Here is a 288,358-nt window from a genome sequence, read left to right as displayed (position 1 = left end):
GACTGGTGTCTGGACACAGAATGAAGAGCACATCACATGCCACAGATGGGAAGTAAAAATCACTGTGGAGAGAGAAAAACAAATTATTAAAGCAAACACTTATTTGCTAGATCAGCAACATAATATGGATGGTGTATAGCACAGTTTTACAAGCCATCTTTTCTTTCTCATATTGCTGACTGGTTGCACTACTGACAGACTCTAGACCAAGAGAGTTTAGCCAGGGACTCTTAAAAACAAGACAACAGCTTCAACAGGACCAATCCGAAGAATTGGATTGAGACATTCCCAGTGGAGTTTTTATGAACTTGATGACAGTCAATGCAGGGGCTAACATAACTAGCAACTGGAATTAATGCTCATGTGTTGTGTCAGTTTATAGCAGATCTTGGTATTTAAACACCATAAGACTTGCAGATCAGCTACAATAAATATATTGCTGAATAGATTCAATATTAACTTGACATTAATGTTGGAGGAATTGTGTGGATATTTGCACAAACAAATCACATGTTTTTTTGTTTTGTTTGTGGTATGAGGACACAAACAAAAAAGTATGTGGTATGACTCGGGCAAAAGATCCTTCCACCTGGTACTCAGGGCAGAATCTACCTCACTGTCAGTCTACCACCTGCATTGTTATGTTATTACACTTCAAAACATCTGGAGAGTGCTTTATGTTTTGACACATCCGCTTTTCAGCAGGAAGAAATTACTAATCAACGAGGAAGACAGCTGTGGCATGAAGGCTCGTGGGATGTTCTGGTGAATGCAATGCCAGTTTGACTCACCAGGCCGTCTGGGAATATGTGAGATGAAGAAGGTGAACAAAAACACTTTCCCCTCTGTACAGCATCTGTTGTTAAAGTCCATATGAGTGGGGCCTTGAATCGGAATGAAACGATGGCAGCTTTCTAATAAAACGTGTCACCTCTATCTGAATGGGGGTTCTACTGTGCACAATAAGCAAGATAATACTGAATTAGTCAACGTATTTGGCTTCAATTTGTTTGACTTAAGTTTAAAAAAAACTCGGAAAGAAACAAAGATCTAAATTCTGAAAATAAGTACAAGTGTGGTTACCAGTCTGTATTGCTACACTGCTTTTGCACATCTTAGCTAAAAGAAAAATAAAAAGCTTTTCAAAAATTCACCATATGATAATATGTAGAGATTCTACATGTGTGTGCATGTGTACTGCCCAGAGAATCAAGTGCATCATTATGATGGACTGGAGAAAATACTGGAGGTTTCCATCATCATGTGATACTTGATATTTTTGTGTCTGTTAGTGTTCAACTTCCAGTTGGGAGTCTTCAACTTCCAGCAGGTCTGTAAAACTGACCTATTGTTTTATTTACTTCCTATCTAAGAATATAGTTTCTATTCAGGTTACTAAGCAACTTCAGTGTTTTGTGAGAAAGGTTTGCATAGATGTGGCCTGAAGAGAGAAGTCTGCGAGAGGGAAATAAGTGAAGTGCTGCACTTGGACCTTCTTGCTATTTTGTTTACTGCGAGGTGTCAAATCTCCTGGTGTTTTGGGTAGAGGCTAACCACTTCATTACACCCTCGCTGCAGTTCTAAACAAACTCATCTAAAACTGGTCTGCATTCTAAATGCAGAGAAAATAAATAATGCCCAGCCTCCAGAACTGTGAAATGCTAAGAAAGACAGCAAATATAGTTGTAACACAGTGTTACTATAACATCAGTGAGTCTAATACTAAGCTGTAATTTTTCACAATAACTAATTTATTAAGACTATAGGCAACACAAACAATGAGCAGAGAGGAAAGACAAGACAAACAGGATCTTAGAAAATAATACGGGATGTGATGACTTTGTTTGTTCAGTCACACATCACAAACTGTTAACATTTTATTGTACATAAGGTTTCATTGCAGTTATTCAGCAGTTGTGGTGTGAACATTTTCCTTTTGGTTTAAGAAGGTGTTGAAACACATTCAGAGTTTTTTTTTTAAATAATCTTTGCATAAATATACAGTATATGTACATTTTATAGCACATATATAATATTTAAATATTCAATATAATGTTAAATACATTAATATATTTCCGTTAACTTGTCTGCACAAATTTGTTTAAAAAAGGAATGTGTCATTGTATATTTTTTTTATCATTTAGCTGCTCTCAGTTGGCAACAAGTTTGATTAAATGGTCTGAGAAACCTGGCTAAAAATAAACTATGTGTTATTAACTTAGCAGATGTAATATACCAAGGGATTAGTCTGTTTTTAGCATAAGATTTTACACATAATACCAGATGAAACTGTTGCTCCAGGGATACATTATTGTGCATGGTTGTAGAGGATAGATATGTTCAAAGGCTTTATTTTATGTATGTAAATCTAGGTATATTTCAGTTGTTGCAACAACTGTCAGGAGACCCTTCTTGGTTTTGGCTAAAGCAACCAGTCAAAACCAAACAGGCTGTTTGTGTTACAATTATCTAAAGAAGTTGTCACAGGCTTTGAATACTCTGAAGCTTTAGCTGAGTTTTATAACTGGTTTAATATTTACATCCTCTGTACTGTCCCAAACAGTTTCATGTCTTCTACATTTCAATATTTGTTTGTAAGATTCAACATCTGTAACAGGAATAAATGGCAAATACAACATTAATTTAAAGCCAGTTACAAAAGCAGATTTTGTCTAAATACTGAAAGTAATGGGTTAGGGATGTAAAAATTATACAGCAGATTTACCTTCTTTCTCATTTAACATGAATGTGAATGAAAGCAGAAGTCTGGCAGCTTCATTTAGTTAATTATATATTTTTATGAAGCTTAGTGTCAGCTACAAAGTTACAGATATTATAGAGTGAAGTCACTGTAAAACAAATTGCTTGCATTGCTTTTTATTACAATCATGCCCGAGCTTTCTCAGCATCAGAACATTATCCATCTCCTCAGCTAATGTAAACAGACCAAGTTTGAATAAATTTTTCAAACAAGTATTGTTCTCCTCTGTACTTCCATCTCAATAGACTTAATTTGATTGATCTATTCTGTATGGTAAACCTTAGCAGAGACAGATCACTGCTGTAAAAAAAATTTAAATAAGCAAAAATAGTTACAGAATCTGCAGTACTGAAACACAGACGTGTTTGCTTATCTGTAATATGACTGTATATTAACATGTTTTGACCAAAGAACTTCAGGCAAAGGAGCACTTCAAATGAAACTCTGATTACACTAAATCACACTTGCAAAAGGAGAGAGGAACCAGGAGTGGGAAGATGTAGAGGTTTAAGGTGGTGACAGTATTTATCAAAGAGCTTTCCATTGTCTTTGACAACACTTCCTCATTTGCTAAGGTAAAATATTGATTTTCAGGAGCCCATGCAGAGGGACATAGACATATTTTTGGAGTTTCCATCATGTGTGTAAAAATTATCGATGAGTTAATCTGCAGTAAAAACAACTGACTGACAACCTTGGTTTTGTAGAATTAGACATGTTCTCTTTGTAGCAATGTTCACTTGAATGTGAATACTGACTTGTACCTATACTGTTTAGTTCATGATTAAAGAGGATTTACCATCTTTTTTTTTTCAAACATAGTCAGACCAAATGCATTGTAGTTGGATCTTGAAAGTTTTTGGCCACTATGATTGTGGTTGCCACGCCTCTCCAAAGTTGAGGCAATGCTTTCAATCAGAAAAGATGGACTCGTCCATCTGTCTGAGTCTCCGGTTTAAGCAAAAAAACAAATTAAGACAATCTTATCTTAATTATAAGTGATGATAGAATGATGAAGGAGGCTCTCGTCTGCAGTAATGTGGGCATGACATCAGCTTGTACTACATACTATGTTTAACGTACACGCTTTGTGTATTAAATTTACAGGACTAGCCCTTTTGTGTCCACAGCAGCTTGTGGCCTAATAGGGTGCTCCCTGAAACAGTGATGCAAATAGCGGCTCCAGCTGTCACCTATCAGGGAAGATCCTCTGTGAGTACATAACCGGTCGTGTCCCACGACCGCAGCTTGCGTGTCCTTTCATTTCCCATTACAGCAGGGGGGAAAACATTGGTGAAGGCAAAATAATGGGTCCTGCTTAGATGTGTGGTTGGAGTAATCTAGGACAGGAATTAAACTTTCATCTCCCCAAAATAGCATCTCAGGGACTCGACTGATTCGTCGCTGCGCAACAGTGCCATTTGTAAACTCAGACATGAATTATTAAAGGTGGAGTTTTGCATATCTTTGAGAATTATCACACAGTTTTTACATCTTAGGCTGCAGACTCGGGTTAAAGCTGAGATGCAATGACGTACAGCAATATAGTACACTAGAAGTACATAAAGAAATTATGAAAAGGTCCCAGCAATGTAAAATTCAAGGCCAAGGTGCATGACACAGCACAATAAACATGGATTATTACTGTTTTTAGAACAACCATGTTTGTTGCTTGTGTCAAGAAACAGATTTCAGAACAAAGCACCGAAATCCCAAACTTCATTTAGTCATTACAGGAAGGCAGCAGAAGGCTCCAGTTAAAGTTTCTGCTGTCTCTGCAGTTCCACCTGTATATATTGCCTTGTGTATAGGAATTGCCAACAAAGAGACGATTGGAGCCATATGCCACTCATTTATTGCGGTGTGTGTGTGTGTGTGTGTGTGTGTGTGTTCACCGCCACTTAGATGTTACCCAGTCATTTACATATTTGCATGCAAGACAAATTGATTATGCTGTTTATGAGCAACACGCACATGTTTTTTTAAAAGTAAGACAGATGGGGAAACGGGATTAAAAGGGTTAACCATATTTTATAAATACTGTTAAAATTTTGGTACAGGGTTTATATTACCAAGAGTTAACAACCATCTAACTATCTGTATATTCCACAGAGAATTTAGATCATTGCTTTAACTTTAGGATTGTAAGACTGAAACCTGTCCCAGTCCAGCATGGCCTGGGACAGGCAGAGGTTGAAAACCACCCTGTTAGTCGCTAACAAACACACATACTGTAGAGTACATAAATTAAAAAAAATTAAAAATCAGCCAATGTCAGTCACACTGTGATTTCTTCTTGTACCACTAATCATCATCATTGCAAATCAAAACAAAACACACAACTCTTAAAGTTCTCTGAACAATTACAAATGAGAGACAAGGTTTGAAATGGGTCTTGTAGCTTGCTTTATGACTTTAGTATATGCCAAATTATATCAAGCAAATAATATTCACATAATATGGCCATTGAAGCAGACAATGTTTAAAGCATTGTCTGCTTTAAACAAACATTTTATGTTGAATCCCACCTGTAGACTGGAGATTAAATTTCTGTGCTTTGCTGGCCAGATTCATTTATTGACAAACCATCATATCTAATATTTAATTTCCATTTTTAATGTCTTTTTATTTACAGATAACTTTCAACTATTGATTTATGTGTGATTAAAAATTGATTGTCACTCACTAAGGTCAAAAATCCAATGTGCATCACAGCTTGTTTTGAGCCTTGGACAATTAAATGCAATGATAGTAGATGACTCTGCTCGAGTCGGGGGGCCAGGCAGGGCAAATGGCCCAGTTCAAGAAGGAAGGAGGAGGAAAAATAAGCAATTTAGCAGAGAGAAAAGAAGCTCACCTTAAAGACCTCTCTCTGCAGCAATTCCAGAAACACTACATTTCAGCAACATAGATAGTGTGCTGTCAAAAATAGTGCTCTGGCATTTCAATTCGGATCACCTATATTATGTTAAATGCTTATCACACTCTAAATAAATTAGACAATGATCTTAATTATCTATTTCACAGAGAGATTCTAAAGGACAATGATTCTGTCAGTGCAAAACATTTACTTATTTATTTATTTTTTAGATGTCTATTTATATCAAGATGAAGTGAAACTTCCAAGTGTGTAACAACTTAAAATGCTGTGTCTGTATGTGTGAGAGGGTGCTCGCTTCCATCTGTTTCTCCAGTCTGGTCACTGCTTGGGGCGAAGGGTCAGTCTGTGTGACAGGGGGAGGTGTCAGGTTATGACGAAGCGTGATAGCTCGGAGAGGTCAGAGGAGCTCAGAGAAACGAAAGTGGTCATGGTGGTTGTGATGGTGGGTAATGCTTCATGCCTGAAGGTCATGCTGAGAAACTGGTTGTGCTGGGTACATACAACTTTGTTAGTCAGAGAGTTGCTTCTGTCAAGGTCAGTTATATGATTATTAATCATTTTTAGCTATTTCAAAAAATTTTAAAGGAGGGTGGTGTTATGTAAAGTAGACTTTTTGAGCTTTGCATCACGTCACAATGTCATTCCCTCATGAAAAACAATCCTAGAGGGTTGCGTTAATCCTTTTATGCATGTTTGAGAATTCCTTGAAACTCCCGTGGCAACCAATCCGGGGTGCTTAAACGCTTGCTCATACAATGTGCTGCCTACTTCAGCCAAAGTTTCCTCTACCCATAGCTCCACAAGAATAACATCAGAAGCAATTAGCAAATCCCTGGTGGACCTGCACATCTGCTGATCATCTGATCTACTTCTCAAAGGTCCTGAAAACAATGGAGAAATATGCTGAAGGCGGCATGTCAGAAAGAGCAGGAGCTTCTTAAAGAGACAGCGGCCCAGTTTCAAGGCTTTAACGCTGCAGTATGTAACCTTTAAAGATTTAGGATTTAATTTTTTTAATGTGTTCAAACTGTCAAGGTGGTCTACATAACTGACAGATATAGACAAGAATTACAGAAAAATACTGTAGAAGTTTGCAAAAGATTAACCTAAATGTTTTCATGAACTTGAAAAATGAATCCTGTTAAACAAAAAGGAAATGTATGTAGATGTTTGACTTTTAAGAAAGTTTGGAAACAATTTTGTAAAGAATACTTACCCTAATTCCAGTTAAAGTACGTCTAAAGAAATAAGATGGATTGCACAAAAATGAGTAAAGTAACATGTAACTAATGTTTCACCTTTTCAAATTCAGAGATATGACTGAAGATGAAAAAGGTGATTCTATGAAAACAGAACATACTCGTTTGAACATGTTTGTTTACATGCATGGGTGCTTACATTTGGGCACAAGGCTTGGGTGAGTGCATACAGAGTCATGTGCCCACCAGCTTTTTGCAGCAGCCTAAGACAGCCACAGTGCCGCTCTAATTAGCTGACCTGTCACTATCCACACCCACAGCTGTGCAGCTCTCAAAGAGCAAGCTGAGTGCAGAGAGGGGCTGCAAGGTGCAGGGAATTTCTAAGGTGGAGGCATAGACACTGATGAATACATCCAAGAAGCCTGTCATTGCCTTCAGGACAGAATGCCACCTCATGCATTTTGCCTGGGAGGCTATTGTGCAGCTTTACACAGTCCAAAAGCAACTCCTTGTTTCTTGACAGGGAGACAGAAATAGGTCATTTATTAAAACAAGTTCAAACATAAGCAGAAGGACGATGTATATACACACAACTTCCAGAGTCCGCATACAGATATCACATTTATTCTTCAACACCCCCTGAACACTTTTAGGTGAATTTTCATGTAATTTTCTGGAACAGTTCTCCAAACTTTATGAACGGCATTGCAAAGCTCTTCTTTTGATGTTTGCAGTGTTTTGTTCTGCTTTCTGTCCAGATTAGCCAGATCTGATCCATTGTGAAATTTATATAACGGATAACATTTTCAGCACAGCTTTAACATTTGGTTGCACTATTTTATCAATAGTAGACATATCTGTTGGGTTTCTGTTATAATCAAAATAAATCATATCACGTAACAGTTTTGTTAATTTTTTGTCTAAATAACATATTTAAAAGGTCACGTCTACAACCTCACGCTATGTTTTTGCAACGTGTCCCTTTTTAAGTTTTCCAGAAGTGCTTTTTTTATAGTTAAATTGTATATATATATATGAGCTAAATGAACAAAAAATAAATGAAACTAGAGCCAACATGTAGCATTTTTAATGCGTTTCAATTGACCAGCTGCTTTTTGTCAACTGAGTTTGGCTGCATGTGGCAACACGAGGTGAAATGACGCCGGGGTAGAGATTTAAGACACGGTGCACTGCCTATCAGAGGTCTCCTGGTAGACCTCAGACACATTTCTTTGTGCTTTCCTTCTCCAGTCCTGACGTATTCTCAGACTGACTGCTCCATACACACTTAAGCAGGGAAGAAAAATCCCTTATCTTGTATCTGGTTTAAGGTTCACTGAAATTGATGACAGTTGATGACAATCCAGCTGGGAGCAAAGGGATATTACCTTCAACTTAGGGTTGAAGGAAGAATAAAGAAGTGGAAATGGGAGAAATTCACTCTCAGGAAGATTCCGCTGCATTTTGGTTCACAAGAATGTTATAAAATCGACACACTATACAACAAAAAATCTGATTTTACTGTTGTTTGACTTTTTTTTTTTTTTTTGCGTATAATAGATAGTTAATCAATAAGTAACGGCACCTTAATTAAACACTGTAATCCTAAATTTTTCAACAGGTTTGTCCTAAAGGATTTCTTATACATTTTTAAGTAGTGACAAGACCGATACACTACTCCTTTAGAAAAGGAAAAAGTATTGATTTTTCTCAAAAAGCTCACACCTTCACCTTGTCTTGTTGCATCAGCTGTTCTGAAATATGTATTGTGAATCCACATTTAGAGTGGATTCACTTCATTATGCTTGAATGATACAATTTTATAATTTCAAATGAAAGGGAGAAAATCAATAAACCTTAGTTGACAGCATAATTCATTTTCAAGGTTTGGACAAATTATGTGACAAATGAGGGGAAAATGTAAATCTTATGAAGTCTCAGTTCATTTAAAAAGTTTTTCCACTCAAGTATAGCTATTTTCAAGTCTTCAAGTCTTCAACACAATTTCTGGGATGCTTGTTTGCACATACAGCTGTGAAAATAACTTTTAAACTCACTGATATTTTTCTCAGTAAATATATTTCTAATGGGCCTATTAAATTGGAATTCAAATCAATTTTTTGTAGCAAACCTAATAACCCAGAAAAGAAAGAATTATAAAGAAATTAGCAATGTAATTTAACAACTTAGCCATATCACATCTTTTCAGGAGTTCATATGCAACATGTGCAAAAAGTATCTTCAAGATGCTTTTAAAAATAATTAACTTCAAATTAATTATTCACCTTTTGGACTTTCTTCATTGTCCATATTTATGGAAATAGCTCATATTATTCTACAGAATTGATTTTTTTAAATTTTGCAATATATGACTCATGTTGTTCTACATTTTTAAAATAGAAATATATTTTATTTGAATTTTCTTAGCTTTTATGATAAAACATTTTATGTTTTAATGACTGCCACAGGAGAATCATGGATTGCTCAAGCATGCATGTAAGAATTAAAGTAGCACTCCAGGTATGATTTTGATGTGATAATAAACTTATGTTGCATGTTCCATACACAACTCCTCTTTGCCACAACTTAAGGTATGGATGGATTGTGATTATTTGGGATGGATGGATTATTTGGGTACTTGCTTTTACCACGGCATGCTCATTCCAGCTCTGAGAAATGTAGGAAAAGATCCCTCTTGGTGTTTTGATATCCTGTGGTACCATATCATGATCTAGCAATTTATTTTTTCCAGATGTTTGTAAATTCTATAGTTTGTGCTAAAGTGCACCAAGACAGAGTCACGTGATGATGTAATGACATCGTCGGGACGTTGTATTAATTGAGTGTTTTCTATTAAATTGAATACTGTACAGTACTTTTGGTCACAAGTATTTTTTTTTTAGCACTATATAATTTATTTTGCATTCTTTGATAAGAGATTACTTGAGTTAGAAGTAATTGGATTTTTTTTTTATTTGTTAGATTTTTTTTGTCACCTTGTCTGCGGAGCCTGTAACTATAAAACATGGTCTGAGTTTAGACTCCCAACTGGTCATACCGAAGGTGAAGGACTTTTGAGCTGCAATGAAGGTACTGCTGTTTTTTTTTTTGTTGTTTTTTTTTAACCTGCCTGGATGTCCAGTGTAAATATGTTGCAAAGCTTCTCTAACTTTTTTCACCTGTAGATCAGCACACTAAACACCATCTGAAGTGAACTACAGCATTTTTTTGTCGAAGTCATAACAGAGGCCCGTCACACTCCTTGACATGTCCACCCCTAATTTTACCAGTTTTTTTTTGTTTTCCAATATACAGACTTTTGGAGTGCAGTATATTTTAACCAACTTCCATATTGGTCTCATCTTAGCTCAGTAAATATTTTGTGGTGGAATAATTGGTAGGACTGTTAACAAAGAAACAATTATTAAAAATGTTCAACACTAGTAAGTTTCTATGACATTACATATTATGAAGTCCAAAGTGAAACTGTTTTCGTTCTACCTGACTGGTTCAGAGAAAACCCAATCATTCTAACATAACATATAATAACATATTTCAGAGGCTTGTAGTAGAATGAAGAGCTGCATTAAATGGAGAAAAAACAACTACTGATGGTCTCTGCAATAGTTTTTCTGGATTAATATTAAAAATCACCTCTAACTTTGATCTCAGTTCTTTTAAGTCCTTTCAACATCAAGGAAAGTACAACCCTTTTTACTCCACCTGTCAACTGCCACAATCTGTTTTCATTTCCACGAAGCATGTCTGTCGGAGTTGGAAGTCTGCCGAAAAACTCTCACTTTTGTCAAGTAGGCACGGGATATGAAAAAACCCAGTGAAGTAACTTTTTTCTCTGATTTTCATGATTATTCCCAGAGTGCCATAACAAAAATAACATTGACTTGCAGAGAAGGATTCCTGTAGGAGTGGAGTCACTAGAGAGCATGATATAAACAGGGCTTCAGCATGAGGTCTTGTATTGCTTAACATAATTACAGGGCATATAATTTGGGTACAGAACAACAAATCCAATCTAAAGCTTCAAGCTGAGTACTGATTAGGCATTTTGATCAATATTGCAAAATGTGATTACTGCTGATTTGCAGCTGATATGTGTAACCAATTTACCTTGTGGTAAATCATTTATTCTTTATAAGAAGAAACTGATATTAATGACCTGGACTCAAGCACAGAGATGGTGATGTGAGTTTGAACCTCTGACTTAAGTCCAACTTAAGTCACATAAATACCTTCGGGCTTGACTTAGACTTGCTCTCTAAAGCAGTGGTCCCCAAACTACGGCCCGTGGGCCAGATGCGGCCCGCCTCCACATTTGGTCCGGCCCCCTGAACAATACCAGAGTATTTTCATATATGTGCATTTTTATTTGATAAGTTGGACTTTTGCAATAAAATAAATGTTCCTTAGTAATGAACTTTATTTATTATTAACTACTAGTTAGTAACTGTTTTATACATGCATATAATTGACCCTAACCCTTTTTTTTATGTGGAGAAGCCAGTGTTATTTGGTTATTATTTATTTCATAAATAGTGTTATTTCCTGACTTTTGTTCTCTGAAGAGTCCAGAAAAGGTTATTTGATTGTGCTTTCTGAAAAACAATACATTTTTATGTTTAGCACTCTTACAATCGTCACACTTTTTCTGTTACAAACTGACCCCGGCCCCCCATCAGAGAAGGGACAAGTTATGTGGCCCTCACAGGAGAAAGTTTGGGGACCCCTGCTCTAAAGACTCAAAACTTAGAATCATGGTTCAAGACACATCTTCCATCCAATCTTTATGTTTTATAATCAGTCCTGAACACAAGCAAGTATGTAAGCTAGATGTCAGCTGTAAGGTGATTCCCCACTTGCACATGTTTGTTGTAAAAAAATGCACTTGATTAATAATATAATGGTCTTCACAGACGATTAACAGTAACCTGATCATGTTAGCGGTAGCTTCTTAATACTCACCACAAAGATGATTATTCAACTAGATGTTGTGGTTTTTTGGTTTTTGTTTTTCAGTAAGTGAAAGTTAATATTTTAAGCTTCTTTTTTAAATTACTTTTTTATGCTGTATTACTGTGAAAATTAAAAATCTTCACCCATCATACAGCAGAAATATACTTGTCTGTAAAGAGGTGCGCTGCTTAAGTGTGGGAGTATAAATGTAGATGCAAGGAAAGAGGCGCAGAGTGTTGGTGTTGGTGCTGATGCTGGTGGAGGGAGTGTTTCAGATGTGTGTGAGTGGGGGTGGGGGTGGGGGCGGGTGTTTTAATGACACCTTTAATCTGATAGGAATTCATCCAGGCAGAGGATCTGAGGATCTATGCACACAGAAAACAGTGATATATGAGCAGTGGAACACATCCCAGATGCAGTTAAATGGATGAGAGCAACAATGTTTTTTATGCCACCGACATTAAAGGAGAATTCCACCCTCAGATTCACCAGCTCTATACATCAGTTTGAGATACACAGTACATCATTATGATAAAGCACCGTAATTTACTTTCCTTTTGTATGCACTTGCAACAACAACCCTGTACATTTTAATCCCAGCCATTTATTTAAGAAACCTGAATCAAAATGAGATGTGCACACCACAGAAGAAGGCGGTTATGCACTTGTAGACCTAAAAGCTGTAACAAACTTCTATGTTCTGAATTGTACTCTAAGGTAAGCATCAGGTAAGTAATAAAGATGTCAAAAAACTGACTTTAATTAATTCATTATTTAGATTGCTAAAACGTTTCCGATGTGAGGCTCCATACATATTGTATTGTTTAATGAAGAAACTTGCAAAAGCCTTAAAATAATAAAGTGCATTTTAATTGTATTGCATAGAATAGTTAAGGCAAGCTTAGTACATATCAAATTCAGATTTAAATTATTTTCATCATGTAAAAGAACTATCTAAATTAGCCTGACCCTATGAAAAACAACAATCCCCTTTCTTGTTAAATCATTAACTGTGATACCAAACTTTAGAAAAAAACAAGTTAAGTTTAACCTGCCATATTAAGGCCTTCAAGAATAAATCAAAAAACAACAGTCATTTACATCTTTCGCAACCTTTTTTTTATTTGTAAAATATTTATATTTCAGCACTTTTTTTTTTAAAGTTCTTCAAGTACATTGCTGTCAACAACCTGACTTTATAGTGTGCATCTTTACAATAAATATACACTGGTGCATGAAGAGGTACGATAATACCATATTCTATCCACTCTCAGTGAAAGGAAACTCCAAGGGCCATGCTGGCATGCATGTAGCACACTTTTCTTGTGTAAGCTGTTTCACATACAGGATGTAGAATGTTTTCATCTCCTTGATGTTCCACAGACTCAAGCAACACACGGGAAAGGCAGGCAAAGAAGAAAATGTTGCTTTGGGCTCTACAAATGACCTAGATACTTGAAAATGAATTTCATTTACCCCTATCACAGCATCTAAATTTACCTCTCTTTCCTTACGTTTCAATATGGCATTTATGGGGCTGCAATGGACACAAAAATAGCCCACAGGTAGGCTTGTTTTTGGATTAGCATTTACTCGCTTTTACTCCTCCAGTTGCCCATTTGTGCACTATTCCACCCAGCACAAATGTGAAATAGGCAAGATGGGCACCTCCATGTTTCCAATCATAAAAAAAACATATCCGCTAGTTGGCTAAGATGTTTTCCAATAAGTCAGATTTGGTCTGTGACCAGTATAAGTCAGATGTTTGCAATTCTGCTCCAGGACAGAACATTTCCCTTCATGTAATGCCGAGGTTACAGGAGTTAACCGCACCCAATGGAGGTATTGATTAATCGGAAAGGCAGTCTGGCGAGCCTTCTTAGGCCACAAAGTGGCTGATCAGAATTCTAGAGCTGGCGGTTTCAACAGTTTCTTGCTGCGGAGGAAGAGGTGAAAAAATGGTGAAGACAGAGGAGGAGAAGAATAGCAAGAGATCAAGGTGGTGAAGGCGGTGGGCTGGGGGAAAGAGATATGACACACTGTGTAAAGATGGAGTGAAGATGAAAGTGTGGAGGGAGAACAAGTGAGGAGAGAGTGTGGAGTGGGATGAATTGTGAGGCAAAAAGAGATGTGAATTGAAGGCCAAGTAGGTTGGGTTATCATATCTGAACTGCGAGACATGAATCCCAATCCATCAATAAACGCTGCATTTTGTTAAAAAATACCCCTGCTGCTCCTGGTCTTAATGGATGGTGTGCTGCTGAATGCGTCACTTTTACTCTACCTCTGGGATAAGGGAGAGAATGGGTCTCACACCACAAAGAGATCTGAATCACAAAGGTAATAGTGGCCTCACTTTCCATACTTATACTTCATATAACTGCCCAGTGATTAGAAAAGCTCCTGATTTCTAAATAGTTCTAAAAATAATCTTTTTTATGGTCTGAGCCTGCTTATTCTCAGAAATTACTTGCCATGCATGTGAAAAGGTAATTTTCCTAAAGAAAGCTACATTCCATTGGTTATGTGTGGAGAATCCCAGGAACTATTGAGAAAACAAAATAAGTCACAAGGATTCATAATACATGATACTGGATTCAACAGATTTCACTGTTCTCTAGTTGATTCTGTCTAGAAAAAGAGAAACAATTCAACAACTACTTCCTTTGTTTCTTGCAAAACAATAGTCTTAAGCTATTACCAAAATAAAGCACTCATCTTTACATGTGACGCTTATATTAATTGCTAAATTATACTTCACTACACCAAATTGCTTTGGAGAAAGCACTTTATTTTGATGAGAAATATTGTGATGTTTTAATATTGTGAAGCCTCACTTCACAACTACGTTATTTTGATCTTTTTTTAACTTATCCGTGGGGTCATTTTAATTGTATGATACAACAGGCCGTATAACTTATAACCTCCCTTTATAGTTTTATTCCTATGATGGCAGGCAGAAACATGACATGCTGGAGATTATATATTATATTATATCTGATCTGGGGATGTTTTGGTATTCCCAAGAATGAGACAAAGACCATACAGAAAACAAATTAACATCAAATGGGGTCGACGGTTTAACTGCATCCATAAATTGTAGTGTCAACATTTATACGTAGTATTTAGAAGACTAAGTTATTGAGTTGTTGACTGACAGAAGTAGTCTTTTTATGAATTGCAATTAATTGAAAGTGTTTTTTATGCTGCTTCTTCCTTCATCCATTACATTTACTGTCCTTGGACTTAACACAAGCAATTTCCATCCTGACACTTTTAAGTCACTAAAGCTGTAAGGGGCCAGCATGAATATAATGCTTCCTTGTTTTCCTTCAGCTCCATATCACGTGCAATTAAGCTTGCTGTCTTTAACTGATCAGAACAGACAAACACATGCACATACACATTCAGATCAATAAAGATGGCAATGATATTAGTCTCACCCTCCTTGTCGATAAAACTAACATGGAGATACAAACTGCTTCACTGATAGAAGAAAGAGGAGGTTAATCAGCCACCCAGAAGCAGTGGGTGGAGATTTTCATGCTAGCTTAAATTTAGTCATGCTGTTTGGGGGTCTTTATTGTTCCTTAGAGACTAAACTTAAAGTCAATTACTCTACCAGGGGAGCTATTTCATGAGCAAGCAGTGTTTGAACAGTAAATACTAGAGTGAGAAGAAGTAGATAGTTGCAGTCTGCCAACAACCAGAGTACACCTCTGGAGCTGTTTGTGCAGAAATCAGATGAGCTTTCGGTCCTTTGTAGAGATACTTTTCAGAAGAAGAAGGTGTAGTGTTGGAAAGCAGAAGTCTCTTAAAGAGTCAAAGGCCAATATCAAGGCATCAATTTACAAAGTCATGTCTTTTAAGATATATGCAGTATTTTTATAACAAATGAAAATAATATAGTAACTTAATTGTGTTATAAAATGATCAGTACATGTCTGGAAATACATAATATATGCCAATTAAATATAACACTTCTCCAAGACTTTTTGAAGACCATTACCATGATTTAAAATGAGATCATGCACAAATAATGATAAAAATATTTGCAAGCTTAATGACTTTCATGGCATTACTTAAACTCAATATTTTTACTTAAGTTGGATGTAGTTTTGTCAACTTATCTCTTAGGTTTTTTTTGTTTCTTTGTTTTTTGTCTCTGACATGTGACTAAATTACATTTTGCACACAAGTTTCTTAACTTCAATCCCCTTTGCACAGACAAATACACAGGTAAATATTATTCAGCCAACCACTGAATTAACTTTTCAAGATTTACTTTCTGAAGCTTTTCTTTTCTTTTCAAAAGAAATTTGTAATGAATAGTGCAACAATAATGTTTTGAGTTTCTATAACCAACAACAAAAAATATTTTTTATCACTTACTAAAACCAAACCGAAATCCAATGGAAAAAAAAAAAAATCTTAGCATCTCATGTTTTTGCACTGAATAAATGTGTTCAAAGTCAAAGACGACACTAATTTATTTGAAGGATTTTTACACACCTTTATTAGAGGTGCTAATAAATGTGACCAACACTGTCAATACACATGCGAGTGTATCACCTTTAAAGCTCTCTGATGTGCTTTGACCTAGACAGAGTGCGATTTCTCATGACTTCAACCATGTTTCAGGGTGTTGTGAGCATGTTCGTTTTAGCGGAGCACGCACCGAAGCAAGAGTAATCAGCACAGCTGGAGTCTACAGAGAATGTCTTCATAAGGGTTCATAGGAAGACATTTTTGGAGAATGCAACACAGAGAAGAGTCATAGGTTATGGCAAAAATAAGTCCCTTTTGGGGATTGTGGGAAACTGACCCAGTGGCTTACAACCCAAGGCTCTCATTCCCATTTCACGCTTTGCGTTGCAGAGAGATACACAAGACACTGGATATTATTCCCTCTTCTTAAACCCCGCTGAGGTCCAATCAAAGATCCCAGCCTTTGATGTTTTAACTCCCGGCTGTTTCCAGAGAAAAAAATAAATAAAAAAATAAACCCCTCCTCTGAACCAGACAGTGCCTGTTGCACGCTGGGAGCAGCCAGGCAGTGTTACGGGTCCCCACCTGTGGTTTTAATTACAGTGCATGACAAGAGGATGTGCTGGAGCGGAAGGAGAGAAGAAAGCAGGGGTGACCCTTGCTGTTTGGCACAAGAGGGAGTTCGAGGAGATACTGTATGTTCAGTGATATACAGATAAAGTCTCTGCCATTTTTTTTACTTACCATTCAATTCTTTTCCCACCTTTTGCAGATAAATCAACTGGTAGCCCTACACTGAATTTGAGGTTTTGTTAAAGAGCTTGTTTTGATTTGTTTGAGCTGAGGTGTGAAGTTATTACGAGTAATTGTTCTTTACTTGTAGCAAGCAAATTATGTCAATGAGTTGATTGAAAAGCTATTAAAAATAAGTGAAACGTAAATGAATATTGATTTTCAGAATACATACTAGCAGATACTAAATATAAGGCTCAAATCACAGTAATGCATAATTTTATTATTATCATTATTTTTATTACTGCTGCTACTACTACTGCTATTATTATTGTCTTATGTAAGTCTATCAAGTGGTGATGTTGTAGAATGAAGAACGTTTAATCTAAATATTACATAAAGTAGAACTTAATTTGACACATACATAAAAATATAAACCGTCATCCTTTGCTACACTGCTGGATTGGAACCCAACCATGGTGTCTTAATTGTTACAGGATTTATAGACCATATAAATAGTAAAAAACAAAACAGTTGGGTAAATATTTTTTATTCTGATGTCTTGAAAATCTTTTCAATTTCAGACTGAAAATGTGTGAAATTTTGACATGAAAATTAAAGAGGAATCTTGTTCTAGGAAATCAGAACTATGTTAGGTTGAAAACATCTAAACAGGAGGCAAACAGGTACCGGGAAGCTTGCCATTTCACCTTTGTTTATTCTAGTTTTTTTCTGTTTTGGGTGCAAAGAAAATCCACACAAAACCTTGAAACAAAATTATAATACACATTTCGTGTCATGCCTTCAACACATTCATGGTGCTTTTTAAAAAAAAACAAATTGGTCTGTTCTCCATCTCCTGTTGTAAATCATCTGAATTCCAAACACACGTCCATATATTCTCCTCCGTCTGTCTCCTCCTCTCACCGGTGTATAATTTGTGCAGATCACTATTGCTTCTCTGCACGGCTCTCCAGCTCCTCTACATGGATGAGCTCATATCAGATTAAAAAGGCACTCACTGATTCTGACCTCCTCGCCCCCCCACACACATATACTACCCCACATCAAGTTCCCCAGGGTTTGCACACGCACGCACACCCCCACAAAGCACACATATAAAAATACGCACTCCCCAATATTTTTGCCAACACCTCTCCCTCTATCCCTCTTCTGACATTTCGGCTCCTTCTGTCATCTGAGAAGTCCCGCTGAGTGTTGAGGTGGTTCAATGGGACATGGGGGGGAAGCCCAAAAATCCCTGCAGGCCTTTATGTATATATACACAAAGGTTCTGAATATATGTATTTTTTAAATGTGGCAACACACCAGTGATGGGAAATTACATTTTTTTGACAAATGATGAATATTTGTTAAAGATTTTGCTCAAAACGCGTTGTGAAAAACATTTAATCTAATTTCCCCTTCCCCCTGTGTTTATACTTTGTGGTTCAAAAGCTGCATACCTGGACGCCACCTTTTGAAGATTAAAAAAAAAAAAAAAATCTAAAATAAAAACTTCATAAAGAAAGTTTTTATTTTTCTGTAATGTATTCAGCCAAGATTCTCTGGGAACTTTATTTTTTTTTCCTTCCTTCTCTCTCCTTTTTCTCTGTGAGCATGCAGAGCTGTGTGTCAGATCTGTGGGATGCCTGTAGGCTGCTCCCTAGAGAGACACGGTGTGCTCATCCAACACAAACAGGGTCGCAAAACAACGACTCAGCCACTTGTGCGGAGTTTACTTCAAATTAGCCCCAACTCTTGTCTGAGTGCATCGCGCCAATCAAACTGGTGTTGTGTTAGACAATGAGATGACAACGTGCGACAATGCCAAAGGTAGAAGCTAAAACAGACGGCATCAAAGTCAAGCAGGGAGGAGCATTTCAGTCTGTTCTTTTTAAAGAAATTCTGCAGAGAGGAGCATGCTGTGAAAAAAAAAAAAAAAGTACTAAATACTCCCCCGGATAACAAGCTAATCTATTTGCTGCTCATTTTCTAATCCGCCAAATGATTCTTATTCCAAAGAGAAAAGCAGGCAGTCCAACCCATGCATTAGGAGAGACGGTCATGATTGCAAACAGGTAAACAAAACAGGCCTCATCGGACCTTCTGAGTATCACGAGAAGCTGTGATGAGCAGAATAAGCCGCCTGATTAATATTCCAGCCGTATTTTCTTGGGAGGAAGCAGAGGGCACGGCAGCTGCTCCCGTATGGAGACCTTGCTGTTATGACCGTGGGGGTGATGTCAGACACCGTACTCCACCACCACACCCTCACCCTCTAACTCCTCTGCAGGAGACCCTCCCTTCTTGCTTCATTTGCATTTTAACCTCCCCTTACTGACATTTTGCAACAAATTCACCTCCATGTCTAAATAAATTGCAGGTAAAGAAAAACAAGAAACAATAAAGCATCTTTAACTTCAGAATGATGAGAGTGATGGCGTCACAATGATGCCATCACTATAATCGTTTGCCTCCTCAAAAGACATAGTTGACAAGGTATCTTTCTCTTGACGTTCAAAGCTCAAGGGGATCTTGATCACTAGTATTCATTCTGTTTGTGGAGAGAAGGGGCGTAGTGTTTGAATTGTGAATATACAATTCTGCATTCCAGATCTAAAGGAGATAGCAAGCTAATGTCTTTTAAAAGAAAATCTAAGCCAAATGATTTCTTACTTTGGAAATCACAGCAATTTGGCAACTTTTCAGACCCCTCTAATGACTTTTTTTAAATTTCAAAAAGTGACAAATCTAATCTTTCTCTGATTTAACTGGAGCCACTTTGAAAGCAGTGTGCAACTTTGAAGTTGTACTTTGATCAAATTAAAAATGTAATTTTGTCACTGTTGTCAGCTAACAAAACCGTCATTACCTAATTTATAAACAATGCACGATGAAATTGAGCATATATACTTATTATGTGTATATAATTCTGATTATCAATACCTGGTTTGAGGTTTCAGATTTTTTCCTCTTCTACAAAATGCCAGCTCATTACTTCTTTTAGAAAGACTTTGGCGAATCTTATTTTCTATAGCTATTAGAAGCAGTCAAACAAATCTCGATCAGCCTAAAACTGTGCAACAAATAATAAAAAAGAAAAGAATCAATGAACATCAATAAGATGATTGGCTCTGATAATATGCAAGGCAGCTTCAGCAAATATAATTTAAGATGTGTGAGGCTCACCTGAAGAGAATGAACATATGTTTTGTTTTTTATAGTGTTCTTAATTGAGTATTTTAATAATCATGCTAGAAATATTTCCCATACACATTAAAACCAAATATTTGAGTTAGTTATCTGTCTGTCTCAGACACTTCATCCACCATGTCTGACGGTCGTGGTCAGAGGCCCCAGTCGGCCGCTTGTATGGCTACCGACTGCTCTATGGCAGCTGTGGTTACAATGTAGCTTACCACCATCAGTGTGTGGATGATTTAATCTAATGTAAACTGCTTTACAGTCTTCTGGACCAGATAAACCGCTATGCAAGGACAGGCCGCCTGCTATTTATTTTTAAAACCACTGCATTTTTTGCTCAGTACATCCATTATTGAATCTTCACCCTTCTACATCCTCCTGAAAGAGATTATCAAAATGTGTCATGTTGTGTACAAACACTCACCACTACTTCATTGATTTAAATATTTCAGTTGTACCATACTGACTCAAAAAGAGGTGGAGTTCATCAATAACAGAGACTCAGTGGTAGTTGATGCAGCCCTAATGCTGTGCACAAAATTACCAGGTGTAAAGATTCACTTTGTATATGGTTTCAGTTTTGCACTCTTTTCTACTTTGCTACTTTTGTATTCACTTCCATTATGGAAATTCATATATTTTATCAGTTTAATTGGCCAGCATCTTGTCACAGAAACAATGAAATTTTTGTGCCAAACATACTTTATGTTACTCGATAACACTTGCAATCAAACATTTCTGAAAGGGATTTGTTAAACAAGGCCACCTTTGAAAGAGTAAAAGTAAACCATTTGCGGATGCTAAATTTCCAACACTTTTACGTATTGAGTTGCCATGACCCACAGTGCTCGGTTGGTCCGTGACCCTCGCAGCTTGAGAATGACAGCAGGTTCAGTCTGGCAGAAATGAGCTGAGATTAAAGAGGCATTCATTCTCTATTTCTATAGGTCAATCACAGTTCAGCTTTGACGCGTTGAAACTGTTTCCAGGCCACAAACTAATTCTAGGCAGGACTTTGAATAAGTTACCTAAACTTTGTAGAGGTCATTTACTGAATGCTCTGGGCAGAGAAATTAAAGGTACCCATAGGTTTTCTTTTGATGGATATCTCACATGTTTGAAATTGCAAAACATTTAGTCCATTAATAATGAAATATTATTTATAAAAGTAGTCATTTAAAACCCCACTCTTTTATTATGTTTTCTGGCTAAACTATGTTGTAAAGAAAAGGTAAATGTGAATCTCCTACAGAGTAGACAAACTGTCACACATTAGAAAACACAAACTGCATGTCACTCAGGAAAGACAGGACACCACAGAAGGAAACCAACCCCAAACTCCCTGTATTAACATTCGGCCGCTTGTTGCACTGAGCTGACATTTGAAATGCTCCGAGATGAACACCTACTAAAAGAAACTACATTCTGCCAGTGGTGCAATGACATAGTCAATGGCAAATCTAAGCTGCCCACCTGGTTTAAACACTGCTTTCTCTTTAATGAAATAAAAAATCATGAAAATGTCATGAATGTCGTTTATTTATGCCAAAGTCAAAAAGCACAGGGGATGCTAAGATGGTCAAAACACCCAGAAAAAAGAAAACAACACACCAATAAAGCTGTAATATGTCATTATAGAGGAGCAGCTAAAATAAATAATGAGCAAGTATTGTTATGATCCAAGTAAAGAAACAGAAGGATCAAATAATACAACATGATAATCTACAAAATAATAATCAAATAATCAAAACCACATGGGAGCTGGGAAGGGAAATAACCGTGTTAATCATCCTTGCGAAGCTGACAGAAGTCATGTGAAAGGGCACATAATCAATATCAGTGTGAAGTTCAGCTTAGTCACAAAGTTAACAGTCCTTGACTATTTACAGCTCAGTGAAAAGCAATTTCACTACCCATATTCAGGCCTAATTCCTGCGTCAATTAAACAAACAAACATATTGCTCATGTCCAGTTTATTTGTCTGGCATATTTCGGCAACAATGCACTTCATTGAAGTGCTTTATATGATAAATTCAAACCATTACACTACAGTGGCAAAATAAAGGGAAGTAGTGAAAAGTTGTAATCCAAACTAAAATTAGTCAATGTTCCAGTTATTATTACTATAAAAGTTCTAAACAAATGACTTTGTAGGAAAATCAGTGTTTCAGCAGATTGCTGTTTTCTGGAAGTTTGTTCCAGATTAGAGGAGCTCTATTGGTGGAAACGTTCTGTAAATAATTCAAAATGTTCTCCAGCTGATAGAGGACTAACTTTGTAATTGTCTTTATGTGACTCTGAAGATCCAGCTCTGAGTTCACTATTACACCCAGAGTTTGGACCTGATCAGTAGTTTCTAGTTGTATGTAATAGCTGAAGATTTTCAATCACTATTGACACTTGAGGTCCAAAAATAATTACTCCGGTATTGTTTCTGTAAGTTATTCTTAAGAGAAAGAACTGTGTTTTCCCATGAGTGTTATCACAATGCTGTTCTCAGATCTGTAGTTTCCTTTATTTCTTTGTTTTTTTCTTTTAACGGTTTGATTTTACATTGTTGTTTGACCCCCATTCAATTTGGATGAATAAGTAAGTACTTATGTGAATGTCATTAAACACTGACACAGGTAATCTCAGTACAGTGGAGAGCACAAAAACTGAATGATACAAAGATGGTTGGTCATTGTTAAGAAGCTGTATAACTGCTGAACCATAGCTTTTCAATCACTTTGCTGATGAATTGAAGTCTGGTGATAGGCCTGTAATATTCCCAACAGCGATTGCTCAACAATTCAGATTGCTCTTTTTATCAGTGGTTTGATAACTGCAGTTTTTAAAGCTGGATGGAAAACATCTGATGAGTTTACAGTTTCAATTAGAGTTTAAGAGAATTTGAGTCACTTAAAACAAACACATCACTGCCAGCTAAAGTTCAAGAGCAGATGGAAAAGTCAAGAAAGTAAATTTGTCAGGTTGGAAATGGTTACAAATACATTTCTAACATGTAGTCCTCGAACAGAAATGTCCGTCTTTCTCAAAACAGCATATCTAATTCTAATTTATAATTATCGTAATATTATTTATGTGTAATAATAGTGTAAAGAACTCCTTGGAATGCCATAAATTTAATCTAATAATACAAGTATTCTGTATTGAGGTGGCCTGCATCCTTTTTGATTATGCTTACGTTTTGATTTCAATATAAATTTCTTATATTAAGCTGAACAAAACAGCTTCAGCTGTGTTTTATTTTAAATCTTAGTGGTAGTCAAAACTCGGGGAAATGTATTTTTTTTTCTGTTGTGACTCTTTGTCAGTTACTTTTTTTTTTCTTTTACTTTCACAAGAAATGAAATTTTATTTTTGAGTTGGCACCTCAGGACCCCTATTGTACAAGATTGTTGAAGGCTTTAAGATTTTTAGACTTGTGCGAGTATGTGTGTGTGTTCTTGGAATCTACCCCTCAGTCGTCTTAGGTTACCGATCCTCCTCTTCCTTGGAGGTGTCAGGGCTGATTTGCCCTAAATATAGAAGCTGCCATTTACCTTCAATCATTTTTTGTTCATAGTAAAACAAAAACCAATACATACATTGCAACATCCCTATGTAAGACGAAGAATAACACTTTGTATGAACTAGATTTTTCTTTTTATTCATTTATTTCCTGTTGTGACATTGTGCACGTCCGTATAAGAGGAGTAAAATCATTTTGGTGCACAGATTTTCTTGCATTCTGCTTGCTGTCAGCCACATGACACCCACTGGGTAGAGGTTCAGTCTCTGCCTGCAGACAATTCCTTAAAAACATTTTCAACATTGTCTTATTTTGAATGCCAGCAGGTAATTGATAGCTGAACTTAACAGAGCAAACTTAATATACAAGATATGAGATGCTGAAATATCAAATCACATGCCTTGTTATTTCATAAACCAGGTGCCATAAGCGTAAATGACACTGGTAAAACCTGTTTTTTCTGTCCTTTAAACATGTCCTCACCTTCACACCTAGACACTATTTCTGCTATCTTTACAGAAAGGATTTAAGAGGTGCTGTGATACTAACTACTGTGCAACAATTACACACACAAGCGCTGCAGTTTCTTCGGGTCACATATTCATAAGCGGGCCAGCGCGCTAAAGTCGGACGAAGAGTGTAATTGTGGTCATAGTGAAACTGTTCCCTGACATGCAGTCACACCTGGCTGGCTGACAGTGTGGTGAGAAGGAGAGGATCCCCCACAGTCCCCTGTTATTACTATGCTGAAATACTGCAGAGTTACAGTGAGGGGAGAGAACAAGGAAGGCTGTGGAGCGCATAGAAAAGAGAGCATGTTCTTTCTCCCCGCACAGTGAAATACAGCAAGAGGGCGAGACAGAGAGTAGGTTCGGCGGCCCAACAAGACATGTGTCACAGTGTGAGGAACAGTGACACGCATCTCCACAATCTCCGTATCATCAGGCTCCGCTCGAGACGTGACTGCAGGCATTTAAGCTCCGTGCTCTGTGTGTTTTACAATGCACAAATATGTGTGCCGCATCCAAAAAAGCGGTGTCAGACAGGAAGAAAATGATCCTGTAATGGTGTGGTACAGGTGCTGCAAAAACTTTAGTGCAGCTTTTTCTTCCCTTCCTTTTGGGAGAAACTTTCTATGTGTGAGTGCAGGAAAGGGAAAAAATAGGCTTCTTTTTTATGCTAATGCGGGTAGAAAAGAAAAGCAGGGAAGAAGCATATCCGACCCATGCACCGAGTTCGCAGTAAATCACATCCTGAACGTGTAGAAAAACACAAGGAAAAAGATAGCTTTGTTCTGGGGAGAAAGTGCTTACTAACATACTTTTTTTGAGATGAGCATGAGATTTGTGGGTGTAAGAGCTGTCTAAATGTGCAGAGGCTAATCGTAGATTCCCGCTCAAAAGGAGAAGGGTCTAGTGTTGCTGATTTTCTTTTTTAATAGTTTCATGAGAGAAAAATTTTAGGTGCTTGCATCCAAATGGTAGATCTCATTTAAGCCATGTCTTGAAGTTTGATGTACCACAAGTCAGTGTTTGGACTGCTCTTTTAGAAGAAAAAAAAAAAAACATTCGGCCACATCAAGCAATGTCCATAATGGACCAGAACAAGTCTGCCACCCTTTTTCTTAAATCATGCAATGCGTCAGTGCGCCCTCACAGCCTCTGCACTTTGATGATAACACAGCCGTTTAAAACACAGTCATTTTTAAGAAAATTTACATTGTGGTGGGTTTTTTCCCGATGAAACTGGAAGGCTTTTGATGAAGGATTTAGAAAACTAGTGATCATGTCTGAATGCCAAAAGGGTTGCTGGAATGTATCCAAAACGTCTAATTTAATATTTATTCTATTAGCTTCATTTTGCTCCTTTTTTACACATTTCAAAGGTTATCATAGCCTTTAAGCTTGTTTCTATTTTTTTACATTACAACCTAAGATACTGATATATTTAATTAGTATTTTGTGTGATGTATCAAAACAATTATACATCATTTCAAACTGGAAGGAAAATTGCACGTAATTTTCAGTTTTATTTTATTTTTAAAAATTTTTACAAATACGAACTTGGAAAAAGTGGGTTGCCTATGCATTTTCTCAACCTTTACTTTGATGACCCTGAATAAAACCCAGTACTAATTACATTCAAAATAGGGCTAAATAGAGGAACAGCTATTTGCAAAATTCCCTTGCAGCAATAAGGTTAGATGTTATATTCTGGTCTGGGATCTTCCTGCATGGAGCTTGCATGTTCTCCCTGTACACTGTGCATCAACCTGAACACACCATTGAACATAAATAGAAGAAGCATCCTCTTACGGGGATGTTTTTCTTCAACATCAACAGGGAAGCTGCCCAAAGTTGATGGGAAGATGGATGGTGTTAACTACAGGTCAACACTGGGAAGAGCACCTGCTAGAGGCTGTGAGTCTGAGGTGAAAATTGATCTTCAGTGATCCTAACCCTAAGAAAATGGCTAGAAGTGTAATGGTTGAGATCAGAGCATAGTTATGACTAATAATGGTCAAATCAAATCACAGATTCTTTCCAACTTACTAATATTAGCTGATTTATTTCAAGCTCTAACTGTAAGGAAAGATATTTCTTTAGTTATCTAATCAGGTCAGCATAGCAAATGCACATTTTTCAGATTTACATTTGTGCAGGTTTGCTACAACACATTATAGTAGATTGAAGTGACTTTTTTATTCATTTGAAGATGAAGCTTGAGCTGTTTCTTCTTTGCAATCCTTATTGTTAAGCCTAGATTGCTCACTTACTATCACTATTACTAATGCACAGAAACAAAAGAATAAACTGAGAGATGTACCAATCATACCAACATACTTTGCTTCATTTAATCGAAAAAAAATTATATATATATATATATATATATATATATATATATATATATATATATATATATATATATATATATATATATATATATATATATATATATACCTTTTTTTATTGTGAATGAACTGTTGATTTCTTCCTTGTAGGTGTTGAAGCAGGGATCCGCCTCAAACATACTGTCAAAAACTCACACTGAAAGGCTCTGGACCCAAATCTGGAGTAAGAAGGGAAGGTCTGTAGCATGAAGCTGAGCGACAGCAGCAAGTAAACTCTTTGACAGTGGATCAAAGATGAATGGAGAGGGGTCAGAGTTTACAGCCGGTGTGGCAGAGGAGCGCAAGGCAAGCAGGATATATATGGAATCACATGTTGGTCAGAGGGATATAGTGAGCATACAGTTGCATTCAGAAATCCACACTTATAACTGAGAGTCTTCTGATCCTGCAAGACCTCTACCTCAACTTGTCAGCGAGAGAAATTAAATTCTTTTCAATCAGAGCTACTTTCAGAATGTCAGTGCAGACTTATTCAGACCGACTTTAACTATTGCGCAAAGATTTTAATTTGAAACTCAGTAAGGAAGAATGGCAAAGAGCATTTTCATCATTGTATTCTGCTCCAGCCCACTCCCTTTTGCAAGGTAACAAATTAGACCTCCGAGATGTGATGAGGGATCTTTCATATTACAGCTAATAGTGACAAATGGGTCAGGGTGAAAGCTACAGCACATCCATAAATGTGTGGCAGTTTCATTTTGGCAAATGCCATTTGAATCCATCTGATTGACCATGATAATCACGATTATGGACTGTTTTTCCTCTTTCGGAGGTGAAAAGGTGTAAAGCTGATGATTTCAAGATCAAAAGTCCAAGAAAAGAAAATCAACTCTTCCTTTTCTTTTTGGTCACTAATTGCATCTTGTTCTGAGCCATTGCCCCTTTTTTTCCACGTGTCAAGGATGTTAGCGGAATATTTAGACTGAAACGTTGACGCAGTCAACATAAGGGGAGCTAAATATAAAATGGCTGCTGTTATGCTAATGGATGCCACTGAATAATTCAAGCGTGGATGATAATAAAAATGGAAAAACAGGGGACCTGTCGAGCTACACCGCTGCATGTGTCACGACAGGGCACTAATTTGCTGTCAAGGCTGATACCCCACTTGACTCCTACCCCCACCCACCTTTACAATTCAGCTGTGAAGATTAGTAAATATTGTGCCTGTCTCCCTGCTTCTTGTACACATTTTGGAGAAGTAGCGAGCATGTCTGGTGGGCCCTGAAAGCTTGGGGAATTGGAGTGGGAAAGCCTTGCTGCTTTGCTCTCTACTCTCTGTCATGTGCTCTCAGGAGAAGCTGAGGCAGGGTGGGGAAGAACAAGCTCACCTCCTTCCTGCACGCTGCAGGGCCTTCAGGGATGACACACTGGGTTGAAGGCCACATCAAAAGGCAAAAGAAACACTAGAGAGACAAGAGCGGGTCTTCAAATTGGGGAAGGGCTACCCCTTTTTTGTCTCGCAATTACGTTTCCCTGCTGTTGCCATCCTGTCACCTGAGCCGTTCTCTCTCAGTCAGTTCTTAACCCTGCCTCTGTTTTGTGGTGTTAAACCAGAGCATTCCTATCATGCATGCGTGTGTTACTTTCACCTTCCAGAAACTGTCACAATACACAACCATGCTTGAGACATGTCATTATTATGTAGCAAGTAAACTCTTTCACACTAGGCTAATTGAACTGTGGTAACAGCAGAAAGTCGTTCATAGTTTTGACACTGTAAATGACAAAGAAACGGGAGCACTACCATAGGTAGTGTTGTTACACACTAATCTCTCAACATTAGTGAAACATGTATGAATGGAGCATCAGGTATAGCAACAGTGTAAAGTTTACTAAAAAATAGTGATTATGTAATTAGGTGACCGTTGGGGGCACAGCAGCTCTCCCACACTTTGAAAACCACTGCTGTGTAAGATTCAGATTCATGACTGTTCATCAACACAACACAATGAAGCAAAATTGCATTTCTCTTGTGGTGAGGATTTCAATGGAAAAATATCTTTCTTCAGATAAAAGAGATCAGACAGCACCAGCAGCAGGGGAGCAGCACCTGTCACATTACTTGACGCCCAAGGAGCAGAATTGCTCAGCAACGCCTGTCCATGGGTCTCCGTTCAGTTTCCACGGTTACCAACTGCTGGTTCATGACAGGCCAAGGATAGTATGAAATCACAAGCATTATTCTGGGACCCATTTCATGCTATTCCATGCTGTTATACAAGCAGAGTGATGAGAATTTGTAGAGATTAGTGCTTTACTCAACAACAAACACAAGACAAAGGGCTGTTACTTTTTGATCCACTTACAAACAATATATATATATATATATATATATATATATATATATAAATCACTCAAATCATCTTTTTATTAAGAGAACAAACATTTGTGGGAAACTGAAGCAGTATAGTTGTTTCTTGTGGTGAGCTCTAGTTGATATTGTATTGTGCCTCCCTCAAATTATGACAACAAAAATAGATAAATTGCATATGAAAGGAAATAGTCAAATAAAACAAGAAGAAAGAAAGAAAGCTCCAAAACACCTAGAATCGAACATCACCGATGCATCTGCCCTATTGGTAGACCTATTGTTATAGCCAAATGTAGACATGGAAAATTATGAGCACAAATCCTTCATTACTAAACAAAACAAATATAATTTAACCTGTCTGAAAAATATAAAATAGCAATTAATCTGCTACAAGAAGCATGACAGAGTCCTCAAAGGATGTGAACAGCTAGTTTCTATTTCAAATTTTTAGAACTCTAAATATTACTGTAAATCATAGCACTACTGTATACAATATTTTTTTTATTTTTGCTTGTGCAGAAATCTTAGTAGCTGTAATGTATTAACAGTGATATCTACTGCCTTACCTTATGAACATGCTATACTGCGTGAGCAAAGATGTTGTTTTATACTTACCAAAATATAAACACAATGTTAAAAAGTGTATCAAGACATGACAGTGCCAGCGGGAACCATTAACTTTTCATTTGTTTCATTCTTTTGTTTTGCTGCCTTTGCACTCCCTGTGTGCTGAATCCACTGCTGCTCTCATTAGGCACATCCAACTCTTCCCCTGACTTTTTTCTGCACTGTCCCTGTCCTGGGAATGATCTCACTATTTAGTATTGTCCCCAGGTATTGCTGCTGCATTTCCTACTGCTTAATCCGGATGCACCCATAAATAGAGCCCTCACTTCCTGGCCTAACACTTCATAATTCCCAGCTTTCCACCAGACATGCAGTGGCTCTTTCTCCATCTCCAGACTCAACTGCGGAGAGCCTCCTGAGACGGATGCAAAAATGCAGGTCTAATCTTTTACGCTCGCATTCAGTTTAACAGCATTAATGCTATTTCACACAGTCATGAAGATGAATAATGTGTGCTTAGCAAAGGTTTTTGTGTTCAACAAAAATGTCTTAGAAATGCCAACATTTTTTGTCCTTGTCTTCAAACTTGATTGGCTGCTCCTGGGCTTGGAGGTGAGTCTTATTTGCTTCCCTGTGTGCCCCCTCTGACAATTTAACTATAGTCAACTCATGGAATATGGGAAAAACTCCAACATCACCTCTATTTAATAATTGTCATAACCTGCCCAATTTTTCACATGATTTAGATCTGCCCTTCTTGTTTTTTTTACTGTACAAAATTTTATTGTCTCCCTCTCTTTTTTTTTTTTACATCAAATCATTCATCGATACTGCAAGGCCATCAGTCCCTCCATTCTCAGCCTAAGTTGCTTTGACGAGACCCAAAAGACAATAAATACATTGTCAGTTATAATTAGTGATCATATTTGAATAAACAGGCATGTAGCAGTAATGTTAATAAATGTCACGCAAACATTTCGAGCATAACTAAGATGAATAACAAAAATTCCTATCCATTCAAAAAAAAAAAAACATCAGCTTTCGATTTCAGATAATTCTTAATGCCTTTTAGTACTACCTGAAACATTTCCAGCATTTTCATAAAGACTACACTCCCACAACTGTAGTACATAGAATCTCAAATATACTCGACATGTTTTAAACCAGTGTAGTCCATGTGCTCTACTAAAACATTGGGTGAAAAGTTTTTGAATGCCTTCCATAAATTAACAAAGTTAAATATTTTATATTCGTTGAAAATCTAAGTCCTGTGGTGGCCTGTGCTTGCTCCTCTGGCATAGTTTTGTCATTACTTAACATTATGCTACATCCTAGAGGCATTTTGCTAAGATAAAAAAGAAATATGCAGTGCAAGTTGAGTGTTAGTTCATAATTTAATAACCGATTCTATAATTAAAATCCACATTATTGTGCAATGGAGATGATATTAATATAAAAACATAACACCATTTGCATAAGATTGCATTTCAGATGCATGCCTCACAGAAGCAGCATTATCAAAAGCTGAGAACTCAGCCATTCATTCATCCCTCATTGTCTTCATTCTGTGTAATGAATGTAGCTGTAATCACAAAAGCTTCTTGCTAATGCTGTGACCTTTAAAAAAGTGTGAGAAACTAATATATAGGAAAAAAAAGTATACTAATTTCTCAACAATTTCTGCTTGAGAAAAATCCATACTCTATTGTCCACACATAGGCATGAAAAAAAGAAAATCAGAACCGGTTGCATCTTTCTGTGGGCGTGAAAATATGAGGTGCAATATTAAAAGAAGGAAAATCCAATGTGTGAAGCAAAGACCTGTAGACCAGATAATGTAGATGATGGTGATGCCAGTAAAATAGTTGGCATCAGATACGGGGGAGAGATTGCCCTTGAAAACTAGGTTTGTCTGATGCAACAGCAAACTCACAGTCTGTGTCAAGAGCCATTTTGAATCTGCAGCTCTGCAAATATGTTTAACAGTGACAGTCTTCATCTGTCTCCTGTTTTTGTAGTCTGACTCTTCACATTTCCAAGCAAAGTGCATCCTCCTTTGTTGTTGTTTTTTTTTTCTTCTTCTTCTTTTTTTGTCATTTAACTTCTTTTAAAAATCATGCAGGTCCCAGTCTTTTTTTCTTCTTCTTTCTTTTTCGTCAGGGGATTTGTTCCTCCGAAACAGATATTTTCTGGCACTACCCTAATGAGACCGTCTCACCGTTTCCATGGTGACAGTCGCAAAACTGTCAAGTTTCTGCTCTTTAAAAATCTTGAGAGGGATGTTCTGCAACTGTCAGAGCTACATTTTCAAACGGCACGTCATTTCCTTCTGTTAGGTTGGGGTTCTTTTTCCTGTTTTATTTTGTTTTCTTTTCCTCTTCTGTCCTGGGTTTTTTCTGGGAAGCTGCGTTTCCTTTTACAGCCATGAGATGTCACCAGTGAGCGGAGCCCCTGGAGAAGTGTGGCGGCCAACCTGTAGACGCACCTGTGTCTAATTTTCGAGAGCTGCGGAGGTGCTTCATAAGGACAGCCTAGCTGACACTCCAGTGCCTGAGTGTTTGCCTTCACTGGTAGACGTTTTTCTTAGGAAGAAGCCTTCTATGATCGCTCCCTGTGTTCTGATCGCTCCTTGTGTTCTCCCCGTCAGATTTCCTTGTGATCGCCCTGTGACTCCTGGATGTGGACAAGCGCTCCCCCCTGGATTTCCTTGTGTTCCTCACGACGCCATTGGTATTACCAATCGGTTGCCTTCCTCCGTGCACTTACCTCCCTGGTCCCTCCCCGTGGATCCTCTGTGCCTCGCCATCGGCTGAGCCTGCCAGCGTTTCATGTTCCGGGAGCTAACTGTCGAAGCCCCGCTCGGAAGTCAACTCACTCTGCTCTCCAGCTGCAAGGCTTACCTGCTCGCTCTCCGACGGTAACTCACTTCTCCAGCCGCCACCATTGACAATACTACCTCCGCATTCAAGTAAGCATCCTACGAAAGATTCTCAGAATTATTCCATTTGACCCATCCCGTGTCTCACTCCACTTTTTCTCATATACAGTCTGACGACCAGTTTCCTCCAGTCCCAGGTTCCAGAACTATTTCCCCTGACCCCTCTTCCTTTCACCAAAATAAATATTATTGTTGTTTCATATCGCTCCTCTTGGTGTGTTCTTGCATGTGGGTAACCCGGCTATCACCCATCATGACAGAACACTCAGGCCAACAACCTACCCCAGCAGACGCTATAAGAAGGGCTTTATCGGAACAACACGCTCTCATACAGTCACATGATTCAGCTTTAAGAGAGTTGAGTAACAGACAGGCCGAAACAAACCGTCGGTTAACCGAGTTGTCTAACTTTTTGCAAGGCTCCGTTCAGCAGGCACAGCCTCCAGCCCCAGCCTCACCTGCAGTTCCAGACCCGCCAATCCGTCCCACGTTTTCGGAGATTCGGCTGCCAGTTCCCGAGAGGTTCACAGGTGATGTGCACAAGTGTGGAGGATTTATCTTACAATGTTCCATCATTTTCAATTCCTGTCCTCAGAGTTTTCCACACGACAACGCTAAAATAGCATATGTGCTGTCCCTGCTGTCCGGTCGAGCTCTGGCTTGGGCCGAAGCTAAGTTTTCCTCCCCCACTGATTTTGGTTGTTCCTATCCCGATTTCATTAAAGAATTAAAACAGGTGTTTAGTCAAGAGACAGACCAGACTTCAGCTTCCCGAGAACTTTGGAACTTAAGACAGGGGCAAAGAACTGTGTCTGATTTTGCCATTGACTTTAGGATAAAGGCAGCAGCCTCAAATTGGGATGCCACGGCACTTAAAAGTGCGTACTTTCATGCATTGAGTGAACAGATTAAAGATGAGTTAGCTACTCTGGATGAACCTGCAACTCTAGAGGAGTTTATAAGTCTGACCATAAGACTGGATAATAGAATTCGGTCTCGAGCCAAAGAGAGAAATCGCCGAAATCCCTCAGCCAGAGCCCCCCTACTGGCTACCCGTCCTAGTCTTCAGGAAGTACCAGACCCCTCGGAGACCTCAGAACCTGAACCCATGCAGCTGGGTAACACTCGCCTGACACCTGAGGAGAGGCAAAAAAGACTAGTCTCTCGGTTATGCTTGTATTGTGGGGGTCCCAGCCATTTCATCGCTAACTGCCCCGTCCGTTTAAACTTGCAGGCCCGGCGGTAAGGACGAGGAGGCTGCCGGTGCAACCCACGAATAGTAAATCTCGTCTCCTTATTTCTGCTACCCTTTTCCATCGCCATCAATCTCTTCCTCTAGCTGTTTTCATTGACTCAGGTTGTGAACAGAATCTAATTGACTCCACCCTTGTTGAACAGCTAGGGATCGCTACAGAACCACTTCCGGTTCCACTTCGTGTTTCAGCCCTAAATGGGGAGGTCCTGCCCAGGATAACCCAGAGGACTACACCTGTCCGTCTTGTGATTTCTGGTAACCATTCAGAGCTAATTTCTTTTTTTGTTTTCCCCGCAGTCAGCTCCTCTGTTATCCTGGGGTTCGAGTGGCTGCTCACACATAACCCACGGATAAATTGGAGAAAGGCAACTATTGAGTCATGGTCCAGCGAGTGCCACGCAACTTGTCTCCACTCTGCTGTCCCTCCGACGTCCAGAACAGCAGAGCAGCATGAGACCGACCCCCCTGACCTTTCAATTGTTCCCCTCGAATATAAGGATCTGGCTGCAGTCTTCAGTAAGAGCAAAGCACTCACTCTACCCCCCCACCGCCCCTATGACTGTGCCATAGATCTGTTGCCCGGAGCCCCACTACCCACCAGCCGACTTTATAATATCTCCCGTCCAGAGCGTCAGACCATGGAGACATACATTAATGACTCGTTAGCAACAGGCATTATACGCACTTCTTCGTCACCCCTTGGGGCAGGGTTCTTCTTCGTGGGGAAGAAGGATGGGTCCTTGAGGCCCTGTATTGACTACAGGGGGTTGAACCAGATTACCATTAAAAATAAGTATCCTTTACCTCTTCTTTCCTCAGCCTTTGACCCCGTCCAAGAAGCCACCGTTTTCTCCAAACTCGATCTCCGCAATGCCTACCACCTCCTTCGCATTCGCGAGGGAGATGAGTGGAAGACGGCATTCAAAACACCCATGGGACACTATGAATATTTAGTCATGCCGTTTGGTTTATCTAACGCGCCTGCCTTTTTCCAAGCCCTCGTAAACGATGTCCTCAGAGATTTCATTAATGTGTTTGTCTTCGTTTATCTAGACGACATACTGATTTATTCCAAGTCCCTGGAGGAACACAAGATGCATGTCCGGAAGGTTCTCCAACGCCTTTTGGAGAACAGATTGTACGTAAAGGCAGAGAAGTGTGAGTTCCACCGATCATCCGTTACCTTCCTGGGCTACGTCCTTGAGAGCGGGCAGGTAAGACCCTCAGAGGACAAGATCAGAGCTGTGCTGGACTGGCCTAGACCCGAGACCCGTAAACAGTTGCAGCGGTTCTTGGGTTTTGCCAACTTTTACCGCCGTTTCATACGGAATTATAGCCAGACCGCTTTACCTCTAACTGCACTCACATCCACCAAGTCTAGTTTTACCTGGACCCCACAAGCAGAGGAAGCCTTCAACCGGCTCAAGAACCTGTTTGCTAACGCCCCTGTACTAGTCCAGCCCGATACCACTAAGCAGTTCATCCTCGAGGTTGATGCTTCTGACTCCGGAGTGGGGGCTGTGCTGTCTCAAGTCTCTGAAAAAGATAATAAGACCCACCCCTGTGCATTTTTCTCTCGCAGACTTTCGCCAGCAGAACGCAACTATGATGTGGGGGACAGAGAGTTACTGGCTATTAAGCTCGCTCTAGAGGAGTGGCGACACTGGCTAGAGGGAGCTGAGCATCCCATAGTAGTTTGGACTGACCATAAGAACCTGTCTCACATTCAGTCAGCTAAACGTTCCAACCCTCGACAGTCTCGCTGGTCATTATTCTTTTCTCGATTCAACCTGTCCATTTCTTATCGTCCAGGTTCTAAAAATGTCAAGCCTGACGCCCTCTCTAGACTGTATGCACCTGATGACCCTGAGAAGGAACTTGCTCCCCTGCTTCCCCCCAGCTGCACGGTGGGAGTAGTTACCTGGGAGGTGGAAGACCTCATCCGTCAAGCCCAGTTAACCGAGCCTGTCCCCGAGTCATGTCCACAGGGAAAGACGTATGTCCCGGCCTCCGCTCGATCCCGCTTCCTGCAGTGGATGCATTCCTCCAAGTTTTCCGGACATCCAGGTATCAGTCGAACTATTGGGTTGGTCAACCGAAGGTTCTGGTGGCCATCAGTTCATAAAGATGTCAAAGAGTTTGTGTTAGCATGTCCAGTCTGTTCCAGGAACAAGTCCTCCCATCAGCCACCCACAGGATTACTCCAGCCATTACCCATCCCCAAGAGACCTTGGTCTCACATCGCTATCGACTTTGTCACTGGATTGCCCCCATCAAAGGGTATGACCACCATTTTCACAATCGTTGACCGCTTCTCCAAATCTTGTCATTTTGTTCCTCTTCGCAAACTTCCCACTGCCGCTCAAACTGCCATGCTTCTCATTAAACATGTTTTTAAGTTACATGGCATCCCTCAGGAGATTCTTTCCGATCGGGGTCCTCAGTTTATCTCCCAAGTTTGGCGACAATTTTGTTCCGCCCTAGGGGCGAAGGTATCATTAACCTCTGGTTACCATCCCCAGACTAACGGCCAGACGGAGAGGTTGAATCAGGAGCTGGAGGCCATGCTGCGTTGCCTGACTGCATCTGACCCTGGAGACTGGGCTCAATATCTACCATGGGTAGAATATGCACACAACAGTCACATTTCAGCAGCCACAGGTTTTTCCCCGTTCGAGGTCTCTCTTGGCTACCAGCCCCCTCTCCTGCCATCCGACGAGAAGGACATATCTGTCACGTCAGTACAGCATCACATTCGCCGTTGTAAACGGATCTGGTCAGACACAGTCACTGCACTTAATAACACTGCCTCCCAGAACAAGAAACAGGCTGACCGGAGGAGAACCTCTGCGCCCACTTATTTGGTCGGTCAGAAGGTCTGGTTGTCTACCCGGGACATACCCCTCAAGTCCATGTCTAAGAAATTGTCTCCCAGGTTTATAGGCCCGTTTGAGATAGTGTCAGTCATCAGTCCGGCAGCTGTACGCCTTCGCCTTCCTCCCTCCCTGCGTGTTCATGCTTCTTTCCATGTCTCCCAGCTTAAACCGGTCCTGTCCAGTGATCTTTGCCCTCCGGCCGAACCCCCTCCTCCCGCCCGTCTTGTTGACGGTCATCCTGCATACTCCGTCCGCCGGATTGTGGCTTCCCGTCGGCGTGGTCGGGGTCACCAGTACCTCGTTGACTGGGAGGGCTACGGTCCTGAGGAGCGCTCTTGGGTCCCCCGCTCCTTTATCCTTGACCCCTCCCTTATTAGTGATTTTGCCGCCTCTCAGCCTTCCTCCTCTTCTCGTCCGTCAGGTGACGTCCGTTGAGGGGGGGGTACTGTTAGGTTGGGGTTCTTTTTCCTGTTTTATTTTGTTTTCTTTTCCTCTTCTGTCCTGGGTTTTTTCTGGGAAGCTGCGTTTCCTTTTACAGCCATGAGATGTCACCAGTGAGCGGAGCCCCTGGAGAAGTGTGGCGGCCAACCTGTAGACGCACCTGTGTCTAATTTTCGAGAGCTGCGGAGGTGCTTCATAAGGACAGCCTAGCTGACACTCCAGTGCCTGAGTGTTTGCCTTCACTGGTAGACGTTTTTCTTAGGAAGAAGCCTTCTATGATCGCTCCCTGTGTTCTGATCGCTCCTTGTGTTCTCCCCGTCAGATTTCCTTGTGATCGCCCTGTGACTCCTGGATGTGGACAAGCGCTCCCCCCTGGATTTCCTTGTGTTCCTCACGACGCCATTGGTATTACCAATCGGTTGCCTTCCTCCGTGCACTTACCTCCCTGGTCCCTCCCCGTGGATCCTCTGTGCCTCGCCATCGGCTGAGCCTGCCAGCGTTTCATGTTCCGGGAGCTAACTGTCGAAGCCCCGCTCGGAAGTCAACTCACTCTGCTCTCCAGCTGCAAGGCTTACCTGCTCGCTCTCCGACGGTAACTCACTTCTCCAGCCGCCACCATTGACAATACTACCTCCGCATTCAAGTAAGCATCCTACGAAAGATTCTCAGAATTATTCCATTTGACCCATCCCGTGTCTCACTCCACTTTTTCTCATATACAGTCTGACGACCAGTTTCCTCCAGTCCCAGGTTCCAGAACTATTTCCCCTGACCCCTCTTCCTTTCACCAAAATAAATATTATTGTTGTTTCATATCGCTCCTCTTGGTGTGTTCTTGCATGTGGGTAACCCGGCTATCACCCATCATGACACCTTCAAAGGTGAACTATTCAGGGTTTTTTTGGGGAGGTGGGAGGGGGTGAATTCAGCCAGTTTGTGACTGCTTTTATCAAAACACGCAACCCCACAATGTCGAAGAATGTGCCGACTGTTGAATAAATAAAGTGAAAACATAAGCGGCTGAGCCATCGTTAACTTGTTGGCTGGGTTTTTTTTGTAACGCTTTATGCAGCTTACACTGCAGATTTTGACAATAAAGCTGATCATACAGTTAAAAACAAAAACTATTAGGTTTTATGAAATGTCTTGAAAAAGTAGTTATGCCTTTTGAACTTTTACACATTTTGTCATGTTATAACCACAAAGTAAAACAATCAATTGCCTTAATATTCCATATAGTTGCAGCTGCTCTTTGAACCAGTTAGAGGTTTAGAAACATTGGCAAACAAACTAAAAACCAATGAACGCACCCAGCAGGTCACAGAAAGGATGGTTAGGTTATTTAGAAATCTACAAATTTTTCACCATCTCACAGAGCACTATTAACTCAGTTAGAGCCGAGATTCACACAATAGCACACTTGCCAAGATGTTACCATCCAACTTAACTTTTTGGTCTAGGTAAGGAGAGCATAACTTGGAGAAGCAACCAAGAAACCGATCTTAATTGTAGTAGAGTAGAAATCCATGGCTGAATCTGTTGACTACTAATGATAACGAACTCCACAAATCAGGCCTCTATGGAAGGTTGTCAAGGAGCAAGCAATTGTTGGACGCAAAAATAAAATATTTTAGAGTTTGCCACAACTATGTAGAGGACATAGGAACTATGGCCTATATCCAAGTGCACTTTGCAAATGACACAAAGCCCCAGTGAAACATGGTGATGGGAGAATATTTGAGGTGTCTTTTGTTCAGCAGTGATGACAAAAGACAATGAAGTCCTGAATACCTAAAATGCACTCAAGTGTTTCAGTTATATCATGACAAAATGTGGAAAAGTCCAAGGGAAAAGAATAATTTTGCAAGAACTGTACAAATAAAATCCCATGTGCTTATTCAGTAAAAAAACAAACGGCTTCTAAGAAAACAGATCTGGCACATGTTCATAACTCTCAACAAACTGAACACAAATTTTACTTTCATTGCCGACAAGGCGGAGAATCTCAAACACCAGCCACTTTCCCAAAATATAGAAATTATGCATCACCTGCCAATACCAGCCACTTTCATAGGCTAAATATTATATATAAATATATAGCCCATATATATAGGCTATATAGTTTATATATTTTTTAAGAAACGCAGTGCCGACCTTCACTGACATCAATAAGGCACAGAGTACTTTGATTCGTGCTCCGGTTTAAGAGCTACTGCCCTACAACAAGGTGAATGTGACGACAGAGGACACTGAGGGGCTGAGGAACATCAAAGCTTAACACATTCCAGGCCTTTGTAGCGAGATGACTCGTGTGTCTCCTCAGTTGGACTTGAAGGTGGAAAATGCCACGGTCCCATATGAACGTGTGAGGCCTGCATATGAGCCCTGTCAAACCACAGCTTTTGTACCTGTCTGCTTTATGTTGCTGACCACTTGTCCGGGTGGAGAAACATTACACAATCACAGTCTCCCCTTCGCTTCCAGTTTTCCATACAGAAATCCATGCAGGGACATAGAAAAGTGTGCACACAAAATATAACTCAGGTTGTGGCAAATATATCCTTTATCGCCCACTCTCACAAACTCTCTCATACTCTCACAAACATGCAGATCAAAACTCTGTAATTGATCACATTATTTTTTCCTTCCTTGTCTTCACAGTTTTTTATTCTCCCTAAATGTCCTCATTTCTGTTCACACATATTTTGGCGCACTGAACCGTGTGAGAGACGGTCCCTTTTTGTCAGGCAGATCCAGACGTCAATCAGATAGCAACGTGGCTTGCTACCCCATGATTGGCAGGTGATGCAGATGCACATTTCAGGAGATGAGTCGCAGCGACACAGAAAACCAGCAAAAAAAAAAAAGAAAGAAAACAATGTGGGCAGGAGGAAAACTGGGCGAACACTTGGATTATTGCAGATGGCAGAGACAATGGGAAGCAGGCAATGGTTCATGCAAGGACAGCAGTTGTGATTTTAAATTCAATCTATGTGAATGTAAAAATAGAAACAAAAATAATAATAATAAAAAACGAAGCCAAGCTTTCTTTTACACCCGTTTGGTCATAAAACATCCTTGGTCATCCTAAATCAGTGTGGCAGTATTTAGGAGAAATGCTGCATGACCAACTCAGGTTCCCTTTATGTATGTAATTTGAATGGTGCTACTCCGACTCGATAAGCATGTTAGTTAATGGAAAGATGGATAGTTGTGTAGAAAAAGTTATCTAAATCAATACAATTTAAGGGAAAAAAACTAATAAATGCTTATATTTAGCAAATGATTTGTTTTTCCATTCTGATCATTTTGGACATGTTGACTTTTTGTTTGTATTTTTTTAAAATAATAACAAACATTGGCTTAAATTAAAATCATGCAATAGTCTTATAGTTAGAAAACCCCAATTTTGCAAAACCTCCAATGACTAAAACAGAAAACTACTTTTGTGCTCTCAAAACATTTACACCTCTGGCCTAATACCCCAGTCATGTTCGGCCCAGTTTGTCAGCTGTTAAAGTTTTTGATTCAAATAACATTTAGTCAGAGTTTTTCTGTGTGTAAGCTCTGCAGTCAGAGCTTGTCGCCCTGATGCGGATAGAATGAAAGAGAAATTAAGAGGCTAATCTTGGCCAGTGGCTGTCGGTGGGCAGCAGGCCATGGGGCAGGTGAGAGGTGAGAGGCAGCGATGCAAGAGCAGAGGAAGGAGGGAATGCAGGGAGGCTAAAGGCTGACTCAAGCAGCCTGAAGCTTCTGACCCCTCTTTGTATGCCCCTCCAACAAACCAAGAAAAACAGCCCTCACATCTGTATTTTAAAAATTTGACCCAGAATACCAGTCTGTCATTCATTTAGGTATTGAAAATTAAAATCATTTATGTACAGTCCTGCCATCTTAGAGGAGCAGAAAACTTGTCGGTAAACTTGTAGGCTAAAAATGTTTCTCGACACAACAGTGGAAATTCAAATGTATCTTTCCCCTCCAGAATTGTTCTATTTTTGTTTTTCATCACCCCCTCTCCTCTCCTACTACTGTCTGTCTCTTCCTCTTCAGCTGGCATTCTGCAAAGGAAAATGTCAAGGTCAGCTTTGTCATTCAAAATCAGAAATCTTAGTGTCATATTTTGCTGCTTCATGTGAGAAACTGGACTACAGTAGTTTTACTTTTTGAGATTAAAACAGCAAGTATTAAAAACACTGACTTTGCACAGGTGCATTTAAATAAAGAGGGCAGAATATAAATGGCAGCTTCAATTATTTGAAAGAGTACAAAAACCATGTGAATTAATTACCCAACTGATTGGGATTTGAAAATCCCAGCATGTTGCCAGTCCATGGAAGAACATGACCTTGTGTCATTATTTATAATTTTTGAAGCATTGCTGTTGCCATTTACACACCAGTTGTTTATGTTACTGGTATGTACAGGCATTTTTTGACTTTCCTGCTGAGTTTAAATTCTATTTCATACTTTTATTTCTTTTCTTTTGTGAAGAGATTTTAACTTAGCAGTTTAAGAGACTGATAATTTGTTATGACACTGGGTGTTTTGAAAATGTTTTCACACTGCACACTTCCGTAAACATGCCAAGTCATGCTGCCCTCTGGGACATTAAAAGCATATTTACCTGAACTGCAGCCCTTTAAGTGACCCGATCATTCCCTGTGTCACAAGCAATCCGCCAAGGCCACCGTGTATTTAATTAAAAAGACAAGGTTTACCCAAGAATATATCCCTCCAGCATTCCACATACATTTCAATGAGATGCATCTTATTTCTGCTGCACAAGGAGAGTGATGGAATTTCAAATGGCAGCATAATTATGGTGTGCTTTTCCTTCTGACAGAAAATCAGTAGCCAGTCCTCCAGGTGAAGTAAGCTTGGCTGACTTGAGCTTATTAGAGGCCATCAAGGGAGAGAATACACCTTTAACAACATTGACATGAACTGTTAGAAAAGAGCTATATTAGCATATATCTAAGCAATGGGGCATACATATTATTCTATTTGTGTGGAAGAAATTGTTTAGGATTCAATTATACAAAAACAGCTAGCAATGGTTAAGAAAATTTGTTCCTCTTTTGTTTAAGAGAAAAGGCACTCCAAACCAGCATAACCCTATGTGAAATACTAATTACCCCCTTTAGCCACCTTGTTGTTTCAAAACTGCTAGCCAAAACCAGGCCTTTAATTTTAAGAAGTCACTTCAATGGAACTTGTCTGACAAGATGAAGTTGAATAAAGTGTCAGGATTAATTAGACTTTAAGTTTAGTTTGATTCTGTTGTCGAACCCTGTATTTCATTTTGTTGCTCTTTTCGATTACCAATGCCTCAGTTTCAGTTTAATTCAATTCAGTTTCCTGCTCTTCCACAGCTGTTTCCCATCTGTATTCAAAGATGCCAGTGTAGACACTCCTTGGTTCAGTTACTAGATGTCAGATCCTCTGTTATCCAGGGGTGAGCTGGCCATCTGGTCATGTGAAACTCATGTCTTTACAAAATAAGAACATTTTTCCAGAACAGACCAATCAAAGCACATTTTAAAAATGATCTAAGCCATCATTTCAGTACTAATAACTGTTAGGTGCTCAGACTGTTGGTGATAAAATGCTGTTTTATGCTCTAAACTGTGGTAAAGTTGTTGTTTTTTTCTCAGATTCAGCTACACAAATACATCATTTTTCACAGGCTGCTAGTAACAAACTGTGAAAGAATGTGTGGTTTTACTATTGTGGAAAATACCACAGCTTCGCTGGACTTCGCCTTGTAGGCTTGTCTGAACCGTGATTGGCTGGTCTGCCTGTCAATCATGGTCGACAACAACCTATCAGAGCCTTAATGGGTGGGAATGTTCTAGAATGGGGCAGAACATGTTTTTATATAGTTTGGCAATAGTTCAGTAGTTGTAGCAACTGTATTATCAGAAAGGAGTTCTAAGTTTGATATTTTCTGATTACTGGTTTGTTTTGCTGCATCAAGAATTGTAAGTTGAATGATAATAAAGGGACGCCACATCTTTGATCGGATGCCTGCAGTTTTTTTCAGATACACCAAGCCCTTCAGTTCAATTGTGGTCCTTCGAGCCGGATTTGGGAAATGCTGCAGGACATGGCGACAAGCACTCCAGTTAGAGAAGAAGAACCCAAGATGCAGCCCGTGGTAAGACCCAGACGAATTGCACGTCCACGAAGCTATACGGCAGATTATACACTGGATCAGCCTGTGCATCAGCCTGCTTCTGGAGCACAGATGCTCTTATCTGATATCAGCGATTCAGATGCGGAAGATCATTGCAGTGCACCCATTAGCCAGCAACCTAGTCCTAACCATTGGAGAATGATGGATCAGTGGGAGGATGCTGATGAAGCTGAGAGAGAAAAGGAGTGTTTACAGAAAGAAAATCAGTGCCAACGTGAAGCTATTTTGGAGCTCACAAGAGATAGAGATGATCTATATCACAGTAACAATGAGATGAGGAGGGAATTGCAGGAGTTGCGACAAACAGCAGCACAGCTGTCCACAGTCCTGGAGACGTTGAAGGTGATGGAACACAAAATGGAGAAACTCACAGCAAGCGAGGCTGAAGATAACTCTTTTGCACCCGCAGCCCATAATGTATACTCGACAGCATTTCCTGTCCCAAAGCCAAGGATTCGCACACTACAGAAAGCAAGGGAAGACGTAGAGCATTATTCACTTTCAGCAAGTATAAGAGACGAGTCTACTGGCCCTCACGAAGAGAAGCGTGTGCATCATTCAGACCGAGGCTACAGGTATGGAAATAAAATATGCGAAGAGAGTGTGTCGGAAAGCCTATCAGCAGCTCCAGTCCCTTCGCCACGAAGTTCAGCGAAAATGAGAACCTTTACACCTCCAGTGCCAGCTCCGAGAAGGTCAGTCACATCCCGAATCTCCAGATTAGAGCACCCAGATTCTTCTGCTTCTGCTCTGTTTGAAAGAGAAGATCATTATGATTCTAGAAGGATCCAAAGCTCACATTCAACACCTAAACATGGAAGTACATATAATGGTCCTGCTCCAACTATACCCTATTTTGTGCATCCAGACCCACGTGAGTTCTCCAGGCTTAGGATTGCTCTTGATAACATTCTGCCAGCAGGTGCTTCTGAACATTTTAAATATCAGGTCCTAACAGATCATCTCAAGTTAGAAGAAGCTCTCCTGATAGCAGATTCATTTTGCAACTCTCCACATCCTTTCACAGACACAATGGATGCCCTGTTCATGCAGTTTGGCCAGCCACATCAGCTTGCCTTAGCACGAATAGCAGAACTGATGGATGGACCAGACATACGCAGCGGGGATGGGGAAGCATTTCGCATGTTTGCACTACGGATACGTTCTCTGTTGGGCATGTTAGAGCAACTAGGAAGAGAAGGTAGTATTGAACTCCATTGTGGGTCTCATGTTTCCAGATTGCTAAGCAAGCTTCCACACGAGCTTAGAAGCAGTTTTAGAAGAAGAGTGCATCCAAGTGAGGTTCCAATTCCAACTCTGTATGATCTTGGAGAATGGCTGGATTTTGAAATGCAGGTTTATGAAGATAGTACCAGATTTTGTACTCCTGTCAGAGATAGCCAAAAGAAAAGAGGCACAGAAAAGGACAAAAGGGTGGTGTCAAGAACTACAGCATTACTGGTCAGTTCTGGGAAATCAGGAGAGACCAAGGTTTCTGAGCTGACACAAAATGCCATTACTACTGAGAAGGTCAAGAATAAACCATATTGTCCCTACTGTGACCATTCCAGTCATTTTTTGAACGGTTGTCAGAACTTTCAGCAGCTTACAAAGGAACAGAAAGTGCTGTGGATCAAAACAAATAACCGCTGCTGGCGTTGTGGGAGAGGACATCTGTCTGCCAAATGTACTCTCAAGGCAACGTGTAAAACCTGTGGACGTAGGCACTTGCTGATACTACATGATGTAAATGAAAAGTGGCAGGAAAAAGAGGAGACGGCAGAGAGGGGGAAACCCCCAGACCAGGGAACCATTGTGGGTGCATGTCTAACAAGCAGTGTGGATGACAAACTTTATGTTGGACGTTCTCTAACCAAGCGTAAAGTTCTTCTAAAAATAGTCAAGGTCCGATTGAGTAACGGGAGCAAAAGTATGGAAGCCTTCGCTGTTCTGGATGATGGTTCGGAGAGATCCATTTTGCTCCACAGTGCAGCACGTGAGCTTGGTTTGGAAGGGGAAGCTGAAGCTCTTGTTCTCCACACAGTGAAAAAAGACTCAAGGGTCATCCATGGCCATGCAGTTTCATTCTCTGTCTCCCCTGTAGCTCAACCAGCAAAGACATTTTGGATTAACCGGGCTTTCACAGCTAAATCTTTAAACCTTGCAGAACACAGTCAACCCACTGTTGCTCTTCAGAGAAAATACAAACATCTGCAAGATTTACCACTTCAACCGATAAACACGGTTCAGCCACTCCTCCTGATTGGATCTGACTTCCCATATTTAATCACTCCCATGGAACCGGTCCTCTTGGGGAGTAAAGGTGGCCCAGCAGCAGTCAGGACTCGCTTAGGTTGGACATTACAGGGCCCTGCGGAAGGAGTGAAACCGGGATCAGACACACAACAATGTAATTTCATCTCATTTCAGTCTCCCACCATTGAGTTGCATCAACAAGTTGAGAAGCTCTGGCAACTTGATGTTCTTCCATATCGGAGCACAAAGGAAGTGACCAGGTCCCGACAAGATAGTGAGGCTTTGTGCACCCTTCAAGAAAAGACTGTCAGAACTCAAGTTGGTGGAGTACTCAGATATGCTACCCCAATGCTCCGCATTAAAGGCACAGAACCTCTGCATGCTACGCCTGAAGCAACTCTTCCACTCCTCAGAAACATAGAAAGGAGACTTACTAAAAATCCTGATCAAGCAGAAACATATAAGGCTGAAATGAAGAAACTGGAGGATGCTGGTTACATACTGAAGTTACAGCCTGAAGAAGTGGAGAAATCTGATGAAGCCTGGTACATCCCACATCACTTGGTACAGCACAACAATAAAAGCAGAGTAGTTTTTAACTGTTCATTCCAATATCAAGGCAGAAACTTAAACAAACTACTCCTACCCGGTCCTACTTTAGGCCCATCCTTGCTGGCAGTGCTTCTTCGCTTTCGCGAACATACAGTGGCCATCTCTAGTGATATTAAAGCAATGTTTCACCAGGTGAGACTTCTCCCTGAGGACAAACCACTGTTGCGGTTCCTTTGGAGGGACTTAAAAAGGGAGGAACCGCCAAGTGTTTATGAGTGGCAGGTGCTCCCCTTTGGGACCACCTGCAGTCCATGCTGTGCCACTTATGCACTGCAAAAGCATGTTCAAGATCACAGCCTGCCTGAAGAGGACATCCGAGAGGCAGTTGAAAGAAGTTTCTATGTGGACAATTGTCTCCACAGTTTCAGTTCAGAAATGGAGGCAAAGATGTTAGTTGATAAACTTCGAGATGTCCTGGCTGAGGGAGGATTCGATCTAAGACAATGGGCGAGCAACGTGCCATCCGTAATCAGTCATCTCCCAGAAGATGCCAGATCAACTAGCAGCAATTTGTGGATAAATCAGAATCAGATTGATACATTTGAATCCACACTCGGACTCCACTGGCATTGTCCTACAGATCTGCTGCATTACAAACATCTTCCTACTGGTGACCTCTCAGTGACGATGCGAAGCATTTACAGAACTCTGGCTAGCCTGTATGACCCCCTTGGTTATATTATCCCCTTTACCACCAGAGCTAAGATTGTCATTCAACGTCTCTGGGATAAAAAAAGAGAGTGGGATGATCCAAGACTTCCCGAGGACCTGCTACAGACATGGAAAACCTGGCAGGCAGAGCTGCCCGACCTAGAGAAGATCTCTTTACCTCGATGTTACACCACGGAAAAGTTAGATCTACCGGACAGCAAAAGAGACATCCATATATTTTGTGACGCGTCAGAGCGGGCATACGGCTCAGTTGCCTATATGGTTACAGAATCTCCAGATGGAATCCAGGAAATTGCTTTTCTAGCAGCCAGGTCACGAGTAGCCCCACGAAAGCAGCTGTCCATTCCAAGATTGGAATTGTGTGCAGCTCTCACAGGTGCACAGTTAGCTCATGTGCTAAAGACTGAACTCAACATACCTATACAGAAGGTTTATCTGTGGTCAGACTCCACCACTGTTTTAACTTGGCTAAAGTCTGAGTCATGCCACTTTAAGGTGTTTGTTGGGACCCGGGTGGCAGAGATTCAGGAGCTGACTTCAGCCCAGGATTGGCACTTTGTACCATCAAAGGAGAATCCTGCTGATGACATAACCAGGGGAAAAACTCTGACCGAACTAGCCGTTGTCTCCAGATGGACACATGGGCCTCTCTTTCTTCAAGATCCTATCGATCAATGGCCGCTCATGCCCTCAATTTCCACCATGGATGGCGAAGAGGAGCTCAAACATTCATCATTTTGTGGAACCATTTCTAACATTCCAAACTCCACCATCCCTGGGGTCACACAGTACCAAACTTTCAGGGATCTTGTAGAAGCGACAGTGAAACGTGCTCATGGGGCGGCTCACACCTCTGGCAGCTCCACAGCAGATGATTATCGAAAAGCTGAAATCGAAATATTGCGACAAACCCAAATGGACAGCTTTCCTACTGAGTTTCCTAAGCTCAAATCAGGCCAAACGGTTGGACCTAGTAGTCGGTTGTATCCTTTGGATCCACAGTTTGACCAATCCATGGAACTCATTCGTGTGGGAGGCCGTTTGAGACGTGCCTCTGAACTTGAAGAGGATTCTATCCACCCATTCGTACTCGATTCTCGTCATCCTGTGACAGAATTAATCATTAAGGATATTGATGCAGAGCTTCACCACCCAGGACCAGAGAGGGTATTTGCTGAAATAAGGAGAAGATTCTGGATTCTACGGGGCAGGGAGGCTGTTCGGCGCTATCAGCGACATTGTGTTGGCTGCAAACGATGGAGAGGAAGACCTGTTGCTCCCCAAATGGCTGATTTGCCACCATCCAGACTCAGACTATTCAAACCACCTTTCTACTCTACTGGAGTAGAATGCTTTGGACCTTACATTATCAAAGTTGGCAGAAGACATGAGAAGCGGTGGGGCATCATATTCAAATGTATGACCACAAGGGCTGTGCATGTAGATCTGCTGTCCAGCCTTGATGCCGACTCGTTCTTGTTGGCACTGAGACGTATGATAGCACGGAGAGGAAAGCCCTATGAAGTACTTTGTGATCAAGGCACCAATTTTAAAGCTGGAGAACGTGAACTGACCGAGGCATTCAGGAGCCTTCAGCCACAAATCCAGGAACAACTGGCTGGTCAACAAATAGACTTCAGATTCAACCCTCCAGGAGCACCGCACTTCGGTGGGTGTTGGGAAAGGGAAATTAAATCCCTGAAATCGGCCCTCACGACAACCTTGGGTGCCCAAATTGTGACAGAGGAGGTGCTGCGCACACTTTTGGTGGAAGTTGAAGGAATACTTAATTCCAAACCACTTGGTTATGTTTCAGCAGATGTAGCTGACCCAGATCCTATCACTCCTAACATCTTGTTGATGGGGCGGCTAGACCCATCTCTTCCTCAAGTTAAATACCCAGAAGTAGAGATTGCTGGTCGGAGGAGATGGAGATATAGTCAAGTGTTAGCTGACCACTTTTGGAAACATTTCCTAAAGTTTTATCTGCCAGGACTCCAGGCTCGGAATAAGTGGCAAGAGCACTCTGAAGACCTGCAAGTTGGAACCGTTGTGATGATAGCAGACCCACAGTTACCACGAGCTCTTTGGCCTGTTGGTTTGATAAAAACGGTTTTCCCTGGAGCAGACGGGAGAATCCGCACAGCTGAAGTGCAGGTCAAAGAGCGCAACTATATTCGCCCTGTAGTACGTCTAGTAAAACTTCCAGAAATTCCAGAATGAAGGGCTGATCTTCAGTTAATATTTCCCAAGCTGCAAATTATCACAGACAATTTGGGGGCGGCTGTGGAAAATACCACAGCTTCGCTGGACTTCGCCTTGTAGGCTTGTCTGAACCGTGATTGGCTGGTCTGCCTGTCAATCATGGTCGACAACAACCTATCAGAGCCTTAATGGGTGGGAATGTTCTAGAATGGGGCAGAACATGTTTTTATATAGTTTGGCAATAGTTCAGTAGTTGTAGCAACTGTATTATCAGAAAGGAGTTCTAAGTTTGATATTTTCTGATTACTGGTTTGTTTTGCTGCATCAAGAATTGTAAGTTGAATGATAATAAAGGGACGCCACATCTTTGATCGGATGCCTGCAGTTTTTTTCAGATACACCAAGCCCTTCAGTTCAACTATTCTATAATGTATCATGCTTTATTCTTAGCTTAGTTCAATAATTGCTCAAAATCAATTTGGTTCAATTTTTATTTATTGTCAAGTGCATGAGAAATAACACTGGCATTGACGCTAGCATTGAAATTCACAAACTGTCATTACTGTGAGCCAAGGATCCTCCCAGCAACAGCTTCTAAGTCTGAAAGTCTCCACCAGTCAGTTAAAAAGCAGTCTTTCAGATGAGAGGTATAATGTCTTGAAGAACCAGAAAGGAATTCCAATTGCTTTCTACACAAGCCCTCAGGATTACAATGACCTGGATAGCAGAAAATCTTTACAGGAATATTTGTGTAACTGAAAGTAGGAAACTTTGGATAGACACATTAGGGAAAAGACAGTAAGGAGTCAAACTGATGCTTTTGACCATGACTCTTGATTAACAGTCGACCCAGCTTCTAAGCTAACATTTCCCCTGATACAGCTTGTTTATCTGACCCTTTGCTGCTTCTCACATTCCTTATTTAGTTTCAAAGGAAAGCGAAAGGAGGTAAAGAGAATGGAAAAACTCTGCCTCCATCTGTTTTTCCCCTTTTCTAATGGTCTGTGTTTCAGCCCGTGGCTTTATCATCCTTTCATTCTGAAGTGCCCTTGAATGAGACACTGAATTCAGTAAACTGCTAATGCATTCATTGTTGTTTGTATGGCAAAACATGTTAAATAAAATAAACATTTTGTCTGACTGTGGCTTAAAAAGCACTTTGAGTGGTCAAGAAAAATAAAACAGGATTTATTCAAATACTTTATCTTTCTTTTCAAATTACGCCTTTCCTGTAGCATTCAAACTATGTTCAAAATATGAACACATTTATGTTGTAATGCAAACTGCAGCCTTGTTGGGACATAAAAGAACTAGAATGTCATGATGCTGTTGCCTTAAATGTTTAGTTAATTTACTCCACATTTTTTAAATTTTGTGTTAAAATGTTTTGTTTTGCAGTGTGGTCTCCAACCTTCAAAGAAATTCATAAACACAAACTCAAGTTCCTGAAATTTTCTGGGAAATGGGTAGTTGGTTCTTTGCTCTTCAGTACGGTGGCCGACAGGTGCAAATGCGCAGCAAAAGAGAAAACATGCAAACAAAAAAGAAGACACCCCCGAATGAAATGCAGCAAACAAAAAGAGAGACGCAAACACCCCCGAATGAAATGCAGCAAATAAAAAGAGAGACGCAAACACCCCCGAATGAAATGCAGCAAACAAAAAGTGTTGAAAACGGAAGTGCTCCAGACCACTAGGGGGAGTCAAAGAAAATAGTATTCATTTCTATGGGACCAGATGCAAGATTCTTGTTCTTCTTCTTGGTATTTATTGGCGGTTGGCAACAAACTTACAGTAGCATTACCGCCACTTACCAGTATGGAGTGTGGTTCGAGATGGTCTATAAACTTTCACTTTCTACCTTTTCCCTCCATTAACTCCTGATTAAACATACCCCCACACATACACACCTGCTTATATTATCCAACTTGCTTATAGCTTTATATACCCCTCTTTGATATTCTTTACACATTCACACCCAACTTGCTCTACTCATATCCTATGAAATAGCTTTGTTTTTTTAAGATACCGAATAATTATTTGAATATGTCTACTCCCGAAATCTCTCCTCAAAAATTCTATTAAATTAAACCTTTCTTTAATACCTACACACTCTCTCAGCATGCATCTTCTCTCTTCTTCATACTTACAACACTCTAAAATAACATGCTCTATTGTTTCAGACTTCTCACAATAATCACACTTTCCAGATGCAAGATTCAGAGAGATACCTTAACTTTCTTTCAAATTTCTTTCTCTGAATCTTGCATCTGGTCCCATAGAAATGAATACTATTTTCTTTGACTCCCCCTAGTGGTCTGGAGCACTTCCGTTTTCAACACTTTTTGTTTGCTGCATTTCTTTCGGGGGTGTTTGCGTCTCTCTTTTTATTTGCTGCATTTCATTCGGGGGTGTTTGCGTCTCTCTTTTTATTTGCTGCATTTCATTCGGGGGTGTTTGCGTCTCTCTTTTTATTTGCTGCATTTCATTCGGGGGTGTCTTCTTTTTTGTTTGCATGTTTTCTCTTTTGCTGCGCATTTGCACCTGTCGGCCACCGTACTTCAGTCATCCAGTACACTGACCCATAAAGCAGAAATCAAGGCTAGTATCTTAGAAAGTATCTATTTTATCAAGTCTACGGTATTATTTTATATATATTTGGCAGCCCAAAGACCACAGATTGTAAGACAACATAAAGTTCTCACAAGAAAACTCTTGTTTTTGTTTTTTTAATCTGTGTCTTGGTTATTTTAGTAGGCACACCACACATGGACAAACGGCGTCTTCTACCTCAATCACTGACACAATGCAGGCAAGCCCTCCATACCACTTCACTGTGATGGGCTGCCTCTGACTAGACAGCGCCCCACACATCAAACCAAAGTGGAATGATTACTAGTTACCCAGCCAGCCATGTGTGGGCTGCGGAGCTATGATTTGACAAAAAGCACAATTTGGGGAGACGTTAAGGAGATGACTGCTGTTGATGCAATAATCAGAAGTTGTCTGCTGAAGTCACGAGGTGATAGACATTGATGTACACAAACAGCGTACGTTCTTACAGAGATTTAACAATTACCAAATATTATAACGCAAAAATGCGAAAACAACTGATAAAAACAGAGATTTGTGTTCCACAATGTTCTAGAACTTGTCTCAACTTTTATACAGAATAATTTGTTAAAATTAATCTGTGATATGAAAGCAATGTTGTCAATCTGAACAAAGTGCAAAGTGGTTCAGCATAAGTGTTTATTTTCATTAGCACTTAGCAGTTTCTTCTTCGAAGGCGAGGTGAGTGTCGGGCACTTGTAATGCTGTTGCTAGGAGTCATAAACGGAAATGTCAGTCGACTCAGCAAGTGATGAGATTTGACATATGGCATCAAAGCATCATTAGACTTGCACCTGCTGCAGATGAAGTCTGCTCTTTCACAAGGGGTTCAGCACCAAGGGGAGGCCAATTGAGGGATAGGGAAGGATATGATGACCGGTAACAAACACCCATTGTGTCTGAACCACAATCTGTTCAGTTTTTAAGAATCTCATGAGGGTTCAGCATGTGTAGAATGTCATTGAAAGTTTGGTTTTAATTAACTCATGACTATAGTAGGTCGATAAGTACAATAAACTGCGACAATCAGGACCTTTGCATGATTTATCATAAGAAAGTTCAAGATGTATATAAATCCTTCTTAAACAAAGAAATAGGATTGGAAAAAATGGCATTTTGACCAATAATGCTTTGGTCAAGATACAAATAGAGCAACATTATTCTTATGTCAACTGGAATCCAAATATAACTATACAGCAAGTTGGGTAATGCAAATAACTTAAATTTAAATTCTACTCTATTTTTACGTGGGTGTGCCTTATTTGACATTTATTCTAAAACTTTGAGCTACTACCCAAATCACAGTGTTTACCATTAAAAGTACATCCAGTGTCCAAGTGGACACTTGGACACTTAGTGTGAGCTAGTACAGCTCACACTAAGGATGATTTCTTAGTGATTCAGATGCTTTTAATTGAAGTACTAGTAGACAAAATATAGACCACGCACGCCTGCCATTAAGGTTTCTGTTCACTCAGTTATTTGCAAAAATACATGTAGTCTCATCACAAAGTGTATGCTGTAAGGTTAGCAATAAACTGGACATTAACCAATGTATTCATTTAATAAACCGATTTGTTCAGATTTCAGCGCAGTTAAAAATCAACTACATGGCATTTTATGTTGTCCTTACAAACCACAAACTTCTTATAAACTTACTTGTGTGGCTGAATAGATGTGTGATGAAAGAGGAAGCAGAGTAAATAACCCTGGAATTTAGAAAGTTTAGTGTCAGTGCAGCGATGCTGGTGCTTGCTTAGGAGGAGAGATTGCTAGAAAAAAAAACCCCATCAAGATGCAATTGGCTGGACACACTGAGTTAAATAACATTTTACCAATTGGCATTATGAACTAAATTTCACAGCATTATATTATGACTAGGACTGAAATGTAAGCTATGTAACTGCATTTGAATCTGTCTGATTAAAATCTATATATCTGAATATGAATTGGACCAGTTTGTCTACTACATAGTTTTGAATTGGAGCTATGTAAATTAAGTGAATTAAGCAAAATAGCACTGCAGTATTATCTGACAGATAGTTGGCTCACCGTTATTACCCCACGCACACAACTTTGCATAAATGAGGGAATTAAATGTTGTTCTCGTGAGTCATTTACAATGTGGTGACTATAGGGGTTCTAAAAATATTTATGAATAATCTACACAGTAAAATATTGATCAGTAAAACTTCAAGAATGCTGTTTTTCAGTGAAGTTGATTATAACCAGTGACTGAAAAAAAATCCTGTCCTTTCAGGAGAGATCTCAACCTCCTGCAGATGACCTGCAACTTTTAGATACACAGCTGAATTAAATGGTTGACTTACCTCCTCAGAATGCAATCAAACTCTAAAGCTTCATGCTAATGATCAAGTTATTTGATTCAGGTGAAGTGAATACACATCTAACAGTTTCAGGTCACTGGCCCCTGTGGACTAGAATTTGAGAGCTTTGCATTTAGAGTAAAATTGAAAGCTGTTTGTTTTTTTAAAAGGTTTTATGGGCTCTAGTGGCCTTTATTTGATAGTTAATTGGTAATGAGAGAGGGGAAAAAGACATGCGGCAAAGGTCGCCAGGCCAAGAATCGAACCTGCAACGGCTGCATCAAGGACTGAGGTCTCCAATCATGGGTTGTACTAAACCACTGCGACACCACAGCACACCCCAAAAACTGTTTTACCATATAAATCTGACTACACATTAACATTATCTATCTGAATGAGCAGAAAGTTCTCTGTTGTAGTTTTCTTTTGTTTTATTTAATTATTTTAACTCAGGGTCACCAAGGTAACTCAGCTACTTAAGAGGAGATGTATCAAATCAATCAGCAACCTTACAGTGTTTTCCAGGATGGATTGCAATCATACTGCCATCTAATGCGGACACAAGTGTCCCAGATGACCTCTGAAAGTCACCATCAACAAAGAATCTTGAGTGCATTCACAGTCGTTGTCAGCACCTTCAAGGTACAACTGCATCACCCAGGATGGATGACATCTCTGTGGCCTAAATTTGACCTGTATAGCTGATAATCATTGCTGTCAATAACCTTGTTTTTCCTGCCTATTGGCCCTTGTGAGTTTGTGTTTATGTATCTGTCCTGTTCTTTCATTTCATCAACCGGTTAAGAATGATAATCGGTCCACTGGGTACAGTTTTGCGCCACATCTCTTCCCATCAAAAGGAAGATTGTCTGTACAGATAGCCCCTGTTTCTTGAATATTTAGGAAATTAGATTGGCATGATGCAACCTGGAATAAAAGAAATGTAGTTAAATTAAACAGAAACATCTGGGTTGTCCTTTAAAGTAAAGTAAAGTAAAGTCCTTTAAAGACTCATATTTCTTAGCTGCTTTGATGACATGTCATCAGTCCTAATGACTTTCACCAGGTGAAATTAATTACAAACCCCCTTCCTCCTCGAACATCTCACAAAAAGTATGTTGAAAACACACAAACTGACATTGCTCTTAATTACAAAGAATGAAGCAATCTTCTCCATATATACTATGCATTAAAGCATATGAGTTGGCTCCTTAAACTAAATATGAATACTGATGTTTTTACACAAGCAGTCTTTACATAAAAAGCCACACAGCCAGATTAAATTGTCACTTTGTCAAGTTTACAACTAACGATTTACGTTGTGACAGGAGGGTAATTATAGTCTGTAACATGTTTCCCTTTTAGTGCATTCATGCCTTCATGCCATTAAGTGTTTACCTTTGTCTCTAATCTTCAATCAGTGATACAATGTTTCTGTTTTTTGGCAAATTGTTATGTTCTTAATGAATCCAAACAAAGTCTATGATAACAATTGTTTTTGTTTTTCTCTTTGAAACCAAACTTGCTCTTGTCTAACAGCAATACAGTTCAAGAAAACCAAACGTCAAAAAAATAAGCAACATTTGATTTTTGCTTATAAATGATTGAATAAATATACCAAATCAGTAAGTATTTATTTTTTTGAATCTGTTTAGGTTAGGTTGAATAATCACCAGATTAGTGCATTTTTTTTATATTTGGTGTGTTACTGCAGAGCAGCTCTTGATGTTTAAGACTTCCTGTTCACTTATTCGTAAAAGAAAATTATTCATATGAAAATGAATTAATATATTATATGAGTGAAAACTTTGAAAGCAGCTCTGATGCAACTAAAGATTGAATCAAACAAAAGGCAATTGTACCTAATACATCTATCGTGGAACCACTAGAGATGATGAAGGTTTTTTTTTATAAAATCAAGAAAGTGTTGGTGCATTAGAATCTTCTTCATTAAAGTGCTTTACAACAACAATGTGTTTAGTCAGAGAGTTTTTCAGACCCGCTGTAATACAGACTGGTATAGGACATCGTTCTCAACCACAAACATCAGCATCTACAACAATAAGTTTTTAAAAATCTTGGAGAACATGAGTTACAACAACAAATCAAGGCTGAAACCCACCTGCTAAGGGTTGCTTTTGAACCATAATAAATGGAAAATTAACTAACATATTTGATGTTTACAATTTTGATGATGGCACTTGTCAAAATGTAATGTTTGTTACTGATTTCTCAGTTGTTGGCTATGACGTTTTTATGAGTTTTTATTTTTGCGTTTTTATGATGTAAAGCATTTTGAATTCCATTGTTGCTCAAATGTCCTATATGAATAAACTTGATTGATTGATTTAATTTTCCTTTTGGATTAATAGATAATTTGAACAGAATTGTAAAATTTCACTTTTAAAATTTGTTAAAAATTTAAAAAGTTAATTAAAATTAACTTTGATCAATCACGATTGATCAACAGTTTGAGCAATCATGATTACCCGTACCCAAATCAATTTGTCAAAGCAATAAAAAAAAGATTAAGCATCCAAAGGGATGAATACGTTTGATCGGCACTTTATACAAAAAATGAGATTTTGTCCCAAAAGTAAACTTTCTTCACCTTCTGCAGCTGGTCTAATATAGAATTTATATGACAGAGGAGAACAAAACTAAAAATGCACTTTCTTTGAGGTCAGATATGTGGCTTTGCAGTATAAACATTTGCAAATGAGTATTGATCGAACCTAGAAGCACTGTAGAATATCTATGGCTTCAGTCTGTTTTCTATAATTCCCAAGTGCTATTAAGAGTCAGAATGAGCAAGAAGATAAATGTTAAATGATAACATTTTTGACTGGCAGCCTGCTCAGATGGCACTCCATCTCCCACCCAATGACTACTGTGTTTGTTGGCTCCGGCCCCCAACATCACCCTGAGCAGGACTAAGTAGGTACGTAAAACGAATGGATAACAGGATACTTGAATAACGCATTTCTGATAAATACAAGAATTGCTTGTATTTTTCAAAAGCTAAAGGTAAGGATTCATCCATTATATATGTAGTTGATGTTTACACTGTTTAAATAAGCATTGCCTTCAGTTTGACTCTGTAGTCTCTCTCAGGTTGTATCAATTTAGTGATTTATCCTGATCATGATTCTTGTATCATTGGGCCAGTTATTGAGCTTACAGCATAGCTAACAACACTTCAGTAACTAAGAGGTATGCTCATGCGTCTATGCACATGCACAAACACCTCCACACAGACAGATAGTCATTGGTTGGTGGACACGGAAGCACGCACATTTGCATGGCATGATGAATGGCTACTTTCCTATTTCTCAGCCTTGCAATATGTTTCAATACAGTGCAGCTTTACACCTCTTTCTGCTTCTCTTCACTTATAAGATGCCTCTTTTTCTTTATTAAAAACCATTAATTACACTTGACACATCTAAGGGGTGTGAATGATATGTGAGGTAAATATTACAATTTGCAGTCTTCTTAATAATTATTGAATAGCAGGAAAAAGGAGTCAGCTTGTCCATTATTGTAGCCACAGATTAATTTTTAAACAGGAGTTTGTAGTTTATTTTAGGTTACTAAATGCAAGTCCATGTTTTGTGTGTGGAATATAAACAAATTCACACGCACTAAGAAACGACATCACAAAGCCTGCATTGTCTGTTGAAGATGTTATTGCTCTGTTTTATTCTGCACAACACTCTAAACATATGCAGAAAGTAATTTAGAGATGCCTCAAGGTACAAAAAATGTGAAATTAAGGTGAATGATGGTACAACACCTCAAGCATAAAAACACTGAAACATAAATAGCTCATCTTTAGTTTTACCCTGAATAGTGATAATCAGAAGATTTAAAACTTGGTGAGGTGCAGATTTTCATCAAAAAATACATTCAATCCAAAACATGAAGATGAGGCACCAATGGTGATAACATTTACTAATACGAATTTTAAATATACACATTTTTATAATACAAAATATAGACACTGATAAACAATTATAAAACTAACCAATTTACTATAAGGAAATAAAATACATTAACACCAGTGCACAAAACTGAACTCCCTTAAACTGATACTTTAACTCAGTGGACCCCAAACATTTCCCTCTGGGTCACCATTCTGCATATTTAAGCTGTTCCCTTTTGCCACAAGACATTTTTAAGTGAACTTGCTTTACAGCATGATGGCAGGTAATGCAGAATCCAATGTCTTGAATCCAAATATATCAGAAACTTGCACAGTAGAGACTTTTAAAAACCAGGACTTCAGATTTATTGAAACACCTTTTGATTCAAATTGTGGCATTCAGTCTGCTTTAGGAGTCTGACATATTCACCCACTGTAGTTTGCAACTCAGATTGTGTGGACTGTTCAAACCCTTCTTCTAAGACTGTCTTTTAAAGATAGATGTGTTTTGGCCATTCCAAAACTTTAGGTTTCCATTCTTGAAGTCATTACTTTTGATGAATATTTGATAGGAATCACTGTGATTATGAAAAACTAAATCTCTCTTCAGATTTCTAGTAGAAGGGTTTTGGTAAGTGCTGAGTGATTGCTAGGACTGTTGAGCTTCATGCTTTCATCCATTTTACAAAATTTCCAATTCTGCAAAAAAGTAACCCCTCATCATGGTACAGCCACAATGATGTTTCACTGCAGGGATTGTTTGGTCATCTTCAACCTTTCCTTTAGACCAAAAGTGGCATGATTGGTGTCTGAGTGTGTTTGGCTGACTGTGTTTCATCCTCCTGAAACTGAAAACTGAAACTGCATTTTTCCTCTTCTCAGTGTGGCAGTGTGGACAAGGATTTGTGCAGCACTAACACCTGTCAGTAATCTCCTCAGCAGCTGCTGGAGGGCATATGAAGCTTTCTGACAATCACTCATTGCCTGATAGTTAACCTTGCTGATGGTATCAAGCCAAGTTCTAAGGGTAGTTATGATTTCCCTCAGGGAATTTACATCTATGCTCTGTGTCCTCTCCAGGCTATTTTGCAGAGGGTTATTTATAGGTATTGGCGTTATTTACCAGTTTCTGAAGAATCTTGAGTCCAATTAACGTCTCCCTCAAGACCTCAGACACTCTGAAAACTGCAAATACCTCATTTCAACCTGAAATGAAATCAGCTTCATATTTGTTCAGCACCTCTGTTCCTCTCTCTACTTGCCTTCTCTACAAAGTCCCATCAGAAACCTCCCCAGAGCAGTCACTTACCATCTACAAGTGATGCACCTACAAATAGAAGTCCTCCTGGAAACCATGAGGCAGTTTATTGTTCATCTTTTGATCTCCATTTCTACTGACCAGCTGCTAACTTTTGTCTTCTCATCCTTAGATGAGCCAGCAGGCACAGACAAATAGTTCCTGTGAATGCACGATTAAACGTTTTAATTACTTTAACTGCCTCTCTCTCTGATTTCTGAGGGATTCCAGAAATCCCTCACTTGACAGCTTCATTATGAAGTCTGACTTGTTTTTTTTTATTATTATTATTATTTTGGTGAAGCACAGAGTTGATAATTATTTTCATTGGTGCAAATAGGGTGGATTTTGTGGGACCTTTTCTCCTGACTGATACCTTTGTGAAAATACATTTTAACCAATAAAAAATATGTATATCTTACTTTTATATTTTCATTTCACAAACATGTTCTGTTGATTACATAAATGTTCAGACCCTGTTCAGTATTGCTAATATTAAGTGATTAATGGGACAGACAAGAAAATCAAGGCTATTAAAAAAAAATTTAAATGTTTGAAAGGTGATTGAAATTATTCATATCAGCTTCTGCTGGAATTTCTAACCTCAGTCAGCCTTTACTACCACAAGTCCTCAGAGGTTGAGAACGCTTCAATCCTCAGTATGTGCACATACACACACACATTCGGCTCCTTATCAATAGACTCCAGAGTATCTAATGGCGTTCAGGCCCCTTCTCTCTTATTGTGTTCAGCTCAAAGCACATTTAAGGTGGAGGCAATGAATAACTAAATTTGTTTCAGGTATCATTCAAAAGATCCATAGAGGCTTTGAACAAGGAAATTAGATGAATGATTTTTTTTTCCTCTCCATTTCTACATTTCCATAGAGTGCTTCAGAGTAATATATTCTTACTTTATTTTATTTTCCTGTGGGATTGTTGCTTGAACTTAGATGTCAAGGCTACTTTCCACCTTTGAGAGTTGTCTGGAGATAATCACTGAAGACGTTCAGAAAGAGGTAATTGGGTAATAACAATAATTCTGACTGTCTATATTTATGCAACGTTGTCATCTTGTAATGAGGAGTGGCATAGAAAAATTAAATATATGAAAATTATCGAGTAAGTTAATACCCTGCATCTTCTTAAACCTCAGAAAGGAAGATGTTGTATCAGGAATCTCAGAATGCTTGATTGAAAATGTACATGTCAGTGATTATTCCTATAATTGTGCATATGGAGTTTCTTCTGTCTGGTTGTTTTGACTAATTGATTCAAAAGAGATTGGCAAGTTTGACTTATAAGTCCAGAGATACTGATATTGGTGCCCTGATTTAACTAAAGAAACTTTAACTTTATCAGTAATTTAATCAATAATAAATTATTAATTGTAATTATCATTAATTGCTTGAGTGAAACATTGATTCAAATTTTGATTCACCGTCATATTCTGCTAATTGTCGCCTTTCTTCTCAAGGGGTCCTAGATAGGCCGTCCTCCAGCAGTCCCTTTGAGAACTTGTCAAAGAAAATCTTTGGTGAAGTGAAAAATAAAAACTCTCTCTTTTCAACTTGGTTGTCTGTAATTGTTGCCCACGCTTAAGTCTAAAAACCACCATTTTGACAGAATTAGGTTAAATTGAAATACAGTTTGAGTAAACATGTAAAGTAGCTTGGAATGAACAAAGTACAAATGTCATGAAAAAACTTATAGACATGAACTTTGGTGTGAGATGTTATATATTAATTTAAAAGCAGCATTATGCCACTTCTGTAAAAGTAAATGATTTGTATATATTTGTCAATCAAGCTCTTCCATGGCCCCTTTTTTGGTGCTAAATGAAGAAAAGCTTTTGGTCTTTTGGAAGAAAACTTTTACATTTTTCTGATAATAAGAAACATGTTTTATTTCCAACAGTGAATGAAATCATTTAGCTCCAAAGGCCAATGTCAGAAATCAAAACCACGTCCATGAAATTATGCATAGCTACACCCAAAGTTTTTTAAAAAAATGTCAGCACAAACATCTGTATGGGTGAAATTTCTAATTCAACTATTTTGGAGTCATGAAGATGAAGTTGAGAGAAGGAACTGGGAGTCAAACTGGGAGTCAACTCTGTCCTTGAGGTACAATATCTAACCAGAAAGCTGCCACACCAAGTCACAAGATTAGGTCAGAATCACTTTTTTTCCCCCCTTTGACCATCTTTTTTATTCTCTGCCATGATTAGCATGAAATTTGAAGGCTGAAACCAATGGCACCCTGCACTTAGCTCCTGTCTTGCTGTCAATCCAAAGGTAGAGCAGAGGAAAGAGAAAAAATGTGAGAAAGAAAAGAATAAAAGGCGAAAAGAGGAATGTAATCTCAGGCCACTGAATAAAAGGGTGACTAATGATATGAACACTTTGTGTGATTGGGGGGAGAAAAGAAAGTTGATAGCATTTCAAAGAGCTCAGTCAATGAACAATGTAAGAACTGGCATTTTGTATTTTGCATCCTACCAGTGCATCAACATCAGTCCTGTGTTTTCTGTGAATGACTGCTCTAATGCAAGACCTGTCTTTAGAAAGAATACTGGAATATGATTGATCTGTAATTTTAAACATGACGCATTACTTTCAGCAAAATTTTATCTAACGAATGATTCCTTCTCACATAAGACAGGACTGAATATGGGCCTATTCAAATTTGACCATGTAAATGTAACAGTTGTTAGTATCATCTCATTATGTTTTAATGAGATATTGCAGGATATATCAAAATAAAGCCTTGACGACTTGTATCAGGAAATTCTACATGTTTTGCATTTTTGCAAATAATTTTCTACCATGTGGTATCAACATGCATTTGTATCAGTACCCATGAGTAAAATTTCTTCGTAGAACCATCTTTTGCTGCAGTTAATGCTTCATGTTCTTACATAATTGTTAATTTAATTTAATCACTCATTAGTGTGTTTCTATGTGCATTTCAGGCAAAATGATCTAAATAACTTTGAGAAGATGTCTTGAAAACTGCATAGTCAATAACTGGCTACAGAAAGGTATTTGGCTCAGGCTCAAAAACGAAAAGAAGCCAGTGAGCTTTAAATTGCATAAAATCAAGGCATATGTTTACATTCACTCAAATTGAAATCATGTTTTAAAATTCACTTTGCAAGTGGTTTATAGTTATTAAGATGCAGCTGAAATTTGTATTTTTAAATATATTGAAGCTAAAATCTATTTGCAAAATGTGATATTGGGGCTTAGAGCTCCCAGTGTAATATTAAAATCATAACAGAAATCACATTAAATAGGTTTACTTGATCTTGGGTGCTCTTAAATGGGAGTATGTTATTCTTAGTTTCCAGGCTGCAAGGAAACTGTCTGAAGACATCTTGGATGTATGGAGCACTCCACTATGGTTCATCAGCAACCTCAACGCACCCAACTCACACTTTATCACAACCCCAGTAAGGCTGGTCTGGAACAGCAGTCAAAAGACAAAAGGGGTGTATCTAAATAATCTAATGATAAAAGACCCAGACATCCTTAATCCAATCCTTGCCGTGTTCCTCAGGTTCCCCAGGGGAAGTTTGGAACCCGAGGACATCTTCCGTATGTACACCGAATTGTACATACGGAAGATGAACAACTTAGTGTGGCTCAGAGACTAAGATGTACATCTGCATAGGTTACTGTGGTGTCACCCTTGGTGTGAGGAACTGGGTGAATTTGCAGTCACAAAAGTCAATATCGCAATAAACCAACAGGAAGCATCAAAATAACTGCTTTGAGCAATAATTAAAATTATTCATAACCAAAACTTGACTTTTACTAAAGTACAACACCCTACAGTGAGATTTTTTAACTTAAAAACAAGGCAACTAAAAAGAAAAAAAAAATTATGACAAATGCTGTTCTAAACACTCTGCATTCAAAACTTTCTTACAAAGTAAGTCTGGATTAGATTTGCAATCTTCTTAATTTATTTTTAATGTATTATTAGTGAATGATAGTTTATTACTTTATGAACCCCTATAAAACCCAGTAAGGGTAATCCAGAAAATGCCACAACAGAGTACATTCAGACCAGCGGGAGGCTGGCAACAAGAAAGCAAATGTCTTATGAGAGCAGATGGACCACGGTGCCCCAGTAACTCATCAGACCAAATGCGGCTCATGACGTCTGTCTTTTAACTTATGGCATCTGCTTCAAAGTCTGTCCTATTCAAAGAATAGAGGGCACAAAACACAAAAGGTTGCATCACAGTATTTGACACTGGAAGTTAAGCATTTGTTTTCACAAGATAAAACTTTGAAAACGAGCTGGATCAGTTTGCATGTTTTATCCAGCCAAGTGGCTTTTAGTCAAGGTAAAAAGTTTTTATCGCATTACCTTTTCTTCAGTTTCTCTGGTGAGGGTTCAGCATGAAAAGTTCATGAACTAGTGAGATACAACTCAACATAAAGTGTGACAAAAAATAGACTGTAGCTGGTCTGCAAAATGACCATGGATTTAGAATGGCCAAATCTTAACACTTTTGTTGTCAATATTGTTCTAAAAATGTGGAATAAAATGCATTTTAATTCTATAAAATTCACATTGCCAGTTTTTAAATTGTAACACAGACAAGAAATAGGATTTTTAAATATTATGTTGCTAGAGCCTTACACTATTGCAATGGTGCCCTTTTACAAAAGCTTTAGAACATTCAAACTTAAAAGAGACAGCAACATGAAAATCAATTATCAACATTATGTATGGACATAAAGGTAACATAAGAAAAGGCATTTTAACAGTATACACTAGGAGGCAAAGGCAGAAGACACAAGAATACACCAACAAAGTAAATATGTGAATTCAACATTAAGTATTGAACCCCATGGACTAACACATTTTACTGCCATGGGCTGGTAGTGGAAAATTCATCATGGTCAGGTTTCCATTTACAGATTTTTACAGATGAATGCTGTCAAGAAAACTGGCATAGGGTGTGAGATCTTTCCGGGTGCATGCAGAAAAGGTGCATAGAGGCCTGAGAGAAAATAAGTAATCTTGTAGTTTGATTAAAAGCTAATTAAATTGAATATGAAGGAATAGTAAAATGAATACAAGTAATCACATAATAACCTTCTGAAATGTATTATCTGAAATGTGATCTGTAATGATTTCTGTAATGAATTAACTGTGGAAAGATTATGGTTGATGAATTATAATAAGTAAGAGATGTGATTGATTGTTAACTAAGGATCAAACTTGTGATAATGTGAAGTTGTAATCATTTGAAATTAATTCAACAGGTTTAACAACAGATTTAATGTGTTTAATGAGCTATAATACATAATAGTGGGTTATAGAAAAAGAGAGGAATACAGCACAGTCCTGAAACAGGAAATGTCGCAAGCAGTTCTGAACAGATGGTCAGAGCGCACAGGATGGTTGGAGTGTTGAGTTTGGCTGAAGCAACGGAGAAAGGGGAAGTACGGGACTTTCCACTATGGTCAGCAGAAATAGATTGGGCAATGTGAGGACTTTTTCATGAGATACAGCAGATGTGGAGAAAGTCACGTAGGCCAAACCTCCCCATACACCCACATGGTGGAGAGATGCATAAAAAGGGGCTGAAAAGAGGAACCAGCCGTTCCCAGTCCGACGGCGCAGAAGGAGAGACAACTTGCTGAAGCAGATTGAGCCACGGACCGCACTTCAGAACCACGGGGGAGCTCGGACTTCACACCGCCAAGAAAGGACTGGGTTCCATCGCCCCATCCCTGGTTCTTCATTCGATCGTCGGTCTCGTCTCAGCCCAGCACTTACAAACTCTGCAACAAGACTTGGAGGAAGGACAAAGCTCCCTCAGGGATGAGGAACTGGGTTTTGCAAAAGGATTCGGACCCGTTCTGCTTTGTTTCTTTTCTAAAGAGGGTTTTTTCCACACAAGGCAAAGACCTCAACCAAGGATGCTAGAAATTCCTGTTGCCAAAGATCCACCATCGTCTGGGTATGAGTTGAATCTGCTCATTGAAATTCCATCTCAGAACTTGCGACTTTAGTCAGGGAAAAGAGGACAGGGTAGTATGATTGTACATGTAAATTTTATTACACTGTTTTTGAATTATTTACGATTGATTATTGATTTGTATGTCGCATATCCCTGCTTAAGCTTGCTTAATAAATTTATACTATAAAATTCTAAAGAGGTTGGTGGACATTGGAATTAGTAAAGTCATTTAATCTTCGTTCAGTTCTTTTAATTAAGGTAAAACTAATGTACATGATTCCAGTAAATAGGAGGCTTCATAATTTCCTTTGGTGAGAATAAATAATGACCCTGGGACTTACATCTAAGTCACTAAACATAATCTAGCCGGTTCCAAGTGCAAGTTATGATTAGAAAGTGGGCTACCGTTAACAGAAGTGGTTATTGGAATTATGCAGCTGTGAGGGCTACTCAGCTGATTGTTTCTTAACTGTAAAGGGTCATAACTTCTGGATTGGAGGTAGTTAGAGCTAGACGAATCACTTTCGCCACCAGTTTAAATAGATTATCTCTTATAGAGTACTTTTAGGGTAATACCCAGGTCTCAGAGATTTTCCGGACCTGTTAGACAGAGAACTGGTCAGTAGGCAGCCCTGGGTAGTAGTGAGGAGTGGGCGGGGCTGACTATTGCAGGATAACCTTCATGGCGCCCAACGTGGGGCGGCGCACAACTGAGTAGGCGGGCCCCAAAGAAACCAAGTCAGTAAAAACAGATGTGAGACTCTGAATAGCTCACTTGGGTTACTAGCTCTTGAGGAAAAGAGTTAGTGGTGACTGATAAGGCCATCAGTCACAACCCTCGCAGTAACTGTATAGCATACAGGTGAGGGGAAGCTTCTACTGAGGATAGAATGACCAGATCCAGACAGTGAAGCCAGTAGCCAACATAGCCTGGACCCATCCCTACTCGAAAGCGCAAAGAGAGGCTTTGGGGGATAGGCGACTCGAAAGACAAAGACAACTATGAGTGAAGAAGAAGAAAGAGGGGAACTGGAGCCCCTACAAAAGCCAGCAATGGAACAAGAGGCAAGCAACATCAGCCGGGATGGGAAGAATCATCAATCCCATCTTTCCAAATCTACATTATCGCAATTTCCTGTAATGTTGATATTACTTGGTGATGGATTGGAATCCTGGACTGAGATAAATAAAAAGATGTTCTTTGATTCTCACTTCACCATGAGCAAGGACGTGGCTCGGAGCCCAATGGAAATCATAGTGCAAAAACGGATATACTACTGCACCCAGCTTAGACACGGCCACCGACTGGGGGTCGTCAGATGCCCAGTGAAAGTGGCTAAGAAGCCGGAGGTTAGAGGATGGCTGGAATGGTTCGCTGACCTCCTTGAAGGATGGGCGGATGGTGAGCTACGAATTGTCCACAGCCCCTCCGAAAAGTATGACCGCGTAGTAAAAACAGCTACCTTGGCGGCGGGCATCGATGGAATCCTGGTGGACCCAAACGCCAGGGGGGTGAGCCAGTACAAAGACTACGCTGAGGCCATGCAGAGACTTTCAACCTACAAAGAGGGCAAGGAAAAGGAGCGAGCCCTCGAAGAGGCAGGGTCGGAGGTGGCTGAGCCTCCGTCCCGACTGCCCAGCAGAACCACGACACCGACTCGCCAGACGAAGCAACCTCCGAGGTATCTGATAGACCTGACGGGCGGCAGCGACGACAACGCCGGCGGTGACAGCAGCGACGACAGCGATGGAGGTCCCTCAGCTCCACCAGGTCCATCGCGGAACGAGGACATCCCACCTGCACCAGCCAATGAGGAAGACCCCGAGGAAGCGCTCGTCGGCGGCCTCACTGAGGAGCAGTTGGAGCAAGCGGCCAGGGACTGGTCCCTGCGACGAGGTCTGGAGCCCGGGTTTCATCCCCGAGCCCACAGCACGGAGAGGAGGCATCCACTACCACCTACGGAGACCCCAGCGGCCAGCAGTTCCGACGAGGACAGGGAGGAATCGGACGAGGAGCAGCGGGACCCCGGTCGCCCTAAGAAGAAGACTCAGAAATCGGACACCTGGAGGATGGCCCGAGAATTAGCCGAAATACCACCGGGGGCCAGCAACTTTAGACTGCAGACCGGCCTCCGGATTTATCAGGTTATTGGAAGAATATGGGATCTTGAGGGTGACGGACTGATTGTGTTCACCAATGACAGATACAAGATCCACAATCGAAAGTTCAGACGCAGCCTTGAGGACCAAGCAGGGCAATATTACCAAGCGGATTCAAAATTGCTAGAAGCCACCTGTAGCCCAAAGACAAGGGGAGAAGTAGTCTTGATGAACGGCTATAGTCTCCCTTATGGTGCTGTAATCCTAGTCCCGATTGACGTCTACCGAAAAGGAGAGAGTTTGGAGGAATATCGGAAGAAGATGTGGCATGGACTCGAGCGGGGCCTGACGGCGGCCAGCAACGAATGCATGAGAAGAGTGATAGTGAGTGTACAGGGACTGAGATCGCCAGATCTGCCAAGGGACACCGCCAGATCAATAGCGGAGAACGGAGTGGTGAATATAGCCAAGACCAACAGTCATTTCTTTGTGTTCAAAGAAGTGGTGGTGGTGGTTGACCCCCGTCTGCATCGACTCCGCACTGAGCAAGGGGTGAAATTGGCAGCTGAGATGGAGGAGCAATGCCGCATTAGCCATCCATCGCAAGAAATCAAGAAATATCCCTTAAAAATTCCCCAAAGTGAGGTTTTAAACACCACCCAGATAGGAAAAGCCAAGGCCGTGCAGCCACCCAGGATAAAGATAAAGGAGACACCTATTGAACCAGGGTTCTCCGCAGCAAAGTACGCTAAGGAGTTCTCGTTTGAAGAGAGCCGCAGTGAACTGAAAAAACCCAATGCGGGAAAAGTCAAGAATGAGCAGCCGACGGTCCCGGAAGAAGAAGGACCGATGAAACCAGCCAAGATTCGACCGCTGAACTCCCCCAGGAGAGAACCTCTTCGACAACAGCAGTATGAGGACATCAGTGACTCGGAGGACGAAGAGGAGCAACCGGAGATCGAACATCCTGGAGAAGAAGAAGAGGAGAGCGATCACGGCAGCGTCTTCTCCGACCCAAAGCAACTACCGGCCGAGCACAGGACACTCCGAACAGGACAGCACCGGGGTAAGAAGAAAGAAATAGAAACCTTTGACATCGAAGGATCTTCTGAGAGACTGGCAAGAGACGTGACCTGGGGTCCCGTGCAGGCTAAGGACGGACGGCGTACGTATGTACCAGAAGTCGGCCAAACCGAGTACCAGATCCCGGCAGGATGGGCCAGCAGATTGGGAGACCGGGTGCAGCTCGAGGTGGAAGCAACAATCGGAGAATGGGCTAACATCCTGATGACACCATCCTGCTCCACTCTGACAGCACACTATTCCCTGACTACCAACTTCAGGAATGCATACATTGGAATTATGTATGATGTGATGCTGCGACGACTGAAGAAAGCCGCCTTCAAATACTCCAGGGAGGCTCGACAGAAGTTGGACGAAGTGTCGGCTGATGAAGAGGAACCTCAGGCGACGTCTTCGGAACCAGGACCACAGATCCCGGTGAGATCATCAGGGGCGTTGGCTCAGCTACCTGCCGCTAATACGGGACAGGACGCTTACGCCGAGCTGAAGAATCTAAGGCTGGTGATTAGGAGTAAAAACGCAGACGAAAACAATGAGGAGTATCTGAAAGATGTTTGGCCAACCGTGCTGTCTACCACCAACCATGAAGGAGCCAAAAAGTTGTGGCTGACCAGCGTGACTGCGGACCCGATGGTTGGAACAGATTCAGCACAGAGCAACTATGAAAGGCTGGTGTTGGAGGACATGGATGATGAAGAGTCCCAGGTGAAGAGAGCCAGAGGACGGCTGGACAAGGGAAGCCGGTTGGAACCGCTTTGGCACACACTTAAGCAGACCGTTTCCCCTGCGAGATATGTGAAAGTACTGCGTGAGGTGACAAAAGGACGCAGAGGGGAGATCGTGTTCGTGAAGTTGCCAGTGAGAAGCACGACGGTCGCTCAGATGGATGTAGCGGTGCAGGGATTCGACCTGGAACAACAGTACTACGAGGACAAAAGGAAGAAGGAGGCTAGCCAACCGGCAAAGCCACCTGGAAGGGTTAACATCAGACAACCAGCCAACTTCCAGGGTAGACCGTTCCAGCAAGGAGCACCGCCATCCAACTTCCAGAGCAGACCGTTTCAACAAGGAGCACCGCCATCCAACTTCCGGAACCGGCCGTTCCAGCAGAAACCACCAGGACCACAAGGGAAACCGACCAACCCTCCGGCTTCATCAAATCAGCCAGGGAAAGGTCAGTTCCTGACAGATGAGGAGTATAGGAAATTGAGCCCAGAAGAGAGGACGGCCCTCCGTGAGTCCCGTAAAGCCGGGGCCGGAGGGTCACCAAAGTAATGGCGTCCAGGTCGCGGGTCGTTTTAGAAAATGCCTACTGGGAAGGGGACGAAATCTATGCTAAAGTGGAAGGAGTGCCCTACCTAGTGGACACCGGAGCGGAGGTGTCGATGACCCGCAAAGACCTAAAAACAGCAGGACACCTGAAGGTTCAGTTTGCCAATGGAAAAATAGAAGAAATGCCATATGGGACCTGGAAAGGAGTAGTGTGGGTGAAAGGTCCCTACAATCTCCTCACAGTAAAAGACTTAGACGAACTCAGTAAAAAGAAAGGCACACATCGCCGACTGGAGCGAAGGCTGACGAGCTTGAAAGCAAGATTGGTGAAAGTCGGCCCAACACAAACAGGATCAGAGAAGCAAGACTGGTACAAACCGGTCGACATACCAACGGTGACAGAACAGAAACTTGAAGAGAGTGACTTCTCCCCGGCTGGGAAAGAGGAGCTACGTGAAATCATCGCTACAGCACAGGTGGCACGGTTCAAGAACGATTGTGGAGATTTGGGCCCAAAGTTTGTTCATCACATCGAAGGTGGGGTTCATCCACCTGTTCGGCAGTATCCGTTGAACCCCGGAGCAGTCGAGGAGATGGACAAGATCGTGAAGGAACTAGGCGCCCTAGAGATCATCAGAGAGGAGCTCAACCCGATCACCAACAGCCCCATCCAGGCGGTGAAGAAACCTGAATCGGCTGGAGGGGGTTGGAGACCAGTTATCAACTTCAAGGCCCTGAATCGGAGAACAATAGCAAACCGAGCCAGTCTAATCAATCCACAAGGAGCGCTGAAAACTCTTCGAGTCAAGAAGTTCAAGTCTTGCATCGACCTAGCTAATGGATTTTTCTCTCTACGCCTCGCCAGACAGTCGCAAGGTAAAACTGCATTCACCCACAAAGGCAAGAGCTATGTGTGGCAAAGGTTACCCCAGGGGTACAAGAACTCCCCAAATGTGTTCCAGTCAGCAGTGATGGAAGTATTGGGGGACGTAGGTGCTACTGTGTACATTGATGATGTTTTTATTGCTGATGACACAGAAGAAGAACACCTAGAGAGGCTACGAAAAGTGGTTGAAAATCTCACCAAAGCAGGTTTGAAGCTAAACCTCAAGAAATGTCAATTTGGACAGTTCCAAGTGAATTATCTGGGTTTCCAAGTCACGTCGGACTTGGGACTCTCGGATGGGTACAGAGAAAAGCTGACGAACATTCAACCACCACAGTCAGAAAATGATTTGCAGAAAATATTGGGACTGTGCAACTATGTCAGAGACCATGTACCCAACTATCAGAAATATGCCAAACCTTTGTACCACTGCCTGAGGAAAAGTGAGGACGACGAGAAAGACGGAAAAAGACCCTGGGTTTGGACAGCAGCAAATCAACAAAACCTAGAGGAACTGAGAAGGGCCATTCAAGCAGCTGTGAGATTGGAGCCAAGGAGTTTGTCAGAAAGGCTGGTGGCAGAGATCAGCTGCGAGAATGACGATGCCATGATCAAAGTGAGTAACGAAAATGGAGGCTTGGTTACCCTGTGGAGTTACACCCTAACTTCTGTTGAAAAGAAATACCCGCAGGAAGAGAAAGAGCTAGCGGTGTTAGCCCGCTATTGGGGTGTGCTGAAAGATTTAGCACAAGGACAACCAGTCAAAGTCATCACACAAAGCCAAGTTCACAAGTACCTAAGAAAAGGGACTGTGGAAAGTACTAAAGCAACCAATACTCGGTGGGGAAGATGGGAGGACATCTTGCTGGACCCGGAGCTTGAAATTGGGCCAGCACAACCTACCAGTAAGAAAAAACCACAAGAAACACTTGAGAAGCCAGGACAACCGGAATGGACAATCTACACCGATGGATCCAGAAAGGGGTCCGACCAGTCGGCATACTGGGGATTTATTCTGAAGCAGGACGGCAAAGAGAAATGCCGCCGGAAAGGAAAGGCCCCCGGTAGTGCTCAAGCCGGAGAAGTGACGGCAGTACTGGAAGGATTGCTGGAGCTGGTGAAAAGGAAAATCAAAAGTGCCAGGTTAGTAACCGACAGTTACTACTGCGCTCAGGCTCTCAGAGAAGACTTGGCCATTTGGGAAGAAAATGGTTTCGAGACAGCAAAGGGCAAGCCAGTGGCACACAAAGATTTGTGGAAAAAAATTGCTGAGCTGAAGCTGCAGTTGGAAATAGAAGTGCAGCACCAAAGAGCACACACGCATGAGGGAGCTCATTGGCGTGGGAATGATGAAGTGGACTGTTATGTCCAACAAAGGAAGATCGTCTTTGTCGGTACCGAGAAGTGGGACAGAACTCCCAAAGGACGGGAGGTCCCAGAAGAATACGTGGTCGAGGTCGTGCGGAGCGTGCATGAGGCCCTTGGACATGCAGGCGTGCGACCTACCCGTAAGGAACTGGAGGAGCAAGACCTTTGGATCCCAGTGAAACAAGTCCAACGCGTGCTAAGGGACTGTGAAGTGTGTGGTCAATACAACGCAGGTCGCCGAGGGCAGCGGATGGATGGGTTGTCCATCAAAAGCACAGTCCCCTGGGGCTCAGTCTGCATGGATGTTGCAGGACCCATGGGGATAACAGGAAGGAGAGGTGAGAAGTACCTCTTAGTGCTGGTGGATTCTATGTCGGGGTTTGTAACTACAAAAGCAGCCAGGAAAGCAAACGGCAATAGCGTTGTCGGCATGCTGGAACAAGTATGCAGTGCCCTGGGAATCCCGAAAGAGCTGCGCACGGACAATGGGACTCATTTCCGTAATTCACAGGTTGACCAGTGGTGTCAGAAGTATGGAGTAATGCGAGTTTACTCGCCACCCTACACCCCACAAGCTAACGGAGTGGTGGAACGAGCCATAGGGTTAGTGAAAAGCTGGATAGCTAAAAATGCTAACACCAACAGTTGGAGCACCCAAGCGGTGGAAATAGGGCAGGCCCTGAACGACAGAAGCAGAGCCGAAAGACCCGCCCCTGCGATGGAACTCAACCAACGGCCGTTCACCACGAAGGAAGTGGGGCGGGGCTCCAGCGACAAAAAGGAGAAGCTGACGCCCAGAGTGCCATTCCGAGAGGGACAGCGCGTGTGGGTCAAAGCAAGAGAGCAACCTGTACATGCAGCAGTAAAACCCAAGTTTGAGACAACTGACATCGTCAAAAAAGTACTGGATAGGAACACAGTATTGCTGGAAAGAAAAGGGATCCAAGGAGTTGAGCAGCTCAAGCCGGTTCCTGACTAAAGTGAAACAGAAGCCGGTGAAATGGCCAGTGAATCATGTACCATTCCACCCTACCTCGGACTGGCCACCGTGAAAGGGGTGGTTGTAATTAGAAGAACGCCTTCAGGGATTTGGGCAGGACGAGCCCTGAAGAAATTGGATTGGGCCAAAAATGGAGTCCTGTCGGAGGACAGAGAGATGCTGGTTTGGAGGAAAGCTAAAAGCGGCTGCCCGGTTTGTTTAGCCGACCACCATCTTCCCATTATCTGGGAAGGACCGGGCCGTGAGAAGCCAAGACACCAGGAGGCTACCGCAGAGATGCTACAACACCTTCGCGTCTCCCCAGTCACGGTATTGAACAACACAGTCTGTGGGAACTGCCGAGTGGGTTACCTGCCCCGGCTTAAGTTGGAAACCCAATGGGGGTGGCTCCAGGAAAAACCAAGAACTTGTTATTGCACGTGGGACGGAGATGAGCTACACCACTGCCCTGTGTGCGAGGAACAGCTGAAGAGTGGAGAGGTAACACTGACAGGCGAAGCTGAAGGGTGGCAAGTGACAAGATTTTACAGCTCGCTGCGATATTACAGAACCTATGGGCAAGTACAGCCGAACTATGGGAGCTCCATACCGATAATATTACCAGGACCTTCCGCCCCTCCGAACACTCCAGAGGAACTGGACCCATGGGTGTGGAAGAGGGAAGAAGGGCCCCATGATGTCCTGTGGGATTCTGTTCAGGCCGCCTGGCCATATGACGCTGCTAGAGCATCCCTGTCGTGTCCACCATTGAATGCCAACCACTCTCCTGTGGTCTTCCGGGTACATCGGCCTCATGCATACCAACCATCAGCTGAGGAGCTAAGTGCACTCCCAGATGACGCCCGAGAGCAAGCCGTTAACGGTGGGTGGACAGGCCCCTGGGAACTAACCACCTGGGCACATCTAATTTTGGAGGTCATCAATGACTGCACGATACCCATAGTGGATCTGCCGGATGTACCAAGAGAAGATGGGGTGCGCAGCTCGGATATGTATTACTACACCACAGAGGTGGAAGGATGGGGCAGCAATGCGGTGAGACCAAAGGAGAAGTCTTGCCTGTACTGGGTAACAGCGGAATCCCAGTTTCGGGATGGAGTTTTGCAACACCCGGGAGGCGTGGCTCACAGGGCGAGTACGCCCTCTGATCCTAGCACCTCCTGTCAGGTCCAGCTGTCAGTGCGCATGATCACCGTCCCCTATAAAGGGATCTACTCAGTCGGAGCAGCCATCAAAGTGGTACCAAACGAGCAGACTTACGCCACCGTGTCCAGTACGGAGCCGGAGCCTCCCAAGAAGAAACCCAAAACTCACGCCTGGCAGAAGCTTGCCTCAGCATTTCCATGGAGAAAGACAAGCCAAGACTGATGGACGCACCGGAAGGAGGAAAACGAGTCGTCAAGTCTGAAGGTCAGCAAAAAACCAAAAAGCGAAAGGGGAGACAGTGTTTTGTGACTAGATTGTTCAAAGTGGGGGTTGGAGTCTCATCGGGACTATCAGACAGAGGCCCGTTTTTAAAACTCCCTACCACCTCCATTCTACTAGATATGCCAAGAGAAGATTTCACTGTTTCCAATCCGCTCACCGAGGCCTATTTTCTCAAGTTTCTCATATATCTCCGACCCACCAATTTCCAAAACGTAAAAGAGGTGGGGGAAAGTGAAGAATACACGACGCCCCCTGCCATGAAGCCACATTTATTTATCCCTACCGCACCGCCCGCTTGGAAAGGAAGAGGATCCGACAACACGGTTAATGTTGCATCAATCTCACCTATGTGCCCAAGATCTCTGCCCTGGATTTTTAATACAGTGTATCTCAGGGTATGGGGGATCGAACTACGGATTAGGTGGGGTCCCCATTATCTTGAACCACTGCAAGGACTGTATTGTGAAATTTCACTTAATGACATGAGGATTTGGACCACTTCACCAAGTATGGCGAAAACCATAGTAAGGAGGGAAATAAATCCTGAATGTTATATATTTAATAACACCAAGCTTCCATTAAAATTGGAAATAGACAGGGTCTACCCCAATCCACCACACCAGAGGATTTTTACTCCGTCAACCTGGGGGTACCGCACTAGACTAACTCTGCATGGACAATCATTGTACACCTATATCTCAGTACCTGCCCCAATAGGGTACAAACACGAATCCTGGCAAGACCAGGCGCTGAAAAATGGAACCGCCCCAGGCCCATTCCCTAGGCCGGACTACTGGAGGGTGTTCCACTGGAAGTGGGTGTGGAGGGGGTTGGAGCCTGATTTACCCTACCCCTCTCCCATATATACAGCCCTGCAGCAGAGAAGGGCCACCAGACGGGTTGGAAAGAACCCTGCCAACCAAGGCCACCTCAACTCTTTGAGAAAAATCTGTACAGCGCCTGATACAGCGGATCCCAGAGAAGCACTAATCTGGCCAGGATGGATGCTATCGGCATGAGGCGCCGACCTACAGACCCGGAGTTGCTGGATGTTACATCGGAATCAGACAGCTCTACTGACACTGACGACGACTCGGAAACCTCTAACGAACCTTTGCTACGGAAAACGACTACGATAACAGGAAAATCCCTATGCCTGAAAGGGCTGCTAACGCTTCTTGCCCTGCTGTTTGCTGCTGCTGTTCTTGCTACTATCTTCTACTTCATCGGAGTTGGACCGTGGTATCTTACGCATACAAGAGTCACCTACGGACATTCTAAGTACGCTAACTTCAATTGTTGGAATACAAGCACCACGGCTATTTTTGTACCATGGAATAACGAAACATCTGTCCAGAACCGAACCGGGTTGTTCGCCAAAGACAACGGGAAAAAGTACGTGGAGCGCCGAGCCTTCGGATTGAACGACTCCACTCTGGACGACCTTCTGAATCGCACCTGGGAGATCTACAACTATGACTTCCTCGAGACTGGAGTGCTCTGCTGGATACGGGTTCTGCAAAACAAAGAACGACGGACCGTCAGATGCAACTGGATTCACCCGGACCGAGGTATGCCAGAATGGCATTGCAACATGGCTTGTCGATCGCTGCTATTGATGCCAAGTCAAGGGTACTGGGATACCGAAGTAGTATACCCAGCCCCACACAGGTCCTCAGGCTGTCGGGCCTGGCTTCCACGAGGGGAGTTTTGGGGAGACATCCACCTGAACTGCAGAAAGGATGACATCATCCCAACAGCACCAACGGGCAACTGGACCTATCGAAATGCCTCCCGAGGTAATCTTCCAGTCAATACAACGATGCTGCCTACATCAGCCAATTTGACCAACATGACGGCTTTCCTGATCAGACAAGGACCTAGACGGTTTATGTATGATGAGGAGCAAAAGCACTGTTATAGACACCACTTTAGTTGGTTGAATCCTTGCCTCTGGAATAAGTTTGTGCAATGTGCAGGACGGAATTATATAGTTACAGCCATAGAAGAATACTGGGCTGATTTGTGGCACTCTACACGCACAATCCGTACAGAGGTTGAAACCTGGCTGAACAACTCATTCCCATGGACATACATAGCCAAAGACCAGACGTTCTTTATGGGAGACTTCCCGGAGGGAACGGTTCGCTCTCATACTGGGTTGGAGGAGCTACACATTGCCAATTTGCGTACACAACCCCTTCCAACTCCTGATGACCTTCTGAAAGTTCCTAAAAATGACTTTGCAAAAATTGACAAATGTGTCGCAAAAAGAATTTTTGAGAGCCTTAATGACACCTGCTGGAGGAAAACCCACTCATCGCCACGTTGTGACCTCTGGCAAACTGGGAACGCTATTCACTCCACCTGGAGGTACAACTGCCCTGACCCTGACAAAGCACCTACTGCTAAGTGGGCTTTGCGGGCCTGGTATGAAGATTACACTCGAAATTGGGACTACGAGTGGTGGGGACTCCAACAAGATGAGTTTGAAGCTTGGGTAACACCATGCCTCACGGAATCAACAAACTACTGGGTCAAGTACCAGTACATCGCCACGGTTTATTCGAAAGACCGCATGATTTGGCCTGGAGTTTTTTGGAGACCTGACAGTTATGTCAACCCGAGACCTTGGCGCATGACCTGTAGAAACACAACAAGACGGGTCCTCGAATGCACGATCAGTTTGGCCAGGAGACCCTGCCAAACCGTTCGAGGTTGGGAAAGCTACTGCGAGGAACATTATGCAGAGGAGTATGACACTCACTCTTCTGAGGTTACTTGGCGGAAAATCAATGGCACATGGCGGAGGGCCATAGTGAGCGGACGGACATGCACCGACGCAATCCTAGGATATCATCTCCAGAAGCGCAAGAGCATTCTTGGACTACCCGTTCCGTTCATTCCAAATCCCCTTATAGCCATCGCCGAAGGACATGCTTTTCGGAAAAGTCTGTGTGAAGGGAACATAGACTCAGGGTTTGACTGGGTAGGACCCAACCTGTTGTATTCCAATCTCACCTGCTCCACCACTATGGAGCATTGGCAGCAATGTGGAGAAGGCTCTAATAGACATGACTGTTTCTGGTATGAGACTATGGGAGCAACTTTGGTGGCCGTCGCCACCGAGGTTGTGGAAGAAATTGCTCATGTGGTGGAAGAAGGCCTCAACATTGTTGAACAGTGGCTGCTAGACGCTTTGAGCGTGCTATGGCCATATCTCTTAGGACTCCTGGGCGTCGCCGTAGCAATACTCATCGGCAAAATCGTCTTGGAGGCGTGGCTGAAAGCACTTTGTCGTTGCAAAAAGAGGAACTACCAGCCCCTCCCCCCTAAGGAGGAGCCTACTTCTGCATAAGAGAGAGCTGCCGTGTGCCTGCGACCCATTCAACCTTCATCGCAGCTGCCGACAGGACCTGATCCAGAGCGACCATCATCTCACATCATGGAAAACAACTCTTCGACCAACTCATCAAATCCCAACTCACTTTTTGCACCGATTCAAGTGAGTACCATTGAGCACTTAGGGATTACCCTGGCCTGGGTAGTCTTCTGCCACACCGGTCCTTGGCCCAAGGGACATCCTATGAGGATCTTCGTCGCGCTACAAGGATATGCCAAGCTTATCCTCCGTCCATTCATTCTCCACAGATGGGGGTTGGCTTCGTCCCTCTTTGCCTGTTACTTGATGGGCCGTACTCGCATCAATTGGCGCAGGGGCGTTGTGGTCTGCCTGTGGCTCATCACCGATACCGCAGCCCTGATACTGGAATTGGTCCTGGGGGGCGCACAAGCTACACGAACCGCCCCATTTAAGATTCTCACAGCTATTCTAGAAGGGCTTTTTGCAGTATCTATCCTCATCTATTTAGCGCGCCAGGCCTTGTCTATCAAGGGTCGGGGACGGCGAATTTGGATGCAAAAGTGGGTAATCCTGGCTCTTTGGGCAACGGTTTGGGGGATCCTGGTGGTCCTCTACTGGCTTCATGAGACCTCGGACCTCGCCATTGTTGTATGGCTGATGACCTACGCGGCAATATTCCATGATTCAGCTCATGTCTATGATCGAGGTGAACCAGCACCAGATCATGACATTTCGGCTCCTGTGATTAATTCACCTTGGCTCGCAAAACAAGCCGGCACACGGGCTTAAAACCAGCCTACTCTCTCAGCTTTCGCTTTAGCATTTTCGTCATTGTAAGTACATGTAGTTAATCAATAACCACTGATCATGAAGTTACCTGGGTTACTGTTTCTCCTCAGGCATCAACCTGCTGTGTGGGATGTGGGATCACCGCAGAATCCTATGGATTCATTTGGGTGGCATCGTCCGCCCGCTGGTGTCACAAATGCGTGAGCAGCCATTTTAATGATGTAACGGCAATTCTCTGCGCCACAGGGCTGGAGGATTTGCCCTACATAGCGGATTCCACATCTAGATCCCTGGAACGGGTGCACAAAATCGTGTGGACCTCTGCATTTGGCCTAGCCGACGACGACTTCCCAGCATCTCCATTGTATACGGGGCTACGGCTGCCCGTAATTCATAAGTTGTGGGAACACCAACTTACTCGGCAATGCCTCCCAACTTTACATCTGTTGGATGGCCGAGTTGTGGCGGTGGGCGACTATCTTCCGCCTACACGTCCCGTGTCTCCGGATTTGTTTATCGACGTCGGATGCCAAGCCAGCAGTGCGACTAACGAGAGAGGTACCCAAACTGAGAACCTCAGTTCATCTCCCCAAGCATGCCAGACTGAGGACATCCTTTCCCCTTCATCTCCATCACCAAGTGATATGGATTTCCAGGATCTGCTGGCAGAGTTGGACGGCTACTGCAACAATCCATCAACGCTGCCAGACTTCGGCATGGACTTGCCTTCGCCTCTGCCGCCTCCGCTGGAACGTTCCACCCTTTCCGTCTCAGGTGACTCTACACTTGACAACGATTTGGGCGCAGAACGCTGGCTTTCTCCGCCATCCAATCTGTCGGAGTATGCGGTTGTGGATTCCTGGACACCTTCATTGTCTCCGGTTACCTGCTATGAGCGGGACATCCTCACTATCACTTGTGATGATGGACTTGATCTCTTTTGACTTTGGACTCTGTGTTTTCTGCGAAGCACCGTCCGATCTCATGGAGGGGGTGTCAAGAAAACTGGCATAGGGTGTGAGATCTTTCCGGGTGCATGCAGAAAAGGTGCATAGAGGCCTGAGAGAAAATAAGTAATCTTGTAGTTTGATTAAAAGCTAATTAAATTGAATATGAAGGAATAGTAAAATGAATACAAGTAATCACATAATAACCTTCTGAAATGTATTATCTGAAATGTGATCTGTAATGATTTCTGTAATGAATTAACTGTGGAAAGATTATGGTTGATGAATTATAATAAGTAAGAGATGTGATTGATTGTTAACTAAGGATCAAACTTGTGATAATGTGAAGTTGTAATCATTTGAAATTAATTCAACAGGTTTAACAACAGATTTAATGTGTTTAATGAGCTATAATACATAATAGTGGGTTATAGAAAAAGAGAGGAATACAGCACAGTCCTGAAACAGGAAATGTCGCAAGCAGTTCTGAACAGATGGTCAGAGCGCACAGGATGGTTGGAGTGTTGAGTTTGGCTGAAGCAACGGAGAAAGGGGAAGTACGGGACTTTCCACTATGGTCAGCAGAAATAGATTGGGCAATGTGAGGACTTTTTCATGAGATACAGCAGATGTGGAGAAAGTCACGTAGGCCAAACCTCCCCATACACCCACATGGTGGAGAGATGCATAAAAAGGGGCTGAAAAGAGGAACCAGCCGTTCCCAGTCCGACGGCGCAGAAGGAGAGACAACTTGCTGAAGCAGATTGAGCCACGGACCGCACTTCAGAACCACGGGGGAGCTCGGACTTCACACCGCCAAGAAAGGACTGGGTTCCATCGCCCCATCCCTGGTTCTTCATTCGATCGTCGGTCTCGTCTCAGCCCAGCACTTACAAACTCTGCAACAAGACTTGGAGGAAGGACAAAGCTCCCTCAGGGATGAGGAACTGGGTTTTGCAAAAGGATTCGGACCCGTTCTGCTTTGTTTCTTTTCTAAAGAGGGTTTTTTCCACACAAGGCAAAGACCTCAACCAAGGATGCTAGAAATTCCTGTTGCCAAAGATCCACCATCGTCTGGGTATGAGTTGAATCTGCTCATTGAAATTCCATCTCAGAACTTGCGACTTTAGTCAGGGAAAAGAGGACAGGGTAGTATGATTGTACATGTAAATTTTATTACACTGTTTTTGAATTATTTACGATTGATTATTGATTTGTATGTCGCATATCCCTGCTTAAGCTTGCTTAATAAATTTATACTATAAAATTCTAAAGAGGTTGGTGGACATTGGAATTAGTAAAGTCATTTAATCTTCGTTCAGTTCTTTTAATTAAGGTAAAACTAATGTACATGATTCCAGTAAATAGGAGGCTTCATAATTTCCTTTGGTGAGAATAAATAATGACCCTGGGACTTACATCTAAGTCACTAAACATAATCTAGCCGGTTCCAAGTGCAAGTTATGATTAGAAAGTGGGCTACCGTTAACAGAAGTGGTTATTGGAATTATGCAGCTGTGAGGGCTACTCAGCTGATTGTTTCTTAACTGTAAAGGGTCATAACTTCTGGATTGGAGGTAGTTAGAGCTAGACGAATCACTTTCGCCACCAGTTTAAATAGATTATCTCTTATAGAGTACTTTTAGGGTAATACCCAGGTCTCAGAGATTTTCCGGACCTGTTAGACAGAGAACTGGTCAGTAGGCAGCCCTGGGTAGTAGTGAGGAGTGGGCGGGGCTGACTATTGCAGGATAACCTTCAATGCATATAGTTGTTACTCAAGCACACAGTCTCCAACTGTAGCTTACATAATGTGACAAAGATATGTCATTTTCAGTACATTTCTTTAGTATAAAAATAAATGTCTTTATAAACCATCCATCTAATAAAACAGTGATGGCGGTGTAAAGCTTTGTAAGTCCATCTAAGGTTTGTGCAACCTTAGATGGACTCTTATCTTACTTCTCAGAAGTAAGTTGACATAACTTTTCATATTTCAGGTAAATTGTATATACCTTTACAAAATCTCACTTAAAAAGCCATCAGTGTCTCGGTTTAAATCAGATAATTTCATGTTGAATTTCTTAAAAAAACAAAAAAACAGCTGTAAGGGAACATTATAATAAATAAACTTTTTAACCAAGAAAGAAAAACTAACTTGTGGGGCAAAACATATGACAAGACATCACTTGCTAATAGTGTTAATTTTGATAATGAAGTACCTTGGATCCAGTTGTTAAACAATTTGTTGGAAACCCGATCCTTTCTCTTATGAGGGTTTTGTTTGATCTGACACAGCAAAAGCAAGTTGCAAATATTCTTTTTCTGGTCCTACATATTATGTTATGGTAGTTTTAAAACATCCAGCATCATCAGACTTTTTGTAACAGGCAGCAATCAGCTGATGCCTGAGTAAGCAGGAGCTGAGCAGCTCTGTATTTGTAGCGCTGTGGTGTGTTATGGTGGGAAAAACAGCTCAGTTTATATTGATTTTGATGAAAATTTCTAAACATTTATGGTTCTAGAATTAATTATTTCTAAACATCAGGCCCACTTCTCTCCCGCAAGCCCACAATGACAAGTTTGTACAGACAATGGATGCTATTTGTATTATTCTGATAGACCAATTTCAGAAATATTTATAGTAGTTCTGGGTCAGCTGGATAAGACTGTCCTGCTGAAAGGTTTACAGCTTTTACTTGCATCCTTTTTAGGATCCATTTTTGGAGCTGCATACATTGCGTGCAAAACTCCTAATTAGCAACTGGCACTTTCATATAAAACATGCCAAGAAACAGCAGGCAGGCATCGCAAATATGGGTGTGGATGCTTGAAATGGCAGGAATCCTTCTTTGGAGTAATAATTGGAACTGCAGTGAAACACCCTTTCTATATATATTTTCTAATTTGCCAGGTTGTGAACCAGGAAGTTGGAAATTGTTTGCAATTGAGGAGTGAAATGTGAACAGTTGAGTGGCATACAAAGAGCTTAGAAGTAAGGTTAGTCTGGTACATTATGCAGTTTAACACTGTGGATGGTTGGGCTTGCCTCACTGGCCTTGAAGTCTTCATGAGCATTGTAGTAGTGTTAGTATAACTTTTCTACACAATCCCCTTTCTCGTGTCATTAAGTTTGCATCCTACCATTTGAAATCATTGGTTATGAACATTACTTCCAGATTACTGAATGGGTTTTTGGTTTGGTTTTTAAGAAGTTTGTGACCATTTGCAGTCCGTATATATTTCTTACACAAAATACAGTACATCATCCCAACTTGGTAGTCTCTCACTGTTTCACAGAACTACATTGTAGAAGAAAGAAACTACACAAAGAGTTTCATTTGTGCTCTCATCTACTCTATTCATTTATTTCAAAGCACATAGGCAGAAGGATTTTACCATTCCAGTTTTATAAAACAAAAATATCTAAAAAAGCTATTTTCCCTAAACTTTTTTTTTATATCAGAAAATCTGAACATCTTTTTACTAATTAAAAAGAGAAGCACATGTCAGCTATTGTTTTTGTCCAATTACAACAATTGTCATACCTGTAACTTGAAAAGATTTTTTTTAACTGCATATTTAAACATTACTAAAAGACTACATGATTGTGCACAGTTCTATCATAACTACTTCCCAGAGTACCATGTAACGGTTGTACCTTGTCTAAATTTGTCAGGGGGAGACTTTTGCATCTGAACGTCTGTAATTAAAACCAAGGGAACTTTGGGGGTTGGTGAAAATTTCAAACTCTTAATAATTCAAGGAGAACAAGTTGCGGCATATTACATTCGCTGAGACAGCCTCATTAGACTTTAAAAATATATATTTACACATACAACATGCTAGATTTGTCATGGAAACCTTAGCTAAGCACACAGTCTGGCCAACACATGAGAATGTTATCTGGTCATCGGTTATGGCTGACGGTCCGTTTCGCTCAGGTTACACGTGAGCAAAAAGTGTGTACTGTAATGAGATCATTATCCTCTGTTATCCAGTCTGAGTTGCTCTCTGGTTCTCTGGCAACAGAAATTAGAAGATGGGGGAAAAAGGCCTGCTGAATATCTAACACATTTAATCTAATTGGTGTCACTTTTCTCCTTCCATTATGGTACTTTAATAGCCCTATCTGTCTCCATGCAGCTTAGCGGTGTTTAGGGTCAGCGGTCAGGGCCCAGTATTTCTCCTCATAACATATTAACCCACAGCAGGTTGTCAACATTGAAACAAACAAACAAACAAACAGTATTCAAATAGACTTAAACATCAACTCTGTGCAACTAATTTTCCTAATTAGATAGTAACAGAATTTGGACAATTTAGAATGTGGGCGATTCAGACTTTAAATTCAAAATCTGGAAGTTTTTAGGGTGAAGACTTGACATTTCCTCGCAGTTATTATTGAATGGGGCCTTAAGGAAAACTGAGGAGATCTGAAGAAAGCACTTTCAAGGATTTTTTGCAGCTTTTTTACTAAATCAAAGATTGCCTGTTTGACACTAGTCTTGGATTTTCCTAAGAGGCTATTAGCTCCTACCCAACTGCAGACTTACTGTTATTTCTCCTGCAATCCTTTTGTGAGGAGGGCTTATAGGCCCCAGGCAATGTTTGAATTTGGGCTGCATCAGTGCTCTCTTGCTCTGAAATCTTTTATGCACTTTAATCCCACTGAAATCTAGACTCAACACATGTATTTGAGTCATGAGTAGGTTAAGTCTGTGTCCAATGCCACTATGAAGAAGCTCCTTTGTTTTGCTGAAGCATATCCACAAAGTGTCTCGCCTTATTGTCAGTTTAATGTATAATGCAGGATCAACCATCAGCTATGAGATGGCCACAAGGTTTTAATGTAAAAGGACTCAGTTGCTGTGAGATGCCAAAGGAGGCGTCCCTGAAGGCCTGGTAGGTAGAGGAAGACAGTATGGATTGGTAGATGCAGACAAAAGATTTGCAGTGATGTCACACAGGACGTTATCAGCAGGTCATATTTATTAGAGCTTGTCAAAGCTTAACTGCTTTAGGCAGCTGTAAAAGTATGAAAGAGTCTGATTTAACTTTCTTTGTAAATCATCAGCAAGAGAGAAAGATATCACAGTACGGCAATCGAATAAACAAAGGCAGAGATATACATATTTAATGGCATGCATAATTGATCGTTTTTGCTCGCAGGGAGTCCTTTGCGCTGAGTACTGGAGAAATAAAAATAAAACACAAAGCGGGGAAAGTCTTTAAAACTGTTTTAGAGAACTGGTGAGCAGAGTGCTACTGGCTCTCACTTGACTTGCTCACACTCCTCAGCCGGTGCTGGCACAGGTGCCAGTGGCTAATTGGTCTGTGATTAATCACATCCTCTGTGAACTCTGCGAACAAGGAGGGGAGTCAGGGTCACTCTCCTCTGAGAGACTGAACAACATTTACTCTATGGATACGCTACACAATGTCTGACACTGAAAAACACAACAAAAATCAGAGGGCTGGCATTGACAGAGTCAGAAGACCACTCAAAGTGAGAAGACATGTAGTCATGAACAGGAAAAATGGCTGCCTGGTTCAAACCTAGAATCTAATTGGTTTCAATTTATATGTTAATAGGGTAGGACCATTCTCCAAGGATGTGTGAAAATTTGTAAATGAGGCTTACTGGATTCTGTTGTATAACAGACATTTCTGCATATGAGTTCTAGCACCATTAACATACCCAATACGGAGCTTGAACATATCTCTATCAAGTTTACACTACACTAGTGAGGAGTAGATTCTAAGTGTTTTCAATGTAACCATTGATGGGCACGAAATGGAATGATGAGAATTATTTAACTTTTTACAGGGAAGCACTTGGATAAGCCAAAAGTGTTAAATGAACCTAATTTTGTGATGTTATGCAAACGTCAGATGTGACATTTCAACTTTTCTTCTTTTTTTCCAGGCCATTTACAGTTCTTGTTTTCAGGGAATCTAATTATGAATCATTATTGTTTTGACCTTTTCAAAAAATATGAGTTCCCTAATTAATTATAAATTTCATACTTGGAACAATTATGATTGCTTTAATGGTTCTCATGTGTGAGACATCCTAAAGTTTTCTTTTGATTTAGAAAATCCTTTTATTCTTTCTTTATAAAGTAGCTGGTGTTTTTTCTTTGACGTTTTTTATTTTATTTTCTTAACTTCTAATTAGGTGTCTGCACGGTTTGCAATATTTAGAATTTCTCTGTGGGTATTAATAACATATTTCTGGTTCTAATTTGAAGAAGTATACCAATTTTGGAGAATTTTGTTGACAATTTTTGTGGAGGTCCATTTTATTGTCCAAAGTATTCACTTACTCTTACATAATTGACTGTCTCGTGGGTTCCTATTATTATATATAAATTTAAAAGGATTTTTGCTAGGTATACTGTCATGTTAAAGATAAAGTAAATTTAGTTTGCATTCTCCTATGCCACAAACTGAATGGGAGTGTTAAATCTACTGGATGGGCAATGTCTGATTTTCATTGGCTAATTGTCAGTCATCTTTTGCTACAATTAGTTTTGTCAGTATCAAGTTATTTTAGTGATGTTTGTGAGGTACCGACAGTTTTGTATGTGTTTGTCAACAAAATCTACACAGATAACAACAGATTTGAAAAAGCCTGTAACTGTAGAATTTTATAATTTTTTTTAATTTCAAATAAAACAGTCTTAAACTCATTGTAATGTAGTCTGATAGATTAAGAAAGAATAGAAGTTTATATAAAATGTTATGTTATTTCTACCAACAAATTTATTTTAGCCTGTATAACAGGCCTTAGAATGCCATTAAAGAATATGTCAGTCTACATGCAGCATCCTAAGGATTAACTGTTTTCTATGGACATAAGAATAACCAGCACCATATTAGGCAACACAAAATGGTCTCAAAAGTATGGCAAATGTTATGCAAAGTTTAGCTTCGAATTCATTTGCTTAGCTGTGTGATCCTTACTACTAATGTTAATCGCCAACGTACCAAATAATGCATGAAACAAGCTTTTTTCTTATATCTAAAGTACAAATTTTGACAAAAATGGTTTGACAGAAGGGTTCTCCGTACAGAGTATGCTTACAAAGTTTTTTCAACCAGCTCATAGTACCTTGGAGACAGCTGTAAAATGAGCCACTGTGGTGCTGCTGGCTCTGCGGACAGTTAAGGCAAGGTGGAGGTGATTCATCAAGGGCTCTGAGAGGCCATCTGTGGAACAGACTGACAAATGTCTCCCTCCTTTGTCATAAGGACACACGTCCCACAAAGCTGGCGATTAATGCCCCTTTTACAACACATTTATTTGTCAGCCAGGTGTTTATCCCTTTAGTGTCTTACACTGTATTACCATGGTTGACAAGATCAGGAGCCATTTCTAAGTTGTTGTCCAAGGAAGGAGGCCCAGGAGGAATCATTCTTACTGAATTTTCATGGCTTCAGCCTCTTGCAGTAGCCGTGTCCTTATCTCCTCGTAAGATAATTAAATATCAGAGTTTGAGATTAGCATTCCATATAGAGAGCAAATTCAGTATCAGGTATTTGTGTACCACGCAACACAGAGAGGAAAGCCAAAATATAAAAGATGGAGAGCCTGCACCTTGTTGCTAAACATTTAATCTCTCTAATTTAATTGTGCTTGTGATCAAATCAGACTATAGAACCAAGAACTGATAGTACCCTTTCTCTGTTGAGGGAATTGGAGAGGTTTTTTTTTTCATGTCAGTGACAGAATCCGTCTTGTCCAACCTGCATCCTAAACAGTTTGTATTTTGTTTATCCCAGCTACACATACACACACTCCCAGTGTGATTGCTTTGTTGTCAATCTCTCCATCTGAGTGGTGGTGATTGCTCCAAATACCATTTGGTAAATATGACATAGGTGCCATTAGACAAGGTCGAGGACACTTGGCTTGTTATCTCATCATATGGGTGTAGTGTTTTCAGTGCTGAGAGATCAGTCCCTGGCCTCTTCACCTGCTAAAAGGAGAGGAACTTATTTTCAACCTGTACTCTAACCACAGTGCCACATTGGCAAAAAAAAAAAAAAAAAAAATCGAACACTGTTTATTGTGCATATTTCATTTATTCAGGCAAGTGGGAATGCTGTTTAATTGTTGTATCTTTTTGACAAACGGTGCAAACCATTTACCTCTGTAAGTGTCACCCTGGCAGTTTTCATAGCATTATCATTTTGTCTACTTCTGCAAAACCGTCCGACTGCTTCTGTTGTGTGCAAAATGCAGAGGAAAAAAGCAGGAGACAGATACTCATGTGTGTGCTTATTTAGCTCACACACAGGTGTGTGTGTGTGTTGCCTTGTATTTGATGCATTGTAAGGATTATTTTCCTAGCACATACTACACTGATGGGACTGTCTGCTCCTTACAAGACCCAAAGTTTACTCCCCATAAGAAGACATACTGCTTTTGGGTTAGAGGTTACGGGTTGGATTTAGGACTAAGTTGTGAATTGAGTTTAGGGTTAGGGATAGGAATGCATTAATAACAATGATTAGGTGTCAAGGTTACGCTAAGTCAATGCAAAGTCCTTGTGAAGATAGAAAGACATACTGTTTGCGTGTGCGCGTGAGAGTTGGTGTCTTTGCGTGTGGGTTCATTCCATATGCGCGCAACAAAGGAAATGGAACAGAGTGAAAAACAGCTAAGATTCACACTACAAAGGATGTCAAAGCTTCTTTTACCTCACACACATTCTTTTTGTTGTTGTTTTTTTTTTTGCTTTTCTGTGTGCTTTCGACATGAGAGAGCCACGTACGCAGGCGAGAGTGAAAGTGAAGGTAAAACTTACGCTCTGAAGGATCTGCCCCGTGGAGCTGAATAAGCACACACCAATACAGAGTCACTTGTTGCTAATGAGGGTCTCAAATCAGAATCAATTATGAATGTTCCATCAGGAGGTTTCGGAGGGGCCATATCAAGGGAGCCAGGTATTAGACAGTAATGAGAAATGGAACATGGAGAAGTATGGCCCCTGCAGACTCTGATGTCTTCAGGCGATGTGTGATTCACTGGTTTAAATACACGTGCATCCGTTTAAATTGCAGTAAGGCCATATTTTGTGGAAATGAAACGACTTCCCTTTATGCTCCTTTGATAATCATGCAGTTAGACAAAGCCTTTGATTCTTGGTTAGATGAAAACTGCCTCTTTTATGACTGATGTGTACCAGAACAATTCTGGCATAATGCGCGTGTCTGTGAAGATGGAGAAAAAGGGAGAGGGAAAAGAGTGCAGAAGCAGATAAAGTGAGTTAGTTCCGGCTCCACTGATTTCAGCCGTCTTGTTCTCCACTGGCCAGAACCTCATTTTCTCCAGCCTGATGATTGATTCTTGTTCGGAGCCATACCTATGGGCCTTATTAAATCAACATGTAAACTCACTCCCAAAACAAATTGCAGGGAAAATGCCAGCAGCCAGCACCCTGTTAGAGGTGGACCTGGATTACTTCTGATGAGCTAAGATGCCAATGAGCTTTCTGGGAGTTTACTAACAGACTCAAAAAAGTGAGAATATATCTCCTGCAGGCCACAGTATAATTATAAAAATGTGCCTTTGAGAGTGAATTTTTATTGTTTGAAAATTATAAGAGCAACTTCAAATTATCATATGTCTAGCAGTTAGTAGTTTATCTGATTGTCCTCCAAAAGACCAGAACCAGAGATGACTCTTCCAATAATCTTCTGTTCTTCTGAATCATCTGATTTGACCAAGGCATTTTACAGCTGATTGTACTTTTGCTTCACTGTTGTTGGTAAGTATTAAAAATTAATTACTATGCCACACTGTTGCACTGGGTGATGATCACTTTCAGCATTATAAATCTGGGCAGCAATGTTCATTATTTCTGCAACAAATCCTTTTATTATTATTATTATTCTTTACTCTTTCTTGCATTGTTAGCATACTTTTACATTATTATTGGCTTTGTAGTATTTTCCTTCTTTCTCATTCTTCCATTTCACTAAAGTGAATGTTTATTTTCCTGAAAAGATGTTCACTTTTCAGCTAATTTTACATTTATAAATAGTTTCAGAATATGACACTATTTATTATATTCTGTAATTAAACTATAATGGAAAAGCATTTTTTAGAACATTAGCATTGCATTCAAGATTGTCATTGGCACAAATAAGTCACGTTTCCATTGACAGTCAAAATAATATATACTTGCAAAGCAATTACAAAAACAGTTAACAGAAATGATGGGATGGGCTTCTAGTGCCTAGGAAAAGTATTCAGAATCCTTTAATTTAATTTTAAAAAATTGTTATCAATTCATCTTTACCAAATAGCTCGAGCTCTCTCACAGAGAATCTGCCAACACCACTTGTCAAGTCATGGATTTCATTGCAAGAATCCTTTCCTTCTATACCTCAATATTGTGGTCCAGATACAGCAACACTGGTACATTTGAATAAGATGATTCATTTTTTCTCAGTGCAATGTCTCTGCCCATACCCCCTTCACACCCCCAACCTCCCAGTGATAAATTATGCCAGCAAATAGACTAGTTGCTCCTGTTTGAGTAAAATATGATTACGATGTGACTTCAGAAAATGACTTATAGACAAATAAATGTGTGGCTGGACTTTATCGATAAAGAAGAGAAGCTATAAAATAAGACACACTAATGTATTACTGGTTTTGATGGGATTTGATAACAAAAAGACATTAAATAGAAGAGCACCTGAAGTAAAATATTTATTCTGTAATCTATCATGGCAAATATATTATGTAAGAACAGCATACACACATGAAGACACACCATGCAGTTTACTGTGCATATCAGTGATCTGAAAGAGTAACCTGGCCAGCCATCTGGCTCACGTATCGGTAGAGGTTATTCTATTGACATCATTATTACTAAATACATTGCTGCTTTGCAAAGGTTTCCTGAAATCTGTTGAAACATATGTAGGGAACAGAAATAGAGATGTCACTGTGGAAAGGTACACAGTTATTATGCTGAATAAGACATCCATTGCATAAAAAATGTATGCCTGTGGTTTAAAATGTATTGGAGCTGTAGTCTATTTCAAAATAATTGAAACAGAATTAGCAACATTCTATTTGGGATTTTTTTCGTCCTCATTTCCTGTCTGAGTCACTCAGTCATCGGCTAAGTAACAATCCAGCACACCACTAAATTAATGTGACGTTTGTGCTTAAAAACTCCACAATTTTAAAGTGCAAGAAAATTTCGTACTACATTTTAAAAGTATTACAATTTTGCCCTATTTAAGGTACTTGCATTATGGACGCTGCAGATATGCTAGATCTATTTAATGTTCAATCTTTTTAGGTGGTGAATTGTAAGGTTTTGACAATCTGTTTGAATGGATTATATTAGCAGCAAATAGCCAAGTAAAGACACCTTGTCTTTCTCCTGCTTCTTCCTATGATGAATTTATATTTAGGAACACCACGAGGGCCACAAATAGAGTATTTTAGAGTACTTCATATTTTGAATATATAGTGGATAATTTAACTCTTGTTGCTTGCCCCAATGGTATTAGTATAGGGCATGCTAGCATCTTAAAGATAGAAGGAAATGCAAATGCTGCTGGCATTGCTTCAGCATATAACAAGACAGAAATGCAAATGTTGTTCATTGAAAATGAAGTGGATCATACTTTGTGAATAGGACTAGACACATAGCATTTTCCACTGATACTGATAAAGGATATTTTTGTTTTTTATATTCTTGGCTTTCTCATTCTCATTTCATCCTTTAGGCTACTCAAACACTAATTTAATCAGTATCTGCAGCATCCATAAAAAGGTGTTATGTTGAAAACTCCAGTCAGTCAGAATAATTTCCATCAAACCGATAATCTATAAATGCCGAGGCTCTTGTACGCAGACACAGAACCATCTAAGCAAGTACACACAAACCCTTTTGAATGAGTTCCAACCATGTCTGTCTTCTCTTCTTATAGTTCCACCATCAAATATATAAACCTCCAGGCTTTAAGGGAAAAAAAAGATGTGATGCAAAGAAAAAAGAAGAGATGAGAGGTGTTTGATATTCACACTTGGAGGCAGAGCTAAATGTAATTCCTCATTAGATGCCAACCCAGGCTCTTTCCAGGTACAGTCATGCACCGTTGAGCTTCAGCCACTTAGCACCTGATTAAAACATGGAAACACTCCCTGTGGTGTTATGGGATCTGTGATAAAGCTACTCCCCCATAATGGCATTAACTATGTTAAAGTGCAAAGTAGAATGTCTCTTGTCTTTGCTGTGTTTCTTAATTATTTTACAATAACCAGATAGGCATTTTATACTGGGATAATTAAGTGCAACAGTTACATGGTCTTTCAGTTTGACTTTTAGGTGTGAATATAAACATTTCTAATAAATAATTGATCTTAAAGTGTCAAAAAGTCAAGGATTCTCTTACCATCTTACTGGTTTAAAGAGTAAGGATAGTGGTTGGTCAGTTAATTGGACTTTGATGCTTCTCATTGCAGAAAGATTCATTCCAGTGATAAAAGCACAGTGAAACATTACAACCTTACAGTACATGACATGTAGAGACAATAACAATTTCTTCCAGCCCTCAAAGTCTGTCAGATCACATCTGGTCATTCTGAATCAAAACAACACCAGAGAAGCACTGGCAATACTCAAATGGCAAAATGTCAGGCTCTGTTTCATCTGCAGTTGTAAGTATATGACAGCATTGACATGTGGCACTTTCTAATCGGGTCATATTGTCAACAACAAATATTTAATTCAATGGATTTAGAACCCTTTGTTGTTTTCTTCTGGCCATATTTTATGTCTCATCTGTCTCTGTTTCCTGTAGGTATTAAACAGTGACACACTGTGAGAGAAAGTTAGCTTATCGTTAGACATAAAAACACATACAGATGCTTCTCAATAAATTAGATGCATCTGTATCATCAAAAAGATATTTATTTCTGTAATTTATTTTCAAAAACTGGAACCTATGTCATAAGGAATGATGATTGTGCATTATGTTTTAAAAACTTTATTGCTGTGACAATGAACAATTAAAAGGCTTCTCTGAGCAGCAATATTGCTGTACCATCGTCAGGACTTCTCAAACATGCACAATAAGTTTAGCGCTATTTGAACTGAGGCACTGCTGTCATGTTGTCAAAAAAGAAAATTCAAGGCCATGTTTGAGATGAATTTAAGTCCAATTACACAGTCTCTTTTAGGTGTCAGACAGCATTATTATACTCACTCAGAAACAAGCCAACAAAGAACTTAGCCAAGAATTTCTATGTTTGAAATACAAGGATCCAAAGCTCTTTCTGTCAATCACTTCAAGCAATATCAGTGCACCCATGTTTTTGCTGTTCAGTGCTAAATTGTATATTATTCTATTAATCTTTATTCTAGTAGTCCAAGTGGATATTAAATTTCTTAGTGAAATCTGTTCTCATTGAAAAGCCTCTTTTCAGTGATAAATGCCACTCTAGTACAAGGCTGGAATACACCTATATGTGACTGCGTGATTAGCTACGTTTTTCTTCTACAACTATTTTCACAAAATTGTGAGTTTATCGATTTACGCTCACGAGCCACATGGAGTTCAACTTACTTTTTCAGAACAGTCTTAATTCTTTATGACATAGAGATTATTTTATCTATATTTAGGTAAAATTACTCAGTTAGTACAGATCTTTTTTTCTTTTTTGGTTGCATGTCTACTAAGTGGACCTCTTATCCTACCACATCACAAAATTGCAATTCTGGTGATTGTAGTGGCCGTACGGTAAACTCACTGTCATGTTCCATGTTGGGGTGATTTGTGTGTTGTAATGATGCACATGATCCTGTTGTAAGTAGCAATAAGACAATAGGTACTCTGTGGTCACAACTGGATTGACGTAATAAACAACAAAACTCTGGACAATCGTGGTGTTTAAATGAAGATTAATCAACCAAAGGGCCTAAAAAAGTAGATTTACATCTACATCAGTCTTTACAGTTTATATATACCATACATAGTTGCCATGCTAAATGTTGCAGAAAGAATTCAGTATTATTTTTTAAGGCCATTCTATGCTGTGCAGCAATTTTATCTGCACTGATAAAGATTTACTTATCCAAGCTTTGCAAATATTTGGAGCAGATAACATAGGGAAATACATAGGAAGTACTAGTGGGCTGGATTTGGTTTGTTTGGTAAAGAATGGCAAAGGATACATGATAAAGTAATCCTGTTTCTCTTTTAAATATCCTGAGATCCATTTGTAGAATTCATGGTACCATAAATGTTGAAACAACATCTTGTGGGTCTGATATTAACTAAAAATAGTGTGTCACAATGCATTACAAGATGGTTAAAACATGACTTCCAAGATGTGTCCTGGGTAGACACAGAACAGACACTATGCAATAAAACAGAGTTTAGATTTATATCCTGACCCGAAATTTGGGAAAGAATATGACTTCATTGGGTCATTCGTGTCTAGGCACCAAGACGTTAATCAACAGAGCTCGCAATTATTCAAATTTGATTTTTCTACATTTCTAAGAGATTATGCCACTGTAACAAAAATCATTGTAAGACAAAGCCAGATGTGCACACTAAACACAGCCAGTAAAGCAAACGCTATTACAGCACATAATCATAAGAATAAAAAAAAAAACATAATTTTAACCCATAAAATAAAATCACTGTTTGTTTGTTTGTTTGTTTTTTTGTTGTGGTTGTTTTTTATTTGTGAGATAAAATAGAAAAAACAATATGTTATTTTGTCACATTTTATTTAGCCTTTCATTAGAGACTGGTGTGGTGTCAAAAACTGGATTTAAATTCTACTTCCTGTCTTTTATTAGGAACAAAAAGAAACTTGGAACATGAGGCAGATGGAAGTGGCTTATGTCTCCTTGGTAGCACACTGAGATGAAACCAGGAAGGCAGCCAAAAACAAACACACATGCACACACGCAGACACCCGCTTGCAGCTATCTGCATGCACACACACACACACACACACACAAACCTAGTCAATATTTCGCCCCTTGCATCTGCCAATTATGAACTAGATTTGTTTGTGGAGAAAACATACACAAGTATAAAGTTAGCAGCGTTCCATACACACACTGTGAGTCAGTAGTGCAAAACAGAACAATGGAGGACCCCCTCCCCCAGATGAAATCCCAAAATATCGACCGGATGATTCAACTCCTCAGAACTCTAAGGCTTTATATGCTCCCCCCCGCATCCCCTTACCCTTTTCCATGCAGGTATATTCGATGCTCAGCTGAAATAACTGTATATATGACAGCACAGTCATTGTCGGATGCTGAAAATGTTGCAGAATAAACCAACAACGAAATCTCTGCATCTTCTCTCTATTTAGCAAAGAGCTTGCGGGTGGCATGGCCTCAAGGCTTCCTTGTGTTGCTTCATCCACATTTGGGCTCAATCGTTTGATCTGTGAAGGAAGGCGACCACATGCTAAGAAAAACTGCTAAGTTAGGTGTAAATTCCTTTCATGCTGGCCCAAAGGGAAAATTCGATTTGCACTGAATTGTGAGTCTTTGTTCTACATCCTTCCTGATGTGCTCACAATCCGTATATGACACTTCCCTCATTTGCTGGCTTTAGCAAACCGGGAAAAAAACCCCAGCAAAACTGGGAATTAAACATTTGCAATGCCACTTGCCTCATCTGCTTTAAATTTTCAACGTTTGGATTTCGGACCAGCTCCAAGTTTCCACTCAGCAGCTCAAACTTTGCTGAGTTTTTGTTTATGTTAGAAGGCTGCAATAAGCAACCCTACAGTGAAAATCCGCTTGCAGAAAATAATCCAATCACACAATTTGGTGGTGTGTTTTATTGTTATCTTTTGTTTTCTGGTAAACAAACTTCATTCATTACATTTTTTCCCCTTCATTTCTTCCAGGATGATGTCTAGCTTTATTAAAATGGTTTTTATGAAACTCAGCTGGGAGAAAAAGGGTCAGAGACTCTGCTGAAACAGCTTATAGATGTAGCAACGTGCTCAATGCAATAAAAGCCATGCAGTTTGAGAATGTTGTGAGAAAAGTTGCCGCTGGTAAATTTGTAAATAATGAGAGACAACAGTGCTTTCAAAAGTACTCATATCCTGAGCCTTTTCACATTTTGTCACATTAAATCTACACACCTTCATGTACTTTTTTTGGAATTTTGATTGCGATAGGCCAACGTAGTGAGCAAATTGCAAAGTGGAAGGAAAATAATCATTTTAAATATGTTTAATTTTTAAAAAATCACTTGAGTAGACCTATGTGTAATTTGATCACAGTAAAAAAAATAACACTTAGTATAATCTGCTTTCCTTGCCACTGCAGATGACGTTCACATTTTAACTTATCTACCACTTTTTGCACATGTTGAGATTGAACTATTTTCCCATTCCTTATTGATAGCTAGCTCAGCCTCAGCCTAACTGGATGGAGATCATCTATAAAGCATCAGTTGAAATCTTACCACAGTCTCTCAGTTGAATTCAAGTCTGTAAGCTGGAATGTGAATATCTGCCCTATATTCAAGTTGTTGGCAACAAAAATAAATTTAAAAAGTGTCTCATAGCATGATGTTGCCACCACCCTGTTTCGCCATGGAGACGGTATGTAATGTAAAGAGTTTCTGTCGCATAAAGCTTTTTGCTTATGGACCAAAAATTGCAGCTTTTGTTGATTTGACCAGAGATTTTTTCACAAATTTGCATAAAAGTATGTGATGGCGTGTCCTTTTCTGGGTCCTACATTTTCTTACATTTTCTGAAGATGAATTGTAAATGAATCCACTTGAGCTTTGCACACCGCAAAAGGTAATGGGTAAAAACTAAGCAACTAAGCAACTATGGAAGAAATAGGACCATGCATTCAAAGAATCTGAAAGCAGTCATTGGTGGGCTGAGTTTAAGATAAATCAAAAAGCAGCTTTATCTTGAGTGAAATAAAAGCAGTAATTACCATTCACTTTGTTTACTGTTATTAAATACAGCAGAACATCTCCCTGAGCGTGAATCAGCATTGTTAAGCTATGTCTATTTTTGAAGAAGCTATAATACATACTTTTCTTTACTAGTCAGAATGACACAATGTACCTTTTAAATATACATCTTCTCTGCCCACATAATTAAATCAAGCACGGGTGTTAAATAAGCCATAGGTTTTCACATTAGAGACGTTTCATGCTGCTGCAGCGAGATGCTCACACTTTCTGCTTTCACCTGTGAATTTAAATCAGCAACAGAGCAGCTGAATTAAAACAGTCTGCACATTTTCAGGCTTCTGTATAAGCAATGTAACCCTGACACCAAACCTGAAAGCACCTCCATCCACAACCTTTTCCTGACTGGAAAATAGGGAAATAGAATGAGAAGAGCAGCCTCTGTTGTATTACATACCTGGATGAAGTCACTGGATTCCCTCTGATGGCACATTCAAGGAATATATATATATAAATTATAAATATATATATATATATATATTTATAATTATATATATAAAATTATATATATATATATCCATACAACACATAATCTGGTGGCCATCAGATTTCAGCTTCCAGATCCTTCAGGTTAGAGATATTTATCAAACGTTTGTGTTGTCTAGATTTGATACGTTTTTTATTTTCTGAAAGCTCAAAAAAGAAGGGTTTTTTCTCTCATCGAGGAAAAATGCCAAACTATATTGTTTCTCAACGGCACTTTTGTTTTCATCAAGTGGTCAGAGTTATGCTCAATTGTGCCTCATTTAGCTAATTTGTATCTTGAATGTGTGGATTTATTGGATGTTATATCTAAATAGACCACCTGTACTTAATTTAGCCTCTGTTTGACAGCAAAAAGCAGATCAATTTTGTTTATATGTAATTTTAAATAGATTTAGACATTTTTGAGTAAACGCAGAGCAGCATATAAATGGCAGAAAGCATAGATAAAAGGTTGTATTGTTATGCGCCATCCTTTTGCTAAGCTGTCAGGGTATTCAATGTCATCTTTTCACAGTAAATGAGGAAGAATTATGTGAAAATTGTAACGTTTTTTTATTATGACATAAGGCTTTTAGTCATTTTATGCAAACATGCTGTAAAGGCATCTCCACATATGTTTAGGATTTTGTAGAAGCCACTGTAAATATTGCAGCAGTTTTTACTTTTTTAATGGGTTCTGTGGTGCTCTCACCTTGTGAGGCACACAGCTGGCCATGCCACAACCGTCCTCCATGAGCTTGGGCCTAAGCCCAAAACACATTACCTTTCGTATCAGAGCCTAATCAAGGAGAGCAGCGGTGGCTTCTGCACCCCGCCAGTATCTTTCATTTGCCCAATTACTGACAGATCTGCAAAATTATATTCACCTTTTACCATCTTTAATTAGTTCTTTATCACTTTTTTATTCTAGATCCCCCACACAATCTTGTCAGTGTGCTGCGAGTTGACTGCATTAATCAGAAGTTGATATCCTCCAAAGGTGTATAACCCTTTATGATCTGTCTCGTACGCCCAATTCCAGGGGCTTCTGTCACTGTGGGTTATCTACACTCAGCACATTTGTTGTGGGTAAAAGTGCAGCAGATACCATGGAGCTGGATGCAATAATGAAACAGGGAACCACTGAAAGGACGTTATGTGAAACGTAGTGGGGAATTCAGAGTTAATCACAGTCGAGGCTGTGGAAGATCCATTGAAATCTGCTGAACTGATAGTGACACTAGAATAATTTAAAATCTGTACTTATCCGACAAGGACAGTTAAGAAAACAGCACAATTAATACTCCTCTGTTAATTCGTCACAGCAAATCAATTACCAGTGGTGTAGCCAGTACAGACTTAATGCAAACCAGTGGAGTAACGTGCAACAACTCTGACACGTTTTAATTCCACATAAAAATCCTCCTGTTGGTGCAAATCAGGACCGCCATCAGACATTCATTACATTGACCTGTTATCAGCATCCGTTCTTGTAGGAAAATGAGGTTTCTCTCCTTTTGTTCTTTGTTTGTCTGCTAATTATTGAAAACGAGATTTGCCTCTGATTAAGGTAGCAGATCACCGTTGTTGCTGCAGAGACTCTGACACGCTCCAAAACACCTGGGGTTTGGTGCAGTGGAGGCTCAGTGGATACAGATGGCCCAAGGTGTTTCCTCCTTAAGCCTATTAACAAAACAGATCCATGTTCTAACAAGGTCTACTATAACAACACGAAAGGAAAGGAGCTGTTTCTCTGGATTGATTTGTTGCAACTGCAAGAGCTGAATGTATACTTTTTCCAAACACTCTCCAGTTTTCTGATTTTTTTGGTTTCTTGAACTGTTTTTGGTAGTATGACAAAAAAAATAAAAATGTTCCCAATTCATAGAATCCAAAAAATAAACTAAAATTTTCATCTGTAGATGTGCAAAAGCCGGTAGAGGCACAACCCTCACAAACTTGCAGGTGTGAGGTACAGCAAAAGGTGGTTCTACAAATTATTTACTCCAGTAAAGTACGTTGAAATTTGTAATGCACCTAATCAATATTCAAATGTGAGACAAATACAGAAATGTGAGACAAATACAGAAATGTGAGACAAATACAGAAATGTGAGACAAATACAGAAATGTGAGTACATTTTCAAAGAACTGTACCGGTCTTCATTGACTTTTATACACCTTGCCCTTGAAGAAAGCGATCTAGAATATATTACGGACTTCTTGGGATGATAAGGGTAATTTTGCATTTCAAACATAGTACAACTGTGGATTGATGGAGATTATTTATGTCAAATCCAATGCCATCAAGTCTGTGACTGAAGTCATGATTCATAATGCGAAGCAATGCTGTAACTGTGGGGGACTGTTTGCAAATCTTTGTAGTATCCTTTCAGATCTATGAGTGACAAACCAAAACACCCTAATCCTGTTTAACATTTTGAATTTCGTTGTCCTTGTGACAATGACAATAAAGATTTATCTTAGTATCTTAGTCTGAAAACATATTGATATGTAATCAAAATCAGTTTGCAAAGAATACGGGGAGTCTTTGTGTTTTGAAATTAGCATTACTTGCGTTATTCTTACCTAAAATGTAAATGCCATTCCTCTCCATCAACTCCACTCATCAGTGATAAATAGGTGACCTTTTGCAGTTGCCTCCTGATACTCAACTGTGCTTAGAGGCAAAGCAAAGGTTGGCTATTCAAATAATTCAAATAAAAAAATAATTATTGTAAGTACACATTGTTGACGAGTCCATTCTTACAGAATAGAGAGAGAAATTAGATAAATATGCAAGAAATAAACAAGTTGCAGCGTTTGCCACAATTGTTAGATATATTTTAGATTATTTCTCTTTTTTTTATTTATTTTGGATTTTCGTCACAACAACAACCTTTTTGTCTTGGATGCCCACAGTTTTTGTGAGATAAAATTACACTGCTAATACAAATACATCTGTCCCATTTTAGCCCAGGCAGCATATGATAAATCAGTAATGGGGGGATTTGATTCTAGTTTACCCTTTGGAGTTTCACCTCACCTCTCACCCTGCACCATAAGCAGCCTCTGGTCTCAGGAGGAACAAAGTGATTGCTCATTCTGTAGATGCAGGACCATGTGACCAAGTCACTGCTCAATAATTTACATGTACTTCTGCTGCCTCATTTCTACATAGCGTAGCTCCCTAAATTTTAACACGTCCATGTTAAAATGGCAGCTTTATATGTTGTAAAAAAGTAGGCAATGATAAAATGTTGTGAAACATGTAATCGCAAATTAATCGTATTAATCTGTGAGGTAATCACAGATTAATGTGATGTAATCTGTAAAATTACATTGATTAAACTGGTGGCAGTAAATATATTGATGTTTTAAATATTCCTCATAAAGTTTACTTGGTCTGAATTAAACAAATATTTTTGTTAAAGCACAATTTGATTGAACTAATGTCAGGGCCCCCAAGGGATTTATGAGTTCAGCTGTTTTTGTTCACAAAGGCTGCCATATAAATCAATACATATTAAAATACCCTCATGCCTCTGACAACCCAGGGCTGTAACAACATGGCATTAAGGTAGTTATTCAATAGACTAATGAAAATGCTCTTAAAATAAATAGAACAGAAACTGCAGAAAGTGTCTTTGGATTACTACTTAACTGTTATCAGGTTCTCTTTACCATCCATAATGAATAAATCATTCAGGTACTTTTCTGTTTAGGAGTCATAATAATAGGAGTCATCAAGCCTGCTGTCTTGGAAAAGCAGCTGGTCTGCAGAAAGACAAATTAACAGAAATATATCATTTAACAACTGGGTAAAGAACTATCATTTTGTACCTGCACCACCTGGTTCGTTCTAGAGCTTTACTTTACTTTTCTTCTCTTGATTTTATTATTTTGTTGGTTTGAATGTATGCTTAAACTCAAAATAATACTAAAGAAGGAACTTTTTTTCTTATCCTTAGCTTTCAAGCAGAAAACTACAAGTTTTGGGCTAAGGGTGACTGTTACTGTGTCCACTGTGACAAATGCATCAGTTTCAATTGAAAAGTAAGAGCATGATGCGTCTCCATATTTTATTATAGATATCATGTTCCTTCTTCATAAAGGTAGACTTGGAAATATTGTTTTGTGTCAAAACAACCCTTCTGGAACAGTGGTCCAGAAGTTTAAGTTTGGTTCCATTAAATTATAACATAGTGGATAAACACTGTGGATTTTTTTATTATTATTATTTTTACCCTATCCTGCCTTTCTTTTTGCATTTGAATTGTTCAGGATATGTCTCACATAAAAAAAATTAAGAATTTATATTAGTCTAATTTTTAAGACTTCAAAAAAATTGGCATTTTAACAGAGATACGTATAACTGTAAGAGGTACTGCATCAAACATTTATGCAGAAACACCACCTGGGATTGGACAAAAAGTTACTTGTGTGAATTGTGTAAGTGATACGAACCATTACACTTTTAGGATCCTGTTAGAATTTCTTGGTCACCAACATTTGACAAAATGATCTATTTCAGCAAAATTCAACTCATTCAGCAGATGTGTGAATTGGCTTCTGGTTTTTAATACTTATTTCTTTCCAAAATTATTGTTGCAACAGTGACTGAATGGAGGAAGCTTTTCTTTTTTAAGGCCAACTCATCTAAGAGAATGCTTGAAACTTCAAGTTCATAAAATTATGTTTAGATGTTACTAAATGATTCAACTTTTTAAAATGTCTTACTGTTTTTTATAACATTTTGGTAAGTTTTTGATCAAACTAACTTGCCGACATTGGCATCACCCAATCTACTTCTACTGTGAGGTTCTACATCCCACAACTATTGCAAACAAATTCTTCCTGCTTTCACACTTTTGACAAAGTAGTTAATCAACACAGGTGAAATGGCTTGTTTTAGCAATATTTTCGCTTTTCAAATTCTTTCAAACACTGTGTAAAACAAAAACAAAAAACATGAATTACATGGTTAATCTAGAAAATTCTTTTTTACTTTCCCATAGAACACCATATAAAAATCAGAGCAGGTATCACTGCTTACAACTTGGTGCTGAGACCACATTTTTCATACTAGCTTCTCACCTTCTCATGGAAGGAATAGTATTAAAACGTTTGTCATAAGACTAACTGACTAACTGTGGAACAATAAAGAATATTTCTACCATTTTTCAGCCAACTACAGCTAAACCATGGAGCATACAGCATTCCTGCTGCAAGCCAAGACAATGATTTTTCCACTTTAAGACACAAGGAGAGGAGAGGAACGTTAATTGTGTGAGGGGAAAATGCATATGTTCGTTCCATGCTGCAGGGGATTTCTGGGTAAATGTTCCTTTGATGGAGCGAGACTGCAGAAACAGGTAGAATGCCAGCACGCACAATGTGAAACCTGTGGGGTAATTGATCTGAGTTGCTGTCTGCTCAGGGTTTCACTGCAATATTTCTGGATCATGCACTGTTGTACAAACCCTTGATCAACATGCTTAATCATTATGGGTAATTTTCAAGTTGAGTCATAAATCATACTTGGAAGGAAGGCTTCTTTCCCTTTTCTTTCTCTGTCCTACATTTTTACAACTTAGTCTTTGCCAATGTCACTTCTTTCCTCATTGCTATTCAAGTGCATCCCCTTTAAAATAAAAGGCGGAAGGATATTGTTTAAGTCAGACTTTATACACATAGCTTACTTCAGAAGCACACAAAATTGATTTAAGGTACAATTTAGTTGCTGACATCTACAACCCACCTAAAAGACGAAGAAAATCAATGAAGTCAAAAACAGATTGTATAGGCGAGCTTTGTGTTTTTTGGGCTTTTTTTCTCCCTCTGTGAAGTTGAGACATCGTGGCACAGGAAACACTCTCTTTTCTTGCCTTTGCTGGGGAATATGAATAATGTATTTTTCATTTACATTCGCCCTTATACTACAGTATGGTAGGGGCATTAAGAGGCAGTGGGATGTATAAACACAGAGGTCTGAAATTAGATGATTCCAGGAGGACTGCATGAAAATACAGTGCATCTGTTGTTTTTATCAGGGCTGTATTCTTCTGCTGGCGGAAGGTGGAGATGATTTGGAATATAAGCTCTGCTGCGATGCCATTCAGGCTGCTAACGAGTGAGGTAGAGCCGGAGACTGCGAGAGACAATCCTCTCAGTGTTTATCAAAGTGTTCTAATCAGGTCAGTTTCTCATCGCCAACATCACGTAATCTCACACTTGTGCATCCCTCGCAGAGACTGATGACACTTTATGAGCCATTCCTTGCTGATATTATTCACCCAGGTGCATTGTTAAATGCATTATGTCATCCAGTAATATTAAATCATGCAAGGATCTGTCATAAACTAACTTTGTACACTGATGTCAAGGGAGAAAAACAAACTCCAAGTTGTGGGGCTGGTGCTTGTGTCGATGAATACTGTGGGACAGATAAGGAAACCAAAAATAAGCCAGATGTTGTATTTCTGGGTGTGCATTTGGAGCCTTGTCAATGATTTTATTTTTTTTATAATTTTTTTGTGGTTGCTGAGCTAAGCTGTTTGAGCACAAAGCATCGTGGGAGATGTGATTTCTGCAGTGCAGCCAATGAAATTAGATGGTCAACACACGCACACATTAAATAAATAAATAAAATCACTGATAACTTTCATCCTCCTGAACAAAAATGAAACAGAACAATCTTGTTTGATAAAAATGAATGTGTTCTTGCTTAATTAAAACTGTTTTTTTCATCAGTCTCGGCAGACGTCATCTGAACTGAATTACAGTATGTAGCAACTTGCCATGTATTTGATGTGATAAATTCCAAGTCAGACTCAAGCACGCACAAATGAGAGATTTTTGCCAATAACGCAGTAGTGCTATTTGCGTGTGGTTCAACCCCCTGCTCCCCCCAATCCCGCATGCCAGCCCCTCTTTTCCTCTTCCACCTTGAAAACAGAATGATGAGATTGTTGCTGCTGGGCTTCTTTGCATAAAAGTGCTTCATTCAGAGTCCGGGGGGCTTCCTGATCGCGGCCGATTATACCGCTGTGGCTTGAAATATGATGACTTGGAATAGAGAAGGATGCTGACTGGTAGTAACCTCAGGAAAAGGACAGTGAAATGAAGGCTGAAACGTATTCCTGTGTGAGCCTGTGTGCACATGTGTGGGGGTGTGTTTGTGTTTGAGTGTGGTCTGTGCATGCACGTACAGTGGAGTGCGTGCGTGTATGTGTTGTTCCATGATTGAGTCTTGAATCAGCCGCAATCTTCTGGGGCCTTCTTGAAACAATAGTCCCTGTAATAGTCTTTACATGATAGTTTAGTAATAGTTCCACAAATGGCTATCAATTTTGTCCATTCTAACTGAAGTGCTACTTTCACTTGAATGGATTATTAATAAATGATGGTTTTGATTAATAGGAACCTCAGAGTGTCTCACAATACACAGTGTGTCATTATTGCTTGCAAACAAGGACGTTGCCATGGCTATTGCTTCACATGGTGGCAGACTTTCGGGTATTTATACTACTTTACATGTGTATTTAAGGGTGGCGACAAGGCGAACGAGCAGCTGCGCTCTATTTTCCCCAAATTAGGATTTATAAAGGAAAGGTCCGCAGCACACAGCTTTATGCATCCGATTTTTCTTTGTGCGCCACACTTTTCTAAATTTTTCCGTACGCCAAGTTTTAGTGTGAAAGCTGCGCATTCTTATATGCATGAGGCCCCTGGTCTTCAGTTTTTGTTCAGATTTTTTGTTTAACATTAAGAATTACAGTAAAACAGTAAAAATATTAGCAAAACAGGGTTTTACAATTAATTTAAAACAAAGACAAAATGATTAAATACTGTGATTGTTTTGCATCCCATATAAGCGATAACTAGCATTAGTACATCAGTAGTCTTTGTGTATAGTTTGACCCCATTACCCACATAATGTCTCAGTGCACATTAGGTAACAATAGCCGTTCCAACCAAAAGTAACTAAATGTAAAAAAAAAAAAAACAATTATTTCAAAAATACTGGAAGCATTTTTGATTAACTGTTTGAATGGCACAGCCACTCAAACAGTTAATCTGCTCTGTAGATTAGTCCCAGTAAATTAGACAATTGAATTATAAAAAAAAGTGTCTCTTGATTTCTTTGGATGTTTTCATTTTTATTGTCATCAAATTATTTGTTATTAAAATGACTCACTCTTTTGAGCTTGAAACTAAATATATCAAGAATGAAGCTGTATATCTCTCTATATATACAGTATATCTATATATATCAATATATATAGATATATACAGTATATCTATATATCAATATATCTTGATATATATCAAGGCGGCATAGATATATATCTATATCTATAGATAGATAGATATACAGCTTTATTCTTTATATATATATATATATATATATATATATATTCTTCTGGGAAACGCCTAAGGTTCTGTGGTGGTTTGTGGATCAATAATATTGCTACGTTGGTGAGTTCTTTGGTATGGGCGACACAACCTCGCCGTTATGTGGAATTGAATTAGGGGAGCACGAGGGGGGAGGCGGAGATGATGAAGAATATCAATCATTCTGTCTCTTGAGTGAAGTTATTTGTTGGTCAACAGAATTTGCAATAATGAAAGTTCACCTGTTCACCACTGAGGATTTGAGTTTAAATTTACCTTCCCCATGGCAGCAGACCTGGAACAAAGGGAGTGAACCCTGGGCATGCCAACAAATGCCAGTACAGTCTGAAGGAATCTTTCCCAGTGTTTATAATCACAGTTTTCAGTAACAGAACCCTTAGGACGTCCTTAGTTTCACATTACTCATCTAAATCCATCCAGTATTATCACCCCTATTAACAGAGGTGGAGCTGCTGTTATCACTCTGTCCTCAACCCTACCTGATGCAAAAAATTATGTGTCTTTGATCCTTTTTCAAGATTTGCTGAAGTTCGCAACCAAAACGACAAAAATAAAATTGCATTTACACTTATTTCTCGCTCTACTTTTTACACATATTGTCATTACCCTTCCCCTCCCATTTACAAAGTTAAGAGGTCTTCACAGCCCTACCACAGAGACCTGAATGTATTATGGTGGAACTGCTGTCACCATATTAGTGAGCCTGGTTGTGATGGAAAATTCTTTAACAGAGATTGATTGAGACCAGCCGGTCTGGATTACTGGTGTGTCTGAGTCATTTATGCAGGGGCTGGCTCATAACCTGTCAATCAGATGGATGGATGGATGGACAAGGCGGCATAGCAGGGAGTGGGATTGAGAATTCAGGACGGAAAAAGTCACGTGACGGCGTATGCCTGAGTGTGTGGCAGGTGCAGGGCGTTCGTTTAGCCAATCTGTCACACGATTGCCGAGACAAACTGAGATAACCTTCAGCCTGGCTCTTCATTTGCATAAACTGTGTTTTGACTTCATAAGAACATTATATATGAATCAAAATTTGAAAATATTTCATACTTTCAACTCCCTGGTATAAAAGTAGGGAAGCACAAGCTATTGATGTTCCATTGTTAGCACAGTTTCAAGGTGTGTAGTTAGGCATTCACAAAATAACAGCCAGCCTTATTTGGCTGATATTATGTTAGAGCAGTTATATACTCTTCCATTGTCTTCTTGGCCCACATCTGATATAGATGTCAGTGGTCAAAATGTCATAGCAATCTACACTGTTTGCAACATTGAACAACAATATCAAAAGTTTTGTGATATTTTGTTGTTCTGTATAAAAGCAAATATGTCTAAAAGACAATAATCTAGGGATTTAAGCTTTTTAAATGCTTTTAGTAATTTTTAAATTGACTTGCGCCTTTCTTTTCAATTGCAAATGACTTAAAATTGCAAAAATTCAGTTTTACTTTACCACAGTATATTCAGTGTAATTATCAGCCTCTTATATAATTACCCTTGTAATAATTATTGGCTTTTCTGTACACAACAAATTCTGCAGAGTTAACACACTACGTCAAGCCTATTTGGTCCTTTTCAGAATTGGCATTAACTATTATTTCAACAATAGTTTGAGTAGTTATAATTATTTCAAGTGTTAAAATTACTAAATTTCTTGTTGAAATAACTCTGAAAGAGTTAAATTAACACCAATTCTGATAAGGACAAATTAGACTTGGCATAGCGTTGATTTAACTCTGCAGAATTTGCTGTGCAAATAATCTAATGCAAATGTAGTCATTGTTCAAACCAACTGCACTAGAACAAATGCTTTGATTTTTTTAAATTAAGTCATATTACATACATTATCAACATAAAGCAGATGTCAAACAGAAACCATTCATTATAACGGCAGTAGTGCATTGTGAGAGTTCAAGCTTTTAGATCAACTAATTTTCTATGTAATGAGGAGGACGTTAATAAGGTGATTCTGAGTGAAGGGCTGCATAACTGCTTGACACGGCACCAGTCTTTCATCGTTTGGACAGACTGTGTTTCTCAGTGTCACTGGCAGTGAAAACAGCTATTAAACTGTCCTAAACACCACCAAAGCACATGTCAGAAAAACACCTTCAGCTCCTAAAGGCAGAAACATTTTTTTGTTTATCCCACTCCTGTTAAATAATATAAGAGAACCCCGCTGACATTATAAGTATAGAGTAGACTTGATCTGTTTACCAATTTCTACAGAAACAAGGTTTTAAGCAGTTTACAACAGACACATTTTTCAAGGTGTCAAACTGATGTGAGTTTTGTGAATGAATATATTTTGGCAGTGCTGCCCTACCCCCACATGTTATGTCTAACCAGTCAACTGACTGAAGGAAAGTTTTGACAAAGTTTGAGTGTTTAGAAATATATACAGTGTCACAAAAAATATGAATAGTTCTACCGTGGAAACTAAAGAAGCCTTCATGCGTATTAAGATAACATTTCTTTGGCAAGCAACAGGTAGCAACTCTGAAATCATCGAGCTAATGAAAGCTTGTTAATAAAGTACAGATTAGCAATAAGAGCACAATTGCATTCATTAAGCAAGTTCACTTAAAAACTACTAAAATCCAAGTAAAATGAAATAAACATTGCTGAAACCCATTTTTACATGAATAGTCTATTTTAGATTTAGCAACAATCGAATTTTCTTTCAATTTTAAGTTAAATCAATTAGATACATTTTTTTAAAATTTCCATAAACGCCATGCGGTTATCATATTGAGAGTCAAACAGCAGGTTCATGGCTAGTGTATAGCAATACTCTTTAATGCTTCTGGCTGTTCGGATCAACTGATTTTGAATGGGAAAGTTTGCACCTGATAAAAACTAAACAGCTCTAAAAAAAATTAACAAAAACTCCCATTCAGCTCTTCATTTGAGGGTATTTTTTTGTATGCAAGAGTGGGTTTCCAGATGAATCAGCTTTCTGAAGTTTAGCAATAAGAGCAGTAATTATGCTTTACAAAGTTTCTACATTTCTATAAAGTTATGAAAAACTTAGAATGTGAAAATAAATGTGTTTTATTGATGTTTATTTAATTATTTGCTTGCTAGTCTCCATAAATGTTAGATTTATTTTTATCTATAAACAGAATAAATTCAAGCTACAAACTAAGTTGATAGAGATTCCAAAGGACATAAATCCTTCAATTTTATCTTGGGTAATGCTGGATTTAATAACAGCACTTGTAGGATCTGACAAAGATCCGTCTCAAGGACAAGCAGTCAGTTTATTTTCTCCGGTTTGTGCTTATGAAAGTACAGGCAAAAGATGCCCTAAATGCTTTGGTATTGTTAATCTAGAAATGGCTAAACAAATGACTGATTTACAGGTAATGATAGTTGTCGATAGGTTTGTTTTTCATTTAGCATTAAAAATAGCATTTGCAAGTATGGAGAATGAACGCCGAGTTGCTTTTGGGGAAATATGAAGACAGAAAATCATGACTACTCACCAATTGTCATGGCGAGAGGTTACCAGGACTCGAAGGCAAGCAACAACTACGGACACCAAACGCAGTTTAACAGATTTATTGAATAGTTGAGTGCAAATGGGGAGAGAATAGCAGCAGGGAGGAACTGGGCCAGAGGCGGAACTGGGAAAAGGTGAGCGGTTAAACAGGGAAGCAAATGAAGGGAATGATGGTGTAACCTGGTGATGGCTTACTGTCTGAGGGTTAGGATGAGCAGAGGTGGGTACATGGGTTTTCCAGCAGTTAGTGCAGTGTGGGACTTCCAGGTGGAGGAGTTCCACCACGAGACTGAGGGTGGACAGGCAGCAGTTGGCTGGTGGTCGTGGAGGTAACCAGGAGCTAGGCCTAGCGGAGCAGCGAGGATCAGGTAATTCAGGAAGTCTGAGCACCAGGGGATGATCAGAGTTGGTTCTCTGAGGAGGGAATAGATGAGAGAGGAATCAGAACAAGTTAAACACAATAACAGCAGCACCGAGAGCCAGAGTGTACCACTATTGAAGCAAAATCATCTGGCGTCTGCCTCAGGGAAGCCGCTCCTATTTAAAGCCTTCCCTGATTGGTCCTGATGAGCACCAGCTGGATCCCGTCAGCCTGCCACCCTGTAAATGTAGAGAAACCACTCCCCTGCAGAACCCAACACCAATTAGTTTGACATGCATGTCAGAGGACTGTTGGAATAACCAGGGCATGCCTATCTAGAAGAAGAAACCCACACAGACATAGGGAGTATATGCAAAACGTCACAAACAGAAGAAGCTACAACTCAGAAGACAATTATGGTAATACTTTATGAATCCATTTTTATTTATTGTGTTCTAAATAAAGCATTAGTTAATCTATGATTTTTCAAATGTTAGAAACAAAAAAGCTAACTCCTTGTTGTTTGTTTTTCCCCTATTAAATTTTGGAAAGCACAGACACCATGGGTTGCCACTTATTCTCTACTGCTACCGGAAGATGCGTTTCCATTAACCATAGAATAAGTCAAATTGAAATCAATGGAAACGCTGCAATTTCGAAAAAACACGATTTCAAATAAAAAATCTTTTGTGATGGGATGAGGTGGTTTCTTTTGGCCATACCAAAATAGATGTATTTCGTAAAACGGAAACACTTTTTCTGTATCACACTATGCCACATCATTATCAACTGAGCTTTCCCAAATTCTTTAAAGATGGATTCATGTGATCATATGTATCTTCTGACTTTGAAGAAAATCAACAAACTCTTAAAAACGATCTAAAAAAGTTTTATCTACTATCTCGGCAGACAGAGAGAAAAAATACCACGTCTTAATTGATCCATTGTGGCTCTAATCCCTTTTGGATTGAAAATATGAGAGAATATGAACCAAAATAAACCATCTCCTACTTTTAGACATCATTTGTTGGATACACAAAATCACATCTGCATATAATGGATTACAGTAGACTGCTTTAATTCTTTGGCTGTTAAAACATGCATGACAAGACATGAAGGAATGCACAAACAAGACAGCTTTCCAGTTCCAAGAAAGTGACCAGGAGATATACATAGTGATCAAAACAGACAGCAATCTCTTGTACTGTCATTTAACTTCTTTTTTCAATAAAGGAAGAATACCTTGATTATGTTTTCAGATTGCAGTCTTTGTGACATGAGATTACAGTAAGAGCTGTCAGTCTTCAAAAAGTAAAATATATTTAATTCTTATAAGAACACCTGAGCTCAAGTTTTCCCGTCTCTGTAATTACCCGCTAACCGACTTCATTTAAATATCAAAGGGCCATTCAGGAATGTGAGAACAAAGATGCCTGACACACAAGATTCTTTGTGTCTGTCCCAGCTCTCCATCACATGTGTATCTCCAAATATGAAAAGTGAGGTGATAAAGCAAACTATAAGGCTTCCTAGACTATAACTGCAGAAATTTACATTTGTGTGATGTGATGTGATGTACAGAAACAGACTTCAAACTACAGCATTTCTCTTTTTCTTTAAACATATAAAGTTTCTGTAAACCCCCAAAAAATGTGTTTCAGTGGTTATTATTTGGGCTGTATCAACAGATTCCACTTTCTAATTTCTAATGTGAGATAATTAAGGGGGAATGGGCAGGAATGCCTCCCGACTCTACAGTGAATAACTAGAGTATGAGTCGATAAATGAGGTGTCTGACTGTCTGGGCTACGGTATTATCTTGAAGCTGCTATGTACACCTGCCTGCTGTGTAGGTGGTGAAGGCAGGTGACAGTATGAGAAAGAAAAAAATGAGGGAAGAAGAGAGTTTGCAGGGCAGAGAGTGAGTGACAGACACAACGGCTTACCGAAGGTGGAGACAACCTGACAAAAAAAAAAATCAGAGGTGGGGGTGGGTGTCCATGGATATCTGGTGTGTTAGGTATGTGATAAGTGATAGTGGCTCTATTTTTTCCCCCTGCCACAGAAGATAGTTGGGATACCTTTGATGGTGCCACACCCCCCTCAGAGCAGAGCACAGCTGCATTTGAAGCCAACTCATGACTTTTCATCCCATGCTCAGGACAAACATCCATCAAGAGCGGTGCCTGAAGGTGAGAGGCTCTCAGCCTGGGGATGGAGGCCCAGCAGGCACCCATACCCCCAGTCTACCGCCAACTCTGTGCCTCTTGTATTTCAAAAGGAATGGCATACTTTTAATCAAATCACTTGTGAAACAATGACAAATGAAACAAAAAACAAGACACAAAAATTATTTAAATAAAAGACCTCACTTTGCAGATGAATAATAAAAGAACCATTTGCTCTAACTTGGAATATATTGTCACTTCTCTCCTTCCAAGAATTTTTATCACATTTGGGAGGATTTTAATAAAGAATGGCCCACAAACTGCTGTCTAATATCTGAGTAATACTGTTTCATTTGCTATGAAAATATTCCGAGACCCGGCAGATTCACATCATTGCTGTGTTGCTGTGCAGCTGTCAACTAGATTATAATTTATGAGCATGGAAATGTTCCACACTTTGCCTTACTTATCATCGAATGGCATATTAAGAAGGACCAAATCTGCCAGAATGCCCCGATTTAGCCTCTGGTCTCAACTGCTTGTTAATATTTGATTCAGTGACATGGCCAAATGTATTCTTTTGTAAATATATTATAATATCTTCAGCAATCTATTGACAATATGTTATTTTGTTGAACCACCCAGGCGATTCATAATAAAAAATTCTCGATTATGGCTACATTCCTTTTAGAAAATCTACACAGAAAATCAGCCAAAACTGATCCATGATGTGAAAGACTCATTGCCAATCAACACTAATGCTTTAGTAGGCCAGTTAAGATGGTTCTTTCATCTAGTTATTATTTCTAACCAGTTGAAGTTGCCTTCCTGTTGCACAGCCAGTTATTAGGTTAGGAGTCAATCATTTTTTTTTTGCACAAGATCAGTTTGGTAAGCATTTCCCCCTTATTACTGTGAATTAATTAGAGGGGGTTTTCTGTATTTAATTGTTTCCCCTTTGTAATTTATTTTGAGATGGAATTCAACGCAGAATTTTGACTTCATACATCAAAGTTTGTTTTACCTTGAAAATGCACATTGCTAAATGTACGTTTATCTACGTCTAAAGTGAAATCTATATCACTAAACCTTTTAAATTGTTTACAAAGAGACTAAGTTGTGTCACAAATACTAAAACATGGATTGCTTGGATCTTAAGATGACAAAATTATGCAATGTTGTGTAAGTTAATGGCTAATCTTATTTGACTCTGCTCTGCAAATGAAATGAGTCATAGAGAGAGTCTAAACAAAATAAATGCTTTTAGAGAGCTTTCACTACTAAAAGACAGACAAATGTTTTCACAATATAATTATACTTCAGTGTGGTATTTTATAATAGCAGATACTAAGTACAATTTGTGCTACAGCACTCTTCGTGATTCTGGCACTCCTGGTAGATGTGTGTTAAACAGTCTTAAGATAAAGTTATCTTTCATAGTAATACACTATTATCTTCCACAGATTTTTAACAGCTAAACTCTTACTTGGAATATATTTTATTCAACATTAAACAAATCATTCATTAGGCATATGTTATACTTCTTAATTATTAAAGCTGTTGACAATATTACCAATTCTTCAAAATATATTGAAAACACTTTTTATTTGGATCAGAGTGCTGAGGAACTTTCAGTATGTAATTCATTATTTCTATCCTTCCTTGTGAAGAGAAAACCATATCTACTTAAACTCTTAAAAATGGGAAAGAAAAGTGAGCATTAACTTCAAGTAAGCCAGATGTGTCGTTTCTCCCAAGACAGGAAACATCTACCAGACATATCTACTCACATACATTTATTCAGATCGACAGTCAGAGCTATAAGTGAAGGGTTTAAAAGTGCTGAAATTGTAACAAAACAAGGCTGGACAAGCACAAAGGTTAATCTTGCCAACCCTAACACCGAAGGAAAGTTAAAACCTCTTCAAGGTTTATTGACTGTTACAACTTTTTTCACAATAAGACATTCCTCTGCAAAAGAAGATTAATTTTTTTTAATGCTTTTTAAGGTTTGTTAAATGTAGAATGTTTGTTGCATGTGTGGACATCAGGGGTGTGAAAAATCCATGCACAAAGGCCAGTATGCTGCATGTTTAGCTACCTCCTCAACATGTCAATGTTGTGCACAGGCCTGCTAATAAGCCATCATTTCATCCAGGTGTGTTGAACCAAAAAAAAAGCCCCAAAATGCACACATACAATATCAGGTAAATGGAACAGCAGCAATTACTCATTGGTGCCACAAAAGACTAATGCAATTTTCATAAAATAAATGATTCCCTCTTGAAGGTGTTTCCAACAGCTGTTTCCAAGAGACGTTTGCTCAAGCAATTAGTTATTTTGAAAGGGACTCAGACCAAGAGAAGCAAAAAAGGGGAAATAAATATTTTTGTGCTGGTCAAAAATAAAGCACAGTTTGAAAGCCTAAAATTATTCATTTCACAGATTTAGATTTCTAGTTTTTAGAAATGACAAAAAAAGCATTTTTGATAATACCTAAACATAACCAATTACAAATATTATCTTATTCAATATTGTTTCAGTTCCAAAAAAAAAAAAAATAGAAAGAAAGCTTCTCTTTAAAAGTTTCCAATGACTTCTAAGACCGTGAAATAAGCCATTGGTGTGAGTTCGCTCACAACTTGGTCGCAGTTTTTTGACACTCTATTGCTCAAATTATCTGAAGATTTTACCAGCCATAAAGTCAGCAGCTGGTAGCCATAGGTTCCTTATAATGAACCTCACATTTTGCTCAGAATACATCTTGACACCCTTGATGAATAGAAGGTGTCTGCTTGTCACTACAACCCTGAATCTACAGCTGTATCTCCATTTTGTCAAGATGTCTTAGAGCTTTTGAACTTTGGCTATGAACTGACTTTTCCAAGATACATGATGCTGGGTAACTTGTTGAACCCTCTGATGCATGAGTGACTGACTATACAGTCTTCTGTGAGTGGGTCTTTTTTGACCCGGGTAACAATCAACGTGTTTCTATGCTACTTTTGTTGTTTTGATTCAAAATAATGTTTTGTATAATACTTTCTACTGTGTTTTATTTCACACAAGAATTTTTCCATGTTTGAAATATTGTCATTTTTCACTTTGTAAAATGTTTTTAGAACAATTTGTAGAACATTTGTGACAATTTGCAGAACATTTTTAAAACAAAATGATAGCAATAGCAATTTTACAACTGCAATGATGAAATGTCAATAATGGACAATGTCAACATCCATTATGTGTGTGGGTGTGTGGGCATGGGGGATTCAAAAGAGCACGTTTCTTGAAACTAGCTGGCTAACCAAGCTAGCAAACATTACTGTCTGTATTCTATTGTGGTGTGTGTATCACACATGTGAGTGTATGTACTGTATGTGTGTGCATTTATCTATCCATCCATCCATCCATCCATCCATCCATCCATCCATCCATCCATCCATCCATCCATCCATCCATCCATCCATCCATCTTCTTCCGTTTATCCGGGGTCAGGTCTCATGGGGAGCAGCCTAAATAGGGAGGCCCAGACTTCCCTCTCCCCAGCCACTTGTTCCAGTTCCTCCAGGGGAATCCCAAGGAGTTCCCAGGCCAGTCGAGAAACATAGTCCCTCCAGTGTGTCCTGGGTCTTCCCTGGGGCCTCTCCCGGTGGGACGTGCCCAGAACACTTCACCAGAGAGGCAACCAGGAGGCATCCTGACCAGATGCCCAAACCACCTCAACTGGCTCCTCTCGAAGTGAAGGAGCAGCGGCTCTACTCTCAGTCCCTCCTGGATATCACTTAGGACTCAGTGTGTATGGTTCACAAAAAAAATGTTTTCTTGACAGTCACAGTTGGTAAAAAGCAAAGATTCCCATTAAATTCCACAGGAAATGAATGCGGGTCATTTTTAAATGATAAAACATGATATTTTTAAAATGTATAGAAGGTAAATAAAAAAATTGAATTGCATGATATCAGTAACATATTTTTTGAGGAATACCTGGAATATGAAGTGATGAAAACTTTTCATTACAAAGATATTGCAAAAAGATGACCTCACCAGGTCAAAATGGATACACTTACGCATCAGAGGGTTAATTTATCCATACCTATATATCCATCCATCCATCCATCCATTTTTTAACACCCTTGTCCCTAGTGGAGTCAGGAAGGGTGCAGGTGCCTATCTGCAGCTAACGTTCCGGGCATTCCAGGTAGCCAGTCTGTCGCAGGGCAACACAAAGACAGACAGGACAAACAATCATGCACACACACACTCACACCTAGGGAGAATTTTAGAGAGACCAATTAACCTGACAGTCATGTTTTTGGACTGTGGGAGGAAGCAGGAGAACCAGGAGAGAACCCACGCATGCACAGGGAGAACATGCAAACTCCGTGCAGAAAGACCCTGGACCGGGACTCCAACCCAAGACCTTCTTGATGCAAGGCAACAGTGCCTATGCCTATACAAATTGTGAAAAATGCATAAAATATTCTTAATATTACTTATTAGCTGTGAGAAACTATGGAAAGGCCAAATATAATTTATGTATTTTAAATATTTTTACAGTTTCTCTAGTAAATAATATCAAAGGTACACTCCTTACAAAAACCCATAAAAATCACATATTTTCACATGTGATCACATGTGATTGCATGTGTCTTCCTGCAACAAATCATTCATTCTGAATTAATTTACAGAATGTAAATATTTTGTGCTTAAACTATAAACTAGGAAGTTCAGTACTATCTGAAATCATCTAAAGCAGTTACTCCAGATTTGTGCTAGGAATATTTCAGTGACTCCTGTCATCTCATCACTGATGTATTTTCCTCTCATAATTCTGCAAAAGAACTAGCTTCAATTGAGTATGCCAGGAAAGGTGCCAGATATTAGAGGTGGCAGGAGGAAGAGAAAGAAAAAATGAAAAAAACTGGTAAAAAGAAGTCACGCTAAGAAAAGATGGATGGCTGTTGCCAAGTAATAGTGACAGGCAAAAAGATGAGGAGACAGGTATCCATAATTTTGTCAAACAACATTATGGTGGAGAACCAGCTCCAGGAAGAAGCATTTAAGTTTATGTTGTCATTAACAAGCCAATCACCAAAGAAGTCAAAAATCAAATAAGGGTAATTTAGTGCAGTGCAAACTTCTCAGTACTCTTCAAGAGGTTATTTGTGTTTAAGGAGACCCAACGACCCCTTTCCTCTCCCTTGTTCTTCTGGGTGCGTGGGTACAGCGGGGTGGACATGTGGGAGCGTGCGAGTGTGTGTTTGAGGTGTGATCGGGCATCAGCGGTACACTAAAGTAGAGAGTGAGTGGGACAATTCAGGGGCACGCCTGACGCAAGCAGGGGGGCCCAGAGGGGCCCGGCGGAGGCTGAGCCTACAGATGGACTCAGCAGGGAATGTGTGTGAGCAGTAGGAGAGCTGAGAACTCTGAAGCACGACTCCAGTAAACCTCAGAGGGAGCTGAAAAAAATCAGCATTCAAAGTGCAAATAAACTGTAGTGTGAGTGGGTGATATGCCATATCAGACCACCACTGTGTGAAAGTGTAGGTGCTTCTATGAGGGCTCAGACTGGAACACGCTTTTTTTTTTTTTTCTGTTTTATGGATGTTACAGATTACTGCTGGTCATATCTGGTGTTTATCAAGAAAGACTATAGGCTTTTTAAAGATGCTGGAATATTTTAATATTTAGTTGTCACCCCCATAGCTCCACTTACCAATTTCTTCTCTGATAAAACTCACAGAGGACTGAAACATATGAGAAACTTTGTTGAGATTCCTCCATTTTTTATGTTAGTAACCAAATCTGCCTTTCACTGTTGTTATAGGATTGTGTTTGTATGTTTAGGTTTTTACTTAAGTTTTTGAATTTGATGAGGGAGAGGAGTTGGGAGGTTCCTGTGGTCTTTTAAGACCTAACTTATGTACTGTGATATTTCCTAGCGCTCTTCATTTTAGTGACCAATAGATCCTTACAGAGGATCTATTGGTCCTCTGTATAGCCACACAGGTTTGGTCCAAACCTGTGTGGCTATAATTGGCATTGCATTAAGTAAACCTGGCAAGGATATCTCCATCTTGCTCCATTAGTATAATTTTATTGAAAAGACATCAAAAACATGACAAACAAACAAGATAAAAATGTGATTGAAAACTTAAAGTTGAAAGCGGGATCAGTTAAAGATGCCTATTGATGTCTAACTGTCAGATTCTCCTTTAATTTGTGCAGCTTCCCCACTTGAAAAGGGATGGATACAAATACGCAGATGTTTTTTATCAACTCGATTCCATTCAAAGGACCAAGTCGTTTTCTTCATTTATCCTCCATTTATTTTTCAGTATTTCAGGACATTTCCTTTACCAAGATCCAGAAGCAGGTAAAAAAAAAAAAAGAAAGAAAATTCAAAGATCTCGGTAAACAAAAAAAAAAAGAGTTCCCCCTAAAACACACACGTTCCATTGACCAAATTGGGTTTTTTACAGTTTATGTCAAAAAGTCACATTTAAAAAAATTTTAGATGTTATTTGAAATGGAAATTTAATATTTCCCAAATCTCCAGTCTGCTACTTTATAAGTTTTTTTTTAATTATTGCAGTGATGAAAAGTTTGGAGTTTTCATTTGAGTTGCAGTCATTAAGTTTTCTTCTGGATTTCTTTAATGCAGCTTCTTTCACACAGTTAGATATAATAAAGTACATATAAGTACAATGTATTTCACAGAATATGCATATTCCTGAAACAAATTCAAAATGTATCTTATTGAAAAATTCATCATTTAACATTTGAAATATCTTTAACATTTCTTACCTAAAGCACTTGATATACTGAACTATACAACACAATGAAGATACCTATTCCAAAAACATTCATTTTATTACAGCTTCATGAAACTATATTTCCAGATTAGCTGTGTTTGTTTCAGAAGATGCTTGTTTAATATCCTTGAAAGTTTCTCTTTAATGTAATGTCTGGTGGCTTTAAGAATAATATATTGTCATAAAGGAAGCCATTAAATGATGTATTTTGTTTGCTAAAACTCAACTACAACCATTTTTCACATCCCAGATTTAATGGTATTCTTGTCTTTTTTCTGTGGTTTATGATGACAAACACATCTGTTTTTCAAATTGGTTGATCATTAGCAAGAATAATCACAAGTGTGCAGCTCATAAACCCTTTTACTTGGAATATTTAATTAAAGTCAGACTTATGCGATCACCAAGCATATGTGAGAGAGGAGAAATTGAGAAGTTTTTTATTAATGTATTTCTAGAGATTTAGACATTTTTTTAAGGGAACTAAGAATTTTAATTGGAATATTGGAGCGGGGGATAAAAAAGAAAAATCCACAAAGAAATCAACCCTGAGTGATGCTCCCTAAAAAAGAAAAAATAAGCTCCACAAAATATGAAAGTCTCATTTTAAGTTTGATGGCTTGTAAGGAAATTGCAAGGTCACGCAGTACTCTCAGATTATTTAAAGCAACGCAGAGGAAATTAAGTTTAATAACAAAGCAGTGGCAAATACTTTCATAAACAAGCCAGTGTTTCACATTCCAGTTCAAAACAAAACAATATTTTAAGTTCCTTAAAACATTATAAAAGCAAGATCATTGACTGGAACAAAATGGCCAGGATTAATTTTTTATGTGCAGACTATTATTTCATTTTTCAGACTATTTATCCTGCAGACTTGCAAAACTCCTGCATCATCCACTATAACTGCCATGAATGATCGCCAAGAATCTGATTAAGTTATGCAAAAGTCACACAATTAAGTCCTTGACTGTGTTTATGCTGTGATCAGGGTCATTTTTACATATTATGTTGAATTTGTGTGATTTGCTAGACTGCTCTATTGGCATGTCACATAACTAGCTGAGGTGACACTCAGTGAATTTGGTATTGCCTGCATGAAGCAGGTAATCAGACAGAAAACTTCAATGGGGATTTAAAAAGAGTTTTTCCAGTTTACATTCCAAAGACAATCATTATCATTGTCCTTGCAGCCCTCACTAATCAAGTTGTATATGTCAGTGAAATAAATCATTTGACTTGGTGAAAATGCCCTAGAATTTATGTCGGAATCTGTTTATAGTGGCTTTTCGAACATAGTGTTTGCTAAAACCAACAAATTATCCAGTAACCTGCTTCTTTGTGTTGATCTAAGTTTGTATGTTTTTTGTTTTTTTTACTTTTACAATTCTTACTGCTTACTGTCAGTTCCTACTGTCCCCTAATTGATCTGGATGGTCAAAACATAATTTGAGCAAGTTCGGCATCCTCCATCTTTGGTGTCTCTTTATAGGTTCTATGGTATAAAGATACACTGTCTCTTTAAGAATCACCATCACAATATCTATCTTTGTTGCCCTATAAATTGGCATTGTGGTTGTCTGTCTCACCTTGGCTTTTAGACTGGCAACAGATCTAGGGTTTCTGTCATCTGATACCTGGTTACATGCGACGGTTACCCTTGAATCTCAACAGAATTAGCTAGAAAAGTAAATGGATGTTCTTATTTTTGTGGACATTTAGTTATGACTGCTGCAATGGTCTTGCGACCTGTCCAGGGCGCACTCCACCTCTTGCCCATTGACCACTGGAGATAAATACCAGCACCCCTCGCAACCACAATAGGGAAGCGTGTAAGATAATGAATGGATGGATGAATTGTTATGATAGTGTGGATCAGTTAATCCATCGGTATGATTTCTGGCACAATATCTACGGCAATTATTTGCTGCAGCTTTCTTCCGATGTTTTTTCTTTTTCTATCTTTGGCAAATATTTTGGGGGTGGGGCAAAGGGTTGTGCTGTCTTAGCAATGGTCTGAATCACATGTCTTTTTGTCTTTCACAATATGTAGAGAGACGGTGCATGCAAACTGAACTGTAAAACCGCAGGGAATGGATTTTAGTGCTTGTTAAGAAAAATCTGTAGTGCTGGACGAGTCTGTATTACAAATATTGACCTGCTGTTTGTGAGTTTCAAACTGTGTTTTCTTTGAGAAATAATCTGTGAACTGTGACACCTTCAGCTTTTATGTTCCCTGCAGTGCTATTGCATGATATTTCTTTGGGGTTTTTTTTTTTTCATTTTCTTCTCACAAATGTTTCAGATTTTTGAAAAAGTTTTAATACCCAACAGTGCTAACCTGATTAAATCCAAAGGCAGTTTTCAAATTGTTGTTTAATTTATGAAGAAAAATTAGCTGCCCTTCCTGACTCTCTAAATATGTAATTGCAATCAGACTTTTGTTATAACAAGTGGTGAGTCTTTCATTGCCTTTGTCATGATTCCAGCCCTTCAGCTCTGCCTTGGCTGTGCTGATTGCTCATTGCCCTCACCTGCACTGAGCTGGTCCCTATTTAAACAACTGCTCGTCACCAGCTCAGTGCAAGATCGTCTGTTGCCACTGTCACAGCTTTCAAGCCTTGTTGTCTCATGTTTCAAAGAGTTTTCTGGTTTCTGATCCTGCCTGTTTTTGACCACAGATTTTTGCCTAATCCTTCTGCTGTTGAAAGTTCTGTTGCTGAACCCTGCCTGTTTCTGACCCTGCCTCCTGCCTTCTGGATTCTGGATTTTCATTGCCTGAGATCCTCCCGTGCATGACCCTGAACCATTTCAAGACTCAGCCTCTGGTTGGTGGATTTTGTCCCTGTCGTCTGTTTGTCCCCTGAGACCCTCACAGATCTCCCCTTGCCCATTCACCCTACCCTCCCCGGCTGGACTCCTGACCCCTGTGGATTCCTTGTCCCTGACACACCAGTGTGACCACACCCTTCTACACCATTTACTTTTGTAATAAAACTTTTTGGTTAACCATCCTCTTGTTGTGGCTGTGTTTTGGGTTCTGGCTGATTCTGCTTTTAACATTACAGCCTTGAAGGAATTTTAGTCCACTCTTCTTTGCAGAATGTTTTTTCATTCAAATAAATTTTTTGAGCACAAACAGTTTTTGAGGTGATGCCACATCATTATAACCAGATTTAGTTCAGACTTTTTTTTACTTGTAGTACATGTTTTCAGTTCAAAATTCAAAATCATGTGTTTTACATGTTGAATTTGTGTACAACTCAAACCAACCTAGGGGTTTGCTATTTTAATTACACCATTTCAGTAGAGATCCTGGGTCGTTTAGAAGAAAATTAGGGGTTGAATTCTTTGACACTAAAATTTCTGGGTTGTGCTTATACAGTGTCATTAACAAAGTGTTTCAGTCTTTCTATTGACTACCAGCATAGTTTAAAAGAGATTCTAAAATGCTCTTGCTGATCATGTCCATCCTCTTTATTGGATTTTCCGTAGGCCCTCCAGACTCAAGTCTTTTGAAAAAAAAAATTTTTTTCTTGTGTTTTGTTTTTTACACCTAGACAGGGAACCAAATAATAGGCATTCATTTTGTATTATGACCCGCACCTGTGGAGCCGTTTTCATGAGGACGTGAGGGAAGGCAAGAGTTTGGATACTTTCAAAACAGCTAAGGAAACATCTGTTCAGTTTGGCTTAAAGTTCATTATTTATTATTACACTCAGTATCTTATTTTGGTTTTAGGTGCTTAACAACTATATTACATTTTTGTACAATTTCTACAGTATTTTGCATTATCTTTTTTAGTTTGTTGGGGGGGTCAATTTTTTTCTATTTTTATGTTGTATTTGTTATTGTGTAGTTTAGTCAGATGCACAAGTGTATTTCCTAATTTCCTTATTCCTTGTCCAATGCTGTTGATTTTTGTGTTTGTTTTCTTAGTTAATAATTTCTATCGGTGTTTATATGTTAATTCATGCATTTTTGATTTGTCTGTTTGGAAAATGCAGGTAGGCAGGCAGATAGATTATGTATTTCAAACTTTGTGATTTTACAGTTCTTGCATCCATGGTGGAGAAATAGAAAAACAATTTTTTCTTTGTTTTTTTTTAAACAGCTGCAAATAATCCAGTTGCAAACAATTCACAAAATGATGATAGTGGAAGAAACAGTATAAAAAATAACTGTGTATAAGAAGTCTATAATAAAATTAGAGATCACTGCTGCTTAATAATTAATTAAGCCTGAACACATGAAACAAATTTGTTATTCATAGTATCAACCATTCCTCAGCAACAAAAATGCATATACTATAGCTCAGAGACTTTAATTCACTAAACTTTTATTGGCGCTCAAAGCAGTAATTTGGTTTTATAAACATAGTAAAACAAACAACTAAAGCACTAATCAATAAAAACAATGGAACAATAAAGGTGGGTGCATAAAAAAACTATATAAAGCCACCAAACATGAACCAAAGCAGGACGAAAGGTCAGTTAGCACTGATAGTTCAAAATGCAAAGTAACATTTGTATAATAATTGCACCAATTATAAACTATTTCTTCTTAGTGGAGAAAGAAGTGTGTGTTTCTTAGAAATGTGTTCAGTCCAGGCTGGACCCAAACTTGTCTGTCAGAGATTGCTGCTGCAAGCCAGCTACTTTGTTGGCAACAATATCAATTTTGAATATTGCAAAATATTTGTGTTTTGCAGAGAAAACTTTAAGTAGAATGAGAATAACCAAAATGTTCAAACTCTATCTGAAATGCTGTGAAAATTAGTTTTTAAAATTGAAAATTGTCTAAGACTTAGACTGCTTAGGCTCTAAGTGATAGCAGTTAATTTTTTTATTCTTTATTGTTGCTCGTAAAATAGCATGATAGAAGTTTGTGTCAAAAAGTTTTAATGAAAACATTTTAAACATTATGAAAAACATTCAGTAGGGGTTGTTGTGGTGGGTAAAGCATACCCCACACATGGAGGAATTAGTCCTCAATGCGAACATCTGAGGTTCGAGTCCTGGCCTGATGAAGTTTGCTGCATGTCTTCCCCACTTTACCCACTTTCCTGTCAATTCACTATCAAATAAAGGCCAATAGAGCCAACAAAACCTTGAGAAAATTCAATATTGTTTAATTATTCCAGAAAGTGAAAGTCATATATTATATTTATTCATTACACATGGAGTGGAATATTTCAAGTCCATCTTTTTTTTTTATCTGGGTGATTAGGACATACCTTTTACTGAAATGCCTAACTTACCTTCCAGTTCATAAAGAAATACTTATTTGTGTTGGTCTTCAACATAATAGCCAAATAAAACACATTAACGTTTATAGTTGTGATGTAGCATAACATAAAGGTCAAGGCCAACTTCAGAAGACGTGTCCTGGTATTACTTCATTTAATGCTAAAAACTCCAAGTCATTTTTTTCCAATACTGTAATTGACAAATGCCTGGTGTTCTTTCTGCGAAACACAAAGTGCTCAGGGCAAGGTCTCCATCTTCTCTCTTTGCAATTGGTTATGACAGCAAAGGCACAGGTGGCACGGTTGCTACCATAAATAGTTTATGCAAATGAAATGCAAAAAGGTCAGTGAAGGTTTAAAAAGATGACAGAATCATTGCTTTTGAATTAAGTTGGTCGTTAGACCTTCTGAGATTAATGCGAACATTATTCCAAAGTTTCTAAATGATCACCTATTTGCTGTAAGCTTGTAATCCATGTCATATAGATAGGGTCATATTTGCATGCAGACCAAACGTGTCACCACCTTGGCTTCCTCCGCAAATAATCACAGCTCAGCTTTAGCCACAGCCACTCTGTCACGCTCGCCACAATGAAACAGAGGCAAGCGGTGGAGCCAGAGAAGGGGAGGGTCTGCCAAATTGAAAACACGCCACTCCACAGCCCTCTGGGTCTGTCTTTTTTTGTGCAAGGAGCGTGCCGAGTGGTCTGTATTTATGGTGGAAAATCAGATTCTACAAATAACATGGAGTCCCCTCCAGTGGCGCTGGAGACTCCTCGTGCAGTGCGGGCGCATGGTGCTGAATGCGGGAGGAACAGCTTGTCGGTTCCCTCAGGAACAAACCTGCCGACTACATGCAGCTGTGCTGAGAATTGTCATTTTTAAATATTCAAATATTTAATCAGCTGAAAAGAGTTCTTGGAGAACGCATACACACTGTTGCAAAGAAAGAGATCTGTTTTAGTAAGAAATATGTTCATATTGGTAAGAGGCTTTTTGATCAAACACAGTAAGATTTGGGTATTATGTAGGTTTATCCAGAAGAATTGTAATTATTTGCATTCTTGTATTATTCTCCAACAGGTTGGGTTTTTTTTATAACCATCTAAATCCACTTGCCTAATATTACTGCTTGTTGACATTGACTGAAATTCTTCCTGGAATCATTAGAAATCTCAGATGCTAATGCCTCTAACCTTCAGGTTGCTAATCTGTCTCTATGCTTTTGTGTTTGTTTTCTCTGCAGGTTTAGTTGACACGGAACATGATTAGACTGACAAATGTCACAGTTTCTAAAGAATCGTGTGGGAGTGTTTAGAGAGCAAAACAATGACTGCACTCAGACTTGCATATAAGTAATGTTTAATCCTAGCGTAGTGCAACAGACTCAAAATCCCTTAAAATCTAGGAGAAATTACCAATTCTTTCACAGTTTTAAGGATGGTATTTAGCTAAAATGTCTGTTTGACCCAAAGCATCTCTAGGACATGAGCATTACAAACAATCCTTACAGATGAAAGCACAAATGAAAAAAATCTATATATTAATCTTCATTCTTTTAAAATGTTTAATTTCCTCAAGGTAACTTTTTGCAAATTTTAATCCAGACTTTCTTTCTACAATGACTTTCTTCTGGTTACTTTTCCAGAAGTTAGAAGGTATACACAATTATTGAGTGATGGGGTGTACAGTTTAATAGTTTTGATGACCAATTACTATTATCTTTTCTGGCATCAAACATAGAACACAAATGTCAAACTGCTGCCGGTAAGTGCTGTTTGAAGCTGGAAAATCAGAACCCATACTTAGTTTACAATTTTGAGAATAACTCTGCCTGCTAGCAAATAAAAACTGTTTAAATATCTGAGGCACCATCAATTAGTTGCGGTAAATTAACTGGGGTACCGCCCCACTGTTTATGATACACAAAGTGTGAAAGACATCATCCTTAATCATGCAATGTTTTCTTGTTTAGTTCTTTTTTCCCCTTCTTTATTGGGTGTAAAAACACAATCCCATTCCATGCAAGGAGTGTGGAGTCCCCAGACAGCTGTGTTGTTTACTGCCGATTAACAAAGAGAATGGAAGTCAAGACTGTGGCACCAGGTACTGTGAAGGAGGTGTCACAATACCACAACAGAAACACAGTAAGAAATTCAAAGCCCAGGAGACTTACGGAGGCACAGGGGAGGAAATAAAGAGCTAAAATTTAACACAGCGGAAATAACAAGGGGAAGGTAGTGGATGAGAAAGAGAGAGAGTGGTGTGTCCTAATAATCTTTGCTGTCAAACCTTTTAATGTAAAATACTTAAAGAGTTCCTTTAAATTGCTCCTGATAATCAGATACAAAAGAAGGAGGTTGAACATGTTTTATCGGTTGTTGAATAAAAGCTTCTACCGGTGCACAAAAAGAGATCATGTCAAGTGCAAAAACACAGCTTTTGAGTGTGATTTCCAGAGTCAGATCAATATCTTGCTTATCATGATTGTTCTGAATGTAAAAAGTCTGTCTTTTCATGCTCAAGCTCCAAAATTATTCACTGTTAGCAAATAGGAGCAGGTTGGAATTCATTAAAGTTTATTGATCGTGCAAGGATAGAAATAAATCTGTTAATTTAGGCATTATTGCAAATATTTTCCTTGTCTAAATCCATTTATCACTTTAAATATACTAACATTGATTAAATCATCTACTAAATCAGGATTTTTTTTTCCAAATACAGATATGATCAGCAAAGAAAAAATATATTCTGATTAACAGAAGTTTAGATCAACATAGCTGCTAATATAAGACAATGAGGGTTGAACATGAGCTTTTAAGTAAGAATATGAGTGATTGGTGTTCTTTTTTATTGGCACTGGTGGCCTTTATTTGACAATAATCCAACAGGGAGGGTTGAGACAAAATGAGGAAAAGACATACATATATGGGACACCCGCTCTAACCAACGCCCTGAAGATTGGTGTTTTTGACTAAAATTTTGGCTAAAATCATCTTGAAAACTAGGAGGAGGTTGATACTGGAAAGTAAATGAAAAAAAAACTTTTAGTAAAGAAAAAAAACATAAAAGAGAATTTAATTTCTGAAACACATCAGTGTAATGATCTCAATAATGAAATTATTTTAGTTTTGATAAGTGGCCAACACCTCAGACACCAATCTTCCAATCAGGATGTATAAATACAAGTTTATTTTTCCCTCAAAGCGCTGACAGCGTTGAGAAACTGAATGGCACAAGGTGTTTATAAATACTGTTATAAACTGTATGGATAGCTAAAATTGCTGAACGACACTCACAAGATCAGAGGGAATATTAGAACAGTTTATTAATCATATTAGTCTTTAATTAAATTGATTTTAAAAATCAGCACTAGCTATTTTTGAATTACTATTATGTACTGTTTTAGTAGTTTTTTCTGTCTTTTAAATACTCATTAGTAGTTAAACATGCAATGATTTATTATGTAATATGTAAAATGTAAGTTAAAATGACTGCAATGGTTGTTTTTTGCATTCACAATTTGGTTCACCACTCAGGGGAGCATTCTGTCAGGGGAGGTCCAAGTTAAATATTATTTTGCAGTGATGTGATAATATATTGTGCGAATATTAAAAATACATTGTTATAACAATAACGGTTTAATATTAAAACATGAAAGCATTTATTGTTGGGATATAATATTTACCTTGCAACTTTGATGAAATGCAGATAACTGGTGTGTTTACCTGCTTTAATTTGCTTTTATTCAGCAGCTTAGACAGTACTGTGATTATTTTGAGTGTGCTGAGAAGGAACTTAAAACACATAGGGATAGGGTGTTACAGGAGGAATAACCAGTCTGATCTGATTGAGGTAGCAGCTAATTAATCAACCGGAAGGGTACGGGGGACTCCATGGATACAAGCTACTCCTCCTGAACCACTTTCAGGCAAGTTTTATTGTCAAGTGGAGTACCACCTCCAAGCTATATCTGGATACGGTTGACTGAAAACAGAGTTGGCCAAAGATTACTTCAAATAAGTTAATGTGCCAGCTTGATTTCTATGACAAATTGAACCCTTTTCCTTTTGCATAGATGGAGAGATTCATGGAATTTCTGAACATGAAATGTTTTATGTTTGAACTACAAAAACATACCAATCTAACATTTATATGACATTTGCATAGTAAATAATCATGTTCTTACGACATATAAATTATATCGTAAGAACATGAAAGGTTCTTGTCATATTATGGTGAATATAAATATTGCAACAAAGTGCTTCTATACATTATTGTTAATTCAAAATGTAAAATTCTTAGGTTGGTCAAAGCACAGCTTAATTATTTTACACTAAATAGAGACTCTTTGAGATTTAAAAAGACTCATTTACAAAATATAAAAGTGTTTACTGTCTTTACTAAATTACAAAGAGAGCTTTTTTTTATTACTTTGACAATAGGACAACCTAAATTTATGCGAGTCTATACCTATTTATACATATGATGTAGAAAGCTAACATTATCCTGGGCAGCACTCACGCAAGAAACACTTCTAAGTGTCTGTATTTTCTTTTTGTGAGAATGTAAAATATTAACCTTTAATAATAATGTGCCATGTCAACCGAATTCAGTTTCTGGATGTGCAACAAACAACCTCTAGTTGTTACTGCTAAAATCCTTGCTGGACTTTGCCACTTTTACATAGAGAACAAAACAAGACTCTTCCAAAAAAAGAGGAAGCATTCTGCTTGCTTTTTCTGGCATTCCATGAGAAACTAATGAGAAGTTGCTTGACAACTACTGGAAGCAAAAAGACACATCTACCCAACATTACTGCAGGGAACACAACGCTTCTTCAGTTTTCTAATATCCTAAAAATATACTTGAAGCGGGATTGGGAGTCTGCCAAAGGATCAAACAGGCACAAGTGGTGCACCAGCTGGTTCCATGGAGAATACCTTGATTCTTGCTGCAAAGAGACTGACGTAGCACCCCACAGGTCAAAGGATTAGCAAGACTGTTAGTGACAAAGACGAGTAACAGGAAGGAAGAGGAAGGTAGAAGGTGTCTGATTTTTGTTTGAGGTGCTTTCAGCTGCTTTGTCATTATGTGGCAGTTTGGAAACAACTGAAAAGCTTCACTAAAAAGCTGTCATATGAAATTAACTGCTGTCATTTTCCACAGGAGAAAGGCATAAACACATTTTTTATGAGCTAAACTCTGTTTTGGGTTGCAAATTTTTAAAGAATCATAACATATCTGTGTAATTCTATAGAGAGGTTGTTTAGTTGTTGCTTTTCTGTATCAAAATGTAAATGAACATGTTCTCTATTTGGTGAGCTTAGGTATAACAGCACAATGGCTTTCTGTCTCCCCTCCGTAATTAGGTTACCATTGCTTGTTCTCAAGAGGCTCAGTGTCAGTTGCTTGAATGGGCTATTATATTTTCTCTGCCCTCCCTTGCTCCTTTTGGATGTCTATCAGCACACCTGAACAAATATTGCAGAGCACTGTACATAAGACTCAAGCTGGGTAAATATACTGGCACAGAGATACAGTCAGTTGGTAGGAAATCTTTGCTAAGACATAGCTTAAATATAATTTGTATGAAAAAAGGGCTTATATTGTGAAAGTAGATTTCCTGTCTGAATACACTGAAAATGTCAAATCCTAATTGCATGAAGAAACTAGAAATGTATATATATATATTACAGAAATGTATTTCTGTAATATATTACAAAAATTGTTTGTCTTGTACATAACTAAACTGTGTAACTAAAGTTAAATGTTATCATAGATTCATACATAGAAATGTAGTTTTTAATTTTTTCTTTTTTTTTTTCGCAAATGAATATCTGAAACGTGGGGCCTACAGTTATAATTAGGTCATTTTCTGAGATATTTATCCCATATTGGAAACTATCCTGTTTCTGATATATATAAAAAAAACATCCCCAGAATATGATTCTGCCACAGTTGGCATAGTTGAATTGACATTCAACAGAGTACCTCGACACATACCTGGAACAGACAGATGGTGAAAAAGGCCAAAACTATTCTGGACAGCAGAGAACATCCCCTCTTTAGAGGAATTTGTTCTTCCCTAAGGTTGAATGAACTATAAAGAGCAACTGGTACAAACTTAATTTTGCTCCAAGAATAAGGAAAGCGCAATCTTGGCATGTTTTAGAGATTGTAATCCTTGTCAATATTTTGATTATTGATTAAGTATTGTAATTGTGTTAACATGTGGATGTGTTCGACTCTTTAACTAGAGATTTCATCCAGCTTTCTTCCTACAGTTGGCTTCCATTCCTCCTTGAAGCCCAGATTTGTGGAAACAACAACTTTCTTTGTCCTCTTTGTTGCTTTTCTGATGATACAGAAAGCAGAGGTTGCCCAAGGCAGCATCCCAGCAAGAAAGTTTCTCCTTGGACAGCCATGTCCATGTACTGTAGGTTTGCAGCTAATAATAATATGGCTAACTGTTAAATTTTCAAAGCTTGGAATTTTGCTTTATGGCCTAGCTCTTTTCAAACTTCTCCTCATCTTTATCCCTGACCTGCCTCATGTATTCCTTGGTCCTCATAATGCTGTGCTTTACTATTGACTTCTAACAGACTTCTGTCTTCACATGATGGCTGTATTTATACTAAAAAAAACGCACATTTTTTTTGAGTATAAAACTAAAAAAAATATCAGTCTTCAGTCTGTCGTCTGAAGTGGACACTCAGCAGTGAAGCCATCTACACGATGAGAGAGAGTAGACTGTATTTTTGAGGAAGCTTAGGTCCTTCAGTGTTCACAGCAAGATGCTGCACATCTTCTATAAGTCTGTTGTGGAGAGTATCATCTCCTCTGACATAATCTGTTAGGGTAGCAGCATCAGAGCCAGGGACTAAAAGAAGGCTCAACAAGCTGTTCAAAAAGGCTGGTTCTGTTCTAAGAAAGAAAAATTCTTTACAAAATCAAGAGAATCACAGACAACCCAAAGCATCCTCTTTATGAGTCTGTCTTATAGCAACAAAGTGTGTTCATTCAGATGCTTCTTGGGAACCGCTGTAATACAGATTACTACAGGAGCTCCGTCCTGCCCACAGCCATCAACAACACTCTGAAGAACCTCGAATAATATGAGTTACAAAGTGATTAAATTCACTTTAGGATCAATGAAGTATTTTAATTGAATTTATTTAGAGATATCAAATTAAAGGAGGCTGAATACATGTGTAAACCACACAGTGAAATATATTTTAGTTTGTAGTTGCAATGTGACAAAATGTTAACAAGTTCCAGGGATTATGAATACCATTGCAAGGTGCTGCATACAATTTCTACGAGGATATGTGCTATCCATTTTAACAAGTACATGAGTATAGCCTGCAGCAGGTGGCAGGGACACTGTCCTCAGGGTGGTGAACCCAGATTCAAGATCTGGTTTGCCCCGGCGCTTTTGAAGTTTCCCCGAAAACACTTTGAACCTCAGCCAGCTCCATGGACAACGTTGTATTGGGTGACCCTTCACCTGCCCTGTTGTGAGGAAGGCAGCAACCAAAATGAAAACTCCCTCTGGTTGACACAAAGGATGCCCGGGCTTGTTGCAGCACTGTCAGCTTGACCAGTCGCGAATGGTTTGATCAATATTTCACATGACTGCTTTCTGCTGGAGCTTCCCAGTTCAGTTCAATGTGTATATCTGCCACCCGTGAAAATGGTGAAATATAATATTGGACTCAAAACAATTGTTAAGAAGAATGAATACATACTTTTTTTTCTTTTTTTTAAATAAATGCATTTTTAATGGACTTACTTATGAACTGCAGGCAGAATCACATTTATTAATCTTAATCTTTTTGAAGAAACTTTGTTGATAAAGAGTCAGAGCACTCGCAGCACATTTTGGATGCTCTGGTATTTATAAATCCATCCTTCATTACAGCAGCATAAAAAAAGGTTTGAAAAATGAATCGCAGTCATTTCTAAGTTAAGATGGCACCTATCAGCCTAAAATGAAAGCTGTGTTATTTTGTTTCTGCCGTTTTGAGAAGAAATGGGCACATGTGTCATATTTTTCTACTCCCAGCAAACAGAAAGTTGTGGCTTACTAATTACAGTCCATTACACCCCAGTCAACTTAAAAAGTAAAATATACATTTAAAAAACAATTACAGTGCCACTGACGATTTTGCTCAAATCTTTCAGCTTGAGACTTTTTCCCCAGTGCAAACTGTCACAAATTAAAGTTGTTGTTTTTTTTATTTTTGCTTTTTAAATAATTGCATAGGATTAAGGACCTGCATTAAGATTTAAAATTATTTTAAGATTTTTTAACACACCTTTCTCAAGGTTCCCAATAAGTGTGGAATGTGCTGTACTGAACAATCATAACTAAGTAATCTCTTTGCCAGCTTATAAAGTACATTATTCCCTCAGTTTCAGTTTGATTTTATCAACTTTGTCACAGTCAGCATTTGGCTCTAGAGAAGACAAAAAGTGAGAGCTTGAGACCAACAGAGTCAGTTTTGTTTTGGGTTTTTTTTCACTATTTTTAATCTTTTAAGACACAGGGGTTTTTTTTATTGTTCTTGGATTGTAGGATATGGATCAAATTCAGTGAGACAGTATGCTCTAGTTGGAATGACCAGGAAAGAAAGAGGAAGGAAAGATGGTAGTCTGACAAAAGACAGATTTTGTCAGTAGCTTACAATCTGAGCAGGCTATTTCTAAGGTTTAAAAGCAGGTGAGGATCCTACTGGTGGATGATTAGAAATCCAAGAACTTAAGGCTGCATGAAGTGCAACTCCTGATTTCATTGTCCACTCAATTATATGGCATCAATTCTGCAATCCAAGCCAATCCATAAGAGTCTCTTTATGGCCAATGTTGTGTTGCCAAGATCTGATTTTTGACAGGAACCCATGAGAAAACAAAAACAATTTACATATAAAACATTAACGCCACCCAAAAAAAGTTGGACATCCACCCATCGATCTAATTTGCAGGGTCATAAACACTTGCGCTGATATTTAGATCTGAAAGTTATAGCCACGGACTGTGGTTTGACCTAAAACCACAGTCTGTAAATCCTTGCAGAGTGAGGTGGGAGGTAGAATGGTCAGCAATCCCAAGGCTACAATAAGCATTTTTAAATACATTTTATACTGTCTGCATTTGTTTGTACTAGAGATGAACTATCGATCAATTTCCCAGTCAGCAACACACAGACACTGAAATACATACAACTGATCACCTGGTAAACCAGACTGACATGGATCGTTAGGACTTGTGGAACATTTCCACAACATGAATAAAAGATTTTTTTACATTGCATGTTTATTCCAGATGTGCACCAATCCGACAGAGTTAATGCATTTGTGACTGAAATATTTTAACAATATTTTTCAGCAATGGCGTAGTAGTAATGTTACCTATCTTATACTATGCAGATTTATTCACTCGCTTGAATTGGTGGATGCTTGAAACTGGCAGCATTAGAATGTTTTTCTCAGACAGTCAGATTAACTGTCCATAAAATAAATAAATAAAAAATAAATAAACATGATAGACATCACAAGAACAAGTGGGCTTGATGCAGCAGAACCCTGAATTTCACACTCTTGACCCCAATATACACATATTATTCATAGAGAAACTTAATCAGAAACAATACATGCACTTCAATAATGTGACTAGATGTTGCACAAAATCCTGCTACCTGTGATAATCACTAACATCAGGCAATAAAGACTGCTTAAAAAATCAGCAATGCAAACATTTTAGCATAGTTTTTAAAAAAAAAATAAAGGTAAAATAAAGGTATGAATGATTTACCAAGCTGAAAAGAAGTAAAGAGCCTCTAAAACAAAACAAAAAAAAAATAGCTTGGTATACATGCATATTACATAAAGAGAAATCAAAATTTGCAGGTCAGAGCTGTGCAAAATCACTGAGATCTTTGACAAAATGTTTAAATGTTGTGTCTCTAGTATGAGCTAGCATTTAGAAAAGAGAACAAAACAGTTTTAAATCCCTGGTACTAAATAACTCAAAACTCTTTCATTTTGAGAAGTTTGATTCTAGCCTTGTTGGGCTAGAATATGTAACTAAAAACCAGTGAGTCACATGAACCCAAAAATAGAATTAACATGAGTATACGTTGGTTGACACATTCCCACTTGTTTTGTACAGACACGGAAAAACATGCTGAGGCCTCGTGAATGTAGAGATTTGTGCGTGGGAGCACAGTTGTCGGTCATCACTCACTTTTTGTCAATCGCAGGTTAATGTGTGACAGAAAAAAGGTACACACAAAAAAAAATCACCTTTATTAACAACCAGTGTTTGCTCCAATTTTAAGAAACTCATTAATGGATCGGTTTACTTCAGAATGTATCACTCAGACAGTCTTTTACTAATATATATTTTTTTCTTCACGATTCCAACCCAGAAATTGAAGGACAGCATGTTGCAAACAATATAAATGTTCTGACTAGAATGTGTAAAATATGGATGTACTTCTAAATGAGGAAAAGGTAAATATAACAACCAGGATAACAAAAATTCCATACAAAATTTTGCAGTCATAAAGAAAGACAGGTAAAAGCCAAGGCTGAAAGATTAACAAAAGTCATCCAATTAAAATCCCAAGGTAACTTTGATATCAAGTTCAGATTAAATGTGCGTTTTGTCATCATGACACATAGATTTTTGTCTTTCATCAGCTTGTTTTGAATTTCTTTACTATGATATGATGTGTTGTTTTTTAATATCTTTAAGAATTAAGTGTCTTTTTTATTATTTTTGTTCCATATGCCTGGCAGTTATCAGGTCTGCGTGTGGTGGCTGATATTAAATGAAAACATACAGTTAATCTATTTATTTGTGTGTACCGAGATTATCTTTGTCTGAAATTACTACTGATGATTTTAAATATTTAACAGTGAGAAAAAAGCAAAACAGAAGAAATGTGCAGAAGGACCAGTTCCTTTTCTCTGCACTGTATATCTATAGTGCTGTTAAAGGACCCTGGTGCACTTCAAGTAAGTTTCTGCAAAGTTTTGTGTTTAATAATGTCTTTTACTATTAAAGAATCTTGAGGTAACTTTAGACATTGGATAACAACAATCACTTTTGTCCAAATTAAAGCTATAGAGTCTGTCACACTTGACTTGCTAGGTCTGAACTCTCTGACGTTTAATTTTGTTCAAAAGCAAAAATTATAGGCATCAAGCATTGGTTAGTTTTTGCTTTGAATGGTACTAGTCTGGCAGCTGTCCTGTGAATACTCCTCCATTAGCTGCTGCAGCTGAATACAAGCCTATGCTATCCACTTTCAAGAAAGAAAGCTCTTGAAAAATGAACAAAAAAGATTTTTTTTTTCCTGTTCTTGAGGGGTTGTCAGGTGATAGCAGATCTGAAACTAAGTACTTTTGGTCCTTTTATAATTTAGAAAGCCTAATTTGAATAATATTCTAAAAAATGCTCATTTATGGCTGGCTTTTATATTATTCATTCTCTGAAGACAGAAAAGAAAGCTAAATGTCTGCGGAGGTAACACTCCTAAAAAGTCCTTCTTCTTTGCTTGAATGAGAAGCATTGTACACAGGCATATGAGTCCTATATGAGTGTCAAGTGTAATCGAACTCAGTGCATTGATAAGGTTAAATATGTATGCATGAGCTGAATATAAATCGAGTTCTGAGTCAAACTCTAAAGATTCAAGGCTAAACCAAGAAAATTAAGCAGCTTGTCCTCCATTTGATCTGTTTTGATTCATCCCACACGAGATAACGATCAGCTCAGTGATGTAGCTAGGATTTTATTTACTTATTTATTTATTTACACCTTTTATTTATTTATATGTAGTTTTAAATACCACCCACGTCTGCTCCACATTCTTCTTGTCTCCTCGCTGCTTAAGATCTAGGCACTGCAGCAGTGGAGCTGACAGTCTTTTTTGCTTTGTGATTCAAAGATTCAAAAGCATTGCTTAGTGCCTTTTTACATCTGCTAGTGAGGTTTTTGTACACATGCCAGTCTAAGCAGGAGACTTGTTTGTAAAATCAGTTTATTTTAGGGTGAAATATATGTAATTTAGAAATTGAACAAATCCAATTCCAGTCAACTTACCATTAATCAAGAATACCTACTTACCATGGGTAAGGCTGATGCTTGTCGTCCATGATTGCCTGTTGGGTTTGTAGCAAAGCTCTGGAATGGTGAATTCCCAATCACTGGAAGGAGAAGACCCATTGCTTTGAATGGAAGTGTGTTGGGGTCTTGTACTTGTGGATTCAGACAGAGTTGAAGAGCATCTCTAGAAATGCAGATATTGGTCTGTCAAGATGAAACCAGAACTGATAAGGGAAAACTTATGTATAGATACAGTATGTAGCACTGTCAATCAAAAGTCATACGAGGTTTGTGCATGAAAAGTGAGTTTGATCTATCTTAGTTTTAGGAAAAGTATACATAGTGGACCACAAAATTTTGCTACACCGTCTGCGGAATGAGGTAAGAAATTCTGAAAGTGTTTTAAGTGATTTTCCTCCTATCAGAGCAACACAACTTTTTCCATGTTTGCAAATAACATAATGAGTTGTTGGAATGGTGTTCCTCAGGGTTCACTCCTAGGTCCTGTTTTGTTCCTTTTATACATCAGCCCCCTTGATAAGATTAGCAGTAGCTATAATAAAGTGTCTTTCCATTTATGCGCTGCCAATATTAAATCCAATAGTCTTCAGTTAAATTCTGAAACCTTTATCATTGCTCCTGTACAGAAAGTCTCTTTGGCCAAACAGGCTTAGTGTTCTGTTTGACCAGTCAGTTTCTCCAGACAGATACTTCTGGTAATAAGTTGCTTTTATCAGTTGAGAGGTATTTCTAAATTGACTGCAACATTGCCCAAATCTGATGATTAAGATGATTATTCATGTTTTTGTTTCTTTTCATTTAGACTATAGTGACTCCTTTTTACTTGCTTTAGCAAATCTGCTGTTACTTATATCCGGTTAGTTCAGAGTGCTGCAGCGAGGCTCTTCACAAAACCTGACAGAAAGGCAAACATCTCACCAGTTTTATCTCCTCTACATTGGCTACATTGTCAAATTTAGAATTTATTTCAAACTTTGAATCTCATTTTTTAGAGCTCCTAATGGACATCTCCACCTTCAATACCTCAGAGAAATGTTGATCTCTTATTCTTCAGATTGTGCTCTTTGATCTTCTGAAGGTCCCTAAAGCCCAGATTAAAACTCCAGGTGACCTGTCCTTTCAGTATAGTAACCCCCAGGCTGTGTCCTTCCCCGTCTCTCCTTGGGGCCGACTCAGTTGATCCCTTTAAAAAGCAGATTAAGGTACTTTTATTCAGACAAGCTATTAGTTCAGTGGTATTGTTGTTATCAGTTCTTTCTGTCTTTGTTTTATATTAAGTCTATATCAATATATCTGTGAAACACTTTGTTATTTTATCTAAATGTAAAGGTGCTGAATAGATAAAGTTTACTGACTAACTAAAACTATCTCAAGGGTAAGTCACGTCAAAAACAGAAACCAGAGTTTTTGACTGACAGTGTTTTTGTCTATTTAATGTGTGAATCATATTCTTTGCAGACACGTGTCTCTACTTTCTTGGATCAACTTGTGTCTCAGATGCTGACTTAAAGAAACCTTTGTGGAGGCAACAGAGGAGATGAGCCTGCACTGCAGCTTCCAATAGGTCTCCCTCTGGAACACGTCTTTATTTAGACATGCAAGAGCTCTGCAGCAACTTATGAGAGAGGAAGTGATGTTTAAAGACAATAAAACAAGAGGCTCACGTTATGTTCATCTATATATGCAACAATAAAAAAAAAGTGACATGAAAGATTTGTTTTTCAGGCATAACATCAGACATTTTTTTAAATAGAAATGAGATTTTTTTTGTTTGTTTTGGGGGATTTTTTTCCCCCAGATTGGGTTTACTGAGGTAGCTTAATTTTAGAACAGAATCACAGCAGAACCACTTGCTGAATGAGGACATCTATGGATCAAATTAAATATTGCAGCAATCAAAACACATTCTCCCTTTCTGTTGTAGCACAAAAATACTACGTAAATAAAATGTAACAAGTTATGCTATGATAAGTATGGGTAAATTAAGCAGGGAAATCAAAAAGACTGACATTCTGATCCAACTTTTTTTGTTTTTATCACAGCAAAAGCTGGCTGAATAGAAATAAATCCTAAAGATTCATTCTATGGTATTTAAACTAATAAAATTTAAGCTAAGAAAGAAATCACATTCTGCTTTATTACATATATAGCCAAACCCACTATCCCCCATGAATCACTGCTGGTAGTCATTCATGTTCTCTAACATAATCTTGCCCAGAGTGGGGGAAGCAAGTATGGCAAACATTAACCTACAGTACTTAAGCTGCTATTTTCTCAGGGGGATTTGGAAGGATTTTTATACTTAGAACTAAGTGGCACACTTCAGAAGGAGGAGCAGACATGCATTGACTAAAGCTACTTAGTGGAAATGACACACTAAATTGAAAATGAAGGGTTTTTTTAAATCTCTTGAATAGAATTAAATTTCGTACACAGCATTGATTTCATTGTTTGCTTCTTGTGCAGATATATAGAGACTGCTCTAAGGTAAATTTATTTTTCTGTGTGTGGGGGGGGGGTGTAGGTGTGTGTGTGCAGGGGTGGATGTGTCACAAATTACTTCACTCTCAACAAAGACCACTTGATTTCTCTACAGACTCTCATTAAACTGGTAACATCAAGAATACTTTATTTCCCAGAAATACACATTTGCCTCATCATTTTTAATCAGTACAAGCATTGATTTTGATTTTGATTTTGATTGAAGAACTTGCTTCGGCCTTCCAGACTTGTCTCAAAAAAGTTTTTAAAAAAGGTTTAATAGGGTAATTGTTTAATGTTTTTTAAAAAATATACCTCAAAGAATCTGCTAACTTCTGTTGTTTCACACACACAAAAAGGTCACGTTTCCTACATGCAGCACAATCTTAATGCAGGCAAAGTGGGGATTTTTTGTTTGTTTGTTTTGTTGCATGTTTTCATTATTATTTTTCTCAATTTGTTGCATTCTAAATAACAGCCGGAAAGCACTACTTGTGATCGGTTGATTGGAAAAAAGCAGTTCTGACAGTATCTGGCATGCAGTGTTAGGATCTAATTATAGTGAGAACAGTAAGGTTTTCAACATTTTATATACATTTTAGCTATGGTTAGGACAGATTTCCTTTGTTTTTTAAGCAGTTATTGTAAAAGTGATTGACAGGAAAGACGGATGTCAGATTCAAATCATCTATTGCCCTCAGTTGATCATGAAAACTCTGCTACAGACTCAAATCTTTTTCTGCCTTAAAAGGTTTTCATGCAGGACTGTCCTGAACTCAATCCATCTTTTCATCAACTCAGAGTGCTGAGCACACCATCACACAAAGCAGTATCATGTGACCAGTGGTTACTATGAGTACTTCTCAGAACCAGTATGTTCATGCAGAGAATAAATTACACATAGGTAGACTTCATTAACTAATTAGATGAAAGCAATAGGTTGCGCTGGATTTTATTTATGGGTGTTAAAGTAAAGGAGGCTACATACAAAGGCTTCTTTTTGGACCTTTATTTATATAATTCTTGTAAAGCGTAAATCCTTTTTGGTCCACTTCGGTTATGTGCCACTTTGCATTGCTCTATCACATAAAATCATCTTAAAACCCATTAAAGTTTATGGTTCTGTATATAACTACTGTAAATTAATTATTTGTGAGTGTATACTTTACTTATTTAAAGATTACTAGCATGTTGGAAGGACTATTATTTAACAACCCATGACTTACTGTTTCTCCTGTTTGATCTAGATGTCATGGCAGAGAGGCCCATTCTCTTTATCACACTTCAAAATGGAAAAGGCACAAAAACATGTTTTTCAAATGAGGCAGATGTATGTTGATCTTCATGAGTTAGACATTACAGTAACAAGATGAAGATAATCACCTAAATTTGCCCATATGTGCAATCATAGCGATAGAGTGGATGGTAAAGTACATAGCAATCTTAAAATCTCACTGCTACAGAAATACAGCAACAAAAGATTAATTTATGTTAAGGATTTTTACACTAGTTTTCCATAAACCCCAGTAATATTCAGTAAAGGGACAGCTGCTTTATTGAAACATTCCCATTTATTTTCCTTGTGTTGATAAGCAAAATGTCTACAGACCACTCAACAGTTTGTCACATTAATAAATAAAGAAATGCATTCTTTTATGTGCAGGAAATGTGTCTAATCACAGCTGTGGATATCTCCTTAGTTATGCTTAAGCCCGCTCCCTCAGTTCATTACTATTTCATGACCCATGGCCACTTTTACTCTTAAAACTGCATTACATTATTTACAAACTGGAAACAATTTGACAAACACTGTACTACAGAACAAGGAGTCACAAATTAACAGTGAATTATGAATAAGTATTTCATTTTCTACGCTTTGTTACATTAAGGTCCTTTATGTGGTGAGGAAGGAGGTGTTATCAAAAGAGACATGTCCCACACTGGTGTTTGTTTCTGTAAGAAGGGAAAAAATCAGATCCAGAATAAATATATTTTTGCTTGATTCGTATATGATCTAATGGAATTGAAAATTTTCATGAATAGTTTTTTCTCTTCATGATCACAGAGACAGAAAAAGAAAGGATGAATGGAGAAACTGGAGAGACAATGCCAGTACGATTATCAGAAAGTCCCAAGCAACAGGGGATATAGTAAGAATGAAGATAATAAATGACTCATTCACACAGTTCTTAAACATTCTGATGTTAATCATAATCATTTGCCATTTTCTTCTTGACTCGTGACTTTCAAACAAGCCTGAAATCTGAGAGAAAGATTGATACACTGATGCTACTCTCCTGTAAGTGGTGTCCAATATCCCTCACATTCCCTTCAGTTTGGATCTTTTTTAAAAGACTTCCCTCCAGGTCCACTTTCAAGCTGGCTACTCCGGCTGTTTGTTCAGATCTATATCAATGTTAGAGATAGAACCCATTCCTCTGATCTCCTCCATCACTGCAAAAGAGAGGGAGCATGCAGATGATAAACACCACACTTTGAAGGGTTTGTGAACCCAAAACGCTGATTGATAGATAGCTAGTTAACTATGTATAGCTGACTAGATAGATAGATAGATAGATAGATAGATAGATAGATAGATAGATAGATAGATAGATAGATAGATAGATAGATAGATAGATAGATAGATAGATAGATAGATAGATAGATAGATAGATAGATAGATAGATAGATAGATAGATAGATAGATAGATAGATAGATAGATAGATAGATAGATAGATAGATAGATAGATAGATAGATAGATAGATAGATAGATAGATAGATAGATAGATAGATAGATAGATAGATAGATAGATAGATAGATAGATAGATAGATAGATAGATAGATAGATAGATAGATAGATAGATAGATAGATAGATAGATAGATAGATAGAGTGAGATGTGAGGCGCTCTCAAATGGAGGGAATTTCATATCAGATGATAAAAGACTGTCTACATTTATCAAAATCTTGATGAATCATTCTCCAGAAATGATGAAAGTCTGTCTAAAAAGATTTGATATCTTTATATAGCTCATGAATGTCTTTTCTGTCATTTTTATAAGAAATATTGCCCTAACAACATCAGTTACAGTTGCAGTTTCCTGCAAAAGTATTCTCTTTTCTTGACCTTTTTCACACTTTGTCATGTCACAATCTCAGACTTCAGTGTATTTTCTTTTGGGGGGGATGGGGGGGGATTAATGAGATAAAACAACACAAAATATTAAAAATAATTATGAAATTATTTTTTTTACATCTAGAGTATAAATTTCTTTTGTGTGTAAGTTCAATGAAATTGTATCCAAGAACACCAAAAGGCAAAGACAAAGAAAACCGTCAACATTTTGTTGAATCAATCATCTTTACTTTCTTTTTTCTTTGTCCTTTAAAGAAACTTTTAATCAATGATATAAAAAAGCCCAATTTATCTCTATTAACTGTGATGATCTGATACAACCATTTGTATCAGATCATCACTGAATCATCACTTTTACACTGGAGTGTAAAAGAATAGAAGGTAAAACCAATGCTTTATTTGGGACAAAATCAAATAAAGCACTGGTTTGATTTTAAGAGTTAAGAGATTTTAATGTTACAAAGTAGCAACTCTGCATTGTTGTTGTATTTAGGAATGAAATAGAAAAGGTGCACTGTGTTTTCAGCAGGCTGTGGCTACATGTTAGATGGGTTTGTGTGGGGGGGTGAACTGTCAATTGTAGCCCTGCAGAAGAAGGAGTGTAAAGCTCTATCGGGACAGTGGCGGTTCAAAGAGTGACGAATGTGACTGCAATTCAATCAAGAGCAAAATGATAGCAGCCTGGCCCTTGACCAATAACAAATTGGTGGCAGGTATGTCATTAATTACACCTTTTTCATGTTCTTCTAGCATTGCACTTTTTATCTCCTGGAAATTTTCCATTTTCAAATGAACAGACAGATTCCACCCAACATCATGCTCTGTTTTCAGTAAAGCTTTAGCATTAAAGAGCTCTTGCTTTGTGTCAGATACAAAGATCTATCATGACGTACACGCTGCAGGGATCCTGTTGTTAGGGTAGAAGAAAAACATGGTCTATAACATCACTTTTGGCCATGTTAAATCAGACCTACAGGGGGACCTCCATTCCCGGTTAAACGACGAGCCGCCACCTGTTCTCATGTCATCTCTCTTGCATGCTCGCTGTGCCTGTTGGACCACCGGTGAAGGGCAGACACCCAGGTACTCCATGAGGAATGGAGGCAGGGTTCCTATTCAGAACTGTCCCCCTGTCTATATCCTGATGGCTGCCACCTGTTCACCTTCTTCCACCCCTTCCCCACCACTACCTCACTGCACACACACCTTGCTCTCGTTTGAGCAATGGGAAGATTTTTCCAAAGGAAATGTTCTATTGTTTGAGTCACAGTGGGGCAAAGAAGGGAGGCGAGTCGATGATCCTCTATTTCCAGATGCCTCTATTTTGAATTATTATATAATAATAATCATCTTGTAACTCCCTCTTGGTCTTTAGTCTATTTAGCAATCTTCATTTTGTGTCTGTCTGGTGAATTTGGGGTTAAAACATGTTTGTTCTTCATTCAGTGAAGCAACTAGAGTTGGACAGGGAGTAACATTACTTCAAGTAACATTAGAAGTAATGTTACTTGAATTTAAGTGTAGAATTTAAGTATGATGCATTAAAGCTACCCCTAGAAGTACTTTTTTTTCTCAAAAGGTTACTAAGGTAAATCCAGTTCTAACCCCCTCTACCATCTTTGTCTGATAAAATTAGTTCAATGATCTGACACATGTTTTTTAAAAACCTTGTAAATGCAAAGTTGTATTTACCATGTCATCATTACTCTCCATCGCTGATTCTTCCAAAACAGAGGTCTTGTAACACTCAAGAATCTCATTTGCATTATCCATTTGCATTGCCATAGAATAAGACAATAAACAATTGTGTACTACAAAAAAGGGAAAAAAAGTAAAGCTTGCACAAGGAAAAGCTTGCACATGAGGAGTTACTTCCTTGACAGATTATCAGTCAGATATCAAAGTGGCCAAATCCGTCTTTCCTGACACCCTGGAGCTGGGGCCATCTGGATCGGCCATTTTCTGGTCATTAACCACGCTCGCATCTCCAGGATGTTCGATTTCTTGCTCTCTCGGTGCAAATGAAGCTGGCTAACTCAGTCTTTACAGCCTCCGCCTCTTTGTTTGCTAAATTCTGTCTGTTGCGTGGTGCAGGAGAGACGCCGCTTTTGGAAATGGACCGCGATAAAAGGCATCTTGATCTGGGCACCGTACAGCATGATGGCGTGAGCCGCATAGCTGCAAAAGCTGAACTTCAATAAACATACTCTCTCTCTCACATACATAAGGGAAAGTGTGAAGGATGATCACAATGACTACCACGACGAGGTGTTGCATCTGCGGGGACCTGCTAATGATGAAGGCAGTCGCATCTCTAACGGGACTAATTGGGATTCAGAGAAATCGAATGTAATGATAGATGGAAAAGGACGGCGACTCAGCGGTGCCTGAAACTGCTGGCAAAAGATCAGAGGCATGAATAGAGCTGAACCTTTTACTCAGGCCTCAAAGTCATCTGTTGCCAGCAGGCAACTTTGCTTTAGCATTACGAGCTTAGACTCAAGCATCATTTTCTTGTTGTTGTTTTTTGTGTGTGCCAGTTTTAAGCAATATACATGTTTGCTGGCCAGTTTAGACTGTCAACATATTCCCTGTTAGGAGGTGAAAAATGGGTGCATCACACAGCGCAGCAGATGGCAGGAATGGCTCATCAGTCTGAAACAGGAGACGAGTGATGTATGGATTCCCCCAGAGGAAACACTTTCAGAGTATGAGCCACACTGGGAAGACATTTTGCTCGCAAACCAGCGGTTTTGTGTCCATGCTATGCACTAAAAGAAATGTATAAACACATTCAAGCTGTTCACCTTTTGAGATTTAAATTACCTTGTAAAATCTTTTAAAAAGGCATCCAGAAGTTGAATCACTTGAACAACAAATATTAGTACATTCCACCTGAATCGCACAGCTTTGCAGTTCCTCCACAGTTACCGTAGGTCACTTCCAGGTGAGTTGCACCTGGTCACTTTTTTGGACACAACAGTCCAAAAACAAGTTGGACTGTTGGGTAAGAAGCTCAATAAAAATAACTCCTTTCAGTATGTGGAAACTCATATATAGCTTTGTTTCACAGAGTGAAATATTTCAAGCCTTTATTTCTTCAGCTTTTGATAATTATGTCTTAGTGAAGATGAAAACCAGAATCTCAGCATCCCAGGTAGTGAGAATATTACATAAGATCAATAAAACTTATTTTAAGCAGAAATGTCAGGCTTCTGAAAAGCATGTTCATTTCTAAGGACACGTGAAGCGGCCTTCAACTCACCTTCCTCATAGATTCTCTACAGGCCTCAGGTCAGGTGAGTTTGCTGAACATGAGGAGTCCGACATTTGCAGTGCATGTGTAGAATCCGTTTGTAGTGGGTTTTGTTGCGCTGATTTCAGTCTCAGTGCACTTCTTATGAATCTACCGCAAATTATCCGATGGTTTTTGCTTGAAAATCTTGTCAAATCTGCAATTATCTTTGTCAGTGACAAAAATATTGAGCTATTTCACAATAATGTATTTTCTTTCGATGCCTCTTTGACCAATGCTTTAATTTTTAGGGGAAAAAATTATAGATAACTGCAAGTGAAATAAGTTTATTACTAACACGTCATTTTTCACAGGAGCAGCAGATGGCATGAAACAAGGGGTGTGAAAAATATAAAAATTATCACTGCAAACTAACATTGCTAAATTTAAAACTTTAGGAATGCTTGCAGAAAATAATGAAGTTGTGAAAAAATAAGTCAGGTATCTGAGCAAGTCATAGCAATGACATAAAATGAAAATTTAACTCTTAGCTGAAGAGTTTATATAGCATGATGATCGTATGTAAATTGCCTTATGGAGCAAATTAAATTTATTGACTGAATATAATTGATATACACCAAATTTATGATTTGGTGTATATCAAATCATAATTTGATATACACCGAGTTTGACACTTTCCCTACCTTTTTAGGGTGATGTTAAAAACTTTGAGACTTGACAATTCACCGTTTCTTCTCTACCAGTCTAGTGCTTTTAAACTTAGTATTTTTGCAGAATAGCAGATGAATCTTTTGTTTCAACTAATATCCACTGGGTGGTAATTCAAGGAATGTTGCTTTGTACAAACTAAGCAGGTCTAGAGAAGGTGGTTCGGTCAGCATCTGTTACCACTATTATTGCTTCATAGTGGACCCTGTCCTTGTTTTGGTTAAACCTGCAGAAGGTAACTCTTACTTTAATATATATATCGATATAGACATGCAGTATATCTATACAGATATACTGCATATCTATATAGATATATATTTGTTTGCATTTTGAAGTTCATTTTGGGTGCACTAAATTAATTTAAACAAAGCTTAAACAGAGGAAAGGGAATTGTAGTCGTAGATTTACTTTATGGATCATGCATAATAATTCAAATTAAAGTGTAATAAAAAGCCCTCCTTACTGTGCCCCTTTAAAATTCTGACTAACATGCTCTTTTTTTTTTTAAATCACTGTCATTTATGTTCTTAATGAATGATGGATGAGGTCAGCTGGTGTAACATAACAAGCAAAAAAATAAATAAAAACATTTAAAAAACCTAGAATTACCTTTTTTTTGTTTTACCTTTTAATAAACTCTTTAACCGTAATTGAGCCAATCAGTGCACACGGGTCTATAAAAAAAGCTTTGTTAATTGCAGTTGTGCTCTCCAAAATCCTACAGAGGCCATCCACTCTCTGGCTCATTTGTAATGTTACAGCATACACTCTAAGCCAAAGTATTGACCAATTATTTGCATTTGGTAAAATGGATTCAGGCTATCACATTGCTGAAGGAATTTTAATTTGTCCCTATATGTTAAATGAGATGTACTATCTATTTAACATGCCTCAATAAATGTTAATAACTGACATTTTTCTGCTGCTGTTTCAATATTTCACTCAGAAACACACGTAGCAACAACGTGTCCTCCAAACAGCCACACAAAAGTGAAGCACTGAAGGGAGGTAACATTAAGTGGAAGAAGCACCAAGGTTAGAGGGACAAACATCACATTATCTAGACAAAATTCAACACTGAAAAGATGGCATGTCACCTCATGTCAAGTTCATCTCTTTGAAAGCAAACCCTTCCCAGTTAAACTGAGTGCACGTTAAAAAAAAAAAAAAAGAGTTTGAAAAGTTGCAAATTAGAAAAAAAAGTAAACAGCAAAAACAGAGAGGAGTCCTTTTGTGATGATGAAGGCATCTCAATATGACATGCAACCACCAGTGCGTGCCATGAATAAATCATACTGAACCGGGCAGAGAGAGTAAACAGTTATGCATCTTCACCTCAGATGCCTGGAGAGGCCTGTCAGACAAAGAAGTTAACAAAGTCTACCTCCTCATCAGCATGCAACGCACATTTCAGTAAACCAAAGTCCAATCCTGACACCATGCTCAAAACCTTCTCCACTGTTTCCCCAAAGATCTCACACTTTCAACAGGCAAGTTAAAGAAAGCACGGCAACACTGCAGTTCGTTTTTACCCTGTGTCTGCTTCACTCTGATGTTTTTAAAGAGCACCCAGATTGCCTCTGTAACTTACACAGCCAGAGCTCAAGGTTTAGCTGCCAATTTGTACTTACTGCGGATAGACTCGTTCAGACCTCCATAATATCACCTGTTAACACAGCTGCAGGCATGACTTGGCTCCTAACGGGTGTTGCTGCATCCAAGCTTTGCTCTGATGCAAACCATCTAGACTCTCCGCTGAATGTAAAATTGTGGTTGGATCTCAATAAAATTAGCATATTGTCCAAAAGGGTATTTCAGTCATTCAACTGAAAATTTTAAGCTCATGGAGATTCATCACACACATTAATAATGTATATTGTAAGCACTTCTTTCAGTTAATTATGTCTACAGCTAATAAAAACCCCAAACTCATGTTTCTCAAAAATGGTATTACATAAGGTCCACAAAAAGTATTTCAATATAGAAACGTCAGCTTGCTGAAAAGTATATCCATTTAATGCAGAGTATATGCACTCTGATGATTTTAGGGAAGGCAAGGTTCCTTTAAAGCAGCGTTCAGCTCATCTAAATTGCTGAGTCTGCTGTGTCGCATTTTGCTTTTGACGATACTTCAGACTCTGCAGGGTTTTGTTCAGGCAAATTTGTTGGGCATTTAAGCACAGTAACACCAGGGTCATTAATAGTAGGTATTGGTGCTTTTGGCAGTGTAGCCAGATGCCAATTTCTGCTGACAAAAAGCATCATAAAAAAGTTTGTCAGCAGATTAAAGCTGTAAAACTCCTCTGGTAAACCACAGCACTGATTTTGGACTTAATAAAATCCAGGGGGTCAACACCGGGAAACACCAGAATGAGGAAGCTTCCTCGGGGACTTCTATTTTTGTCTTCACTTTTCCTCTGGACTCTGGAAACTTGATTGTCTTACTGAAATGCAGAATTCCACTTTTTTTGATAAGATTAATTGTGGACCACTGGGCATTTGTCAGTTACCGTTTCTGTTTTGCCCAGTATAGATGCTTCAGGAATGGCTGAACACAATGATTGTAACTAGCCACAGGCAAAACCTTGAAACTCTTAGCCAAACTCTTCAAAGAGGTTTACATCACAAATATCTCATATCAGTGTTGTTTCCATCATACTTTTTTCCCCTCCACTAAACTTGCAGTTAACTAGATAAAAAGAAAGTTTTTAAATTTAAAACAGAATAGTTATCACAGTAATTCAATTGTTTCTGTTAATGTTAGAAGAAAATCATGTGAGTATGCATGAATTTTGATATTAGTTATTGATGTATACATGTAAATAATCATTTTATTAAGACTACACACAACAATTCGTCCTCTTTTTTTAGAATATAGTTTTATTTATAATTTATAATCGGCAGATACAAAAAACTCTTTAACTGTATCCAAAATGTGCAATAAATCATTGATTTTTTTTTTCTCCAAAAGAAAATACAAAAAGACTATCTACTTTGGAAAGTTGACAACCAATGTAAACTGGAGTGAACGGGTAATTCTACAGAGGCTCTACTAATTAATACTAATTCTCTTTTAACCGACTACAGTCATTAACAAATTGCAAGTTTTGCTTTGCTCTCCCAAGATGACAACCGAGTCATTATGTGTACATACATCTAGAGTGGCAACATTCTAGTTCCACCATTGTTAAATACAAGAAAGGCAATAATATCCAAAAGCAGCACGAATGTGTAAAACACATTAAAGGAATTTTCAAAATTGTACCAAGATGTTAATGTGAGGAAAAGAAAAGGGAAGGTTTAGTCCAAACATGATGTCGTAAACAATTACCTTCAATGACTGAGATGCACAAAGGGAGAAAAAAAAGAGAGTATGTTAAGTGCTTAACAGCTGTTACTAATTCAAATCAGCAGTCTGAACAATCGTCAACCTCTGGAATCGAACAATGAAGGCTTTAATGCACAAGCATACCGTCTGAAAAGGATTTGCGTGTTGAAATCAAATGATTATTTCAAAATTAAAATGTAATTATAATTAAGATGGATTGAACACTCTATAAGAAAAAGAGACTAACATTTTGTCTTCACATTTTGACTGAAAAACATCCTCACATACACAAAAGGGTAAAAAAAACAATTTACATCCACATTCTCGCTATGATCCCATATCTTAACAGCCAATTAGGAATAGCTTTGAAATTATGCTGGCATGTGATCCCCTTAAATCACACAGATATGACCCCCCCCCCCCCCCCCCCCCCAAAAAAAACAACAATTTTACTCTTACAGTTATATGAATACATCATGACAAATCTGTGACTTTTCTTTATAAATCTCCATCTGAGGGAAAACTTGAGGCAAAGAGAGGTTCAATGAATGTTCAAGTGCAAATTATGTGTCATTGTAGTCCTTATGTTCCCCATGCTTTCAGAAATGGGTCTGCAGGCAGATAACAGGATACCTCAAACAAGCGTACATTCCTTTTGTACGGCCCCATCCCCCAGATGGCAAATGTCACAAACGACAACAAAAACAACTCAAACAGTATAAAGAAAAATACATTTCTTGTAATATAAAAAAAAGAAAAAAGTCCAGCCAGTTTGTGACATTAAGGAAAAAAAAAAACATCTCTCTATACAACCAAAACACATCTTAAATCCTTCATTCCTATACAACTCAAAGCTTTAAAACTAAGTGTTTAAACATGCAAACACCATTTAAAGATCCTATCTAGTTTCCGCTGTGCTTCCTCAGACCTCTCCAGCTAACTACAACTAAAACTATACCCTAAAGACCTACCAAAGTTGCCAAAGACATTTTGCAATACTTTTAAGGACACTGATGTCAAAAAAAGATGACCATTCATATTGTGAGGTGACAATTCCCTGTCAATTATCCAAATAAAGCACTTGCGTAGCATACTGTGTGCTCTTCCCTTTACTCTGACGCCATCAGCTCATTATAACTTGTGGTAGTGCAGCTCTGAAAGGACAGACTCGAGACGATATGAAAAACGGCAACAAAAAAAAAAAAAAACTCTTCAAAATCTTTAGAACACCAACGATGGCATGCAGGTTTGATTTAACTTTTATCACATGCCAATACCCTGACATCCCTTCCAGGTTGGAGAAGACTACTTGACCAATGTTTCCCAAATCTGTATTTCCCAAAGGCCTGCACCGTCTTTCCTAGGTCCACATCTTCTTTCCAGCATTATGTTACCACTAGTAGTACAAATAGATTAGAGATGCACCGAGAAGTCAGTAAATCCCCCAATATTCTGGTTCTGGAAACTAAATTGCCAGAAACACAAATTTAGATTTTTTTTTCTAATCAGCTAAAATATACCCAAGCTTAACCAGATGGTGTTAAGCTTAAGCACAGTGATCGGTGTGGAAGTCATTGCTGTTGGAAGAAAGCGTTCAAAAAGAAGCAACAGGAAGCACAGAGATGCTTTTGGTTGTTTAGCAGGAAACAGTCAGTAGTAGAACATGTCAAACGGTTGACCAAAAATCAGAGAGAGCAAGTGGAAGGCTGAATAAAATACAGCAAAACTGCTTTAACTTTTGCTTTCGTCTGCCATGGAACATGTTGAATCTATAAATGATTGAAGCCTTTTAAAATTCTGAAGATCCTACATTGTCTAGATGCAGATCGTTATGCTACCTGTGCTCATTTCTACTAACATGCTAAAGGCAATTTAAACTTCAACTCAATAATATCGTTTTAAAGTTATTAGTAAAGCCCTGTTTAGTACAAAGATGACTCTCACAAACACAATGTGGTATCATCTCTTTTACTAAAAAAAAAAATTACTTATTACCCCTCATGGCAGAAGCTGTTCTTACGTTTTCCTCTATTTTAGTACTTAGACAAATAATCTGTATCAGTGGACAAAAGCTTTCGAAAAACCACCAATTGGAAATTGATGATTCTCGGTGCATCTCTAAAGGTAACTTAGTCGAGATTTCACATGAGATGTCTTTTAGTTGCAGAATGAATGAGGGCAAGGCTTTCAGACTCCCCAAGGTAAATGCAGTTGTGCATTGAATAACCTCTGATACCAAATTGTTTTCTCCCTGTTCAACACCTTCTCCCATGTAGTCCGACAATCTTAAAGCCTTTACTACATGCAGACAACACAAGCATTAGTGAAAAACTTAAACCTGCGGTGGAGATTTTGCAAGATTTCAAATGCAGAATTGTCATTTTAATGTTACATTTTTTTAGTCCATACATTTAGTTGATGCCTTTTCTAGAAAAAAAAGCACCTGCATCCAGCATTAGAAGTACCATTAGGCTTGAAAAATGCATAATGATAAAATGCAGCCGTACAACTTTAAAGCTAATTCTCAGCCCCACCTATTGAAAGCATCCTAGTGGCTGACAAAATCTGGACATCTTTTGCTGTTCAGCTTTACACAGTTTGTCCTTGGCTTAGTACTATAGTTAGCTTGAGAATTTTTGACACATAATAATGTCATTTATTGTCTATGTTTGTACATCAGACTTTAACATTGTTATTTTAAATGCAAAGTTTCTCTATCCAAAATCTTAAGTTGCAATTTGATCATGCCTAAAGTAGTAAAAAAGACATTTCAACATCTAGAAAACTGATAGGCAAAAGATGTGCAAAGTCAGCCTGCAGAGATGAAAAACCAATTGTAGCAAACATTCATTTCTGTAATGTACAATCCAGTTGATAATGCAACACATTTTCAATTCAAAGAACTTTATTTTTCCCAACTTGCTCAACTTTACTGTGGATAATTAAGAAACTTCTATTTTATGTTCACAGCCAAACAGCATACATCCATCAAAACTGCCAAATGTCTGCTCTTCATTGTTTCCAACTAAGCTTACTTTGCTTTTCACTTCAGCCACATTTTTGCAATAGATTAAGTATTACTAAATGCAGAACTTCTGAACACCAGAAAAATAAAACATCACAGAAGAGTGGAATGGACAAGACAGGGTCACTTAAACATAAATCAGGAGCTACCAGAACCAGTCGTCTCAAACTGTGGTCGTCTGTAAACCTTGTGTAAAAAAATCTTATGAACACAAAAGTGCAAACTGCTACCACTGCCCTGTCTGTGTCCTCAGTAGTGCTTCTCCTGTAGGTAATCTTTCATCTTGTTGGGTAAGGGCAGTTTCTGGATGAGGTCTATCCTTGTGTATTGTCTAATGACAAAGCGGCAAAGATACTGCAGGGAACGCACTTGCATAAACCGAGATACTGGGTTGGTTAGTCTGACGGGATAGGTTGCAGACCCTGGAAGGCGAGACCTGGAATAACAAAAGGCTCCGTTTTCTGAGTCTCTAATGGAGTGTTCAATTAAATCAACGATTGATGTGTGACCCTCGACATCAGGCTGCTCGTAGAAGCTGAAGCGTCCGTTGGAGTGTTCGATGCGTGTGTGAAGGGTTTTGCTCTGCGATCGGAAGCTCAGGCTGAGCAGGTACCTGTCGTCTGAGCTGTCTCTGACCAGGAACGAACCGTCGGCCAAGTTGATCAGCTTCTCCTCTGCCTCCCACCGTGTGATTGGACCCCAGTACCAGCCCTGCCTTGCAAGCTTCTTAAGCTCCTCGGTCAGACTGGTCACGACCATTGGTCCACTGCTCTGGACTGAATCGTACACTCGACTGACTCCAGGAGCTGAATTTGGGTCAAAGTTAAGGTGGTGTCTTACCCTCTCTGCTACCTGGCTGTCTGTAGAGCTGAAGCTGGAAAAAGTCCTAGGGATGTGTCCGTTACTTGTCATGGGTGGCAGAAGGGGGCTGAGGGGAGGTGGGACTTCCACCCGAGAGCTTTGGAGCACCATACCAGCAGAACCTAAAAGAATACTATTAACTGAGGTTTCCATAAAGAGGTCCGCAGGCATCCCATTAACCAGTTCATGCTCGTCCTGTCCCTGCTCCGTGTGGAGGGACCTGCTGTCTGCCTCTGTCACTACCTCCATGGGAGTAGAACTATCTAGGCAAAAGGAGTGGGACCCTTCTGGGTACATTCCATCATCTGAAGGCATTGTGTACTGGATATAGTCCTGGGGCGTCAACCCCAGCACCACAGGCACATCATTTTCGTCGATGTTTAGATGAAGCTCACCGTTTTGTGGTTGTTGGAGATACTTTATGGACTCTGCTTGGTCCTGAAAGAGCCCTTCCATCTGGAAGTTATGAAATTCTTTATGAACACCATTTAAGGTGGGACTCGGGCAAGGAGAGTGGACCATGGCTTTAACCTTTACCTCCATCTTGATGCATGCCTCATCAGAGTTGACCGGTCGCAGAGGCCAAGGCGAGGGGCTGTAATGGTGACTCCGCAACGATGCGGATCTGAGGGGTCTCTGAGCTTTTACTTCATTGCTGATGGGAACAGAAGATGACGAAAAGTTGTCGTCGTCATCTGCCGAACACAAAGCTGATGAGCCACCTTTTGCTTTTGCCTTTTGTTTGGCAGACAGCCTCCTCTTTAACGAACCCATTAGGCCCTCACTCTTCGATCGACTTTTATTTTGGCCTCCTTTCTCGTCCTCACAACCAAGATCACACCCTGAAAGGTCTTTGGTGTAGCAGCCTCCAAAAAGTGATTCCTCCTTAGAAAACTCTGTTGTCACTGAAGGCTGCTGGAGCATGACAAAGTCACCCTCCTCTTTGCCCTTTATGCTGAGGGACTTGCGGATCGTCTTAAGGCTTATCTTCTTCATTCTGACAGGCCCTCCAATGTGGGGGCATGGGACGGCTCTCCTGATATCCTGATGAAAGCACTATCCACAATGTCCTTCCATCAGGCCACATGAAACAAGTCATCCATACAGTGGATCCAAAAATCCCTGAAGACAAAAATAGACACATCTTAGTTGGCTTAATAATAGATTCTAAAATAATACATTTTCTGGTTACATTCTTTTTGTTTTATAATTAATAAAAGAAATACCATTTCAAAGTTCACAAAAAACAAGTTTGGAGAACTCGCATAATTTGCCAGAGATACTTTTCTACGCAAGATAAGGTTACTTTCAAAACAAAGTGATATAATGCTTTAGAATATTTCTATCCATATCATGTTTAAACTATTGATAATAAAGTCTATGTAGTTGAGATAAAGACTTTTTTCCCCCAAATTGTTATTGTAAAGGATGCATTCACTATTAAGTGGTTAGATTTGATGCAACACAGATCAGATGACCTCTCAAAAAACAAGGTTGGATCACAAATAAATTATAGAAGGTGAGATGATAAATAGTCAACATTGTAAGTATTATAATGACAAAGAGTAAAGGGAGAAAAATATGGCATTTCACTCTAGTCACACTGTGGTTTTTTAACATTACACAACCTGATTTATTTATTTATTACAACCTGATTTACCTGCTGATTTACCCCAAACTAAAAATACAAAGGCAAAAGTTAATTATCTAAATTATTAAAACATTAAAAGGCTTTCAGTAGGGGTGCACCGATTGCAGTTTTCTGGCCAATCACCGATCTTAAAAAAAGATGTACCTGTTGATTCTAATTTGGGCTAATTCAGATTCTCTTTTTCTATAACAGTGTCAGAAGGAGTGGCGGTAAGATGTAAAAATTATACGTATTTTTTCATATTAAATACACTTATGATCATTTTTCCCCCTAGCTTTCTTTTCTTAAAAAGAAATTACAAATGAATGAGAATATTTTCAAAAAATTATTTTTATTTCAATCATTCCTCCTGCGAGGAATGAATCAAAATCATTCAAAATCAAATAAATATAAGCTGTAAATCACGCTCGTCAAACTAGAAGGCAGGCCCTGGGTGGGCTGGCAAACTATGAAAACCCAGCACTAATATACCCAGGAGTACATTAGTGAAAAAAAAACAAAAAAAAGTCCAGATTTTCCAAAAAAATAAATGTTCAGAAATACAAAATATGATTAATAGATGAAATGGATTTATTGCCCAGCCCTACTGTCAGATGTTACAAGATCACAATTCACCTTCAATGTTCCAATCTTATTTTATTGGAAAACCATGAACAAAACTCTTAAAACAATGCAAACTTGCATGAGGTAGTACTCTAAAATATAAATGAAAGGCTTAGAGAAATGTTGCCCAAGCCACTAAATTATCTAAACTTTCATTTTTTAGAGAAAAAATTGGGGAACAGAGCTGATTTTCAGACCTTTGCATAGGTAGATAAAATTTGTGAACAAAATGCAAGCGTCAACCGATCACTGATCACTCAAAATTAAAGAAATTGGGGCGATCGACGCATGAATGACTGCAATCCCAGGATTTTGATTTTTTACCCTGCCTGCATTGACATTCTGTTATTATTAAAAAACATGGTATCAATATATAAAAACAGGACTTTTTTTCTTAAAATCAAAGTTTGACTGCAAAATAGAAGGCGGGGGTTGCAATTTGCTAAAATAACGAGGCACCATCCTTATAATAAAATGTTATATATTTTAAAAGTCAGAAAATGTGTGGATCTAGTTAGAGAAGATTTATTTGCAGAAACAATCACAGAAACTGCCCAATTATGTACACAAAATAAAATCAGCTTTAGTCTTTCTGAAAGTATATTTGGCACATTTTCTACACTACAACATAAAAGTCAACTCTAGATACAAACAACTAATGAAAGAGTTAAAGATGAAACGAACAGGTTATCCACAGGGAGTGGGGAAGACTGTAACCAACTGCAAACGCACAGAGCCACAAAACAAGCATTTATGGTAAGAGCTGCTAAAACCCTCACACAGTACCTATCTGAACTGTAATGGAAAAACTTAGATGGACCTTAAATTGAGTAATTAAGCCTCAGAGTTAAAAAAAAAATCTTACTGAGTCACTACACCACAACTAGTAACTATGTTACCTTCAGTTGTTATAAAAATGCTGGATATATCAAACATGACTTAAAAGAAATGTGGTGCCTTGATAATGACCTATACCACTTTAAGAAGCTCCTACTCTTTTCAACACGGAACAAGTAATCAGAACAATGCTCCTTTATGATGCTGTTTACGACTGTTCATAGGAGCACTTGACTGAGAAGTTGTTGGTATGAGCTCAACAGACCAGCACTTCCACCAGGTGTTTGCCAATTGCTGCTGTCGCTAGTCTGGAGGAACCGAGTGGGGAAAGCGTTGGTAGTTTTGCTCTGTGAAGCTAAATCTTCGCTGGTAACCGCAGTTCAGAAAGGGAGCTTTGCGTAAACAGGCGACGCTTTGTGAGAGCAATGTTTAGACACCCCAAAATGGCTGCCACAGGACATCAAGGACTCCTCAAACAAGCATGAAAGAATCAAAGTAAACACTCCAGGTATGTTTTTGATGAGGTAATAAAATCATATAGATCTCAAAAACGTAATTTTACAAAAACACCCCCGCCCCACACTTTAAACATGTAAAAATGTATATGGACGGTGAGTAAAACATTTCCTTTTACTGAATATTCTTCAAATGATTAGGTATGTTAATGCAACAGGCTGACTTTACTTAGAAAATGGTTTTACCAATTGACCTAATAAATTGAACAGCATTGCACCAATCTATATGTTTGGATTGTCCTACATTTTGTGTTTATGGATAGGACTAGTTTGTTTTGACATAAATAAAAAAAGAATATAGTCTTGCTTAAACATTAAAATAAATGCCATTCATCATGTTTTACTTTTCTAATCAGATCATCTGGATTCAGCAATAAAATATTACAATCTGTTCATGTATAGTTCCAAAAAGAACTCTTTAGTCATTGGAAATTTTGAATCATTAAATATTGTAGACATATATAAATATATATATATATATAATTCTGTTGAAAATTGTTCTAGGCTCTGATAACATGCCAATTGCTCTATGGGTGGTTATGCAGCTGATATTTACCTTCAGACTCGACCCCACCTACACATGTTTACCTTGCATCATGCTAACATGGCTCAACAGTAAAACATTTCAGCCTTTCAGAAAGTATTTCCCAAATCATGTGAAAGTTACGGTTATATGTTTTTTCAACATTCAGAATCGTTTTTGCAAAACAGGACCACGTGAAGCTCTGAAACAGATCTGTTTGAAAATCAAGACAGCTGCAATCTGATTACTCACCATTATCTGCAGGAAAATGGTGACTCAGTTGGGTCAAATTCCACTTCCACCACCTTTCATTTACTGTTGAAATGAGCAAAAGCAAGTTGATATGCAAAGGTCTGTCAATATAACTCAAAATAAAAGGCATTATAAAAAAACATAGCACCTAAAGATATGCAAAAGTCATAAACGCCTTGTGCTAAACACTAAAATTAGCCAGGTATGTCCTGACCTGGAAAGGCCTACGGACACAAGAGCATGCTTGGAGGTTAGCTACGTTTGTTAGCATTCTACTTATATGCTTTAAGTGTGAATACTCCAAATCCCTTCAGTCGCTTTTTAATTTAAAGATATACATTTCTCCTAAAAATATCCTACAGAGACGCCCATTATGTCATTAATGTTAAGACTGCGTGGAAGCCAACACGAAACTGCTGTTAGCAGACCTGTGAAAAGTATTTTTTATACGTTTAAACTTATCTAAGAAAGAATATAACATTGTTTCTTACCTTGTCGCTCCCAGCTTTATTTTTGTCGTAAAGCAGTGTATTAATGTTTAGTTATCCGTCAGTGAAAACACATTGAGAAAATATATGGTCCTTGGCGATTGTTGGCTAACGTTAGCGTAGCTACTGCTACCTTACTACCTAAGTCAGTTAGCTTTGTTAGCGTTTTATGTCGAAAACATCACCGCCACCGTCCCTCTAGTTCACTTCTGCGGCAAAACAAAGCACAAAAACACAAACATGGACGGACTTTGTAATTTTCTTTACAAACGGGAACTGTTGTCGGCTAACAACGGCATAATTGATAGTACATCTTCTAACCTAGGTCAGCTAACTCTTTGTAGCTCACGGCCTCTTCCTTTCTTCCTTTGTTGCCTGTTGAATTGTGGGAGCTGAGTCGGTGTGTGTTCACATGCAGCGAATCAAAAGGCAGCAATCACCACATCCTCCAGGCAGGCGCAGGGGAAACATCACTCCAATAATAATAATAATAATAATAATAATAATTTGATTTGTATTCTTTTAGTACAAGATAAAATTCTCATTTGGCCTATCTTTATTCATGATGTGTCAGTAAAAAGAAAAAAAAAAGATTTCAATCACCATCAACCAGCTGCAAATAATAATCTTTTCTGTAATATGTTTTTAAATTATTATAAATATACTCGGACTAGTTACCACTCAGAATGGCATGTGGCAGGAAATCCTTCCTGCCACATGCCATCTCACTGTACAATAAAAGCTAAATCACTGTTCTGCACTAATCAGTCCAATTTTGCACACCTGCACTGTGGCACACTTGCTGTACATATATTTACATATACATACTGTTTCTGCATTTTTGAATCCTTCCAAGGACTGCTCTAAGCTGCTTTTTATAACGACAGCATGTCATATTTTATTCTTATTTTATCTTCTCTACATTGCTACTCAGTGGTGGTTGTTGTGTGTCTTGTCTCTATGCTGCTGTAACTGCGAAATAATTTCCCTGCTGGGATGAATAAAGTAATTCTATTCTATTCTATTCTATTCTATTCTATTCTATTCTATTCTATTCTATTCTATTCTATTCAGTTAACAATCTAATTTAATCAGTTTAAAGTCACTTTTTGTGTGAAAGTATGAAGCAGTATTTACTTATGTGGTACTAGATATTAAAACATTTGAGGGCCAGCAATTTGCTTGGACAATAAACAGAGGATGTGAGTTATGGGTTCATCTTTCTAACACCTACGCCTTCATTAATATTCCCAGTCGACTCAATCAGACTTTGAGACATGATTGAAACAATTCACTTGACATTCGGTGACATGTTTGGGTCATTAATTAGTCAAAGACTGATTCAAAGGGATTGTATGCCCAGTGAGTCATGGGATTTTGGCAGCCACATATGCAACCTGAATAGCCGTATTGTTTGTTCTGACTATATCATATCAACCTAATACCTCAACATATGTTTTGAAATGAATAGGGTTTTAGATGAGAGGTGAAACCTCTTCAAGTATATGAAATTTCCTACAAACACAAAAAGTCTCTGCAATGTTTCATTGTGACATCCATTTATGACTTTCTTAAACATTGGTGTAAACTCATTTAGTTTATAGTACTTACCAGACTTTAACAAGTAAAACTATCACTATTTCACCATATTTTCACTAAAATAAAGGAAAATGGTAAAAATAAATAAATAAATGAAAAGTAGCCATCAAAGACAATACTCAGGTAAGAGTAAAACAATATTCTGCATTATTCTGCACTTAAGTATTGAGTAGCTAAAAGTAACATCTGATTCAATATTTTACAATGATATCATCAGACCAAAAAATATTAAGTTATTTGGAAATTCTGATATTTTAAAGACTGCAATGAAAATAAATACTAACATTTCACACCAGTTATTTTATTATATTTTAAAATATTCCACTATGGATACATACAATAATGTTTTTGGCTAAAAAATTTTTTTGAAGAGTTTGTTTCTTATGATAATTTGAGTTTTAGAGCCCAGGAGATCTAAACGATTTACAAATCAGTGTAAACGGGTTTAATAAATGCATTTGTCTGCTAAAAACTAACAATGACTAATGTCCAAAAAAAATGGAAGATATTTTGCACAAGATAATTAAAAATATTTTAAGAAAAGCTTGCTTCAGGGAAGCTAAAGACAAATGAACAAATGATGACTTTTAACAGCATTGTGACTGTTGGAAGACTTGATATGCACAACCATGAGGACATCTATTTTCCATTTACACTGTGATTATTTGAAACTTGCAGAATAAATCCTTCACTTTATTGTGTTCCTTGATGAGAAACCAAAGGAGGCAAGCGCTCTGCCCTGTATGTCTATTGTCATTCATAAAGCATGGATAAACTTGATTTGATCAAATTTTATTTTAATCTTGGAATGAATCCCAGTGATGTCTACCAACCCCATGTGGTTAAGCACAGTATCATCATTAGCTGAAGACACTTGATTTGTCTGTCTAAAATGCACAGCTTGAAACGCAAACAATGTTCAGATATTGCGCAAGCTGCTCTTCATGATGGCTTGATTTCATCTTAAAAGTGTCTGCCAATCAGTTATGATGTTTTGGCCACAGCTTGATAACTCAATTCCCGTGTCATAGTGTTTTTCCCACTGATGTCACCAGGGGAGCTCCGTACAAAGACAAACACAAGCACAGCAAGGAGTGGAGACAGAAGTACGGGATGAAAGCTTCCCAAAAAATAATTTAAGCCCCAACAAGTGTTTATCCGTTGAAACTGAGACCTCTCTATGTTCTGAATCTTCTCAAATCAGACTGTTAATGGATACAAACTAAGACAGGGTTTTCATCACTTGCCTACAAAGAAGAGAAACAAATTTATTAGTGGGGATTGACATTTTTGTTTGTCTGCCTCGTGGGGGGTCAGCTAGAACCATTGTTACATGAATTTGCTTCAAATATTTTTATTAAATAAAAATGTTTATAGATTAGATAAAAATGAATAACTGTTCACTACCATACTATATAATAGCATCTTACACAAATATATTTTATTCTGATTCCCTCTTATAGACCAACATTAAGTGGTCTCTCAGTGTCGTGAATGTGTTTGTGGATTCTTTGTGAAATCAAGAAAATTACAGACACTCCCGAGCATCCTCTGTCCGAGAACACTATATAACAAGAGTCTTCAGTCAGCGGCTTCTTCAGATTCACTGTAATATTGACTGCTATGTTTATTTTCCCTCTAGGATTAATACAATATTTTTTTTATTTAATTTGAATTGAATTGAATGACAGTGATACATGGCTTGCAATATCCCTTACAACTAACTGTTTAGATAAAATATTGATCTGTCAAAGTCAATCAATCGAAGCAAACCTAAATCCAAATGAGAATTTGTAACACATCTTCAAAATGTATATTCACAGATATTATCCAAGATTGAGCTGTTTTGTGAAGAAGAATGGGTATAAATTTCAGTGTTTGCCCCAATGGATAGGAATGACTATTCTAAGAAAATTCTTTATGGATTCATCTGGCTTTTTCTTCTTAGAGACTGGTTTTAAAATTTGACTTTTTGCAATAATACAATTTTATGTGAAAACAAAGTATGAAACAAACTCCTCCTAAAACTAGCTTATTCTTTCTGAATCATACTAGATCTAAAATGCAATAATGATTCCAAATATGTGTACATTTTTTGTAAACTGAAGTGTGGAGTCCATGCTGAGGCAACAAAAATGTCAAAAAGCACGTCGGTTTAGGCGATATTAAGTGGTGTCGATTTTATTTCATAGCTTATTGAATGCTCCTAGGTGATCTTCAAGATTTCATTTTACAGTCTTATTTCTCTACAGCCTGCAGCCTTTATTCAGGACGGTCTCTTAAATTTGCATTCACAAAACCTCAAGATGGCTCTCTAACGATCTGCAAGTGTTTCACACAACGGCAAAACTTGAACTCTGAAATGAAACATTGGTTCCCTAATTAGTGTCACCATTGTTTTAGAAGTGGAATGTGTTTACCGCTGCCAGGCTAATTTGGTCCATATACCGAACATTACATTGTTTTTTCCACACTGTCAAGTGCATGGCAGTCCTTCCCCAACCTGCTTAGTAGCTGCGCACAGACAGGTTCCATGCAAAGACTCTAATTACCAGGCCCTATTAGGGTTGATCAAGCTGCCTCCTCTTGATGTGTCGACGCAAGAAGGGTGGGCTTGTTGAGGGGGGGAGTAAGGAGGGGCTGCAGCTATTAGATATAGAACCAAGGACACTGAGAAGTACAGAATGCAGTGTTTGAACAAGCTAAATTAGATCTGACAAACAAACTTTAGTGTGGTTGATATTTGTTACTGGAGCGTAAAAAGGAAGTAAATATGCAGCTGTGGGAATAACCAAGCTTTTCTTATCATGACAGGGTAAACAGATCAAACTGTTTCTAATATCTGGACTGCTTAAACTTTTTATTAAAAAAACTGTTTGTCTGAAAAGGGATTTATGAAGGCATATGAGGGTCTTAAAATGCCAAAATTGACTGAATATTCTGAATAGCAAGTCAAGATGAGCAGCGTACACAAAGCTTGGGCCACACCGTTTAATGAGATACCACTCCATGTGAGGAAGCTCCTAGTGTTTCATCTTAATTTCAAATGAACGCTGCATCAGCCATAAATTATTTGCACAATATGTCTGTGCTTGCTTCAGCTTTGGCTGAGGCCTTTGACTCGACTACTATGCCGGTGGGAGGTTTGTCGGAGTGGAGCTGTTGTTGGGGGATGTGGACCTGTACACCCATCTTCATTTCCTCAGCACTCCTAGCAGAGTGTTAATACTGGTAATGCAGGCATGTCAAGAATGTAGCTTTCTTTCAAAACATAAGTTTGTAAAATGACTCTGTGGATGTGCTTTATTATTTATGACACGAGTTGTTGAACAGGTAGTTACACGTTTCATTTTTACATAATTTTCTTTGGGAGATGTTATTTTCATTACTATGTAGAGTGTTCAAATCTGAATGGCTGAAAACATTTTATAGTAAAAAGACTTTTGCAATAATGATCACATTTTAGCTCCTTGAAGATATTCTTACACCAATAGAATAAATGAGTAAAATTGATATTAGAAGGTGTATACCTTTTATTTGTGCATAGATTTTTAACCACTATTACTTGAACAGAAATCATGATATTTAAAAGTTAAAAGACATTTAATGAATTGCTAAATTCCAGTAATTTTTTGAATTGAGCTTAAAGAAATAAAATTGTTAAATTATAACTAATTAATAAGATATATTCTGTCATCTGGTTTGTGCTCCCACTTAAAAAAGTATGGATTGTTTGATGTCTATACCTACTTATGAAGCTTCTTAGGAGCCTGGCAGGCGGTGTACACTGTGAACAGGCTGCCAGTCCATCAGAAGGCAGGGCAGAGAATTAAAGAACTAATAGCCAAACTAGTAACTTTGACTATAGCACCAGTACTGTTGCTAAACTAGTCAACGTTGGATTCAAGCCTACATTGTTGTACTTCAATACAGAAACTGCCTTAGCTGCTGCAGAGCAAGCTAAAGCTATATGCAAACTTTTTAAAATAATTCCATGAAGGTGGCTTGTGAACATATTACAAAAAACTAACAAACGCCATTCATTCGCAACAACCTTGAAGATTAAGAAGTCCTCTTCATTAGTAACTTTACCAATACCTAGTGCTATCACTAAAGTACAGTAGTTAGAAAAACAATTTTATTTGCTCCAACACAGATACTATTGCCTACATGTCTTAAAAAATCTTAACTTTTATTATGCTGACATATTTGTTTTGAAAATAACCCATGTCAACTTTCCAAAACTATTGCTTTCTCCTGGGCACTATATACAACCAATGGAAATGGATGGGTTTTTTATTTATTCATTTATTACCAAAATTAATGTGCTAATACTGTTAGGATCATTACTGAAAATTATATTGAAAAATTGTAATGGCTAACATTTAATGGGTGTAATGACTCTTTTCATGGTATTCCTCATTTTTAATACTTCTTAGAAAAGAATAGCAGAGAGAAGACTAACAATTGAGAAGTATTTATCTTTCTTTGACAAGGACAGTATGACCCAAAGGTTGAGCATAGGGAAGAAAAAATTAAGTTTTTTTTTTCTAAACTAATCTCTGCTAATTTTTATATTGCTCCTTTAGCATATGTCTCCTGGAGATTCTTTTTTGATTTTTCTCTGTCCTTGTAATTATTTACATTAAAAAAACAGTTAATAAATATAGCTCATTCTGAGTTTATTTAATTTCTTTTTGATTCATCCCACTAAGATGATTTTTTTAAGCTTGCTCCCACATGTATTTCATGTATCCTAACTAAGATCTGTAAAGGGTCTCAATGCTGAACATGAAGACTAAATCATTTGATTGAGAGAATGTTTTATAAAGAAGCTCTGAATCACCAAAAGAGATTCATTCAGATCCATTCAGTTAACTCTAATATATCTTAACATATTTAAAAAAGGAAAAAACAACTCATGAAACCTCAGACGCTCTCACCCAACAAAAGATGCCAGAAGAGGCCAACAAAGACACAAACATTTTAACTGTTTCACAAGAAACAAAGAAATTGCGGTCTTGCAGTTAGAGTAAACAGAGGAACTTTTCAAAGGGTGATATAGTGTACATGCACAAACAGAACAATATTGGTGGTAAAGAAAATTTAAGAAAGTAAGACCCAAAAATGTTCCATTATGTAAAACAATTTTGTTTAAAACATCATAAAAATAGCTTTTGCCATGAATTGTCATTTCAGTGAGAATCTGAAATTTTACATCTTTAAGAGACTGCAGCATTATTTGTTTTTAATCTTTCCATCACTTTTCTTCATTCAAAGATAGGGATAAATAATAGTTCCCCTGAAAACAGTTCAGGATCATAAACTTAACAAAAATTATGAGGATAGAAAAAGAAAAAAATCTCAAAAGTAGCATAGCTCTTTGTTAGTCCTTGACGAAGGCATACCCAGAATTTTCTCTCAGTTATTACATATATAATCTTTGCCTGCAGGCTATATGCTCATTAGAGTCTACCATTATGTTAGGAGTTGAGTTGGTCATTATGTATATGACCAAAGGAAGGTTGTTGTACTTGAACATTTTAGAACCAATGTTGAAATAATAATAATAATAATAATAATAATAATAATAATAATAATAATAATAATAATAATAATAATAATAATAATAATGTTTATTTAATTTCATGTTGTTGGTGTTCCCTGCACCATGCATCTTACATGGCAGAGCCATTGCCAGACCTCCATATCATGTTGGACTCTATTGTAAAGTAATAAAAAGACATGTAAAAATATGTTATTCTGAGGGAAAGGAGAAATACTGTAAATTCTATAAGTGCAAGTCAGTGAGACAAGTCCAGCAAGTGTATTTCAGTGTACACACTTCAGTCAAAACAATGACAAAGATTTCTAGAAAAAAAGAAAAACAGTTTGAAAAGGGTTTTCTGTGTGGAAAAAAACCAACTCCTTAAGTATTTCTGTCAACTGCTGGTAAAAAAAAACTTCATGTGACTTTGATCATTCAGCATACTACTGAATATGGTATTCTGGAAATAAGTTGGCAATAGCTCATTTGACTTTGGCAAATGGCAAAAAACATATGCTTAAATCACTAGAAAACATTTTGTAGTTTTCGTCCTCTCAAGCTCTCAAAGCATCACTGTCTTAATATGTTTGTAGAACATTCACTGCAAGGCTCAAATTAATTATAGAGCCTAAATCCCAATGGAATTCTTTAAAAGTGTGATTACATTATAATGATATCAAATCTTTTGCTAAGCGTATTAATTATCACCCTGCTGACTGAACTTATCAGTGTCACATTTCAAGTGTGAGATCTCATGCAGCTGGATTAATTTTTACACAGTGAATGATAATTTTGTTTTAGTCGAATGCTTAAAAAAGTAATGTGTACAGACTTTAATGCTTCTGAGAATTACTGTTGACGGGGTTAGTGAACGAATATGTGACTCAACTCTAAACTTTGAGTCAAGGTGAACAATTGAGGGCAAAAGTTCAACGTGAAATACTTGAAATAAATTTTTAATAACGTATGAAATCAAAATAATAATAAAAATAATAATATTAAAGCTATGCATAAGCATTTCTAATATGTCTTTAGATAATAGAAATAATATTTAATCAATTGATGAAATGTCTAAATCCATTAAACTGTGGTTGTGAACTGTGTAAACTATATTTATTTCTGTTTTCATTTAATTGTAACATATTTATTGTGACATATTTTCAGACAAATGTACTGAAAACATTCAAATTGTCACAGTGGCTGGTCAAAAAGGCCATAGCTTTGTTACCTGTACAAAAGAACTGAGGATTACATTGTAAATACCCCTTAACCTATCGAACCTGCTTTTGATAGGTCAGAAAAGATAAAATAAATTGATAATGTGTTGCAACAAAGGACATTATTAAACAGAACTACTAAAACCATAGCTGCTTTTAACATATAATTAAGTTTTCATGATTTTTTAAAAAACCTTTAATATCAATTATGTATTTAACGACTCACTAAAATGTTTGAATAATTATGGATACATTTATTTACTTATAGGTAAATAAATTTAAACTTAAATAAACTAGAGAATAAACTTTATGAATTTCCATGACTTAATTAGAAATGTCTGATGTATTTGTGACATACACTGAAAATGGCATCTGTTTATGGAGGACTCCATATCTATTTAACTTAGAGACGTGAAGCCTTCTGCATAACAAAGATAGACGTGAACATTACTAGAAAGTAACAGTCTGCTACCTATGTAAGAATGTTTACCCATGCATAATTTCTACATTTTTGTCAATGTGCTATTTTATGTATTCACTTTAAAAAAAAATTGTCCTGGCTACTAAAAATTTTAATATATCTCTTGGCGGTAGGTTAAATTTTCCTTCTGAAATTCTGAGAAGAATACATTTCCTACACAGTTGGTGTACCTGAATGCGCCTTGGTTCTGACTTGTACAGGAAGCGCGGTGACGCTGGCGCGGTTGTTGAAAACAAACCCGGGGAAGTTGTTGACATGTCGCTTGAAGATAGTCAGAGTTTAGACACGCAAACCGCTGCAGAGCTTCTAACACACGGGTTTTGAACGGAAAGCCGTGAGACATCATAAAGCTAAACATGGAGTTATCTCCGCTTATAAAGAAAATAGGTAAGCCGAACCGCTAGCTGAGTTTTGCTCAACTTATCGCTAACACAACCCTAGCGATGAAGCCGTTAGCATTTCAGCTAATTTCCCGCAACTTCACGTTCATAACTTTGCTTAAACTCCTTTCCAACTGTCTATTTTCAACTCACATGATTGCTTTCCTTAAATTTCAGGTCACTCTTTAGTGGAAATTAGAGTTCGAGCGCTGAAGAGCATCTTAAGTAAGCTGGACCATTCCCTCATCACTGTGACTGACATTGTTCAAGAAAAGATGCTGTTTGTGTATCTGCTTGAGTGGTTCAATTTCCCGGAGGTTCCAATGAAGGAGGAAGTCCTTGGATTGCTTTTAACATTAGCAAAGGTACATAATGCAGTATGTTTCCAATTTAGAAAACGCCATGTTTTATAAAACATCGCTATATTTTAAAGATGACTAGTTTGTTATTGTTAAACTAAATATGTCAGCTGGACTGAATAGTATTCAATTGTTAACAGTTTCCTGCAAGTCTTTAGTGCACTCTATTTCTATTACACATTTGTAATAGGAATATCTTTGATTATCAAGCCTATTCTTTTTTCCTGTGTTCCAATATCCAGTTGGAAATGCTTCATAAGCATACTCAGAACATAAGTAGAATTTATCTAAAATAAAAGCTACTGACTAAAGCTGTACAGTCACTATATTATATTTTATTGTCAATTTCTTCTCACTGAACCACATTAGTTAACAACAAAATTCCTCAGTTATTCAGCCAGACACTATAATTGATCATTTTCACCTAGTTTGACTGATTAGTGATTTACAGGTCAAACACTGAAGCATAAACATTTTATATCCTAACATTCAAGTGCATAAAAACAAAACAAAAAAAATATTCTATCATTTTCAGCCAGTCAACAGCAACAACAGAAAACATACATTTGTTGTTTTACTTACAGAAGAAAGAAAAAATCTGACATACATAATTGATGCATATTTTGATGTTGAGCTGTATCAAATGGCATGCATATTTTGCATTCCACTAATATATTTAGTCTCTTGAATAGACTTTCATTGCCCTGGATGCCCACACTTGACATATATTTGTAATGATAGAGTAATTATTTGGAAGAGTGGTTTTGTTTATGAATGTAATTTCATTAAACAAACTTTACACATAGCACATGCATATCCTATCTGACAAAAACAAACAAAAAATACCTAGATTTTAATTGTAAATGTGAATCGGTTTATTAAACAAACATTTTTTGACCTAAAAGGCCATATTACAAATGCTGCAAAATGCATTTGTACACATTCAGTGTACATAGTCCACCATCAACGCAGCCTTGTGTTCTTCAGTTTTAAAACCACAAGATTACATCATTTATAAATTTGAGTTAAATTTATAAAAAAAACTTCAAGTATTGGAAGATTAAAGATGAATTGTATTTCTTGTGTTTAATTCAGGTCTGTTCATAAAATTCAAAATAAACAAATATCTGTCTTCTGAGTTTTCCAGTGATTGCCTTGAATACAAACGAATCAAAAACTTTAGAGCATCAGACTAGTTAAATTTTTTTTTTTCATTTTGTGAGTGTTTATTTTGTTTGTTTTTTATGTTCAAAGCATCCTAGTTCAGCGCAGATGCTGAGGGATGTCGGGGCGGTGGACTTTCTCTCTCAGCTTTCTCCTACAATCGAGCCCAGACTGCGAGCTGTCATCGATGGAACCCTGGACCAGCTGTTCCAGCTTCCTGAGCTAGTCCCCAGTCATTCAGCTGTCTACTCTCATGGACCATGCAGCGCAACTACAACAGGTGTCACAAGCTGAACCAAACATTTCTTTTACCTGCGAATGATTTTTATTTCACTGTGCTAAATTACAGCTGGCAAGTTGTCTTTTTACCTTCTCTGTTTAGCAGAAAATAGATGTTCTGTATCTAAGATGTGCAGTAACAAATGTCCTGTCTGTTCTGCAGCCCCAACACTTGTTCCAGTTGACGATAATGTGCCTAAAATGGGTTATTTCCACAAGAGTATGCACTACAATACAAATGTCCCATCTCAGAAGATGGCAGGTAATCTTTACCCTCGCAGCTTTGTTTTTTCTAAAGGCGTATCCTATTCTTAATATAAAGATTGATTTGTATTTTTATTTTTTTCCCTCCTTTTATGCATGCAGTGCGTGAATCTGTGAGATGTCTGAAATTTTCTGTATTTCCATGGCTGACTTTAACAAACACGGACCGACACATACTTTCTTCCAATGAGAGGTAAGACATAACACAGCTTTTATTTTTCTTGTTATTTATTCAGCTCCTGGCACGCTTCAGTTTTTAAGTTCCAGAAACTTTTGAATTTATGCCCAGCTCTGCTAACAGGATCACATTTATTTTCTGCTGTTCTTTTTTTATTTCAATTACTTGCTTATATAATGTTCATATTCAAAGTTTTTTTTGCGTATATTAAATATATCCACACTCATTAACTTGATGCAGCTCTCTGGGGAGCAGCAATCCTAACATGGTGAGGACAACCTGTGAACTTCTGTGTGACGTCATTCTGCAGGACTTTCCAGCAGAAATCTTCCTGCAAAGGCCTGGAATCGTTAAGGTAGTTTGAATTATCATAACTAAACAATTGTTAGTTGAACACACAATGCTTTGCAAAAGTATTTATACATCTTAAGCTTTTTAACATTTTTGTCAGATTGCAACCAAAACATTAATGTATATGGGGGATTTTATGTGATTGAACAACACAAATTTAAAGTCATGGCTTAAGTGTAAATTGGACAGAGACCGAATTGGGGTTTCCAAAATTTTTTTTACTAATTGTCTAACAGATCTCAACCCCTTTTGCTGCAATGCCTTTAATAAAACCTAGTGCCATCAAATGCTTTGTTGTATTTAATTAAATCTCAACATAAACACAGTGTTGCTGCATCGTATGTATTGATACACCTGGAAACTAACTTTACAAATCAAGAGTAAAGAAGGTCATCATCTAAAAATGAAATGTCTGCATTCAGTATTCCAATTAAAACATGAACAATTGCAAAACAAAATAATAACAAAAAAAATTAATTAAAATCAATGTAAAACTGAATAAAGTTCATACAAAATGTATTAAGAAATATGTATGGTGTTTAAAAGAAATATATTGATATTTACAGCTTTTTAAAATCTACATTAAGAGTCTAAATAATCATCTGCGTACACACCATTTCTTCTAAGCTTGGTGATGGTGGCATCATGCAGTGGAAATGCTTTTCTTGAGCAGGGTCAGAAAAGCTAGTCAGTTGATGAAGATAAAATTAAGGTCATGTATATAAAAAAATAGTTGGGTGTACAGTAAAAAATGTAAATAGACTTTATGTATTTAATATTGTTAATCTAGATATTTGCATCGCTTTTAAATGCTTTGAGAATATTCTTAACTTAAACCGAAAGCGACATTTAGACATACTGGAGGAGAAATGCAAGACTTCTTCTTTTTCTGCAGTTGCTAGAATGACCTAATTTCTGTTAGATTTATGTGATTGTTGCTTCACTGTAAAAAAAAATGAATAAAATAAATCAAACCAAAAAACAGCTTTCTTTTGGAAAACATCAGCTTTGGATACTGTGTCCTCGATCCTGTTGGAGCTTGTGGGGTTGCAGTTCTCTCAAGGTTTCTTTTTCTTGTGGGTAGAAGATTGCTGTGAGGATACATATTGGCTGCCATGTACATCATGGAAGGTGTGAAGGTCAGTGCTGCTCGGGCGTTCTGTTGCCTTACTTCTACCAAGAAATAGTCGTTCACACTTTGAATAGGCACTGACCTTTTGGACTCAATACTGTGGAGACGTGTCAACAACGGATGCCGACATTCTTAAGTCTTCATTCTGTAACAAGTTCAGACATTCCTCATTTAGAGATACCTCTTCATTTATCTGTTGAGATTAGGTGTGTTTATTTTTGACATGTTGACAGGTATAGATTGTAGCGTGATAGCATCAGAGTGACTTTGTTGACTGGGACTTTGTCTGAGTGTTTGAGGGAATATAATTTTGCCCAAATGAGCAACTATCAGTGTTGTAGTTTGGTTAATAAAGTGGGGCTTAAAATTACATCGGTCTCAGGGCAACATTAACACACTGTCACCCAGCAGTCTTATGTTTAGAGGAAAACATATCTGGGAAATGCTTTTCTTTGTGTTGCTTTCCCCTCATTTTGAGGTTTTACTTCAGTTAAGGGAAAAGAAAACAAACAAAAAAACGACTTAAACTAAGACACACGTCTTCATTAGCAACAGGCGACAGGAAATTAGAAGTGTGAACAAATTACTGCTTTAGTAATTCAATTTCCTGTTGCCCTTTTTGTTTATTGATTCCTCCTATATTTTCTCTCTCGTTGTCTGGGTCAAGATTATGTATTAAAAGATGTATATTATTGCTTTATGGATTATACAAACTAACACAAATCTATAAATGAATAAATTAGATTTTTTTTTCATTAGTTATCCAGCAATAAAGTATGACAACTGATGCTCCCTTTTTATCTATTCTTTTTTCTTGTTTTTTTTTCAGAACCTTTTGTTGCTGCTCAGGGTGGGTTCAGGTAAAGGTGAGGTCAGCTACCTCCACTCATCTGCTCTGTCCTGCCTGCGGCAGCTTTGTGTGGCCCTGAAGAAGAGGCTGCGCTTTCATCAAGATCCAGGCTTCTATTCAGCAAAACATGGTAAAGGACCTTATTAACCGACTCTATGTATACACCCTTCTGTTTATGTGCTCTTTGCCATGTTGTTCTTAGTTTTAATAAGACATTCTAAAGAAAGATTTTGTTATGTATTGCCTTTGTTGTATTCTAAAATGCATAAAGAAAATTACATGTTCACTCATCAAAATATTTTGGGACTTTGAGTTATTTACTCTGGAACCCTTTGCATCACCTTTTAAGAGGTTTAGATTTTTGGTTTCCAAAATGTGGTCTACGGGCCATACTAGACCCTTGGAATGATCTTGTTCTGCTAATGACCAGAATTTGTAGTCGTCTGATGTAGGTGACCTTATTTATTTATTTATTCTTTAAAATTTTAAATTGTAATGAAATGAAAAATGTTAGATTAAAACACAATATTTGTCATTTTACTTATTATGCTTTTAGCTTATTTTATAGATTCATAGTAAAAAGGACCAAAATATGCAGTCACTTTAACTCAAAAGCAGACTTGGGAGTCCATTAATATCAAACTTAACTAAACAGAGCAAAAGCGACATATTGTATTCTTGTTGCTGAGAATAGACAAAAAAAAAAATCTAGATAAAAAAAATAGAAAAATAGAAAAAGTTATGATATTGTTGGCCTTTCTCTTAGTAAGACAAACATTCAAAAATCCTTTCATGTTTTGGATCTGTAATGATTTATTGATGATGATATTGTATTTTGTAGTTTTATCATTGAGCGGGTATAAAAAAGAAATCACAAGTTCTTAAAGTATTTTTTTAAAAATTTGAACTAAAAGAAAGTGACGTTTTTGTGGTCTGTGAGCACTTTCAACTTGAAGCTTTTGTCTTGAGTGTCAGAAACCACTTGTTTAGTTGAATGTATACAAAAAAGTTTTTAATAAAAATCCAAGCATAATTCTTACTTTTATAGACACTAATCTTTTATAATCAATTAAGATAAAAAACATTTGCAGTACATCCATAGAAACCCAAAATTAATGGTAGTATTGGCCAGGGTTTATGCAAACCTGTCTAGAAGTATAAAGACAATTTTGTCGGATATGTTGCCATATTATTATAATTTTTCCAAGTATGCTTTTACATAGAAAAAAACCCAGATGACAGGAATAATAATGTTGAATTTCTCTGTGACTGTTTAGATCCGGTGTCGCAGAACTCGTCCTTCTCTTATACCCAGGAGGTTCGGGGGAACCAGCGCTCACAGGCCTCCTCTCCTGTGGCTGAGTGCTCTCCTCGGCCCTCTGTGGTGGGTCGCACAGGCCAGAGAGCCAGGGGAGATGGTCAGGACGGAGACGCAATCTCTAACAGGTGTGCCTCTAACTAAGATTCTCTTTCCAGCTTTTTTTTTTTTTTTTTGATGCATAAGTAAAATAGTTAAGTATGACTAAGAATATTTTTCTGCTTTTCCATCTTTATCAGCAACAGGAGCCCTCTCAGAGCTCATTTTCATTTCATTTATGGCAAATTCTGTTGTCCAATCCAGCCTGTAATTCTTTAATTTGTTTGATCCGAAGGGATATTAAAGATTATGTGTGTGATTAATCCAGTGGCAGCTCACAAGGAGGTGGGGCAAGGGCCCCCACCCCGCAACAGACGCCCCGTTCCCCTGCAGACACAGCTCACCTGGAGCTTCCCGACCTGAGCGTGGAAGACGTTCTGGAGCTTCAGTTGCAGCAGCTCAGCGTGGCCCAGTTTACTGTTGCCACCATGCAGCACGCCATACCGCTGCTGAAGACAGGTGGGAGTCTGTTATTTTTGCTTTCTTCTCTGCTTGAATAAACTTGAGATATTGTAAATATCCCCAGTCCTGCTTCCCTACATCAACTAGATTCTATCCGGTGTTATTTGATCTTGTCAAAAAAAAAAAAGAACCCCCTTCCTCTGCTTTTGTTCTGCTCCTCTCTTCCTCTCAGAAGGTTTGCATGCGTTCCACCGTGTTCTGGAGCTGTTGTGTGATGCTCTCCTCCTGCTTGGGGACAGCGTTTGCGAGCTGGTCTGGGACGATCGCAGCCTGGTGGGGATGGAGCTGGCAAGTCAACACAACTCATGACAGCCTCTTATGTAGATGAATGGATACACTTCACTGAAACGGGGAGTTGGCTTGGCCACCAGACAGTTTGTCACAGACACACAAGCATACGGTGCTCAACTGTCAAGGAGAACTGTGGGCATGCGAGCGAGCTGAATGAATTATACTCGCTTGCAAAGAGCTGTACACGCAAACTTATTGTCTGCAGCACCTGGGTTAATCAAGCATCATAACTGCTGGGTTAGAAAACGTCTTCATTCATTATGTATGTTAAGTCAAGACAATATATCGTGTTAAAAAGGATTGTGCCTTTTAACCGCACAGGCTTATTTATTATATTCGCTGGCAGCCTATAGAGTATGTTTTCTGCTGTGGGATTTACGCACTTGTCAAGCCGGGGCCCCCACGGCCCTGTGCTGTTTAATACATACTCAGAGTCATGCAACCTAAGAACTATTTTGTTATCTTTATGTGGGGAGCAGCTTTTGTTTGCCAGACCCCTCTGTTTCCCTGTGGGATCGAGCCCAACCGAGCGATGCACAGGACATGCACTGCCCCCTGCTGGTGTATCCACTCTATTGTTCTATGTCTGCATCCAGAACAAAGTGACTGAGAATAGATTGTTCCAATTTATTCAAGCTGCGATAGGGTGGATCTGTATCTCGTCCCAAAATAACCCTGAAATCTGATTACATGCAATTCCTCAAACCCGGGAATGAAAATTTTTTTTTTTTTTTTTCTCTACTGGCTCCTTGCCAGGAGCACTGTTTGAGTCTGAGAAAATGCGCTCGCTGGTGTGTTGGTGCGTGTTTGTTGCATGTGTGGCTTTTATCTACTTTTCTGTCAGTTTATGCTTTGGTTTACATTTCTCTCTCTGTTTGTTTCAGAAGGAGAAGCTGCAAGCCTGCATGGAGCAACTGGGGGATGTACTCTTCTTTCACCAGAACTATTCAGCAGAGGCACCTCACAGTTCCCAGGTCTCCCACAGAATGGCCTACTTAGGGACTGCCATGTTTACCATTAGACTCCTGCAGACCATACTCCCTCCAGAGAAGGTTTGTATAGTGCCTTGCCAGTTGTTCATGTTCATGTTTAAGTTACAACTACACTCTTTAATTAGTTTTAGTTGGGATTTTTGTGATAGACCAACATGAACGGTACTGAATTTGGAGGTAGGAGGAAAATGATATAAGGTTTACAAATTGCTACGCAACAAGCAATCTTAATAGTTTGGCATGCCTTTTTATTCAGCCCCCTTTATTCTAAATTCCCTAAATAAAATCCTGGACAACTAGTTGCCTACAAAAGTTGCCTATTGTAGTCATAAGCCAGAAAAATAGAACATTTATTAGAAGAGCAAAGAAGAGGCTCACTGTAACTCTAAATTAAATTAGACTGTTTTAATTTAGGACTATTTATTGCTATTAGCTCTCCACTAATGAAACCTTCATGGAGTGGCACCAAGAAAGCTACTTGAGATAATGGCTATAATAACTGCCACATATAGGACACAGCAAACATGTGGAAAAAGTTATCTGGTCAGATGAGACCAAAATAGAACCTTTTTTCTTTTTTTTTAAACACATGCAAAGTGTGTGAAACATGTGTGAGTAGTTTTTCATGTGAAACATGGTGGTGGAAGCATCACGCTATGAGACAGTGACAGGGAAGATGCTTGAGTTTATCAAATATGGAGAGCTAAATACAGGGCAGTCCTGGTTGGAAACATACTTGGATCTTTAGATGCTACCAAATATTTAAGTCTGTGGCCGAGGATCGTCTAACCCAAAACATACAGCTGGAGGTGGACCAGAGTGGTTCAGATCTAAGCATATCATCTGTTAGACTGTCCCAGTCAAAGTCATAAATCCATTCAGCAATAAATTTCTCTGCACTATTTTGTGTTGGTCTGTCACACACATGATTCTAAGAAGATAATTGGTAGCTTTAGGTTGCAACACCACAAAATATAACAAAAACCAGAATCAATAGTTTTGTGCTCGTGCCACCAAATCATCAGTTCATTGCTGTTTGTCTAAAAGTTACTTTTTTCATGATCTCTGAACAGGCCAGTGAAAACCTCCCTGAAAATGCAGCAACAGCTATTTTCCACGTATGCTTGGACTCATCGCTGGGAAGTCTATTACCCAGCATGCAAGAGACAGCTGTGGCCTACTTGGAGCAAGTGAATTCAGACAGCCACAGCCTCTACAGGAGAATGAATAGAGCTGCGTTTTGGATGGAATCAACTTGTAACTTCGTGAAGGAGGCACAAGCTGAAGTATGAGCTGTAGCACTCATAAGCCCAAGATAATATTCATGTTTTACAGAAATATAGCTTGCAATTATGCAAACATCTCTTAAGACTGTAATCGATAACATTTTTTTTTCTAAAGGGGGAAAAGAACTGGTTGGACCTACTGGAACTTGCAGACCACGCAATAGACGGTCTTCCATTTCATCAGCACCTACCAATAGTCAAGGAATGTGTTCACATGTGCTCTTACTTGTAAGGCAATAATCTATAGATATGTTAGTCCATTTTGATTTTTCATAAGATGCTTTGAAATAATTTGACTTTCCTTGATGAGGTGGAAGTTTGATCAGCCCAGCCCTCTCCTCCAGACTGAGAGCCAGAAACTCTTCCTCAAGCTGCTGTCCCATCCATCGCCGCCTGTCAAAACGGAAACATATGAGTGTACTTTAAACCTGGTCAAGGTCAGAGCACGATGTTTTATAGATGGTTGTTGTTTAAATGAGCATAAAGGGTCAAGGCTGAAACATACCCGCCTTATGTTGCTTGAAAAGGGGAGCTGCCTGCTCGCTCTCCGGTACCTAAATAAGTAAAATGGAGACAAATGAGGTACAGCTCTTTGACAGCATGCTATAAAAACCCTGCTTGACATTTTGAATCAGTCTCTCTTTTCATTTTGCCAATCAGAGTCTAGAATTGAGAGGGAATTGTATTTCATGAATGCGAGCACAAGTGAGAGGATAGTGATAATTTATGATGTGATTACATATACCCCCAGGACTGCCTTGGCATCCAGAATCTGTCGAGACAGGAAGCACCAGCATGCGCTGGCGTTAACTTCCTCCTCCACCACAGGGTCCTGTATGAAATGAGTGTTTTTGGACTGCAGGACTCTGCTCAAACGGTATTTGGATCTATGTTTGTGTTTTATGTTTAGATGTAGGAAGGGTTTTTGTGTTTTTTGTTCAGTTTTGTGTGTTCAGTGCCTTGCACAAAAATTTACACCCATCAAGATCTTTCACATTTTGTCGTGTTGCCACCACATACTACAAATATGTTTTTGATGATTGATGACCATCAATAATATTTGATGGTCATTCCATCAAATATTATTATTTTTTTTAAATTTTGGTCCTGAAAAAGTTTTAGTCACTGTTTGTGTTGATTTAATTTTAGTTGGGGCTTAATTTTTAACACTTTAATTCTTCCATTCCCGTCTTCTGGTATTCATTCATTCAGTAGGCTAAGGAATTAAGGTATAATTACCTTAATTGTTGCTTCTTATGACTTTGTTTCAACAATGACTTTCTTCTTCCATTAAAAATGTCAGGATTTTAAGTTCTACACCAAGATTTTAAGAAAGTTATGTATACTTTTTGAAACCCGCATATCCTTTAGTTTCCTCTTCATAATTACATGCTATTTTGTGTTGGTCTAAAACATAAAATTCAGATGAATGGTGTTGTAACATGACAAAATCTGAAAATGTTCAAGATGGTACAAATCCTTTGGCAAGACAGTGTTTATCCAGATAATTTAATCACCTTTAGTACTCGGTCGCATCTGTTTGACTTGGGCTTGTTTTGTGAACTCAGCTCTTTACCTGTGATCTATAGGTGAACGTTGCTGCCAAGGATATCCTGCTATTCCTCCTCAAGGGACGATTAATGATGACGGCTCGAGCCTGGGACAGATTCAATGAGGCACTTTACCCAGTCATACCCATATTACAGGTGTTGTTCACTTTGTGGAGATTACAGAGTAATTTCACTGCTGGGCTCTTAAACCAGCCTCCTGTTTGGAACTCTTTGCACTATTTACATAGGGATATGACAGTGCGTGTTCAAAGAAGCTATCATCTGTAGGGGGAATGTTAATATTCTCAGAGCATAAAAAAAATGCTTATTGTGCCGCCTGTAAGGAAAAACATGGTCATTCCCTCATTTACATACTTTATGCTATATTGTTTCCTTTTTTGGGTGGCAGTAACAAACTTTTATTACTTGCTCAGTTTCAGGCAACGAGAAGCAGCCTCCTCATGAATATACATGAGAGTTTGACTAGGCTGTCAAGTGTGATTTAATTCAAACAGGCCATTGCAGGTTGGGCCCTCTATGTCAACAAGAGATGAAATGAAACTGCCCCTAATCAAAGTGATGCAGATTTTACTTACTGTTGCAATGCTTAGCAGGAACTCCCTGCTGTTGACTACTTTGTCTTCCAACCCAGCCTGACAATTACTAGTGTATGTGTTTGTGGCTGTATTGGCAGGGCTATGCCAGCACAGAGGAGTCACTTGGAAAGTGTGTCCTGCTGATAAGTGACATGTCGGATGTGACAGGAGACGATGTTTTCCCCACTACAGGCAAGCTGAAAGCAGCGCTCCGACTCCTCTTCTCTAAACAGCCCACGTAAGTCGGAGCTCTGGGTCTTCCCATTGTCTGAGCTTGTTTGATTGTTAAGTGCTCAGACATGTGTAGGTGTTTTTTTTATTTTTTTATTGTTTGTTTTTTTCCCTTCATGCATGCATATGTTTGCCTGGTATCATTCGTCTGCATCTTTCTGTGAAGGGCTGTTAGTTTCATTTTTTTTCTGATCTGAGTGTTTTGGTTGAGGAAAAAACTAATGGCAAAAGGTGACCATTTTGCTGTTTGACACATTTAGAGGTTGTATTTAACTTCACATATAGTACTCTGCAAAATATTCACACTCCTTCAACTTTTTTACAATTTGTCATGTTGCAAACAGCAAGCTTATGTGTATTTTATTGGGATTTTCAGTGAAACTGACCCCCCATGATTCCCTGTTACTTCACATACTGGCTAAGCCTGCACAATGCATTGCTTCATCGCAGTAGGAATGTGTGAAACATTCATAACACAAATAACTGTTTGGAATGCAATTATTGTTTTACTGACATATTTAAAGTATTATAAAATCTCATTGTGAGGTCAATAAATCCACCAAATCCTCTATGAGATATGTGTGATTGTTTTTCTGTATGTATATTGATTGTAGTTAACACCAGTGAATATCAGATACATTTTAGATCATGTTTTTATTTCCACCTCTAGACATTTTTAATGTGGATTGATTGCAATGTTGGTATAATTTTAACGGACAGAGGTGTGACGTTGCAAAAATTTCATTTATTACTAATTTCAAGTAATTTACATCAAAGGCTTCGTTAAGGTTTCTTAAAACTTGCTCTCAACAGTGTCAGAATAGCTGCAGTGCAACACATCCTGCCCCAGCTAACCAGCCATGCTGATGCAAACCCCACCAGAGTATTCGCAGATCAATCAGCGATCACGTCTCTTCCCAACCTCTTCTGCCTCAAAAACCCTGTAGACGTCACTCTGGACACCATCAATAAATCCATTCTAAAGGTATATATAGAAAAAGTGACTAAAAATACATTTTTAGGAGGCGAGACAGCTTATTTTGTGTATTTGTTTATGTTTTTTTTTTCTTAGGTGGAATCAGTAGAGAAGCTGTTTTGCATCTTGGACTCTAACACTGTAGACATCTCTCTCAGAAGATCGGCAGCAGAGCAGCTTTCTGTTGTGCTACAAGGTGACAAGTCTACAAAATCTTATTAGATTAGATAAAAAACAACTAAAGAACAGTATTGTTTATATGATTTATACCCTTGCATACTTTTTGATTGACCCACATGGTCTCTTTCTTCCATGCAGACAGAAAGTAGTTTCAAGCTTTTTTTTAAATTTATTTATTTCAGTCCAAAGTGTTGTGCTCATTATAAATTGAGAAGCAAAGTTTAAAAGTTTGATGACTGTGTCTATTCCTCTTGTTGAAGCTGCAATTGGCAGATGCTTCTGCTGCATTTCTTCCTTACCGCTGCAATACGTTTAGGCAAACAGAAGACATAAACAAATGTTTGTTGCTGAAATTTGATCTCTTTCTGTCTCACAGACAAATCAATGCACCCTGTACTGAAGAATCTTGGCATCACAGAGAGAGTCATTTCTTTTATCACAGACAATGTAAATGGCAACAAGGTAAAAAAAAAACAAAAAACATATACCTTTGGCAAGAAAGTAAATGATTGTTGAATAAATCCTTTAGTCAAGTCAAATAAAACAAACCAGTGTACATGTTTTTGTGCTTGTGTGGACTAAAGCCACTGAGGCATGGATGATTGGAGAATGAAATGGCCTATGCTAATAGTGTCAGACAGGCCGTGCTCAACAGTGATTTCTGCCCTCAGCCCAAAATTACTTCAGTCTGCTGATCATTTCCAGTTCTGGAATCAGAAAGCGCCGTGGGTGATTGTCCAACAAATTCATGTAGGAGGGTGGATAATGACAAGAACTTAACTTAGCTATCATAAAAAGGCTGTTTACAACTTAGCGTTTTTTAATCTAAGCCACAGTCAGTAAATTGTGGGTTAGCTAAAAAAAAAATTTGAGAGTATATCTGCAGCTTCATATGTTATTAATCTTGTACTTATGAATATGTTGCTCCCCAGAGCCTCGATTGTCTTCTGGAGCCGTGTGTATGCATCTTGAGAAAACTGGTGTATGCTGATCCGTCTCTGAGGCACAGCCTGGCGCAACACAACCGCCTGCTCCTCACACTGCTCAGGGGTACGTACAGCAACACACCTCATTTAGTACCAGCTACACACTCTGTGTTGAGTGGTTCATGAACAAAAATCCCCAAGTCGTCCACTTGTGTGTTTGTTTTAGACATGTTGTTGTGCTTCAGTAAGTGGCATATAACATGAAGTGGGAGTACATATCTATGATGCAACTTGTTGATGTGTTGCTCAGCTTTACACCCAAACAGTGCTAACAGCTTGGTTTTTAACAAGAGTTGCTGAAAAGTAGTGCAGCTAAAAAATTGATCTTAGAATTTGTAGGTCAGTTTTTGTTTTCTTTCTATAATATGAAAATTCACTTGTGCTAGCTTTGGACTGTTGACTTGAGTTTTAAGTCTGATTTGGAAAAGAGAGATTTTAGCTAAATACATACAAGGTTTTATACATGCTAAATATTATGTTTTTTAAACTTCAGTTTTAAGTCTAAAGGTGTGATTTGGATTTTAGATTCATATTTTTAAAAATGCATTCATTAACTTTTGTTATTAAATGAATGTTCTCTTCATTGTAGCTTCCTTGATCTTGAAGGAGATGAAAAGCAATAACAGTGAGGTGGCCGTCCTCATGTGTTTGCTGCTTTTTGATGAGATCGCTTGCATTGAAACATGGTTGGTTCATATTTTTCTCACAATACATTGGAACAATACATTTTCCTGTATCAAAGTTACATACCAGGGTTTTTCTGTGAATTACGTTAAACAAATTTTAAATATAGTTTGGCATCCCTAGTACAACATTTAATGGGCAATTTTTTATATTTATTTTTTACAACTGTTATTAATCATTATTTATTCAAGAAAAATGCAACACTTCCACAAACAAGCTCCCATCATACTTGTAAAAACCTGAAATGACAGCTGGATCTCCAAAGTCTAATAAAAACTCTTCAGATTTGGATATCACAGAAAATGCCAAAAACAAACAATGAAATATTCAGTGTTTAGAATAAATAAATAAACTTTTTTTTTTACAACAAGAATATTTTATGGTTTTCTTCCACCTGAAGAAAACCAGGTGGAAGAACCTGGTTTCTTCTTAGCTTAATAGTTTTTAAGCTATTTAAACAAATATTTTTTAAATAGCTTAAAAACAATTGTTAGTTTTCCTTTAATTATAAATACAAATCAGAGCACCCTTTTCTTTGCCTTTTGTAAACTTTATGAAATTCTGATGTGCTAATCAACATTTGTAAACAGAATGTGTTTTATTTGAATTTTACAAACGTTTGTGAACAAAATGCCTCTTGATGTTAATTTAAAAAATATATTTTTCATCCATGATTATTTTTCTTATTAGGTCAGATAAATCCACATCAGATGCGACTCTTTCACCATTTTCTCTGCCAGTAGCTGCAGTACGGAGGTAGGCCTCGTCAAGAGACGTGGAACAAAATAGAAAAAATAAATCACTTTTACTGAGCTTTAGCTCATGATATCATCTAGAATAATACCCAAAGATTTCTAACATTTGACTGTTGTTTCCTAAAGGTACAACATTCCCTTTAAGACAGCAACTCATCACGCGGTCAGCCCGTACTGCTGCATCTTGGCTCCTTCCTCTGACCTTTTGACCCTGAGTCTGGCCCGCCAAGCCTTGCAGGTGGCCTGGAATGCTGCATGGCATTCTGGGATAGATAATCTCCTGGAAAAATCAAACAGTGCTGCCTGTGATGCTGATGAGTAAGGCTCTACCTTTAACTTTTTATATACAGTGGAATATTTTAAAATAATTTTCAGTGTACTAATGTCTGCAGCAATCTCTCTCTCTCTCTCTCTCTCTCTCTCTCTCTCTTTCTCTCTCTCTCTCTCTCTCTCACAGATAGATAGATAGATAGATAGATAGATAGATAGATAGATAGATAGATAGATAGATAGATAGATAGATAGATAGATTGATTTTTTATATTTTGGTGAAATAGCACCAAAAAGCATTTGTACGCTTTATACCAAAAGCATTTGTGTGGATAATGCATAGTAATACGGTCATATGCAGTATGTTTACTGATATAGTGATATATCAAAAACACCAGTTTGTAAAAAGAATGCTAAGCAGATGTTGGATCAAAGGATCAGAGTAATAAATCTATAGCAGGATTTTCATGCAAACAGAGATCCTTCCACGTATTACTCTTGAACAACACTGTCTCCACGGGGGAGTTCAGCAACGTATTAGCAACCAGAGTTGTGGCATATTGTGTTCATCCGTCTTCATTTTCTCCTAATGTGACCTAATTCAAACAAATGAGAACGTCTCTACAGTTTTAACCAGCTTGATTAAGACATTTGAAACACACCATTGGTGGATCAATCCATCTGAGATCCTGTGTGGTGCTGTGACTGGGTAAAGAGCAGATGCTTAACATGCATTACTCTTCATATTTGCATGTGCTGCTCTATAGCATTATGGTTTAATTATGTCTTGCTCCGACTTTGTGCTACTTGATTGTAACTAGTATGACTTACTAGGAAAAAAGAAATGTGTTATCTTCTGTTGGTTTGCAAATTATTGTTGCCTGTGGGTTATTACAGCTATACAATCTGGCCACAACTTACTTTTTTTAACAACTCCAACTTAACTCCAACAGATTTCACCCTGATTTGAAGCTGTCAAAGTCGCAGCTCTTGTTGCTCCGGGCAGCGCACCCTCCAGCTGCGCTCCGTGACTGCATCCAGGCTATCGAGATTGCAGCAGGGCACAAATCTGTGGCCTCTGCCCTATCCAGGCTCAGCCTCTATTTGTTGTTTAGCAGACTGGCTCTCCCACATGTTCCTACTCACAGCTGCAGAGACATCCTCCAGTTGCTCGGCTGGCAGACAGTGTTGACCAGGTACTCTGCATGTGCATTCAAAAAATATTCATATTTGATATATAGTACTTGCAAATGCCCATGTCAGTAAATGTCTGCTGTTTCTGATCAAAATTATGGGAATTATTATGTTTAAAAGTGCTATAAAACACTGATTAAATTGCATATTTGAACAAGTACTAAATCTTTTTTTTTTTTTAATCAAAAATCTTTGATAAGTCTAAAATGTTTAGGTTTTTTTAAAATTTCTTTTATTTTATTTTACAACTGAATTGATGAGATGTTTGATGGTGGTTGTTATCAAATGTTTCCAACAAATATCTGAGGGAAAAAAAGAGAAACTATGTTCTCTTTCTTTCCAATTACCTATTATTCATTGGTTTGTCTGATAAAATCACATTAGGTAAGATTTGTGGCTGTAATGAGACAAATTGTGCAAAATTTTAAGTTCAAGGTTTCCCCCCAGAAAACTTGCCAAGCCCCAGTGGTTGGATGCTTTAATTCATCTAACGCACAGGCATGTTTTTGAGTTAAAAAAATGTTAAAAGATAAATACCTAAACACTATAAAATCTTAAACAAAGCAAACAATTTAAAAGATACCTAGATAAATAAGCCTGGTGGGGGCACAGGTAAAGCCTGGTGGCCCGCCAGGCTGATCATAAACTGGGTTTCCCCCAGTTTAAACCCTGAGTGTAAGGGGTATGAATATTTTTGCAAGGCACTACTTGTACATCAGTTATCTTTCATTTGACTCAACCTTTTCCAATAATGACCTTGTTTTAGTTTTTCTCTCCCTCCTGTGTCTTTCCAAAATCAGTTCTTGGTTTTTCTAGTTAATAAAGTTACTTTGTTATGTTTAATCATAAAGAAAAGTGTAAACAAAACAAAATGTGTTGCATAGTACTTGCATGGAATATGCAAAAAGCCTTTCAGCAGTGCCTCTCTTGCCAGGATCGTCACACGCTCTGTCTCTTCTTCCCTGCAGGTTTCTCCAGGTGCGCCCGGCCTCTATTGAGGATGAAAGGTTGCTGGTGGGAATTGTGACATTTTTGAATGCCTACTTCAAACAAATTCCCACAGAGTTTACCTCTGACCAAAGGGACCAGGACCTATGCTGGATATTGGAGCTGCTTCTCAACCAGGTCCAGATCATTGACACTTTATGGACAAGCATTAAAGTAAAACCTGCTGCACCAGTGTACTGCTCTGCTTAGGATTATGGTGCAAAGAAATAGTCACGTTTTTATGTTTTTTTGCATCATGTTGTTTGAGTGATGCAATAGTTGTGATATGGGACTGTTAGCTTTAATATGCAAATATAAATGAGTAATTTCTCATCAGTCTCAGCTATCTGAACCATATGTGCATCACATCTCCATAAAGTGGTTTTCTAAATAAGTTCCTCAATGCAGCTGCTTACAGTATATACCAGCAATCAAACCCTGAATGAGTCAGGCAGATTGATAAAACACCCTGAACACATTACGGTCTCAAAACAACAGAAAAACAGCTTTTCCCTTTAGACATAGCAGATATTATTTCCTAAGCTCTTAAAAAAATGTTGGGGCTCTTATTTTGGATTACCCGTCTGTTATTGGAAGGAGAGCTACTTTCTGTCTTTAATCAGTCTCACCTTGATTTTCTCATTAATATGTGTGTAAACAATAAGTCCTCCCCCGGTGGCTGAAGAAGACTCAGATTTAATGTCTAGTAGGGGTTAGCCTCGCTGCTCTCCTCTGTTTTTCTGTAATTACTGGGCTGTTTCAGGAACATCTGTCACCTCATATACCCTCATGAAATGTGCACTCATCAGTATATTTTTTATTTTATTTTTTGCCATGTGGCAGCCAAGAGATTTTTTTTTTCTTTTAAAGAAATACAAGTGTTTAGTGAAGCTGTGGTTACTTTAAATAAGATCTACTTGTATCAAATGTAGAAGAAGCAAGAGATTTCAGTATGTTCCTTAGGAATCAGACATGTTCAAAAACGACACAAAAATGAATACTTTTTATTAAAAATGTCAAAATTGATGATAAAATTAAGAATCAAATTTACCTCTGAGCCACTTTCACTTACTAGTGATTAACTTCAAAACAAGAGACAAAAGATAACACCAACTCTGATCTAGATGCTAATAATTCAGACACAAACACTTAATCTAAGTTGATTAAAATTGATTATAAATCCAAGAACTCTCATGAGCTTATCGGTTTTTCCAGAAACCCCAGGGAAATATCAGTTTATAACTTGTTTTATAAACTCCATGTGATCATAAATCACATGGAGACTAACTGCAGCAATATTTTAACTTGAATTCTATTTGTATAAATAGAATGCCTAATTTTGATGCTTGAAGGAAGAAAATTCGTTAATATTACCTTCATGGCCTATTAAAAAGAACACAGACCTTTATTCAAAGTCTGCCTTATTACAGTTCCATCTCTGATAAAGTCGGGCAGCATGGCAGAAAATCTGACAACATGGATGAATATCGACTTCATCAGTCTTCATAAAATAGTCCAATATATGACTATTTTCCATCTTTCTGCAATTAGTGCCATTTTGGGCAATCCAATTTGTGTCCATTGTGAGCATCTGCTGCTGTGATAATATTCCTAACTGCATAAAAATTACATTAGCAAGTAAAATGCCAGTACACAATACTCTAAATATACTCCAAAGATTAGTCTAGTTTACATTATCAATCTATCTTTAAAGATGTTTCCTTTAGGCGTCAAAAAGATACTCTTATAAGATTCATTAATATAGAAAAATATGTTACATAAGTCATAACTATTGTGACTGACAGTGTTTCCACTTTCCTTCATCATCACGTAATCCTGAGTTTGAATTACTGAAAAAAACTGAATTATATTATTTTGAATTAAGCAGATTTGCAGACAAACCACTTAATTCATTTTTCAGTTTCTTCTTTATAGCAAAATTCTCACCCCAGTAATGTATTTTAAAATATTTAAGTTGAGTAAACAAACTAATAAACACACTAGTAATCTATTTGAATAAATAATTGATTTAGATAAATGAAAATGAGTTAGAAGACATTTAAATATTAAGCACAACATCAAATTTAATCAAATCATACAAATTAATTCTGTTTATCCACTAATTTCCTAGGAGACTGCTGCTCTTCTTCATTTGCTTCTTGGTATGGAGTCGCAGATGTTGACTCAGAGTTTAGAAGATCCTGAGGAGATTAAGAACCACGTAAACCAGAGACTGCAGAGAGAACTCATAAAGTTCTTTAACACGCTTCTGATCAGGCTGTCAAATACAACTGACAGGTAGGTTAATATCAGAAATAAATCTGTTATCTTTTACTTTAACATCTTAGTGGGTTATTTTATCACTGTTTGTTTCAGATATAAAAAGATCAAAATGGTAAAGCTTGAAGAATGAAGAAAGAAACCACTCTGTAATGTTTTTCAGCTTGCCTGCTGTGTAAGAATAATAATAAAAGAAGGGAGCACGTACTAACATCAATTCCTAATTTTCCTTCCACTTTATTTCTGTCGTCTATTTTTCTTTCTCCTCTGCCTGTCTGCTTTGCTTCTTTTCTCGCTGTCTCCTTTTCTGTCTGTCCAGGCTATGTTTGGCATTAGCAGGTCCCTTCAAGAGCCAGCTGGCGCTGCGCTTGCTTCAGAGCTTGCGGTTGTCTGATGCCCCGCGTTTCTATGGCCTTCCCAGCCTGGAGAGGGCACTGCAGGGCATGGTCAGCCTGACTGCCCAGCCTGGCTGGAGCTCCCACTGCCCTGACCTGGAGCCCAGCTCCCTCTGCTCCAAATATCTCAGTGGATTATTAGAGGTGAGTGTGAATGCCCCCATCTTGTATTTGTGCTCATATGCTCGTGTTTGGAAGGGGCTTGTGCCAACCTCCCACTTGTTATGCAGATATTAAAGTGCCTACGGAAATGTTAAAATGGTAAAACATGGAAATTTCCGAGGAATGAGTAAAAATGCAGCAAAACGAACTTGTGAGACATGAATTGCAATTGACAAAAACCTCAGCGATCAGACGTGCCACGCCGAGAAGATGCTGATGAGATTAATCACCCTCGCTTTTTCCATCTGTTCAGTTGTGCAGCAGTGCGTAAAACAATCGACGAACAAAGTGAAGACCAGCCTGTACAACAGTCATCAGCACAAAGGTGTCAAAAGTTCGTTGACACCCTGTGGACTCGCTCTGTTTATATCATAAATACGCATTTTTGTTTTATTCTAATACAAATGTATAATAATGAAACAAAAGTGCATATTTAAAGATAATTTCTTTTTTCAATTTGCTTAATTAATCTAAAACCACAGAGTTATCCTCTTTTTAATTGTCTGACTGGCCTCTCCACTGACTTTTCTGGCAGCGTGGGGTCCTAGAACTCTGCAGGCCTTTGGCTCCTCTCTCCTCATCTGCTCTTCTGTGCAGTCTCCCATACTGATGGCACACAAAAACAAACTAATTAGTCTCTCAGCTGTATTAAAGTTTCATTTGGGTGCAGTGCTTGACGAGCATACAATTGGCTCTGAATAAATACAGAACCTACTGTAAGCTGAGGCTTTCGAGTTTGCTTTGTACTGTCAAGTAAATGCTTTAATGACAGGCATGCACACTAGACAAATCTGTCTTTGGATTATATTTTTGTATGATGTGTAATTTTTAGGAAGACATTTTCTGTATCACTCACACAGGTGATTTCTTCATTTTATGTTGAGTGGAGAGGGAACTCCTTGTCATTCATGGGGAAAGGTGTGACAAAGAATGCCATTATTTGCTTGCTTCACCTGTCCCATGAGATGATGATGGAAAACAAGGATAAGGCAAGTCTCATTGTAATGTTTTACCATTGTAACCTAATATAGCTAGAATTATTCTGTTACATTGTAACTACATTGTAATGAGACAACTCATTGTATTTTTATGTGATGAACCAACACAAATTATGACATAGTTGTAAGGTGGACAGAAAATGTTTTTAAAAATGTTTCAGAAATATGAAGAGAATAGAGTGTGTTTATATCCATCCCCTTTATGCTAATACCCCTGAATAAGATTCAGCAAGTTGCCTTCAGAAGTATGGTAGTCAACAGAGTCTGCTGGTATGTAATTTTAGTATACACCAATGCTTAAACAGCATCATAAACATCAAGTAACAAAGCAAATAGGTTGGACAAACCTGTGGTGATTTTTTTCCCGGGGCATTAATCACAGAAACATCAAACATGTATAACCTGCTCCGAACATACGAGACGAAAATTGAAAAAAAAGTATGAAAATCTAACACTGCACAAAAACCTTGAGCACAAACATGGTGGTAGTAGCAGCATCATTCTTTGGGAGCTCTTTACTTTGACATTGGCTAGGAAGCGAGTCAGAGTTGAAGGAGAAAATGGAGGAGGCCAAGTACAGGACAGTCCTGGAAAAAAACCTGTTAGTGGCTGGAAAAGACTGAAGACTTGGTTGGAAGGTCGCCTTTCGTTTGAGTGGGCAACAACTGTAAACATACAGGCAGATCTAAATGGAATTCAGTATTTAAAATTGATGTTCCCAGAAGCTCCTTTACCAGATGTGAACAGTTTTATCTCCAAAGAGGAATGGATACAATTGTGCACAACTGATAGAGATTTGCTCTTAAAAGGGTTGTAGCTGCAGTGAAAGGTTTTGTGCTCTCTAATAATGAAATCTTTATTTCAAACATGTAAAATAACAAATGCCAACAGATAAAAATACTTAAAGGGAATAATAACTAAGCATAAGCATTTTTGCCTGTCGCATAAAATCCCACTATAACAAAATTGTTACAGTTCAAGAAGTATGAATACTTTTGCAAGGCACTTTTCTATGGATCTATGGACGAGTAGTTACAGAATGTTACATTTAAATTGATTGTTTTTCCAACATTAGGACTTCATAAGCCAGTGGTCTTTTGGGGCTAATGGCACCACAGAGGAAAGTAGCGGCTCTCAGCTTGGTTTGGCGTGGCTTATCCCGCTTTGGGTGGACCGAGATCAAGAGGTAAGGCAGTAATTTTTCAACTTACCTTCAAGAACGCTCAACTTTTGCATGTTTGACATTTTGGACATTTTGAAACTCATACCAAACGTATTACAAAGTAAAGTGATTTCCCTAACTTATGAGGAACCAGCGGCCTTTGATGTACCATTTTAAAATGTGTTTTCTCCTTTTTTGTCAGGTGAGGTTTGCCAGTCTGAGTTTAGGTGCTGCTCTCTCCTCCATGCCCAGCGGCTGCCAGATTCTGTGTGCCAGCTGTCAGAACATCAGCGGAGGTCTGTGGGGCACGCTGCTCAACATCCTCTTGGATCAACAGGAGAGCAGCATGGTTCGCAGAGAGGTGCAGTGGAAAAAACTCCCTTGTGATGAAAGAGTTCTTTTGTTATGTTTTTACTACATTACATGACTTTTCACAATGTGTCAAAATACTATTTGAGTATTTACCACTTTTATTTCAAGGTAATGTAACTTATGATCTGCCACCTTAAATACGCAAAACCACTCAAGTGCTCAGAACAATGTATTACCAACCAAAGACAGGCAGATGGCAGTGTTGCTGGTGCAGTCCACCTTAACCCAGTCTGTATGTGTGTGTTTCTGTGTGTGTGTTTCTCCCTCTCCTTGGTTTGTGTGTCCAGGCTGTGTTTATCTTGCAGAACTTGCTGGTGATGCCTATGCCTGCCAACGCAGAGGAGGCCAAGGACTCCCACTGGCAGGTCAGCAGATCTGCCTGCCAGTTAAAAGCCCTTTTACAGACCATGAACTTTTTCTACCCCTTTTCTTTCTGTTTTCTTCCATCTGGATCTGCTCTCTTACCCTCCCCAGATCTCTTGTTTATAGAGAAAACTGCTTTTGAGTTCAGATCAGGCATGTTGCTGAATTAAATATAAATTTAGATTTAGGTGCGCGCATAGAGAATTCACATCCAGATTAATTAAGCGCTCAGTCAAAACTCCAAAGGCATTCTAAAAAAGGATGCAGTTACTCGGATAGAGAACTGTATGTGTGAATCAGTTTATAAAGACGGCGCAGATAGAAGTTCTCAAAAGAGTTTTTGCAGGAGGAGAATCTGAAAGGGTTGAGTTTTGTGAGTAGCTGTGTGGGAAGCATTTGGGGAAAGAGGAACTAAAAATCTAGGACACACAATGTCATCTCTTTGACATTTTTGAAATGCCACCTATATCCATGTTGCAACTTAACTGATATCTTTCATCTCTGACAAGTTTTTTTCCTATGTCAAAAATGTAAGAGAACTCAAACTAAAGTTATTTTTTTCTGTCTTTCTTTTTTTTCCCCCTTCAGCACCCGTGTGTCCATGATGAGGTTTCCGGTGTGTCTTTGGTGGGTCTTCCAGCACTGCAGGCTCTGCTGTACCACTGTCAGTATTTCCACAGTGTGGCTCTCTCTGCCTCGACTTGCTACCGTGGCAGGTACACCTTCGACCTGCTACCACGGCCTGGTGGGAGCAGTAATCCCAGCCTTCAGGAAAGCTCTTTAGCTGGTAAACCCTGATTTCCTTACAGTCGTCATGATGGATTACAAGCAAAAAAAAGGATTATGCTGGTTAATACCCGATAACTATGTGTCACATTTGTGTGTTATTGTGTTTAATTCTGTGTGTATGCTGACTTAGATTCAGAAAATTCCCTGCTGCCTTGGAGATGTGACCCTGCACCTAGTGTAACCTCTGGAAGAAGTTCCAGCTCCCTTTCTACTTCAAGCACTGCAGTCAGCAATGCTCTAGTAAGTAAAACCATCCGCTTTGTTTGTTCGTTTGTTCATTCATTCATTCATTCATTTGTTTGTTGTCAATCCATCCATCTCAGGGCTTCCCCCAGAAAACTTGCTAAGCCTGGTGCCCAGGGCGCTAGGGCAGTCATCCAGCCGGCCGCGGTGTTTTTGAGTTAAAAAATGTTTAAAGTTGATAGGAAATTTGCAAATATTACTTGATAGTTATGCATTTTTGAAAGACTGGAAGATTAATACTTAAACACCAACTATAAAGTCTTAAAAAAGACATTAATAAAAAAAAAAAGATAAAGTAACGATGCTAAGCCTGGTGGGGGCACAAGTAAGGCCTGGCGGCCTGCCAGGCTTGTAATACACTGAGGGAAACCTTGCATCTATTCATTGGGGCATCCATTAATTCATCCATCCATCCATCCATGCATCTTTAGTTTTTCAACCCCACTTTTTTTCCTCGTCTTCTTCACACTGAAAGCTTCACAGGTTCTATATTCACGTTCTAACCATAGTAAAAATCTGTACCATAAATTCATTTTTCTTTTTATTTTCTTCTTATGTTTGGGAGATTGGGTAAAATGAAGTAAGAACTCAAAACGTTTGAGGCAGTAAAAGTAAAGGATTTTGAAATGGGGGGTTATTTTCCCCATTTTTAAGGTCTAATATCTTACCAGGAAGTGAGACATTTATAATTCATTGAACATTGTGTGAGAAAACCAAGAGGATGACTAAAATGGGTTCTGTTCAACACAAGAAGGTACTGTATTCAATAAAGGACCCGTGTCTTTTTCATAGTTTTTGTTGTTGTGTGGTTGGTGTTTTTACTTTTTTATATACTAGAGTTATATTCAATACATTTGAATGTTAATGAAAAGTAAATTTACTTATTTCAGTAACTATTGATACTCAGCTTTAACCTCAACAGTGAAACCTGTGATTCAATTTCATCTCCTCCCGTTAGGTAGGCCTACTGATGTACTAATTGCAAATGTATTATTATTATTATACAGAAAGCGACTTTTGATCTACACAAGCGCCTCCTATTAGGAAAAGTTCAGCAATGAGCTTTTACCCACGTGTAACCCTATGAAATAATAATTTTCTTGTGGTTCTTCCTTGGACATGAAATTTTCATTCTCATATCTTCAGTTATATTTGCTCATCAGGAATAAAGGAAACTACTCAAAAATTTTGGAAAGGGAAAAAAAAAATTTACGGTAGCTTAGAAATATCTGTGTCTAGGAGTTCTAATCATATATTCTTTGAGCAGAGTTTTGTTAATTTTCTGTTTTTGTTTGGTTTACACTAGTTTCACCTCTAACAGAGTGTTCCGACACATCGTATGAATTAGATCAATTTCCCTCAGAATATTTCAAGTGAAATGAATCCTCATGCTCTCCTGTTTTCTGTTGCAGAGTAAAACTTCAAGGCTGAACACTCCCAAAGTTTCCTCCCCAGTCGACATCCCAGACGATACTCCTGCCAGGCTGATGGCTCAAGGTACTACAAGGAGAAAAATCTGTCTGGACTTAAACTCACCACATAGACTTGAATATTGTCTGTCTTCGGAAAATGTAAACCGTGATGTGTTCGGGAACATAAACCAAAACCACTGTAACATATACAATTCTGAGAGTGAAGCTCTCACTTCTCGTAATTTTACCTCGGCCCAAGAGACAGACCAGGATGTGATTCAGTGGCTATTGACTTGTCTCGCAGGTCAGAGTGATAGAGACACAAGCAACTCGAGTACCTCACAGGACTCCCAACCAGGCAAGCCTTCAGGCATGGAAGCGGTTGTCATAGTAACTCCTGACCTCTTGACGGCCCAGTGCGGCCTGCTGTATAATCTGCTGGCCGTCCTGCCAGACTTCACCCTCACTGCCATCCAAGAAAATCAGTTACTGCCGGTTTTGAGCAGGTAAAAGGCCACAGGTTTTGTCCGTGTCTAATCAACATCTTTCTAGAATGTTAAAGAAAAAAAAAACTATGACTGGTGTGTTCAGTGTACCATGTTGTACCTTTATTTCACCATTTACACTGATGAAACTATAATATGAATGCTACTGGTTCTCTATTCACTTCTTTGCAGACAAACTTATCCCATCATATTTCTTTCTCCCTTTCAGTCTAGTAGATGTCGAACTCATGGAGAAATGTCTGAGCGAGCTCAGGACTCCCGGCATCCTTCTCGGAATCAGAGAAGACGTCAAGCGTCAGGTACACAGCACGGAACTGCTCAGCATTTCGGGAAGTTTTCCAGTTGTTTCTTTATTATCATGATCCACCACAAAATACGTGGGTTGGAACTCTGTGCCAGTTTCAGAACAGGTTATCTAAGTGCACCTCCACATATTCGGTGTGGGTGGAATACTTAACAAGCTTATGCTGGAAGCATACAATTGGGGTTTGTTTTTTCACCATAGTTACCATTTTCTTGTTTTTTCTCTCCAACTTTGACAACTTAACAAATGATTTTTGTGAGGTAGGAGGGTGTTATTATTTTACCTGCACTTTGTTAATCTGTGTTCATTTTTGTGTGGCTTCTCAGTTTGTCACTGCACTTCGGTTCCTGTCGAGCTTTTGCAAGCTGCTGCAGTCTTGTGTCATGGCAAGCAAGGAGCTGATTGGTCAGATGGACTTCCTGAAGCTTCTGTTGCCTAATCTGGTGGCTGCACTTATGCTGGAAACCACATTATTAGGTGGGACTCTCATGCTGTGATTAAATAGATTGCATACAGTGCTTTGAAAAAGTAATGATACCTCATAAATATTTTTACGTTTTTTGCTATAACCACAAACATCAACCTTTTCTGGGATTTTATGTGATAGACCAAATCGATTTTCTTTTTTTTTCTGAAAAGGAAAGAAAATGTCCTTCAATCTTTTCACAAATAAAATGTGAATTTAATGTCAAATCCTGCCTCCCCGTGGTGAATTTTAAAGAACCACAAGTGTTTCTGGGTATGCAGCTGGCAGCTTTGCACATCTATACCCTGAATTTTTTAACTGTACTTCATTGGAGAATACAAAAAGCTCTGCCAGGTTGGAATGGGGGAGTATCTGTAAACATATATTTTCAAGACAGTGCTCTCAGTCTGTTCAGACTTGGCTCTGAAATTTTGGCTATTCTAACACATAAATATCCTTTGATCTAAACCATGCCAGATTTATAGTCTCGATTTTAAGGAACTCAAGGTTTTTGGCTGCTTTGGAGTTTTCTGGAAGTTTGTTCAAGATTTGAGGATCATAGAAGCTGAATTATGCTTCTCTGTGTTTGATTCTGGGGATGGATAGTAGACTATTACCTAAAGACCTTAGTGGCCTGGAAATTTGATACAACAACAACAGATTTTAAATGTATTTGGGTACTAATCCATTCAGTGATTCATAAGCTAAAAAAACTATTTTATTTTAAAATCTATGGACTTAAGAACTTGGGTGATGTGCTCTGTCTTCCTGGTTTTAGTGAGAACACGACCAACAGCATTCTGGTTCAGACACTCAGGCACTTGATTCTGGTGCAGTAATCAATGCCACTAAAAATAAATGCATGAACACGTCTTACTGTGTTTGGCTGCCACATAACATCTCAGTTGAACGCATTGATGTTTGTGGTTGTAGCATTGCAAAATGTGGAGAGGCTAAACCGGTGCGAACTCTTTCATGATGCTCTACACGCTCCCTATACAGATGACCTATACAGATCAGTCGTGTTCTGTTTAGCCATTTCTCAGCTCACTCTGCAGCTTAACAGTAGCTCTTACCTCTTTGTGGTTGTCCGCTGTCATAAAATTTGTGAGTCACTCCTTCCCCTCCTCAGACGCAGGTACGTGGGACGCGGTTTGCGCGTGCTGGACAGACGTGTTTACGCTTCTGGCTACTGTGGTAAGAAGAGGCGGCTCGGTAGCTCACCCATCTGTCTCTGCCGCGCTGGGCAGATGCTGGCGGACATTCGCAGGTATATGGATACCCTCTCTGAGAGGGAGTTTAAGTGATGAACATAATTTTGCTGGTTTAGAGGGCGAAATTATTTGTGTGATCATGTTATGGATCGCCTCTCAAGTTTCTGTCTCTTTAGTGAAATTTACATCTTCATCTTGGCAAACAAATAAAAGAATAAAAATGTTAAGCATGCTAGCTGCATCCTTACTGTTGTATAAACTTTCTGTAACAGATGCGAGGGTAGGATAATTAAACCACCTCTACCCCTCCTACTCATATCTTCCTCCCAGATTAATGACGCAGCAAGGACGTTTAATGAGTCCAGTAAAAGATGAATGCTGGGCCTTTGCGCTCATGTGTGTTTTTGTCAGCAAGGATGTTTATGACATCTGGGCGTTCAGACAAATTTAGATGATTAGTTTGCGCACGCTGCCTCAGTCACATTCAAATATCCAGCTGTCACTGGTTTTAAAGTTTTGATTTGCCTTTTTTGTTGTTGTTGTCATTGTACTGTGACTCAGAAAGCATTTGTCATTCATTACAGTCAGCGATTTTTAAATTTTTGTCTGCAGGAACACTATCCCAGTGTCTGGATGAGAAAAAGGCAGATTTGCTGCTCCACACAGCAGCTCTGCAGTTCCTCTCCACAGTTTTCACAGAGGAGACGAGGCTCTGCGGCACAGAACTCCAAAGCTCCACATCCAAGCACAGCAGCACACTGTCAGATATCCTAAATGGTCCCTCTGCCAGTGAGCTGTGTGAACTGTTATTGCAGGTAGGTGCGAATGTTGCAGTCATGTGATAGTTTGCTCAGTTATCGGAGGTGCTGTTAATCCCAGGATTGCCTGTGTGTTTGTGGCCAGAATTTTAGACTTCAAGAAAGGTGTTTGAGTGTACAGTAACGCTAACCTGATTGTTGTTGTTCTCAGAGCTTTGAGAAAAGGACCTTTCAGGACCCTTTAAAGAAGCTCACAGCCAGAGCTCTGATGACACTTCTGGCCTGCAGTCCCACAGCTCAAAACCACGCAGCCACTGGTAATTCCCCAAAAACTCAGCTGACAACTTTGTGACTGATTCTAAAACCACACAAATAAACTGTGCAGCAGCCTGTGGCACGTCTTTCTAAATTAAACTCCAGACAGCTCTCTGGCTGTTTGTGTTTGTGAAAATGTGTTTTAGCTGCAAAATGTACCACCAATTTTGTCTTATTGCAGTATTAGTGTATGCATATTGCAAAGAACTGCCTGAACAACAATAAGGCAATAAATTATGCAAATAATTTAGGTACCAACCATTTAGGCTGCCTGTAATATATTATGTGGCACTTTTGGTTTGTAGCAGCATAAATATTTTTAGAGATTGAAGAAAGTGGTAAGGTTGTCAAATTAGTAAGACGGAAACAAAGATTTTTAGTTTTTTTTTTCCCAGTAGCTGGATAGACTTCATTTTCTAAAGTCTGCAATAAAATCGAAGTAGAAAGATATTATTGCGTTTATTGCAAGTCATGCTGTTATTGCAACATTTACCAGTACTATTACATATTGCATGCTTTTCTTATATTTGTGCACATATACACTGAAGAAACGATTTGCCTCTGCGCGTTTCTTCTTTCACACTCAAATGCTCGTGTCACAGAATGAGAATTATCTGAGTAAATGCAAAAGTTAGCTTCCACATTCTACCTCTGATTGGATAAAAAAAACAAAAAAACAATCTGATTGGATAAAAATAAAAAAAAAACAATCTGAAGCATTATGGTAGCCTAGTCAAAAGTCTGAACTTAAATCTGACCGACAAGCCGCCTAATTACCTCAACAGGCTTCATATGTTGGAATAGTTCTACAAAAAAAGACTGATGCAAAATTCCTCCACAAAAATAAAAAGATGGTTTTATTTTTTGTTTTTTGTTTTTTTGGATAGTTTTATTTTCATTATATCAATATATTTGCAGTTATTGCAAATACCTGATGGCAGTTGTTGTGGCCAAGGGTAGCATGACCAATTATTCAGTTTAGGGAAAAATAACTTTTTCCCTAAACTGCTGTTGTTGTTTGGATAGGTTGCAACTAACATGGTTAATATTTTTATTCTAAATGAAATCACTTTTAAATTGCTTGGTTGAAGAAAAACATTGTATTATTTTGAAATTTTTGAATGCGACAAAAAAAGTAAAAAAGAAAAAATTTTGAGGGAGACAAATACTTGTTGTTTTTAGCTACTTTGATGCTCCTGCTGTCTTGTGTTTCAGCCGGCTTAATTGACAGCTGTGTGGAGCAGCTGAAGCAGACTCATTCCCACCTCCACCTGGAGTCCATCCGACCCAGCAAGGCTTCTACCCGCAAAAAGGTGAGCAGAGGCCGACGGGAAACTTCCCATCTCAGCACATTTCCCTCAGTTGGGTTAAATAACAAACTGAGGCTACATCAAAGTGTTTTGAGAAGAAATGCTTTGAATACATATTGTACAATCCCAGGTGTTCTCTTATTATTTTTTCCAAGTGTTTATTGCAGCCAGGAAAGGCTGTTTTGAATCCAGAACAATTAAACATGTTGCTTTTTTTGTTTGTTCTCATATTTTCAGGAAGGGGGCCATTTAAAAGAAGTCAAGCTGACTGCAGGGATCCTGCGGAGCGCTCTTTATTGCAACGATGAATGCAAAGTGAGTTTCTATGGCTGCTATTAAATTCCCCACAGTTAATTGGTTTTTAATGGAACCTCACAGTACAGGTGCCTCCAAATGAGATCCAAATGTGCAAGATGCTGCCAACATTTTCACTCGTTGAGCTCCTTTATTTCTCTGTTTTTTTTTACTTTTAGAGGAAATGAGCTGTTTTTTTTTATTCCTTGTCCTTTACATTTAGAAGATATTGAGCCATTTTAGGCTGATTACAGGTATCTTTGTCAGCATCGGTTTGTCACAAATGTGCCTCTTTCGCTCTGCAAATACCTAACTTAAAGCTTTTTCTCTTTACAAGTACATCAATCTAATCTATTTATGTGTATAGGTGGTTGCTATGGATGCCCGTTTAGCTCTGAGACTCTACGCTCTGTGGCCTTGGCTCTTACTGGACGACCCCACAATGGAAGCGGTTCTGGAGCTCCTGTGTGTGTACACAGCCGACAGCCAGCCAGGTGGGAACAAGATGTTGCGCATGTTGCGTCTCTCTGAGTGTTTGTGCTGGCTCTGCGCCTGTTACGCCGCCTCTTTCTGCGATTAGCAATCTCACTGAGTCATACACACTTTGCATTAAAAGTCCCATTGTCCTTTGCAATGACCACATTGTGTTTCACTGTATAAGAGCAATGCGTGGTTTGCTTGCCGGTAACAATGGGCACCGTGTCAGAATCGATCAGGCTGCTTGTCAGTCTCACTGCAGTTTCAGACCAGTGGGACATGATGTGGAAAACAAGAGAACATCTCTGCCATGTCTGAGATGTTTCTGTTTGTTCTTGCCAACCAGCTGATTTAGGAAAAAATAAAAAACTACAGTTCAGAAGAACAAATTTCAAGAGAAAAACAAGCTGGGAAATAATCACTCATGCGTCACTTGATCTCTATGTGGATTCAGTTATGTGTTATTGATATAAAGTTTCTTATAAAAGTATTCATTTCAGTTAAGCTCTTGTCGCATTTTATCATGTTACAACTACAAATTTTCATACATGGTTGTCGAATTTATATAGCAGATTAATTGTGAATCAGAAGAAAATATAAACGATTTTTTGTAAGTATAAATGTAAGAAGGCAGCCCAACCCATGAGGAATCCGATCCGCAGTTTTTCAATAGTCATGTAGTGGACACAACAAACAGATGGGAAGAAGTGTTCTGGTTGTGCTTACCACAACCAGAACCAGACGTTGTGAAGACCACAACTTCACTTTTTGGCCAAAAAGGGAAACAATATAATTGGTGAAAAGCTAACATCACTCCATCTGCACAGTGAAACATGGGGGTGGAAGCATTATCCTGTGGGAGTTCTTTTCACCAGCAAAAACTGTGAAGCTGGTTAGATTGTTGGAAAGACAGATGGAGCTAGATGCAGACCAAACCTGAAAGAAAACCTGTTTTTGTATAAACTATATACTGGTGTGTAAAGTCCAAACCTATATCCAATTTAAGTTTCTGTGGAAAGTCTTGAGAATTGATTTTTCATAATCATGGTACCAGCCAGAACTATATTAGAAAATACAACAAAACTTATATCTTACATCTGTTATAGATGTACCAAGCTAGATTAGCTTAATCCCAAAAGACCTTCAACTGGAATTACAAGGAATGGTGTTTCCTAAGGAGATACAGATATAAACCACGCTTTTCAGATTTGTAAGCTGTAAAAAATTCTTACCTATTTTTGTAATATATTCATTTCACTTTGCAATTATGTCCTGAAAGCTTTTACAAGACGCTGCAGTTGTTTCATCTGTGAGTAACGGAAATTTCTCTTGCTTCACTAATAGTAATTTGTGATAACCGGAGTTCATACGTTTTGACAGGTTTGCGTAAGTAACTCTAAACGTGATTGGCAGTAGTTCTTCAGTGGACGTGTGCACACACTCGGATCTAAACTGACTTTTTCTTCAGACCCCTCCCCCCCCTCTCACCACACCCACATCAGCTCAAGCTGGGAAGCTGCAGAAATCAGTGAAGTCAGGCACAGTGTTTCCCTAAAGGTTAACCGAACAGCAGGTTGAATTTGGGCTTCACGCAGCCTGGCTTAGTATTACACCATCCACCCTGAGGCAACCACCGAGTCTCCTGAGACGCCTACGTTTCTATTCGCTCTTTCATCTCCTGTCTACCGCCTTCATCCGAAACTTTGTTAGCGTTGCTAGTTTAAGTGGAACTGTTGTTTTTTTATCTGTTCCCTCCCTGCTTATTTTCAGGAGATATTTTGGTAGTAGCCTCAAAACCTGCTCTCACAGCCGCAAGGAACGCAATAAATAACTGCATTTTTTTTTCTGCTCTTGTTTGAGATGAGACATTCCTTGTATTGCAGAGTACTTGATTAGATTTATAGCATCACTTGGGATGCTTAAGATGTTATCAGAAAGATCCCATGTTAACCCTCACCAATATCATGATGGCTTCCTGACAGGCATAATCATAACCTGAGGCTAACAGTCGCATTTGAGGGACCATTCTAGGATTAGTGTAACCAACAAGTTGTGATGTTGTCAATTGAACAACATCCACTAGTGTCAGAATGTCATGAGTGATTTTTTCTTTTTCTTTTCAGTTATCTTTTACTTCCTTGATGCCTTTTGGAATTTGCATTCCGGATGCTTCTGCATAATAAATATCATCTACAGCCTGAGGCTGCTAAGCAAAATAATTTGCCTCCCACCAAGAGTCAGAACACCACAGTTGCCATAATGAGGCAGTCATTTCAAGGTGAACCAAAATTAGCCAATGAAAATTGCCACAAATGTTTTAAAGCTCTCTTATAAAGAGCTTCTGTTACATTTCTGCAATTAAATAAATTAACAAATTCTGTATTTTTTCAACATCATTTTGCTGATTTATGTTGATACTATTTTTAAAAATGTCAGTTTGCTATGCTGTCATGTTTAGGTGGCCATTCCACATTTCTGCTTCCGCTGGTTCGGCAGGCTGCCAAGAACTTCAGCAGAGCTGAGCGGCTCCACTAATGTTTCATTGTTGCACTTAACTATTCTTTCAAGGGACGAGCTGTGTGGTTGTTATCAGCGGTAACTTTAAATTACACTCAAAAGCCTGTTACTGGCAAGAAATTGCAATTCAGAATGTTAATTGGCCTGAGTGGTCTGTCATATTTTCAAGAACTCTGTCTTTATTTTATTTTTTTTTAGATAAGATTGCGACAGATTGACATAAAACAAAATGACACAAAAAAAGTCAATTAAGGAAATGTAAAATCCTTAAAGTCGTGATCCGATTTGTAGTAAGCCAGTTTACCCATAAAGACTTGTACAGTGTGATTCATTTCTGAAGAGATGCGGCACTTAAAATGTTGGAATGCTCTTTAAGCATGGAAGCTCTGACTTGATGATTTACAGTTTATGAAGACAGAAGAAGTCTTTTAAATGCTATGTTTTATGGTTATGAGATGCATAGTTGGCTAAGTGTATCTTTTTTTTTTCCATTTATGATAAAACCATTGTTTCTCTGTTCCCAGCATGCAGTTCCCTCTGTGTTAGCAGCCCCAGTGGGGTGCCAGGATCTAAGGGCTCCTCCAATGCCTCTCTGATGCACTCAGTCATGAAGCTGAGCTCTCTTGCCCCAGACAACAGCCCCATCCAGAATCTATCCTTCTCTCTCCTGACTAACCTGGTTGTGTCACGAGACTGTAGGTGCATCCTGCAGAAGGTACAACATTATTAAAACAAAAGTAGCAAATCCAAAAGATTACATGAGTTATAGTTTTTCCTTTTTAGATGTAAAGTTGTACAAACTGCAACATGTGTTTAAATTACAGCTGTTTTCCTTACTTGGTAGAATATAATTTCTGAAGATAGTATTTAATGAGGTGATCCATAATGCTATGCTGTAATCTGTCTCTTTTGTGATCATTTCTTGTGATTCTCAGAATAATTTCCTTCAAGCCCTCCTGTTGGTGCCTGTCCCTAAGGTGGCTGGTGCTAAGGCCTCATCGGTCGGTGGTGGTGGGAACCTCCTGAGCCTGTGGCTGAGATTCCTAGTCAGCCTGTCCGCCACAGAGGACGGGCAGCAGAATATTCTGAAAGTGTCCGGAGTTCTGGAACTGCTGGCTGAACTGGCACCGCATCGACCACACGCACTGCTCACCCTTCACAACCTCTGCTTCAGCCCCGCCATCAAATCACATGTCATGACTAATGGTATGGAGCAGAAGACAGGTTGAGATTTAACTATTACATAGAAGTTTAAAAAGCACTTTGGTGATTGTTAAGGTCATCTTTTTAGTATGCTTTTCATGAACGCCATTCAGTTTGCTCATTCCCCTATCCAGCTGTATGTCTAGGAATTAAGGACATTACCTGAATTTACAGCTCAGACCCCTTACACATTTCCACATTTTGTCTTGTCATATGAAACCTATGACTGCAGCGAGAGTGAAGTAATTAATCAATTAGTCACAGATAAATTATGTTCAGAGCTCTAGGGAAGAACCAAATACCAAAGTAATTTTATAGCATATAGAATTCAATCTGTTATTTTCAAAATAATGTATGCAACGTGTGACAAAAATGAAATGCATAACAGTTTGGGGTAGCAAAGTCAGACCAGGTAATTCTATCTTTAGCAGTGTTTTGCTGCAGTTTCAGTTGTATGGAGATGAAATAACCAAAGGCTGAGAGAAAATGAAAGCGGAGGAAGCTGCTGAGACTGAAAAAGCTTGTGCTGGTGGGCAGATGTGTCCCACACAAAGTTCACTGCAGGTGGTAGTTGAAGGACCAGCTGCGTGGAAAATGTCGTGTTACCACATTTTTTGTTTCCTGTGGAAGATTTGGCATTTCCTGTGTCAGCTGTGGTTTTCTAGTGAGACTGAGATCATATTTATGATCACATCATTTGAATTGTTGTTGTCTGTATCCCAGCATCTAACTTTTTCTCTTTTTTTTGCGTCTATTTAAACAGTATCATGATTAAAACAGTCATTTATACAGTATGAGTTCATGATATTATGAAGATTACCGATTATCTACATGTTTGTGTTCCAGATAAAGCCATGAAAGTTTTGTTATGGTGTTTGGAAAGTAAAGAGCTGGAAACCTGCTGTATCGGAGCGTCTGCACTCTGGGCTTTGCTCCACAACAATCAGAGGGTACACACACTAACACACACTCGCTATATTCACCTTAGTATTGCTCTGAGGTGAGTATTGCACCTCAGAACAATGCTAATGCTCTGAGGTGGTCTATTCTCTTTGCTTATATCCTCTCCAGTAAAGTCCTAATTTATCTTTTTGTTTTCATATTTAATTTTATGCTTTCATGACAACCTGAAAAGCCTTCTTAACAGCTATTATGTCCTCTCATTTGCATACACCCACTTCCTCAAAGCATTATAAGCAGAAGTTATCTTTCTGAATCAGTTTATTTTTTCTCTTGACAGGCGAAGACTGCACTGAAATGTCCATCTGTTCGATTAAAAATCAAGGAGGCACTGACCGTCTCCAAGAAAGGCATGCGTGTTTTCATTTTGATAAGCAAATAATGTGACTTCCACACACCAGATTTTTAAACAGTGTACCTATGGTTAGAAAATCGGGTATTCCCATCAGAAGCCATTAGTGAAAAGGAAAAAAAAACATGTACTCTATTAATTTTCTTTTTGAAATAAATAGTATGATATTGAAATGAAAGCCTTTTTTTAATGAAACATGGAGGAATATATATTAAAATTTGGCTTGATTCCCTTTTCAATTTTAAAGCAAAAGCATTTATCGACTGAGAACAAACAAAACAAAAATAATTTTTTTTGTCATATTAATAGGCGGCGTGTGACTATCCTTTAATGTGACTGTTGGAGGTGCTGTTTCCTCCTTAAACCTATTCACTGCAACACAAATAAATAAGAAGTAAAATATACAGAATGAGGACCTATGTAAAATTGTGATGATTTGGGAGAGGATGAGTAGTTAAAACAAGTTTTTTTTTTTTTATTTGTTTTTGTAATTGAATAGAGTTCAATGTCAAAAACTCACCTTCACCTGGGCAGTGATTTCACAGGATAAAACTGATGTTTTATTAGTGTAAGCTGAGGAAAAATGTCAGGAAAAAAACACCAAATTGTCTCATTCTCTCCTCTGAGTATGAAACAAAAGCCTAATTTAAATTTCTGCTAATTTATTTTTCCTCTACTAGAAAGAAAAATGTCTCAATTTTCATTTAAATTGTACTTTAAAATAAAAATCATGTAACCGCTTGTGTGGGGTTTTTTTGTTGTTGTTTTTTCTACTGTTGCTTAGCACTACTATTGAGAAAATCTGATTACCTAGAGATGCATTCATCAAAACAACAAACCTTTTATTTTGTTTTTAATCGGGGTTTTTTTTTGTTCTGTTCTGTAGATGCAGAGAAGAAGCAGGAACCTTTGAACTCCTACCTGCAGAAGTGCCTGGATCAACTTTCCCAGCTGCTAAAAAGTTGAATGTAATTGGTTATTTTAATTGTGTAGTTTTGTATCATGTTTTGTTATCTATGAAATATGTCATTTGGATATTAAAGTGATGTCAACCTTTCTGTCCTTGCCAGATTTCATTTATCAGAACTTAGCTGGCGTGTGGCTTTGCACTCGTCACTGTGGCGACAGTGGTGTTTGGCAGCTGGTTCACACCGAAACACAATTGTTTTTGTGAAAAGCCACAACGTAGAAACATTTTCAAATGGCGAAACCCTACATTTAGAGGAAACGATCACATTTATTATTACTGAATGTTACTCATCTATTCGTGGCAATTCTATCATTTTTGAATGCATAAAATGCACTGGTTTTATGAAAACCAGTTTTCAGTGTTGAATTCCATGTGGGGAAAACTTCATTATAAACCCCAACATGCAGAATGATGTAAGTTTGCCATCCATCCCCAGCCCCAGTGATAAAGAGCCTCTCTGTGTTGAGCGTGCCAGCAGTGGGACACCATGAATTGTGGCCCTGTAGCTGAAGTGCTTCTCTGTAGCCAGAGATGGAGCAGGAAGTGCAGCTCGGGCGCCTGTGCACTCGTCTCATCAATGCAGCTTTCATTCTTCCTTGGTGGGGCAAGATGGAAGCTGTACAAAAGGACTACTGGTACTTCATGGTACTCCTCTTTCTCCCTTTTCTTAAAGGTAGGAATATTTTTGCTTTATGTCTACAAATTTGTCAATGTGATCAGGTTATATATTTTTTGTTTATATTTGTTATGAAGTAAATTCATGTAAAACTTGTTGACTTTCTCAATGGTGTTTTGTTTAGTAAAAATAACTGTTTTTATTCAATATATGATGTAGTTTTATAAATTTAGAAACTAGATTCGGAAAAATAAAACAATGGTTAATTTTGTTCTACTTTTATTGAATTAAAACATGCTGAACTCACGTGATGAGATATTTTCTCATTAAGACTGTTAGATGTTTTATTTGAATACTGAAGATTTATGATGAGCACACATAGGTAGTTCAATTTGGCTCATTTTCTTTCCAATCTAACAACGCAAATTGTTATGCACCTTGTTAAAAAATACATATATATATTCACAGTTTCCTTTTTACAGACTGGACAATTTCTTTTGTGAAAAAACTGATTGCTTCACCTTTTGCTTGTTACCATTGAGTCCAGACTGCTTTGAAAACTGATCAGATCAATTACAATAACTGGAAGAATGTGAATATTTTTTTACTGACTTTTAGCCCAAAATTATCTTTTAGCACAATGTTTAATTATCAAAAAGCAATCACTGTTGTTCTGATTAATATAGAAGAGTTGAATGGTTGCTTCAGAAGAGAGACGTGATGGTAGGTGTCATTTCTTTGACAACACCGCTTTCCTTTTCAGAAAATCAATGTCGGCATCAGCCCTGGGAATCAAAAGAGCTTAACAGGCAAGAAGTTTGCAGCTTGTAAGATTGAACTAAATCAACAGCTTATTGGAGGGAGAGTTTTGAGAAAAACTTCAGAGTGCCCAAGGAAATCCAGCAGGTGCTAGAACCTAAGCAGGGGACAGAGTTGCCACCAACTGCAGAGTTTTCTATGAAATGGCAGCAGTCGGGTTAAAGCTTTTCTGTAACCATAATAAAATAGATACTCTTGGAAGCTAGTATGATGGAAAATAAGTGACTTGCGTCCAAGAAAAACATGGCAGAGAAATGTTTCTTATGAATTTGAGCTGCCTTGAAATTTTGTGAAGTATTTAATAAACGGTGTACTGTATCATAGAAACATTTGTCATGGAGATCGAACAAACCAAGGTTTTTCTGTCTCTCTACTTTGTTTGCCTTTGGCCCTGAGTGCTTAAATCTGAACCACATTGTGTCAAAATCAGAATATGAACAGTGAAATTCTTGTCTAGTTGCTGTCCAGCAGACAGACGTTGAAACGGTACGGCTGGAGGAAGGGATGGTGCTGGCCTGCGTGTGTCCCTGGGACGGCCAGCTCAGCATGGTGTCCTGGACCAAAGCGCCAGACAAGAACCCCATTGCTGTGTTCTCGCCTGAGTTCGGAGTCTCCGTCCCTTACACCTACCGGGAGAGAATAGAGTTCCTGAGGGCGATGCCTATGGATGGAAGCATTGCCTTGAAGAACGTCACACATCAGGATATCGGGCTCTATCACTGCTCTGTCCAGACATTCCCTCAGGGACCCTGGACTAAGGACTTTCAGGTGGAGGATTTAGGTAAACTCCATGTTTCCTAAGACCGATCTGCCTCTACCCCAAAAGAAACATGGGTCGTCTTTTAATATTTTTATTCTGAGATGTATTTTCTTTCATTCTGCAGATGAGCCACCAGAAGATAACAACAGCACAGAGCCTCTTCCCCCAGAGGAAGTCATAGTAGACTCAGAGGTGGTGGCCGAGGAGAGCAGCAACCTGACCATCAGCTGCAAGCACCCACACAATGGTACCATTTACCAGGTCATCCTGGAGAAGATGCTGCACGGCCATCCGTGGGTCATCATTGGCATCTGTAAGAAGGTGGAAGGGGGTCTGGTGGGCGAGGACTACAGCGAAAGGGGCAGGGTGAACTGCGCCGACAGCCTGGATCTCAGTCTGCACCTGACTGACGTTGCATCGGGAGACGATGGTTTATATCGCTGCACCTTTAACACGGACGTGGGGGTGCAGACCACCGTTGTGCTACTCAGAACAGCTCCGCCAGGTACACTAAGCAACACACCGGATGTGAAATCAGCCACTCAAACAGACGCTGTATCATTTCCCATGCTTATTGCCATTTGCACAAGTATGCTGCAGCACACATAGAAAAAAAAAAGGTTTTTGACACGTTTAGAGGTGTGAAAACCACAGAATCTTGTTCATTGTATCAACTCATGCTTAGAGCAGCTGTAACATGGTATTACATGCTGGTCTGGTATGGTTCAATTTATCTGGGTAATGACATAAATTCAGATGTCATAAGAAACATAAAAATCTGTCATTAAAACAGGAGAATCCATGTATTTGAATTTCAGGTGGTTTGCCTCGTCTTTTCTACATTCTTGTTCAGTAAATTAGAATATGCAGTCCAATGAAGCTCATTTGTTAGATTAAAAGTACCTTTTGAAAATTGACAATCTTTACACACTTTTCATTTAGGCACATTGTTGAGTGATCTATTTTTATTAGTTTGATATAATATTCAAGTTTTAGATATTTTTTTTTAGCTGTAAGTTGAAATTTATCATAATTAACAGAAATAAATTATTTAAAGCATCCATCTGTGTGTAATTAATCATTACATGTTTCAATTAGTGATAAAGTCCATGAAATAAATGGACCTTTCAATAATACTCTAATTTATTGAATGGGCCTGCAGATATTTCATATTAAATTATTTCTCTTTTTCAACCAGGTGGATTCAGTCTGTCCCTATACATGCTGTATGTTTACATCGGCGCCGGTGCTGCTGTACTTGTTCTATTCATTTCCTTCCTCATACTTGCCCTGGGGCTAAGGTATTGTCAGTTAAGGCGATATATTCTTGTTTTAAATTTGTGTGCGTTTCATTCTTTTGGCTCATAAGTGGACCGGTTTGTGTGACAATCATCACAGGAAAAAAAAGCGGCGAGAGGAGTACCGAGTTAAACTGCACCCCACTCAGAGACAGGTAGGCGTTAGTTTGTTCATTGTATCAACTCTTGTCTTTACACTCGACTCCTTCAAAGCTCTCCCTCACCTCCTCATAAGACACGCGCTTAACTACAAGGCTGTTCCACTTTACAACTAACGATAAAGCAACACATCCCATCTGATACAGAGAGCTTAACTAGTTCCTCAGCTGTGCAGTCTGAAGAATCTGGAAGAGAGCTGGTGTCAAAAGCATTCAGATTTAAAATAAATAACACAATCATCCGTTAGCCAATGAATTTTGTTGTTTTGACATCTGCAGGACTTTCAAAAATCATGCTCTTCACTTTTACATGTTGTTGCAGTAAAATCACAAAACTCAATATATTCCACTGGGATTATGTGATTCACCAAAAATATGAAAGTGTGTTGTTTGTATTCAACCCCCTTTAAGGCCTGCACAAATAGAGAAATATGTTTTCTTTTTGTTACCTTTAAAAGTGTATTTAAAGGTTTTTGTTTCTTTAGACTTCTTTCTGCTGCCCTTGGATAGAAAACAGGTTTCTCTATTCTTAAAGACCATCAGGGCTTTACTCTGATGATCCTGACTACTGTAGGTGGTGGCAGCATTATGCTGTAAGGACGCTGTTCTTCAGCAGGAACAGGGAAGCTCATCAGTCTCAAAATGGGGTGGACATTTATCCTCCAGAGCATAAAGCCAGAGCCGCAAAGCAACGGTTTTAATCAGAGCATATTTATGTGTCATGAGAGAAAAGAATTTGTGTGAAGACTTCAAAATCGCTTTCACTCCAGTCTGACTGAGTTGAGCTATTTTGCGAAGAAAAGACACAATCTTACCACTGTGCAAAGTTGGTAGACACATAAGCCCAAAACGCTGTAATAGCAGCAAAAGTGCTTCTCAAAGGTAAAAACTCAGATGAAATGCTACGTGTGTTTTGTCACACAGTACTTTGTTGATTTATCACATGTTTTTGTAAAATATCTTTAAGTTTATAGTAATAATGTGGCAACATGTGCTAAAAATTTGAGAAGCGTGAATGCTTTTGCAAGGCCACTGCATTTTTCTTTATTAACCAATCAGCTGCACTGCTGGTAAAAAACCTGTCATGTTTGTCTGTCTATTACCTTAAAGTCTACTAACATCCTCTACTACCTCCTCACAGCCGAATATCTATGAGAACGTCCCTCTGTGTCCCAGGATTGTGAAGAAATCCAAGCAGACTAAAAGCTTCCCCATCTATGCCAACCTGCCGGCCGGGCGCTCCCTCCAAACCAAACGTCAGCCTCAGGATCAAAAAAGAAAAGGCGTGCTGTAACTCTTGTCGCTTTCTCACATCTGTCAGCGTGCTCTCAGCTATTCACACCCCATTCACTGTACATCAGAGCGAGGATAAATAAATGTCAGCAAGCGCAGACTGTAATTATCCATTTGAGTTTTTAATCAAATGCGGGGATCATGCCGGCACTGTTTAATATTCACACGGCGGTTTGAAATGAGTTAACAAGCCGGTGCTCATCTCGGAGTCAGAAAGCTGACGGGGCCTGTTTGGGACCGGCCTTGCTCCCCCCTAATTAAATGTACTATGTAATTATTGTTGAGCGGATGTTTGCTTTTTCGGCAAAACAATATTTGACAGTAACCATCACACAGAGGAGAAAGACAAAAGCCTGTATAATCATTCTTTTCTCTTCACTAACCCCCTCCAAGTAAAACGATTGACAAAAGCCTGTGTAATTGCCCTCTTTTCACTTTCATCCCTCCTGGTTTCCATTCAAAGCTTGACAATAGTGTCTAATCATCTAACGGAGAAGAAAAGCAGTCGCTCAGCAATGTACCGTCACTTGAGACTGCTTCTTTCCCCTTCCCCAACAGGCTCTCTGACTGCATTCTAGTTACAGCACGCCCTCAGTGTGAAAGCTGAACTCTAATTAGCAAATCCTGGGCTGCAGTTTATATCTCCTTTTACCCCCTCTGACTGCTTTTTGATGAATATCCGTTTCTTTTTTTTTTTTACCCCCTCCTTTGGTGTATAAAATGTAAAAAAAAGATCAACTGTTGAATGTTATTTCCCCTTTGTATTTATTTCTTTTTCTTTTTTTTTCTGAGTTTGCTGTTGTAAATCAATATTTGCGGTGTATGGCAGCTGCTGTAAAATTAAACTCTGTGCTGTTTGTGTAATTTAATTCATTTATCTCCATAGAAATGGAGGAGGTGGCAGAGGCAGTAATGGATAAGCGGGTTATTCTGCTAGGAAGCAAGACAAATGTGGAACATAAAGGGACATTACAGTTTTGGGTTCACGTGTTTCTTTGTTTTGTTGTTGTTGCTTTCGTTTTCCCTTTGTGATGTTTTCTGAAGAAACCGTAAATGCACATTTGATGATACTTGAGATTCTCTGTGTTCAACCAGCTGTATTGAAACTGATAGTTATGACTGATAAAGACTCCTTATGACAGAAATAATACCATGTCTATGTTTCTCTGCCTTATGGTATGGGAGTGTGTGAAAAGAAATAAACCCACTACGCTAAAAAAATATGCAGCGTCTAGAAGAATTAAAAATGAAGCGTTAACCATAAACCACCGTCTTTTGGAAACTTGAAAGAACTACTTCATGTGATATGGGCTCTCTTTCTCCTTTTTAGTCATGTTGATTATTTTTAATCAAATGGAGCAAATGACATGTGCTTCATTTTCTATTTGTTAAAAAAAAATTGTGTAAAGCTCCTTTAGTTCACTTTTTTTTTTAATTAAAATGAGTGTTTTAAAAGGCGTTGAGAAAAAAATGTGTATAGGAGCCCTGACAAAATGATAATGTAAATATGACTTATAAGGGTCAGGTAGATTTTGTGGCTCTAAATAAGTTTTATTTAGCAGGAACCGGAGAAAGACTGTTTAGATTGCGAAGGTCGCTAGCCCCTGTTCTTGGTAAGATCACTCTGTCTGTACTTGTCTTGTGACAAAAGCCACATGAAAGTTTCCATATGACTCATGACATTTGTCGTGAGTCATATGGAAAAACTATAAGCTTGAAAGCTGCAGCTTGTGTCTAAACCAAAGTTAAATAGGTTCAATGTTAAACAATTAGATGTCATGTCAGGTTGCATCCACCTCTTTCCTCAGATATTTACCCCAATCTGTTTTTCTTAATAGCTGCAACTACAGCGACACTCAGAATAATCTAGTTGTCAGGACAGGTTACTAGTTTTGGAGAACATTATTTGGATTTACACCAAAAAAAGAAAAAAAAAACTACAGCTTGCTCATTATATGTTGATTTCCCAATTAACATATAATGAAATCATCTTGGTGCTCGAAAGAAGAACATTTTAGAAACAGCAAACCTTCATATTCAAAGACGCGCTCACCGTATTTCCTGTTGGTTGTTTAAGACGTCTTTGCTTTCAGAGTTTCCTCGGTTCTCGCCTCTAGGATTGAGACGCCTTTGACTTATGCCTTAAGAGAGGTTGAGGTCACACGTGTGTCACTGACCCAATTTACCACAGTAGTGGGCGCTTGCTCCTGTGGGTTGTTCACCTACTTGAAACATGAAATACAAAGGCCACATAAATCAAGATGTAAATGTTTCTGGCTGGGGAAAGGAGTGCAGGCTGGATTGTGTGAGAACATTTCCTCTGTTCAAAGCAAAATCACTTGTAGGACTTGCTTTACATTTAATTACACATTTTTAGCTGTGGCTCTGGCATGTTTGGCACCATAGGTAAACCCTGCCAAAAAACAAGAAATCATAACAATTCTGGAGCTAAATAGAAAGCGGTACAGTCTTTCACTGAACACATAAGATCATTTAACCTATTTCAGCAGTTCACATAGGACACCAACTCTCCAATGTTTTCCCATCCATAATAGCAATAGAAGAATTGACCAAGGCACAACCAACAGATAGTTTTTTTGTTGTTTTTTTTCGGTATGGGCTCCCTTTTCTAATACCACCCTGGGTAACTGTCCATATCAAAAACCACCACTGGTTGTAACTTTACCGCTTTCCCCAAAAGGTATTCTAAAGGTTAGAGTATGTTTGTACATTTATGCCTAAATTCAAAGCCCCTTATGGTATGAACATTCAATTTATTACCCTTATGTTCATCAAAAACATTACATATGTACATTTGCGAAAACTGCAGTCCTAACTAGTGTATTCAAAGTGCTATTAACATATAAAGTTAGAGAACACAAAACATAACGACATCTCTGCAAACAAGTGAATACAGGAAACAACAAAAAAATGGCAAATGAGCACAATCAGCTGTAGCTTTTATCCAGGCGATTCAGTAAGTGCAACCCCAAACAGAAAGGGACTATTCCACATACATTTCACCACACTGCAACTAAAACAAGACAACTAGGGCACTACTGTGACCCAACGTTTCAACATAATGTCTTCCTAAAGTGAAAGCATAAATAAATTAACTGTAAAAATAAAGAAAAAAGTATCTTAAGACAAAATGTGCTTGTAACTTTCCAACTAATTGGGTATAGGAGTGAATTCGTGGGCATGAAGCGGTGGCACGACAACAACAGAAGGACTCAAATGTGAAGAAAACTGCTTGGCAGCCTACATTTGATTGTCAATGGAAACCATTTTGTTTTTACCCACTTAACTGTGCAAAACAGGAGAAAAACTTTCAATCTCTGTACTAAATATAGGCATGGGCCAGTTACCAGAGTCCAAAATGTCGTGCCATAGCCTACCATTCCTGTTTTTTCTTAAGAAGCCAGTAAAATCTTTGGGAGTGATTGGAGTTTTTTGACCTGTTCCTGTATGCTAGGTCATCTGGTTAAACTGAAGCCGAAATGTTGTTTTTTTTTTTCTTTCTTTTTCTCATGCTTAAATTCTTTTAAAAATATTTCTGGTTGAGAAAATAATTTATAGTCCAGATGTAAAAGTCAGCCTTCACTTTAAGGTTACTACTGTTCTAAGCTAGAGTTGCCTTGCTGTTTTAAATACAATCAGTTAATTTGAGTAAAACATTTTTTTTTCCACAGTGACTAGATAATTAATATTTTTCTTTAAGATTATCATGAGAATCTCATACCAGCCCATGCCTAATCTCGTGGAAGGTTCTGGTGATGGTGGACAGCAAAGTAGAAAATGCAACCCTAGTCACATGGCCTAGCACTGGGTCGAGAATATTTCCAGAATCTTCTAAAGTTGTTTAGTTTTCAAAGTAAATCACAAACTAAGGTAACAACGGCAAACGTAAGAGAGTCCAGTGTCTGCTTTGGTTGGCTGTCACCACCTGCGGTCACCTGAAGGCACTAGGGTCTTTGTCATGTGGAGTTGTGTGTTTTTAAAAAATACATTTGATTCATGCAACAGAAAAATGATTTAGTATTATTACCATATTTTAACTACACTGCTAACATTCCTTCTCTCGCTCATTCTGTTACTAGCACATGAAATACTTAAATTCACTGTTTTAAAATAGCTTAGCAAAGTTTTAGGCAATATAGAGGAGATTAATACCATGTCTGTTTTTTAGCTATAGGACTGACAAGGCAGCTGAGCTTGGCAATGAGAACATAATACAGAGCAATATTTAGCTTCCTTTTGAGCCTCTTTAGAAGCCCTTGTGCTGGATAGATAACCAATATGAGAAATAGTTGTGACAAGCAATTTTTTTCCCCTTAATACAAATTTAAGACCCAGCAATATGCTACATGAAGTAGCTAACTGATTTTACAAATCTGTGTTTGTTTCATAAATCAAAGTAAGCTATTGTGAGCCCTAGTCCGGTTAGTGCCTATTATCTCAGAGCAAAATCTGTATGGGGCATTCATATACATGTTAGTTTGGATATATGAAAGTCTCAGTTCTTAACACTAGTAATTAGCCAAAAGGTGCACACTATTAGTATTGAACCTAAACCGTTCTCCACAGAGGCCATTAAACCACATCTAGGGAGTTTGCAAAACCAGTAAACAACTCAGACTGATTGTATCTTTCTTTGAACTATTTTTCACTCCCTTTAGTACCGTGTAGCTAACAAAGGGGCTCCTCATTAAGAGTTGTTGCTATGTTTAGATTAGCGGCTATAGGTAAAGACTTCACTGAAATGTACATTAGTCTCTACTTGACACCCTTAGTGTTTAAACTCAACAAGAAAATAGAAATAGACCAGGTGTTTCTTTTACAATAGAAAGTTCCCATTTAATGTACTTTGCATTAGCCTCACTTTTTAGAATCATTAAATAATTTTTTTTCTGAAAACACTGGGAAGAGGAAATGTGTCTTGTTAGTAAAGTGCAACGCTGCCTTGTTAACCTACCGATTCTCCTTCAATGACCTCTTGTTAGCAGTTACCGTGGGCACAAAAAAGTCTGGCTGACTGATTCTCTGTTTGACATACATATTGTGCAAGTTGAAATGAATGATCCAAGCCGCCAAAACACCAGAAGCCTACCAAGTATTCGTTTATACCGCCACACTGTCAGTGGAGCTGCAGGAACAGATGGATTCGTAATTGAGGCTTTCTGTCTCTGTCCTGCCTTTCTGTCACTTTATTCTTGGATCAATGATGTTCTCTAAACTTTTTTAACCAATATTTTAGGAGTTTGTTTGACAGTAATGATGGCAAGAAAGGCAGGAAATAGGAGCAAAACAGAGCAGGACAATGACACCGCAGATGGTCAGATCAAGGTTAGAATGACATGATGCATCTGTCAGTGTAATCACTAGTAGAGGAGTTGGTTAATTGAGTGAGTAAAAAGGTTTTTGCTATCTTTATTACGAAGTGCTCATTTGAGAGGAATATATCTGCTTAGCTGGGTTTTATGTTCTACAAATCATGGTTAAAAAAAAAGCATATGAAGTGGGGCTCTTATTCTGCATTTTAGTAAAAAGTGACTTGATGGCTTGTCAGATCTGGACCTTTATTATATTTGTTTAAAACCTTGGTCTAAAATAGTCCAGAATAGCAGCTCTCACAATTTCTCACATTGCTACAACAAACTTTTATGTATTTGATTGGGAATAGATAGGATCGACTAAAACAGGGCAATTCAAAATTGTTAAGGAATCCCAGTGGTGTGATGCTGCTATCATATCGTTTCACATTAGAGAATGGTAAATTCAGGGTGATGTTCAATGTTCAGTTTTCTGCTGCACATACATTTTTGTATGCAGGATAAAAGGCTTTTGGTAATGGAATGATGAAAAGGTCCTGGAAACGTAAAAAAATTTTCATATTAAATGTATTTCTTTATACCCTTTCGGACTTGGAAGTGATAAAACCTAACTCCATGCTCCATCAGTTGGAACCCTGGAAAGGCTCATATTTGCGGTTCTGCTGAGTCACAAATATTTCCTACACCTACACAAAAACATCAAAAAGAACTTTCCCTGAATACCTCATGTCATGTTTTCCTCCTCAAGAAGCATTCTCTTAGCTTATTATGGACCCCAAATATGAATTTTATCTCTGATTTGCATAACCCATCATCCCATCATGTGACCCCTTTTTTTAACACCTTTCTGCTAATGAACAGCTTATCAGTAACTTCTGACAGACAGAGCTTCAGAAGGGCTCAGATGCTATTAAAGTCAATTTGCTGTAGTGAAGAGTAATGCCAGCAGCTTAAAGCAGAGCCTGCAGGAGGGCTGCGCTTTTTATCATCTCTGACACGACGGTCCGCCCCAGCCCATTTATGAATGACTTTTTTTTTCTTTTTTTTTTTTGCTGGTTGAAGCCGATTAGAAAAGTTTAGCTGATTCATCGCTGCCATGGACATCAAGCTGTTTTGTTGTGTGAGGCATTGATCGATTTCACATTCTCGCGACAAAGCTGATGGGGGAGTAGTAGGGAGGCGAGGGGGGATTTGTGTCAAAACTGGTGGAGTTTCTCTTGAACTGGCTGCTGAGGCAGCACCTTGCCGGGTTACGCCTGATGTTATTTCATCCACTTCAGAAAAAGAGTTTCTTAAAGCTGTTTTACAGCAGATATTTGGGTAATAGCGCCTTTAACTTCTCTCCAAGTGCTTTGCTTAAAAAAAAAATAAATAAATAAAATAAAATAAAAATGTTTTGAAAGTAGAAGGTCATGCAGAGTTAAACAGAACAATGGCGACGAGAAACACTTTAAATAACACATAGCTAGAGGATTTTTGGTGCACTTTTAGAAGCCATCTCTGCAGCCACACTTCACAATCCTCCGGGATCCTTCTACAGCTTCTACAGGTATATTACATGTATCACTATACAGATTGCTGAATCCTCTCTACAGTGACGGCTTGAGTGTCCAAGGCTGCTAAAGCTGCTTCCTGTCATTGAAGCGGTCCGAGGCTGCAACTGGATTCGCAGCCACTAGAGGGCGACGGCGCCTCTTCTTGGTGGCGGTGACTCCTCTCCTCCTGCTCGGGCTCGTCAGACAGAAAGCTGGGGAACGTCTGTGCCCGGGGGATAAAGGTCTTCGACAGCCCTGCTCCTGTTCGGGAGGAGAAAAAAAAAAACAACTCAGCTGAACACACCGAAGAATATTCTTTGAAAGATTCCTATCAGAACAAATAAAAACTGAAATAAGTTGGACGCTTTAGTCCAAGTTGGATTTGCTTGTCAGTTAAACAGCTTCATTTCCCTGCGTCATTCTCCTAGGCCCGTGTCCTGCCGGCTCCCTCTGCACCTTAATTCAAATTAATTGAACCAATTTGCTCCGCAGTTCATATCGGTTAAATGCACTGAGAGGGAGTAATGGATACTCGACGGCGAAGGGCTGCTCCTGTCTAACCGTGAGAGCATTAATAATACATTAGTGCGCTGTTTGGAAGTGTGCACACCGAGGTGGGCCGAGGATAAAGCTACTGGCAAGCTGCTGATCGTGCACGAAAACAAGGAGGAAGTGGCCACTGATCAATATTTCAGGAGGTGCAAAAAAAAAACCAAACAAACAAACAAAAAAAGCAACACAACACTATAATCAACTTTAACCTGGTGAGTTCATGCTAACAAAGTCGGCCAGGAGAAGTGGCTGCACTTCAAAATGTTGCTCTCTTTAACTCCAGAACTGTTGCAGATGCAAAGAAGGAGCTGATAACTGAATCTGATTGGAACCTGGGCAAATCCACAAACACAAGTATTCACACACACCTCACACATTCAGTCACAACACAACCACAGACCTCCCTCAATGTGTTTTACTTATCATGTGATAAACCTGCTTTCATGTTGTTTCTGTGCATAGCTTCACAACTATGCACAGAGGGTGCATAGATGTGAAGTGAAAGAAAGATGCTACATAGTTTTGTAGTGATAAATATGCAAATTATGTTCCGTTTTGCAGTAACACATTTTCACTGCAATCACAGCTGGAAGTATGTTGGAAGATGTTTCTATAGCAGCTTTACAGACCTGGAAATTGATATCTTCCTCAATTTCTCAGTTTTCTTTTTGCTCAGTGAAATGTGAACAAACAAGTTTCAAGTCTTGCCACAGATAACCGATTGGATTTAGAACTGGACTTTGACTGGACCATTCTAAGCCGTGACTGTGCTCTGGGTATATATTCAGGGTTTTGTCATGAACCTCCATCCCAGTGTCTACTCTTTTGCAGCCTCTTTCTTGTTTTCTCCTGTGTAAACTCCATCCATTCTTCCATCGACTGTGACCAGGACTCTTGTTCACACCTAAGACAAGGACCATGCTGCCATGGTGGTGGCAGCATGGTTCTGCCACCACCATGTTTCACCATGTCAATGTAGCCTTTTTGTTTACATAGTTTTGGTCTCATGTGACCATTCAGTGCACCTTATACCACATACAGTATATGCTGCCATTGCTTGTGGCAGACTTGAAGTAGGACTTATTTAGGCCGTCTCTTCTGTTCTTCTACAGATACATTGTTTTTCCAAACTGAATATCAAATGTAAATAATTATACTTATATTTTCCCCCATAACCAAACAGCTCTGCAACAGGCTAGAAACTTTACATTTAGCCTCATCTCACCAGAGTACCTTCATCCATCTATTTATAAAACTGTATAATTTACCTTCCACTTTAAACTACCAGTAATTTGTGTTGGCCTATTATATAAAATCCCAATTAAAACGTTGGAAGTTTGTGGTTTGTACGTGTTTATTTACCAGGATTGCTTCCATGACTCCGCCAACTGGGACTTGGAATATACGACATGACCCAGTCAGGCTGGTAATCAGTGTCAAGTGACAGGGTGAGTGTGTGTCAGAGCAACAGGGAGAGACAAGTCTAGTTAAAAATAAAAAAAGAGGTGGTTTGGGGAAGGGGTGATATGCAAGGAAGGAGAAGGAGAAAGTGAGAATGAAAAACACGGAAAAAGCATTTTCATGTGCGAGCAGAGGGAACGGTTAGTGGGAGGAGGCACAGAGGGGCTGGCGTGGGTGTGAGTGAGGATGAGAACGAAATGGGATGCTCGGCGGCAGGTGAGTCATGCATACACACCTCTGTCTGTTAGTCTTTCCTCTCCACCACTCCCTGAAACAAAAGAGAAATACCAAGTTAGAAATGCAGCTCAGCGCATTCTACAGGAAGCCAAAACAGAGACGGGGGGTAAAGATGGAGGAACGCTCCCCTCTTCCTTGCAAGTTGTATTTAATAGATTGCTGAAACGACTGGTGTGCAACCAGGCATATCCTTTTCACATCTTTGCCAAGACAATCCCTCTCCTCAACCATGGCCAATTAAGGCTAAAGAAAAAAAAAGAGAGAGAGAGAGAGAGAAAGAAGCGAGGCATTGAGCCCAGAGAGGAAGGAGAGGGTGAAGCAGAGCCCATCATCCTCTCAGTCATAAACACGGCTGTCTAGGGACAGACCCCCGACGAGAGCCCTGCTTTTGGACGAGAGACAAACATGTAGACACACTTGCAAGAAAATAACAACAAAACCACAGAGAACCGCAGAGAGGGGAGGAGAGCGGGATGATGTTGGCGTCAGCATCCCTCCTCCTGCGCTCACACTATGAGAAGCAGACAGTGATTTGTCAGTGCCTTTTCATTACTGGGGAAGGTCATGTCATCCTATCTGGCCTGGGGTGGCAGCTGCTGGGCCAGAGCAGACAGGACAGGCAGCGAGAACACATACACACGCGCGCACACACATTAAGCGGAAGAAACAGCAGACCTGGATACACAAGCAGCTCTTCATGCATGCATGTTGACACACACCTGTCCACACCTTCCTTCCTCCAACTGTAGCTGCCCAGATGGCAGTCTAGCAACAGCCGAGACACTCAAGGTAACGCAGGCTCTAGATTATGTGAGATAGCAGCTCCTGTGCCTTATTTTGCTGGGATTTTATATGACAGACCAACACAGATTAGGTGATGCATGTTGCCCAGGAATGTTAAATTTAGTCCCACCTGACCAGAGGACCTCCTTCCGATTGTCTGCTGCATCTCCTACATGGTTTATGGTAAACTACGAATGGGACTTTTCTGGGTTTCTGTCCTGCAGCTCCTCCAGAGTCATCATGGTCCTCTAAACTGCTTCTCTGATTAATGCTCTGGTTTCTTTGCCTGCCAGGCAATCCTGTTTTGGTTGCAGCAATCCCTACACTATTTTGACTGTCAGATGATGGATTAAACTTTGCCCTCTGAGGTGTGCAAAGTTTGTGACTTTGTTTTATAACCTAACCCTGCTTTAAACAGCTATAGGGTTAGAAAACATGCACCCTAACTCTTGGTCCTCTTATCAAAAACTTGATTTAGTCAACATCAAGTTTGACAATAAATTAATCCAGAACAAGACTGCTGAGCTCAAATCTACCATTTGCAACTTTTCTTTTAGGAGTTCATATTTTGCATCTCTACACATTTTTCACGCTGCCTGCTGGAAGGCAGGGAAGTGTCATCACCCTGTTCTTCCATCATTCTGTCTTTTGATTCTTCCCACCTCTTGGTAAAATCCCTTTAGTATCACTCCCGGGCGGATCAAACAGAGTACAGCGCTCCACTTCATTAGAATTGCTAATGCTCCAGCAGTAAACTTTGGAGTGCAATAAAGCACAGAGTGAGCAGGAGGATGAAGGGACAACTTGTAAATGGGTAAACAAAAAAGAGGAACGAAGAGAACGTATGGATTATAGTCCCTTTTCCCTTCCAGTATGAAAGCTGGTAATTGAACCATTTCTGACAGGCATGGTACCTTGCTTCTCCGGCTCCAAAACTTTAAAGTGCACTTATTTCTTTGCATCAGCAAACCTGGAGAAAATGGCAGTTTTTCACTGAAATGCAAACGAGTGAATCCCATTAAGAAAGCAGGGGTGGAAAACAGCGGAAAGTAGATATATTGTATTCATAGAGAATACACTGCAAGTTTCCGGGGGAATAAAACATTTATCTGACATCTTTCTAATACGCTCTGTTCTGCTTTGTAATCGTAGTAAACAAAAGTTCTGGGAGGTATTTCTAGGACATTTTTAGCTACAGAAACAGAAAAAAAAATCTGATGTAAAAACATATTAAAATGAATCAGTTCTGCTTCTTTAGTGCCTGGTTCCCCGATAACTCAAGCAAACAAACAGGTGAATCAACCTCAACAGGGCGAAAAGGAGCCGTGTTCCTTAATTATTTCTCCATACCCACAGGGTATTTGAAAGCAACCCAAGCATGACTCAGCAAATTGACTGTGCTGATTGGATATTCATCATGTGTGAGCTGAAAGAGCCAAGGAGCAAACACAGCCAGCCACAGTGGTCCAGAAAACCTGTTTTCTGACTGCCATTGAGAAATAAATGACACAACAATAATGGCAAAACTAGAGAGTAATGAAGCATTAAACATTCACCTTTTTTTTTTACTAAATGTGTATATTTCTTTTAAAATGCTAAATGATTTTGTGCTTTTTTTCCCCAGAGATTTGAGTGATTGCTGATCTCTTTTTTTTTTTTTTTTACAACCACAATTTGAAATGTAGTTTGAGGGGTCTTATGTGATTGACCAACACCAAATAGCACCTATTTTGAAATGAAGCAGCATAGCAACATATGATTTCATTTTTTTGTGGAAATAAAAATATTCTCAGTCAACATTTGCAGCATTATGCTGTGAGGTTGCTTCTCTTTAGCAGGGACAGTGAACCAGGTCAGAGCTGATGGGAAGATGAATGGAAATATATACTAGTTGATTCTGCTAGAGCCTGAAAAAAGATTTGAGACTTCAGCAGAGGTTCACCTTTCCGCAGGACAACGACCCTGAACATACAGCCAGAGCCACATATGGTTTAGATCAAACCATATTTATGTATTACAAATGGCCCAATCAATGCCCAGACTTAAATACAATCACGGACATCTTGTGATACTTGAAAATTGCTGCTCACACATGCCGTCCATCAAATCTGACTAAACCTGAGCTAGTCAGAAGACGAAGTGTACATTTCTCTGAATGTACAAAGGTGGTGTAGAAATGCTCTTCTCCCCTGAGATGTAGGAAGATGTGGTTCTTTAACACATCGAGTTTGCATTCGTAATGTGGTAAAGTTCATATGAACACTTAAGCGCGGCACTATCATTCGGGGAAAACCCATATTTACTTTGAAAGATTGCTTAAATTCTAAATTAATTCAAGCCATTTAAGTTGATTCAAATATCGAGTTGGCTGGGACACTGCACCAAGGACTCTTCAGTGTGCAAAAGGTATGCAGAAAATAGTGTACTCAAATAGAAGATGAACACCTAGAATAGTAATTTAAGGTCATTCTACTTGTAATCCCAAACAGAATGAGCCTGAAGTACAGAAGAGAAACAAACCTGTGGTCTGAGTTGTCCAAATGTGAAACTCTGTGCAAATTGAGAGCTGCGTCCTCTGGGCCGTAAGGAGCAGAGGGACTATTTTATCAGTGTACAGTTCAAAAGTTAGCACTGGTCATCATGCAGGGATGGATTAGAGCACATGGTGAGTAAATGTCATGTCTATGTATTAATGTTGATTAATTTAGGTTTAAGAGGAGCATACAATACACCGTGCCAACAGCATTCACACTTTTTGGCACCCCTGAAACAGAGGTGTTATAAGACTTAACAGGAATTAAGCTTTTATCACAGTAGCACAGTATTACACTGAGAATTTTCTAAAAGCCTAGCCTTTAATTTTAGATATGTTGTTTAAAATGGAAGTTATTTCTATAGCAATCTTCCGCATAGTCTCCTCCTATAACAGGAATCGTCAAAGGCACAAGGACCTTTGATGACTCCTCTCAGCAAAATCCCTCTGGATTGTCATAGCTCCTCCATTTCTGCTCACCCTGCAGGTTTTCAAAAGGATTTAAGTTTGGGAACTACAATGGCCAGGAAGGTGGCGTCTACTGTCTTCATCTGGCCAGATGTTTTTTTATTATCATCCTGCTGAAAGACCTAATTACAACCCCTCTTTTACTTTCTTGTCAAAGACCATCAGATTTAAAATCAGTTTATGATGACATGCACTTTACCAAGGGTCCATTGGAAGAAAAACAGTCCCACAACATCACTGATCGTCCACCGCTGGCAATAGGAATGAAGTGCTTCATGCTGAAAAGGTCAACCTTAGATTCACCTTAGCAAAGCTCATGGTTCCAGTGGCATTTGGCAAATTGGACGTTTCATTTGTAATAATAGCACATAAAACTGTTTACTCTGGTATATCTTCCAAACAACCAGTTGGCATGTACATTTTATTTAAAGGGTTTATATGGTCTCTTTTGAGCCTAAGCAAACTCTGTTTGTTGCAGCTCTCAAGTAGGTTGAATTTATCATAATTAATTTATGCAATTAGGTATGATATTTTACCAATATTTAGTCTTTTTTTTGTTTTCTTTTTTGGTAAGATAAACACACAAATACCTTAATTTAATGGCACGTCTTTTCCATTTTGAGGAGTGGCTAAGGGAATATGATCTCTAAAAGTTATAGACTCTGATTAACTTAAATATTCTTTACACATTGTTATAAGAGGTTCCACTAGGCACGCAGGACACTGAAGCTGCCGTTCTAAGGAAAATAGAAAATTAAAATTATATCAATCACCAAATTTTTTACGTTTATTTAAGAGCATCAGAGTAAAAGACGCTGGGTAGAATGTAGGGTAATAACCTCTATGTGTGAAAGCAAAGGCTACAAACCACTGTGCTATACGTTCATCTTGTATGTCCACAGGATGTAAATTTCCTCCCAAAAGTCAGAGACCCGTTGTCCATGAGGAATCGATGCAGTAATTCTGTGGTTGGATTCATCCCAGAATGAGTTGTTTCCATGATAAAGGAGTTGTGTGTCTTCCCGTACCTTTTTACAGTCCAAACGCATGTTACAGTTTGAATTAAACTCCCAGCACCTCCCAACCCCCAAGAATCACCTTCTAGACCTCCTTGTTCGGCAGAACCTCAAACACACTGATGCGTTCAATTTATTCATGGGAAACGAGCCGACGCAACGACAGTGCTGCATCCGTATGAGCAGAAGACTGCGGAAAGGTTGCTGCGAACCGGACAGATACACGAGGAAACTGTGGGAGGACCGAGGTGCCAAGGTGATGGATCACCGAGAAGCTCGTCTGCTCGCCGTAGTTTACAGAGCAAGAGTTTGGCAGCAGACTTTGCAAAGAGCGAGCAGGCGAAGAATTAACCCCGAGGTGAACGTTTTTCACCGTTTGGTTTTTTGCGATGCACAAACATGTTGATGTTTGGAACAAAGAGCTCACAGCTTGCTTTCAAGCTTATCAGGACACAATTAAATGATAATGAGAGGGGAAAATAACAGTCTTCACTTTTAAAAAGAAAATGATGACGTCAGAGCGACTTTCATCTTTGCCTGGCTTTGGGTTTTTTCTTTCTCTATCAGTGAAAACCATAAGGCCCATAATCCTCAGATAAGTCTTCTAATCAACTAATACCATGGACAGAGGATAATCGCATCAGCTCACTAATCACCTTCCTGCCTCTGGTCTCATATAACGTGCAAATACTCAGACATTTACACTTCCTTAAGTGCATGTGCAGAAAAGGAGCACGGAGAGGACACATGGTGCCATCCTCGGATACTACAGAGTAGCTGCTGCATTATTAATGTATTTGTGGTCAGTTGAATGCATTTTTTTTGTAGAATGTACTCAGTTGATAGTCATAGGTAACTTCAAATCTTGAGCGAGAAACAGGTAAACATAGGAAAGGGTGTTCTTGTTATTGATGGTGTCTTATTCCTGCTCCAACAAACAGCCCACATTATCAATCTACTTTCACTGTGCTTTCTTACTCAGTAGATGTTGTAAGTTCCTGTTTTTTAAAAAGAAAAAGAAATGGACTTGACATATCCATCAAACGGTTTTGAAATGAAGTTACAAAAATGCTTTGCTTTCGTCTGTGTAGGCCCGCCGGATAATTCTGCACGGCAGATTTACAAACATGATGACTTCACAGAGGCGATTTGATCCTTCTGGTAACCCACGTCTCCCACCGCAACTTTCTCCATTGTAGCTTTAAAATGATCCACAAACAAAACCAGATTGTTTTCATGGGTCAAGGTTTGGCGTAGCACAATATAGGATAGAGATCTAGGAAAATGTCAAATGCTGGGTCTCTTTTCACTTCTTTTAAACAGAAACTAACCTTCATAGAAACTAGGAGAGAACAACAAACATCCCTTGCTCGTGAGTAAGCTCTGCATATGGCAAGAATGTAACTGTTTCCTGGCAAATTAATTTAAATCCAATAAACATTCCAGAAATGCCCACCCAGTTTGAACTAAACACTGCCCTGTAGGCCACTCAGAAGTTTCATTTTTCATTTTCCTGTTATGCAAAAAGGATTATGTTTCAATTAATACAACCCTAACTTCAAGGTAAACAAGTAGCTATAATGAACTGAATAACCTCTCCTGAAACAAACAGCCATTACAATGTCTATGCTTACCTGTTGTAACAATGTTTAAATACTAATTGGCCTTTGTTATAAAACCAGCTGGTTTCATTTAGCGTTTCAGATTAAACTCCTGGTAATAACAGTATTGCATAAATGTACAAATGGCCTGCCAGCACACAACGCAACAAACATGACTTGGGTTCATGTTTGTTGAAGTTCATGTTTGTTTGTTGAAGACTTGGGTTCATCCAGGAGCCACGTGTGGAACTTCAGGATGAATCGGTAAATAGTATCCATGGCGACAATCACTTCTACAAAGCTTCAAACCAATAGGAGGAGCAGCGATCAAAATGTAGTGACAAAGGTTGTTAAATTTCTTAAATAAGATAAGATAAATGCTTCTTTGTAATATTAGGTGCTCTTTTTTGTACATTGTTTTGTGTTTCTAGCCTGAATATATTTAATTCGATTATCATAAAAAGTTAATTAACTTAAGCATTTAATTCAAAGAGCGAAACTCAAAGAGTCATTACACTGGAGTGATGCATTTCATGTTTTTAATTCTGTCAATTATGGTGATTATAGCTTACAGCTAATCAAAACCCAAATTCAGTTCAATTTCTCTGAAAAGTATGATGTTACATAAAGAATTTGAATGAGAAATGTAATGTCTCGACCTTGTTATGGCCTACACCAGTGGTTAAAAAACATTTCAGTAAGTAAATTAAATAGGGACATAATGACAACACAAACAGCATCAAAAACAATATAATGATTTTTTATTTTTTATTTTTATCCTTTTTGATTTTTAGTTTGATTTCTTAAGAGGTTCTCAAGACTCACAACTGGCTGATTTACGTCAACTTTGGAAACTGACACCTTCACAAAAAAGGTTAAGCATCAAAAGATGCAAAGACAGTGACTAATTAGAGTGCTATTTGAAGCACATTAAGTGAAAGTTGAGCAAAAGAAAAATGTTTTAGTGAAAATGGTGCACAAGCAACTGAAATAACATGCAAAATATGAAGCAAACCCATACAAATTTTTGGCATGGACTGTGGGTACAACAAAATGAACCCTGAGTATGTATTGATATACATGGATATACTTTTCAACAGGCCATAATTGTTATATTTATATTCTACTTTTATTTTTCTGATGTAATATTGTTGATAAACTGAATTTTGGGTTTTCATTAGCAAAAAAATTACCATCAGCAAATTTTCATCAGCAAAGAAATAAATCCCTTTAATACATTCCTGTCATAATCTACATAAAAATTAAAATAGTATCATCAAAATACATTAACTTTTTATTACCTTCTCTATGTATTGAGTGCACTCTCTGCACAGTGCAGCTAAAGGTCAGTCATTGTAAAAATCCTCATTAGCCATGTTTGTTATGATCTAAATCTCAGTGTAGTTTCAGGTAAAGTCAAAGAGCTTCATGGTGATTTTGATAATTAGTAAATTCTCCCGTGTACCTTGGTAACTGTAGAGATCCCCCACACTGGCTTGGCGAGTGATGTGCTGCCAGTAGGCACTGCGTGGCAGGGAGATGGACTTGGTTAGCGTCTCTCTGGAGTGAAACTGAAACAGACAGAGTCAGACAGCAGTGCATCTCACTTTTCTGTCACTTTCGGGAGAAAGCTGATCTGCATTTGTCAACGCATGAAAAGGTGTGAAGAGTAGCACATATTGAAGGCTGAGCGGCATATCTCCAGGCTGAGAAAGTGTTTGATGGATAAGACAGGGATTCATTTGGGATTATTATTATTTTTTTTTTTCTCTGGCATGTTGTGGATTTGATTTTGTCTTTCCAACTTCCAAATCCTGATCCACAGAGCCTTGCAAAAGTATCGGGAACCCTTAATCTTCTGCAAGTTTTCTAATGCACTGAACTTCGATGTGCATGTAACATACCAACACGACATTGGGCGCAACTGGAATGATGATTTTATTTAATATTTTACAAACATAAATCTGAAAAGTGTGGGATGCATTTGTATCCAGCCAAGGAGCTGCAAGTCTTTGGGGTATGTGTCTGCTGGCTTTGAACATCAAGACACTGATTGTTTTTTTTATTTTTTAGCCCATTTTCTCTGCAAAATTCTTGAAGCTCAAATTTGTAGAGCGCACAACAAATAGAAATAGGACTCGCTTTGTCAGATTCTCCCACCTGAGCTGAAGATTGCTAGAGCACCTCCAGAGTTACCATACACCACTTGGCTGCTTTTCTGTTGCGACTTTTGAGGGAAAGTGCTTCCACTGAATTATGACTACAAATGAAAATCAGATTTTTCATTTAGTTTTACTTTTTCTTCCACCTCCCAATTGTGCACTATGTATTATGCACCTACTTAGTTTAAAATTCCAATGAAATACATTGAAGTTTGTGTTTGCAGTGTGAGAAAATGCGGAAAAAACGGTAAAGACACTTTTGCAAGGCACTGTACAAGAAACTTTGAAGGTGTAAAATGTACCGATGCTAAAAAAAATTGCAATGTACGCACAGTTCTTATCGCTGACAGCGGCTGCTTTTGGAAATGTTCCCTAAATTGCAGGGTCCAGGAGAATGGCCATATGGTCAAGGCTCATCGGACACAGGGCATGACGATGTAAACAAAGAATGCAGATGACAGTGAAAAGGAAGGAAAGAAGGAAAAAGGAAGGAAGTGATAAGAGGGAGAGAAGGCCAAGACTCTGGGGTGTCTGAGAGCTCCTGGTCCAACACATGATTCAGACCAAAATCAGGACTTCTTAACTTCACGTGTCTATAAAAAGCACAATTCTGATCATCCAAGCAGAGAGTGAAGCCATTTTGCAGCTTTTATACACACCTCTCTGTGTTTCTTTGAGACTGATGTGACGAATGCAATGTATGGAATAAATAAGTGACTCTAAAATGGTTTTGCTCTGAAATATAACCACAGTAATGCCATGTGCAGCAGCTGATAAGAGATAAACAAACCCAAAACACACAAGCATACCTGGGAGCTCTTTTCCATCTCCTCTATCATCCTCTCATGCTGCTGGGCGATGGCCAGCGTGGCCGAGTGGACCCGCTGGTAGATCATCTCGCCCTCCCGGGTCTGGAACGTAAACAAACCCTCTCCTGTGTCACACATCCTGTGCCAAGAACACACACACACAGAGAGACACTTTGATCGCGCTCACTCTCAGATTGCTCATTTACAAATATGCATGGTTGAATGTTTAGGCTGCAGTGAGGACAGTGAATGCAAGTAGACCCCTCTCTCCTCCCCCCGAAGGCAAAAGACACACACAAATTGAGACAGTTTCAGAGAAAAGCCTGTCACATCATCATCATCATCATCATCATCGCCTGAAGGCCTCAGCATCATATATCCCAGGATGTTTTTGGTTTTCAAAGCTTCTTTGTGAAAAGTTGTCACTGCATTTCCATAACTGTGTTGTTTTTGTTGTTTTTTCCCCCTCTTGCTGCTGGCTTTTAAATTACACAAGCCAGCGGAAGCACACACACACCTTCCGGACTCAAACGTGAACCAGGTGGAGTCCCGGCCGTATCTGCGCAGGGAGCTGAGGGGCCACATGACGAGCTTGAGGCGAGCATTGTGAATATCCCACAGGTAAATGTTTTCGTGGGTGATCTGCATGGTGCACTCCCCGTAGATGTCCAGGTTCGGCGTGGGCATGAGGTACACGTTGAAGCGCTCTGAAATAAACAAAGTAGAAAATCCATGTTTTGAACGCCATGGTTAAAGTTCAATCAGAGAAACCTTTACAACTTTACAACAAATAGAAATTGGTATCAGCCCACTAAACTGTGATCGCAGCATCTCTGGTCTTTTTAGCTATGACTGAACATCTGCCAGCTACTAAATGTAGTTATATGGACTAAAATCTCAGAGAGAAAAACAAGAATGCGCGAATTATTCTAATTCTAATATTTTTAGATATATTTAGTTAACTCCTGCTCTGGATATATTACTTTTTTTAGAGTTTTTTTAGAGTCTTTATACTCCAGTTAACAATTAGTTGATAATTAAATTAGTTGACGATTATTTCAATAAGAAGTTCATCACGATTAATGAGATTAATTGTTTCAGCACTAAATCAGACTAGACATTTCCTGCTTGAGATCACTCAGGATTACCAAAATATTCTCTGTTTCATAAATAGTAAAATAAAGACTTAAAAAAGCAGCAGAAAGATTGTTTTATTACATTTTTCTTAATTCAGAAGTTGACATACACTAAGATTACTACTATGCCTTTAAGCAATTTCCAGATGCCTGAACGTGGCGACACGTTCACCTGTTCACACAATTATACACAAACAAAAACACCATGTTAATGTCCAGATGTGTCCTGTGTCTCAAAGCTGAATGTGTTTTGAATCAACCCCAGAACAAAAAGAAGCAAAAAATAAAAACCTTGTTGAGATGCTGGCTGAAGCTGGCAGAAGAGTGCCATTACCCACAGTGAAAAGAGTCCTGTACCAACAGGGTGTGAAAGGCTATTCAGTGAGAAGGAAGCCATTACTCCAAATATGAAAAGCCAGATTAAATTTTTCAAATCCACTCAGGCATAAAAATGAAGACGTTCATTTTCGGAAAAATGTCCTGTGGTTTGTTGGAACTAAGACTGAAGTGTTTGGCTGTGTCGAACATCATTACATTTGGAGGAAAAAAGAGGAAAGGCTGCCATTTTGAGAATACCATCTGAACTGTAAAGAAAGAAGCATGAGTGTGGGGACCTCATGTTGTGTGGGTATGAACTTTAAAAACAAAAGTAGATCACTGCATGGGTAAATAACACGATTTGGAAATATTGAAGCAACATCTTAAATGATCAACCAGTAAGTTGAAGCGTGGGTAGCAGTGGATCTTCTAAATGGACAATAAGCCCAAGCATACTGCCAGTTGTTTACAAAGACAATGAAGTTGGTGTTTTAGAGTGGATATCACAAAGTCTTGATCTCAATATCAGAGTAAACTTTTGAAAATGTGTGTGGGAGCCCATACTGTTGCACCAGTTCGGGTGAGGAGGAATGGGTCAAACTCCAGCAAACTATTATGAGAAACTGACGGAAGGACACCAAATCATCTGACCCTAGTCACACAGACAGAGCGGCAATTCTACCAAACACTAAAAACTGTTTTTTACAAAATATGTAGATATCCGGTTTCAACTGCAAATTTATCAACTTGCTCTGGCATGTCGCCCAGGTGTTTTTGCTGAAGTGATTTCATTCCCTTCCTATTGCATAATTATATAGTCTGAGCATCGTAACAGTTACTAATGATGGGTTTCAGTTATTAAATTTGCTTGTTTTTCCAATGCAAACCTCTTTAAATACACACTTTCCTATGATGGAGGAGCTTGTAGAAGCTGACCTAAAAACAAAGTTTTGAATTAATTGCCTAAATAAATAATTTTGAGCCACCTTTCAGAGGAGAATCTTTCCTCCAGGTTGTGAGGAAGGGTTAATGTGTGAGGAAGAAATTCCTCAACTGGGTTCGTTGCGTTTCTTCATCGCGAAATTGTAGCTTTGTCACATCATAATGACACAGCAAGAACTGCAAACTGAAAAAAAACACTATCAGAGAGCGAAGGATGAGCAAAGGAAAGACAGATGGAAGAGAGGTAGGTCATAAAGAAAGAATAGAAGAAAAGACAGAAAGGAGCAAAGACACAATGAGGGAAACAAGTGAGGGCTCAAGAAAAGAATAAAGAGAAAGAAAGAGAAAGGGGAAAGAAAAGTAACAAAGGAGACAAGGAAAGACGAGATGGGAATAAAGGAAGGAAAGCAGGAAGGAACAAAGGATCATTTAAACAAGGTGACAGGGAATAGAAACATTTTTTCCATTCCTATTCAGTCCAAGAGAATACTGAAATCAAAATGTAGACTCTTCCAGAATCTAGTTTCAGTTGTCAATTAATTCTCCATCCAGAAAGCAGAAGCATAGTGCCCTACTTATAGACAATATCATGATCTATGTTCCCAAGGCACTTCACTAACCCTAGGGTTTGGAAAAATAAACTCTGCCCCCTGCTGTTCTGGAGGAATTGAAAGTTTAAATGATAAGTTGGAGATTCTGTGTTCACTCAAAGCAGCAGCAGAAATGTGCTGGTTCAGGGTGCTTCAATCTCGCACTGTGTGAACGCTTTATTTGAACAAACCAAAGAGGGGTTGTGTCAAAACCTTGCACTCTGATATCTTACATAAAAGAGGCCAAGTATAGTTGGGGAGCACAATTTCGCTTCATAGCTGCAGGGAAATGAAATCCATCAAAATGAAAGCAAGTTTTTTTCTTCTTTTTTTTCCAATTACTTGCTCTTTTAAAACTCTAAACTGCTCCGTTTGGACTGTTGCCTTTTCAATTTCCTTCACAACTTTACAAATTATACACAGTGAATGAGCTGCTCCGCGATAGCGCCCCCTCTTCTTTTTGTTTTTTTTTATTCCCATTTCCTGAGAGTGGAATATTTGTAGAGGCACATTTATTTCGCACGGCTTTAGGAGCCATAATCTCATCCATTTCTATGACAAGCTTCATTACGAGGGAAGCCAGTAATGCACAGCACTTCTCATTAGGCCTGGAACAGAGCCCCTGCCAGAGCCTGTGACCTGTACTTCCACACACACACGCCCACCCTCGCGTGCATACACACGCCGGTTTCCTTTAACATCCCACATCAAAACAAACCTCTGAAGCCCAAAGCTGGAGGATAGTGAGCTCATATGACAAAACTCTCTAACAGGGGACTTGAAATCAAATATTGACAAAAATGGCCCTTATTAGCAGAGCCTAATTGGACATTGTCCGCTTCACTCCCCTAACCCTCTGAAGTCTTGGCTGCTTTAATGCAAACAGGCCCCATACGCAACAGATAAGTGCTTGGAGGAGGGCTGATTGAGAGGGATTGACCCCGAATAGCTGCGTGTGTTAGCTGGGACTAATTGGGCACTCACCGTTCTGCTCCCGCTGCACTCCTGCTGCTAACAGGTCCGGCTCTCCGAGGCTGATGTCGTTGAGACGGGTACCCAGGCACTCCACGCACAGCAGCTTGCACCATTCCTCGGCGTCCAGCTCTGCACACAGCAGTAAAGAGTCAGTGCAGTTGTATGTCAGACTGTGTATATATACTGTATATTTAAATGCAGTAAGATTATAACAACATGTGGGTCCAACCTCAGGGTGCTTTCATACAAACATGAACCCCTTGAGTGAGTATTCATAATAAAGTGATGCACGGAAAAAAAAACAGCTACAGCCATCATTCGCTGGTGGATAAATGTGAAAATCAGAACTATGTTTATGCAAAATTTGAAGCCAATCATTAAAGAAATGGTTCCAATATTCCAGTCTCAAAGTCTGTGTCTGATATTTCAGTGGCTTTTTTTTCTATTAAGTGAGGAAAAACTGATAATGGTCTTAATTTGTAATAAGTCAAACATCCAAGGAGAAGCCAAGAGGCTCACAGTAACTCTGGAGGAGCTGCAGAGATCCACAGCTCAGGCAGAAGATTCTGATGACAGAACAACTATTAATTATGCAGTTACAGTATGTAATCTTTTAATCTGTGTACAATTAATAAATTCATAAATCATAAATCTAATACAATTGATGATTCATAAATCTAATGCCTTGCATAATTTGGAACATGTGTTGAAATGGCCCAGTCATAGTGCAGGCCTATATCCATTTGAGAATCTGTGGCAATGACGATGTTTTGCAGATGCGCAAAGTTGGGTGTTATACAAAAACTTGTAGTTATAATTAAAGCAAAAAATGCTTCTACAAAATATTCACGAGGTTGAACTACAAACAGTTTCTATGTCACAATTATATGTGCTGCTTTGTGTTGGCCTAACATATGAAATCCTAATAAGGTTTGGATTCAAAAAATTAAAATAATGTGGGAAGGGCTAAGAGGAACTGGAACTGTGGCACTGTACCCGTTACTGACCCGTTTTCATTCCCGTCAATCAATACAGATCAAAAGCTTACAGAATGGGTGTGAGAGGCATTCAATCACTGGAGAGCATTTGGCATAAATGGTGGCGTTATGCAACAGCCTGTTTGTTAGATCAACTGGAAAATGCAGATTGGACAGAAGGGTTAAGGAAAGGTCGGCTGCTATTCGAAGCACTTTATTCACACACAGGAGGAAGCAGAAACACGGCAGCTCCGGCAATTCAGCTCTTTCCTCGTGCTTTCATTAACTCCCCTTGCTTTGCCCTTTAAGTGTTTCTAAACTCCCACACTTTTTTAAGGCCACTGAGTGGAAAATCAGCCAAACAAACACTTCATCAGCACAGCGGCGTCCAGGCCACGCTACGTGTAGCGCATCGGGAGACGCGGCAGAAAGACGTCTTCCGCGTGTGCATGTGTAGGTGCGTGAAGGAGGAAAAACGGCGCCGCTTTTTGTGTTAATGAGTGTTTACAAACGCACGGCAAACCAGAGTCAGGTATGCAGGAATCAAATCAGGAGACGCTTTACATTTTTCGGCAGCAGAGCAGCAGTCATTACACAGACGGATACAATATGTATATCTGCTCGCATTCATATCTGTCAGAGGCAACTCCTCGGTGGAATTTAAGGAGCTGACATTCTCAATGGTAGTCATAACTCAAGGTCACACTCTCATCTTTCTTTATGTGCATATTTGACAGTTGCACCCAGAGCTGTCAAAAATGCGTGATTATTTTATTTTTTCGCTCGCTTCGCTCCGTGCCTCATTGACAGCACGCTGCTTGGGAGGACGCAACAAAGGTTTTGTGTTTTAAAAGTAACATAATAGGGGAGACTTACAACTGCTAAACACTCTCTTTTTTCCCCTAAATAAAACATGCAAAAAACTTTTTTCTTTTTTAAAAAAAAGACATTTTTAAATGATGTCTTTAAATAACAGCACAGTACTTGTTAATATTCATCGTTGCATTAACACACCGTTAGACATCGCAAGGCAGCAGGCCAAATTAGGGCCCTATGAAGTGAGTTCTTATGCAACACAAGTTTACCATTTTAATTCTGTAATATGTAAAAGCTGGGAAAATTCTCAGTTTTGATTTTCAGCTTACCAGTCTGACAAATCTTTTGTGATCAGCGAAGATGACAAAAGATCTCCCCATGGCCTATGGGTCGCAGTAAGAAAAGCGCTCTTTACTGATATTGTTACCGAGGCAAAGAGACCTCAAAGTTAGTCGATTTTAGTTTTAGTTTGAAAATTAAGTCTTTTCGATGGGGACCTGCTTTTGCCAAGACAGACTTGTAGAGCTCTTAATCAAAGATTTTACAATTACTATTGCAAACCACACTAACTGCTAGTTTATAGCAGTTATGTTTTAGATGAATTTGCATTAACCAGTCTCATTCAGTGAGTGATGCAGTGAGACTACAGATCTCGTATCAACAAATACATCTTAAAAAAGAAAGTAGTGCATAATAACCAAAAGAGATTTTTCAAAACTTAAAAAAATGTTAATGTACAAGTTCACAAAAGAGGTGCTAAAGAGTTGGGACTTTAACAAGAGAAACAGACCCACTGTATGCCTATTGTACCTGCAAGTGGGCATATAGTGTTTTCTTTAGTTATTCAACTTTTGTTTCACTCCCGAACCACCTGGAACACAAATAGCTTAAATTCAACACATTGAATTTATCTATTGCTACTTGTCTAACCACCAAATAACACTCCAATGGCAATGTGTGTTCTAGTTTGAGAGCTTGTCAGTACTCAACAGTGTGAAAAATATCTGTATCTATATTTGGTTGGACGTCAGTTCTGTGATTTCACTACTACAGGTCAACTATGGTGTTTAAAGGCTGCAAGGAGCATTCCGCAACATTTGAAAAGTAACATGAGTGCTATTTGAAATATACTGTCATAATAAGAAATCAGGAAGCTAAAAGATATTTTTTGTGAGAAGGCAAAACAAAAATAAACCGTTCCGATTTGGATGGGGAAAGAGATCAAACCACATTCATGAATTAGATCCATATCCTTGTAAAGCCAGGGAACCTAACTCCACAAATCAGCTTAGCGGGAAATAGCACAATAAAATACATAGATTCATTTTCTTTGCCCAGCTTTAGGCTTAAATAAAGCTATTTCAACTTGCTTGGGGAGGTCTGGAGCTTCTTTGGCTTTCCACCCACGCATTGATGCAATCTCCGTTGTTACAGTGCATAACAGGGTTGAAAACACCACAAATTATGCCCAATATTGGTTTTCATATCTGCACAATGAAAATCAATATTTCAGAACCCATCTCCCAACCTCTTAATATGGCGGCAAATAAGCATCACTTGGTTAAACTCAGATCCACCATAGCCTCCATCATTTCTGTTTCTCTTTTTTGTTTTGACCCAACATGCTTCATTCTTCTACCACACTTGTTTTTGTTTTTTGTTCCCAAACCACATTTGTGGTGTATAATAGCATAACACGTCTTCAGGAGGAAAACAAAATACCTTTCTCCCCTTATTTCCTCCTACTGTGGTTGAAAGCAACTAATTAGATTTTTGCACAAAGAAAAGGACACTCACCTGATTCGCAGGCAAACGTCTTGGATGTGTCATCGCAGAAGATGATGGCGACGGCGTGCTTCTTTGTCTCCCGTGGCATCCGCGTGATGTTCTTGATGTTATGGAGCTCAGTGATCTACAGAAGTCAGGGAGAGCAGCAGCAGCAGCAGCACATGAATGAACACTGCAGCAATAACGACGCGGCTTAATTGGTATCCTCCACAGCTTTTGCTGAAAGTGCAGCGGGGACTTAATGATGATGATGTAGAGCTGTAAACTTAAACAGAGGAGGTGATCTTAAAGAACAAATCACACTAAGCAATTTTATGAGGCTTAAAAATCTAATTTGAACAGAAATCACACACGCCAGCTAGCTGCTCTACTCCTGTATGATGTTTAATATGCAGCTGCAGAAGCTTGCTGCATACAAGGCATCCTCATTGTTGCGCGTCTCCTTGAAAATACTCCAGTTAATACAGAGGAAACCAATCATAAGAATCTAAAATCACTTTACCAGGTGGCTCATAGTGAATGAAAAAAGGAGGAGATAACTTTTTTATTGAATATCACCAGCATTCACTGGACATTTCATTCAACAGCCTTCCTGCTGCTCGCCGTCTCCAGCAGATAAGGCCCATTACATTAATGTAGTCTATTGTGTTCTAACTATAGGCCTCTTGCCAAACAGTTACAAATGAATTAGCTGGGCTCATTGCCCATACAGTACAGCTTGACTGCTAAAGGTTAAAGACCCTATTGCACACACACCATATTTGGACCACACATTTCTTTGTTCGATGGGGTGACATGTAATGAATTTCTCTCTACAGTTAGGTACCCAGTGCTCAACGTTCAGGCCCAGCTGAGGGATTTCCACAAGCCTCTGGGTTTTCTTTTTTCAGACTCAAGCTACAATTTTATGTGTTTGTCCTATCCACATGTACTCAGTTTAGTACAATTCCAACTAGAAATACGTTTTTCATCTTTTCGAGATCCATTTGAACTGCTCTTTTTCGGGGTTAACTATTGATACAACAGCTCCAATGAATTTCAAAAGCAAGAATTTGAATTTTCACTAATCCACAAATAAGCTTTGTTCGTTGCAGAAACAGTGTATGTTTGGGCTCAATGTTCTGTTGCCACTCTTGACTGGGTTCAGGTTTCAGTTGTATTGTAGCCAAAAAACACATCATTGTCTCGTCTGAACCGAAATTATTTCTTCAGAAAGCATTTGTCCATATAAGAAGCAGAGAATTTATTTTGACCTTAAAGTTATTCATTTTGGAGCAGTGGCTTCTTTCCTGATTACTTCGGTTGACAATGCAAAACTTGCATTAGGACAGTGACACTCATTTCTAGTTAATGGTAGGATTTGGACTTTAGTGGTTCCTGGGTTATTGCTGAACATCTTAACCAATTTATTTTCATAAAAATAAATAAAGGTGACAGTTTGGCTGAAACATACAGTTGTGTTTTTCGGGGTATCGTTAGGTAAGTAAGGTATTATCGTTAGGTAAGTAAGGTATCACCTTGAGCTCTAAAACTGTTTCAAACCTTTTTGTAACCTACCTCGGTTCATATTGTGATAAGAAAATGTAGTCAAGTGTTTTTGGCATTTGACTTATTTCCTTTATTTAATTATTTAACTTCTTTTTTTTCATTATTTTATTTCCTGTATTCAATTTCTTTTTGTTTTCAAGGGAATCAATCTTGTGCGCAACATTGTTCTTGATATTTAGTGACTATGTAGTTCAGACGTTTTGCATAATGCTCTTCCTGCCACATAGCAAGCCTTGGCAAGAGTAAAACTGCTTGAGTTTTCAAGCAAGTATATGTTTTCATATACAGTAACTTTCAACTCAGAAAATATTTTTTGAAATGCTTTTAACAGATTATTAATGCACGATTCTCAAACTCTGCAGTCATGATTAAAATGACAGCAAGAATGACTCAGTTTGCATGTTGTCTCCATGTCTGCTTGACTTCTCCAGCTTTCCCCTGCAGTCCAATAACTTCGGTGTCAGGTGAATTGGCACTTCGAAACCGACCTTAAGAGTGAGTTTCAGTATGCGTCTCCTGTGACTGTGTTGGCCCTGTGATGGACCAGTGACCTGTCCAGGGTTACTATGTCTCTTGGATAACCTCCAGAATGATTAATGTTGTGCAGCAGTATCCTTCTGGGTGTTTTTGGGCTGTGGGATTTCAATGTCAGATGTGTGGAGAAAAAAAAACAAAACAGGGCTACAACCTGGAATCTCAAAGCACCTGTTTATTTCCAAAAGCTTTGGGGAAAAAAACAAACAAAATAAACCCATATAAAACAACTACTTTTACTGGTCTGTTTTTAAGGTGCATCAAATTCATTCGAAGTTTTCCCTCAGGTTGAGCAATGAACATTTAATTGCTACTGACCGACAAAGGAGAGAACAACTTATACAGTATATTGCAGTGAACCTGGTAACTGAAGAAAGGAGATAAAACGTTTATAAAAAACATTTATACACATTCAACAGCAAAGGAACATTTGTATTTCTTCACAATCAAAAGTCCTGGCAAACACTTTGGCAGGTGTGTGTATGGTTTCAATTGTTTCCATAATTTTCTTACTTAAATCTCATCTATCATGTGGGGTACATCATACCAATGTTATTTGCATTTTATGTGTTCCATTCGTGTAAATTATTAAAAAAAGCACCTGTAAGTTATGGGTAACAGATTAAATATGAAAAGATAAATGATCTCCTTAAAGACGCCTTTTCTGAGTTAAGAATAATTGCAAGTTTAAGACACCTAAAAACAGTGACCTTAAAAAAAACATCATGCATGCCTTCATCTCAACCTACCTGGACTATTGCAGTAGGTTTTATGCTGACATTGGACAGTTACAGATTGATCAGCTTCAATTGGTCCAAAATGCTGCAGTCCAACGTAATTAGCACACACTAAGAAGACCATTACTTCTATGCCAGCTTGTTTTTCAATGTGCAGTTTAGACTTCATTTTAGGTTTTTATTGTTCATTTTATTGTTACTTTTAAATGAGGTAGCTACATCAAGGATCCTTTAACTCTACATACTCCAATTAGACCACTAAAGTCTGTAGAATAATTGGTTGTTGTTTCCATGTCCAGGTTGAAGCATAAAGAAAACTAGTCATTTGTTTCTACAGTATTGAATAAGACAACTTCCCCTGTGCACAAGAACCTCACTTACATTACGCATTTTTAAATTCTGTTTTAAAAAAATCATTTTGTTCAACAACTTATAGAGCTCTGGAAAAAACTAAGAGACTCTGATTGTACTTTTACAGGTATATGTTTGAGTAAAATTAACATTGTTCTTTTGTTCTATGAACTACTGACAACATGTCTCCGAAATTCCACGCAAAAATTTAGCATTTATTTGCAGAAAATAAGAAATGGTCAAAATCACGAAAAAGATGCAGTGCTTTCAGACCTCAAATAATGCAGAGAAAACAAGTGTATGTTCATCTAGAAACAACAATGCTAATGTTTTAACTCAGGAAGAGTTCAGAGATCAATATTTGGTGGAATAACCATGAAGTTTTCAATGGGGTTTAACTTTTTTCCCCAGAGCTGCATGTAGAACCTAAACCTGTCAATATGTTACTAAATCTAATCACGCCTTATTGCATTATTCTTAATAGCACAAATATGCAAACTATCCACTTGTGCTCCAATGCAGCTTGACATTTTCGCAATAGCTGTCTCAAACCAGAGCTCAAGGGGCTTCCAAGACAACTCTACGGGAAGCTAAAAATATACCCAAAAATATGCAGGATCTTTCTTAAAGCATGGGCCAGTGATCTGCAGAGAGAGAATGCTGCAGAAGGAGGGAGAGAGAGAAGGAAAGGAAAGAAAAAAATGTGAATGGGAAAAAAAATTTAAATCCCTTTTGTGTTGATTGTGTAAATCAGCCACCAGTGCAGCCTATTTCCCACCCACAGCACTGCGGCGTTCAATGAAGCCCTAAGACGGGACCTTTTCTAGATCGCGGTGGCAATGCATTACCAGGTTCAGCGGTGCATGCGCGTGCCTATCGCTCACTACAGCGTGGATGTATGCAATGCCTCAGAGTGGGGCAGTTTACAGCCACACGGGTTGCTTCATGTGACAGCATGATGTAGTAAGCAGAGATGTGTCTAATTCACAATACATGACTGATATTGTGGCAGCAAATGGTGCAAACAGATTGGATCAAAACATCAAGATGGTTTGTGGCTACATCAATAGATACAGATAAAAACAAAACTGGAAAGAAAACCTCACCAATTTGCCTCATTATCACGGGAAAGAAGAAAGAACTGAATTGCCTCTCAAACTGCAGCCACAAAGTATACTCCGCAGTCCTCCATTATCTTCCCTTATCTCCTCTCATTAGGATAGAACATTGTTCATGGCGCTGCTCCTTTAAAATCATCTTCACTTACCGGGATAATGAATCATAATTGGTGCATTTCAAGGGGCTTAGGAGGTGTGGAGAGAGATATTATGTTGAGGATTACTACTTTTCAAAGAGAGGGGAAAGGCCTAAAGGGCGAGATAAAAGTCCCAAAATGTCCCTTAATAAACCCTTAACTTCATCATCTGATATCATTGGACAGAATTATAATGCAAAGATAAAAACAGGTTTCCCACTGTATGTTTAAAACAGCTTAGTGCTCCATGAAGCACAGTTGTGCTCACAATAAAAGCAGTACAAAATCAATAACCAGATCAACCTAATTTTTTGGTAGAAAATGTCTTTCCATGTGGCATATAATTTACCAATAGATGTTGTAGAGTAACAGAAAACTATCAGACCAATGAGAGCTTTCATTCCGTAAAAGCAAAAAAAAAAAAAAAAAAAAAAAACAGGTGGTGCCTTATTTAAGGAGGGAGGCAGCCAGTAGTGGTTTAATGATGGTTCATTGCTAACTGACTAAAATGAGATGTTTAAAACACTATGCTAAGGAACGGTGTGATTTAATGAAAAAGTTGATATGAGAAAGGGGAATGTGATACGGCGCTATGCTAAAATGATCCAAAATGCTTGAAAATTCAAGAGACCAACAAATGTTGAAGAAACAGGAGAACTATCATCCAATGTGCCAAAAGATATGTTTGCACGCTTTGAATAATATTGAAAGTTTGAATGCATGTTAATACTTAAAACGGTTTAATTTTGAAGAAGAATTTCTATTTATCGAGTAAATGTTTGAATTTGTAAAGAAAAATTAAGAAACAGCTATATTTTGAAAAACTGATATTTTGTTCCCTCATTTCAGCACATTTGACAGTCTCCAAGATTTGTTGATTTGGAATGGAGTAAGCCGTGTGTATTATAATTTACATGTATAGAGATAAACACTATTACAAAGAACATATAAACAAATATAAAACTAAGAATAAGTTTTTCTTGCTTGTGTTTTTCAAAGATAAATCTTAAGCTTAAATGTTTTTCTCTTGTTGGCAAGGAGGTCTCAGCTGATGTTATCACTCGACGCTAATTAATTTGAGCAGTTTGCCAAATTGCAAAATGAAACTCTTGGCTGTTGCCTGGTAATTATGCTCTGCATGTCTGTGTCAGAGGCATTTAGACTTTTTTTTTTTTTTTTGCCAGAGGCAGCTGCCTGAGGAGCTTTATGTAGTTGAGAAGACTGGGTGGACAGACAGGCATTGACATCCGACGTCCTGTTAGCACCACCTGTACCCACAGCGTGCTGCAGGGACGCAGACACTGGTAACATTAACAAAGACTCAAATAGAGACGGTTATCTAATGATGGCAACGAGCAAAAGGTCAAAGCATTTCAGAATCAATATAGATCATACTTTGTAGAATATCAATACTTAATTTCATGGCTGTGTAATTGCTACATGATGCAGCTTCCCGAATATTGAATGGATCAGCATCATCAGCATAATAGACTACACCACTCCAAACAAAACTGTAGATTTGACTGTCTGAGCTCAATAAAGTCTGGTTTGCACATTCAAAAATTATCAATAAGAAAACATATAATCTAGACAGCATGATTTACTTAGTTTTTCTTTTCTTAGAAATCACTATCTAAGGTGTACTTTATAGTATAGTTGCTTATATTGAAGTGTTGCTGTAAACAATGATTTACTTTAACCATACTATATTTTTGGTCTCTTTTTCTCTTTGATCTGTTTTTTTATTTATTTTTCTTTGGTATGTTTGGTCCAAAATATACATACTAATATGAAATAAGAAAATCATAATAATACCACTTTCATGTCCTCATGCAAAACTAAACCCATATTTTTGTAAGTAAAAAAAAGTCAATTACTTCAATTACTTGGTATTGTCACCTAGACTGCACCAGTCTAGGTGCATTGCATATTAAACATATTTGTCAATATAAGGTGACATTTTTCATGAATTTATTTCTGTTCATTTGATTATCAGCATAAAACTAATAAAATCTCAAACTTTTGTTCCTTAGGAGGGTTGCATATTGCATAAGTCCAACTTAAAATTACTGTATCCTGTAATACAGGAATGCTAAGCTTTGGCATATAAAATCACAGGAAAATCTTTGCTAAAGAAGCTGCTTTTCAAGCATAGGACGGGCAGTTAAGTGAACTGGGAAAGTGTGGCTTAACAGATATCCAAATTGATAACAGAAACTTAAAAAAAAAAAAAGAGAAAATGAAGCGATGCCCATTTAAGAGTTTAGGACAGGCTAATTAACTCGGACAGAGACATTTAACTCAGAATTTGGCAAAAATGGTTATGCTAGGTTCTTACGTTATTAAAGCTGCACAGCTTCATGCTCCAACAAAATACAAAGACGGATAACAGAACGGCGTGACAGGGATATTAGAAAAACAATAAGACAAAAAAGGGGCTATCAAGAATGAATTAAACAAATAAAACTTTCAAGACTTTGATGAGGATCTTACCTTGTGGAAACTTCTAAAGTAGGCTGCCTTTTCATCGGGATACTTTTCTAGCCTCCTGGGTCCTTTACTAGAAGCCTTTTTAAACACCAGCCAACACCTCCGGAAGATCTGACAACAAAGAGTAACACTGGCACAGTTACACAAGCAATGCACAATGATTACTGAAAAACACTAGAAAACAACAAAAAACTGGAGGCAAAACATCCACAAAACATCCACAGAGGTTGACTGTGACGACCCAACCACCAGGGAGTCTCCTTTTGTTTGTTTGTCAGGTTGGTCCTGCCATTAGAAGTAAGAGACGCACCTGGGGCCGGTGCGCCCCTCTGCTCAGTGGAGAGTTCACGCTGACCACCTCTTAGGTTTAGTTTTTGATTTGAGTTTTGCTTCGTATACATTTCTACTCCAGGAAGAAATTCTACTAGTTTCTATTTGAATTTATCTATGAATTACAGCGTTTTTTAAAAATACGTTTATGAACAAAAAGTTATACATTGACCAAATGACTCAATCATAGTTATTAAATAGTTAAGCTCAGATATAACTGTTCATACTCATCTTTAAACTGTTTATAGATGATGCCATAAAAAATGTTGTTGCGCCCAAAAAATGGCACCATTATCTGGAACCGATACCATTTCCTGATTTTGCAACAAACAGAACGCTCTCTCTGTAACATGCTCAAGCTAGCAGCAACCCACAAAAAGACACGCCACCATAGGGGAATCATTTTTGGCACCATTTTGCCTATGATAGGCCATCTTTTCTCCTGATATTCTGGGGTTTAAATATTTTTGACTAAAAATACAATAACTGATGTTAACCGCTTAGCATATTAGCTAAATATTTAAGGTCCACATTTTAATGAGAGGACATAATACTAGTGGTCACCCCCCCTTCATCAGGGTTTCCCCAAGTATATTATAAGCCTGGTGGGCCACTAGGCTTTACTTGTGTTGCCACCAGGCTAAGCATTGCTTATTTATTTAAGTTTTTCTTTTTTCAATGTTTGCATTTTTAAGACTTTATAGTTGGTGTTCAGCTATTAATCTTCCAAAAACACATAATTATCAAATGAAAATTGCAAGTTTCCTGTCAACTTTAAACATTTTTCAACTCAAAAACACAACAGGCTGCTGGATAAATAGCGACCTGAGAGCCCCAACCACCGGGCTTAGCAAGTTTTCTGGGGGAAACGTTGCTTCACAGTACTTATTAAGGCGACTCAGTGCATTGCATAAAACCTGCTGCCTGTGGCTCAATGTTACTGGTTTTCTTCTGCAAATATTATCCAGTTAACATGAGCTGAATGTAGCATTTTCATTACAGTGGTGTGAAATGGTGTGAACACACAAACAGGATCCAAAATGTCCTCGTGGGAGTGGGTTTAACAAGTAAATGTTTGTGGGGGGGTTTTTCCACTATGAACATAAATTTAGAAGAAGCTTAAATAAAAGAGCCATGCATAATTCCATCCACTGCTGAACACCCCTTCATTATGCAACTCGTGTTTAAGGGTTGGCATTTGTGGGGCTGTGATAAATGATATAATTAGACTGAACAGTAGTACAACTAAATCTTATTTTAAATTCTCTAGCCCTGCTTCAGAGGAGCGGTCCTGATCAAATTTAATTGAAGCTGACTGGAAACGAAAGACAACAAACCCCCAGCTGTCACAAGATTCAGGACTAACATGTTGCTCGAGCCTGACTGGTGCACAGACATGACATAACCTTTTCCCTGCGGAGCACCCACCTCTTCAAAACAAGGATGAAATAACCAAAACAGCTCTAACCTGACACACAGAGAAGGTGATTCAGAAAAGGTGTTTTCAAGCCTTTTCTGTGCCGCTCTGGGGCTTTTCGCTGCTACACAGAGGCAAATTCTGACAAGCAGTTGTAGACTGGAAGAGAACTGTCTAAATACCTTTGAATGCAATAAAAAGAGAACACTTTCCTTCATGTTTTTTCTTTGTCATCTTTGAACGAAAAGTTACATTTAAATATTTAGATTGTCATAAATTAATATGCTATACTTAATCTTTACTCGGATCTGTATTTACCTTTTTTTCAGCACATTGAAAATCAGGGAAATATGTCTTGAAAACTCAATAAAATCTGCTTTCTTCACTGAAGGAGGAAAAACAGATACTTTTAAAGGCAAAAATATGTGTTTAAGTGTTCAAAGTGCTTCAAAATAGGCAATTTAAACCTGAAAGCTTTGTAGAAAATACACTTTGTACAAGCATAACAACTTTATAACTTAGTTTGAACCTTAGGAAATGGGTTTCCATTTTTAGGTGCTCAGCTGCACACGCTGTTCCCGCCTGTTATGATGTAATGTGTAGCCATGCACAGAAATGCACACACACCTCAACAGCAAGTCACACATTTGACCTTTTTGACCCTGAAGATTACTGTACTTTAGTAATTACTAGACCGGTCTGGCCCATATTCTCAATGTGGCTGACACCGGTGCAGCTTGGAGTACCTGCTTCAAGATCAAACCATAAATAGGACACTCGACTGGAAATGGGTCGGCCTCAGATTTTTAGGTACACCACAGTTTTAGCCAGTCGCAGTTTCAAAAGGGCAACGTTTTTGCATCATGCAATTCTAAGAGTGTACCGTATTTTAAATGAGATGCTGCAGTCAGTGATGTTAGAGGAAAGTAAAGCTTCCTCCACCACACCAGCTGCCAGTCAATGGTGTATGACCAAAGTAGAGGAAACCACCCTTTACGTTTTTTGGTTGTTTTTTTTTTTTTTTTTTTGTTATTTTAAAAGTTATCCTGTAAGGACAAGTTCAATAATGCTTGTTTTAAGGTAACAAAAATGAAAAGAAAAACAAACAGTTGTATAGTCATGTTATGTTAGGGTACAGAAGAATCTGCTGTCTTACTGACAGACATTGTGCATTATTTACGGTTACTTCAGACAATAAAATATTAGAAAACACATTAGAATATTATAGTAATTCTATTTGGTCTTTCCTCAGTAAAACATACGTGAATTGCCAACAGCTAATCAAAATGCAGCTGCAATGCTTCTGGCAAGATTCTCCAAGCACTCCCATGTGACACCTGTATTGATCACGTTGCACTGGCTCCATGTTCTATATAGAATGAGCTTAAGCTTCTGGTTTGGATGCATAGTGACACATCTTCATAAAGTTGCAAACTAAATAGAGTATTTCACCAGCAGGTCTCAGGAACAAGGCTGCACAAAATATCACTAGTTTGTCTTTGCAGCAATATCACTGCACACAATGCATGTCGCAAAGAAATGCCTTATAACTGTCTATAACTTAACAAATCATTATCATGCATTCAGACTGTATGGGTGTCACATATTTGGTGAGACTTGTTGTTTAATGAAGCATACAATTTGGTGTAAAGTCATTAACAACTTACATTTATGTTGCAAATGCCAAAGCAGCAAACGTCGGCCAGAAGCAACTTTGTAAATAAAATCTTGTTGTTCAGATTGAAATATTAAATATCACTTATTTTCCAGTAGAAGAATATTCTACTTTCTGTCTGGGATCAATGTTTGGCAACAACCCAAAGACTTTTGAATTATTTACTTGTCACAAGTCTTACATCAACATTTACCAGTTTTGTTGTTTATCACAAGTTTATTTCTTTACTGTCTATTTGTATATTTCAAGAAAAAGCTACTTATTTTGTTTGACTAAAAATAAATATATATTTACTCATTTACTTCTTAAAATTTCTATTAGTAAACTCATCTACCTACTGAAGGGTAGGTACCTAAGCAGAGAACAAAGCTAAATATATGAACTTGAGGCTCTCAATTTACCTTTACATAGATGCAATAGCAGTAATCTTAGCTGTATTTCTGTCTTTTTAAGCAAGCACCTATTTCCTGTATGTATAACTAAGGTTACCAAAATCTGTTTTATATTGTCCCATGCCTACAAAAACGTGAATGTCGAAACCTATTATTTTGATATTGGTTTCGATCCATGTGCAGAACTCTTCAGACAGTCATATGTTTGGCTACTTTATTATTCTCACGGCTAACTGAAGCAGAACAGTACAGTTGAGAGGCAGAATAAGTATGAATGGCGCAAACCAGCGGGTCCTCGGCGGTTCTCTGTCTTTAATAGTAGAAAGCTTTCTATTTCCAGGTGGAGACAGTTGCTATCACTCTGTCTGATGTATGATTGCCCTGGGCTGCATGGTTGTGCTGGGAAACCATGGCTGGACGATTAATTTGTTTACCCAGCTGGTGTACTCTATAAAAGGCCCACTGAGTTGAACTTGGCACTTTGCAGTAAATGACTAAAGTGGATCCCTAGATTCTTATTGGTCTGCTTAATGGGTCTCAATTCTAGTTAGGTGTTGCACAGGCCCATAATAAGCAGCACATAATAAAAATGCCTTGTAGTATACCATCTACTTTGTTGTAATGTACTGCCAATAACTCTTCTCTCCATAATTATAACGCCCCAAGGAATTAAAGAAACAAGTTGAGGTGACCTCCATTTATCTTTACTCTAGTTTCTATAAACAGACACCAAAACTGCTTACTTAATAAAAGCACACATATGTGACTCTCTAATGGACAAAACTACATTCGAAACTTTAAAACAACCAAATTAAAAGTAGCCACAATTCCCTTTTGGAGGCTTGAGTCAAACCAAGGCTCGATGCCTACAAAGTAATTAAGCTAAATAGCGTTTGGATTAAGTAACAATACAGTGGCACAAAAGCTGAGATAGCTTCTGCATAATAAGAACAAGGGAGTATGAATAGAAAGGACTTAATTTTCCTTGTTCCATAGTTGCAAGTGCTTTGTCAATGCAGCCCTATTCTCCAGCTGCGGGTTGGGTCCTATTCAGTGACACTTCTACACTGATTGTAATTACACACGGGGAAAAGGAGTCTCTTTATTGGGTTGGTGTGACTCATGATGCCACAAGGGTGAAAAACATACTGTTTGGCTATGCAAGTCAATTTACTAGTACAAGAAAGAAACTATGGGATGATGAAGAAAGGGACAGAGAAAATAAGCCTCCAAGATTAAACCTTTCCTCGAGTTTATATGTGGTGATATTCAATTGTATATCCGTCTCTATGAACTGTCGCATGCCTGCAAATAAGCACACAGTGTATATTACTTCCATGAGGTTGTCAGAGAAGATGCATCAATAAAAAGAATAGCAGCCTTTGAATTTGCTCAATTTGAATTGAACAAATTCAAATTGAGCAAATTGAATTTGTTCAATTCAAATTGAGCCTTTACATGGATCTCATATGCACAGTCTCTGAATTCAAGTAATTTCAACAACTCTGAAAAAGCCATCTGCCCTATCTTACCCAAGCAAATATGGGTAAGAACTGAGTGGTAATACAACACGAAGGTATACAGAGGTTATTAAAAATGGAATGATATTTCTCTTATGGTCATTAAACACGGCTATATTCAATGTCAGTCAAGCAATGATTTGTTTAAATTCATTACATTTGTTCTTTCTTGTGTCTTGAAACTGTATTTCCTCTCAACTTTTTTCTCACACCACTTCTTTTGGTATCATTTGCTCTAACCTCTTGTTAGAGCAAGTGATACCACAGCAGCGAGTCTGATTCACAAGTGTATGCGATCGGCAAAAGTTCAATATGTGAAAAGTTCAATATGTGGCAACGTTCTGTAATTATGTTTATGTTCAGTTGAATAAAAGTTCTAGACTGTTTTAATTTTAATACCCAATCAAGACAAGAACAAGTTGCTGCATTCATGAGGTTACATTGCAGAGGTTATAGGAGAACAAGAAAACAACGCAAGCTAAAATAAAAAAAATAAAACTCTGCATTAGGTAGCCATGAAAACATTAATGCATGTGAGGCAGAGGAACAAACAAAGGTAAAAAAAAAATCAGTGTGGAGTGAAAATTTGAGAGAGACTGTAACACATGGAGAAGAAAATGGTAGGGGTGTTTGCAAATGTGTAGCCATCTTAAAGAAGGTGTTTCGCTTGAAATATGCAGCCGGGTGAAGAGACGAAGAACAGCTTACATGCACTTTAAAGGATGAAGCCACATCCCTGAATAGCAATTTGAAAGAAACATCAATTAAGAAGCTTTATAACTTGTTATTTTGTAAGATCTTGTGATACAGGACCCCGCTACTCTGCTACTGCTACGCCACTTTTAGAAGACAGGAAAGCTTTACTTTGGTCCACAACTATGAGTACCATTTTGCTAAATTATAGACCAAACATTTCAATAGGTGGGACATCTATCTTTGCAAGACAACCAGTTGGAGAAAAACAGTTTGTCTGACTGGACCTGCTGAGTAACGAGAAGTCACAACAGAAAAGCTTGCAGACTTGACCTGGCAAGTGACTCAACACAGTAGCACACACCCAGATAGGAGGAGAAGGTATTTAGTTTAACTCACACTGAAAACCAGCAGCCAATCCAAGCTGTTTCTTTATCTGATGTTCTCCCATAGGACAGTTAAACAAAAGCTATTGATCCAAGTATACATACTGTTGTCTTAACTTTGTCTATTTTTTTTAATCTAAGCTTTGGATCAAAGTTTAAGGCAGGTTGGTGCTTAAAATTTAAGTATTTTTTTTCCAATCAACTTTAATTCATTTAAGAATGCTAGTACATTCCCAGTATTAGCAGTGAGAAATCATCATTCTTAAATTTATTGTCTGTCAATTAGAAGGTAATAAAATAATCAGAGGTAAGTATGTGTACATTTTTGTAATTTACCTGAAGGAAATAGCTGAAAATAAAAGTAAAGTTCTTGCTTCTTCTTTGTGCTTAAAATGGACACAGTTGCATTCTCACACCTACTGATCCTAACAAATATACTTGTACAATTCCACGACAAAAATTTATGAAGCCAGGCCTTATTGCAAGATTCTCAGTGCTTTTGAAAGAAAAAGCCTCCACAAAATTTCGCGGATCCCCCACCAAACTTATTCTTAGTTTGCCTCAAACCCCTAAAAACTCATTGCATGTTTGATATCAAAAAAGTTGAATATCAGTTTTATCTGACCAAAGTTTAAAAAGTGCATTTATTATATTTATTTAAAATAAATTGTCAATTAGACTTTACTAAGAGTAATTTTTCTTTTCTTGTGATGTTTGTCCTGCAAAAGACATTTTCTCAAATTTAATGTTGGATATTTTTAAGATTTTCTGCATGAAATTATGCCACAGCAGTAAAGGAGTTTGTTTAAAGGAGTTTTTCACATTTGCCAAGGTTGGCAATAAATGTGGCTGCCACTGAGTGTACTTAAGAACAGAAAATCTGAGGTCCCTTTTAAACTAGAGAGCCCTTGCGTAAACACCTGTTATAAAGAAATCTAAGACCTATCAACATTCAATGTGACAAGAAGCCTGAAAGGACTGCTGCAAATTTAGAAATGCATACACCTCATGGGGCAAAATAATGAGTCATCTTTAGAGTAATTGCCATTTTCTGTAAATGGCCTAAAACACAAAGTCCATACACACCAGGGAACATTATGAAACTTCTGGCATTATTGAGGAACTGTCTTGCCTCTCAATAAAATATGGGTCCCATTCCCCCTACAGGCAAAAAAAAATCGCTCATCATTTGGATGAACTGAGGAACTGTCTAAAGACATGAAAATGATTTCCAATGACAGCTCGTCTCAGCTTAATGACTAATCACGCAGCGGAATAAAAATAGCTGTCTGCTAGAATGGGAGAATCAGTGAATAATGAAACACAAATCATAATACTTAAGAGGTGCAAATACATTTACGATTCCTTTAAAAAATGGAGAGGTTTGAGGATTAGTACTCTCTTGCAGATTTGTGTCCAGCAAATGATGGTTTAAAGATGATTGCTGCTGCACTTAAATGCAATACAAAACATGAGAACACTTCAATCAAGGTAGCCCCTACTCACTACAGCACAATGGTAGCAGGCTGGATTTGGAAGGTGCTAAGGCTGGTTAATATCTTGATTTTTAACAGTATTCAGGGAGAATAACTTGACCTTGAAGTGATACAAATCATTATAAAGCATGGTTCTGTCTGTGGTCTTGTCTTCTGGCAATTTGCAAGCGGGAGAGCGAGGGCTTCATCCTCATTCAGGTCTGCATACGGTTTAGGGCTCCCCTGGTGATAATGACATCTGATGGACTATGACAGACCAGACCCCGCAATATCAGCTCCTGGTGCTAGCAATCAATTTCAGACAACGGCGGGGTCTGCGCTGGGGTGTCCATCTTTATAATTTGATTTGTTATCCCGTCGGACAGTTGTTACAGCAATCATTGTGGCGATCGCTCCTCAAGCCGTGACCCCCAAGCTTACGGCTCCCCCCACTGCAAATTTCCTCATGGCTGCTTCGCCACTCCGACAATTCTCAGGCAAATGCAGCAACCGAATCAGAGCAGGTTTCTCCTAATTGCGCCGCTGTTTCCTCCGTCGCCGGCTGTCACCTTTGACTTCATGCATGACTCTCATCTGACAAACTGCCTCCCACCTGCTATATCAAAATACATTTCCTGCTGCATCTAAAATGTTTGGACATCCCATAATTTTGAAATCCCCTCTGACTACAGCTGTTGGCAGGGTTGCACGCCAGCTTTGCCCCAGTTAATCATAGATTACTTTATCTGGGCCATTTGAAATCCTCATCTGTAACGCAGTGCTACCTCAGCCAGCAGCAACTAATCACACCGCTGTAGACACACGCATACAACAACCTCATTCTCACTTTCTATTCTCTTCTGATTTGCCTTTTTGCCCTTCCCTTTAGACTAAAAGTGACTAGATTAAGGAAAATAAATAAATAAAAGACTGCAAGATAATTGTTACACAAGTTTAAAAAAATCATATGATTATGTAAATTTCAGTTTTGTACAGTGAAAAATAAATACCTGAAACACATGAAATGCATGAAGAATGCATATGACTAATTTAAGCTTTCTTGACTCAGTAACAGGATTCACTAATGAACAGTGTTGTTGTCAAGACGAACTTGCAGGGCAAGGGCCTGCAACTCCAGTCCTCCAGTGTTTCCGTCTAGCAACTTCTGGCTACAATTCTGCTCCAACACACCAAAATCAAATAAATAATTGATGAGCAGGCCTTTTTTCCTGCCATACCAAGGAGGTGATTCAGCCTTTTGATTCAGGTGTGTTGGAGCAGGAGTGCATCCAAAAGTTGCAAGTCAGTGGCACTCAAGGGCCCCTGTTGTAAAGCTTAGTTTGGTGCATTCACCGGCCGGGAAACAAATATTTGTGCTGTTTGCTTTAATATTGCATGTGCCATAGTAGATCAATTAAAAGCTTTACAAGTAGCAGTTTTTTGGCTTAATTTTCAGTTTAATACTTTTCCAGTTCAATTTATAAATGCAGTTTTTTATCAATTGGTAAAAAAAAAAATATTCTGCTTTAGACCTCAACACAATTGTCCTTGGTTCAATTCCTGGTCTTGGGCCTGCAGGATCTTGTCTCTCAACTCTTTATTTTGTCAGATAATAAAAGGCCACTAATGCAAAAAAAATCCTTGAAAAAGGTGTGTGCAAATTGCTCAGCTGTACGGTGGCCGACAGGTGCAAATGCGCAGCAAAAGAGAAAACATGCAAACAAAAAAGAAGACACCCCCGAATGAAATGCAGCAAACAAAAAGAGAGACGCAAACACCCCCGAATGAAATGCAGCAAACAAAAAGAGAGACGCAAACACCCCCGAATGAAATGGAGCAAACAAAAAGAGAGACGCAAACACCCCCGAATGAAATGCAGCAAACAAAAAGAGAGACGCAAACACCCCCGAATGAAATGCAGCAAACAAAAAGTGTTGAAAACGGAAGTGCTCCAGACCACTAGGGGGAGTCAAAGAAAATAGTATTCATTTCTATGGGACCAGATGCAAGATTCTTCTTCTTCTTCTTCTTGGTATTTATTGGCGGTTGGCAACAAACTTACAGTAGCATTACCGCCACTTATCAGTATGGAGTGTGGTTCGAGATGGTCTATAAACTTTCACTTTCTACCTTTTCCCTCCATTAACTCCTGATTAAACATACCCCCACACATACACACCTGCTTATATTATCCAACTTGCTTATAACTTTATATACCCCTCTTTGATATTCTTTACACACTCACACCCAACTTGCTCTACTCATATCCTATGAAATAGCTTTGTTTTTTAAGATACCGAATAATTATTTGAATATGTCTACTCCCGAAATCTCTCCTCAAAAATTCTATTAAATTAAACCTTTCTTTAATACCTACACACTCTCTCAGCATGCATCTTCTCTCTTCTTCATACTTACAACACTCTAAAATAACATGCTCTATTGTTTCAGACTTCTCACAATAATCACACTTTCCAGATGCAAGATTCAGAGAGATACCTTTACTTTCTTTCAAATTTCTTTCTCTGAATCTTGCATCTGGTCCCATAGAAATGAATACTATTTTCTTTGACTCCCCCTAGTGGTCTGGAGCACTTCCGTTTTCAACACTTTTTGTTTGCTGCATTTCATTCGGGGGTGTTTGCGTCTCTCTTTTTGTTTGCTGCATTTCATTCGGGGGTGTTTGCGTCTCTCTTTTTGTTTGCTGCATTTCATTCGGGGGTGTCTTCTTTTTTGTTTGCATGTTTTCTCTTTTGCTGCGCATTTGCACCTGTCGGCCACCGTACAGCTGTCCAGTAACATCAAACATATTCAAAACACAGATTGCTGCAGTTTGAAGTGATGCTGAGAGACAGTGTGTTGCAAAAGTTGTACTATAATCACATTACACCCACAAAATATGACATATTTATATATATATATATATATATTTTTATGTAGCCAACCAACATAAATTATATCATCATTCTGAAGTGAATGGAATTTTTTTTTTATCTCATTTTGAAAAAATATTTACAACCTCAGAAATCTAGAAAATGTGGAGTGTTAGCAAGAAAATGAATGAGGCTAAAAATAAATTGATCCTGTTAGGCTGAAGTGAAGGTTCACCTTCCAGAAGAATAAACATACAGCCAAAAGAAGAATAGAATGGCTTAGATCAAAACTATTAATATCCTAGAATGGCCTAAGAAGAGTCCAGACTTAGTCCATTACAAAACTACATATGGCAAGGCTTAAAAGCTGCTGTTCGCATATTCTCACCAACATTTCTAACTGAACTTGAGCCATTTACAAACAATAGGAAAAAAAATCAAGTCTTTAGATGTGATGTATCATTTCCTTTCTGCTTCACAATTATGCACTGCCCTGTATACGTCTGTCACACAAATCCTGGTAGAAAGCATTCAAGTCTGTGTTTGCAACTTGAAAATTGTGTAAAAGGTCAAGTGGTATAGATACTTGCCAGGCACTGTGAAAACTGATTTGAGAAGAAAACGATCTCCCTGTGCTGTGATTCTGTGATTTGGAGGAAGTGAGGATCACAGTTTACTAAAATCAGAGCTCAGTGTGGCATAAAAATATGAGTCTAACGTGAAAAGACCCAGAACAGCCTCTACCACCAGCCCCGGTTCAGCATTGGAACTCCTTTACAGGAAAACCATTAGAGGCAGCGAGGTTTATGTTTTGATTCAGATCTAAATCCTGTAATAACAACCTTAAGCTGTATAGTTCAAAGGAATCACTTTTCCAGCATAACAATGTAAAAGTACAGATCACTAGTTTTCAAAGTATCTTTTTAGGGAAAATCTTTTAAAGGTTATTTAAAGAACAATGTTAAGATCCAGGGAAGTGCATCAACTGCTTCCCTTTTCTGAGGGGAGACAAGGGAGCTTTTTTGACATAAGCCAGGCTGTGCAGCCTTGAGCAGGAAAACATTTTTTTTTCAATGTCACATGCTCTGTGTGTATCCAGCCATCATGCATGTGGCAAAGCAGTTTTTTAAGCACTGAACAAAAATAGCAACCAAATTATTCTGAGGGAGATGTGGGTCAGAACTGAAGTTTTTCTCTCAGGTAAGAGGCAGTAAAGTGGAGTAGGGGGGATTTTTTTTTTCTGTTATTCTATAAACAAGTGATACATTTGCTTGCGTTGGCTTAAGCTCAATCAGCTTTTACTCTGGGATGCTGGACGTCTAGACAAGGACGGTAAACACTCATTTTACAGGAAGAGAGAGGACAAAGGATTATACTGTAATCATAATCCCATAATCTCCAAACACAGCTTCATAACAGTGCTTCCTTCGCTGTGATGTAGTTATTGTATTGTAAATTTTAGCCACTATTGATCCGGCTGACACCCAGGTTGGCAGGCACAGTCGGTTACCGTGTTCCGGGCTGAGACGAACTCACATGGGAAACATCTTAATGACGGGACTGTTCTGGTTTAAGTCATCATTATGACAATTGCCCGCTCTTTAAACCATCCCTCTTTCAAAGCTCTTTATGTATTGCTGCTTTACTCAGCAATCCACTGCACGTACACACACACAGACACACACACTGCAATTTTCGTTTAATCCATGTACAAGCTGAAGCTTTCACAGTCAATAACACACAGACAAAGAGGAATTTGACTATGGCACAGTGCCCTCGCCGACAAGCATACTTAGACGACCGCAGGAAAAAGTGCACCAAAGCAGTGCAGTGTTGTTTTCTTTACACCTATGTCCACTTTGTATTCCTCATCCAAATTGAATATTGATCCAAATTAAATCCAAAAAGCAAACAGAAAATTGTCTGATTTTGTCATTTTTCTGTTTTAATGGATGCAGTCTATAATTTAAGTTCTTCTAATTCTCCCTAAAACATTGGGCTATCATTCTAAAGGAAATTTTTACATCATAGGCTTACAAAAAACACAATCGTGTATGATATTATTAAAAAGGAAAAACCTCAATGAAAATTTTCTTTCTACGTTTTGACCCATATCGAAACTACATTGCATGACCCAAATATTTTGTATTTAGTTAATTTTATATATACATACATATATTTTATGTATATACAGTATATATATATATATATATATATATATATATATATATATATATATATATATATATATATACAGTATATATATACTGTACAGTATATAACATGGCTCATAGTTAACAAGGTCGTTTTTCTCCATCACTGCAAGAACATCTCATTAAATCCCCATTTATTTTGGTGTTCTTCAAGGGCATGATTCTGGTCCTATCGTGATTTTACTATAAATGCTGAGTTTAGGATCAATATCCATAAAGTACATTTACTTGCATTGGTGTGCTGAGGATACAATATTGGATTATGACAGAATAGAACTTGATTAGAATCAGCCAAAGCAGAGATGTGATATTGTCTAATCAGATTTTATCTATCGCTGTCCCATGCTCTTGCAGAAAAATCCTTTTTTTTTTCCTTTCCATTTTTCCATTTTATTTTAGCTTCATAAGCTACTTTTCTGTAGCAAGACTGCTCATTGCTGAGAGTTGTTTTTTACCTTTAACAAAAACTAAAAATATATATCGAGTGTAAATGAGTGATCTTCAAATTTTATCAAATTTATTTGATGTGTGTCTTACTATACTTACTGGTCAATATTAATAAACTGATGAAAAACTATTCAGAATTTAATTTGGACTAATTGCTATAAAGTTCCAGTCTTCACTATACTAATAATTTAAAGTCCAGAATAATTTTTCTTGCAATGATGTACAGTACTTTGCTATTGTCCTACATATTTATCCATATTTAGTAAAACCATGTATCCATATTTAGTGATACTTTTGTCCCCTTTGTTTTTCTGTGCTCTCACAGTTAGAAATCTTGAAGTATTTTTAGATCTTTTAAATAAGAAAAGCAAGTAAGCACAAAACAACATCAAAAGACTGTCAATGCTAAGGCTCATCTTTCTTGAAAATTTATATTATTCCTTTTGCCCCCCATAAATAGAGACAAGTGCAATTCTCTATATCATAGTATCGAATAATTATTTGTTCATGGTTCATGGTAAATACTGCAGTACTTCTTCTGAAAGAATAATTTTACCAAGCCCAGTTTTGGGAAACCTAAACTGGCTGTCTGTTTCTGCATTCATTTTAGCATTTCTTAAAAGTTTAAAGTTTCCTTGTAAATTTTATTGTATTTTGTTTTATTTTATTATTATATGCATTCAAAAATAAAAAAAGAGATGAAGATAAGCTGCAAATCAATGAAGAAAACTCATTTAAATTCTGGTTTAGCGTGGCAAAATCTTTTTTTCCATTTTTGCATTTTGGTCCTCGCGTCGCCTGCAGCTTGCTGACCAGAAAATTAGCATTTAGTCCAACAGGTGAGGAGGTGGGTACATGAAAACCAAATGCTGTTCTTTAGAAGTGACCGACTTGCTGGAGCAGGATACATGCGAGGAGCTTTTGCCCAACAACCATCAGGTTTCTCCTCCTCATTTCCATTAGCTGACTACTTGATTATCACATCAATAAAGATTGTAAAATCAAATGAGGCACAGACCGCTGTTCAGTGTTCCAGCAAATATTTGCATGTTGAGCAGGATGTTACAAAACAAGCGTTTTATGGGACACTTTGTTATTTGAAATTCATTAAACCCCTAAAAGCAGTATGCATTGGTGCAGTGATCAGCCGCCCTCCACCCTCTCCTCCCTGCGGATTAATTCTAAAGAGGTGCCCGCTCACTGATGTTCTGGGCAGCTTCTCTGATACGGTTAGCGGGGAAAACGCCGGGCGCCGTGTCTGCTATAACTATCCCCTCACAAGCAGAAAGCAGAGATTTGTGCTTGCTGGAACTAACTTGACTCAGCCACATTTGCTCTGCAAATCAAAGGCGAAGCTTCTTGAGAGGGGGGGAGGGAATAAATTGTGCATGTGTGTGCAAGGCCAGGCAAATGCAGACTTTTATGTCAAAGAACAGGCTCCAATGGAGTTTGTCATATTGTTTTTGTCTCAATTCCCCCCAAAGAACACACACTCCCTTGGAATAAGTGGGCAGCGATTCGGTGTCATTCTGTGTCTCAGCATGAAATCATGGAGGAATGCAATTATCACTTTGCCCAACAGACATTTCTCTGAAATGAGAGTGAACAATTGGGAGCATGAGAGGGGAAAGTGGAAGGAGGGGTAAAGGGTGTATGAGCAGGGAGGGGGAGGCGGCATCAGCTTAACCGACCACAGTCCCAGCTCTGCTTCAAACTTCATTCTGTTAACTCTGCTAAATGTGAAAGTGCAGGCAACTTTATATCACATGAGGAGTGAAAAGTTTCCAGAGGGACTTTACATCCTTCTGTTTAGTATTTTCTCTCCTCAAAATTGGGTCCAAAAACTCGACGTGGATTGGTTAGAATATATATTAAGACAGGGTTACTATCATAATTCTTTTGACATTCAGAACTCACGTAACATGTAGAACTTGATCTAAAAATACCAAAATGCTGCCAATGTTCCCAAATCCTGCCACTTCCATCACAAACACAGGCTGAAAAAAAGTACTTTTACCATATTTCATTCAGCCTTGTTGTTACCTACTGAAAGTGTTGCTCTCTTTCTAGCAGCATGAATAACCCACAGATAGCATAGGTTATGTTGTTGAAAATATGAATTCCTATCCAGTTGTCATGAGAACAGTGCTATACTAATGGACCCATTGGTAAACATGTAAGTGTTTTGGGGGTAATTTTTAAAGGGTTGATAGCTTCTTGCAATATTTTGGTTTCTGAAACTGCATTTTTAAGCAATGTAATGATTCTGATCTTCTTCAACCAATTACTGCAACCACATCAAAGACTGTTGCTGTCAGGGCAACCTGGTGTCACTGGGTATGGTGTGTTCACTGATTCAGACAAAAAAATAATTTCAGTCAGTCACTGGTCAGAGTCAACTGATGTAAAAACCACCACTTCTGGTCATCAGTTGATCTCAATGCATGTTTATCCAAATTATTTTGTTTTTATACATGTTAAATAAGAATCTGTCTCAATTCTGACATTAAATTGCACCTGCTTCACCATATGGGCTGCTGAAGATGCTTTGATGATGATGCAAGAATTCAAAAACTCAACACATCATCAAGCTTGTTTTCAATACATTTTAGACTTCCCCCAATTACTGATCATATTTTTTTATGTTCACAGACAGGATCTCAAGGCGTAATTGAGAAATGGCCAATGTCTGGTGTGGGAACTTTAGGGTCTCAGCTATCAGTTTTGCAGATAATGTGGTTTGGTTGGTATTTATAAGTACTGACAATCAGTGTGCACCGGAACAGTTCTTAGCAGAATGTGAAGCACTTGAGATGACAATTAACTTGTCAAAATTTGAGGTTCTCAGTGAAAAAGGGGCTGACGGCTGACTGCTCCCACTGCGTGACTTTCCATTGCAGGAAGGTCACTGCCTATGCAATGTCGTTTGATTCTTGTCCTGCCCTTCTGTGTTCAATCTGGGATCTGGTTGAACTTCAACCAAGCCAATCAGCAAACAGAAGGAGTTGTGAACGATTGATGTTGACTGCATTTTAGAATAGCAGTCTGCCATGGTTGTAGATTGGCAATGGTTTGGCCCGGGTAGACTCAGAACTTGCTGGAAGAACTATATCTCTTCTGTTGTCAATCTCTGTGAACCTAGCTTACAGCAGCTGGATGAATTGATTTAACAAAAGTCTTACTATTACAGCTACTTTTGTGCTTTCCATTTTCTCCTGGGAGAATGTATCCCAAATTCATTGCCAGTGCAGTATTTCATTGGCTAAAAGCTGTTAAACGGCAAGAAGCTCAAATTGCCTTGGCTTACACTTGAGACTATTTTGGTTTATTAGGAAGGAGGGCATATTTAAAGAGCACGTATCTTTTGAGGCCAATGTGAGCCAGTCTGTTATGAGTGTTTCAAGCTGGGTGGGCCAAGTACCAAACTGTCACCCCCCAGAGCTAAGCGAGAAGTAAACTGTCACCTCCTTACTATTAAAAGAAGCCCCCTAAGAAAGAAGAAGGTAGGGAGGCAGAGCAAAGTGTCCAAACAAATAGAAACAGAGTGTTTCTGTTGCTTGTTGTTGTACCAAACAACAATAACTCTGAGGTCAAGTTTTTTTTAAAGCCAAAGAAAGACCTCACAATTATTAGCCTTGAATAGGTGGCAGCATAAACAAGGTCTTCAACAAGGCTACTCCTGTATTTAATGCAGAGCAGGTGTGATGTGTTATTTATTTAGCAAGGCCATAATAGTGTTTACCTATGCACTACAGAGAGTAAATTAAGAACACAGACACAAAGACAGGCCCCTTAACATACACAGACACAGCTGAAGCTATCTTTGGCCTCACACTGTACTGAATGTGCTTGGCAAGCAGACTGATGAAAGGTAACTGCAGCAGACAAACTCATTATAGACACTGATTCAAACATAAAAGCTAGGTGAGACTTTTCTCCAAGAATAACTTAATCTGACTCCCCCAAAACCTCTACATGCACACATGATTTTTTTTTAATTTTAGTATTTTTTTTAACACTTTTCAAAATAAGGTGTTTTTGAAGATCAAATGACTAAATAGGTTTTTGAAGTCAGATAACTGGCTGATGAAGGACTTATCAAGAAAACTCTGACAGTTCTGTTGTGCATTGTCAATAGACTGAATTCTTAATTTGGGTAGAGACCCTGAATTCACTTATATAAAAAATAAAATTATTTCCATGTTGATTATTAACATACACATGCATAGACTCCTCCGCACATGCAATCGCATGCAAATCCAGTTGAACACAATGCCCTCGTATTGTACCCCCACGCATGAAGACGCACACTGAAAAGAGAGCTTAGCTGCAAAGTAGAGCCCCGGGGGCTGGTCTGCTGATTAATGAGGGGAAGAATCCAAGGAGAGGAGGATGAAACTGAAGTGTTAATGGACCTATGATAGATTCCTCCAGACCCGTTGTTTGGTAGGCGAATCCCCAGAGTATCTGAACATTGTAGCATCACTGTAAAACTCTGCAAAACCAAAGCCCAGACTGGAGGTAAAATATGTTGATCAGCCAGAATACCTTTACTCTCCAGAATTATATCATACATTTCATATCACTGTGAGAGGAAATTAGTTCACTGCCAGAGAACAATATTACTGTAGATTCGCCTAAATGTTTCTTTTCTTTTTTCCATCCACACGATAAAGATTTAGCTCCAAAACAAATCTACTAAAACAAGATTAACTCTGTAACACACTACTGAGAGACCTACACTTGGAAAGCCAACTTTCTGATAACACAGTGAAGGCAGCTGGAGAGATTCTGCATGAACAGCCAATTTGTTCATGACTGCAGGCAGGAGAGGGAAAAGCTCAATGAGGTGGGATGACAGTATTATGATGGTCTTAAATATAAATAGTCTCTTCCTAAAAGTACTTACTACCTTGAAAAAAAATGCGGTAAAACTCAGGCGCTGAACGGGGATTTGTTCTGTTGAGAAGTTCTGTGGTTTCTGGATTGCAGTGGGGTCTGCTCAACTGTGACAAGGACAGGAAGAAACTTGCATACCTCGACAAACTGTCAAAATAACAAAGTGATAAGTTGCCATCCTAGACAGTTATTTTTTATGCATTTTATACAAGTGGGATAATTATTGGCTAAAGTCAAATGATTAGGAGGAGTGTGTGTACAGGACATATTTTTACGTTTTGCTTAGCTGACACTGATCAATGTAAAAGAGAAAAAGAAAATTCACTTTTGAATTATGTAGGTACACGTACTGTCATATATTATACTGATATATGACATATTATAATCCCTAATCAAACCAAACTGTCTATGAGTGAACTTCTGCTGATAGATTACGCAGTTTGGAGACACAGAACCAAATGTTCTTATAGTCGCTATTACTACATTATGGAAAATCCTTTTAATTAAAAGGTTATCAATGAGAAACGTCTTCAAGGTGAGTACAAAAGGAAAGAAAAGGCTAAATTAAATGTACAAAATTGTAAGAGTTGAATTTATCTTCACCACTGAATATTTGTTTGCTTATTTTTCAACAGGATGATCAATGGATTAACCACTGATGTTACCAAAGTTGCGGAATTGACTGAATCTCCATTATTCAACTCTTAATAATTCCTGTCTCAAATTAGTAAAACACGATAAAAAACAGACATCCTTTTCAATTTAGAGATGTTCCCCTCTCAGCCATTCACACATTCAACTCAGTGCCACATTGGTGTGTGTTGATATAAAGCAGGGGTGTCAAACTCCAGTCCTCAAGGGCCGCTGTCCTGCGGTTTATAGATGTGTCACAGGTACGAAATGCTGGAAGGAAATGGCTTAATTACCTCCTCCTTGTGTAGATCAGTTCTCCACAGCCTTGCTAATGACCTAATTATTCTATTCAGGTGTGGTGCAGCAGAGGCACATCTAAAAGTTGCAGGACAGCGGCCCTTGAGGACTGGAGTTTGACACATGTGATATAAAGGAAGGTATCATGATGTGTGAGAAGAGTGACAGCATTGTTTGCTTTAGTGCTGCGTATTCTGCAACATCCCTCACTTCGCACATACAAGCCAACTCGTCTCTTTGATTCTCTCCACTTGTTGGCTAAACTAAAACCTTTAATTTAATTTAAATACTTCTCTTGACACCAAGGCTTAACAACATGAACTGAAAAATATATATAATAACAATGAAGAGGCATTGCATCACTTTACATCTTCTAAAAAAAAAAAGCATCAATAGATCCTTAGTAGGTGATTACGAAATTATAAATCTGCACCTAAGCATTACCTAATATACACATTTAAAACGAGCTATTCAAAGTTCATAAATGAGGTCACTAGAAGTTTTGAGGACACAACTGAGAAGTGACATCATATAATAACTCACAAATGTCAAGGAAACGGAAAGCCTTAGGCTGAATATTTCCATGAATCCCCAGAGATACAACTACAACATTTGAAGAAGATTGAATGAGCAGTTGAGGGGAAAAAAGCTCAGAGCAGGGTTGTGACTGCAGCCATTTAAGGTCAGTGGATTGTCAGTCTGCAGGTTTCTGTGTTAACTATATCCAGGTACTAGGGCTGTGAAGGATGGGTCCGCTAAAAGCTCAATGTATAATGACTCCTAGATGATGATTCACTAAGAGCTTAAATATTCAAGAAATCTTATTTAATTTGGTGACAACATTCAAAAGACAGACTGCCAATAACGGAGACAGAAACAACACAAATTCCAAGAAAATTTGCTGTTATGACTTTCCAGTGTTTCATTATTGTGGATAACTATCAGTTAGCTTTTAGACATTGTGAACCACCACTCCCATTTATCCATGTTTTCTATTTTCTATAATTAGCAACAGCATGAATCACTGACAGAAAATATTTAAGCGCGGTCTAAGCACAGATTTATTCATGAAAGCGACCAAATAATAGAGGCACATTTTTCACCATGAATAATGACTGTTGGGCTGTTGTTCCCATATCCTGCTAGAGATGCATTTCATCAGAGCCAATAAGTCTCGGTGATTTGTCTTGAGGTCTTTGTCTGATGGAAGAAACTGATGAAAACCAAAGAAAATGACCACGCAATTTATAGCCCTGCATATGTGTGAATTAATGCCCCGAAACCCAAGAACATCCATCAAAAGAAGGAGGAGCTTAAAGTGCACCCACAAGGCACAAGTGAGGTAATAAACAGATGATGGCACATTAAAATTGTTTTACCTGCTTCAAGTTGAGCATCTGTTTACTAGCTACAAAGAAAGGGAAGAAACAAATTTAGGACGCGAGTGATGTTTTTTAATTGATTCAATTCGTTTTCATCCTGTTTATCAGCTGTTTGGAAGTCTCATTTGCAGAAACTCTTGACACTTTGTATTTTTGTCAGCTTTAAACTGAATGTTCAGTCCTTGAAATGGGATGAATGAAAATCTGCTGACAATCACTTCTCGACAGTCTGTCATTGTTAACAGTGAGTGCATGGAAGTGGTAAGATAATATCTTAAATGCCTGTGCCACCTCTAACAATAGAAACGCTGTTTTCTAACTCTCCATTTGCTTTGTCCTGTGCTTGTCAGCCGACAAGGTAGAAAATAGCCACATAATACTACAGAGCTTACACTCCATTTAAAGACCACTGGTTGCAAAACTGAAAATGCAAGTAACAAGAACTTGGAATCCAAAATGACATGAAATAGTTGAAAGGTACAAGTGGATATAGTTTTTAAGACACAAATGACTGTAGAGAGCAGAATAGAAACCAGAAATGTGGTAAATTTCCATCTTTTTAGTAGCTTCACCACAAACACCTGCTTTTTGTCTTCACTGTAATGGGTTGTAAGCTACAATATAAGGTTTAGACAGGTCTTTGTCAGTTGCCAGTATGCCAAGATTACATGTCTGCTAAACTGTCTGTCAAACCATAGCTGTGAAAAAGTCCTTTTAACAACCAGAGTGTCTTGAGTTCACCCAAAATCTGTTGAGAACTCCCAGTCAGCTGGCTGAAAATAGTCCCTTTCCTACACTCAAAAGAATTATAAGTTTTTCTACTAGTACGTATTTCAAAGACTATTATGACAATCTTTTATCAGCACACTTGGCAAGTTAAGAATAATATTTCTGTTGTACTGTTGAATCCAGGCTGGCTACAGGAGCAGATCACTTAACTAAATAAGGTCATTGATATAATTTTGGCATATATCAAAATATGTATGCTTTTTATATATCTATTGTGATCTATAAAAAGCAGAAGAGAAAAAGAAAAAATCCAGTGAACATTTAGCCAGATATGAACTTTTACAACTGCTACTGAATATAGCAGGTGTTTAATCTCCTTCAAAAGACTTTATATCTGAGAGGTGCTAGATATTTCGCACCTTTTTGTAACTTTGCAATATTTGGTTGATTAGAATCTGACTTTTTGGGGTACCAAAGGAGCCACCTGCTGTCAGATGTTTAACACTGGCAACGTCTTAGTTCTTAGCAGCACAGGGGGTATATTTTATACCTACTAAAATAGCAAACAATGTATTGCAGTTTTCTACATTCCTCTTACTTTCTGCAATAAATAAAGTTGGTTACATGATTTAGCTAAATATCTACCAGCAAAAAGTCACTTACGGTTATTTTGGTCTGATCAAGAATCCTAATCTGTCAAATTTCATAAAAATCAACTACCCAAAATAGGAATCAAAACCAAAATGAAGTAAATTGGGTGTAAAACCGTTGTTGTTGCGCAACACCCCCCCCCTCCTTTCTGTCTCTACTCTCTCACTCTCGTACTTCCTCTTCTGAGAGGGGAGATGTGCTACCAGCTCTCCATCTAACGGGTTAATTGAGTTTCCTAAATCTGCCGGGATTTACCCTGTCCAGAACTGAAGTAAACTCTGTTTAAGCTGGTTTCGAGAAACGATTCACCTGATTTTTAACGGCCTACATCCAGGTGTCTCACCCTTCTTCCCTCTGTGAATTAGCCAGACTGAGCAGCCTACAGCCAACTAGTTTCACAGAGCACACCTGTTAACGGTCGCTCGTTCTCTATTTTACAACTTGCATTTGTTATTGAACCAGGTAGGTTTTAGTGACTCGGGCGAGTCCCAAGGATGTTGTTTTAAATTTGGGCTACCAGCAACCTATAAAACATTTTCCCCCTCTTCCTCTCCAGAATCAAACATCACAGCTATTTTACAACCATCAAAGAACTTTAAGGTGACTCATTAACTGAATGTCCACAACATCTTTTAGATTTTCTTTATGCTAAATATTTTATTAGTAAGGCATTTTTGCAAGGGTCAGTACAGCTTAATTCAGTAGCAGAAATAATCAAATAAGTAAAATCAATCATCTAGTCTATCTTTCCCTACTGCTGACACTGAAAACTAAAAAAGGAACCTTTGAGAGAGACGGACGGAGCCTGGCGCCTCGAACCCCAGACCTGGCACGACGACGAAGAAGGTGCTGCAGCAGGAGGAAGACGCCGATCGATGAAGGCCAGGATCTCCGCAGGTCTGATGATGAAGAAGGTGTTGCAGCAGGAGGAAGACGCCGATCGATGAAGGCCAGGATCTCCGCAGGTCTGATGATGAAGAAGGTGTTGCAGCAGGAGGAAGATGTTGATCAGCGAAGGCAGGAATCTCTGTAGGTCTGATGAGCCTCCTCTCCGCATGGATGGTGAGGTCACACAGGACTTGGTGCTGGCAGGAAGGAAGGCACCAGTTCTTCTTCTTTGTCTTTGCCTTTGTCTTCATCTTTGTCTTTGGGGTCTGAACCCAGCCGATGAGAGAAGTGCGATTCGAAGCCACAGGTTGTGGGCCAGACGGGTTGGTCCCCATGCATGAGCAGGACAGTCTTCGGCTCCGTGGCCCCGGCTCTTCTTCAGCTGCAGAGTTCTTTGTCCATCTCGATCTTGGCTCGAAGCTGCCCGGAGGATCCAACGAACGGTTCCTCTTTTGCACTCACCTTTTATAGGGTTTCTTTGGCTAGCACTGTTGCTGGGCTTGTTTCATTGGCTGACTGCTCAGATGATTTCATATCCATCACTGTCTTACAGACATTATGTCCTGATGTCTGTACTAATGTCTCAGAGTTGCTCAACCTCCTGTCCATTGCCTGCACAACCTTTCACCTACTCTCTAAATAAGGCGTTGATCATCTCTGCTCTCCTGTTAGTTCCTTGCCTTTCACCTTTCACCTACTCTCTACCTCCAACATATCAGTGATGTTTAATTGCAGTTACACCTTTTACACCATTTCAAGTTCAATGTCAAAATCACATTTATATCACATTTATTTTCTTTAGCTTCTTTGATTTAGCATTCATTTATAATTTTATAACCATAACTTATATCACATTTATTTTCTTCAGCTTCTCTGATTTATCATTCATTTATGATTTTATAACCATAACTTATTAATTATACTTATTATAATCCTAATGTGAGTTATTACAGATGTTTTTCTGAAAAGAAACCAAGAATAATACATGATTCTAATTATTTGATGCCAAAGTTACAGTTACTTGTTTTTCTTGTAACTGTTCCCACAAATGTTCGTGTAAATATTATTACAAGTAAACCAATATTAATATAAGTATTTTACTTTGAATCTTATCAAATTACCAAAATGTTTAGATTTCATTCTTTAAACTTTCATGATTTAAAATAAGGAATAGTCTCAGCTATTTTTTATAAATCTGCAGGCTGGAACTTACTTCCTCTTTTTCCAGGAAACCTGCTTTTCCTGTTTAATGACTCTTTCTGACTGACTATGATTTCTTATGATTAGATAGAAAAAAGTAGAATTAAAGCAAAGTTTGCATGAGACAAAAACAACACACACAACCAGATTTATTTTATTGACACTTAAGTCTACTGTTGGGCCTAGATATCACTTGAGTGATTCATTTTAAAGATAACTTTATTTATTATTACTGTTAAACTAACTTTATTGACACTTAAGTCTACTGTTGGGCCTAGATATCACTTGAGTGATTCATTTTAAAGATAACTTTATTTATTATTACTGTTAAACTAACTTTATTGACACTTAAGTCTACTGTTGGGCCTTGATGTCACTTGAGTGATTCATTTTAAAGATAACTTTATTTATTATTACTGTTAAACTAAAATCTCCAGCATGGGGAAGTGGGATGAGCTCGGATTTTCTTGACACCGTTCATAGTATAAAATTAATAAAATGTAAGATTTGAGCCGGTTATGTTCAAAACAGATGCAAATACCTAATTGCAAATAATAATAACTGGGATAAAAAAGTGGATTGCTAATATGTTTCGAGAAAAAAAAAAAAAAATTGGTAGTACTCTTTTCATAACCTTCAAATAAGGTATTTGACTATTCAAAAGTAAAGGATATATACTTTGTTTCCAATTTTAGAAGTGCAAAATACTTCCGTGAGAAGCTAAAAAGTAATTATATGAGAAAGATGTTAAGTCAGTTCTTTGCTTAACGATTGCATAATAATTTTTTAACTTTAAATTGAACTGTAGCTCATCTGTACATTTACAACCTTCATTTCCTCCCTGACAGAGTGAACATGGAAATACTCATTGATTAATCAATTCCCATCCTCCGTCTTATGGGTAAACATTTATGATTAAGTGTGCAGCCATAATGCGAGAACAGCACATACAGGTATCAACATAATTGGATGCAGTTATTGCTCACAGTATTCTGGACCATATTTGCATGAAACGCTTCTTATCTTGTGTTTTCTCAGTTCCTGAAATCCTCTCTCCTATTTTGTCATAATATAACAAACACTGTTTAAAATCTAATATTCTGCAGTTGTTTTTTTTTTTATATAACAAAGAGCTATTTGGAACAAACCGTACTGCTTGCATGCACATTATTGTGAAAGGGCTTCCTCATAAAAGAGTAATTTTTAAAACCTTAAATCTCTCTAAAGTCTACAGACAGAACTGCGAGGTGTGAGAAGATGAACAACTTCAATTAGTCTGGATCCCTGCTTATTGGTTTGCTGATTATTAATTTGCAAACACATGCTTATATTTTCACTCCTCCAATACCAGTTCTGATGTTTTCTTAATGTGTTTGTAGCTTCAGCATTTTATGGCTCTATTTGGCCAATAAGCTCTCAAAAACGTATTCTTGCTATTGTGACTTATTTTAATATCTTACTATGCACACTACAGTATATGCTAATGTTTTTTTTTTAAATACACAAGTAATGTTAATGCTTTTTTTGCCAGCTAAGTGAAGTGAGACCAAGAAGCAGCACATGATTGTCTATTTGAATATACCAGTAGAAAATCAGAATTTATTACATCAGGTTGCAATATATTTTCAGTAAAATTATTAAAACATATTGTCAGACTTAAAATAAAAAAGGAAAGCAATGGTGTTGAAACTCAAGAATAGTCATACTTGTAAAATTACTATGTAAATAATTGGATCTCAATAAATTAGAATATCATTAAAAGTTTATTTTAAATGAAAAAACTGAAACTCATTTGATTCCTTACAGAATACAGGGACATAATTCAAGTGTTTATTTCTGTTAGTTTAGATGTTTATCGTTAAGGGTAGATCAGCATAAAATTTGAATATTACGTAAGATCGAAAGGAAAACGATGTAATACAGAAATGTGACATGATGGCCATTGTTTTGGCCTACACATTCATGGGCAGGATTCACATTTTCTAATAGATGGCTATGTTGATTTTAGTCTTGACTGTGAAAACTTCACACTAGAGCTGATGCAACTTGGATATTGTGCCTCTCCACTCTCCAGACTGCGTGACCTACATTTTCAAGTGAAATGCAAAAATTTACTTTAATCCGAAAAGAGGACTTTGGATCAGTGAACTTCAGTCCTTTTTCTCCTCAGTCCAGGTAAGACACGTCAGATCTCGTTCAACAATGACTTAACAGTAACAAACCAAGTCAGACAGTGAGTGGGATCTATGCCTTCTGAGTCTCTATAAAAAAACTTTAATAAGATTTGGTCATCCCTTTTGGTTGGGGAACTTTTTGTACCATGCTATTTCCTTCTACTCTGTGACTTAAAAGGTCATTCTTTAGCATTGACCTTTTGCTGCTTACATCCTTCTGAAAGTTTCAATGACCATCTTCAAGACAACGGTCAAGCTTTTCCAATTAAAGAGGTTGGTTATTAGCTGTAAACCGTAAACATAAAAAATAAACACTTTGAAAAAAATAACAGTGTGTAATGAATCCATATTAGTAAAGCCTTTTGCTTACTGAATTACTAAAATAGATTAACTTTTAAATTACTTTCAAATTTATTGATATGCAGTAGTACATATGAGCTCTTTACCTCTATATTTAATAACATGAAAAATTACCTACAATTAGGGAAAACTGCTGAGCTATTGGATCTTAGGGTAAAATATCTAAATAAATATTTTTTTTCTTGGCTTCCACCATTTGTTCTGAACTGTTTGTGGATGGCAAAACGGACAATCAAATTATGTATCCACAGGACATCTAATGCTCAGTGGCACTCTTACTTATAGTCAAACTCTTACATAGTCCTTTATGTCCAGGTATCAAAGTCTCTGTAAGAGTGCAGAATTGCACTTAAACTGTCAAGTTAGTTAATATGATTTTCCTGTCTGGCCTCAGTATCGAACCACCCTACCCAACCCCATCACAGGTCAAACCCCTTGCTGTTCTCATTTTTTCCTACAGCTCTTAAAGAGAAATCGGAAATAGATAAAATCAGTACCAGCTCATAGCTTCTCACAAGCTAAAATTCTGAACTCTATCTCTGTTGCACAAATTTGGCAACTCTGACACCACATAGCCCCACTATTAAAAAGAATCCAAATTTACCTCTAAAAGAGGTTTCTTTAAATATGCCTGCTGCTGCTGAATTTAACGTCTGCATTTGAACTACCGGTGTAGTTTCAGTTGCTAAAAATTAACCATCCTCACAGCTGACTACATTGTATTTGTTTCTGAGGTCTATGTGTTCAGATTTATTGTGTTCTTTAAACTATCACTCACCTTCCTTTGAGTCAGTATCTAATCTCCAGAGCAATTAACGAGACAAAACACCACTAAGAATTAAGGAACTAACAGCAAACTAGCAGTGGCCAAAAATGACCGTTTTTGGTAAAGCTGCAAGAAAAGCTGGGCAGACGATCAGAAAATATTCAACAGCTGACCTTTTCCGTTTACTGCAGTGATCCTAAGCCTGAGAAACATGTACCTGCTCAGAGACTGAAACACACACTCAAAGGTCACATTATTCAGACTTTCAGGAGGCGCCCCATACCACTGATAAGCATCCGTTTTTTTTCTTTTTTGCACTGATAGAAAAGGAGCTTGCACTGACCACAGCAACATCACATCTACTGCTGTTTCCGAGGCATTTTCTGTTTTCTTTTCTTTTTGCTCTGCTGAGAGACACTTCTGTTTTTGGCTCTTGCGAGCATTCAGTCTGTCTTTGTGCAGAAAGAAAAATTTTACCGTATGTTGGAACGCAACAGGGTTAAAATTAATTGAAAATCCACAGTGTTTTTTGGCAGCAGATTGTTTACTTGTTTGTTGTGTGTATGTGTGATGTGTGTGCCAGTCCTTCAGTGTTGAACCGAGCCAATTTGTGTGTGGGTGTGTGTGTGTGTGTGTGCGTGTCAGGGGAAATAGCCTGTTGGGGTTATAGAGGGTGCAGCGTGGGGTGATGAATAGGATGCTTTTGTGCTCGCTCCCGCAGCTGTCTACAAACCATGGGAGGGGAGAAAGGTGAGAAAGAAAGAGGGGTAAGGTTAGGTAGATAGCCAGGTAAAATAGAAAAGGAAGAAAGATAAAAAGAGAAGAGAGATGAGAGTGACACTGTTAGGTGTGTGAGACAGGGGGGAGGAGAGAGGTGACAGTGAAGGTTTAGTCGAGAAGGAAGGAGGGGAGAGTGTGAGAACGAAAAGAAAGCACTTGTGAATTCTAGAACACAGCAGCTTCTTCAGTCACACAAAGAAAGAGACAAACAATCTAGCTATTATAGGAAATCATTGACTTTCAAGTCACTGGAAAAAATAAAACAAATATCCCAGAACAAAGAGAATCAGAAAAAGAAAGTGCCCCAGTTGGCAATTGTGATAACTGTCCCGAACACAGAACTGATCCCATGACCTAAACCTTCACACATGATGGGGTTTGGGAATGAGCCAGTCATGGTGAACGACGCAATAGGTTCAGGCCAAAACTGTTTGCGTTGCTATGGCCACTTTAATGCATACTGCATAAGGAGAAACTAGTCAACTGTACTATATTTCAATAAAAATAATGTATAATTCATTTTTAAATGGCACAGCGTTACATTAGAAACCTGAAGTGGGAGGAGCTGAAGGTCAAGCAAGATCCAAAGTCCTGATTTGAGAGACTTTTAAAGACCTCATCAGGTCATATGCTCATAATCTTCAGTAAATGCATGCATTTATATTTATATAAATGAAAAAAACACTTGAAATGGTCACTCTACATTACAGGCGAAGAGCAATTATAAGAATTTTTTAAATAAAGAAAGCATATTTGAGTTTTGTAAGGTTTCTGCTAAAGTATGAAATAAATAAACACTGATCTAGCAATAGGCGTTCGGTTTGTTTCTTTGCTGTTTCACAAAGGTTGAAGACATTGTTTAATTACTGCTTTATCTATGGATTTTGGCAAGTGCTGCATGATGTACACTTTGCAATGACAGTACAATCTGCAGATATTGCAATGATGATATCTTCTGAAATAAATAATCATACTCCTCCCTCTTTCATCTGTGATTCCAAGACTCCCTACGACCTTTAGCATCTTGGTTCAGTCAGTTGTAAGCATTAACTGCAGTGGGACGGCACCCAACAGGCTGGATAATATATCAGCATGCAATATGGAAACTCACAACATTTGGAATATATTAGTCATAAAATGGTCCTTTGAAATATTAATACTGTGGGCAATAACATTACAACAATGATAAATTCACAATATGTTGTGCAGTCCTCTAAGGCATGTCGCCATTTTCTCTGTGTCCTTCATGACTTGAGAGAATAAGAACAAGAATTCAATATAGGAAGACCAAATACTGAATATCCAGATATTTTCCAGCCTCCACCCAGGAGCAGTCATTACGTAATTGTATTACTGAGCAGAGACAATGTCACACTGTATGTGTGAAAGAGATGATCTCATAAAGCAGAATTTACTACTATTTTAAACAAAGATTACATGGTTGCAGAGTTGATATTTTGAACTGGCTTAACATCTCATATTAAACAATTAGCATGATTAACACCGTTAGAATCACTAATTGAACACATCAGCTTGTGTTGTTTCTCAATGTGTATTCAACTGAAAATATAACACTAGGATGATACAGTTTTCGAGTCCTTCCCATATCGGCTCAGCAGGGCCAATAGGCCGGAGTCCACCCTGACGACTCTGATGGCTCAAATTAGCATCCCTTCTTCAATTGTAAATGTGGTCGTTGACCGTCAGGCCAGAAGGTAGGAATGTGAATAGTCCATGTTGGGGGTGGGTATCTATGATACCTGCAGGAGATCAGGTCTCCTGTAGGTAGTGCTCTTCAGTTTAGTTTTGAAGCATACATGAAGTGTTTTTGGAGAGATGTGACCTTTTGCAGCTGATCCATGATGTTGTGCTGCATTATCCAGGTCATTTTGCCAAATGTACATAGAGTTTGCAAAACATAGAATCTGTTTCAAAAAATATGCAAAGGTTTTTCTAAAAGAAATTAGTAATGTTTCTCTTTGAAATAAAGCTAAGAGGGTATAACATGACAGTTTAGAAATAAACTAACCAAATTAATTGTGTTGATCCACCTCAAAAAAATCATGCAAAAAGTGTAAGCAAAAGAAATCTGGGAGACTTTGCACATGCAAATTTGCATGCAGCCTTTTGTGCTGTGGAGGATAAATAGGTGACTGCTTCACCTATTTAGTTCACAAGAACTAATGGCATTTATTTCAGTCATAATCTTGCGGGGGGTGACCAAGGTTCCATCACTATGTGACAGCTGGTCAGCAAACCTGGCAAACATGATTGACATGGCAGCACTGAATGCACATGTGCTTTATCAGGCATGCATTGGGGTGCAGGAGAGACGGGTGGACTTCCTGGTTGAGCTTGCAAAAGAGTTCGGTAACTCTCATGTGAGTGAGAAGAAGGCACACAAGGAGAAACTGCTTCGGCAACAACCTTCCACACCCAGCTCAGGCAAAAGGGCGAAGTGTCAGGTCAACCATCGATGCAGGATGCGTGTCCTGAGGCCGAAACATCATCAGTGACCCCTCACACCCCCACCATGGACTGTTCTCCCTGCTGCCCTCTGGAAAGAGGTTCTGCAGCATCCGGTGCAGGCCCACCTGGTTCCGAAACAGCTTTTTCCTACTTGCCATCAGACTTTTATTTTACTCACAACATTGGAACTTCAAACATTATCCTGAGCCGTATGCAACAAAATTTCGTTCTTTATACACCCTGTGCATTGAAAATGACAACAAAGTCAGTCTAAGTCGAAGTCGAAGTCTAAGTCTATTGTGCAACTGTGAGATGCGTTGAGGCCATTACCAGGGTACTGATAAGGTAATGGCCCTATTTACTGAACAAAAGCACCTGCTAGATAAAATCCTTCAGGCCAGTTGGACTATCGAAGCCGATATAGGTATACGTCAAAGTGGACTAACTCTAGCCATTCTAGTGATAAACCCTTACAGAAGCCTTTTAAACTCTTACTATTCAGGGATTTCATATTAACATAATTCAATCTAGGTAGGCTTTTGATGACATCTTTCTTACCTGATTATTCAAACCATAAAAAGTGAGGCAGGAAATGAGGAAAACTGGGAAAGTAATAAATGGAGAACAAGTAAAATGACAGGCAGATACCAAAATCCCACTCTGTTGTAGCGGACATAATGAATAAAATCAGCAGGCTTTGGTAATGAAGGGAAAAAGTTTCCTTTTAAATAGCTTCCTACACCTTTCCTGCTTCTTTTAAAATACTTTGCTAGCACTAAAAATGGAAACTTTAACTTTTCTTCTCATTGCAACAATTTCCTTCACATATTGTCGCCCAGTGGATAATCAGATATAATCTGCCAACACTACCAGAACATAATAGTTCTCACTGTTTTATGAAAATTCTCCAAGACACATCACACCCAGGACACGCCCTGCTTGATTCAGCTGTATAAAGACCAGAACCAACAGACTGAGAAACAGTTTTCACCCATCAGCCATCACCAGGCTCGATGTTGCTAGGTGGTCAATTTGACTATCTGTTTAAGTTTAAAGATAACTTTTTTATCAAGGAATTAGTACAACGTAAGTAATTATTTGTAGACTTTTTTTAAGTGAGACATTGTTTTTATCTAGAGAGTTGCACGCAAATTTTATTGTACAATATTTCATTTTTACAATGAAGATAATGTTGCGGTTAGCGTCACCTCATAGCTCCTCAGTATAATCCATTCAGTGATTTTTGAAATCCTGTCAGTCAGGATGGAAACTGCTTGATTCTAATCACCAGCTGATTTCTTGGTAAATCTCTGACAAAATTTACCCTTACTTGAATGCTTTCTTGACTTATTTATTTTGAACAGGGTATGTATCCATGTCGCAACATACTTGTTACCATAGAAACCAGAAGTCAGATTTTTAACAAAATGCTCCTTGGCACTTCAATCAATCTAAAAAAAATTAAAGCTCATACTATAAGTTATTTTATTTTATTGGGCACCATTTTGTATTTCTCCACATAGGATTGTTTTGGGCTTTTTTCACTACTTAATTTTTTTGTGTGTGTTTAAAAATGACAAAAAGAAAAAGGGAAGTGATGATGACAAATTTTAATAACGCCCCCGCACCTCATTTGTTAGGTGTCAAGCTAAATTTTGGAGCCAAAAATGAGTGTCTGTGCAAAGAGTAGCGCTTTACTAAAACTCAGTTATGTTTCAAAAGACTTCATAATAATTTTTACTTTATTCATCCCAGCAGGGAAATTATTTCACAGCACACGACAGGAGCTGTGTCTGCAGGCAGCCAGCAGAGCCAGCGCCATTTTTTGAAGGAGGACATGTGGCAGAGGTCGTCGGGACCGGGAGTCGAACCCGCGACGTCCGTAGGTCTAAGGCCTCCAAACGTGGGGCATGCTAACCCGCTGCGCCACCACAGCACTCATAAAACTCAACAGAATAGTTTAAATGAGCATTTGCAAACTCTCCTGCATTTCTTTCATGAGTAAATGTCTTTTTTAATACAACACTTTTTTTTAGTAATGCCATCTGCAGATTTTTCTGGGAAGACATCAAGTTGATCTCCGCTGTTCCTGTTAACAGCCACTAAAATACATCATGAACAGAAGATCAACGGGCTAAAAACACTTTGCTTTCTTCCTAAGCAGCTCTCTTGCATCGTGGACATGAATTTTTATTATCCGAGGACTCCGAAGCTGCTTCGAGTTGCCCATGGCCTCTGATTGTCAGGACATGGTGTGAGTCACAGCATTCATAAAGCTTTGATATTTACATCGCATGGCCTTTATCTGCTGCTGAATAAGGCAGTCAAAACAAGCTGACAGATTTCTTGGTGAAAGTTATCTGACAGCGCAAATCTGTTAGGATGTCAAGGCTTTTTATTGATATTTCTTTTTTTTGTGAAAATAAAAAAGTGTAATTAAAGATTATGCTTGCATTTATATATAATGTTCTTCATATATGTACATGATGAACATTATGAGGTTCTTCATATACAGGCTCCACTTTCAAAAAAAATATTGACAGTCTCAAGAAAAACAGCAAAGCAGTCGTCACATCTCCGTGTGTGTTGCTATATTTGAAAGTATAAATTAAACCTTCTGGTCTGAATCTCTGTATATAGCACATGAGGAACAGGATGACTCACTTCACACCCTTGAACATCACTGAGCTGTGAAATTAACAAAAAAAAACCCTGCATAATTAAGAAAAATATGATGAATTTAAAGCAATGCTTAGATTTACATTGAAAATAAACTCCAAAACAAGTCTTTCTGTTTTTTTCCTTTAAGCCTGTTGTGAATCATCTCCCACACCACATTTTATTCTAGTACGGTAATCCTACATCTATAAGTGCCACACATAAAGATTGTCATATATCCAATTTAACACCTTAATTTTATATATTTTCCCCCTACGGAGAGAAAAGGCTCCATACCAATTTCAGCGCACAGACGCCTAAAGCAACCCAGTTATCACTTGATTTTGTCTGAATCAGAATGTTAATCATGCTGGAATAACTAACCTTACCATGTAAAGATAAATCCTTTCAGCCTGCCCACACTGGGGTCTTCCGAGGCTATCGCAGCATGACTTTTTTTTATGATGAAACAGCGGCAAGCGGTGGAGGGGCTGAAGGGAGTGGGCGATCAGGACACAAACAGTTTTTTCTTCAGCAAACAGCAGGGATGAGATGCAGAGCTGGCAGCGATATGGCATCCACACCTCAAGCACAGCCAACACGGCTCCTCGCTTGCCTTGGAAAGTCATAGGCCATCGACGGTTAAAATAGCTTATGCAAAAAAGCAAATAAACTGACTCGAGTGGATCCAAGCTGGTTCGCATGTTGACAACTAAACTCTTTGGGTATTTGTGGGCTGCTATGAGAGCATTTAGGGAAAAAAATCTGCAAAATTACAGTATTAATTTGCATATGTTTCTATTTGAAACAGAAAAATATCCCCTCTACTTCTAATATTCTGGTTCTAATTGTTACCATGAGGTTTTTCAAATAGTATTAGGAAAATATAGAAGCAAACACTAAATTCATGGGGTGTTATTCAAATACTCGTTGCACAAAAAATAACACATCTTCTAAATAGAGTGATACAAGTACACAAAGCAATTGTTAACTGGATAGTCAGGCTATCTGCACAAGTTGTCACTTGCACCTTCATTCCTATAATTTTACAGGTTTGTCATCATAAGTGAGGGGTGCCGCACATTTTGTTATTGAGCTATGGACTGTCTTTGCTTTTCAAATCAAAACAAATTAGTCTATTTTGTATGAGAAGAACAAAGTTTAGAGGGATGTTTGTCAGTCAGATGAGCTACAGTGCACAGCAGGCTTGAGAAGTTGCTATTATTATTAATGGGACAAAAATGGTGGTATCTCTGGCACTTCCTCATTAAAAAGACTTAAAAGAATGGTTTCAGAATCAGAATTTCTCCCAAATGTTTAGCAACTCTGAGACAATAGCTGGAAATAAAATTGTGAAAAAGTCCAAATGCACCCTTTTTACACCCAGCAGACTTGTGTAAAAAGGGTGCACATGTCCTCCACATGTTTCCTCCCAGAAACATGTGGAGGAATGGCACCACTAGATTACTCTGTGTTCCTTACAGACTGAAGTGACTCCTGGCAATCAAACATAAACCCTGTCTCTTGTTAAAGGGACACTGTTCAAATGGTGTCATGAAATTAGCCTCAGCAGTACAGAGGGACTAATTGTTCAAAACTTTCGTATACAGTGAATTTAAAAAGTATGTACACCCCAGTTAAACCCAGATTTTGTAGCATTAAAAAATGAAAGCATTACAAATTCTTTCAAAAACTTTTTCACGCTTACGTCAACGCAATCTTTAATGAGTTGAGAAACAAACAGACCTCAGAGAGGGCAATATAGGAAAAACAAAAAGCAGCAACAAGTTGGTTGCAAAAGTGTGTACACCATTCAAATTGTACTTTGTTGAACCACCTTTAAGCTCAATTTCTGCATTCAGTCTTCTTTGGTAGGAGTCTGTCAGGACCCCTCATTTGGACTTCGAAATATTAACCTGCTCTGCCTTGAAAATATTTTCCAATTCTATCATATTGTGAAGACATGTTTTGTCCACAGTCTCTGTCAATGACCCTAAAGATCTTCTGGCTTGACCCGTCCAACACTTTGTACATGAGACCTAAAGCTTTTTGGTCAAAACGGACTTTTATTTAGGATAGTTCATAATCTAATTTGACTTGATTAAAAATCTAGCTCCAGATCAGAAAAAGTGTTCCCAGAGCTTGATGATGCCACCTCAGTATTTCATCATGGGCATGACATTTTTCAGCTGTTGCACAGCTTTGTTTTATCAAACATAGTTTTTTTTTATCATTTCTACCGTCTCTTTTGCATGTCGCCAAAACCTGGCTTTGTTTTTTTTTTTTTCAGGGGTGTGTAAATCTACTGCCTTCATGTAATTTCTTCAACATAGATCAGAGGGTTCTCTTTGTTAACAATGATTACTCTAAGTTAGCCTCGGACGCTGCTACACGAGTGAAAATATTGTTGATGAAGCCAGGTGATGGTGTGAGAGCAAAGACATCATTAGCCCCCGTCATCACACTTCATCAGAGGAGAGGAAGTGTGACCGTTCTGCAGGCATAATGAGCTGGAAGTATGAACAAAAGCAGATGGCTTTATGAGTCAGACAATGGGGTGCTTGTGATTGAACGTATATCATTCATTTCAATTTAGGCATTTAGGGCATTTTTTCTCTCTCTCCTCCTTGCTGGATGTCAGTGCAAGTCCATTACCAATGAGCTGATGAGCTGCTATCACTCTGAATCAGAGTCTCTCAATGCTGAGAATAATTCTTTGATGCAGAAAGTGTACAGTTAAACTGTGAAAATTGACACATTTCCAAAGGTCTACTGTGAAGTGTAGTTTTTGGACGAAATAAGTAAACTTTGAGCTTCTCCAACAAAATAAAAGCTGTAAACAAATTTATTTTTACAACCACATGACAGCAGCTGTCAGTCATTTCCACAGGTTTCACTGTATGTCTTTGTTGACTAAGCAGCACCCAAAGAAACTTATCTGCTCCGTTGGAAGAGCCCACAACAGGACGGCTGCTATGGAGCAATTAAGAGCTGTTTCTTAATCCAGCTGCCCTCGAGTGCCAACAAATGGGGCTGCTCTCCCTCCAACTCCTTCTCCGCCCGCGGCAGACAGCAAGTGCAACAGTGGCTACTCACCCCCAGTTTCTTACTCCGTATCCTCACGTACCCCTGCTTCACTATGTCGTTGAAGTTGGAAGCCATGGTGAGGGGAAGCGGGTCGCTTCCTATCCGAAAGATGCGGTGAAAAATAAATAGCGTCGTGTATGTTTTTTTTGTTGTTTTTTTTTTTTTCAGTGGCGAAAGCTTTAACTTGAAGCTACGTCCGTCTGACATCCAACAGGAGGAGAGCAAGTGGTGCGAGCAACCTGCTCCAGTGTCAGCTAGCGCTCAGGCTGGCCGGGCTCAGCGGAGCGATCCATCCGGGAGAGGAGGGAGATACCATTCGTCAGCTGATTCACTGAAGCCGGGGAGAGGTGGGAGGCAGAGGCGCTTCCTGGACCACACCATCCCGGGAGAACGAAGGGGATGGAGGAGGAGGGGGGGGGATCGCTGTCGAGGACAACCTGGATCTCCTATTCTGTTTTGGTTTGAGAAAGACAGACAGATAGAAAAATGTTTTTATTATTAGCCCTTCGTTTAAAAAAAAAATCAACAAAGTAAGAAAAAGACAAGTCAACTTAAAACTTCAAAGCACAGGAGTAGACAGGGGTGCAGCCTGGGGAGCATTTACAGTCTTCATGGGGATCTTATGTTGCCAACTAGTACAAACAGTAAGACAGATTTCCAAGGTACTTGTCTTTAACAAATCGTCTTTTTTTTTCCAATTTCATTTAAATACAGTCGCCACTACAAAGGGACAGAATATCTTTAAAATTTTAATCCAAAATTTTTAGATTTTCAGTCTGCCTTACAGAGCCTTTACTTATGCATCTCACAGAGGCATATTATAGACAACAGCCATGATAAAGAAGTCTGAAATATATATACTTTACACAAAAAGAAGAGTTGACTGACAAAGACAAACATTGAATGTGTTTAACTTACAAAGATGCTGGGGACATTTCTTCAATGCATGACATTACTGACTCTTTAAAATACCTTTTTTTGTATCATTTAAATGCAGAGTGAACTTTTAAAGTAAACTGAAAAGGTTCTGTCTTGTGGTTTTGAACAGGATTAAGTTCAATACAATCTGACAAAATTTTTTATTTTTTTTTTAACATTCTTTATTTAAGAATGTTATTAATCCGACATATATGCATATGTATATTTATACATGCACTTACATTAAAAAAAAGATTAAAAAAAAAAACACACTAGGGGGCTCAGCAAACATTTAAGTCCATTTCGGCAATTGACATTTCTTAGAAAGGTCCTGATGTTCTCACCTGAAAGGGAGGTTTACATATCCAGTGACTTCCATTAAAAGAGAGAGACATACAGAGGAGGCTTTTTATAACCCATAGCATCTTTATCAGTGTGGCCATCCACAATCTGACAAAATTAGCACAGACATAGATAAACATAATATCAAACTTCTTGCAAGGCCATCTCATTTCTAACACGTAAATCTTGAAGAGAATCTGTGGAGTTTCCTGGTGACAGTAGCACATACGACGGGGCCCTAGACTCTGATATCGAATGCTCAAAAGGAAATGTCAAAGGTCTGTCTCTCTGTACAAAATGTCAAAGTAGAACGCTAGAGTATCAGTCTTAGTTATGTATGTATGTTTTCTGCTCAACTGCCAGTGATTGCAGCATAAAGGATATTATTGAGGCTATATTGGTTCATCATAAGTGTGCAAAGATAGTTTCTCAAAAAGTGTAATCGCAGGATATCAACTGTGCCCAGTTTGATTTAAATAATAATTCAAGTCTTTTTAGAAATAGGTCTTTTTGCTGCCTTCAGCTTCTTTGATGTGAGAATTTTTCTGCTTTTCATCATCCTGCATGCTAATGATAATATTATATGGACTCTTAAGTGAATAGATAAGTAAGTAAAAGATGACCTCATTCTTGGAAGGCATAAGTTGTGGATGTGTCATACATTTTTCAAATAATATTACTTTTTCATTTTCATCTTTTAAACAGAAAGGGCTCATGCTTTGGGCAATATGCATGGTTAGTATGAGTACCAGCATCTTTAATAGATATTGTAGCCTATAAATAATTTCTGCTGCCAAGTTTTTACTTTCACAAGTTTTGTTCTTTTTGGGGGCATTCTAAGGCATGCACAGTTGAGTTAAATGTATGGGATTTAAAACCTTAACATTATTAATTATAAGGTGTGCTTGACATTATTTTTCTTTAATGAGAGCCATTCTCTTTCAACCTTTGACATTTTTGGTCAGACTACCGACTGAAACATAATATGTAGGTGAAACGGCATTGTCATCTCCAAGTTTGCCTTGTGGTTTAAATTCATCTGGATTGCGGTTACTTTGTATATCCTCATTTCTGTGTAAAGACAGAAATGCTTCTATTTTCTCAATGTGTGCAAGAAGATTGAATCATGCACACAAAATACTAAATCTGTGTTGCAACTGACAACTGACTACACCACTGGACAGGACACATAAGACAAGCTGGCTAATGTGCAATATGGAGGTGTGTGCCGTTGTCTCCAGCAATGGGGACCGAATTCACAGGGTAAACCTAGGTGGATCTCTCAGTGTGAGAGGGTTATACTCTGTCCAGAGACTGTGGATTGCTCATTTTATCTGCTTGATGAAATCATTTTGGTTTCAGCTAACACAGTGACCAGTGACCCAATGTGTGTAAATGTTACAATAAGATGCTTGGATGGTGGTGTAGTTTTAGCATTTTTGCTTTGCAGCAGTAAAGCCTTGGGTTTTCCAGGTTCTTCCTAAATGGAATTTGCATGAATTTCCCCTTATGCTTGGGGTTTTATTACACTTTCTTCTTCCCTCTGTATTCTGTGTGTCTCTGTATTGCCACAAAAACACAAACATAAAACCTTTTGAGGTCGACGCCCGCCCTGTGGCGGGCATGACGTCATGTTTCTGTGTGTGTTTTTTGCTCCAATGTGATAATAAATTTTGTCAAAATGAAACAAACACTGTAAAATCACAAAGTTTAGGATGTTCTGAAAATAATGATACCAAACAAGGTAAGGTAAATAGTTTTTATGGTGAAAATATAAGGGTAAATTCAAAATTAGACCAAAACGGCCATTTAGACCCAAGACTCCAAAGGGTTAAATGGTGACTCAGTGACAGCTGGAGATATTCACTGGAAAATGCATTGAACATGGTTGAATGGATGCCTAATGTCTGCTTCTACCAGGGTGTTTCCTTCATCCAGAACCAAAAGATTCTGCCACCACAATAATGAATTACCACAATCTCATTTTGTGAATGTTCAAAACAGTTTATGTCATGGCACTGCCTCAGTTCACTGAAAAAAAAGTTTTTCTTAGAATTATCCAAGAATTCTTTGCCTGCCAACATATTTGATCAAGTGCCTCGTCTTCATTATTTATACCACGCCGTAACTCCCCTAGAAGGATGTCACAGCCAGCGGATAAAAGTATGTAACTTATTTGTCACTTGCACCTGAACAAATATTGCTTATTGTGCATTTGGAGTCACTGTGGAGTCGGCACACTTCTTACTTCAGAGAATAGGGAAGCTTTCTGTTAGACTGCACTGTGTTTATCCCCAAATCTTTGATGATTTCCTAAATTTTGATCGGTTAGCAGGTGGCAGACAAAGGAGTTCAACCAGGCTAGCATTAATGCAAGAACCGCCACTGACAACACTAAGGGTTTGAATCAGGCACAACTTCTGTGAATTTTCATCATTTAACTTAAGGAACCATTCCATCTTCGTCAACAATAGGTTTGACGTAAATACTTTAAACAGCCTAGTGGTTGGAACATTTCATTCCTTGCTTTGTTCTTTGTCATTTGGTTGCTACCTGCCTGAGCACGGATATTATCTCCACATTTTTTTTTGACAGATAGCATACAACTAAGTGAATGCAATTTTAGCCCACCACTGTACTTTGGCTTTTTTTTCATCATTTTTCAGGCAGTTCTGAATTGATGTTGGCCAACACTTTGAACAATGAAACTAATTGTGTGACGTAAGGATTGGCAAAGGAAATGTGAGTCAACCGTATTATACAAAGCATCCAACGACAGCTTTTATACAAAGATGGTGTGGCAGATAAAGTGGTAGTGAAAGCACAAAGCTATAATTCTGACTTGGTTGTGATAAGAGATGTTGAAGTTAATGTTAGGTGGCAGAAGGCACAGGTGTATCAATTGGAAAGGCTACTGGTGTAATGTGAAATGCAACATAGAAGTGGATTATGTAATAGAGTTATGTATTCTGCACAAAGTTCATAAGTACAGTTTATGATTAAGGGCTTTTCTAATACAGATATTTTACAATATTAAAAATGTCTCTTTGATTTCATCTTCTGTCCACACTCAAGTAAAAGTTAGAAAGGAAAAATTATTTCTAAATCTAGTTTCTAAAGTGGAGATTGTTGTTGTGATGCTTCCACTAACATTTTGAAAATTCATCTTTGTTGATGAGCTTTAAGCCTTTAAGGTTGGGATCTTGGCATCATCCTAATGATTATGTCCCTCTGGCTGAGCCCAAAAGGGTGATATTACTTGGGTTTAGAGGAAACTAGTTGTTAACTATTAAAGATTACTACCTTAAACCTAAAACTTCCAGGGGTATGAATAACGATTCAATGTTACGGTTGAAACCAGATATTTACATGCACCAAATAAAAAGACCTTTGTACATTTTTTCCTCACTGTCTGAAGTTAAATCTTACCAAAGCTGTCTTGTTTTAGGCCAGGTAGAATTACCCAGGAACAATTTTTTGATATTTTTTGAAACTTTCCTTGAATTCAGAAGTTTGTATACATTTGGTCAGTATCAGGGATAACTGTCTTTTACGCTTTATGACTTGAGTCAAAACCTTTGGGCTTCCTTCCACAAGTTTCTCAGTTGCTGGAGTTCTGGCTCATTTCTCCTGACCACTTTTGGCCAGATTTAACTTCAGACAGCAAGAAAAAAAGTGTGTCTTTTTACTCTGTGAATGTAAGCATCTGGTTTCAACCGCATATATCTGAACCTCTAAAAATCTAGAATAACATGTTTTAGTGATATTGGAGACAAAAATCATAGCTAGAGTTGCTAGCTATGATTTGTTGCTAGCTTTCTCAAAAACATATCACTTTTTTGAGAAAGAGACGGTGGAGGGACTCGAAAACTCGTTAAATATAATGACTAAGTTAGAAACATTGTTTTTGATTAGAAATCCTAGACAGATTTAAAAAGATAAAGTATCTGGAGTACAGTAGCTAAGGTCTGAGTGATAACTGAGGTTTTTCAAGTCCAGGACATCAAACTGACTGTTTGACACTTTTCTCTGAACGAAAAATGAAAACTCACTTTCATCTCACCCTGTCTTTTTTTAATCAATTAAGTGAGTGCAGCTTCTTAGTAATTGTAATTTCTTGAACAGAAGGCAGTCTGACTTTTGAGGACCAAGAGAGGAAGTTTAATTGCCGTCTGTTTCAGCAAGTAGAGCAATCTATCCACAATTACTGTTTCCCTCACACTAAGTCATGTACTTTTTTTTCGTTTTACCAAAACACAATCACTCCTGCTGAGAGGAGGCTTTATCCAGTCTGCGCCTGACAGGTGCCACTTTGAGAAGCGTTATCCTGCCAAGTGCCAGCTTTTGAGACTGCAGGTGAATCTCACTTTCTCTCTCTCTCTTTATGTTTTTGTGTTGCCGTTCATAATGTCACCATAGTGTCGAGAATAAACCTCTTTGAAACGAATGGTTTGACTTTGATCTTTTTCTCATCTCCCTGGACGTGTCCTCAAATATCAGACTTGTCAGTGTTGTTTTGTCTCCATAATCCTCTTTGTTCAACATGACCCTGTTGTATTCCTACTGCCTTGACATCCTCTCAGGAAGAAAACAAAGCTGACAGGAACATGAAAATCAACCTTTTTTGTTCATCCATTTTTGCCAAATACCCAGTTCTGGCTACTGCCATTTGTCATCCCAGTTTTTAAGAAAAGTAATTGCCTTCCACAAAACAACACTAGCAACCAGTTTGGGCTCCTGTTGGACTCAGATAAATTGGCAGAACTCTCCAAGTAGACTGACTACTCTGCTTCTCCAGAGTCAGAACCAAACATGGAGAAGCAGCAATCAATTTGTATGCACCAGAAATCTGGAACAAGCTTCCGGAAAACTGCAAAACACCGAAAACACTAACTTTATTTTAAATCTAAAAATCCACGTTTAGAGTTGCCTTTGATTGATAATTGGAAGTGTATATTTGATTATGATTATTCTTTGTGATTTTGATGAAGGCATTTGTCTGTTGCAAGTTTCATAACTAGCCGTATGTGTTTACCATGTAAAGCACTTTGAAACGCCTTCTCCTGAAATGTGCTATACAAATTGACTAGACTAGACTTGACTTGACTTGACTTGACTTGACACATAAACCAACATATGGCCCTGACATACATGAGTGCTTGCCAGTGGGGTCAGATGTGTTGAGACTCACTCAAGAGCAAGTAGACCTTCACCAAGGACACATGCAAAGCAGCCAATTTCTGCTGAGCTGTGGAAACCAATCCACGTCCAATATGGCAACTTATCAGCCTGGAATCTCATAATCATTGCCATTTTTCACTCTCGTCTCACATCATGTATCAGTCCCTTCCTGTCTATGATGATTGATAGTGAGAAGCTGTACCATCCATTAAAGAAGCAAGCATTCCTTTAAAAAAACCCCAACTTGATCTGTTTATTCAGTCGCTACAGGGGTGAAGATGATTTTAATTGCCTGGTAAAATATTAAAACCACTTTTGCATTAAATGCTTAGTTTGCCTGAGCACTCCTTGGCTCATGAACACAAACAGCTAAATAATTAACACTTTCTAAAAAGATAAGCAAGGAAGAAAAAAAAGAGAGAGCAGAAGTGAGAGAGAAATGCAACTCTGTGGTGAGCTGTGTGCCAGGTAGGCATTTTTACATGTAGGCGACGAAAAGAAAATAGAGATCACACATTATGTTAATGTTCTGCTTTGGGTGCCTGTACTCAAGCTTTTTACAGCAACTCGTATCAGCCTGATATGTTAATAGTCACAATGGGATTTGGGGTTGATTAAATGTCAATGCCTGGAGGAGGAAAACTTGAGTGCAGAAAGGGAAAAATTTCTTCAAATAGCAGAAATAGTTAGATTTGTGCAGTGCAGGTCCTTAGTCATGCAAGAATGATGCAGGTTACATGCGTAGTATGTAGTCTCAGGGGAATCAGGCTATGATATGTTTGCCATTCACCCCATTACATGCTGAAGTGGTTGGAGGGCTTCACTGTCCTTCTGCAGAAGGTGAACCATGAGAGTGGGTGAACCAAGAGGGTCCTTTACTTCAGTCAATGAATGAACAGAGTGTATAAGCCTTTACAAGCACTCCTCACATTACCAGATTAACACTCAGAAAAAGAACTAAGGGTCTGATTAAATTTGCAGCAGCATGTCATGTCTGCCTCTATGAATTAATTTGCAAGATGTTTTAGTAGATAGAGCTTCAATTTTTAATTTTGTCCCATCAGGGTTGAAATAAAGAACGCATTTACATTCAAAAATGATTTTTACCATTTTTCTGTCAATTTAGTCAATTATTGAGCTTCTGGACCTGAACGCTTTTCACATTTTTCTTTTCTTGCGGAGGGCATATTTTTAATACGTTGCAAATAAAGCCAGAGGTAATCACTCATCTAGTTAAAGAGACCGAGCTTGGTTTTGAATGCTTTAACATTAATACATGTAAAATATACATACACATGATTTCTAGTCAGTGTAAATGGTTGTGTTATATTTAGGATTTTTTAATTTTTTTACATGTCAAAGATGTCTGTAGTGATGGAATTCTGTTTGTTAGAGTTTCAAATGGTACAGCAAAGGCAGATACAAAAGGTTTGACAAGTGCATGACGTTGAAAATACTTTTTTCAATATACCTCTTTTAATTTGTGCCACCTTTTAATTGTTTTGTTTTCATTGTCTGCACTAAAACAAACATTGGTCGCACAATTTTTTTTTATGGTGGATATGGGTGTTTAAGTACTGACTGACTTCATGCAGCTGCACCCAGCATTAGCAAGCAAGTTCTAGAGGTACATGCTGCATGGCCAATTTTTCTTTAAAGTCACATGACAGTCATTCTTGAAAGTTGCTGAGGACCCAAATATACTGCTTAGATTTTAAAGAAACTCAGTCCACTCTATGTGTCTAAATTATCCTGTTAAGGATTGCAGGATTATAGGAATTAACTTTTGTCCTAAAATGAAAATGTCTAAATCAATTTAAGCATATATTGTGGAAGATTAATATGTTTTAAGTTTTTATTGGATGATTTTGTAATCACAACATTGTGTGATTATCATCTAACTGAAGCTACAGTGTCAGACAAAAAGTAAGATAAAAGGTATCAAATTGGCATCTTCTCCAACCCTCCACCATGTTACTGCAACCTTTTGTAACAGCTGAAAAATGACTTTCACTTGTTAAGTAATGACCACATTGCTCCAGTATTTAAACTTTCACTGTCACATAAACACAGCCGTAAATGTAGAATTATATGGTTGATTTGATGCAAAATGGTGAAGTCCCTCTCTTTAAATAAGCTTAAATAAGCTGACAAAAAGCTAAACTCAGTGAGCACAGCCAGACACATAGCAAGACAATGAAGACAAAAAAAAGGATAAACACAAAACAGAATGAAGTGTAGTGGAAAATAGAAAAAATAGGAACCAGAGAGGCAAGATCACGTATAGAAACACAAAAGAGAAGTTGATCACTCTCAGGAAAGGAAAGGCTACACCTCCCGTTTGCTTGACCCAGCCTTTGTCTCCTAAATTGGGGTCCATTCTGCGTCACAACAAGGCTAAACCCAAGGCGAGATCTGTGGAGTCTTTTGTGGCGCTTGCTGGACTCTACTAAGATTTTAACTGCGTGATTTTTGTCAGATGAGGTTAAGATTGAACTTTCTGGTAAAAAAAAAACAAAAAAACATAAGAACACAGGGGTTTTCAACATGAAACAAATGGTGATTAGGTGTAAATGCCAGATATAAAGGTATAGAAGAGGGTCTGAGAGGGTGTCGGTTTGTTTCTTGTTTCTGAGAACCTTGTTGGATTGCATTGCGTCATCAATAATTTGAAATAACAGGAAAATGTAAATAAACATCTGATCGACTCAAAACAATAAGCTGAACAAATGGCTGAATTAATCCATTTAATCCCAATTTTTTCTCAGACATGAAAATATTAAAATCATATATCATTGATAGGCCTTTGAACTAACCAAGGGTAAATAATTAAAAAAATGTGGAAAAATATATGGAAAAGTGTGTTTTATGATCAGTCACAATTGTGACCGGTGGGATAATGTATGGTGCTGTCATTAACGTGAGCTAAAAGTGTGGTTTTCCAAGTAGAGAAAATCATAATATGGGAACATTGTTTCTTTATTTGAACATACGTTGCCACAACATTACTTTAGTCCAGCAAGGGAAGCGTGACTAATATCTATGCCCTGCAGAGGGCAACATTGTCTGCAGTGCGAGGAGAACCAAGTGAAGCTGAAATGAGGTCCTCTCATCTTTTCTTTTTATATAAAAACAGAACAAGTTAAGTCAAATTCATTTCTAACCTTCTTAAAAATAGAAACATGCAAAGATTTTATTAATGTATTTTCTTTGTAATCTCTCTTAATCTAGATATTGGAAAGCTAGATTCAAATGGTTCTGCACTGGATAAAAATGGTTCTCGCTCAATTCTTTTCAAATAGATAAAACTATATTCAGTGTTGCAGTGTTGGCATCTTAAGATCTTGCAGGTTATTGAGTTCTGTGTTTGTTCTGACAGATTTTATATAAAACAGGTGGTTTGTGTGCTTCTCTCAGTCCCTGTGGCTTTTGAGTCCTACTTTAGAACTGGCACAGGAACATGAGTCCAGAGCTCACCAGCCAAGTCGGGATAAAGCTACTCCTTTTACCACTGGGGTGGTGTCACAACGTCCCGTGTGTAAGAGCATGAAAAAACTAGTGGAAATCAAACCTCTTCCATAAATATATGAAAGGTCAGCAATTTTATCCCAGCCCTGGCCCAGGATTCTGCAGATCATCTCAAGTTTGTTGTAGCTCTTTATGTTCCAAGAAACAGGACAATGACCCAATTTTTTAAAACTAGTATTGCTATAAATTGTGGCTGTTTTAATTCACCAATTATACAATTGTGGTTTCCTTTATGTTGTGCTTTTGTCACATTACTATCACTGACCAACAGAATTTGACATCAGCCTGTCACAATTTTTTTGCTTCATCATATGTGAAGGCAAAGAGCAGAATGTTCCCATTTGCCACATATGTCCTGATTTTTAGCTATATTCTTAAACTTGGCTGTATTTAGCTTTTCAGATTCTGTTTTAGTTTGTACAGATAAATATT

The 288,358-nt window shown here is 38.5% G+C and overlaps 4 protein-coding genes and 2 long non-coding RNA genes across 10 annotated transcripts; 4 read left to right on the top strand and 2 right to left on the bottom strand.

The window, feature by feature from the left end:
* Positions 1-31,921: 31,921 nt before the first annotated feature.
* LOC111606196 lies at positions 31,922-32,683 on the top strand. Its single transcript, XR_002751951.1, has 3 exons — positions 31,922-32,115; positions 32,193-32,513; positions 32,593-32,683. It is a non-coding gene; the product is annotated as an uncharacterized LOC111606196 (long non-coding RNA).
* Positions 32,684-36,873: 4,190 nt separating this feature from the next.
* Positions 36,874-37,868, top strand: LOC111606251. Its single transcript, XR_002751998.1, has 3 exons — positions 36,874-37,300; positions 37,378-37,698; positions 37,778-37,868. It is a non-coding gene; the product is annotated as an uncharacterized LOC111606251 (long non-coding RNA).
* Positions 37,869-147,965: 110,097 nt separating this feature from the next.
* On the bottom strand, positions 147,966-157,574 carry socs6 (suppressor of cytokine signaling 6). The gene is made up of 3 exons (XM_023326534.1): positions 157,195-157,574; positions 156,704-156,766; positions 147,966-153,444 (listed from the first exon to the last, which is right to left on the bottom strand). Exon 3 carries the CDS (start codon positions 153,316-153,318, stop codon positions 151,711-151,713), a length of 1,608 nt encoding a protein of 535 aa, XP_023182302.1. The 5' UTR covers positions 153,319-153,444; positions 156,704-156,766; positions 157,195-157,574; the 3' UTR covers positions 147,966-151,710.
* Positions 157,575-166,262: 8,688 nt separating this feature from the next.
* Positions 166,263-203,760, top strand: rttn (rotatin). 3 transcript variants are annotated; one of them, XM_023326354.1, is made up of 49 exons: positions 166,263-166,423; positions 166,594-166,781; positions 168,030-168,219; positions 168,382-168,480; positions 168,585-168,675; positions 168,901-169,015; positions 170,973-171,123; positions 172,271-172,439; positions 172,679-172,869; positions 173,048-173,160; positions 174,048-174,215; positions 175,229-175,441; positions 175,557-175,669; positions 175,752-175,878; positions 176,193-176,318; positions 177,031-177,147; positions 177,686-177,825; positions 178,632-178,803; positions 178,891-178,990; positions 179,351-179,436; positions 179,907-180,024; positions 180,550-180,646; positions 181,335-181,400; positions 181,526-181,717; positions 182,623-182,865; positions 183,832-183,988; positions 185,982-186,148; positions 186,450-186,669; positions 187,548-187,676; positions 188,761-188,871; positions 189,050-189,208; positions 189,507-189,584; positions 190,171-190,369; positions 190,502-190,611; positions 192,027-192,111; positions 192,331-192,532; positions 192,741-192,831; positions 193,163-193,313; positions 194,435-194,572; positions 195,129-195,331; positions 195,486-195,591; positions 196,805-196,902; positions 197,137-197,214; positions 197,561-197,687; positions 200,712-200,902; positions 201,123-201,393; positions 202,237-202,340; positions 202,631-202,700; positions 203,589-203,760. In XM_023326354.1, the coding sequence occupies exons 1-49, from the start codon at positions 166,393-166,395 to the stop codon at positions 203,666-203,668; spliced, it is 6,741 nt and encodes a 2,246-aa protein (XP_023182122.1). In that variant the 5' UTR covers positions 166,263-166,392; the 3' UTR covers positions 203,669-203,760. The 3 variants fall into 3 exon arrangements, with proteins under 3 accessions (XP_023182122.1, XP_023182123.1, XP_023182121.1); XM_023326355.1 differs by having other exon boundaries at positions 173,045-173,160; positions 189,525-189,584; XM_023326353.1 differs by having other exon boundaries at positions 173,045-173,160.
* Positions 203,761-203,965: 205 nt separating this feature from the next.
* On the top strand, positions 203,966-209,761 carry cd226 (CD226 molecule). Of its 2 annotated transcripts, none has more exons than XM_023326356.1 (6): positions 203,966-204,345; positions 205,565-205,888; positions 205,992-206,372; positions 207,066-207,168; positions 207,266-207,320; positions 209,503-209,761. In XM_023326356.1, the coding sequence occupies exons 1-6, from the start codon at positions 204,204-204,206 to the stop codon at positions 209,527-209,529; spliced, it is 1,032 nt and encodes a 343-aa protein (XP_023182124.1). In that variant the 5' UTR covers positions 203,966-204,203; the 3' UTR covers positions 209,530-209,761. The 2 variants fall into 2 exon arrangements, with proteins under 2 accessions (XP_023182124.1, XP_005797979.2); XM_005797922.2 differs by having other exon boundaries at positions 203,967-204,345; positions 208,465-209,761.
* Positions 209,762-211,384: 1,623 nt separating this feature from the next.
* dok6 (docking protein 6) lies at positions 211,385-278,252 on the bottom strand. Of its 2 annotated transcripts, XM_005797921.2 has the most exons (9): positions 277,967-278,252; positions 241,567-241,674; positions 234,658-234,772; positions 231,077-231,196; positions 227,624-227,813; positions 227,107-227,245; positions 225,601-225,706; positions 217,733-217,765; positions 211,385-215,745 (listed from the first exon to the last, which is right to left on the bottom strand). In XM_005797921.2, the coding sequence occupies exons 1-9, from the start codon at positions 278,162-278,164 to the stop codon at positions 215,585-215,587; spliced, it is 1,170 nt and encodes a 389-aa protein (XP_005797978.2). In that variant the 5' UTR covers positions 278,165-278,252; the 3' UTR covers positions 211,385-215,584. The 2 variants fall into 2 exon arrangements, with proteins under 2 accessions (XP_005797978.2, XP_023182478.1); XM_023326710.1 differs by lacking the exon at positions 217,733-217,765.
* Between the last annotated feature and the right edge of the window lie 10,106 nt (positions 278,253-288,358).

Source organism: Xiphophorus maculatus, chromosome 21 (assembly GCF_002775205.1).
Source record: "Xiphophorus maculatus strain JP 163 A chromosome 21, X_maculatus-5.0-male, whole genome shotgun sequence".
NCBI lineage: Eukaryota > Metazoa > Chordata > Actinopteri > Cyprinodontiformes > Poeciliidae > Xiphophorus > Xiphophorus maculatus.
Note: the sequence above shows the minus strand (reverse complement) of the source record. Positions and strands in the feature narration are given on the sequence as shown.

What these genes read in the sequence shown, in the direction of transcription:
- socs6 (XM_023326534.1), bottom strand. Translation starts at nt 153,318, where the DNA reads ATGAAGAAGATAAGCCTTAAGACGATCCGCAAGTCCCTCAGCATAAAG.
- rttn (XM_023326353.1), top strand. Translation starts at nt 166,393, where the DNA reads ATGGAGTTATCTCCGCTTATAAAGAAAATAG. An exon ending in TCAATAAATCCATTCTAAAG is followed by an intron (nt 178,804 to 178,890) that starts GTATATATAGAA and finishes TTTTTTTCTTAG; the next exon opens with GTGGAATCAGTAGAGAAGCT. An exon ending in ACTGACCGTCTCCAAGAAAG is followed by an intron (nt 202,701 to 203,588) that starts GCATGCGTGTTT and finishes TCTGTTCTGTAG; the next exon opens with ATGCAGAGAAGAAGCAGGAA.
- cd226 (XM_005797922.2), top strand. Translation starts at nt 204,204, where the DNA reads ATGGAGCAGGAAGTGCAGCTCGGGCGCCTGTGCACTCGTCTCATCAAT. An exon ending in CTTTCTCCCTTTTCTTAAAG is followed by an intron (nt 204,346 to 205,564) that starts GTAGGAATATTT and finishes ATTCTTGTCTAG; the next exon opens with TTGCTGTCCAGCAGACAGAC. An exon ending in CTTTCAGGTGGAGGATTTAG is followed by an intron (nt 205,889 to 205,991) that starts GTAAACTCCATG and finishes TTCATTCTGCAG; the next exon opens with ATGAGCCACCAGAAGATAAC.
- dok6 (XM_005797921.2), bottom strand. Translation starts at nt 278,164, where the DNA reads ATGTCAGACGGACGTAGCTTCAAGTTAAAGCTTTCGCCACTGAAAAAA. An exon ending in TACGGAGTAAGAAACTGGGG is followed by an intron (nt 241,675 to 277,966) that starts GTGAGTAGCCAC and finishes CTTTGTTGTCAG; the next exon opens with ATCTTCCGGAGGTGTTGGCT. An exon ending in ACTTTAGAAGTTTCCACAAG is followed by an intron (nt 234,773 to 241,566) that starts GTAAGATCCTCA and finishes TGACTTCTGTAG; the next exon opens with ATCACTGAGCTCCATAACAT.